Raw genomic sequence first — 288,358 nt, 5'->3', positions numbered from 1 at the left:
GATTGTATTGGTACCATGATAACAAGAAGGTTCAAGTACTAAAATGAGACCAAAAAAAAGACTATGTTAAATTCAACTCTCTCAGAAGCATAGGAAAAACTGATCAATGCTTACCAAAAATACTAAATCAGAGAAATGTCAGTGTTCTTTCAAAGTGTGAAGGAAAAACAAATAACTGAAAATAATTCTTTGTGAGATAACCACAGACTAACATATTTCACAAAATACCCCTGTTTCTTGTAATAGTCAGCAATAAGCTTAGCAACGCTCATCACTCCCTGACATTCTAACGGGAGCTATTCATAGCCGTCTCCCTGGAAAACATCTTTGTGACTTAGAGGACATCATGTACACTCTGGAGATATGAAACTCTTCCTCTAGCTGTACTCTCAAACATAAGTATAGCTGCAGTTGCAAATCTGGGGTTAGAGTCTGATTACACTTCAGCAAAGTGAGGCAGTGACACTGAAGTAACCTCCTGATATCTGGCTTAAGGCTGGGAAGAGCAAAATTGTGTTATTTCCTCCCAGGAAATTATTGTTCCTCATTTTAGACAGTGCTCTTTGAGTACTATTTGATACGTCTTAAACAAAATATGTTTCAAAATGTTTTATATACAACACTTTGCTGTTGCATATTTTTTTCCTCAAAATAGTGACATATCTGCAGCTATGAAATTGCAACTTTTCTCAAAATTAAGAGTTTGTTATTTCAGAGTGATCTATTAAGTTCCACAAATGTAACAAAGACCGTGTCATTCCACTTGCATCCATGGTGTTAACTGTATTGTTAGTAATGCAGTAGAAAACAGTAAGTGCATTTACAGCTCATGCAAAATTCATGCCATGATGAGGATAAGAGCCTCCAAGGGAATAATTGTCTCACTACAGGGATCTCAAATTGCTCAGCACCTGGTCTTCAAATTGTCCTCTTTCTTCTTGCTATTGGTTAACACCAGTACAGACTGATTGCTAAATTGATCCACTAAAAAAACAATGTTTTCATATTCATCCATTGTGTCATTAAGGATGTGAATACCACAGTAATTGAATGGCTTAAAGTATGGGCAATGGGATATGAAACCTTTACATTTATATAACCAGTGCAAACCCAGGGTAAGTTCTTGGGTGAGATATCTGAAGTACTCACAACAAAGTGTGAGCATTTTTATGAAAATGCTTGTACTGAGAAGGTCTATTTGTGTAGAAATGCAGAAAAATGCATTATTTTGCTTTCTATGCATTTTGGCAGCCAAAATGCTTACTGTACCCCAGTCATGAAATGTAGTGAAAATGTGCAATTTGGGGAATCAAAGCACCTTAAAAAAAAGTCACTGTTATTGACTGAAAATTGTTACGGTCTGTGATAGCAGTTTAGTGCCCATTGTGGCCAAAGTCTCACTGCCAGGCTTCAGAAACACAAATACGTACCCTAGTAGCTAGCGTTGTTCTATCCTATGTTAAAATATTATGCTTCAACATGCTTCAAACTCTTTTACGTCTTTTATGACACCTGTATCATTTGTTGCTGAAGTTGGGAAGATGTGTAATTTCATTATATATAGGTTTTCTTCAGTTATATATAGGTATATTCAGTATTCTTGCTGGCAAGTTAAAGAAGTATGGGCTGGATGAATGGACTATAAGGTGGATAGAAAGCTGGCTAGATCGTCAGGCTCAACGAGTACTGATCAATGGCTCCATGTCTAGTTGGCAGCCGGTATCAAGCAGAGTCCCCAAGGGTCAGTCCTGGGGTTGTTTTTGTTCAATATTTTCATTAATGATCTGGAGGATGGCGTGGACTGCACCCTCAGCAAGTTTGCAGATGACACTAAACTGGGAGGAGTGGTAGATACACTGGAGGATATGGATAGGATACAGATGGACCTAGACAAATTAGAGGATTGGGACAAAAGAAATCTGATGAGGTTCAACAAGGACAAGTGCAGAGTCCCGCACTTAGGACGGAAGAATCCCATGCACTGCTATGGACTAGGGACCGAATGGCTAGGCAGCAGTTCTGAAGAAAAGGACCTACGGGTTACAGTGGACAAGAAGCTGGATATGAGTCGACAGTGTGCCCTTGTTGCCAAGAAGTCTAATGGCATTTTGGGCTGTATAAGTAGGGGCATTGCCAGCAGATCGAGGGACATGATCATTCCCCTCTATTCGACATTGGTGAGGCCTCATCGGGAGTACTGTGTCCAGTTTTGGGCCTCACACTACAAGGATGTGGAAAAATTGGAAAGAGTCCAGCAGAGAGCAGCAAAAATGATTAGGAGGCTGAAGCACATGACTTCTGAAGAGAGGCTGAGGGAACTGGGATTGTTTAGTCTGCAGACGAGAAGAATGAGGGGGGATTTGATAGCTGCTTTCAGCTACCTGAAAGGGGGTTCCAAAGAGGATGGATCTAGATCAGTGTTTCCCAAACTTGTTCCGCCGCTTGTGCAGGGAAATCCCCTGGCGGGCTGCGCCAGTTTGTTTACCTGCCCGGTCTGCAGGTTCGGCCGCTCGCGGCTTCCACTGGCCACGGTTTGCTGTTCCAGGCCAATGGGAGCTGCTGGAAGCAGCGTGGGCTGAGGGACGTACTGGCTGCAGCTTCCAGCAGCTCCCATTGGCCTGGAGCAGCGAACTGCGGCCAGTGGGAGCTGCAAGCAGCCAAACCTGCGGGCAGGGCAAGTAAACAAACTGGCCCGGCATACCAGGGGCTTTCCCTGCACAAGCAGCGGAACAAGTTTGGGAAACACTGATCTAGACTGTTCTTGGTGGTACCAGATGACAGAACAAGGAGTAATGGTCTCAAGTTGCAGTGGGGGAGGTTTAGGTTGGATATTAGGAAAAACTTTTTCACTAGGAGGGTGGTGATGCACTGGAATGGGTTACCAAGGAGGTGGTGGAATCTCCTTCCTTAGAGGTTTTTAAGGTCAGGCTTGACAAAGCCCTGTCTGGGATGATTTAGTTGGAGATTGGTCCTGCTTTGAGCAGGGGGTTGGACTAGATGGTCCCTCCCAACCCTGATATTCTATGATTCTATGATATAGAACGACTGAAATAAAGCATACTCTCTTCCAATAGTCAAAAACAAATCACACCAAAATGGTTCTTTCTGCTCTCCTGTATGCAATAATATTAAAACATATAAAAATACGAAATATATGTGGGAAAATCTTAGTGTATAGATAATTTATTCAACTGTAATACATGCTTGGACAAATGTATCCTGGATGTAATCTTATGGACTTCAATAGAGTTACTCTAGGAATGAATTTAACAGCCAGAGTGAGTGTACTGCATAAAATATTCTCCCAGTTTGAAAGATTCTACTGAATGGATAGAGGTTTCCTTTTTTAAAATAGGGGAGATCACCACAACTGATAGAATCTTTTAAAATAGTGGAACCATGATCTATGCAGGTGAAGTGCAGTTGGTTTAGTAAGTTAAAATCCAATCCTATGAACTGAAGGGCCTAGCATTGAAATGCAGCACAGATTACTTCTGTTGACCTAGCTACCACCTCTCAGGAAAGTGGATTACCTCTGGAAGTGGGAGAATCCCTTATGTTGGCATAAGTAGTGTCTACGCTGAAGAGCTACAGTTGTGCCACCGTAGCATTTTAAGTGTAGGCATACCTTTAGACACATACAATCCAACCTGAATCATTTCCTGTTGGATGTGTAAACTAATTTCAAGGTTATAAAGGCATGGATCCCAGTAGTAAGGTTTATACCCAAAAGAAATGGCCACAACATCCTGGCCTGACATATGTAGAAAAAGCCATCTTGGTCAATGTTACTGTATGATTGTCCAACAGCAACTGGTGAATCAACAGTACTCCTCGATGGTCAACTCAAGTAACAAGTTGTAGGCACACACCTTCTGTTAAGTAAGGGAGGAGCAGTGTGATACAATCCTTTCTAAATTTTTACTAATCTTCATATGAGGATCTTAATTTACATTTACAGATATTAATTAAGCCTCAAATTCCCATGGGAGATCAATAAATATTATAATACCCATTTCATAAAATGTTAAACTAAAGCACATTGGAGTTGCATAACTTGCTAAAGATCAGAAAATAGGTCATTCTCAAGACAGGGAACAAAAGACCTGAATCCTAATCCCTCTCTCTAACGTCCCAACCACATAATTACCATATCAGACATTACAGATCCAGGCTGTACTACAGAATAGTTTGGAGAATATGGGGAATATTTATATTCCTTTTGGTATAATAGACTGTGGAAGCAATATAGTTATGGTTGTCCAATAATTCCCATTATAGACCCTGCTTTCAGTTGCTCATAACTTTGCCAAACTTAAACCATTTAGGCTCAAATTCTCTTTGCTGGGGGCTGCTCATGGAAAAAATGGTATGTGATCATGTAATTAAAGGATGTATCATAATACATTGTCACAAGGGGGCCAAATTTAGGTTTCATGGGCAACCTTATTCCAGGCATTTCCGAAATTCTGATTGCTTGATTCTGCAACCATGACATTGTTTTAATGTCATGTTTTGTAATGTGATTTTATGTAAAGGGGTTACTTTCAAGTAAACCTTGTACAAGTAAAAACTTGTATAAAGTCATCTCTGTCAAATAAAAATCTAAAGCAAAGACGCCTACCAGGATTTATTTATTGTGAGTGGTTAAAATGTATAAAAGTGAAAGAATAATCCCAAATCAACGATGTATTCAATATTATAACTGATTTCTTTTTTCTTTCTTTTTCTTTTTTTTTTAGAAAGTCATGTTTCATAAAACATAAGAACGGCCGTACCGGGTCAGACCAAAGGTCCATCTAGCCCAGTATCTGTCTATTGACAGTGGCCAATGCCAGGTGCCCCAGAGAGAGTGAACCTAACAGGCAATGATCAAGTGATCTCTTTCCTGCCATCCATCTCCATCCTCTGACGAACAGAGGCTAGGGACACCATTCTTACCCATCCTAGCTAATAGCCATTTATGGACTTAGCCACCATGAATTTATCCAGTCCCCTTTTAAACATTGTTATAGTCCTAGCCTTCACAACCTCCTCAGGTAAGGAGTTCCACAAGTTGACTGTGCACTGCGTGAAGAAGAACTTCCTTTTATTTGTTTTAAACCTGCTGTCTATTAATTTCATTTGGTGACCCCTAGTTCTTGTATTATGGGAATAAGTAAATAACTTTTCCTTATCCACTTTCTGCACATCACTCATGATTTTATATACCTCTATCATATCCCCCCTTAGTCTTCTCTTTTCCAAGCTGAAGAGTCCTAGCCTCTTTAATCTTTCCTCGTATGGGACCCTCTCTAAACCCCTAATCATTTTAGTTGCCCTTTTCTGAACCTTTTCTAGTGCTAGAATATCTTTTTTGAGGTGAGGAGACCACATCTGTACACAGTATTCGAGATGTGGGCGTACCATGGATTTATATAAGGGCAATAATATATTCTCAGTCTTATTCTCTATCCCCTTCTTAATGATTCCTAACTTCCTGTTTGCTTTTTTGACCGCCTCTGCACACTGCGTGGACATCTTCAGAGAACTATCCACGATGACTCCAAGATCTTTTTCCTGACTCGTTGTAGCTAAATTAGCCCCCATCATGTTGTATGTATAGTTGAGATTATTTTTCCAATGTGCATTACTTTACATTTATCCACATTAAATTTCATTTGCCATTTTGTTGCCCGATCACTTAGTTTTGTGAGATCTTTTTGAAGTTCTTCACAATCTGCTCTGGTCTTAACTATCTTGAGTAGTTTAGTATCATCTGCAAACTTTGCCACCTCACTGTTTACCCCTTTCTCCAGGTCATTTATGAATAAATTGAATAGGATTGGTCCTAGGACTGACCCTTGGGGTACACCACTAGTTACCCCTCTCCATTCTGATGACCCTTGGGGAACACCACTAGTTACCCCTCTCCATCACGCTTATTTTAAAGTGATACTGATTAATGAGTTGTAAAGAGCGAACCTATTGGCACACTTTTTTGGTATTTAGTAATGTACAGGATTTACAGCACATTTCCATCATAGGACTGATATAACATATCAGTTACTTCAAAAGTATTTATTTTGAGGATTCTGTAATTTATTATAGATAGCCTTACAACAATTTTTAGTAAGCCATCTAAAATTAAATGGGTGGCCCTGCTAATGAAGACTGTACATTTGCAGTAGTTCTTGATGTACTATAGTTCTCTGCTGGAAATACTTTGTGAGCTCTAAATGACTTGTAAACAGTCTTTAAATTTAAAAAGTACAGTCCAAGGGTATAGTACATCAATTTATAATTGCTTTAAGGTTGTTGTTGCTAATTAATTTATTTCACTCATAAGTTCTGAAATATGTTTATTTAACTTAAATGAGAGTTTTCTCAGTATTTTAGAAGTTTTTTTTTAATAAATCTTACTAATAGTTTGTGTGCACTGGGTACATAATTTTTTTTTTAAAATGTTGCTGTAGTATTCAACAGGTGTAGCAAAACAATCTTGAGAGGAAAAAAAGAAAAAATACTGGAAAATATGAAGATCTAGGGTAAAATCTTGGCCCTATTGAAGTCAACGAGAGTTTGGTTCACCTTTAAAAAACTGATTATGTAATAACTGCATCTACTTCCTCCAAAGAGCTTTTCATTTTCTTCATTCAGAGTTATAGCCACTGATCTTTTTGCTAACACTGCAGCTTCCCTGAGCTACATAGTGGCCGGCTTGGTGCGTAGGCCTGGAAATATAGCCCCAATGATACTCAGATAGAGATTCGCGAGCCACAAATCGCTCTTTAATGCATCTCCTGCAGCTCTTTCCAGCACATATTAAAAAACACTGTGTGATTTAATTATTAACCAGTCTAAGTTACTAACCAATCAGCGTGCTTTTACTATGTTATTTACCAATTAAATTATCAACTTGCACCAAGTTATTAACTGATTTGCTTGACAATTTATTATATATGACCACATATAATATATAAACTAAATATAATAATGAATTCATACTACTGTGGCTCCTTTGCATAATGCTGATTGCTAATTTGGCTCCTGAACCACTGATGTGTGAATATCACTACTCTAGTGTATATGGTTCCTTAAAACTAGGAGTTCAAAGTATAACAGTAGAAGGGTTCTTGGACTCAACATTAACATTAAAATCCAAGTCCATTGTGACTCTTTTAAACACCCAAAGTCCTTTTGGCTCCAAAGATTCCAATCCTAGCTATAATAAAGCTGACTAGTAATTTTAACTAGCCTTGAAAAATGGAGGCTCCTACACATTAATCAAGCCACAATCTTCACTTAGACCTTGAGGTTTCTGAACAGTTACAAAACATGCAAGACATAAAAGGAGCTACTTTTTAATGACATAAAACACAACAGAATATTTGAGCTTACATTTCTATCTCACAGCCTCAACTTTATTATAGCCTCACAAATTAACCTAAGTGCTCCTCTAAAGCCTAAGTCATGCACTGATTCTTCATCCAAAGAAATATTTCTCAATTGAACTGCTCTTGTATCAATAATGCACAGGTTCAGTAAACTGTCAAGGCTTGTAATACTATAAGCTCAATGTCATTTAACTTTATTGGCTGATGCAGCTTCGTACATAAAGCATTTTGTCTTTTAAATATGAACTGATTAAATTCATCATGTTCTGCGGTGCTAGGCATTAATATAATAAGAAGGATAAGAGCTTTTTAATCATTTTCAAGAATTTAGAAACAAAAGTGTTAGCCTGATATTACCACGGAGGAAAAAAAGGATGAAACTTTTGGTAGGAAGGAGCAGGTTTTATGACACTAATGTAACCATTTGAACACAATCCTGCCTCTGAACTGCTGTAAAATGTCTGACACCACCATTTTGATGTTATTCCAACACTATTATTTCTATATGTTTTCTTCCATTCTCAGATGAAGAGGTTCAGCTTTAACTATAATTTGGTCATAACAATATATATTATTAAACTTTTCTTAGCTACCAGCTTTTGAAGGTACCTTTGTAGGACACATCTGTTTTGATCATGTGTGCATTACTGGCTAAATGAAACATATACTGTATTCCACAGAAGTTAGCTATACCAAGAATGCCCACAAACTACCATCTATCTATTCTATTCTATCTATCAAGGTGTTGCTATGTTCATCACTGGCATGTCTAGGTGTCACCACTGGGACACCAATCAGAAGAGCAAGTTCGGAGCCATATAATCCTAATTATTAAAAAGGTATGTATCTGAAAAAGGGAATTGTTTTATAATGAAAATACCAATGGGCAAGAAGTTGTGTTGGGAGTCTCATGGGATAATCAAACATTCTTGTGTTTCCAATGGTACTTTAATATTTTGTTTGAAAGCAGTTAATCTTTAAATTTTCCTGATCACTATTAGGTGTCAATATCTCAGGAACAATTGCAGATATGACTTAAATTTTACTCTATGTAGCTGGAGTGTTCTGCAAAACAGAACAAAGATCTGAAATCATATCTATGTCCTTTCTGGGATCAAATAAATGAAGGTCAAATTTTAAAATTGTAAAAATGACATACAATCAGAAAAAGTTCAGTAGTGAGATACCAGGTTATATAGTTAATGGAAGCATATATAAATTGTTAGCTTCTAAAGACATTAATAAATAAAAAATGGATTAAAATAAACGTTACATACTTCTTCAAATGTCCTTTAAAGAGTAAAACTTGATGTTACTCATTATACTTTTTTGCATTTTTCTCAGGTTGCACAATAGAAATAGACTGCTTGGTGTTACTTTTGCTTTTATAGTCCTTTATTCTTTCCAGTGCTTATGCTTAACAGCGTGGCAATGTTTGGGTTGAAAATGTTGTAGGGGAAAAAAAGGAAGTTTTTCTATTGATTTTTAGGTTTATTCTTATTGTTCTCGCTATTATAAATTTTTATTGTCAGTAACTGTAAAAACAATGTCAAAGTTCTTTCCTCCACCCCAACATCAGAAATGTGAGCTAGTTCTTACTTGACAGTATCTCATTATAATGCACTTGTCCAGTGGGCTACCATACACAAAAATACAGTATAACATCTATAACTTTGATACTGGAAATTGTAGGGGAATAATCAAGTTACTCCAAGACTTATTTGGAACACTGATACACACTTCATACTCTCTCACCTCACAATCACAAATTTTCAGGTGCCAGTAGTTGTAGAAAGAAATTGATTTGAATTGTTCTATGCATAAGCACTTTCCATTTAGCACCAGCAGCAGTGCGAAATTGACTAGGACCCCAATCTTCGTGGCAGTCAGTTTCACACTACTTACAACAACATGGGAAATAGTTGTTTTTATTCACATTGGGGGTGGGGTGGGGGAATATAATCTGACACCTAATCAAGGTGCTACATAAGTGCAATGACTAAGACTTTTTCATTCCTGGAAGACATTTTCTGAAGTCACAAGACACACAGAATTGCTGCAAACCCAGTAAAACTTAAAATACTGGTTTAGGCATGAGAATGAAGCCTAACTTTGGAAAGAGGTTCTACTCAACATGAGTAAGAGTTGTTGTATAGGACCCTCATTCAAAAAATAATCCTCTAAAACTAATTGTTGTTAAATATATATTATGCATTTAATTTACCCCTTCAATTATTTGTATACAGGAGGTAAGACTAGATGAACATAATGTTCCCTTCTGGCCTTGGCATCTATGAATGCAGTTACTATAGGCAATAGATAAAAGTACAGACACTGTAAGATGAATATATTTTAAAATAATATAAATACAACGTGGTCAAGTACTTCATCTTGTAGCATATTGATGCTGCAATCAAAAATCAAGATAAAAACTAAATTCAATCATAGGCTAATATAAAATAGGAATCTTTAAATCTGAATGAGAAAATTTACTATGATTAGGAGCTTTTTTTGAGAAACTGTAAGATAGAAGGGCCAATAGAAGGGGCTTAGAGCAAAAGAAAATGATATATACACATTTTAATTAATGGTTCAGAAACCTCAAAATCACTGAAACTCTGACAAACTTAAAGGATCTCTCTCTTACACTTGGATTCTGCCTTAGGTCTCCTGTACAATGATCTGCTTAAGTCCAGTTTTGCCACTGTTGTAGCATAATTCCACTAGTGGTTGCAACACTGGTAGTGCTACTGTAAATAAGAGAATGTGAGCCAGATTCTCAGGCCCTATATGTCCAAGTTTGGGATACTTCAAATTTTTCATATCATGTTATGCAGTTAAAAAAACTTCTTTCAGCAACCCTGCAATATCCTAGTTTTACATTCCATTATTCAAAATTATATATCACACAAAAACGACATTAAAAAGACATTATTAAGGTTGCAAAAGTCAAAACATTCAAAAGTTAGGAAATGCCAAGGAGTAGAATTGAGGCTGTATTGCAACCTTAATTCTGGCATGTCTACATTATGTTACAGTGTTTAATGTCAAGACTATATACTATTTTTCTACAGGACAACAAGTTGGTACAGTTGCAACACATTTGGTGAATATAACGTATTGTAGATGCCCTCTTTAATAATTTATTCTGGCTAAAATTAAATGAAAACAAACTAAGAATGACTAGAAGGCAATCATCGACTGGAGTATAATTGCTAAAATAAACTGAAAATTATATGAAAATAAAATTAAAATGAAATCAAATAAATAAAAACTGAATTCAATAAGAATGTATAAGGAGAGAATACATTTTATAACACATTTACTATAAGCAGCCAAGTATGTAATAGAGGGGTTTTTTTGGAAAAAGGACAGATCCCCCAACATTAGTGGCATAGGTTATGGAAAATTCTTTCAAGGAAAATAATGACAGACAGCCTTCTATAAGGTCAAGTAGGTGTTATCATGTATGGTTACCATTTTTTGAATGTGAACAAAATAAAGGTGCTGATAATGATAAAATATTAAGAAAACAGAAATGAGTCTTTTAAATGTAACGAATACAGGTTATGAATACAGTTTGTTAATACTTGTATGGAAAGTTTAAATATATATTAATAATTTTAAAATAAACATTTTTTAAAATGTATACAACATTATTATTTGAATGTTGTTAGTGTTTATCCATTCGTAGCCAGATCGTCCATGCTCAGTATAGTGTTGTAGTTTGCTCTATTGTTTATCTGCTATAATATTAGATATATGCTCAAAAGTTGTTTAACTTGTAACAACTATGAAAACTCAGCTAGATTATCACCCCGAGGTTACTGACATTCTAGTGATCCCCATTCATGTCGAGATTATCTTGACGGAATCTCCATTGTTCTTTTTTGTGGGGGGTAGGAGTGAGGTGTGGCTGTTTTTCCATAATTTTGTGGTCCATAATACATCATTAGGGGCATCAAGATTCTTCTCTGTGTGTTCCAGATATAAAATATATAAACCCTAAGTAGAGAATGGGAAAGTTTTTTGTCCTGTCCTTCATGGCAAGAATCACATTTTCTATGGTCAATGTGCCAAAATTTGCAACGCTGATCAAGAACACAACCTTTCCAAAAATAAAAGTATATTCCCATTTGTCTGTCATGGGATTAAGTGAATTCACTGAGTCATTTCATACAGAGGGTAAAGTATCTTTGAAAATTATCTGTGCAATCAGGAGAATATTTCTTATCAAGATGGACTTTAGTAAACCTGTAATTTCTGGTTCTTTCTTTACTAATTCTGTATAAACACCATGAAAAGTTTTCCTGACATCCACACATTTATTACCAATAGGTTATTTATAATAGTTTGTACCAGTCAGCATTTTATAAGTCAATGTTTGTGGTTTTCATTATTTTAAAATGTTGGATCATATGTCAGATTAGCAGCCCTGGATAATGAAAACCACAGTGTTTTCAATAGAGCAGATGACAACGGGCAGGAACAGGAAAAGTTTCTCCACATTTTGCTCAACTCTGTTCTGAAGATGCCAGCTCTTAAGGTCAGAAGATAGTTTACGTCCTTATGCTTAGTCAGTACTCAGCATCGACACTGACACATCCATAAAGAATGATTGAAAATCACTTAGTTGAGAATTTCAGATCTGCATAAAATTTTGATACTTTTGATATTTGCTTTCATACTGAATTGGGACAAGAAAGTCAACACATTGGGTTTTTTGTTTTGTTTAGTTTTGTTTTTGTTTTTGTTTTTGTTTTTGCTTTGGCTTGTTTGTTTGTTTTTCAGAATGGAAAGTTCTCAAAAAATAAGTTCAGAAATGTTACATTTTGACATTTGCAATGGACATTAAACATGTTGATATTCTTGAACGGAAATATTTTGCTGTGATTTGTTGAACTGAATCAAAACATTATTTTTTAGCTCATTTGGACATTAATGTGTATTTTCCTGAGCTGCCACGGTGCCTTATAGAAATTATAGTTCAGATGATTCATGCTCCCTGCTCCCATGCAACTCTATAGGAGAGGCTTCATGACTAGACTAGATCCCCTATCATTCATCATGGTCACATGAACTTCCATTGGTTCAGCCAGCATGGAGATCTCAGTTCATCATGGGAGATGTAGTTCAACTAGGAAGCTTGGCCTTAAGTTCTAAGGGAGAACTGAAAAGTTTAGGCAAAACTGAAAGATAAGAGCTTAATCGTTCATTAGGCTCTATGGGCCTAATTTGGAAAGGGACCTTAACCCAACTTTTATGATGGTACCTTTTGGACTGCTCATATATTTTTACTCATCTGCAAAATCTTGGATTTGCTTGTACAAACTGCCTTTATATATGAATATTGGATAATGTCCACCTGAGCTGTGCATGCAAATTTGAAATAATATGTAATTATTGAATGAAAGTCAAATTTTCTTAATAGTAGTTAAATTCATTAGTATGGTGCATAGACAAGAGTTTGAGCTGTCCCTTGCTTTAGATATAGAGGATCGGTGGAGGCTGAAAAAAGGGGCTTGAAGAGGGGTCAGAGGGTTAAAATTACTAATTAATTGCTACTCATCTTCATTATTAGTTAATCCCCTCCAGAATAATTATAATCTCAGTCCATCATAGGGCCTTATGCACTGTGTGGGAGTTCCTCTGTACTTACTATTATCATGAAAACAACCAGAGGATCCTCTCTATGGGTATTTGTTTGTTGTAAGTGGTTTCTAACTCTTTGACCAGCTCCAGTGTTGTAAAGACATAACTAAATATATGCTATTTCTTCTTCACTACTGCTAGATAGAAATTGCTGCAAAATAGAATTCACAGGAATCTATGATCTATAATATTTCTTTCCTTGAGGCATATTATCATGTAGCAGCAGCCCTCCCATATCTGTGTTCTCTGTTGTCACCTAGTATATTGACGTTCAAGTAATTCTGCAAATCCTCTCTGGTATCTCTATTTATACCCTCAGGCTACAAAGTGATTGGCTAAGTGCCTGGACAATGATGGCCAACTTGAAATATCCCCTCGGATTGTTAGCAGCAGCACATGTGAAGTTGTATTCCTACTGCTAAAGGACCCCTTAACTGCTGTCAAGAGGCAACATTCAATACCTTGAAAAATCTAGTTCTTAGATTTCTTGTTTTCTAAACAAAACCTAAAATAATGACGTACCTTAGCACAGTACTCTGCATTGCTTATATATTTTGATGAATAGGTTTAAGACACAAATTTGGCATTTTCCCACCAATTTAGTCACTTGGAAAAGGATACCTATTTAATATGCACTGCATGAGATTGTTTAATTACTTAGCTTGTACTGCACTTTGAAAATCTAAAGCACTACTGTACTAAATATTATTATTAGTTATTTTAAAATGTATAGGAGACCTCTTCTGCATAAGGAATGAAGGAATAGCCCCTGTATATCTCTGTGAGATATGTCGTAATTTTATTCATGTGAAAACATCATGTAACCTTAGCCCTGGGCAGTGGGGCTTGGGCTTCAGACTTCCAGGGCCAACACCAGCCTTGGTGACCCCATTAAAATGGAGTCACGACCCACTTTGGGGTCCCAACCTACAGTTTGAGAAACCCTGCTGTAGGGGAATGTTCTTTAGCAGTTAGACACTTGTTCCTATTCCCCCAAGCCTGCCTCTGTTCCCCACCACTTCTATCAATATAACCCCCCCAAAAAACTTCTACTCCCTGCTTCTATCCATCTCCCCCTTTGTGCCTATATATCCCCCAGGCTTCATTTATCCATTCCCTCTACTGGCTCCTGTCCCCTTCTCCTTTCTGTATCTGCTCCCCACAATACACACACCAGTTTCTCTCTGCCACTGCTTTCCCCCTCCCCCTCCCAGCTACTTCCACTCTCTTCATCTACTTTCTCCCATCCCTCTGTCTCCTGCAACCCCTTGCCCCAACACAACCGTCCTTTCCAAGTCAAGACCTTTCCTCCTGCTCCTCACCTGGTGCTTGGGTGCCAGTAGGCAGAGCACTTGAAAGTGAACAAGACATATGTTCACTGCTGTTAGTTCTAGGACCCAGCACCACAGTGGCCTGAACATCAGCTGCAGCAGAGAAAAGTTCAGCTCAACTCCTGCAGTCCCCCATGCTACAGCATGCTCATTTGCTCTGTGTAGATGGCGTACATGCAAACATGGCAACTGGAAGGGGCTACAGCATGTTCAGTGCACTCAGAATTTTCAGATAATTTAGCGGTGAAACTCTAACAAGTCTCTACTGAGTATGTGCAAAGTGAGATTTTCCAAAGGCTCACAAATTGACCACATTTGAGCTTCCTTTTAGAAACAGGGACAGCAAAAAAAGCAAACCTCTGGCACAAAAGGAGAAATTGTCAAATTTCCAGTCTCTGATCCAAAGCATGGACTTGCTAGAACTTCTTTAAATAAATAAATCAAGTCAATCACATGGGCAAAACAACATATTTTCCCCTAATATCAGTCTCAGGAACAGATGAACCACTTTTGCTGAAACTGTCCAAAATGTTTCACCCTGAGGCAGACACCCAGCATGTAAAATATCGGCCCAGTAGGATAAAGTTAGGCAAAGTAATAAACAACTGGAAACAGTCTTATAATGGGATACATCAGAATCTTTCCTGTAGGCACCACTAATTATAGTACAAAGTGTGCAGCATATTCATATCAGTCATTCAAATATAAGTGCCTAGATAGATTTTTTTATGTTCAATATATCTATAGTCTGTCCCTCATGTGAATATGTTGTTTCTCTCTATTTTGGACATTCTAATATTTACTAGGGCCAAAAACATTTTAAGGAAAATCATTCAAAATATCAAATGTCTGTCTACAACATTCTGCTAAAGGATTTGGATAGAAAAGAATTATTTGGATGTAACTGATGGCTTGGATTTTATTTTTTTAATTGTTAGCTAAATTTCTAGGCCCCAGAAGTATTGTGACACATGCCAGAGGTAATGATCTAGTAAAATTGAAAAGTGTGATACTGATTAGGCAAATAAAGAAAGAAAGATATTTCTTCTCTGCATGAGTCATTACCAAAATGTTTGATAATGTACTCAAGCTTTATGCAGTGACAGACTTTTAGCAATGGACAATTATGGGAATACAAATAGTGGAACAAACAGAGCTCATAATTGGATAAAAACAGTGATAGTTTCATTTCTGAATCACAGTAATAGAAATAAATCTGTCACTTTGTAATTTCACTACAGTGGATAAGACTTTAATTTGGAAGGATGATACGTATAGAAATTAAATTTATTCTAAAAGGTACTCCGTGTTCCAAAGATTGAAATGAAAAATTGACTCAATCTCTCCTCACAATTCTCACTGACTTATTTGCTTAGTTTTGTTTTTCACAGCTCCTTCCCAAAAGCTGTCTTGTATTTTCTCACCTAGCTACCAAATGAGCTAAGAGGGGAATTCAAATTGTCCCCTGAGACTCGGGTAATCAGCTGCCAATATGAAGAGCAAAGAACTGTCCATATGAGGTAATCAGTTTCTCCAGTTGTAGAGTGAGTGAGTCCTAATGACATTGATTAATTATTGAGGGGAAAACAAGAAGTATATGGAAGATAACTTTGTTAAACTGGAGTTAAGGATGGAAAATATCTACCAGTTTGGGGTCGGGGGAGTGTTTTCTATTTACTGAAAAAAACATAAATGCTAGAAACACTGGAATTTCATGTTTAAGATTCCTCTAAACAATCAATCAATAATTGTAAAATATGGAATAATTGAGTGAACACAAGAACCAAGGTCACCCAATGCAATTAACAGGCTGCAGGTTTAAAACAAACAAAAGGAAGTACTTCTTCACACAATGCACAACTAACCTGTGAAATTTGTTGCCAGGGAATGTGGAGAATAACTGGATTCAAAAAATAATTAGCCATTGATGGACTTATCCATGAATATATCTATTTGCTAAACTGGTCAGGAACCCTGTGCTCTGGGTGTCCCTAAGCCTCTGACTGCCAGATGCTGGGACTAGATGACCTTGCCACACTCAAGTGCATTTAGGCCTGCAGTGACTCTTTAAGGTACATGGTTTCCTCCACATTATTGAGCCCACTAGTGTGGAATAATCTGGATTTGTGAATCCTGGGGAATCCACCCTGGGCTAGTATTACTTGTGACTTGTATGGTGTTACTAATGTACTCCCTCCAAATCAATCTTCCCCTTTCCTTTATATGCTTTCTCTATATTTTACCTTGTAAATAAAGTGTACTTTGATTGTTGGTTCATCCATTATGTGGGGGTCAGAGAAGTGTGTATATCTATATCTATCTATCTATCGAGACAGATAAATAGATAGATATGATGTTGCACTCTATATGGTTTTATGAATACTGATGAGGTGAACATAATGTAACTGGAATATGCTTCATGCAAAAGGTCTCTTGTAAGGTATCATTACAAAGTTTATAATCTACTGAGTGTGGTCATCCTATATGTATAAATGTATCACTCTTGTATCTGAAACTAGAAATATGAAATATAACTCTGAGGGCATATTGTAATTGTGCAAAGTGTAGGCCATTAATGGTAGTTTGGAATCTTGATGGCTTCCATTAACCAGGACAATTGACTGTAGATGGCTCTGTTTTACTTGTAAGTCTTCCTGTATATGTGTGTGCTGGCAAGTGGGTAATGAAGTCTTACAGTGACATGTGATCATGTCACCTGAACTGGAATCCATCTTTAGCCTGGTGCTTTTCCATTGAGAAGGAGGGTGGGAACCCAGAGAGGACAAAGGATTCCCACCTTATGCAAAAGATATATAAGTGAGTGGAACAGAACGAAAGAGGCTGCACTCATGAGAAATCCCCTAGCTACCACCTGAGCTGGAACAAGGACTATACCAGGGGAAAGGATTCTGCCCAGACTAGGAAGGCATCCAGTCTGTGGTAGAAGCTTATTGAAACATCTCTGAGGGTGAGATTTTATCTGTATTCAGTTTTCTTACTGTATTAGGTTTAGAGTTGTGTGTTTTATTTTATCATGCTTAGTAATTCACTTTGTTCGTCTGCTATTACTTGGAACCACTTACATCCTACTTTCTGTATTTAATAAAATCACTTTTTACTTATTAATTAACCCAGAGTATGTATTAATACTTGTGCTTATCTCTCTATCAGTGTTATAGAGGGCGAACAATTTATGAGTTTACCCTGTATAAGCTTCATACACGGTAAAACGGATGTATTTGCGGTTTGGACCCCATTGGGAGTTGGGCATCTGAGTGTTAAAGACAGGAACACTTCTTAAGTTGCTTTCAGTTAAGTCTGTGGCTTTGAGGCATGTGGTTCAGACCTTGGGTCTGTGTTGGAGCAGACTAGTGTGTCTGGCTCAACAAGACAGGGTGCTGGAGTCCCAAGCTGGCAGGGAAAGCAGGGGCAGAAGTAGTCTTAGAACATCATTTGGAAGCCACAAGGGGGTTTCTGTGATCCAACCCATCACTACATATATATACCAACTGAAAATAGTCAAAACCACATGGGAAGGTAGGGGAGGGTTCCTGACTATTGTAAACAGTCAGGTGGAGGCACCACCAGTTAGTGGCTAAGAACCCTGGCCCTTGAAACCCATTGCATCCAAAGCAGAGAGACACCAGGCAAAGGCTCCTGTTGATGATTAAAATAAAACCCTAATGTCTAATTTAGGAATGTCTACCTGGGCCACAGAATAAATCAAAAGTCTTTCATTGACTTAAATGAAAAGTGCAGTCAAAATCAGCCTCTGACCTGGACTGGCTTCTTGGGCTAAGGAAGAGGGAGAATCCATCCTCTTCTCTCCTGACATCCCCAGAACTGAAATTTGATAGAAGCAGACAGTCCTGTTATCTGGCCTATTGGGCCCTGATTGGCCTCTGCCTAGTCCCAGGCCTTCTAGCAGCTGAAGGGCTACGTCTCTCCCATTACACCAATAGCTGGCCCGGGAAGGCCTTATAGGCAACCCCACAGGCCCAAACTCATTGCCCTTCTTTTCTTAATGGTCCACTTCCTAGGGTATGATGCATTAATGCAGCATGGTCTCCATTGGAGGGAGGTGGGGTTAAAGAGTTATTCAGTCATGGTGGGCAGAAATTCTCTCTCTCCAGTTTAATAAACTGGTTCACTGTTAACTAAGCAATAAGATATGGCAGAACATAAACTGCATTGCATTAATTCATGCCTAATGTATTGCTGCAAGCCAGGAGGCTGAAGGATAAGTCACCATCAATGTGACTATGTGTGAATTAGGACCACAGGGTGCTCATATTGGAGTGTCTCGTTGCCATTGTACAACGTAATTTTGAAAATATTTATATTGTTAATTAAAGGTGTGCAGCACTGCAAATCACTTATAAACTATACTCAGTGTATTTGTAATGTTTAAGTCTATATGTGGATTCAGCATGGGTGGAGTTCAACCCTTCCTGCACAAAGCCCATTTGCAAGGAATTATGTGGAAGGGGGGGGAATGGAATTTATCCTCACAGCCCCTGGGCAGTCCCTCATATCCCTTCTCACCCCTGCTTTTCCTTTTGCCACTGCCCTTCCTGTGGGGATAGGGGTGAGCAACTGGAGTCACATACGTGTAGAATCTAAGGTACTACATTTTTTAAAAAGTCATTGCTAGTAGTCTTTAAAAAAGAAGGTTCAGAGTTTTGAACAGTGGCCAGATTCTTCTCCCTGTTGTGCAGCTGTAAATGTGGAGTGGAACAAAAAAACTAATTTCCCATGGAAAGGAGATTCCTCCCCCCTCCCCCCAAAAAATCATTTTGGAAAATCCAATAGAAACATTTTTAAATGAAACAGAGCGGTGGCTGTCCCAACTCCAAGGGTTCCCCAGGCTGCATCCAGATCTTGGGGGAACAGCTTAAGGAGTCCTTCAGAGTCAGGAGACTCTCCAGCAGCGGAGCTAGGAGCCTGGACTATGTGAGATTCCCAGATCCCAGGAAGTCAGCATGATAAGGGTCCCCAGAGCTACAGATCTTGGGAGCTCAGGGTCTCCAGCAGCCCACCAGGTGATCTGGTAGGAAATCAGATGGAAATCTGCCTCTGTGATGGTGGAAGTTCATCAATAGTGGAATATTTCCACAAAAAAATGCAGTTTCACAAAGAGGCATTTTCCAAGAAAAACCTGTATTGTTGGAAAATTCCCAGCCAGCTCTAGTAAAGAGTGACTGGTTTGTGGCCCCTTACAAAGTCAGTGTGTCTGTTTGCTTCAGTATCCCATGTCCCTGAAGAGGTAACTGTGAATGCAGATACTCACAAGATTGGAGCTCTGGAAAAGACTGTGCTTAAATAACTGACAAGTTGTGGGGGTGAGGAGGGGTTATCAGCACTGGTCCTAGAGCCTCAGCATTGAGGCTGCATGGTCCCATTTTCATGAAAGGGTAAGAAACAGAGCGTCTGTGCCTAGGAAGTGTGCTAGAGAGGCTGAGGAAAGAGACAGTGCTGCCACCTATTCAGATTAAGGAAACTTTAAGGGACCTGAAGGAGTACAAGGGACCTTAACACAGCACTCTAGTAGCGCCCAGTTAGAGGAGCTCTACTATGGCTCCCATAAAAGAATAGGCTAGTAATTTGTGACAGTCTTCATTCTGGAATGTTCACTCTAAGCAACAGGTTATGGTAAAAAATTTGCTGGCAACAGGTTCTATGTTTAATATATTCAATAGTGAATTTCTGCAATTAAATCAGGCAAAATGTATGGAAATATACTGCACTCAGAGAACATTGTATGATTAGATTCCTTTTTACTAGTGAAAACTAATTAACAACACAATAGGATATGATACAATGCAACCTCCTCACCCCATATCAAATTAATTACTGTATCTCTTCTGTACATTAATTCAGGTTCTTTTCCCCCCCATACGGTATATGCAAGAGAGTTTTTGGCAGGGTTTAGTTGCTAAGTCTGCCAAAAGTACTCTTTGGAAAGCTGTAATTCAAGTGGCAAATAAGTTTTTATGGATAATTAGCTGATTGAATGACCGCTTGAAGTAGGTACTTTTTAATATTCATGGATAATTCATGTCTATGAATATCTGATTACTTGTAGGTTTGTTTAAAGTAATCATTTTCAGATGGTTAAAAAGATTAATAACACCAAAGAGTACAAACTGGGATTTAAAGTGTAGCAAATGATATCGGCAGTGTGGCATGAAAATTGCACACGATGTTGTGCAGTCACAGGGGTTAAGTAATCCATTATTTCCAGGAGAGATAACAGGAACTAGAAGTATGAACTTCATTAATGTAAGAGCACTTACACTCTCTCTCTCATGATCTCATGGGACTGAAAGAGTGTCACTCGCCACTAGAGTTCTCCTTCGTAGTGTGAGTTTGATCTGTTGACCTAGATTTAAATAGACACTGGTTTTTCAACTAAGCTACAAGTATGCTGTACTTTTAAATGATTAAATCTCCTTGCAGGGAGCCAAGGAAGGAGGACTTTGAAGACTTTCTCTTCTAAGAAAACTTCAAAAGAATCAACAAAAGATTCCAATGTAGTTCAGAAAAGTTCTAAAGCTAAACTGAGGTTATGTGATTCTTAAATTCCCTAGTCATCATTTGTTTTTACATAGTCATAACTGCTTTTTAAAAAATCAGTAGGAACTTTTTTTTCTTCTGGCCATTTTTATTTTTGATTAAACAAGTTTTAGTAATCCGTAACTCCCAGGAATAGCCCATTAATTTATGGCCCCCATTTTCCAAATTATTAATGTAGAGTGGAATTTTACTCTTCGAGGTGTCCCATTTGAAAGGTACTACTCTATATGAGTAAATATGGCAAAGTTACGCCCTTAGCTGTTACTAAGTTGCCTGATCTATTCAATATTTGTAACTGAAATCTTAGTCAACAACTCAAGACATCATGTCATTGCTACATTAGACAAGATGATTGCACTAGGAACTTATTTTTTTTTATTACTAATGTGCATATTCGTAACCCAATAGAAGGCTGACATCATAAGAGGTGGCTAGAAATCTTCCATCTGAATGATTTTACAGTGGAAAGTGCAGTTTCCACAAAAAAGTAATTTTATTTGGGAAAATTTCAATTTTTCAATTTTTTAAATTTTGCATTGGGAAAAATCAAAGTGACATATTTTGTTTTAGGCCAGTTTGACCCAAATCAGAATATTTTGTTTTATTGAGTTGACCATTCAAATAAATTAAATTGCATTTCCCTAGAGCATTGCCTTTTAGGATTTTTAGTTTGGGCCACTATTGTCTCTGATAGGCCAGCATCCAAAACAGATTACCTTTTCCATAATGCCATGCAGACCCATCTGACCAAACTGTGTGGTATATTAGTAGGCTCCTATAACTCTGGATGCATCATGGAAGATATCCTCCAGTATGGACCGGCCTCCTTAGAAAGAGTACACCTCCTATGATGTGCCTAGAGCCATATGATTTCCCGATGTGCCACACAGCTCAGTCAGTTGGGTGTGCATTGCACTGTGGGAGATGAAGTCTTCCAAGGAGCCCATAGAAGACAATAGGGTCCAATCTACAGCTTGAATAAGGCAAAAGAAATGCAGTTTATTGTTGATCAAATTTGAAAGGAAGTGTTTCAAGTCAGTTCAACAAAATCAAAAGAAATAGGGTTTCTTCCTCTAGATGTGATTCTATACATCTTTCAGCTAACCCAGACAGTACAAAACAAATTGCCACCCGAGGGCATCATGTGGATCTGCCAACTTCTTTGCAATATTTTGTATCCATGCACCTTAAGGAGTGTGTGCGTGCGTGTGTGTGTGCGCGCATGCATAGAGCTTACTGAAGGAAAGCCAAGTTAAGGATTGTGTGAACTTGCAGAAAGGTGGAATGAAGAACATGGAGAAGCTATTCATTTGTTTTCCCATTCAAACAGAAGTTTTCATATAAGCCAAGCCAAAGAGGGAAACAAACCACTCGTTAAATAAACCTATTAAACAATACTTTGCTAATAAAATTGAAATAGTTTTTAAATGAGGCTGGAGAGAGAAATAGTGGACTTTATAAAAGAAAACACACTACAAAGCCCATTTTTGAGGGCTTAGGTCAGTAGAACTCTTTTACTTCAATTCTGATGTCAGTTACACTCATGTAAATCAAGAATAGCTCCAGTGCCATCAATGGTTTTACTCCATATTTACATCAGTAAATATAGTACAGATATATATTCTCATAGCTCTATGCACCTTTAATGATTCCAGTTAGCACACATAGAATTACATTTGTATAATTATAACTGGGGGCTGACTTAATTTCTTTGTTTGAGATATAATGCTATATAGAAAACAAATGACCATTATCATCAAAAAATTAGCAATCAATGATCAAATTCTAGCCTGAGCCTCTATTATCTATATCCATTTTACATTCAACACTCAATGAAGATGTGTATAAACGAAAATTAGATTAATAACTCATAAATAACAGGAAGAAAAAAGTAAAGGGAAGAAGATCACATATGAAGGAAAAATTAGCCCTTCAAAATTCAGAAGCAATCATCTCAGTTTCAATAAAGGTGAGAACTGTCTAACGTAGCAAAGATTCTTCACAGACTTTTTAGCTTTCAAATTAGAGGATGCAAGCAGCATGGTGCACGTTTACAAGGCTGTAAAATAGTCACATTAATAGCCAATATCTTTAAAATCAAAAGTCTGCAAAATTATTCACTTGCCATGCCACTGAATATTAATGACATCTAATACTGTAGTTTATTAACCTTTTACGTTAGTGGTCAGAAATGAAACATGCTGGGAACAAATGCATGGCAGAAGGGAAAAATGTTTCTGACGGCTATTGGGCTTCATTTGACAGTTAATAAAAACCATCAAGTACATATTATGTTAGATTAACCAAGATCTGGATTCCACATGACAAGTCATTATTATTAAAGGCAAGTGGAGGGTATTTTCAAATACACCCTGGAGTGATGCATGCTAAAATATGTATGGCAAACTCTTGAATGTCAAGGACATTTTGTGCAATGTGTAATGGAAAACTGCATGTAATGTGCAATTTGGGAACTATTTTATGTACCTCTGAAGACCTCAAAGCATCACAATGAATGTTTTATTGTAAGCTGTCACACTTGGCTGTAGGTCCAAGTGCATAGCAAATATTTATGGACAATCACAGTTTGGTGACACAGAGATTGTGTTAAAGCAAAATCTGACATAAAGGAAAGGATAGGACTAAATGCAAAATTTCCTCCCATTTTTTTCTTTTTATTTATTTCATTTTCTTGTGTAATGATAACACAGGAACTTACACTCCAAGATTCATCTTATTGTTGTTTTTTGCTTCTAAATACAGCAGTGTCTCACTAGTCTTGACTTCATTATTCCACAAATCCAATATTTTTCACAAGGCCTACTGGCCTTACCCAACTTTTCTGCCAAGATTGAATAGAGGGTTGTAGTGAGGTTTTGTATTGTTTTCATTATTTTTTTTTGTTCCGTCACAATCCCTTACATGACCACCTAACCCAGACCAGGATGTACAAAGACCCTGTGCAGTGAGTCTGGCATTAGGCAGCTCTGGCTGTGTCCACATATTTTGGGAGCTTGAGTGCCAGGTAGGCTCCTCTTTCTGTCCAGTGTCTTTAAAGAGAATAATCTTCTTTAGGCTCATTACAACCAAATCTTATCTCTTCTCTCCTATGACAGCCACTACAACCTTGACAAAACTCTGTATTTTAACTACACTGAATGTGAGTTCCAAGGGCAGGGAACACATTGTGATGGGTTCGACCCCCTTCCGGGGTGCCACCTGATGTGCTGGGGTCCCACTGAGCCTGCCTGTCCCACCAGCATGGGTAACCCCAACTCAGTGCTACTGTGTCAAGCTCTCAAGCCCCTTTCCAGCACACACACATAGGGACACACCCAGATTTAGAATCACACAGAATCTGCAATCAGCTCTGCGTGGGAGGGCTCAGCTCGGGGAATTGCCCAGCACTCTGGTGCACACACCCTTTGGAGTGTAAATGCAAAATTATATTGTCTTGTCATATATTGTATAGAGATTTATACAGTGTAAACTCATGAAATTAGCCCCCTCCCTCAATGTGGAGGAAGATATGCACAGCTTTCTCCTCCTTCTCCCCCCCCCCCCCGCATTATGAATGGCACAAACTAGGTTTTGGAATAAACAAAAAACAACTTTATTAACTACGAAAGGTAAATTTTAAGTGATTATAAGGGATAGCAAACAGAACAAAGCAGATTACTGAGCAAATAAAACAGAACACACAAACTAAGTTTAATACACTAAGGAATACTGGCTACAAATAATCATTTCTCACAGTAAATGTTGTTTCAAGCAGGTTGCAGAGTTTCTTGAAGGTAAACTGCACTGCTTGCAGCTTAAATCTCTAGGGATTCCTTTTACAGGCTTATATGTCTCACTTGGGCTCACCCCTTTCCTTCCCCAGCTTAGTTCTTTTGTTTCTTCAGGTATTTTCAGCAGTTTTCCTTCTTGGGTGGGGAGGCAATAGAGAAGAGCCCGAATTAACTCACTCCCCAGCCTTAAATAGGATTTGCATATGGCAGTAATATTTTGTTTACCAGTTTTGACCTCCACCTCCTTCCCATGGAAAAGTACCAGCATTTCAAGATGTATTCTGTACCAGGTGCCATGTTAAATCAGCTTCCCAGGAAACTTCTCAGGAAGGAGGGTGATTAGTATCTTCAAAGTCCTATTGTCCTTACTCAGGGCCAGCTCTAGGCACCAGCACAGCAAGCAAGTGCTTGGGGGGACCACCAGAAAGGGGCAGCACGTCCGGCTCTTCAGTGGCAATTCGATGGCGGGTCCCTCAGTTCCCCTCAGAGGGAAGAGCCTGCTGCCGAATTGCCACCAAAGAATGAAGCGGAGGCGGTACAGCTGCTGCTGAAGTGCCACCGATCACGGCTTTTTTTTTTCAATGCTTGGGGCAGCAAAAACGCTGGAGCCAGCCCTGTCCTTACTAATGGCCCATCCAGGCTGATTGTATACTGTCTGGTGGGTGTTCCCCAAGTATACACACAGTTGTAATTATTACAACTAGTCAATATTTCTAACTTCAGATACAGAAATGATACATGCATACAAATTGGATAATCACATTTGGTAAATCAAAACCTTTCCAATGATACCTCACATGACCCATCTTGCATAAAACATCTTAATTATGCCATATTCATATCATAAGCACATTTCTATGAAGATTATGGGGCATAGGATCACACACATCTTTTATGTTCTGTCCAGCACACAATTCATCCACAAATAATAATTTTGTATCATTTCATGAAGTTAATAGTTAAAACAAAACTTGTGAAAATACATACACAAAGAGTGTTTTACACCACAGCATCCTTGATTGTTGTTAATGTATTTTTGCCACATTTGATTGCTTTAGTATGTCCCCATTGGTGTCCTAGTCAGTATGAATTACGAAGGTTCTTCAGTAGGAGTACGTTCTTTTTCTTCTTCTTCTTTTCCTGTATAGTCCCCTGAAACGATAATCGTGTGCACTTCGGGGACAGAGTGTCATCCATATAACCCTTAACCAAGGTCTAGGGAGACTTTATAAATGATGAACAGGACAAAGAATATAGGTGACACTGGCCATGCATCCTTGTATCCAACTGTTATGTTCACATAAAAATACTCTTGCTTTAAGGTTGCAGTGTAACACTATTTATTTATTGGCATTCATAACAATAATGCACATGAAACTAAAACAGGGAGAGAAAAAGCATGCTCCTCCCAACATCAGGGAGGAACAACTCAATCCACTTTATTGTAGGCTGGCTCTCTGGAGAAATGAATGTGGTAGGCCCAGATCATATGCTTCCTTACAGAGCCTCCTAGCCTGCAAGCAGGACCAGGAAAAAATCCATATCATTTAAATTGTACTTTACAAGTTTAAAACAGTTTTCCATGTAGCATACCAACCTAATAACCAAATTTACTAATGATGTTCTATTAGTCTTTAAGGTGCCCTGAGCTATCACTTAGACCTCAAGGACTCCCTTGAAACATCAGCACTATTGCTATCCGGAGATGTCAAGTCCACTTAATGTGGTTGTTACATGTCCTGGGGCTCTATTGTCTTGACCTGCTGTGGTTGTTGCCTGGTTGTTTCCCCTTATCTCATTCCCTGCTTGGTGTTAGAGAAGTTATCACTTATTCCTCCTCAGTATGACTCTATCTGGTGTGACAACTTCATATGACTCTAAGGCAACATCTTGTGACACTACTGCTGTTTATGACCATTTTTTTCACCCATCATCAGAATGCACAACCTCATTTTTTCAAAAGGTGGTGGCTTCCAGAACCCTAAAACATGTTGGTTTTTTATTTCTCTTTTTGCCTCTTTTATGGTTCCACAAATCCCCAGTGACTCTAACGTTTGTTTCCAACAGTGAAGACATTCTTTTTTTCATTTTTTTTGTTCAAATAAATGCCAGCAGATTCAACCATGCTTCATTGGTGCCATTCTGTAATTTAACAGGGTTGAATACGGATCAGAGCCAGACTCTGCAGCCTTTTTCTGAAGGTGCTTTATTCTTTTGACAGTTTTCCACCAAGCTATTGGACTGGAGATAATGCGGACTAGTGATCACATGACTGAATCCGAACTTCACTGCAAACTGCTTAAACTCACGCCCATTAAACTGTATCCCTTTGTCAGAGGTTACTATGGCAGGAATGCCATGTCTAGCAAAAAATAGATTTGACATGCACAATCACATGTTTAGCTGTAATATGTTCAAGTAAGACTCTCAGGGAGTGAGAATAATGATCTAAGACAAGTATGTATTTTTTTCCAGCCAATGTAAATAAAACTATCCCTGTTTTGCTCCAGTAGGCCATTTTTTCCTGTGCCTCCAACATGGGCTCTTTCACTTGACTAGGATTGCAGTTTTGGCATATATGACAAGCCTCAACAGCTTCTTCAATGCCATTGTTCATTTGAGGCCAGTATAAAAGGCCTCTGGTCCTTCTCAGAGAGTTTTCAATCCCTAGATGGCCTTTATGTATAATTTTCTGTAATGCCTTAGGGATCACCATCCTGATGCCTTTAAATAAAATCCCATCCAGTCCTGAAAGCACCCCTTAAATTGACAATAGAGGCTGGGAACATGCTGCCCCAGCCACCCTTCCCATGAGCCTTAATTATTTTCTGCACCATATCATCCTCAGCAATACCTCTGGCAATCACAGTCCACATATTATCTGAGACTGGATAGAATTTTTAAATCAGTTTGACCTGTACAAAAATCAAACACTTGACTTTGTTCCAATGCATTTTGTCAAATGCTCTATAATGTATGTCTGCAACCATTAAATCTCTCCCAGGTTTGTATTCCATTTGCAAATCACACATTTGTAGATCAAAAATGAATTCTGTATTCTCACAGGGTTGCTACAAAGCCCCTTTTCAGCAATGGCAATATATGGGTTAGGGTCAGTTTCAGTTAACATCAGCCGCCCATAAATAAAGACATGAAACATTTTATACCAACAGACTAAAGCCACAGTCTTCCTCTCTATTTGAGCATACTGACAGTTTTTGTTAGCACCCATGACTCATACAACATGGGTCTACAATTTTGTACCACCACAACTCTTGATAAATTGTTCCAATGATTAATGATTAACATGCTACAGGGAGTCATTCATTTACTATGATTCTGAGTGTTGTAAACATCACCATGTCTCAGTGGGTCACAGCTGAGGATGCCAAGTTCAGGACAAACTGCTGTGAAATGGGGCAGACCCACTCCAAACTGGTGGTTATTTTTCCATTAGATATACCAAACCAGTAACAAAAGTAAACTTCTGTCTCACTAAACTGGTTAACAACAAGTCAGAAATGCAGTCTCCTTAGGCATTCCAGCTCTTATTTCACTATCCAGACACTAGACTTTGTGAAGAGTGGTTATTTAAAACCAATTTAATCAAACAAAGCATCCTTCTACTCCCAAGAGATCAGCCAAACAGCTAGGTCAAAATATAACTCAGATCTTACACAATGATTGCACTATTGCCAATCCTTATATATCTAATATATAAAGGTTTATTTAAAAGAGAAAAGAAAGAAGAGAGAGTTAAAATGGTCAAGAAAAACAAATACATACACTTCTTGCAAAGTTCTTGTGTCAAGTTTGAAGCAATGATGTTACAGACTGCTGGCTTGTAAAGTCTCTGGTAAATTTCAAAAGATTGGAATGTCCTCTGTCTATTGTTGGAATGCTCCTTTTAGTATAAATCCATAGTCTGGAGATCAGAGCAGGAAAGAGGCAAAATGGAGACACTTCCAGGGTTTTTTTTTTTATACCTTCTCCTATGGGGAGGGAATGCTCTGAGTCTTAGTTTATGGGAAATTACAGGCAGAAGATGGAGTCAGGGTCACATGATCAAGTCACATGTCCTTACATGCTTTGATGATCCATAGGAGGAGCCCTTACCCATGTTTTAGCTAATGTATCCACAGGAAGGCTCACCAGGTGGGGACAAGCTTCTTCTATAGGCACTGTGAGAGTTAAATGTTCTTTGATGAGCTATAAGTTTGAACAGTTCATTCACAATGTGCTGGCCAGACTGAATGTAAATTACCTGGTGGGTGTTACCACAGGACAGAAATATTTGAAATATTAGTACTTACTCAATATTCATAACTTTAGACACAAATATGGTACATGCATACAAACAGCATAATCATATTCAGCAAATCACAACTTTTCCATTGATACTTTACATGACATACTTTGTACAAGATTTGTTGCAATTGTCTAGCAATGGCAATATTAATGATATAAATGATCATGTTTCAATCATAAATCATCACAGTATATGAACCTGAATAAAACAGAAAGTTCGGATTTCAGAATAACTACTTAAAAAAATCATGATACTGTAGGAACTTTATGGGAAAATAATGTATCCTCAAAATTTCAGCAAACATCACACAACATTGTAACATATTTTAAAGGCTGATCTGACATTAGTATCTCAAAGTCTGCCTAGGAAGCAATGTGATAGTTACTATAATTAGAAAGTCAGACAGACAAAATGACAAGCCGGCTGATAAATTTAGTTCCAGGTAATTCCAGCCCATCACTGTAAAATGGTCTAATAGAATATTTAACTAAACCAAATACAGCAAACCACTTTATGATAATTATTAGAAGCAGTATATGTTTGTATGCATTGCATTGGACTTAAAACATATTTTGTGGTGCTATGCATGAAATACACTATAGGAAAAGCTGTGTTATCCAGCACTTTACAAACTGGAAAGCTCTATAAACTGGCATTTTGGGAGGAGGTGTAGGTTGTGGGATCTGGGTGGGAGTTTGGGTGTGGGAGGGAGGTTGGGGCAGAGGGTTGGGGTGTGGGAGAGGAAGCCAATGGGATCTGCAGGGGCAGTGCCTGCAGTTCCTGGCCAATGAGAGCTGTGGAGCCAGCACTTGGGGTGGGGCGGGGGCAGCACAAGGAGCCCCTGTGGCCATTATTCTGCCTAGGGGCATTGACCTCGGCCAATAGGAGCTGAGGAGTGGGACGCCTGCAGGCGGAGGCAGTGCACAGAGCCATCTGGCCACAGCTCTCCGGACATGTGCCTGCTTGAAGGGAGCTGCCCGAGGGGAGTGTCACCCGGATCCGGCACCCTGAAACTCCCGCACCCTAAACCCCTACCCCAAACCCCATCCTGCACCCAAACTCCTTCCTAGAGCCCATGTCCTGGGCCCTCCCATGCTCCAACCACCAGCCCTAAGCCCCGTCCTGCACCCAAACTCCCTCCCTCTTTGTTATCCAGCATGTTGAGGGATTGGGGGGTGCCGGTAAGTCAAAAATTCCAGTTAACTAAGGTTTTACTGTATAAGGTATAAAACATGGGTTATTGCTTTAAAATAGGGAAAGATTCACTGATATATTCTTGGTGCTTTGTGCCATCCCAATAATGTAAAGCAGCAATAGCATATGAGTGAACCTCTTTAGCTCATAGTGTAGTCATAGCCTGATCTGGGCTTACTCCAGGGACTGAGATGGAGGTTACCCTACTGGTCAGCAAAGTTAATATGGGTTCTTCTTCTTCTTCTTCTTCTTCTTCTTTTTTGGTAAAATTATCTTAGCACTTCTACTGCTCTCTCCACCAATACTCTCCTTTGTATCTTTTGGCAACTGGCAGTACTTGAAATAATGCACTATTTGAAATGTCTGGAATTCAGAGATGATAAATTGTGATCTGTCATCAGTAACTATTTCTTCAAAATGAAAATATGTGCTTTTTGACTCTTATATGACCTGCTGACTTGTGGGCCTAATGAGAATTTCTACAAATCTAGAGGAATCACTGGCTACCAAAAAAACTATTTCCCTTTTCTTCACACAGATCTAGGATTATTCTTCTTGAAGGCCTATCGAGTAATTCTGTGGGTAAGAGATTCTTTGTATTGCGACTTTGTGGCCATTCTGCAAAGCTGTCATAATTCCACTTTTGTATGCAGTGTTGTTGTAGCCATGTCAGTCCCAGGATATTAGAGACACAAAGTGGGTGAGGTAAGCTTGTCTCTCTCACCAACCAGAAGCTGGTTCAATAAAAGATATTACTTCACCCACCTTATGTCTGTAATTCCACTTTGTGTGTTAAGTCCTATCTTACACTACGATATCACATCCAATTTTTGGCTCCCTTCCTCTCTCCATTTTGTGAAGTTTCCCTCATGCATCCTTTCCAATATATTATCCTTTAAGAATTGTGGGACTGCAATATACCTGTCGTAGCTACTCAGACATTCAACTTCTGAGAGTTCCACTCTTATTGCACAGACATTAGGGGCTGGATATGAGACCCCTGGTAAATAACTAAGCCAAATGTGTCATAAATTTGGATATAGTGTACAGCTGTGTATCAACACTAGTGGTTATTTTCATCCATTCCAAGTGTGGCAGAAGAGGCTGGCATCCTACTAAAAAAAAATGCACTCCTATAGTGCTTTGATATTATCCCAAGCTGCTGGAAAATATGAGCAATCAAAATAACTCCACAATAAAGTGTCAGCTACTACTAAAGAATTCTTTGGTACATATTCTGCAATAGGCTTAAATCTCATCAAGTACTTGAGCAATTTAAAGGCATCTACTGGGCAAATGGTCTATGTCTTCATGTTTATTAATGATATGAGTTGTTTGTGGTCTATCACTAGATTGAAAGTATGAAGATCTGCATGTATCTTGTAAATCACAAACATACTCACCAAATCTCCTCTCTGTTTGCTCCCAAACTTTATCATACCAAGATAACACATGCACTTATATGTGTGAGATAAGTGTGATGTTACATATATGTAAGTCACATTATGGAATGACCATTTAGACATATGGACACGTATCCCTTACTGTGATGGGAAATGGATAGCATTTTAGTTTATGGGAATTAAGAAGAATCTTTCATATCATTACAGCAGTTGTTAAAGTCACTGAGGCTGATGGAATAAAAATTAAATAGGAAATAAAACCCTGTACCATGGTAAAGGAAAACACTATAGTTCTTAGGACATGTGATTGTCAGACAAGTTGAGAGCAGATACAGGGAAAAAAATCAAATCTACAATTGTACCACCACCTAAAAGTGTCCTGGAACTCATGCTTATAGCTCTCTCTCTCTCTTCTATTAAGTTGTGATTATTACTACAGGTATATAGATTCCTAGGCAGAAGGGAACATTCTGATCATCTAGTCTTATCTCCTATATAACACAGGGAACAGAACCTCTCCAAAATAATTCCTAGAGCATATATTTTAGAAAAAAAAAGTTCAATCTTGATATACAAATGGCAGTGATGGAGAATCCAGCACAATCTTTGGTAAGTTGTTCCAATGGTTATTTACCCTTACTGTTACATTTTACACTTTGTTTCCAGTCTGAATTTGTCTAGCTTCAAGTTCCAGCCATTGGATCTTGTTATATCTTTGTCTGCTAGACTGAAGAGCCCATTATAAAGAATTTGCTCCCCATGTAGACATTTACAGGCTGTAATCAAGTCACCCCATAACCTTCTCTTTGTTAAGGTAAATAGATCTATCACTATAAAGCATGTGATCTATGAAGCAATGCCATCTTGTGGCTCTTTATGAATGCTCTCCAATTTATCCATATCCTCCTTGAATTGTGGACATCAGAACTAGACACAGTATTCTAAGCCCTCTTTTTTGTAACCAAAGTATCTCATCTCTACTATCTGCATTTTCCATTCAAGTTCTACTGTAAAGGTCCATATCTCGCACGCATACAGAAAAATGGAAATGACCAATGCATGCAGCAGTTTCAGTTTGGATTCCAGGAAGATGTTCTTATTCCTCCAAATTGGCTTTAGCTTTGCCACTGCTGCTATTGTTTGCACAGTTCTTGCCAGAATTTCTGCCTTTGATCGTTCAATGATGATTGCTCCCAAATACTTGAACTGTTTCACTGTCTCCAACTCTTGTCCACTGACAGTGATATGTGAGCTGATCCTGTCATGTTTGTTTGTCATCAGCTTGGTTTTCTCTGCACTGATTTCCATGCCATATTTTGCAGAGGTTTCATCCAATCGTTTCACAAGGTTGGCAAGTTCATCTTCGCTGCCTGCCAGGCCATCAATGTCATCAGCGAACCAAATATTTGAGATTGTTCATTCTCCAATGCTGACTGTGCATATGTGATCTTCTTGGGCATCAGTCATTATGCTCTCCAAGTAGATGTTGAACAGTATGGGCGAAAGAAGACAGACTTGCCGGACTGAAGCAGTGATGCAAAACCACTCTCCTATTGTGCCATTGATGAGAACTGCACTGAGAGCCTTGGCATATAGTTGTTTAATGGTAAGAGTAAGCATAGGACCAACATTGAACTTTTTTCATGGTTGCCCAGAGAACTTCACGCCATACTCTGTCAAATGATTTCTTGAAGTCAACAAAGACGTGATAGATGTCCTGTTGGTGTTTTAAGTACTTCTCACATAGAACACGAAGGTTGAAGATCTGTTCTGTGATACTTCTTCCAGCATGAAAGCCAGCTTGTTCTTCAGCAATTAAATTCTCTGCTTGTGGCTTCAATCTCTTCAACATGACTTTCAACATTACTTTGCTTGGATGGCTAATTAAGCTTATGGTCCAGTAATTTTAACACAATTGCAGGTTGCCTTTCTTTGGCAGAGTGATGATTAGTGACTGTGTCCACATGGAGGGCTACTCACCGAACTGCCAGATCTTGTTGCAGATCTTGATGAGTACATCTATTACTATTTCTCCTACAAATTTCATCAGTTTGGCTGAGATGTTGTCAATACCTTTAGCCTTTCTGTTCTTGAGTGATTTCAATGCTGTATTGGAAAGTCATCCTCCTCTGTTGAATCTGGGAGGTCTAGGACACTAGGATCTCCATTTGTCTGGTGGCTGTATAGATTAGAGCAGTAGTTTGTCCACCTATTGATGATGCCCCTTTCTTCTGTAAGACTGTTCCCTTCTTTGTCGTGAATTGAATTAGCTTTGGTCCATCTTTCCTTTGTCAGATTTTTTACAGCATGGAAGGCTCATTTGCTATTTTTATCATTGATATACTCTTCAATTTTAGAGCATTGTTTTTCAATCCATATCTCCTTGGCCACCTTCATTCCTTTCTTGATCTTTATGCCAATCGCTCTGTATTTATCAGCTCCCTCAGTGCTGTTCTTGTCTCTCGAGTTCTTTTCTGATGTCACATATTTGTAGTATTTCCTTTGTGACCCATAGTTTTGTCTTCTTACAGTGTTTCCCAAGGATGTCCATTGCGGCCTCATTCATTACAGCATTTAAATTGTTGGTCAGTTAGCCATATTGAAACACATTGTTTGCTTGAGCCCAGTTTACTAAGTGATCCAGATAGCTATGAATCAGTGACCTGTGCTCTTCATTATTTACTACTCCCCAACATTTGTGCCATCTATAAACTGTATCAGAAATTATTTCAACAGAAACTATGCTTTCAATCCTTTACATATTATTTTTCTTACAAGTTTCAAAACTTTTCATTCGTCAGCCATGATTTTGTTGTTTTAATAAGCACTTAGTACTTTCTGGTGGCACTTCAGTGTCTATTCATCATATCATATTTTAATCAGAAACACACACAATAAATAGTTCATCATGCCCTCCATTGCCACTTCATAATCACAAGCATTGTTATATCTGTTCTGTTTGTCTTTGTGTTAGCCAGAAGACATTGCTTCATAGATCACTTGCTGATTCATTACTTACTGGAAGGCAGAAATGTAGGCATTCTAAATCCATGGTCCAGAATGAGGGCTCTGATTTATCTGTGCAAATATCCACCTCTTTGCAGCATCAAATCACTTATCTACCCATCTCCTGTGCTTACCAAATAGTTGTACCCATTTTCTTCAGTTGTATCCTTTATATGTGGCTTTATAAGGATAAAAAGATCTGTGCTCATACTAGTAAATATACATCTGCACTAGTGACTGTACATATGACCATGCACTTAGTTGTGCCATAGTCCTTCTGCTCCCATATCTAAACCCCAGATCAATCACAGCCAGTCATTGCAACTAATGGAAAGCCAGATAACCAAGTTATTATTCATTTGGGTCATGTAATTAGAAAACTAGTACAATTCAGAGACACTTAACAGATGTATCTGTACTGAACTTCAAAGATAGCATGATGGTGTGTGTATATTATGTAAATGGTAGGAATGTAACACTTAGTGGGCAATATAATTGAATGCTAAGCTGTATTATACTGTTCAGCAACTGAGTGGAGATATGTGTAAAATACCTCATTTAAAGCTAACCTTAGCCATACCCAGCAGAGCATTAAAGGATCTTATAAGGAATATGTCTGGTGTGTAGAAGTTCTTTAGTTAGTACATATCTGGTACAGAAGTACATTACACAGAGTGAGTAAGTTAGCACACCTGAAGTGTCTGGGTAAATACATTCCTCAGCCTGTGGCATGGCCCTGTACCCATGTCAGTGTGCAGTGGGGATGGGAGCAAGGGGAACATACCAGGTCTTGAGTTTCAGTAGTCTTCCACCTCCATTCCTACAATACAGTGAACCTTTTTCTACCTGACCCTTACCCAATCTGTAAAAGATCCCTGTCCCTCCCCCCATTTTCTCTCATAGTAGCGGGCTGGGTTGACCATATCAGAACAGTTTTTTGTTGCACTCTTGATCAGTACAAGTGAACATGGACCCTGCTCTGAGAGGAGCCACCTGACCACACTTTCCTCCTTCCAGAGCAACAAGTACATTTACCTGTACAGAGAAATTTCACAGAGGCTGGAGCAGGCAGGCATTGAGCAGACTCTGGCCTAGTGCCAGGAATGCATCAAGCTTCTGAGGCTCCTGTGCTGGAGGGCAAAAGACTCCAACGGTCACTCTGGGAGGCCTCATTGTATGTGCCCCTTCTACAACAAGCTTGACTTGGTACTGCCAGTGGTCTTCCAGTACAGAGCTTGAAGAGGCTAACTATCCCCTCCTCAGCTCTGTCAATCTTGTCACCTGATAGGACCAGGACAAGGGGGGCAACAGGGACTATGAAAGATACTCTAGAACCCCTGGAAAATGAGGAGAATGGCATTTTGCACCTTTACCCAGAGAAGCCGGTTGAGAAGCCTCCCCAACAAGTCTGAGGTGGAACCCGAGCCACAGCAGGAACCATAAACTGAGTCTGGTTCCCCCCTCCCCCACCCCGCCGCCCAAAGCTCCTCTTGCTCTGGTGCTTCATTCCTGATTTTAAGCCCAACCTCCACTCCACCCATAAATGGTCCCAGAGCAACACACAGTTATAAATCCATTATTTTATTGACTTCCCATGAACCACTATTATGCATTTGGCAGAAGCTCTAAAAAACAGGTTATTAAGGAACAATAATTGTTAGCCTGTATCTGTGCAATTCTCAGCCAGCAATCAGGCTGCCATAATCCTGGGGATCCACAGACTAGGATAACTAAGGGGCTGGTTTAGATGGGACAGATGTAGCAAACTTATAATTGATTGTCTAATGTGAGTACCAGCTGCCTTTAGTTCCGTGAAAGTTTCAGTGTTTCTACCCCAGCCCCCATACCCCCCTAGCTCTTACTGTCTCCTTATCACGAGCAGCTCAGCATGGTTTTGAGTGGTGGGGGTGGAGGGAGTTAAGCCTGGGGATGGGAATTGCACAGAACACAGCTGTAGAACAATTTCGCTGTCTGAGGAAATGTTAGTAAGACCAGTCCTTTCTGCCTTGGAAAACTATATTTTTTTACTGTCCGTGTCCCTGTCCCTGGTGTCTGGCCTCTCCCTGTTCTGAGCCATACTGCACAAGCTGTGCCATGACCAGGGTGTGGGCTGTCAGGCCTACTGGAGCAGAAATCATGCATAGGGGTTGGAGCAAGAGTCAGGAGCCAGGAACTGGCATCAAGGGGCAGAGCCAGAGCCAGGAGTCAAACAGAGAGTCAGAAGCAGGAGCAAGCAGGGAAGGAGAAGACAGGAATAAGGCTGGGGCAGGTCTGGGAACAAGGCAGGTACAGAAGTAATCACAGCTATAGGCATAAGCCCTGAGCAGCCAGAAAGCTTCTGCTGCTACTGAGGTTAAAAGCAGGCCTGCTGGCATCCTTGGGTCCTACTGGAGCCAAGTTGAACTCATTACTCTGCCTACAGGCTGTGTTGGCTAATCCTCAGGTTCAACTAAAGGAGCTCACTCCTGACAAGCTGGGGGAATCAGGAGTGGGAGAAGATCTGGTCTGGTAGCAGGATAAACTCAGTGTGGTGGTGTCCCTTTGCAGTGGAGAGGCAAGGGCCTTGTAGTCTGAAGTGAAACTTCAGGGAACCAAATAAAGTTGGGGAGCCTCCCTTTCTTCTCCTGTCCATTCCACTGTTGTTAGGCAGGCACAGGGTTGACCCCACAATTCACAGCACACAAATTGTAATAGTGTCAGTCTGGTGCCTTCATACTGCAAATACTTTCCTGCCCATCCCACACCCACAATCCACCCTCCAGGTAAGAAATATCCAAAGTCCCAAGGATGCAGGGGAGAGATGGGAAAGTATATTGTTATGTGATTAATAAAAGTACTAGTAGTTTTAAAAGCAGCAGAACGCACAACACAAAATATGAGAGACACAAGGTGGATGAGGCAATATCTTTTATTGGACAAGCTTCTGTTGGTGAGAGACAAACTTTCACAGAGCTCTTCTGTGTAAACTGAAAAACTTGTCTCACTCACCAACAGAAGCTGGTCCAATAAAATATATTACCTCCCCCATCCTGTCTCTCTCATATCCTGGGACCAGCACGGCCATGACAAAGCTGTATAACATAAAATATGGGTACATAAACATTTTTATGTCTTGGTTCAAATACAGAACAACACAACACAATAATAATGTAGGCATCTGCTACTACCGCTGATTACACAATCCCTCCTCCCCTGCCCTCTCCCCAAACCTGCCTTATTTCAGTCTTGGAGTTAGTGCTCCATAGCAGCCAGTAAGTGCTGTTAGCACCACCACCGAGTGGTTAAAAAAAAAAGAAAAGAAAAGAGAACAGATAAATCCCCTTTCCCTTCCAAACCAAATGTTGATCAGGTTGTTAAGAGAGACAGTGCTCCCAATAACAGAGGTTTGTAAACAAGTGTGAACAGTTAAGACAAAAGCATTGCACAATGACCACATTACGCTGGCTGCCACCCTTCACAGCACAAACCCAGCCTCTAAAGTGTTCAGCCCATAGAGGCGCCCTGTTATAATAGTCTGTAATGGGTAAATAGTCACAGGAACAAATGAGGGTCACATATGTATATACTTGTGGGACTATGTACTATGAGGGAACACTGGCCTTTCCAGCAGGTGCACAGGATATGAAGGTGTTCATTGGCATAGTCAGATGACAATTGTGTGCACATATGGCATCCCTGATTTCCCTTGCCTTCTGGGAACCAGGACCACTGTGCCCATGGGCAGGATCCAGCTGCCTGTACAGTTTGTAAACCAGACCTGTCCTGTGTCCATTCTATTCTCTTCTTTACGCTTATAAATGTTATGCAGCATGCAGCATGCAAAAGTCTGCAAATGGTGATGGCCACATTGACATCCAGAAAGGTGCATAGGCAGCATCAGCCAACCTAATGCACACCCCACAACCATTCTGCAGCTACAGGCTTTGTAACTGAATTCCCTTTTTCCGGGATCATTGATATTGGGGTATGGCTTCATGAGCCAAATTAGGAGTGGGAATGAGGGGGTCTCTCAAAGTAGGTGTTGGAATAGCCACACTGTAGAGAACCAAATAGTTTCTGGGGAATAAAGTCCTGCCTCCCCCCGTCAAGTACAACCCTGATATCCTCAGCATCCTGGCAGTATGAACCTTTCCCATATCTGTATTCATGAATCTGCCTCGGTAGTCCATTAGGCTCTGCAGAATGAGTGGACAGTGCCTTTTTTGGTTTAAATATTCACTCACTTCTGTTGGGCAAAGTATTGGGATATGGGTGCTATCAGTGGTCCCTGCATAGTTTCGAAACCCCATCCTCTGAAATCCATCTGTTCTTTCCATAATGTTGCTTATGGCAACCAGCTGCAGGTAGATCACAGTGCTATTTGCCTGAACATGATACTGACAGTGGACTTTGCAACCTCAAAGTGGTTTGCATCTTACCAATAGATGTCTGCACTGGTATGGCTTCCCTGAATCGAGTGTTCTGGCACTAGAGGTTTGGTGCAAGCTTGTCACACAGCTCCATGAAGACCTGTTACTTGATTCAGAAGTTTTGGAGCCCATTCTGCTCATCCCAGGTTTCCAGAATAATGCAATCCCTCCAAAGAATGTTGATTCTTTTGCACCAGAAGCAACAGTCCACCTTTGGGTGTATCCTGGCAATACTGGCATTCATCATATCTGTTCCAAGTGACCAGAATGGATTGTCATTCATGCTCAGCCATCTTCAGCATGTCAGAAAGTTCTGTCCAGATTCCCTCCTGCATTTCGTCAATTGCCTGCTCCACCTCATAAACATTTTGTACCACAATAAGGAGCAGGAGCAGAACTGTATCATCATCTAGTTACTCCATATCTTACACCCAGCTTGGCAGAAATGAGAGGTGAGCAGGAACTGCCATCAGCAAATGTGTGAAAGCAAGGGACTGTACCAACACCACAAAGCTGTTCCTAGAGTTTCTTTTGTGATGTACAGAACCCGGGGTTCAACCACCAAAGTGGTAGCACTAATGTCATGTAACAGAAGTGGCAGTGTGGACATGAGTATACATGTGCACACAGAGTGATACCTGTGTCCAGCACAGCATATGTGGTCACTCAATGTAAGTAGGATAGATGAGGCCTTAGTCTCTGAAGTTAGGCTGATTTTTCTCCTCTTTATCTAACAAATACTACAAGGAATGTCACATAAAAGCAACATCTCTCATGTCTGTCCTTCAAATGATCCTAGTTGCCTCCTTGTTCTTAGATTTTACAGAGCTGTTGCAGTTCTGTGCACTTCTATTAAATATCTTTCTTTCACATATTATTCATTCAGTAGTGACCTTTGTAATAAACCTCTTAAGATGAGGCTTTTATCTCATATTGAAATTACAGAGCTGTTATTCGTAACACTTCATTTCTTGTATTTAGGGATCTTTTAAGGGGCATAACATTGCTCAGATAGTCCAGCATTATTAGTTATTGAACAATACAAGGAGTGAAAGAGTATCAAAAAGAGTTAAGGGTGGACTCTCCCTAGGGGAAAATAAAACAATATTTTATCTCCATTCTCCATAAGTGCAAATTTGGAAATTTCTGTAATCCTGGGACTTCACAGACATTATAAATAAAATAATCATCAAAAGTCACCCTGCAAATACAAAGAAATAATGAGCTAGAGTGCTGAAGTTCATACAACCTTTATTGTCATTACATAAGAAAAGAAAAAGTTGTGAGCTGACTCAGTGGTGTAAATAAACTAAGATTAGTTTAGCATACTTAGTGTCCTCTTCTAGATGTTGAATAATGACTTAATCTAAACACCATGAAATTGTTTGAATGAAGCGAAGGTGCTCTCTTCTTTCCACTTTAAAGAACTTCATTTAGAGTACTTTAAAAACATACCACAAATATTTTTCTTTGTCCTTACAAAGAATTACTTTTGTTAGCCGCCTGTGTGTCAATATCCAAGACTTTTAGAACTGAAAGATTAAACTGGCTCACTGTAGGAATGTAGGCCCATGTTAGACCTGGGTGAATTATGCTTTTCATTAAGTCTGGATATTAGCGTGAGCAACAAGCCCAAAACACGTGACCAAAAAGATTAAGGTCATGAGAAAGAAAAGAGTTTCTGTTAAACTTGCAGTGACCCTTGAAATGTCAGCATTCTTATTTAAGGTTCAGATTGAGGTAATGAAAATAAAGGAAACATGGTTAATTTGGAACCAAATGCAGTAAATAATTGGTTTGAAAGGCTTAGTGCTATAGTTGGGAAGAAACATGGGAAAATAAGATGAAGAAGACCTAGAGAAAGAGGCCCAGCCATTAGTCTTGTCTTGACCAGGTGAAAGAATAGGGTTCATCCCTAATTGCCCTTCTGGCCTTAGCTAAGGTCCGATAACCAGCAATGACATCACTTGTTTGTTATAGCACTACGAAGACAAGGTTTTAGAACAGTGATGAGCAACCTGACTATTCGCAGGCACTGCCCTCGCAGCTCCCAGTGGCCACAGTTCGCTGTTCCCGGCCAATGGAAGCTGTGGGAAGCGGCATCCAGCACGTCCCTTGGAGGACAATTCCATTTTGTGGCATCTTTTGAGGTATCAAAGTCTGTTTTTGTTATTCATTGGAACTGACCTTGAAAGAGAAGGATACTGGAAGGTAAAAATGATCATTTAAAAAAATGTCAGACTACATATACCTTTATAACTATACATATTGATATTTTATACATTTATACACAGATTGAGCTTCATTCTCTCCTCTATTGCCATACACTGAAGTAAATCAGGATTATCCTCTCTAAAGTCAATGGAAATATATTTGTGTAAAACCAATGTAAGTGACACACAACCAGGGACTTTTAAAACACAAGATGGGGTTGGTGAAGGGCTTTTAATTTTTATTCCTCAGTTGAAACTAGCTAAGCATTTGTAAAATTACAGCCAATGTAAGCAATTTATGCTGATCTCTGAACCATTGAAATTGTGGTTGTTTGGCTTTATTTTCCAACCACTTGTCCATATGGGATTATTCTAGTTGAAATGTTTGCAGTGGAAGTGCATTTATGCATAATAGGCAAAAAAGAAGAAAAAGAAAAAAATAGTAGTGATTGATGACCATTGTTGATGGTCTAATTGCATAAATTCTAGTTAAGACCATTAGTCAAGAAAAATAGCTCTTTCTACAGTTATGGCAAATATCAGTCCATATAAATTAGGGAAAAATCTTTAGTTTTTTTTCTTATATGATACCGCAAGTACTTGTAAAATAGTTGGTATTGTGTGGGCTCGTAATGAAAAACCTATGGGTCACATGAAAGCATGAAAGGTCTAATACACATACAAAGACACTGAATACTTAGAATTCACTATCTTTTATACAAAACGTGAAATTAATATTTTATTTGAGAGTCGATGTTACCCTGGATTTGAGGGGTCTGTGTACCCCAGATGCGGTCAAGCCAAATGCAACCATATTATGTGCATTCAGCCACAATGAATTCATGAAACTGAACACCAGATAGTATAAGGTTAATTGGAAGGCAGGCTTTTAGATCCATGGTCAAAACTTCCTGGCAGTTTCTGCTAATCAGAATGGGAGCAGGAGAAAGAGAAGTCAACAACTGAGGCCAAAAGAAGATATGTGGATGGAGGGCCTTGAGTCTAGATGCCTCTGATATTAAAAGTTTATTAAAGTAAGAAAAAGTGATGATTTAGTAGTGGTCATTATGACCTGTGTGTTTTCTAGAAATTAGTTATAAAAGATTAGCGAATACAGTGTACTTTGGAGCAGATCTCTGAAGCCATCTTGAGAGATGTTTTTCCTGACACCTTTTCTCCCCAGTGGGTGAGCAACTGGCCACTGTGAATCTGCTGTTAAATACTCAATATCATTCCAGATGTTAGGTAAATATCTGGGATGTTCTAAACCTATTGATTATGTTTGCATGTACTTAAATCTAATAAACTGCAGTGTTAGACAAGAGCACACTTACTTGCATTTAATCTTTAATCAGACAGAATTGCTGTGTTCCTATTGATTTATTCCTGACACTGCTCGGCGTGAAATAGTTAAGTTGCTCCTTCTGTGGGCTCTGAAAACCTGGGTAACAATGTCTCATCAGTACAACCCTCCTCTCCCCCCTTTTTACAAGAAGAAGCACTATTGTTTACAGGATCAGTGAAATAAGTCATGGCCATGAGTCAGAGTATTTCCTTTTCACTATTCTAATTTTAAGAATATTCAGGGACAATTTTAACCACAAGCAACTTCTTGAGGCTCAGGGTAGAAAGGGCTCATATCTGGATTTTTAGCTGGATATTAAAGGCTTTCAGTTCCCTGTTCACATTCTCAGTCTTTATGTCCTGCCACCAGAATTCTTTTTAGTTTTTATCCCCCTCCTGCTCACACAAGCCACACTCATAGATATGGCTGGACAGGAAGGAGGTCACAGTGTGGCTAAGACTGTTACCTCTTTAAGTCAATCTCTGTCTTCCAGGTTAATCTTCCTGGCTTGTCTCTGCTCACAGTGTCTCATTACAATGTTTTTAAATAATTAATATGGCCATATTTAACAAAAGGTCCTCATACATAATAATATTACTTACAAATGTTGAATATTAATGGTATTATGTAAATACTTTTAGAAGCTTTTTTTTTAAACAGAATTTAAAACTGTCCTTTCTTCAGAAAAAAAATTAAAGAACCGTTTCTTGTACCTCATATACTTCAGAAGGATTCTTTCGTCATCTCCGCCTGAAATAATTCTTTCACAATAATGATGACACCACCACCAACTGCTACTTTAGACACAACAAATCCTGCATACTGGCAGGGGATTAGACTAGATGTCCCTTGTTTTCCCTTAAAACCCTATGGTTCTATGATTCTAAGCAGGGCCAGCTCCAGGCACTAGCGCAGCAAGCAGGTGCTTGGGGCGGCCAACGGAAAGGGGCGGCACGTCTGGCTCTTCGGTGGCAATTTGGCGGCGGGTCCTTCAGTTCCTCCTGGAGGGAAGGACCTGCTGCAGAATTGCTGCCAAAGAATGAAGCGGCGGCAGTAGAGCTGCCACCGATCGCGGCTCCTCCCCCCGTCCCTGGGAAGACAAAAACGCCGGAGTCAGCCCTGATTCTAAGGGACTGCTTCACACAAGAATTGATCACATGCTCCCACAATTAGAAGAAAAAAGTAAAGCTACATGCCACAGCTCAGAACTTGATACCATACTTACACATGGAGAATTAAAAGAATTATTTCACTGACTCTGCCTCAAATAATTCTTTCACAACGATGATGAAACCACCCACAACTACCATGTCCCCACTGACAGTCATAAGTAAAAAGAATCATCTGACTGGACACCTCACAGTAGATGAAACCACAATGAATGAAACCAGATTGCTTTTGAAAAAAAAAAATTGACTATGAAATGCTTAACAAACATCACATCCACTACAATTTCACAACACGTCGGGGGGGGGAGGGAAGCTCGCAGGGTCAAGTGCCCCCCCCCCCCAGCAGCTGCTCAGATATGGAACAAAAGGGGGCAGGGCCAGAGCTGGAGTGGAAGGGGCAGGGCCAGAGCCTCTTGCAGCCTCATGGCCCAGGACACTGCCCAGTGCAGTGCGGGGGGGGGAGGGGTAGAGGAAGGGGAAATAAGTTAATCAGGTCTCAGGCCTACACAGCAGCTGCCTGGGAGAGTGCCTGGCTCTGGAGCTGGCAACAGGCTGTTCCTACCCAGATGTGGCTTCCAGGGACAGTGACCGAGTGAGCTGGAGTTGGCTCCTGTTCCCAGAAGCTGAGCCTGGACAGGGAATGGGCTGCCGCCCCCCTCCAGACAGGCTTTCTCCAAGGCAGCTGGCTATGCTGCATGGAGAACCATCTGGAAGCAGCTCTGTCCCACTCCTCACCCAGGCCTGGCTGCTAGGGAGGGTGGCTGAACATGCTAGGGTGGGAGCCCACGCAGCTGGAGGACAGAGCCCCTCCCGCATGCAAGGTAACGTGGGGGAAGGGGAGAGCACAGGCATCCCAGGCTGAGTGCAGGACAGGGAGGGTAGACATTGGGAGCCACTTGTCTTCCCCATTTTGCTGGGACCCCCCATTATGGAGAGCCATCTGTCATTTATGCCCATAATTGTACCATCCTGCACTGGGTAGAAGCCTGACCAGTGTAAGTTTATTAAGTTTGCCACTTCTACAAAGGAAAGTGGACATGCACCAGCCTTTGTAACCTGAGCTGAGATTTCCCAAGCACTTCAACCAAAACACACTGTTTTAGGTGTAACCCTTCTGCCGGGCCGAAACGATAGCAGCAAGGGCCGGGTTCAATACATAGGGGTCCCTTCCCCACAACATAATGCAAAACCAGCTCGAGCCCCACCCAGTGACCTGGGAAAATCTTACACTCACCCCTGGGCGCCTCGAAGAGGCAATACTTCCCCTCTCACAAGCACAGAGTCTTGGTGTAGCAGAAAAGGTTTAATTACATGACAAACAACAAGCATTAAACTGGGAAATACCTCAGCTAGAGTTCATAGGTCAAACTGTGAGCAAAGACCCACTCCAGCAAATTGGGCCATATCCTTCTCTCGGGGCCCTTGAGTCCAGCAACCCCCAAATCACCCACAGTCCCAAAAGTCCCACAATCCAAAAGTCTCTGTCCCGGGTCAGTGCAGCCCCAGAGCTCAAGAGTCTCTCTGCAGAGGTTCCCCTCCCCAGCCTGGGTAGAAAGGGGCACCTTACGTGGTTTCGGGGCCAACTGCCCTGCCTCTTCGTGGGGTTCTGCTTCCACTAGTCATCTCCACAAACAGCTCAGCTCCGCTTGCTCTGTGGGCTGCTCCGCTCTGCCAGCTGCTCTGGTCCACCAGCTGTCCTGTGAGCCACTCCAGCCGTCCTCATGAGCTGCTTGGCTCCACTCACCCAGTGGCTGCACAAACTGCTCCACTCTGCTCTGCCAGCTGCTCTGCTCCACAGTATAGCTTCAGGCTCCCCAACTCATTAGCACAGTACTCAGTGCTCTCAGCTCAGCAAGTCCAGCTCTTCAGTGATTTCAGCTCTTCAGTGATTCCAGCTCTTAGTAGGGGAGCCCCAGTACCAGTGAATTCAGCTCAGTAACCTGCATTTAGATTCTTAAGGGAATCAAAAATTAACTCTGACATTCCACAGTGGAGAGAGGCACAGGTGGAACTGGTGCTTCTGGCTCACACAAAGAGCCTGCACCACCAAGTACAGATCTCTGTCCCCAGCCTCTCTCTTTTCAATGTGTTTTGGAACCCATGTGCCCCATCTAGCAAGCGCTATCCAGCTGACAATGAAACCCCCCATCACAAGACAATTTTGTAGTTCCCCATTTACCCAATCAGGGTGACAACATTTCATTCCTCCTGCCCCAATAACAACGAAATTGGGGCTCCCACAGCTGTGAAAATAACCATCCCATGCTGCTTTGCTGTATGCTAAGTGGGGTGGGAGTGCCCATGCAAATAACCGAAATACCAGTGCAACACTTTCCGCACTCCCCATAATTTACCACCAGATGTCAGGGTGGGGCTCATCCTGACTCTGCTTACATCGGTAAAATATAAAATAGGTTTATTAACTACAGAAAGATGGATTTTAAGTGGTTATAAGTAGTGAGCATAGAGATCCAAGTTGGTTACCTAAAAAAAAATAATTGTGCTCTAAGTTCTATAAACTAAACAGGATTTGACTCAAGCAGTGTCTCACCCTGATAGATATTGCAAGCAGGTTACAGATCTTCAATATACAGGCTGGAACCCTCCGTCAACCTGGGACCATCCTCCCTAGTTCAAAGTCTTTGTCTTGACTTGTTTCCAGGTGTTGAGTTGTGGGGAGTGGGAGGCCAAGTGATGATGTCACTTTCCCTTTTTTATTGTTTATTCCAGTTTTCTGGAAAGGTCTTTTACTATGATGTCGGTCAAGCAGTCTAAGCTGTCTACATGTTATCTCTGAGTCTCCATTGTTCCTTGGAAGTCTTTGAGAGTGTGGATTCTCTTTAATGGGCCATCCGTCTCCTCCATGGTTGCATCTGAAAGGCTGGTTGTGGGTGTTCCCAACCTCACAACATATTTCCATAACACACATATAGCAAACATTCATATATTCCCATACAATGATAGCATATACAATCCAACAGGATATTAATGTTTAAACAGATCAAGACTTTTAAAATGATACCTTACAAGGCACACTTTGTACAAAACACATCATAATTATATGTTTTGAGGCACAGAGTGCCACAATACCCTACTGTATACAAAGAAACCCACAGATAATCACTCTTGTCTTCACAGATTCAGTAACCACCGCAAACACACCAAATAATTGGTTATCTACACACAGACACTCAATACTACAGAATGAGCTCTAAGGACAAAGTCCGGGATACATACTATCCCAGATAAATACCAAGAGAACCTGTTTAATACAGGAACAATAACAAAACACCTTTGACTGCACACCCCTCATTGGCTCCTATCACCCCACAGTGGAACGCATACAGGGTATCATTAAGCAGTTACAACCCATAGTTGATGGTGACCACATCCTGAAATAAATCTTTCCCTAACCCCCTCTCCTGCCCTTCAAACAATGCCCTAGCCTCGTCAAGTTCATCAGAAGAAGAAAGCTCCCAACAGACCAGGAAACATCAACTCAAAGTGGCACCAGAGCCTGCCAGAACAACAGATGCCACATGTGCAGATATATCTCCACTACTATGATGGTCAATACTCCCCAAAACACACCTTTCAAGATTCATGGGTTCTACAAATGCCTATCACAACATGTGGTGTATCACATGCAGTGCACTAAATGGCCAAACAACTATGTGGGTAAAACCAGACAATCACTATGCTCTTGAATGAACTCACATAGAAAAAATGATGACAGACAAAGACACCACATTAAGTAAGGGTGAACACTTTTCACAAAACAATCATTCCATATCTGATCTTCAGATCTCATCCTCAAAAGAAACCTCCATAGCATCTTCAAATGGTGATCTTAAAATCATAAAAAAAATCTAAACACTAAAAATCATGGTCTTAATAAAGATGCTGGATTTATGGCTTATTACAACAGTCTGTAACCCACTAACCTCTCCCCACCTCTTTTGTCCTATGATTGCAGAGGTGTTTATGGGTCATTTCATCTCGAATGGTCTTTTAGAATGTGTGGTAACTACTTATGATAAACAGTCTCTTCCATCTTGTATTTAGCTGTGACACTCTGAGCACCATTACCAAAGAAAAACTCTCAAATACTTGTCCCTTTTATCAACAGACATTGGTCCAATTAAAGATATTGCCTTACACATTCTTGTCTCTTTGATCTTTTCAGAAAGAAGAAATAAACTGCAGCATGAGAAGATGCCAAACACTGAGTAATGATTTTGGAAAGGAAGAGGTGAGTTTCAACATTTCTCTCCTTTCCACTTGACGTTCTAGATGTAGCTTTAACAAGAGTTTCTGCAACCAGCTTTTCTTTGGCTCTTTGTCATAGAACAAAAAGTGCTCATCACAAAGGCTACTTGAAACTCAACTGGATATAATATTACTACGGTTTTGACTCAATGCTTGGTTAATCCTTAATAATGCTTATCCTTCCTGCTGTGTGATGGCAGTAACACTGGGGGAAAGAAATCCAGAACTCTGCATGCTGCTTGCATGTGTTAGAATCCTACCTTCATCATGAACCTCTAGTTAATATACAATATAAAAATCATATTGCTCCTACTGCTAGTGTGCCTTTGGGTATCTGCATATGGATACTGAACCTTGGTAACGTACAAAGAATCATTCATCAGCTTTAAGCACAGAACAGCTTCCAAAAGTTATTATAAAATAAATAGGGTCATTGCCATAAACTCTTGGACCTTACTTGATTTTTCAATAGCTCCATATATAATTTTACTACTAAAAATTTCTTGCTCACACTTTCCAATTATTATAAAGGATAAACGCCTGGCCCTCTTGAGATAGTATATTTTATTATCAATTGTCACAATTCTCCTTTTCCAGCATGGACATCTGAGTGCTTAAAGCAGTGAACAGAATACCACATTTTCAAGCCTGCTTTCCATGGATCTAAGGCTCTTTTCTACTGCAATGAACGAGGACTTCAAATTATCTATTGGCACTAAAAACCTCCAAAAGCCTCAGAATAGTTTTATTCTCAGTAACACTTACCTCATATTCTCATCACAAGGAAGCCCACTAGGGGATCCCCCAACGGGCAAGCTCAGTGAGAAAATGTCATTTTTCTATCATTTTTAAAGTGAGTTCTTCTCGTTTTATTTATGAACATTTCCTTCAGAAGTCAATCGCAAAAATTTATTGTCTGTAGGACATATTGGATTGTTGGTTTAGAGTTACTCTGTAAAACTGGCATGGTGGGGTTCCATTTTGCTATCTCTCAGCAATTTCCAAATATGCTCAGTTTGCCTGCAAAAATATATTTAATTTGACTACCAAGCCTACAAACTCAACCTGGGCTTTGAAAGTCATGTTGGGGAGGGGAGGGTTTCTCTTTCTTGTCTGTCATCACTAGTGATAGCAATTCTGTATGACCAATTAGGTACCTGTTCAATTCTATTATCCTAATCTTCTTATTTATTGTTGTTACAGTAGTGCCCAGAGTCCCATTGTGCTGGGAGCTGTACAGACACATAGTAAGATCTGTTTTCTGACATGGACAACTTACATTCTAATTCTGAGACAAGTCATGGTAGGTGGGTTTAACAAATAGTAGGAGGAAAAAGGGAGGGAGAATGAGAAGAGGACTAGGGTCACATAGTCCCCCATCCAGCAAACTCTTAGGCATGTTCTTAACTTTAGGCATGTGTGCAGTGCCATCAACTTCAACGCTAAGTATGCAGAGGCGCTGTCTTTCTGAGTTTCCCCGGGCCGGGGGGGTCCTTGAACCCTGCTCTGTCCCAAGCCCCACCCCCATGCCACACCTTCCCCCAAGCCCCAACCTCCACCACTTCCCATGCTGTTGCACCCATTTCCCCACCCCAAGCATGCCCCGCTCTCGCTCCTCCCCTTCCCTTCCAGTGCCTCCTACATGCTGCAGAACAGCTGATCACCGGCGGGAAGGAAGCACTTGCAGAGAGGGGAGAGGAGCTGATCGAGAGGCTGGTGGTGGGTGCTGAGCACCCACTATTTTTTCTCCCAGTCCTGGAGCACCTGTAGAGTCGGCGCCTATGTAACTATGTACCTAAATGTTTGCAGATTTACGGCCCTAGTTATATAATCTTAACTAGTGCACAACTCAATTATTCCAGTTAAATTAAAAGTATTTTTAAAAAAATGTGTGTATCTACCTATTCCAGTTTCTTTGAACCTGTCTAATTCCACTTAAAAATCCTAAAAAGAAAAAAAGACTGGGCAAAGAAAGAACTAAATTAAATCAAAATGTTTTGGTTTTTGGTTTTAAATCACTGTCTTTTCTAGTTTCCATGTTTACATATAGAACTTATTCTAAATATACATATATGTGGAACTTGGTAAACAATTCTGTTGACAATGCATGGGACAGATTATAATGTAGCTGTGAAGCTGAAGATAAAAAATCAACTTTCAAGGGGTCTCAGTTCTAAAAAGGGAAAAACACAACCAAACAAAACAGTTTGGGGCATCAGGGTCTGTTTGTTTTTGTTTATTTGGTTGACCTGGCTCTGTTTACACCTGGGGTTAGGTCGGTTTAAATGTGTTGCTCGGAGATGTAGTGATACTGATGTAGGTTCCCAGTGCAGACGAGTCCTAAGGCTTGGTCTACATTAGGAAACGAGGTCCGTATAACTATGTCACTTGGGGTGTGAAAATCAGCACCCTTGAGTGACACAGTTAAACCAACCTAACCCTTGGTGTAAACCATGGGTCAGCAACCTACGGCACGCCCCAGCTCTGGGGTTTCCACCGCTGGCTCCTGCCTGCCGGGGTCCCACCGCCGGTCTCACTCAGCACCTGCTGCCGGCCTGGGGGAAGGAACCCAGGCTGGCAGTGGGCTGAGACTCCGGCTGGCAGAAGCTGGTGGCTGAAACCCCGGAGCGGGTGGGCTGAGCCATTCAGCCCACTGCCGAAACCTCAGAGCTGGGCAGGCTGAGCCGCTCAGCCCACCGCTGACCTGGGGTTCTGGCTGCTGGTCCCTTGTCAGCCAGGGTCCCCGCAGCCCCACTCAACTTGCTTCCAGTTGGAGTTCCAGCGCAGGCCCCATGCCAGACAGGGTCCAGGCCTCCGGCCCTGCTCAGCCCTACCAGCCCCCAGCTCCACTCACTTCAGCTGCCGATCTGGGGCTCCAGCCGGTTAACAACTGATCACTCAGAAGCCTGTGTGCAGCTTAAAGTATCCAAATACATGCCAGACATTGGAAAACTCAGCAAGGAAAAGCAAGGGCAAGGATCACACTAAACCAGGGGTCTCAAACACACGGCCCAGGGGCCACAGGGACATGGTTCCAGCTACTTCCCAGAGCAGAGTGGGGCTGGGGCTGGGGTCAGCAGCTTGCCCTGGCCCCGGTGTGTGCCGCTGCTACCCCAGATCCCGAAGCTCTCCTGCACCCCGGCCCCCAACTCCCTGCCCTGAGTCCCCTGCCTGAACCTCAACCCCCTGCCCTGAGTCTCCTTCTTCACCCCACACCCCAACCCTGTGCCCTGAGCCCTCTGCTGAATCCCACACCCCTTCTGCACCCCAACCCCCTGCCCTGAGCCCCCTGCTGAATCCCACACCCCTTCTGCACCCTGAGCCCCCTGCCTGTACCCCAACCCCCTGCTGCACCTCAACTCCCTGCCCTGAGCCCCCGCCACACCCCTCATGCACCCTCTGGGGGCAGGGAGGGGGCGGATTTGGGGTGGGGACTTCAGGAAAGGAGTTGGAATGGGGGCAGCGGGCAGGGAAGGGGTGGGAAGAGGCGGGGTCTCATGGAAGGGGTGGAGTGGGGGCAGAGCCAGGGGCAGCGAGCAGGTGTGTGTCAGTGATGTGGCCCTTGGGCCAATGAACTAGCCCTCCTGTGGCCCTCGTGGTCATTTGAGTTTGAGACCTCTGCACTAAACTGATAAGATCTGCATTTTAATTTAATTTTAAATAAAGCTTCTGAAACATTTTGAAAACCTTGTTTACTTTACATATAACAGTTTGGTTATATATTATAGACTTATAGAGAGACCTTCTAAAAAACGTTAAAATGTATTACCGGCATGCAAAGCCTTAAATTAGAGTGTGTACATGAAGACTCGGTACACCACTGCCGAAAGATTGCCGACCGCTGGTGTAAACAGTGCTGGGGTCGACCTAGCTACACCTATTGGGCAGGTGGTTTAGCAATGCCAACAGGAGAAGCCTTTCTATTGGAATAGGTGGGATCTTCACCGACATGCTACAGCCACGCTGCTGTGCTGCTGCAGTTTTCTAAATGTAGATAGGCCCTAAGTGCTCTGCAGCTAAATCTGTAAAGCACAACACCTGAAACCATCTCTAAACAAAGCAATCTCATCAGGGCAGCTCTTCTGTCCCTAGACCAGAGCACCTTGCCTAGCTTCTAGGTAGCAACAATTTTCTCTCCATTGAATTTGGAGGTTCTGAGCCTCAGGGTGGTCAACACTGGCATAGCTGCATCTCTCAGGTATGTGAAAAATGAAGCCTGGAGTATTCTGTTATGTAGTTAGAAAGAGAATACCAAACATCTAGCAGGACTTATAAAATTAAGGATGTCCATATGGACACTTAATAATAATGCCATACATATTATTTGCATATATCTTTACAATGTTTTGCATATATAAACTTATTCAAAGAATGGTGTTTAATATTATTTTATTACTAGCAATTAAACAAAACAATCCCTTCTAGATAGAATTCAATATAAAATATTGTAGACTTAATTAAGCAGTTAGAGAACCACTGTGCTGTTTTATGAGACCATAATTTTGTTCCTGAGTGGATAAGCTATGAAGCTGAAGGACAAGTAGACCATCCCGATGAGAGATAAAAATGATTTCCTCATAAAACAGTGCAGAGGAAGCATTCTCACTTATATGCTGCAGAGGATGTGCCTTTTAATACTGCAGACTATAAAGATTGAGTCCATTGTTTAGGCTCAGTCATGACCTTAGCTACATACACACACAGGGGAGTAAGGGCCATAAGCAGGGCCATAGTCCCCTGTTGGGGCTGTCCACATTATGGGTCACAACACAGCACTGGGAGAGCAGCCATCACTAGGTGGCTACTCTTCATCCTGGTCAGATAGGAAAAGGGTGGGGGAGTCAAGGCTCTGGTCCCACTAAATGTATGGGCCAATGCAGCTGTGATAGTACAGGGGGCAGGAAAGGGGAGTAAGCACCTCCAGGAAAATGGTTAGCTTAGCTTACTTCCTCAAGGATGGTCATGTGGCTGAGGTGCTGAAGTGAGACTTGTTCTGTTTCTGCCACTGCTACAGACTTCCCGTGTGATCCCGTTCAAGTCACTTAATCTCTCTGTCCATCAGTTCCCCATTTTACAGATAATTTAACTTCCATGTCTTGAGAAGTGTACAGATGTTGTGAGGAAAAACACATTATAGTATAGTATAATATAGTATAGTATAAGAGCAATAGCACTGAGCTGCCAATCAGAGGAAGGAAACTGGGTGTAGATGATAAGTATCAGTTGCACAAATTGGGGGAAAGGATGGGACCAGACTGTAAGGCTTAGTCTACACTACAGCGCTAGGTCGACATACGGCAGCTTATGTTGAGCTAATTATGTCAGTGTACACTCTACAGCCTTGCTCCCACTGATGTAAGTGCTCTACTACACCGATATAAAAACTCCACCTCCACAAGTGTCTGTGTAGACAATGGCTGTTACTTACAATGGGTGTTGGCTAGAGCTGTGAAATTGACAATAAAGCCACTCACAGCTCAGGCTGTCACCCTGGGGATGGGAGGGGGCTCCAGCTAGAACTCAGCTGCTCTTTCCCCCCCTGCCCACGGCTCCTGGCTCCCACTCCCAGCTGGGCTGAAGCCTATTAGGGTTGCCACCTTTCTAATTACTGTTAACTGGATCCCAGAGGCCCCTCCCCTTCTTTTCTTCACCTGTGACCCCACCCCTCTGTTCATTCCACTCCCTCATCTCCTCTGCTCCCCATCACTGGCTGGATCATCTCCACCTCCCTCCCCCCACCCCATCCCCCAGCTGAGCTCCCTCTGCTCCAGGAATGGGATGGGAAATGCTGCAGCTTGACAAGGAGCCTGCTTGCAGGTAGGAGGTGGCCCCAGCTCATCAGAGGCTGGCATGGGTTAATGACCCAGCCAGCACCTACCCTTGCCCCACAGTAACTGGACTTTTGGTGTCTGGTCAGGTGTACTGACCAGACACTGATAATTACCCTTTTCAACCGGACTTTCCAGTCAAAAACCAGGCACCTGGACACAGTAGCCAAAAACTGGACTGTCCAGGTAAAACCTAGATTAGTGGCAAACCTACTGCCTGGGCTCTGCACTCACAGTTCCCTGCTCCCAGCCAGGGTGCTGACCAGGCTCCCCACTCACAGCCAAGCTTCCCCAAGGTCCCAGCTCCCAGTAGAGCTGTTGCCTGGATTCCCTGTGCCTGGCTCCCCATCTTGGAACCAGGCTGCCCCTGAGGTCCCGGCTCCCAGTTGCACCCTCCCAGCTTCCAATTCTCCACCAGTACCCCAGGTGTTGCCCAGGCTCCCAGCTCCTTACTCCCCACTAGGAGCCCAGCTGCAATGAGGCTCCCCGCTATGCTCTCAGTCTCCCCACGCTGCCCGTCTTAAATCGGTGGAAGAGCTCCTATTGAGGACACTCACCCCCAGTAGAAGAAGGGCAGTGTGGACAGCAGTCACTGTAAGTCACCCTAACATAGGTTGCTTTAAGTTTGTAGTGTACACTGTGACTACTATCACATTGATCTCATTGTGCAGGACTGAACCAGCAGCCTAATCTTTATCGCCTGATTTTTTAATCTACCAATTTAATCTGTGGCAGTAGTTTCACGCAGGTACAACTTTTTATTTTCAAACATTTTTAATCCCCATACTCTCTCTATTTTTTAAATCAGTGATACATCAGTTCACTCATACATTCTGGCAGCTATTCACCTTGCTGGTGCACTTTTGCATTCTTGAAAATGTAGCCTAATAGACATATGGTTTACTATATTCTTACTTATAACTGAGTTTTACGGACTTTCACAGAGAAGGATAGGGGGCGGGGGTGAGGTAATATCTTTTATTGGACCAGCTTCTGTTGTTGTCAGAGATCAGCTTTCAAGCTACACAGAGCTCCTCTTCAGCTCTGGGGAAGGAAACAGAGAGTGTCTGACTCTGAGCGAAATACAGATTGTTGGGACAGATTGTTAAGCAGAATGGGTAACATCTCAGAGGCAGTCACTTGAAATGAAATGGGCAATTGTGGGTTATATTGTTATGCATAAGGGGTTTGAAGTGGGCAATTAAGGGTAGCAGGCAGCATGGTGAGTTTCAACTTTGTAATGAGCCATAAAAGCACTGTCCCTGTTAAGTCCATGGTTTTTGGTGTCTATCATAGTTATGAATTTAAGTTTCCAGGCTCGCCTTTTGAAGGTGCTGTGCATGGTTCCGTTGAGGACATGCACTGAAAGATCAGATCGCTGTGTGAAAAATGTTCACCACAGGGGATACAGTGTTTTTGTCATATTTTTCAGTGTGAGTTCATTTGAAAATAGGGTTGCCAACTTTCTAATTGCACAAAACCGAACACCCTTGTCCCACCCCTTCCCTGCCCCTTTCCTGAGGCCCCCCCTTCCCTGCCCTGTCTCTGTGCCCCCCCACTCACTCCACCTGTCCTCCCTCAGACACTTGCTCTCCCCCACCCTCATTCACTTTCACTGGGCTGGGGCAGGGGTTTGGGGTGTGGGAGGAGGTGAAGACTCCAGCTGGTGCAGGCTCCAGGGTGGGGCCAGGGGCTCCAGGCTGGAGCAGAGTTTGGGGTGCAGGCTCTGGAGTGGGGCTAGGGTTGAGGGGATTGAGGTGTAGGAGGGGGATCTGGGCTGGGGCAGGGGGTTGGGGTCCAGGAGAGGTATGGGCTCTGGGAAGGAGTTTGGGTGTGAGAGGGGGCTCAGGGTTGGGGCAGGGGGTTGAGGTGTGGGAGAGAGTGCAGGGTGCAGGCTCCAGGAGGAGGCTCAGGGCTGGGCAGATGGTTGGGGTGCAGGAGGAGGTGCAGGGTGTGGGGCTCTGGGAAGGAGTTTGGGTGCGCGAGGGGGCGCAGGGCTGGGGCAGATGGTTGGTGTGTGGGATGGGTTGCAGCTTGCAGGCTCTGGGAGGGAGTTAAGGTGCAGGAGAGGGTTCTGATCTGGGGCTGGGGATTCAGGGCTTGGCTCCAGCCAGGTGGTGCTTACCTCAGGTGGCTCCCAGTCAGTGGTGCAGAGTAGCTAAGGCTGCAATTCCAGGCCAATGGGAACTGCGTAGCCTGCGCTTGAGGCAGGGGCATCATGTGGAGCTTCCCTGGCCACACCTGTGCCTAGGAGCCGGATATGCCAGCTGCTTCCAGGGGCCACGTGGTAACAGGGCAGGCAGGGAGCCTGCCTTAGCCCTGCTGTGCTGCCAACCAGACTTTTAATGGCCTGGCCAGGGTTCCTTTTTGACTGGGTGTTCTAGTCGAAAACTGGATTCCTGGCAACCCTATTTGAAAACATAGAGATTATCTGGTTTCACCTACATAATTTTAATCAGAGCATTAGAGCATTCTGAGGTACATCACATGGTTTAGTTTTTTATTTTTCCTCTCTGATCTGTTATGATCAGGGGGCTGGACTAGATGACCTCCCAAGGTCCCTTCCAGTCCTATGAATCTATTATCTGGGAGTAATTGAAAGAGTCTGTTAATTAAATATATGCTCTTAAAGGCATGGTGAGGGTACCCAGATCCTGGGATGGGCACATTTTGTTTGTTATTATTGATGTATTTTGCATCTAAAATAAACAAACTGCCTCAAACTTCTCCCAGTGTAAATTTGATGGCCCTCTGAACAAAGAAAGAGTAGTAGGGAGATAGTTGGTTAAAGAGTTTTAACAAATGATGTTTTTAAAAACAGTTTCCCACAATTTTTATTTTTCAAAATGTTTGTATTTCAGTGAAAACCCCAATACCGTAAAAATCTGGTTTTACATTTTTCATTAAACTGTACAAAATTACAATCAGAACAGCTTCTCAAACATTGATCATTTCATTTATGGGACATCTGGAATAAGAATGGAGTACTGTCTTTTACGAAGAGGAGAAGAGAGCACAATAAAGAGTACAGCCAACAGTCAGTGATTCTTGTTAGCACCAGGTTTTAAGATTCCTGATATTTCCTACTTTCACTGTGTCTGAAAGTTCAAGATGAAGAGTCATTTGCATTTATTTTGGTGCTTCGGATCCTGACCAAAACTTAGAAATGCAGAAGTACATGGATGTACATACACAGACAAAATCAACTGGGCAAGGGGTGGGGGAGAGTAAAAAAAAACACCTGTAAATTAACTTACTAAACAACTATCTAAACTCTTATCAAACCTCTAAAGTTTGTTTTGAGTCTAAGCCAGAAGTTCAATGACTTATAAGCAAAACAATATTTTTATGGTTTAAACAAAAAACAAAACAAAGCACACGGGAATGAGAATTAGGATGGATCTAATCCTTGATTCACCACAGACTTCAGTATGACCTTTGGTAAATCGCTTAACCTCTTTTTGTATCTTGATCAGTGGAACTAGAGTCAGAGGCCTGTATTCCCTGGAGGATTGTGATTGAAGAGAACAACAGGAAATGTGTGGAGTTAGACTGGAGGCAATGCAGACAGGTGGCCAGACTGATCCACTTGTTCAACTTAATTTGCAAATGAAACTGTACTTTAGCCTCTCCATTTGCAAAGTGGAGATGATCACACTTAGCTACCTCCCAGGGTTGTTGTGGGTCAGTTTATTAACGTTTGTAAAGCACCTTGTCCTTACTGGAAAGATTATTTTAGGAACATATTGTGGTGTTTAGATGTTGCTTCTGATTATTAGAAGTGGCAGCATTGGCTGTTGGGAGTCTGAAAGGACAGGAAACGGGAAGGAGGTGGGAGGAGTTGAGGAAGCAGAGTGAGAGTTACAGAGGGTGCAGCAGCAGCTTGGTGAAGAGGTTTCCACTTTAAAAATAAAGTCCTGTTGAAGTTTGTTAGTACCTTGCCTGGTTGATACAACTCATATGAAATTCTGAGCTTGTACTACAGTCTTTTACTGCATATTTTTTGTGACATTATTTCCAAGAGAAAAAGCAAAGTGCTTGACTTCTTTACACACATCTTTTAATAAGACCAACAGCTAGATATTGGTAAATCCCACCTAAAGTATGCTCTGATTTTATGATATGAGATTTGACATGTTAAATTGTACATAGGTCAAGAAAAAGGGTATCTTGATATTTATGAATAATGGCATTTTCAGTGAACACAATTGAAATAACTGTTACTCTATTTTCTGTTATCTTAGAAGCACTAATAATAAAAATATTAACCCAGGAGAGCTAGAAAGCCAAAACTGAGGTTTTAAAATGCTTAAACTTTCTGAAAACATTCTCCATCCCAGATTGTATACAAAGGGAGAAAAAATGGAGTTCTAAATAGAAGCAACATCTATCCAAATGGAAGTGCTCAATTAGTTTAATTTGTGCTAATTTTCAGCATATGTTTGCTAGTATTGTCTGATTCTAAATGTCATTCAGATAGAAGTCTGTGGGCCTGATCTGTAATGGTTTGCATTATTGCTCTTAACATCGTTATTTTGGGCACTTGTGCAGAAATCAGGCAAATTAAAAATTCAAATATGGGCGAAGCATGTTTAAACTTCATTGATCACCTGAAATGAACCAGATGTAGACTGGTTGAGGTAAGAATCCTTCACTTCTCCTGTCCCTAGTCAACAAGAGTAAGGTTTTCCCACCTGCAATAGGTCTACAATTTCAGTCTTTGTCTTGCTTGTTTATGTTTGTTTTCCCTCCCTACCAATATTTGCTCTGCCAGAAGGTCTGTACATCTGGCTCTTCATTAATTCATCACTCAACCTTCCCTTTCACTTTTGGAAATGCTTTGGTGAAGTCAAGCATCTCTAGTGGAATTTCTGCTGGGCCTGGCTTCAATTAATGATTTTATTCAAATCTGATGTGCTTTGCTCCATGGTGAGCACCTGCCCTGCCAACATACCTCAGAACACATGGGATGTCCATGTCCTAAAAACTGAGACTCAGAAGAGAAGCTTTCCAAGAGGTCCTGGGCTCTTCAGCGGGATGTTCAAAGGTTTCCAGTTTTTTTTTTTTTTTTGGAAAGCCCATTGGAAGGAGTGTGTGTTTGTTTAGGGGTCTACCTCAAGAAGAGAATAGGCTAGGATCCTTTTGGGGTGTTGAGACAAGAATAAGCATGCAAATCCTAAAGGTTACTAGATGAGGAAGAGAAAGGAAAGAAAGGAAATTTAGTTAATATTATTGAAAGATACTGCTATTTTGTTTCTTATTAATTGGGGTGTGTATATAGGACTAAATATAAAGAAATCTGGACACACACACACAGAGTGCCTAAAATCCCTGTAATAAATAAAGCCCCAAATCCTACAAATATGCATATGCTTAAATTGTTTTACACACATGAAGAGTCCCATTGATTTTAATGGGCCTCCTCTCATGCTTAAATTAAGCATGTAAGCAAGTGTTTCCTGTACTGGGGGCTATATATAACTATGTATTATAAATATATTTGTATATTTTAAAATTAAGATACAGGAAATACATATATATCTGTATCTTAATTTTAAAATTCCCTGATACAAATATATCTTTAATACATAGCTATATTATATATATATATAGTTATAGTTATAGTTGTTAGTTATAGTTATAGTTACATTTATACATAGTTATATATATATATATATATATATAAGAAAAGGACATTTGATGTATTAGTGAAATATTTTTTGCTGCAGATGTTATTTCTAAAATACATCTTTACATTTGAGAAAAAGTATTGTGTGTTTATATGTGCTTTCATAATGAAAATAGGAAAGGAATCAGGATTTGATCTTCATGTTTGAGCAAAATCCTTCATGAAGGATATGAAGGTCAGTAGGCAGCACAAATAGATTGTATGAATTTAGTACTGGATGATTATTTAAGAAAGGGAAAGGTTCAATGAACTTCAAGGGACACTGACAGCCCGACAAACTGAAATTTAGACTTTTTCTTTTAAGTGTTAAAAATAAATCAGGTATTGCACTTGCTAAAGAGCTCCTCTGACAGTTTTTTTTTCTTGGTTTTACAATCACATTTTCCAGTTAAAAAAAAAATGTTTTTCTCTTCCCTGTTCTTGTATGAAAGAATCAAATGAACAACAGGGCAATCTGACTGTCTACAGATGGAAAACTGAAGTTAACTGTAGACAGTTTTTTCACATGCACAAAGTATTGAAACAAAGGGATTATTCTTCCCTGCCCCTCTAATCTTCCCTTCATAATAATTGTAGGTGCTAGTTCTCGATTGTAAGAATAGCTAGCACAAAATGTTCCAGACAGAAGTGAGTTGGAAGAGATGGTGTTCTTTTAAGACAGTGATCTATTTGATTCTAGGTCTTTATATTACACAACACAGATAAGCAGGCTTCAGAATTGCAAATGAGTAATATCAGCACTAAGAAGGACCTGGTTCAGGAGAAAAAAAATCCAGCTGCTTTCCATATCATGAACATCTTTTTGCAACAGAAGACATATGGATTTGTATTTCCTTTCAGAATCATCCCCAAAGTGAACAGTGCAAGCAGCCTGCTATTTTTTACTAAAGGAATTAGCTGGGACATATTGGTGCAAACATAGGGGTGGAGGAGAGATTGAGGCTAGGCCAATGGTTCATAAAAAACAAAATACAATGCTTTCTTTCAAGCACTAGAGTTTCTGGAGCCAGAACATAATTGTGTCAATGTTCCCAATTAGTTGTGCAGAAAAAGAGTCAGAAGTATCAGTTCTTTTAATGGCAGTGATGTCAGCTTTAGTTGCTGTCATGAACCAGGATGACCAGAAAAAAAAATGTCAACAGCTGAAAACAAGTTCGCTTTTAATACTGCGCTGAATCTTTAGGTACTGGATCAATGTCTGAGCATAATCAGAAAAATGAGTCAATTCTCATTTGAAGAACAAAGACTTAATCATTTGGAAGCTTAGGGAGCAGGAGGAACTTTGGCAGAACAATTCTATGCAAAAGGTTAATAATTCATGGAACGGCTTGCCGCAAAAGGCCACCAAAGCAACAATTATGAATGAGTTTGTGACTCCTATAGTAGAGACCCCCCTCAAACAGTCTACTCAGTACTCGGAGAGCATATACAACCAGGAGTAGGCCAACCCTATAAATTTACTGAGGGATTTTTTCCTCAGTAGACTTCTTGTGTAGACTGCTTTTTTGAGGAGGCGGTACTTGAGGCGTGCTAGTGGTAAGGAAGCAGCAGGAAAATGGAATTCAGATAAAATAAAAGGGCATTGTGTTCATGAAGTGTTTTATGTTCTTTTTAAAAGAACAGCTTAAAACAGTGAGGGCAAAAGCCAGTGTTTTTCAAAGTTCGGGTTGCAACCCAGTACTGGGTCATGGCATATCAGGCACTGGGACGCTCTGGTCAGCACTGCCGAATGAGATGTTTAATGTCCTGTCAGCAGTGCTGCCCAGCTAAGGCAGGCTAGTGTCTACCTGCTCCTACACCGTGCTGCGCCCTGGAAGTGGCCAGCAGTGGGTCCAGCTTCTAGGCAGGGGGGCCAAGGGGATTCTGTGCAGTGCCTTTGCCCTGAGCACTGGCTCTGCACTCCGCCAATGGGAACTGGGGTGGGGGGTAGTGCCTGCGGGAGAGAGATGTGCACCTCTGCCTAGGAGCTGGACCTGCTGCTGGCTGCTTCTGGGGTGCAGCGTGATCTGCAGTGCCAGAACAGGAGGTAAGCCTGCCACTGCATCCCAGCTTCAATACCGACTGGGAACTGCCCAAGGTAAGTCCATGCACCAACCCTCTGCCCCAGCCCCACCAAACCTGGAACCTCTTCCTGCACCCTGAACCCCTCATCCCTGGCCCCACACCAGAGCCTGCACCCCCACCCCAGAGCTGTGACCCCCCTTGCACCCCAACCCCCTGCCCCAGCTCTGAGCCCCCTCTCATATCTGGAACTCCTCATTCCTGGACCCACCCCACAGCTCTCACCCCCATACCCCAACTCTCTGCCCCAGCCCTGAGCCCCTCCGACACACCAAACCCCTCATCCCTAGCTCTGTTGGGTTGTGGGCAGCAACAATTTTCTTCAGCTGGGTCCCCAGAAAAAAAGTTTGAAAACCACTGTTCTAAGCCACACTCCAGATCTCTTATCTACTCTATTGCACATCTAGTTGTGTCCCATGCATGCAACCTCATTGATAATAATGATAGCTCTTTATGAAGAATGAATGAAGAGGGTATTGATATCCTCACTGAAAAGGAGAAGAATTTTACCTTAAGAATTGTTAAACTGTTATTACCAAGTATTAGAGACAAGTTGCGTAGGCAGCCAAGTTATCGACACTGGGATTCAAGAAACTAGATTCTATTCCTGGCTTTCTCTCAGTGCTTTGTCAACTCAGGCAAATCATTTCACCTTGCTATGATTCATCTTCCTTATCTGTAAAGTGGGGGAAATGGTATTTACCAAACTCATGGGCATTCTCCAGCTGGTAGATGATTTCCTGGGAGGTTTATAAGCAATCTGAAGTAGTTCAGAGAAGCTTTACAGCTTTTCTACCCTACACCATGTTTTTGTTCTGTGACCATCTTTTTGTTGTGTGTTTGTACAGTGTAGAGCACAGTGGAGTCCTTGTCCATGACTGGAGATCCTAGGCACCGCTGCAATACAAAAATATTAATCATAATTAATACTAGAGTAAGATCTGTTTGCAACAAATGATGGCCGAGAATTGATCCCAACCCCAAAGAAACATAAAAGAAAGGAGAAAATCAGTCACCAGAGAAAGACTGCAAAGATTTACACAGAAATCAATGCACTGACAATGGTGATGAGAAATCAAACCCATTAGTGATTGAAAATTAACAATCTCATGGCTTCGATAAGGATCTCTCAAAAGAGACAGGGAGCCTCATGATGAGTGCACAAGAGCAGTCCTTAAGGCTTAATTGTGTTCAAAACAAAATTTTGACCAACAGAACTGCTCCCCAAACTGCAGAATGTGTTCCATAAAAGGAGAGACATGGCGCATGTGTTGAGTGCCTGCAGGAGCCTGGCTGGGAGAGTATATATGAACAGACACAATGAGGTCACCAAGCATCTGCATTGGAGCCTCTGTGGCAAGTACGGATTTAAACAAACCATGCAATATTACAACCACACAAACAAATGAAAATTTTATGAGACCTGGCAATTGTCAGAGACCAAACCCTGCAGGCAAACAGGCTGGATGTAGTTGTGGAAAGGAAGACAAAGACCATGTTAACTGATATCACTAGCAGACAGCAACATAAAAGAGAAACAAGAAGAAAAGATGGCAAAGTATGAAGAATTCTTCCACGAAATGAAATGATTATGGAAGACTAGAACAAAGCTGATTCCAGTGATCATTCGTCCCTAAGAGTGTGAATGAGTAACTCAGGAACCTGTTAGGAGTGCAAGACATCACAACTGGTGACCTCAGCAAGACAGCTCTCTTACATACTGAGAATGGAAAGGAAATTCAAAGGAGAATGAGTGCATTTGAGCACCTAAGCTTCTGACTGCCCAAACCTAGGAAATCAGTTTGTGGGGAAGTTTTAGTGGTGGCTCATGGGGAAAACAATTTAGACAGTAGCTTTTTCCTTTTCATACTTAAAGATCTTATAAAGAAATAGCCTTTGCAATATACAGTAACAACCAAACAACACAAACATGATATAATACTGAATGATAACAACCAACATCTGGCCCCAGGATTGTGGAAGTCACAAACAGCTCCTTTGCACATCCACACCTTCAACTGCTTTTAGTGGATATTAAGCAGACAAAAATTGAGCGCAGTGGAATTTCACCAGTATAAAGCCATTGTGCGTGAAAGATTGTCAGAATAAGGGACAAGGAAGAGAGCTGTGGAAGGCAAGTACATTTCAATTAAATTAAAGGTGTTCATACTGTAGGTTTATGAAACCACAGCATAAAGTTATGTACCATGGTTATTTTCTCTAAAATCTTTCTGGTTATTGATTTTTCCATGCAAGACAATTACAAACTCAGAGCCACACTTTGTACACACACATATAGTCTGCAAAGCTTTAAAATATATCGAGTCTTTTTAATTTCTTCAGTTCCTAGCAACAATGTCCTTCAGGGTTCTTTATCACAACAGCTCAGTATGTTTTCCTCAAGAGACCACATCCCCTGTCAAATTCATGCTGCAAAAAAGAAGCCCAAACACAAAAGTAATATTTTGTTAAAGCAGTAAATTTCTTAAATAAGAACAATACCAACAAAATATTGTCCAGAGTTGTCACTATTGGTTAGTGTGTCTGCTCAAAGTTCTCAGAGAGTATGACAGAATCTGTATAACAAATAGTTTTCCATTATACTAAATCCTTAATATGTGGATAAAAAAAGAATGGCTTCTGTGACAACTTTGGGTGAGAATGCTTGCTTTATTACGGTCATATCTTTCCCTCTGGCTACAAATGTGGAGCCTGAGTCGAGGTAACAATATATTGTTACCTTGGGAAGAGGATTTTTAAATATGTGTTCTGGTGGAATGGGCAGAAGTGTTTGAGAACTTTTATTATTGGTTTCAAGGACTAGTAGAGACAGAGTGATATGGAGTCTGACAATAGTACTGAATTAATTCCTGATGAAACAGAGGGGATACAGTATCTTCCCTTTGATTGGTGAATATGTCCCATGCGATTTATCCTAATCACATTTTACATGCTTTTAATTTGTTCCTGTCATCTGAATATGTCAAAACATTTTACAAACATTGCTGAATGAAACCTCATCACTCTCTTGAGGAGAGCACAAATCCTCATTTTACAAATGACTCAGCCAAGGAACACAGTTAATAGAGAAACATTTTCTGATTTGGGTGACTGAAGTGTTGTAACCTTGTTGATTCCAGGAGATGAGGGATAAGAACTTTTAGTAAGAACCAGCATTTGTTGGTGGAAAGGGCACACTTTTATGCTTCACAGAGCTCTTACTCATGTCTGGAGAAGGTAACAGCAGTCTCTGAGCTAAATAAAAGATGAGAACCTAGTAGGCTTAACAAGCTGTCCCACCTTGTATTTAGTTCAGATGCTCCAGTTACCTTCTCCAGATCTGAGAAAGACTCTATGAAGTGAAAAAGCTTATCCCTCCCACCCACAGAAGTCAGTCCAATAAAAGAATGTTAGCCATCCAAGAGAGACAAGGTAGGTAATACTAGGCAGTTAGCCACTGAAATAAGTGGCCTTATTTTCAGGGTGATTACTGAGAACCCACAGTTTAAGTGTCTACCTATAGATAGGGAATCACATATGGGGTTTTTTTTTGTTGTTGTTGGTTTTTTTTTTTAACCAAAGTAATTTTCAAGATTGCTCAAGAAAATGGTGACATAGCTGGGAATAAAATCCCATAGTATTGACTTTTAGTCCCTGGATTTACCATTGCCTCAAAACACAACATGCCAAATTCTGCTCTTGGTGCTTCAGTTCAATATTCTTGTCTCTCATAATGTGAACAGGAAAGAAAACAAAACCTTCATGATAAGAGCTTTGTTATTTTCTATAAGAAAAAACCCCAAACCCTAGGGCTTGATCCTGCATGCAAAACTCTCAGTGATGTTAATGGGAGTGCAAGATTTGCAAATTTGGGTACTTAAGTAATTAGGTTAAAATTACAAGTTAATTTCATTCAATTAAAAAAAGAGATGCCTAAAAAAGGCCAAAACCAAATAAAGAATATTTTAAACTCCGTGTATTTTTTTGAGTGTGTGATCTGGTAGGGCACTGGACTGGGAATCAGGAGGCCTAGTTTCTTCTGCCAGCTTGATGAGTTGAACTCTGTCCCTGTTTCTTTTCCCACTGGCACTGTCAAACTCTTTGGAACTGGGGCTGACTCTTCTGATATGTATATATGGCATCTAGCCTGATGGGTTCCTAATCATGGTTAGTGCCTCAAAGCACAACCATAATATAAATATTTCAGATACCACTGTGCAGTAATGGTTGGCGAATGACTTGATAAATGGTGGTCACTATTTGTTTACAATCTATAAAACAAGTGCAAACTAAAAAAACCCTGAATCTCAAATATATAAGGCTGCACAATATGTCACCTATTCTATACAACGTCCTAAAGGAATAAAATAGTCTTGAGATGAAAGGAAGATACATAAGAACTGATACATAGCAGGTTGACAAACAATTTCCCTTGTTTCACAGCTCACCTTTTGTTATTTCTGATAACGGTCTTAGCCAAGAGCAGTAACTTTTAAAAAGCAAGCTGCACTTTGAGTCTGTTGGTTAAACTAATATTACCTCTCAATGTTTTTTTTCCTCCCAGCTGTTAGCATGGGCAGTGATACTAATGTAGTAAGAGCAATGTAATGTGGTGTGTGTGTGTGTGTGTGTATGTGTATATATAAATCACATGTGGACCATATCAGACTCCATCTCAAATTACTAGGATATGTTTTTATATTTTTAGAAAGAAGATAGTTTCAAATCTTTTTTTAGCAGATGTTCACAATATCTGCACCCATTTTAGTCACTATAAAAAGCCTATAAACCCATGCGAGAACTGCTGGAGAGAAACTATCTTCCTTCATTCAAATTAAAACCAGAAGTTCCAACTTAACATTTTTTCCCACTTGGAGAAAGGGCTGGTGGAACAACAAATACACCAATAAACTAATACTCCAGATACAATGGGTGTACAAGATACAGGAAAAGAAATATGTTGTTCTAATCTCTGGTCAGTGGAAAAGGTCAGATATTGAAATATTTGGATGGAGACATTTAAAATCATATTGATATCTATCACAAAGAACCATCTTAGAAAACATACTAGACCTAGAGATAAGGGGCCTGATTTTCCTCTCACATCAATACAAGTCAGTAAATGAAGCTAGAGGAGTTATACCATGTAAAATAAGTGATTTAAGAGCAGTATTAGGCCAAATATTCCAAATATTGGAATGAAGTTGATGAATACAGATGCAATCTGAAAAAAAAATGTGTATATACAGAGAAAAAGTGTTGCCTTTTCAGTGCTAGATTACAGTTCTTAATCCTACTCAGTCATCAAAATTCATTTCCCTCAGATGGATTCTGAATGCCTATTCGATGTGAGTTGATTTGCAATATATAGGAATCCAATGGGATTCCTGGGTCCTCCAGTTAGGGACCATTTCTTTAACTTGTCTGTGAATCCTCATCAACACTTATGTTGCTGTATAAGTAATCACCACAGAGTGTCACCACCTGGTAGCATTAAATAGTAGACTTACTGACAGTGTCAGACAAGTCAAAAGTTGAATGGAGACGTCTCAAAACGTCTGGAGACGTCTGGATGGTTTAAGAAAGAAGGCCACCAGTGAGGTAGCATGGGAAGCTTTCTGTCCTATGGACAAATGAAGGGATTGGGTCTGTACAGCTGTTAGTCTGGCACTTTTCAGGAGTACTAACTTCACTTAAGGGCAGAGGGGAATAAATGATCACAAAAAGCAGCTAATAAGAGGTAAGCTCCAGCAAACATGACATGCATTGACACAGAGTGTTTGCTATCATAGGAGCCAGTCATCTGCTTTCTGTATCTTCTACCTTATACCATATCAACTACTGTAAATTGGGCTACAAACAAATATGGGAACAATTGTTTGATGCCATAGATTTACACCAGCTGAGGATCTGGCCCATGGAATTTAAATTGTGCAAGATATCTAGCAGAAATAGTTCACTGCCATTCATTGCCAGATTAATCTCTGATGGAAGCCTATTTTCATGACTATACAATAGTAGCAGTCTAGCAAGAGGAAGACTACCACAATACACTCACATATTGGTTTCAGATTCAAAAAGTATGGTCCTCATGGACTATAAATACCACTGAGTTTTTAGCCGCCTGGCCAGTTTTTATTCGAAACTCATTCCAGGCACAGCTGGGAATGTTGTCTCTAACTACTAAAGGCCAACTCTGAATACTGAGATTGTGGAACAATTGACATTGTTAGCAGGAAACAGGGAGATCTTTCATCCAAAGCACATTGCAGCTGCTACAGATGCTAGCATAGCTTCCATCTGTGATAGTGATGAATGGTGTACAAGTGAGTTAATGCTGAGATACTGAAACACACAGAGAAGGAATCCTCCAAACAGGGGAGAATTGACTTTACAGGGAGACCAGGTATGGAATTCATTTTTTTACTTTCTTGTCTGTTTTTGTTCCCTCTAAAACAGAGGGCAATCTAAAGTAGTAGATTCTCCCCCCAGCCATTCATTTTAGGCTGTATATTTTCAATGGAGGGAGTTATGATTTTGGAAGAGGCACAGGAAGCAGTAAAATTTTACCTGCGCTATGAGTTTAGTAGGGCTAGTTACATCACTATCACACTGCTGTATACATTATTTAGGGGAGGTGATGATTCAAATAATCTATAGATTTTTCAGAAATTGAGTTTTGAAAGCAATTGGGAGAGAACATTAGAATATATGATCACCTATTTGGGGCATTTCTGCCATGGATATTGATCAACAAAGGCATAATTCTACAAGAAACTGAGTGCTTTCTATGAGATGCTATGCATATTTAACTGGTTACAGTGGGAATTGAGGCACACAGTAGCTCATTGAATCATTCCCCAAGTCTCCATCATTTTCAAACTCTTCAAAAGATGGCTTAGAAGTCAGCAGCATATATAGTCCCCCAATCCGGATAGTGGTGTAATATAGCAACAGTATCATATGTCTATGCTGTACATATAGATTTGGCAGAATTCAGTTTTTATTTGTTTATAATTTACACACATGCCAATGTTGGAGCTCTTATTTTTATCTGTTTAAATTCAGTTGTGCAAACATATGGGTTTTAAGCATTTTAAATTTTTTATCAATTTAATTTGTTTAGTTGCAGGAAATTATGGCAGTGTCATGACAGTACAGGTTGAGATTCAAGAAGTTAAAGCTTTATAACCATTAAAACAAAATTGTCTACATCACATGAGTACATGATACAAAGTAAAAATCATTAGGTCAAATTAATAAGTTCTCAAGCAGCATTTTTCTTCTTTTATCTCTATGCATTTTGATTATTAATGGAAACATTTGTCAGTGTGCATTTACGCAGATGTCTACATGTACTGATATTTACCAATAAAAACCCCTAATCTTTCCAAGCCCGCATGTATAGCAGGTAGAGTGTGGGTATTACCAACATCAGAAGCAGCAAAGGGTTGAGTCGTGGGCCATAGGTCTTCTCTGACTTGTGCCAGGAGCTGAACTGGCTTTTGGGAAAAAGGGGAAGGGTCATAACATTGGCTGCTGTTCCCTTGGGTCTTGTATAAAGTGGAATTGATCTCAACTTGAGAACTGAGCCTACTGAGCCTGATCCAATACTCACTGAAGAAGCCTTTCCATTGATTTAAGTGGACATCAGATCAGACCTGTTGATTTCATTAGGATTGGAAGGTGCTCAGAACCAGTCAAGATACATTAAGATAAAGAATTTTAAAGGATTCAGTTTTATGTTTTTGTGTCCATTAGTAGTGAAATATAAGTTTGACAGGAGGTATTTTCTAGTTCAGGAGCAAGGAACTGAGTGAAAATGTTTTTAAAATTCATTTTCATACTGATCTTATATTTTCCAAGTTTTTCATTCTTGCAATTTCATGGACACAGGAAAAAATCCTGGGCCAAATGTTGTTCACTTTAGTCACCAGGATTAATTCCATTGACATAGGTACGGATCCATTTCCTGTTTTCATTATTATCGATCTGCTTAATTCCCACCCAAAATTATAACCCTTAGTGACAGACTAGTTTCCACTTGACCAATTATGATGTCACAAAGAGTAGGACATAAAAATAGGGATTAAGCAGCAAGTATAGATGAAATCCTACACAGAGTTCCTGTTTTAATGCCCATCTTCTTAATCACAAAGAATATAGAGAAAAGAAAGCTAGAAATAGTTGACCTACTGTGGCATAGGAAAAACATTCTTTCTATGGACCATATTGTTCAATGTTTTCCTATGGTCAGTGGCTTCTTTATGGACTAGAATATGGAATTATCACAAGCACTGAGTAAGGGGCAGCACATAGTTGTAAAAGTCACAGTTTGGTCCCTAGTTAATCCCTCAATCTTCGTCCTTGCTCCAGGGAGATGTAATATGTCAACCCTTTCCCTGATGCAAGTTGCTTCTCCCGCCATGTCTTAGCTATGCTGACCAAAACACCAAGCTGTGGAGTCACTCTTCCTGCCACTCTTTGCCTGTTGCCCCTACCATGCAGATGAGCAAGGAGTTGCCACCTTGAACCGTAACCAACACTGATGCAGCTCTGTCATAGTTCTCAGGCTGCTGACAGGCACCTCCTACCAGACAGGTGCTTAGAAGTCCTTAGGGTGCCTCCATCTGCCTAAGTAGGAGCCCCATTGACACAATGATAATCTTTTTGGATTGATGGGGGATGGGCCTTTTGGCTCCCATTGTCCTAGTCCCACTCAATTCTCAGATTGTTTAATCCCAACAGGAGCAAGGAATGGCTCTAACCACCTAATCAGCTTGTCTTGGGGCTTACCCAATTTGTCTTTAGCGCCAATATACCAGAGTCAGTTTCCCTGTATCCGGGGGGCGGGGAGGAGCAGCAGTGGCACAGCGAGAGAGGAATGACACCAAGGGCCTTCCCGAGGGCAGTTCCGCAAAGGCTTCCAGAAATCCCCTTTGGGAGCTATAGCACTGCCATCTGGTCTCTCCCACCACTGCTCAGCAACTGCTGGGAACTTTATGTTTCTAAATCCTTATTCTGCCCTTGACGTGATTGATAGGGCTGGAAGGGCAGGTCCAGCCTTGCCCACACTCTTCATCACCGGTGCAGAGTTTATATACCGCATCATAGGCTGTTTATATGCCTCTTTACTCCCTTTTGTTAGCGTACAGGAAAAGCCATGTACTCTTCTTTAGATACCTATTGAAATAGAGGATGTCTCCACTGCACTACTCTGTAGTGTATTCTGACAAGAGGTCAGAGTATCTACATTATAGCTACAGATCAGGTGCTAAAAGATGATACATACAGTAATAATGATTTTTATCTAAGGCTCTCAAAGCACTTTAGAAACAGCTGGCCAAATCCTCTGGTGATGCAAATTAGTCAGTGGAGCTGTGACAGTTTACACCAGCACAGAATGTAGCCCAATTAATTAAGCCTTGAAACACCTCTTTGAAATAGGTGGAAATGGGGCACAGTGGTAAAGGACATTTTCTAAACTTGTTTCTCAGATTTTAGGTTATTTTTGCATCTTCCAGGTACCCTTTCCACATAAAACATGTCATAGGCACTAAAGAATTCCACTTACTCATCAGCTGTCTTGCGAAAGGTTTTGACTCAATGCTGAAGTGATATACTTATACAAATTACTTGTCTGGGTTGATGTGGTGGAGAGGCAGTTATTGATGAGTCAAACATTCAGTTTGGATAGTGGATAGTGTTGGACTCTAATGTAAGATTTTAAATAATTTTGTTAGATACTATTTGTGTCTAAATACAGAGAGTAACCATCCAGCTAGATAAACATGGCACAGTCATTTGTATGGTTGTCAGATTTTATTATGCAGTATATCTTCCTGTTCTATTATGCAAGATAGCAAACCTTCATAATAAGTGTGAATTTAAGGAATGAACAGGCCACATGAGGAAATCCCAAATGAAGAAAAAATGGAAATTAATGCTCATGGTGGTCACTGTAAGAACTTCAAAGGGCAAAAATCCTATCAAACCAATAGTGTGTTAGAAATCAGTGAGCTTATTGCAGAGTCAGTCCTCAATGCTATGCTGCAACGTAGATAATCTCCATTATAAGTGGTTTTCTGTTATATTAGACCACAGAAATTTCAATTTCTTTAAAAATGTTATTGACCCATTGAAACTTCTTTATGATCTCAGCACAGGAGAAAAAAATAAGGCAAATTTTGAAGTGTTATATCAATTTGATCATTGTTAAATGTAGTTTTGTTTTGATTTTGCTTAAAACCCCCCACAAAAGAACATTTTTTTTCTGCTGGTGTAAGTTGGGGACACTCTAAAGAAGTCAAAGGAGCTGTGCCAGTTTAGACCAGAAGTCAATTTGCTCCTAACGTTTACCAGGTTTAGTTGTTTTTTTGTGCTGCCAGATTCAATATTTAAAAAAAAAAGCCAAACACAAACATGTACTTGTATTCAGCTATTATTGGTATATAATACTTTCTGGATCTGCTCCCTGCTGTTTTAAGTATTGGACATGCAGACAGGAAGACAATAGCTGCCCCAAGGCGTTTGTTGACTCTTGAAAAAATATTGCAGCCTAAACCCCAATATTTTTTCCCCTTAAGCAGAATCAAGCTAACCCTGTATGTGTAAAAAAAAGGTGATCACTTACTTCACATAATGAAGTTCGCCCAAGTAAAAGTAAAAATCAGTGTGATCCGTTGGCTAAGGAACTGAACTGGGAATCAAGGGACCTTAGTTTCATTCCTGGTTCTGCTACTGATCTGCTGTGTAATCTAGGAGAAGTCATTTCCTGTTTCCACTCACACGTTTTGTGTGTCTTGCCTATTTATACTGCAAGTTCTTCAGAGCATTGGCCATGTCCTACTGTGTATTTGTATAGTACCTAGCACAATGAGGCCAGTTGATCCCACCTGAACTTTTAGTAATCCTATACACTGTTGATGTCAGGCTTAATCCTGCACTCTTATTCAGGCAAAAACATTGACTTAAATTGAGCATTTTTTCCTGATTTATGGGTAAACAAAATAGCATTTGGTTCATGTGCATCACAACCAGGTTGATGTGACAGACCATAAGTAGCAAGAGCCCATTGTCCTTTCAGTTGACCAGGTCAATGATCCACAAATGAAGAAAGGTTTCATGCAAAGTATTGGAATATCTTAGAACTTTCTACTTTAAGAGTGCATGTGGCTAGTCCATTGGGTAAACCTGTGTTTTCAAAATTTGGACACAAACACTGTTACTTAGTATACCGCAACAGCTGCAAAGCGAATATTGAGGCCTGTCAAATATATAACAGATTTGAAAGTGTTAAATATATATTTAGCTAATGCTATATACATATTTATACAAAAAGACAAACTATTTTTTTTTCAAATCAGCTCTACACAGTTGCACAACACATTTTATTTTATTTTATTTAAATGAGGGATAGTCAACTGTGATAAAAGAACATACTTCAACTGAACTCACTGTTCACATTATCATTGTTTAAATTATGTTAAAGATGGTTTCAACAAATTAAATTATGTTCATATCAAGTTTAAATATTGTTGCTTCTCAACTGATCAGTGGCAGATATCCAATTTCTTCTCCGGTAAGAAATTGACCTGCAAGGCTCCAGTGATGTTGGGTCTGTGCATATTTTTAGTACAACTTAATTTACAAATATACACCACTTTTGGAATAGAGGAGGTGTCAGACAGCACATGGGCAATTCTCTTTTTCCAGGCATCTTAGCCCAGCCACTAATACTCAGTTTGCTGGGTGCAACTCTACCTGGAGAATTGACTCTAGTTCGAAAGATTAAGACAGAGAGCAGAATCCTTTGCACCTTGCCACAGCTTCCCAAGAAAAGCTACAATACCACCACTAACAACAATACATTATTTCTTCCAAGTTTAAATCCTGGCTCACATACTAAGAAGAACTTGTAATACTATGTGTAACAGCACCATTTGGTGAACCCTGGGTATAACAATATATTTATTTTGTTGTAACATTACTTGAAGGTTGCTGCCATCCCTATTGTGACTATTGATTTGCAGTATTATGTCTGTGAAAACTTTTAACATCTAGTCAGATGTCTATATACTACAAGCCTATCCGAAAAATCCATTGTATTTAATAATGTGCTATGTTGCCTCCACGTTGAAGAAAAGGCATTGTTATGCTACAGCTGCTAGAACTCAATTACCATAAGCTTACCGTGAAATATAATTTTATGAAGTCTGTATTTCTACATTAGAAGAGACATCTTTAGTTGCCAGGGGAAGGTTTTAATTGCTTTCCTTCTGCTGACCAGGATCAGCTGATTAGTATTCAGACTAAACCTTAGCCATCTCATTGTTAGGCACTGGAAAAGTAAAGAAAATGCATCATCCAGATGTCACACTAAGTGGAGGAAGAGCTAAGAGTCACTGGGCCTGATTCACATCATCTGAGAATCAAGCCTACTCACATTCCAAATTACACAAATTGTCCCCTATACTGTTACATACACATGAAAAGGAAGAGAGGTGGTAGAACAGCATCCAGGAGCTTGTCAGGGTACATGGCCAGTCACATCAGCCAAATAAAGAAAACCCTAAATGTATTATTGTTAAAAATCTCCTAAATGTGGTTAGCAATGTTATATTCTCCTCAGTACAATTGCAAAAAGAAAGGAACAGAGCCACTGAGGAGCAACTCCTAACCTATCCCATCCCTGTCAGATCTCTCAGATGAGTTGGCAATATCTTGTCATCAGCAGTATCAATAGGCCACTGGCAGAGCTATTAAAGTCAATAAGAACATCTGACCAAATTAGTGAAGCTTTTAAAACCAAAACTAAACTTGAAACCATAAAACTGATAGATACACAGAAATTTAGAATAATTCACATGAAGATGAAGCTACCCAATGATGGACTGTCCCGTAACATTCCTCAGAAAGGGAAGGTTGAGACAGGGTGGTAATTAATAAAGTCATTAACATTAAGTATTAGCGTATTTAGCAAGGCCATAACCCCTATTTGTTTGAGAACAGCCTGTGTTCTGCCTTCCCGAGGGAGATGTAGCAGGATGCCGACCACTTGCCTCTGTTTCCCTTCACCAAGGCACCTTTCACTCAGTTTCTAGTTGCCTTCTCAGCCCAAAGTTCATATTTAAATAGTATGGCAGGGGAAATATTTAGTTTATATAAATATAATATAATAGTTTATGTATATATTATTCTCACAGCAAATCAGTTAATAACTTAGTGAAGTTGATAACATAAATTATTAACAACATAGTAAAAGCATCCTGATTGGTTAATAACTTAGACTGGTTGATATTAAAACGTTATGTGATTTTATTATATGCTGCAAAGAGCCACAGGAGATGCATTGAAGAGCCATTTGCCATTTGTGAGCAACAGTCTGAGTATCACTGGTCTAGAGTCACTAGGCCATTCACTAGAATAATTAATTCTAGTGGTCTGGACTTTAGAGAAGGGTAGGGGACACTTACTTTTTGTCTCTACCACATCAGTGATCTAGAAAACAGAAAGTCTCTCTCTGTTTTGCAATCATTCAGATTTGGAATGAGGGTTTTTTTGTTTGTTTGTTTGTTTTTTGTTTTGTTTTGTGTTTTTCGTCACCAGTGAAGTAGTCTCCTTCCTTTTCTCTTCATTTGTCAGAGGTGGCAAAAAACACAAAAAGGCTTTCTGAAGACAAAAATACATATAATCTATTTCAAAAGTGAGAATTTGGCCCTCATGTCTCTCCAATGTCTCTTCAATATTATCCCTGAATATCAGATGAGGAAAACTAGTGATGGATGTTCTCAAAGCAGTCATTTCTGTAAAAGGTGATCTTAGCCAGGTGCTGAAAAACCCAGTCACCATTTCCTTTCAATCATCACAATCAAAAGGGTTTAGCCTTCCTTTGATGAAGGTTCTATTTGAAAATTTGGCTCATTTGTTAAAAGCTTAAGCATTCAAGCAGTTGATGTACCATAGAATAAGTTAGTCTAGGTACCCAAAGATACTACAGAAAGCGAACAACAGGTAGGGAAAGGATTGATTGTCAATATAGTTTTATATGCGTGAAATGTGGTGATCTTTATTAGCATGGCACAAGGAACATCAGGTTGCAGTAAAATAATCTTGATGACATGGCTTGGAAATTGTAGGCCATTTATTTTCTGATTCCCAAGGTTGTTGTGGTAGACTCATGGGGAACTTAAAATTAATTACTCTCATTTCAGATTTAACAAGGGTTGAAAAAAAAAAGGACTAGAAATAACAAAAATACACTAAAGGAATATAAATGCAGCAGATAGTTATTATATAGGAGATGTTTCCTTAACACTGTAGAATACAATGCAAATGTTCTGAATCCTATGCATTTGATAACAGAATGAGTGATTCAAACTTTTTCTGTATTGTTTTTTGCATACAAAAGAAAAATAATCAAAAACAATATGCTTAGTTTATTTCATGTTATGGTATTAAATACCAAATGTGTGAACAGTAAAGATACCCAAGCTAAACTATATAGCATAGATTGAAGACTTTACTTAGGTTAATACATATTTTTTTAACAATGAAGTAATAAAAAAGTTATAGAAATATTTTAAATATAACCTTTTTTAAGGGAAACTTTATGGGCAAGTCTCTCTCTTGCCCATGAACCCTGCTTGAACATTTGCTTTGTGCATGCCATATCCCATATGCAAAGTCACCCAAGAAGAGAATGAACAAGTACCATTTTTGTCTCCGCTGTTGTATGAACAAAGCCTAAGGTGGTATGCTTTTTAACACATGTTTTTACTAGTAGCCTGTGCTCTCTAAAAAGGGTTGACTTTTTGCTTTATTTTGGGCTTTTTTGGTTTGGTTTGGTTTGATTTTTCTAGTCCTCTCAGGTTACTTTTTTGTTATTCCCATTTGCTCTCACTCTTGAAGAAAAGTACTGTAGTTGCAAATATTTTATAGTATATTACAATTAGATGTTCACAATATTTATCTTCTGAATGAAACCCACCAAAGTATGGACCTTCATTTAAGATAGAAACTCCTTCCTCAGTTCATCTTCATGTGCTTGTATGTAGCAGAAGTGAGGTAGGTAAAAGAATCTCAATCTCAATCTGCTGTTTGAGTGATCCTAACAAAGAATCACTCCAGATCTTCCTTACACTTTTGTTCACAGTAATGCAAGACACATTAAGAAGACACAATAATACTAACATAGACATACTGCTTACAGATTCCCTAGATAATGAAGACCTCCCAGAGCATTTGATAACATTTCTGACTCATTGATGGTGTCCACAGGACAAGTGTCCCAGTTAATTTTAATATCCATGTGAGCAACACCTCAAACATAGTGGACCAAATCTTCTTGTCCCCTCAATCCAGTGATAGATTTCCAACATGTGACTTCATGTGCAACTCACATAGCTGATCAGACTCAAGATTGGCTCCTTAGCCTAGAAGCAGATATCAGAAAAGGTAGGAGCAAACCCTTCTCCTGATAGAGCACTACCTCCTCAAAGCTGAGATCACAATAAAACAAGGAAATATAAGATTCTGCCTTTTATGGCTCACCCCCATGGAGCCAGATAAAAAACATGCCCATCTGAAGAGCTGAGAAGTGGACAATCTAGTCAGATTCTACGAGGTGGCATTGGCAGCTGCTACTGACACTCTCATGCCTACCTGTATGATTCACTTCCATCATTTCCACAGAATTCCATAATTACCAATGCCTGACAGATCTGAATAAAACAATATTGGCTGAAGATGAATCCCAGTAAGACAGGGCATAGGGGGCGAGGAAAACACGTTGAAGACCAGAATGCCAACATCACATCACTCTTTATCAAGAGTCTGTCACCATGTTGTAAAATCACTCTTCACCCTTGGAGTCCTTTTGGACTTCTCACAGTTGCTGGAGTCTTAACTACCTCCAGCTGCGAAAAACATCTTATTCTACTTGAGACTGGCTAAAAGACTGAGCCCCATTCTCTCAGATAATCACTTTGTCACTGTGATCCACACTTTTTGACCACCAAGCTGATTACTGCACCATATTATCCAATGGAATATGCACTTCAACTTTACAAAAGCCTCAGTCAGTCCAGAATGCAGCAGCCTCCCTCCCAAAAAAATTCTAGCAGTTCATAGAATCTCATTCTGGTGATCTGCTCACTACCGTGTGTCCACAGAAAATAATGTCAGTTTCAAAATCGTGATCCTAATTTTCAGGGCTCCACAGAACTGGCCATGGGCATTTCAGACAACACATCTCTCTAGGTGACTATAAGCTCTCTCTCAACAGCCCTGTTCCTCAGGAATTAAGACTTTAACAACCTCAAGGGTGAAGCTTGGGAGCGTGGGAGACAGGGCTTTCTCATCCACTGGAGATTATGATGACATTAATTAGAATTAAGAGGAAGAGGAGCATAAAGCAATGGAGATAAGAGGGGAGAGAGAAGAAGGAAATAAAACTAAAAAAATAAATAAGCAATAAAAATTAGAGCCAAAAATTAGTCTGACTGCCTCAGGTCAAGTGAGAAGGAAAATCAGACCATGGGCTAATTGCAAATGTTTGGCTTCCAACTCCTTAGGAAGTGCTCAAATTTTACAGTGATTGGTGCCATTTCAAAAATGCATGTGGAAGACAGAGAGAGAGAAAGAGAGAGATTTGAGTTTAGAACCAAATCCATATTTTACATTAAACTAATAGAATCAGGTTCAGTGTTTCAAAAGTACTTACAGTTATAATCTGCAAACAATTATTTTTATGAACTCAGGACTGACCTGATAAGAGAGATATGTTCTTAGTCATAGAACAATGAAATGTTACTTACAAGACTTTAAACAAAAGTAAATTAAATGTGATCAATTTAACAAATAGAGAGAGACATTTTCCTCACTCAAAACTTTCCCTGACAATTGAAATAGATTTCAGTTCACATTATGGTAAAAACAAAATACATTAACAATCTGCTGTGTTTTATACTTAGTGTCATTTTGTTCATTCATTGTCAGTTTTCCTTTACACTGTGTTGTAGAGAAAATCTTGAAATGTCCCTATATAACAAGTATGTGTCTAGAGACATATAGCTATGTCATGTAAGTGAAAGAAATACAAAACAACCAACTGACATAGATAATATTCCTATGTTTTTTGGATCATAATTTCAGTTAAGCAAAAAGGCACATTTTGTTTATAAGTTTGTTTTGACATTTGAGTTCAGTCATCACCATGGTAGAATACTAACCTATTAGGTCATTTACATCATCTAAATGGGTGTCTGAGTAATACAACATTCAAAGGGTAATTGAGAACAGAATAGGGATTGTATCCCATCAAACCAGGCTTTATAATCAAGTAAATAATACTTGGAATTTATCAATAGGCCATGCAGATAGAATGTCTGATTGGCTGATATTTAGACAAGGAATTTGGATAGAAATTTGACAAGAACACTGGAGAAAAGAAAATGAAAAAAATATATATAAAGATTTCTTTCAAAAAGAATTGTATTTATAGCTAAATTTATCCAAATCAGGCTAGTTTGAGTCTGAAAAGTATTCTCTGTGAAATTGATGGTTGAAGACTGAAGTCTAGAGATCTGACAATTCAAGTGTGGTAGAGCATCGGCATCTATCACAGCAATTATCTGCATATCTTCCACTTACAAATACTGTATTTATTTATTCAGATTCAGTCTTATATCAAATCCACTGCTCTGGGCTCCCCTGCCATGCAGATAAAAAATATCAAAATAGAAAATAAAACTTGACCGAAGCAGAAGCACTTCTTTCTCCCATACTACTGAACGTGATTTGTTCCAGTCATATGACTAATATAGTTTAAAACAACACAAACTTTCCAACAAGATTCAAATTCCACTTCAGTTGCCTCAGCCGGTCTTAGCAATGTGCCTGAAAAGTCAACAAATTGGGTCTATTTCTGACTTTGTGAGAGGTAAGAGGCCATTACAGAGAATGTTCTGTCAGCAGTGCCCTCACATGTGTAGTGAAGAAGAAGCTCAAGAGTCTCTGCTCCTTGAATACCCAACTCAAGTTCACAAGTTTCATATTGTCACAATATACCACAGCAGGCCATGTAATACCGTCACATACTTAACAATCCAAACTTTGGATTTCCTTACTAGAATCATTTATATACTTCAAGAGCTTTCTATGGTTTATTAGCTACCTATTCATATGAAAATGGCTCAGCCAGTCCAATCTGTAAAATATGCATTCTTTTAATGTGGATCCAGGCATTGGAGGTATGTGGAATCTGTTACATACTAAGCTAGGCTTTGTTATTGGAATATTGCAGAGAGCAGAATGTGTGTTAGTAAATTATTTTTATTCACAACACCAACTTTAATCTCCATCTCATGAGTTATAAAATACCAGATGATCAAATAAGAAAGAAGAGTCACAGACAGAGTTGGATAAGATGCTTCTGGAGTTTTAATGTCCTGACTTTCAATATAGCTGGGAAGTTTCTTAAAAATGATAAATCCATGTTTTTGTAAATTAAATAGGCCATGAAGTAAACCTAAGAGTAGAACTGTACTTAATTTTTGTAGCTATACAAAACAGAAGCCTTTGGAAGAAGAAACAAAAGTAGTCTGCTGTTCAGGTGATTCAAGATGGTTTAAATAAGTGTTAACACAAGACTTTACTCAGAACTCATACCAGAGCTGCACCATTTTGTGGGGTTGGACTTGTTAAGGAGAGGGTGAAAAACCTTTTAATTAAATTATGCCCATATCTCTGTACTTTCTGCATTAGGCCAATATCATAAAGAGAAAGAGGACTCGAGTACTCTGGCCCCGATCCAGCAAAGCACTCTGGCATGAGTTTAACTTTAAGCACATAAATAGTGCCATTGACTTCAATGGTATTATGTATGAGATTAAAGGTAAATTCATGCTAAAATACCTTGTTGGATCAGGGCCAGACCACTGAACACCTAGTAAGTTCATGCATGTGTTGAGAGGGAAGTTTTTCTCCCACTGTTCTAGACAGACAGAATAAAGAGCATTCTGTTTCCTTTCAGGAAGCTCTGATATCCTGATCAAATAGGTTGAGATACTCAGATAAACGTCCATTAAAATGTTGGGATGCCTACTCAAAATAAGCCTGTGAGATTTTGCCGTCCTTTTAGACAGTGGCCATGCTGAGCTGGTACAACTGGCACTGAAATATTTAGTAAATCTGTGACAGACTAGAGAGACAGGCTGAAAGGGTTTCCTACCTTTTCCAAGTGTCCCTCTTCATTGTAGTTTTGGCCTCTGTGAACAACTCCTTTAACTTAAAGGGCCAAGAAGCCCAGAGGGTTAAGTGAGCATGAAAACTCTCTAATGAACTACAACCAAATGGCAACCAGACAATTCAGCCTATGTAACTGGATCTGGCTAATATATGTTTGTTCTTCTGGGTCTGCTCTGACACTCACTGAAATCAACACTAAAACTCACAGTAGTTAAATGACACTAGGCTCAGTAAGGGAATCATATTTTCAAAAGCAAACTCACAGAGTTTTATTGGCAACGTGTTTAAAGGTTATAAGATACTCAAACACTCAACATTCTGGTCGGCTCCAATTGGGATGGAAAAGCTGCATCTGGATCAGTGGAAAAGAAATGAAGAAAGGCTGAGCTGTGTTTCTTTCCCCCATGGCCCTCAAAGAGGGAAGACAAGGAGAGACAGAGAGAGCACAAGTGCCCACTCCCTCTATTCACACCCCTCAAGCACCTCAGGAGGACAGAGTGGAAGTCTCGCACAAATTTTTGCATTAGCTAGACTGGTTTGCCAACAAATAAACCTCTCATAAAACCTGACAAGCTTCATCCTCTAACTATGGTTAGAAAAAAACGCACACTCAGTACATAGTGACAGTGAAGTGAGGTTGTACAAAGCACTTTGTATCAGGATACTTGCACAGACATTTTATCATTATAGAACTCTTTATATCTTGACTGATGAATTATTAGCCAGGACAATTTAGGTATCCTGCAAATAAATATTTTTGGAACATCAGATGAAGACCCATGAATCTCCCAGTAAAACTGGGACATATGTTTTCTTTAAGGCTCAAACTCTTGTTTAAACACAATATACAATCCATAGGATAAGGTATCATATTTTATAGGAAATAAAGACACCAATGCACTTTTCAGCTAATAGGTATCACTGAAGCAATGGGCAATAGTGGCAAAAATCTGCTACAGAGCACCCTGCAGAAAGATCAAACTAAACTGATAAATTCCAGCGGAGGTTAGTGAACATAAGACATTTCTGAAGTATAAAATGCCCATTCAGCTCATCATGCATACTTTTTTATGGTTTACCTTATTCCCATGGTTCAACTTCTCATCTTTTCATCATATCCATCAGTCACTTCCTTGTTTAGAAATAATTCTATGCTAGGAGTCTCTTGAACTCATTTATACTCTTTCCTTTATTGACATGTACTTGTATCTTACTCTATGGATTTATTACCCTTTGTATGAACCAGTTCTGCTCCAGTTCTCTATTTGTTCCTAGTGTATAAAATTAGAAAATGTTCCCTACTTGCTGAATCTTTCACCAATGCATATCAGTTTTATCAGTGCCATTCATAAATAAGAAAACTAGATTTGAATCCATCTCTTGGGACCTGAAGACATATCTTTAGCCATGCTGACAGAGCTCATATGTTCTCTTCCAAAAATTCATAACATAGGAATATTTCAAAGCAGGAAAATGTTGGGTTTTTTCCATCTGTATCCACATAGGCCCATATTTCACACTATTAAATACATTTCTAAACCCATACGCATAAACCCAAATATGTTCTACTTGAGCTTGATATGAAGAGGTATGGATATAATCTCAAAACCACATAGGTCTAGATTTTCTGCTCTTACTGTCTGCAGACTTTCCATTTCAACTGGGTGCAGCAGAGAGAGATGATAACCAGAACAACAGTTACAGTTCCCAGATTCCATGGCTGGTTCTATGCCAACAGTGGTCTCTTTGGACTTTAAGCAGCCTGGACACTGCCCTAAGCTTTGCCAGTTGGTAGTAGTCATCAGCAGCACACTTTAGTTACACCTCCTTTATGCTACCCGCACTGGGGGTGCAATTAAGGGTGGTGGTGGTGCTGGTTGCATGCATTCTGACTGAGCACTGCAGTGTACAATGGGAATCCCCATTTAGGGAGATGAAGCCAGTTTCTGTTCTCTGTGCACCACCCTGGTGGTAAAAGAGAGAGGAGAGTGCAAGAGACTATCCCCATATATTGTATATTAAAATATGATTATAGCTGTATTTCAAAGTAAATTTTTTTTTTATTATTATTTCAAATAACACACTGCTCCTGTAAACACTTACACGGGTTTAACTTTTTGACCATGAGCAGTCTTATTTTAATCAGACATATGCACAAGTGTTTGCAGGATTGGGACCTAACTAGCTTGTTTCTTAAACTGACAAAAAAATGCAGGGTTGGGTTTATTTTGAAAATGGATTTTATTTTAGTCAGTTGATTGATAACAATGGGCTGAGTAGGCTTTACTTGTTGGAAAGATTTTTATGTGTAAGACTTTGGTTTGTATTTGACTCAGGTAGGCATCGTCTGAAATTTGCTTAAATCTGGTGGCTGTTTGGTAGGATATAAAAAAAATAAATGGTGGTGACAGTACATTTCCTGGGAGACAAGGTTCTCATCAACAAAGCCACCTTCAAAACAAGCACACTTTGGCCTCTTCATCAAAGAGACCAAGGATTAAATGGGCTTAGAATAAGAACTATTCTCTCTCTCTTTTTCCTAGAGATGGATAGAGGTCAGGTTTGAGGCATATTGGTGAAGTGCTCCAGTGATAGCTTGGCTGTTGTAACAGTCCTTTGAGGCCCACTGCATCTGGTAGAATTTAACACAGCCTTGAGGTTTGTCCCTGGGCCAGCCCTAAGATCAGAGAGACATCTTTGCTCCGTCTCTTCAGTTGCACAAAGAAGACCTGAGGTGCAACCACTGGTTTGTCTTCACTGTAATGTGAGCTTGTGTTATCTACACTCAGGTTAACTCTTTGTGAGTTAGCCTAGCTCAAGAGTGATTGTCAAACAACTAGGCTTGCCAAGCCTCCAGGATTGTCCTGGAGTCTCCAGGATTTAAAGACTACTATTTAATTGAAGATAATGTCATGTGATGTTATCTCCAGGAATTCATTCAACAAAAGTTGGCACCCCTACAAACAACACTCAAGATGCACCGAGTGATTGGATTAGCAGCACAGAGTAGCTGAGTCCTCACAGTATTACTAGCTGCAGCATCAGCAGCACTCATGCTTTAATGCACACCTTCTAATAGGCTGGCTAGCTCGAGTAACTCAAGCTACAGATATGCATGTATGGATAGCTGTTGTGCTGGGGGCAACACTTGAGTTATACCTAGAGCTAATAATATGAAGACAAGTGAAGACAAGCACTAAGAATGGATCCCTGAGTGTTTTTGAGAGAGATGTGGACAAAATAAAACTGTGACAGGTGTGAAAACTGTGTCCAGTAAAAGAAACTGAAAGGTTTTATCTCTCATTAGTTGTTTCATTACAGAAAAGGAGCTTTTTTTTTTTTTTTTTTGCCACAGGCTCCTAACTCAGTCTCTGTCTTTCTGGGTTTGGTATTGGTGTTAGCAATGCTCTAAGCTCAATGCAACAACTAAGATAACAAGTTTTATAGAAAATTAAAGTGTGTCAATAGTTCATCTTTATTTTGGGGGTACAGTGCAGTCTGCATACATAGTGTTGGATTCAGAGATTAAATGTAAGAAAAACTTGGGCCTTCCCTTTCTGGTATGTATGGACTTAAAAAATGTAGGAACCAATATTTCAGAACCCATCACTTCTCTAACTAGTCTGTTATGCAGGAGTAACCTATACAGGGAGCAGGAAAGAAAGGGAAAAAAGAGCCAGTGATGTATGTTGACAGGTTTCAGAGTGGTAGCCGTGTTAGTCTGTATCAGCAAAAAGAACGAGGAGTACTCGTGGCACCTTAGAGACTAACAAATTTATTTAAGCATAAGCTTTCGTGGGCTACAGCCCACTTCATCGGATGCATGCAGTGGAAAATACAGTAGGAAGACATATATATACCCAGAGAATGTGAAAAAAATGGGTGTTACCATACCAACTATAATGAGCATAATTAGTTAAGGTGGACTATTGTCACCTTCAGCCTCAACTAAAACCTCTCCAGCGCATCATCAAGGATCTACAACCTATCCTGAAGGATGATCCCTCACTCTCACTGATCTTGGGAGACAGGCCAGTCCTCACTTACAGACAGCCTCCCAACCTGAAGCAAATACTCACCAGCAACCACACACCACACAACAAAAACACTAACTCAGGAACCTATCCTTGCAACAAACCTGTTGCCAACTCTGTCCGCATATCTATTCAGGGGACACCATCATAGGACCTAACCACATCAGCCACGCCATCAGGGGCTCGTTCACCTCTACATCTACCAATGTAATATATGCCATCATTTGCCAGCAAAGCCCCTCTGCCATGTACATTGGCCAAACCGGACAGTCACTACGCAAAAGAATAAATGGACACAAATCAGATGTCAAGAATTATAACATTCAAAAACCAGTCAGAGAACACTTCAGTCTCCCTGGTCACTCAATTACAGACCTAAAAGTGGCAATACTACAACAAAAAAACTTCAAAAACAGACTCCAACAAGAAACTGCTGAATTGGAATTAATTTGCAAACTAGACACCATTAAATTAGGCTTGAATAAAGACTGGGAGTGGATGGATCATTACACAAAATAGAACTATTCCCCCTACTGTTACTCACACCTTCTTGTCAATTGTTGGAAATGGGCCATCCTGATTATCATTACAAAAGGTTTTTTTCTCTTGCTGACAATAGCTCACCTTAACGGATTACACTCGTTATAGTTGGTATGGCAACACATTTTTTTAATGTTCTCTGTGTACATACATATATATCTTCCTACTGTATTTTCCACTGCATGCATCCAATGAAGTGGATTTTAGCCCACAAAGGCTTATGCTTAAATAAATGTGTTAGTCTCTAAGGTGCCACAAGTACTCCTTGTTCTTTTGTGACATCCGAAAAGAGTTAAGCAGCTCCCAAGAATGGGGTGTAGTCTCTGACTCTACCCCTCAGAAAGGTAAACATCAAGCTTGATGGCTGTACCACCTATGCATTTTATCACCATGTGAGGAAGCTTCCCTTCCTAAACTTTCATGCTGTGGCTGTGGATGCTGCTGTGGCTGCAGGACCTAGCTGGGCAACAGGGATCCTAAAGCTCCTCACCATATACAAGCTTTGTAGTGTGCCTGGAAGGTCAAGAGGCAGAGAATCTCCAATGGGAGAGGTTGCTGTAGAGAATGCCAGCAGCCAAGTCAACATGCTTCTGTTGAGAAATGAACTCTGCAAACAAAATACCGTGCACCTGGTTGTCTGGACACTATACGAGTGTAGGGTTTTAGTGGAATTACACTGGCACAATGCAATGCAATTATGAATCAGGCCCAGTACTCACAAAATGAGAAGTGACTTATCTAATAAACTTACATTTTCTCATATTATTCTCTATCCCCTCCCAATGCAGTAGAAATGTTATGTGCTTTTTTGACCACTTCTGTGCAGTAAGCAGATGTACACACTGATGCATGGCTCTTTTTTTCTACCAGGTTAGAAACTAAAGGTATGACTCCACAGCAGCTGGGGATCGTGCTTTACAGACTGGGTAGACAGATATGTGCTAGCTCTGTTTGAGGTAGCATGCAAAAAATGGCAGGGTGGCCACAGCACCCTGGGCAGCAGCTCAGGGTATTCATCTGAGTACATAGCTATGGGGTCAGGCAGATTAGCACTTGGTGGCCAGCCCAAGCTGCTGCCTGTGCTATCACAGCCACACTGCTATTCTTAGTGCACTAGCTTGAGCAGACCTAGTGCATGTCTGTTTACCAGTGCTGGGAAGCACACTACCAGCTGCTGTGGAGACATCATAATTCTTAGACTATCCATTTGTAGGAGTAGCTTATTTTTTTCCCTTTCCTAGGCATAATACTTTGCAGCTGATGACAATGAATATCATCTGCTATAATGTTTCTTAGGTACCTGTTTTAGACAGGTACTTTAGCAGTACTTTACCCTTGTGTGGACATTCTGAATATTTTTCTGTTATCAGAAGATGTTGCATTTTACTCTTCACCCTGTGCTGTGTTCCCTCTCTCTCCTCTTACCTCTATATGTGACAACCTTCTGACATCCTAATGACCTCCCTCTGTTTGAACCTCTCCAGCTAGAATCCCAGAACATCATGACCTTCATCCTTCCCATTGTTTTTGTCCTTGACTGGCTCATAGAACTCTTCCAACTTTCATCTTCACCCTGTAGTACCAACGGACTCTTCTCCATTCTCTTTGTTCTTATTAATATACTTGCTAGGCAGAGCAACTGTAGCTGCCTCTTGGCTACATTCTTTGAATTTATGTTTCTCACATACTTGAGTTTTCCACGTTAGAAGTTTCCCAGTGTGCATTGTGTGTCAGAGCACTACCTTTACATTGTGTAGCACTTTGGGCCCAGTAGCAAGTCTTCATAGATACTGAATCTTTCAATTTTACCAACAAAGATAGGTGGCTCTGGGAGATGCTAGCGTTATATAATCTGACCCTAAAAAGGTTTAGTTCTGATTGGGAACTTGACTGGGTTTCAGACTGATTCTTAGTAAAAGCCAATTGTTTTGCTCATTCCTCAGTAAAGCCATAGATTTTATGCTGAGAAGGAATAGTAATGCACAGGGCTTCCCTAGGGCTTGATGGAAGTCAATGGAAAGATTTCAAGTGACATCCATGAGTTTTGGATCAAGCCTTCAGTGCAGTATCCTTCCACCAGTAATACCTCTTGTGTTTCCAGCAAAAAAGAGGAAAAACGCTCCCTTTCTTAATTGCCACTGTAGCATGTGTCAGTGGCATCTGTTATAATTCATGGAGAAGTATAGCTGAAAGAAGTTACAAAATTACACTTCAGCAGAGGATGCAAAGGTATTTAAAAGAAGTGAGAGTGAAACCAGGGACCCTTACAATTAATTTATCAAAGTGTTTGCCATTTCCATTTCAAGGCAAATGAAATAATATTGAGCAAAAGAAAGTTAATCTGTATCTAGAACTTTTAATAAATAGTTTTAAAAAAGAAGCACAGATTAGTTGGCTCTAGCCAACCCTTATTTATCTTCCATCTCTGTCTGTCTTTGATGGATGTTGTTCATGCTCTTTTGTTTATGGTAATAAACAGGTTTTTAATTTTCCTATCTTCTATCTCTCTAGTGCCAATCTATGATGGATGATGTGACAAAAGATTCCTCAGTAAATTCTGAATGCTAAATAAGTTAGTAATGTAAGAAGTAGTGCTGCATTCACCTTTGACAGCATTACAATTGCTGCTGCTCTCTAGCTTGTTCCCATCACTTGCTCAACCTGTGTCAATAATATTAAATCAGCACAGGGCTGATTTACAAAAGATACATAGTTCTCTAGAGTAATGATACAAAATATTACATAATATTATCTAACCTGCAGCGTTTGGGTTTATTATTGTAGAGAAATGACTAGTGAGCAACCAATAGTCAGTACCACCAGCTTTTTCTAAATGCCTGCCCATCTCAGTGTATGCATCTTCCATGACCCCCTCGATATGCTTTCACTTCCCCACAGGGTGGCATGTCCTACACTTTGGCAAATGTTGCCCTAAGGTTTATGGGTGCTTGGATCCAGGGATTGATTGTTTTGGTTTAATGTTTAGTTTTGATTCTTTGTCTGTTTTAATACAGAGGAGCCAAGATTCAGTTGTTAGATGTTCCTTGAATGTTGCAAAAGTGCTCGTACCAGAAATGGAGGTGATAAGACTCACACTTTTCAGTGTGAAAAGTGTTTTCTTTTAGAAGTAATGCTTATTTGAGAAAGGACAATGAAACCTTTTATACTATAAACTGAAGAGTTGATTTACCTCTCATCATCACTAGCTTAATGTCTAGTTTCACCTGAACCAGAGCTGTGTTTGGCACAAAAGAACAGGAAGAAAGAACCACTTCTGCCTCCCCAGTTCTTAGGGATAGCCTCAGCACAGATGCTACTTAGTGCAAAAGTCACAGTCTGTTCTTAAAGAGCTGAAAAGGTTATATGCACTGAATATATCTTTCACTGCAAGTAGTTCAAGCAGGTCAAGTAATGAACATCCACGTCTTTTTCCTCTTTCCCTTGGATCCCCAGTTTATCACTCTTGCAACACATCATGGGCCTGAACCTAAATCTCAGAGTGCTGCTTACCAAACCACAAGGCCAATCATCACAGCTGGATCATTCTGCTCTGTTTAGTCATTGCTGGTCCCACATGATGGTTTTCAGTACTAGTCAGGAGATTAGGAACACTGTGTCCCTGAGCACTTTTAAATGTTCCAGATTCAATAGAAAATAATAATAATCATAATAGATAATAAATAAAAACCTTTGTTCCACTATAATTCTAGGGAGATGGTGTAGTTTATTTCTCAGAGATTCAAAATGCAGCACCATATTGCTGGCATAGCAGGTGGCATCCTTAACACAGCTAAACTAGAACAACTATGCGGCACGTGAAGGAAGATAAGTGTAAAAGTACTATGTCAGGACAATATAAATTGTGAGGTACATGGTAGGCAGTAAACCAAGTTATCATCAGTACCTCAGACCCATATTTTAGCTGGGATGTCTGCATCTTAAAATTAAAGTCTAACTTGAAACTCACTGTAAATACCAAAAAAAACTCAGAGTGAAGAAAAATGAAAACCAGGCAATAAAGTAACAGGGGAAAACTTACAAGGTAAAAATATGGTAGTTTACCATTCCTTTTCTGTACCAGAAAGAATAATGAAGGGTATTTGGGGAATGAGGGGGAAGTATTCAAAATGCATCTACACCATTTTAGGCTTTGTAATATAGTTCTGAAAATGAAAGGAGATAAAACCTATCCACTTATTAAGGTGATTCTCAGCTCTAACTGTGTTAGGAATACATTTCTGATATCTAATCGTGCTTCTAGTCTTCTTTATCTCAGCACCAAGACTGGGAGGAAATAAGTTAGATGTGACAAACCACAGTATAGTTCACTCCTAACTGTTCCTTGTTTTTATAGATTTAGTCAATGAAAACAAGTTGTGAAAATCTGTAAAACATTATTATAAAAATGATGCTCTTATCTGCTAAAAACAGAATTCCTAGAGGAGGCTCAAGGCTGTGAAAAATGGTCCCTTAAAGGGACAATGTCATTGATGTGAAACAACCTTTCTCAACTAAGACATGTCAGATTGCTAGCACTGGACATCAGTGGGACTATGACTGCATGAAAAGTTTAAACTAACTGCAGGAAAACAGTCCGACTTCAGATGTCCCCAGCTTTATTTGAATGGGTAGATTTGAGAAGAGAGACAAAAAGCTTTGAAGAAAGATTTGTTAGATTCCTCTGAACCTGAAAGGGTTTTGCTTGTTATTGTTTTAAAGTGCTTGAATTGTTCACACCACAGTTGCCTGTGCAGCATGCTTCCTCTCCAGTATGCTTCCAGCTAGCTAAAATTATGATATGCAAAACTGATATCAGTAATTGTGTTTACAGGTGAACATAGTGCAAAAGAGTTCTTCTTAGTCTAAGAAGCGTGGGCATACTGCTGCACCAGTGCACAGCCCCATTGAAGTCAGTGAGATTCTTCAATGGCTCATTAGTCCATCTGTGCACTGCACCATTGTAGGACTGATGCCTAACTTTGGATGGTATCAGTCTAATTGAAGCACAGGTTCATAGTAAGGAAAAATAGCTACTACCTGTGAGGTATTTGGCAATTTCTAATAAATGTGTTAGTCTCAGCTCAGTTCATTTCACAAAACAAATCTTAATTTGCATGATTTTTAGTTGTGGCTGTTAAATGTAATGTAGCTTTTGCAATATTCCCTGATATTCCCCATTATTATTAATATCATCTCAGTAGCACTTAGAAGCCCTAAACAAGATCTAATTTCATTGCACTAGGCACTGTACAAAAATAGTAAGTGACAGTCCCTACCCTTAAGAGTTTGCAATCTAAATAGACAAGAAAGACAAAGGGTAGGAGCTAGAAAGCATTATTATCCGCATTTTACTGATGGGGAACTGAAGGACAGAGAGACTAAGTGACATGCCACAGAGAAAGTCTGTAACAGAAATGCTAACTGAATCTAAATCTCCTGAGTCTAAATCCACTGCATCTTCTTTGTCCCAGTCCAGTGCCTTAACTATCCGACTTTGCTCTCATACTGGTTTTCTCAGTATAGGTTATGCTCCAAATAAGGCATCACAATCAAATACCATGCTGTGGTACAAGCTGGTTTTATTTTATTTTTAATAGCAATCGCTTTAGTCATGGCAGAAGCTCAAATGCCACAGAAAATGAACCACCCTTGCAGTGCTAGAAGTTAGCCCTACAGGTTAGGATTAAGGCATGTTGGCAGTGCAGTATGTGATTCATCTCTGCTTCTCACTTTGTCCTTGCTTTGTGGATAAATAGAGAACTGAAGTTTACATGGTTTTCAATATGGCACCTGTCACGAGCACCAAAATCACTTACAAACACAGAATCAAGCCATATTCACAAGTAACACATAAAAGATTATAGAAGCACATTCATCTGCTTTGAAAAATCTACCTCATCTTTGACCCATTAGACGAACTGTACACAATGGAACTTAGGGTACTTTGACACCTTACTGAGAATGTTGAAAGGGGTCTCAAATGTCCAATCCTAAGCACTCAATGGCACTCTAGCTGTTACTTAAAAATATGTGGGAACTGTCAATTAACGGCGGGAGAGAACTTCAAACAAATACAGAATTCAGTCAAGAGGGTTAGTGTTCTGAATTTAGATGAAAGGGGACAAGTGGGAAAGGACTAAGTGGGACAGGGAGATAGAGTCATTCACCCTAGGCCTCTGGATGTACTCAGGGTGGGACCCCATGTCTATGAAATCATTTGCTATTGTTAGCCTGAATAAAACGTTTGTCTGTAAGCCTGCAATAGATCTAGGCTATTTTTGTGCCAGACTCCTGAGAGAAGGACAGTGTGTGACTGTCACTTTGCAGATGCAGAACAAAGAACTACAGATTTTATTTTCTTTGTTAAAATAGTTTGGTACAAATAGACAGGTGCATCTCTTACACCAAAGAGAAGAACATCCTGCAAGATGAGTTTAAAACCATTAGAGAAAAGGATCACTCCATACTTGGAATGTTGTATATTTTCACCCAATGAACAGCTCCTCTAATATTTGCAGTTCTGATGATCATCTCTTTCCACAACCTTGTCCCTGAGAGCTGCAAAATGGCCTTGACTGGGAAATAGAAATATTTGTTGTTTTTCTTCTGTAAGCATGTAGATTTGCTCTTCTCTGAGAGAACTGATGTGCTTCAAAATGTATAATGGGCCATGGCATGCAGCCACTGAAGGTATTTGCCGTAGAAATACAAAAAACAACAACAACAACAGTAATAATATACCTAAATGTCTCTGACATTCCTGTGCCTCACTAAGCCCCCCATTACAGTCCTTCAATGAAAATTAGTAGAACACTAATGGAAAAGTTCATTCTGACTGTTGTTACTTTGGCGTTAGTATCTCAGTGTCTCCCAGCTGCACCATTGCACATCTGTTTCACTGGTTGCAATATTTACCCAGGATAGAGTGGCTTCATTAGTTCTGAAGACACAGATGACCATATTTTGCTCCCCTTTTTATTCTGCATGCCACCTGGCAAGCAAAATCACCTTTCATAGATCACTCCCTCTTCCAATACTCCAGTCACCACATAAACTGTTCTCAAGCTATTTAATTCTACAAGGACTATGAAAACCACTGGTGCTCTGTTGACCATGATGTGAACATTTCTGATCTAACATGAATCAATGCTACATAAATGTCTACTGTTCAAGAAGGCTTCTCTAACACTAATTTGTTAGAGAAAAAAAATTCCATTACTCTCAGTTTCCCTTTCAGTCTGTTCTAATTTACTCCAGTGACCAGACTGGGCTCTGGCTGGCCCTCAGATTGCAGGAACATAAAGATGCCTTAAAGTTGCCTCTGTCCTTTTTTACCTCACCCTCCCATGACCAAACATTATCACCAAACACTAGTTGGCTTGACCAGAGAATCCGGCCCATCATAGCTTCCATATTATGACAACCTGATCCTTGGGAGGCCACTAATGTGTTTTTCTTGCTGGAAGCAAGAAGAGTTATGGAGGTAGAGAAAAATAAAGAGGTACAGTATTTACTTCATTTTAAAGTGAAAATGGTTATAAAGGTGGTGTTCTCTACATTGTGAAAGAAGAAGAAGAAGAATATTCAAAGAATCCAGCAAAGAATGGAGAACATGTGTTTTGCTTCTATTCAAAGGCAACTAGACTAAAGGAAAGACAGATCCTGAGCAGTTCCTCAATCACTATGTATCATTCGGAGAATACAAACAGCTGGAAACCCAGTGGATCCAACCTCCTAAGGATTCCTCCTCAGGTTGTAAATAGCTACTGAAGCAGCTCCTTTGGTACAGCCCTCACCCACAAAATCTGGATAATCTTGCACCATGGTGCTCCCCAACTACATTCAGGATTCCTCACCTGTAAAATACAGATAATATGTACTTACATGAAGGGATGTTGTGGGAATAAAATAATTGAAAGTTTTAAATTGTACTGAGCTCTTCAGATGAAAAGCATTACATACAGCAAGTGTAAAGTACCAGCACTTTTTCACATCAGTGTACTCAACACTGGAAAATGCACTATTATGAAATAGGTCCTCTCAGAATCTCATGTTCTGCCCTAGTCACATCAGTTTAACATTAATAGCAGAGGCTTTAAAGGGGACTGTTTGAAAGAGAGACCATGGGGAGTGAAGGCTATTTTAAAATGTTTAATATAGCACAAATCTAATCAACATATTTTTTCAATATATATTATCAAACTTGGATATAATTCACATATCTGTTAATAGGGTCAAGTGATCAAAAGAGTGTTACTAGCAAAAGTATACACACACACACACACCGCCTCACCTTGTTCTTTTTCAAATGAAGTCAATAATATCCAAAAACAAATATACTGTAATACCCAACACACACACACACAATTATCTAAGCAAGTTATAATCTGTCAAATTCATAAAACAATTTCTCATAAAAAGACCTTGGATATATTTCTAGTCTACCCTCATCACCCAAAGAGTTTAAATTATTCCCAGTAACCTGTTGATACTGATGAAGGATGAGGATGATAAGGATGAGGACAACAAATGTTTCCATTAAACCGTTGACTGTAGGTAAAAAATATGCTCTATGAAATACAACTTCCTTAAAGCCCTATACTATACTATGCTCAATAGATTACAAAACATCTGCTAGTGGTAATCCTAAGGAGAAGTCAAGTAAATGCTTCCATTCAGGTGAAAGGTATGTGCTAACCAAGGGCTGTGGTTTTATTAGAATATGGACTCCACTCTGTGAGGTTCTTTTTAGAACTAGCTGAAAGAGCAGCAATTAATCTGTAAATAAAGTCACATAAGTTAGCAAAGAATCTAGCCAGGACATTTTCTAGTCCTTTTTACAGGCAAGACATTTACTCAAGAGCCCACCATAACTATACAGTATTGATACTTTCAGTTAAACAATCTGTAAACTAAAAGAAGCCTTTCAATGGACTTTAAAAGTCCAGTTACCCAAGTACTATATTCATACTTTCAACGGGCCAAATAAAATCACACCCCTGAAGAACACCAGCATAATACCAATGTATCAATAACCTCTCTCAAAATAGGGCCCCTGCAAAGGGGTGAAAATGATAATAGAAATGTAGCAGTAGGGTAGGATTTTAACAGAGGGCTTTATAAGGCACACCATAGTAAGAAAACATTTTTCTTTGTTAAAATATTAAGGATTTTGCAAATCAGAATTATTATTGAATATAATTATTCATTTTCTGTATCATGTCTATGATTTTCTCCTCTTCATCAAGACCTGATTTTGCTGGTCAAGTGAAGGGTCGCCAACAGAACGTGCTTTCCAAAGCAAGTAGACTGGACTGTAAAGTAAATCTCATCCATGGAGAAAAGAGTTTAACTGCAAAAAGCTTCAGTGAATATGTTTATCCCCCATAGTGAGGATCCAGACCAATTTGACACAATAAATTGCCTTGCTGCTCAATGAGTCCCTGTATCAAGTACAGATTACATGTTTAAGACCTGTTGTTGCCTCCAGCCAATGTACCCAGAAAGAGTGTTAACTGTCCGTGTCTCTGCTTCCCAGCTAGTAACAGGAATTTGGCTCTGTAGACTGACTTCTAAGAGGAAGCGAAGTGGAATGCTGAAAAACACAATTAAAAGAGGGATAAACATGTGAAAATGTTTACCACCACCAATTGGCATAACATTCCAGACATATTAAGTAAAGCTACGCTTTCAACTAAGAGTATAATACTTTGTTATTTACTGGAATGTGGAAGAAAATGCAATTTCACAAGCCACACATATTAATGTGTTAGATGGGGGAAGGGAAACCATGTTATAGATTCTACTAATGTGACTCCTTGAAACAGTTAGAGCTTCATGCTGTAACAGGCTGAAAATTAAGTGCAAATTCATCAGTTTAATTATTTCTTCTTTTCCTTTTGTGGGGGACATATTGAAGACTGGACATCTTTTACTTAATCACTGATTACATTTGTTGCAGTATATGTCTGTAAAACAAGTGTAGCAAATCTATTGCTACGCCTTATTGTCAGGAGCCCCAGTTCCCCTTCCTGAGTTTGTAGCTATGCTGTATGAAAAACAAAAAACTCTCTTTCCCCTGCTGGTGGTTTGAATTGCTCTAATTTGTTCTGGTAATAGGCCCCAGATGTCAGAGTATAAAAGGAAGCCGGACCCGGCAAAAAGATTGCCATTCTGACCTTCTATTGAATTCTAGAGCTCTTGCCCTTTTTTGTCTTCTGAGCAAATCAAGCATTCACAAACATGCTGAATGGAGTGGAAAAAGCAGCTTGACTCTTGTGAAAAAAATCACAAACAGAACTGAGATGGCCGCTTGCCACTTTCCCTGTCAGGGTGACATCTGCCACTGTTTGTTGAGCTGCCTTTTGTGGGGGGAAAAAAGAACCTTAACCTCAGCAGGGCTGTCTCTTCCTCCTTCTTCCCCTCCGCCCCCTCCACCATTGTAGCTGTTTCTTTTTCTTCAGAAAGGCTTTCATTTTTAATTCAGTCTTTGGAGTCTATCTTTTAGGAAAGATGAAGGCTGTATCTTACGGGCTTTTTTCTTCTGCAACTAGAGCCCTGACAATTCCTTTTTCTCCTACTATGAGCATTTAGTTTATTATATTTACCACTCCATTTGTCTTGGCAAAACAGGTTTACATCTGTGAAAATGCTCTGTAGAGTAAATGCTCAGTAGAGTAAATCAAAGTGAATACAGCCAGATGCCTGCTAGCATTGATAAGAGTCCACATTCATGATAAAGTCAATCAACTTCTACACAATTTATGTGTCTTAGCCTCTAAACTACATTTTTGGTTACTGATCTTTGGCATGTTCTAGGAAATCTATGCAGGGCTATATTTTTCTGTTTGTGGGAAAAGATAAGGTTCAGAAGTAATTTTTTAAAAACATATATACTTCAACTATTAATTTAGTTTGCATGATTCTGCTCACATAGGACTAGACTGAAGCTTTGCCACAAGAACTGAATAAGGGGCAGCATGCAGCTGTGCTGCACCAGGAGCAAACTAAGGATTATAAGGTGACTCAGGAAAAGCTCTGAATCACAATATGGCCCTTGGTTTCCCTCTTGTTCCAGTGAGAAAGTATTCTGGGTCATCCCAGTATTGGCATAGATTATTTCTCCCTCCAAGTTGGTTCAAAGGCACTGGCCAACACGCTGTGGGGCAGAGAGAAGAGGGCCCACTGAAGGCACTATCTGCACAGTCCCATACGGACTTACGTGTATTCTGAGTAGCCTGTGCAGAAGAGTTAGGTGCTGGCTACCTAGAAGAATATAGAGTGAGTGATCATTTTTCCCATAGCACAGAAATCAATATTGAGGGTTTTCACCTTTTTGGGGTCAGATTTTGCAGCCTTTACTGACATTGTGTAGTATTAAGTAATCCCATCCAGTGTGTGTCATGGTTCCAGCATGGTGCTCTTTGGTAGTTAGGAAAGCAAAATTGTAGAAAAGACTGTTTTGTTTAATGTGCAGAGCTCAAATGAGAAGAAAGTCTATCCCTCTTTTTGATTTTGTGCCTCAGGTTCAAGAGAGTGAAAAACAAGAAATGAATTTAGGAAAAAAGTAAGGAGTCTCCCATCTTGTTCATTCTTTATTATTCAAATAGTACATCTTGGGCAGCTAGGAAAAGGCCCCAAAAGGTTTGTGAAACTGTTAAATTATAATTATTTGCTCATTGCATTAGAGGAAGCATTTCACTATTCAAGAGGAAGCCTGGGGCTCATTCTAAGCTAATGGCTGTAGAGCACTGTCTGCAGTCATAGCATTCTCCATTATTACTAGAGAAACCTTTGAGTTGTTGCTTTAGATTGATTCAGCATGACAGAAAAGCCAGTTAGCTACTCAGATGCCTTGAGGTTTTTTAAAGCTGTGGCTACACAGGTTCTACCTTTTGTAACAGGTATGCCATCATCTAGCCAGGCTTTGTTTAGAACTGACAACCACAATATTCATGGATTGGGCATCCATGGAGTTTGGGATGAGGCCAGCCAGCAACCCAACCCTATCTCTGAAAATGTCCAGCAAAAGAACGGTAGCCTGTCAGACTCAACACCTAGAAAATAGAAGAGTACATCAAATAGATAGTCATATGGGTCCGGAGCCTGTTGGAATTTGGTGTCCTAGAAGTGAATTAAATCTGTGTCCAGGATCACTGAAACTTTAACAAATATCACTGACTCTTTTTCTAAACAAAGGTTGGCTTGGGTGTTTTGTGACAAATGCTTTGCACGTTCCTTACTGCATTTAATATTACCTCAGAACACTAGCAATTAGCTGAAGCAAGTCTGTCTGTTGTTATATAGTGTTGCTGCACACTGTTCAGTTGTTGTTTTGTTTCACTCCAGAGCTAGTGGAGCGTCAGTGTTGGATTCAGTGATTCTTATATTATTAACATCATCATTACAGTTTACAAAGCATGGAAGGTTGTATGTAAATGTAAGATATTATTTTCAGCAGCAAAGTCAGATAACATGTAACCAAGTAAAAATCAAATATAATGCCTGCTAGACTAACACTCTTCTTTTGAGATTTCTATTTAACTCTTCCCCTGCCCATTAATCTCCAGTCCCTCTTCTTTTTTTACATTCTACATTACTAGCTGGCACCCACTAGTAACAGCAAGACTAGCTCACTAAGGCAGCTGCTTGTACCCTGCTAACATTGGCCACTGATATAGCAGCAGGGTGCCACCTAACAGACAAAGATCACTCAACTTCTGTCCCTTGGTTTTTCATTTCTACACAGGTGACTAGCACTTCAAGATTCCTCCTCCTAGCCTGTCATGTTGCTTCACAGCAGTATGAAAAATAAGGACAACTCTAACCTCTCTAAGGTCTTCTTTATTAAATGTTGCTCTACTAAGAGTTCAAAAATATATGCTCCCTTGCAACTGTTAGCCAAATTCAAATGAGGTGCAGGAGAAAAAAGATTGTATCCAGTAACAATTGCCACAGCAGAAAAATTCCAGGAAAGAAAAAAAAGCTTACTCGTTAAAGATAACCTATTAAATTGAAATGGAAATATGTAGTGGAGGAATCATATATCTTCAGGGCGTCTATAAAAATAACCTAATGTGATGCACAAATTCACTCAGATACCTATAATAGTGATTTTTGTTGATGCCGAGCACTTTAGGATATATTGCATAACTGGCACCAGACTATTTATCTTCAAGCAAAAGAGCTTTCAGCAGTTATGCAAGGTCTTTTATTTAACCAGGATAAACTTGTATAGCACAAATAAGTTTAGGATTTAGGTATTCCTTTTTGTCTCAAAAGCTTTTAATACAATATATATATGAGCATGTGAAACATACTTCACATTCTCAGCATTCTCTTTCCTCTCATAAATCTGGCATAGTTAACTTTGTGTAGGAGTGAACAGTACATTCACTGATAGGTTGCTACAGCCATAATTTCTGTCTGACAACAGTATAAGCCTCAAGAACACTTCTAAAATATTCAAGTTCTATAGTGAAATAACTTGTTCTGAAGAAAGGAATACTGTTGATTGTTCTGATTCCCTGGTCCCTAGGGAATAAAGGTGTGAGGCTGTGAAATCCTCAGAAGTCATGAGCCCTTGACATGATCTAGAAAAAACAGTACATATACTTGATGTTTTAAAACTGAGAATTAGAATATAATGAGTCAGATTTTCAAATGAGATCCAGCCCCTATAGTGGCTAACATGGATTATAATAGGAGGAAGACATCACCAATTTTAGTGGTTGTCCTCTCTTTAGACAGCTAAATAAACTAAACTTTCTGATTCTGACACAGCAAATCACTTAAGCACATGCTTAATTTCATTGCCACAAAATACAATTGAGGCCAAGAGCATAGCAAGATTTAAAAAAAAGATTAGGCATTTATATGGCCAATAAGAACAATCAAAGTTTCATTAGATAGTTTAAAAAGATTAGAAGAGTTATAAGCTTTCATCCCTTGGGTCTAAGTCAACATATAACTGATGGCAAGTTAGGCAGAAACCTCTATGGACAGGTTGCTCCATAGTAGACTAATATGGAGTATTTTGTACCTTCTGTCATACACAGAATGTTAGAGTAGATGCGCCACTGGACTGATCCCGTATGACCATTTCCATTTTCTTAACTAGGTATGAGTTTTCAAAAAGTCCTTTGAAGTCATAGAATCATAGAAATATCAGGCTGGAAGGGAATTCAAGAGGTCATTTAGTCCTAGGGTGACCAGATGTCCTGATTTTATAGGCACAGTCCCGATTTTGGGGTCTTTTTCTTATATAGGCTCCTATTAACCCCCACCCCCATCCCGATTTTTCAGATTTGCTGTCTGGTCACCCTATTTAGTCCATCCCCTTGTGCTAAAACAGGATTAAGTCTACTTAATCTATCCCCAACAGATGATCATCTATCCAGTTCTTAAAAGTCTCCAGTGACAGGGACTCTACAACAGGGACTCTGCAACAGGTAACCTGTTTCAATGTTTAACTATCCTTATTGTTCAGGGGTTGGCAACCTCTGGCACGCAGCTCGCCAGGGTAAGCACCTTGGCAGGACGGGCCACTTTGTCTATCTGCCACATCCACAGGTTCGGCCAATCGCAGCTCCCACTGGCTGTGGTTCGCCGCTCCAAGCCAATGGGGGCTGCCAGAAGCGGTGCAGGCCGAGGGATGTGCTGGCTGCGGCTTCCCGCCACCCCATTGGCCTGGAGCAGTGAACCATGGCCAGTGGGAGCCGCAATCGGCTGAATCTATGGACAGGTAAGCAAACTGGCCAGGTCCGCCAGGGTGCTTACCCTGGTGAGCCACGTGCCCGAGGTTTCCAACCCCTGTTATAGTTAGATAGTTATTCCTAATACCCAGCCTATATTTCCTTAGCTGCAAAGTCAAGTATTTCAGTCTATTGCCCTGCCACTGTTGGGTTGTTCCTTATTAAATGTTGCTTTTGTTTGGGCCAGTCTATTTTTAAATGTCCCAAGCAGTAAATCTTCCACCAGTTCTTTGGGAAGACTGTCCTAGAGTCTAACATAATCTTATTGTATGGATGTTTTTCTGGCATTCAGCTTTAATATTCTATATTTTATTTTCAACCTATTACTCCTATTTATATATCTTGTATTAGCCAAAATAATTCTTCCATTTCCTTTGTATTAAAACCTTTCATATAGTTTTAGATTGTTATCTTGTCCCTTCCCTTTATCAGCCACTTAAGCAGGTTGTAGAGACTTAACCCTTTTAGTCCCAGGTTCTACTTTATAAGGTTGCTTTACATCAGTCTGTCAATGTAAAGAAGTTCAGAGTGGTATAAAGGGTCCTTAATTGGAATGACAATCTGTCCCATAATCTTTTCTTGTAAATTATTTCTCAAAGCTCCCTAATAATTTATTTTGCGTTTCTCTGAACTGCTTCCACTTTGTGAATATCCCCCTATTAATGCAGTTCCCACCATACTCCACTCCAGGTATGATTGCACTTTCTCCCAGTTCAGAACAATATGTAGGTACCCCCAAATTGCATTAGCATTGTTTGCTGTCACGTCATATTGTAAATTTATGTCTAATTTGTTGCCCAGAATATAACAGTACCAGAAACCAGCATAGAGTAAAGGTTGTCACTGAAATACCGAGTATATAACAGTACTCGTGCATAAGCACTAATATTTCCTGTGTCTCTCCCCAAACTGTAAGCCAGCTCCAATATTACTACAGGGGTGTACTTCTAAGAGAATGACACCATCATTTTAAAGCAGTGGCAAAGTTCACTGTAGCTGGGTAACTGTAGTTAGAAAATGAATAGAGGTGATTGGAATGTTTTAGACCAAATGGAATTTCACTGAAATGTGCTGTTTTGAGAAGAGATACCAGTTATGATGAATATTTAATCAGGAAGGTTTTTGAGATCCAGGGCATTCTGATCACTTCTGAACACAGAGAGATAGAGATAAAGAGAGACCTGAATCAAAAACCTGAGCTTTATGACCAGAAAACAGCTCTGCTGAGATAATTCCATTTCATGAAAACATCAAAAATATTTTGGTTTTGCACCATGCAGAACAAAAACAAATTTCTACACCTCAAAAGTTGTCATGACATGGAATTATCATCTTCTAGACAGGTATAAAAATAACCATACTGGATTCCTTTGAGCCTCAAAAAACATCCCCCAAAATGGGATAGGGTGCCTCCCATTTTTTAAAGGTCATAGCAGTAGATCTTTTTTGACTGATATCAGTGCTGCAATTGCTCCTTCATTTGCCTCCCTCCAAGCAGTCACAAATGAGCAGATCACCATATTATACGCTCATGTCTCAGGGTAGAATCCAGGACTGTGAGGCTGCAATACTTTGTAGCAACTAAAGTTTTCCTCTGCCCCAGTAGGATTCTGCCACTGCCTGTGTCAGGATGATAGAGCGCCAGACCAATATGGTTTCTCTGGAGTCCCAGGTAGGGTAGACTGAGACTTACTTAGCCTCCCCTGATCCTCTAGAATTGCAGTTTCTGGCCCTTGGGATTTCAGTGGATGAGCCGTGCAGAGAAGAGCAATGGAAGACGAATTCAAGGAAGAAGTGTGCTTTAAGGAGAGGACTGGGTGAAGAGAAGGCCCTGGATGGGCAAGAAATGAGACACTTCTTCAGCCACAGGAAGCAGCATTACAGAGACCGGCACATAGAGCAATAAGGAAAGAGGGTTGTGAGGTCCATAGGGAGCAGGAGGAAATGAGAGCAGAGATATAGGTGGGGTGAAATTAGCTGAGGCTTTAAAGATTAGGGTATTGACTTTGATGCAATAAAATCTAAGAAGCCATGTCAGGATTCAAGGTTGAAGGTGAGGAAGTGCTGGGTGCAGAGTTTTGGATAAATTGGAGGGGAAAAACTGAGACAGACCCAGAGGATATTACAAATATCGTGATGAGAGATTAATAAAGTGCACAAAAATATTCCAGGCAAGTGGATAGAAAGGAAAGGACAGTTAAATGAAATATATTACAATTTTATATTGTATAAGTTTGTGTCAGTCCAATAAAATTAGTAGTGTATGTTGGCTCTGTGAGTCACTAAAATGGTATTTGATTATTTTAAAAAAGGGAGTTAGCTGCTATCACATCCGGAGGACTGAGCATCTCCCACCAGCCAGTAATATTGTTGGTTTGGGGTGATAATGCTAAATCATGATTCACAACAGTGAGATTAACAATCCACCACCATTTTTTTCCCTTCCTAAATGTCAAGTAAAATCACTGAAGCATGAAGTGGATTATTTAACTCAAAGTGATAATGTGCAGCACTGTTAACACTTACAGGCAGGAAATGAAACCTGAAGTTGTAGTAATCTTACTGTGGTTAAACAGATAATTATGTAATGTCCTACCTTGTGATTAAGAGCCCCCACGCTATGGGAAAAAGGCAACAAATTGTCAAATTGCCATTGTTTGATTTCTGACAGAGGCCAGGCCCTTCCCCGCCTCATTGTGGCCTTCATCACCCCACTGCTCAACTGTCTGCTTTGCATTGCCTGCGAACTGCAAAACAGACTGCTCTTGCAGGAGCTGGAAATTGAGAGGCAGTCAGTCTTTATAACAGGAGAGGGCAAAAGCCAACTCTACACATTGAAGATTTCAGGGCAGCCTGATGAATGGCTACTTCCACTTCAGAGAGAGGGAGGAAGGGAGGAAAGGAGGCCTGCGATGGTGGGATTGAAAGCATTAGTGTTCTCCACACACTGTTCTGATGTATGTCTGAGTTGGGAATTTAAAAGCTTTTTTTAATTTGTCCCCAGCACACTGAACCATCATTGTTTTCACCCTGGTGGCTTCAGCAAGTGCAAAAAACCAACCAACCAAACAAACAAACAAAAAACCCAAACCTACAACTTGAGGTATAATCATGTTTTGTTTTGTTTTGTTTTCTGATCAATGTTGTGGTTTGGAGGACATGATAGTGAGCTACAGGAGTCACTATGTATTAATTTTAGTGGTTTATTTTAGTAAGGAATTTATATCTTTTTCCAGAATCTTTTATATTTTCTGCTCATTAATTGAGTCCCCATTTATGCTGCTCCTTTTGCATTAAAAGATGTATTGCACTATTTAGAGCCTTAATTTAGCCCATATGTCAAAACTATATCTAAATGAGCCATTTACAGTACTTTAGTGTGAAATACGTTATATAAGTCTCTTCTTCCCTCCACAGCCATATTTTTCCCTTTACAGATTTGGCTTCTTCAGCAAAAGTAAAGTATTGTCCTTTCATCAAACGTGAAATAAAAAAAAAACCTGTATTACCAAGACTAATTAAAAATTATGGGAAGAAATACAAATATTGGCCTATCACACCAAATCATGAGCATATAATATGCTGAATGTTTTCAAGGATATTTAATCCTTGGAAAAATAGGTCAGATCCTCAGATGGTGTAAATTGGCTACGCTGCACTGAAGTAAATGGGGCTGATTTACATCGGATACATTGTGCTCCAAACAATGGACTGTAGTCCTACAATAAATTTGAATGTCATGCATTTCTTTTTTTTTTAAAGCCTTATTTATAAAGTAATGACAGTAAGTTGTTTTTCTTGTCATCTGATCATTTTTACCAAAATATATTATTACCCTGCATGTTCCCTAAAACAATCTCTTCCTGTAAAATATTCCCTTTTGTTGCCAATGTTGTTATACTAGCAGAACAGGTCACTGCAGCGTATGTAAGAATAATAAATATCTGGCTGAAGAATCAAGACAAAACATTTTTGTATGTTCTTTCTCAAGGTTTGTGTGGAGTCCCACCTGTTTTGTCAATTTTTCTACTGTAGAATTGCCAGATTGAGAGGTTGGATGAAATCCTAGCCCCATTGAAGTCACTGGAAAAAATATAATTGACTTCAATAGGATATCACTCCTTCTGTTCTGAGTTTCTACTGAGAAAATTTCATTTTTTTTTTTTTGCTATTAGTCCTGCACTGGGTCAGATCCTCAGCTAATGTAAAGTGGCATAGCTCCTATGAAGTCTCTATTAAATTGGCCACTGAATCCAAAACAATATATTTACAGTTGAATATGGGAAATGTAGCTCTTTACCCCTGCTTGGCAAACAGAAGAGTGTTAGAATGTGTATATAACTTTCATGATGATACTGATGTTCCCAATAATGATGTTTGTCATCTACTCCATTGCAAATGGGATCTGCTCTCTCCCATTTAGCACTATGCAATAACTCTTCATTCTCACAGCTCTTAATTCTTAATTCTACATTCTGAGGGTTCAGTAGACTTTTGCATTGATTTATGTACATAAGGTTCCTTCTCTGTTCTAATGGTACCAATCTCTACCTTTTCTTTTAACAAGGAAAGCCTGGGTGCATCTTTTAATGATTTATGGGCACATATCATTTTTAAAAAAATCGGAATTAGTATTAATCTAGAACTTTTTTTTCTCTATCCTTAAGAATCACATCATTTTCTGCACCAACTCTCTCTTACTCTGGCACTGCTCTTTATTGATATATTGCTTATTACAAGATACAACATTACCATGGTTATAATAATGATATTTAACATCTGTTCATTTTATATACCAACTGTTTCCTAATTCATTACAAAATTAAAAAAGAAGTCTATTGTCAACACTCCAATTGAGTATCAGGCTATATTTAACATCAGAGCATTTCAACAGGTTAGGGCCAACCAGTTCACTTTGTTTTTTAGTATTGTATAGTTGGTTCTTTAACCCCTTATACAGACCTTTTCAAGCCTTGCAAAATAAGAAAAATTCGATGTGGAGTTTGATTCTAATGGAATTTGGGGTATCAGTACTGCATTTAGTCATATTATAGCCACACTGATGTCTCTGCAGCAAAGAGTCCTGTGGCACCTTATAAACTAACAGAAGTTTTGGAGCATGAGCTTTCGTGGGTGAATACCCACTTCGTCTGATGCATGGGTATTCACTCATGAAAGCTCATGCTCCAAAACTTCTATTAGTATATAAGGTGCCACAGGACTCTTTGCTGCTTTTACAGATCCAGCCTAACACGGCTACCCCTCTGATACTTGACTGATGTCTCTGTTTGTTTCTTGTAAATAATCCTCTGGTACCCAGTGCTGAGCAAAAGTAATTAATTTCCTAGTTATGGGGTCTTGTTATGGATTTGACACAGACATGTGGCCAACTTGACTGCTCTCATTTTTTGTAATTGTGTAAGTAAGTTAAATTTCAGCAGCACCTCTGCTGTTGCAGAGAGCATATAGCTCAAGGTAATGGACCTTTTCAGTACTTTACGTACATTGGACTTGACAACTTTTCAGTCCCCTGGGACTAATGTGGCACCTGATCCATCAACATGGACTAGAGTAATTTTGAACCCAAATCTTGAAGGTTATTGTTGAAGTCAGTAGCTGCCAAGAGTACTGCATAGCACGTCCTTGTGCCCATACAGAATCCCATTGACATTAGTAAGGTTCTTCATGGTTCTCCTTGCAGAAATCACTAATGTATTTTTATTGATTCTCCATTTATCTAGCTATCCAGGGGTCTGATCCAGACCCTACTGAAACAAATAAAAAGGCTCCCATTAATCTTGAGCATGAGATATTTGGGGTTGGGAAGGTTGTTATTTTGCTGCCAGAAATCCAGTTCTTAGCCAGAGTTCCACAGCTAGGGTATCCCTTGAGAACTGGAAGCACAACAAAAGGCAGGGGAAAATCACTATGTAGAGGGCAGATGGGCTGGAGACTCAGATGCAGTAACAGGAAAAGCAATCAGAAGCCACAAGGAAAAGAGATGGTACTGGAGCAGAGCTTCCTTTCCCACTTCTGATTCTAAGTATCTTGACATGCACTCTTCAGTCTGCTGAAGAGCCTTTACCACAATCACCTACTCAGTGTACCATGTTGTCAAAGTTTGAGAAACCTACTTCTGGTGGCTGGCAATGGATGCCCCAGTATGGCTCAAAGAAAAAAAAGGAAGTGAACATTCAACAAATGTAAAGTTTTTGCAGTATGTCCATGTCAATCCTGTCTTAGAGGCAGTTCCCAAGTGATGAGATTCTTAATGCCCACTTCAGTCTTGGGCTTTCTCCTGAGGCCACAAACGAAGATACCAATTGTAGTGTTAATCTTTATAAACTGACCATCTATTCACTAAGACATGGTTCAGAACACCAATTCATTTCACTTCAGAGGCCATCAGATTGTAACAATGACTTTAGGACACTACTGATTTACTGTAGGTGGGATTTGAACTGATATCTTAACTGTTATTGGAAGGGATCCATTATTAATCAGTTGATCTATCCCACTCCCTATGAAGAGTTTCTGTCTTTGCATTCTGTTCAGGCCCAGTCCTATGAAATCTGGAAGGGCTTTGTGCTTCAGCCAAACTCTAACTATTGAGGATTAGGAAGAAACAGAGGCCAGGTTATCCCACAACTACCTACTAAAGGGTTTCTTGTACCTTCCTCTGCAACACCTGATACTGGCCACTGTTAGAGACCAAGGACTGTATTAAATGGACCACTCACCTCATCCAATATGGCCGTTTCTGTGTTCTTGTAAATGACCGTAATGCTGACAAACAGTCTATCACAATATCCTATCAAGCAGAAATTCCATGAGCTATGACCCCACTACGTAGGACCCAGACCTGCTGGCTGATTCCGGGATGCACACAGCACGGTGCCAAGACAGGCAGGAAGCCTGCCTTAGCCCCCCTGCTGCGTCACTAACTGGGAGCTGCCTGAGGTAAGCCCATGCACGCCCCAACCACCAACCCCCTGCCCCAGCCCTGAGCCCCCCCAAAACCCAGAGCACCCTCCTGCACCCCAAACCCCTCATCCCCAGCCCCAGCCCAGAGCCTGCACTCCCAGCTCAGAGCCCTCACCCCCTGCAGTCTAACTCCCTGCCCCAGTCCAGAGCCCCCTCCCACACCCTGAACCCCTCATCCCTGGCCCCACCCCAGATCCCTCACCCCAATCCCTTGCCTCAACCCACAGACCCTTCCCACACTCCAAATCCCTCAGCCCCACCCCCTAGCATGGAACCCCCTCCTGAACCCCAAACCCCTCATTCCCGACCCCACCCCAGAGCCAGTACCCCCAGGCCAGAGCCCTCACCCCCTTCTGCACCCCAACCCAGTGAAAGTGAGTAAGTGTGGCGGAGAGTGAGCCACCAAAGGAAGGGGAATGTAGTGAGCAGGGGGCAGGGCCTCTGGGAAGGGGTGGGGTTAGGGTGTTTGGTTTTGTGCAACTAGAAAGTTGGCAACCCTAGATAAGGGGCTGGACATTACAGGAAATACTCTGAGTGTTTGGGGGTTAGAAGCCTGTTACTACCTGTACAGAAAGAGTGCAAGGTCAACAAAGTCTTGTAAGGGAGTGCTGTGCTGCAAGAAGCTCTTAGTTTCGGGGAGCTGATCTGCAGACACAGACACAGACAAGACTACTTCACTCCAAGGGCCAGTAGTTGTGAGGTGACTCTGTGTACTCCTGGGGAACAGCACACAAACCTGTGTATTACAGGTTTTTTAGAAATGGTTTTACTGAAGTAAAATTCTTTACATAGGCACATTAGATTTTTAAATGAGCCAAGTTATTTGTGCATTCATTTGCTGCATTGCTGCAGAGATTCTTTAACATGAATATGCAGGGACAAAAATAGTCTAATTTTCATTGGAGATGTCAGTTTAACAGTGAAAGCTGCCTTTATTTATTGATTGATTGATTAGGTTAAAGCAGAAAGTCTTAAAAGCTGTTAATGTTCCTTTAGGGATGTGAAGAAAAGCTTCATGAATCAGGGAGAGAAACAAACACTTTCTACTTCAATCAGTTGACATGAGCAAAAATGTTTATGTTCTATATTTCAGAGAATTTAGTTTATAATCCAGGTATTAAAAATTACCAAAGAAATTACACTTTTTCTCACTGAAGATGTGGCCTGTATGATTTAATGTAACAAGTGCTTACAGCACTGTGCCTATAAATATCTCTAACTTTTCCTGTTGAATCTCTTAACTGAACAGAAATTAGAGACTAATCATCTCTTTTGAAATTGGAGCAGTGGGCAGGAAGGGGAGTGCATGCATGTGTATATAATTTTAGCAACCTTGCTAGAGTACCAAACAAACAAAACTTAAGCACTTGTATAACACTTCTCATCCATATATCTCACAATGTTTCACAAAAGAGGGACATACTGTCTTCATTTTGTAGACTGGGATACTGAAGCACAGAGGCAAAGCACTTAAACTAAAACATGCTCAAATACTTTCCTAAATAGGGATGGCCTTAAGCATATGCTTAAAGTTAAGCAATTGCTTAGCCAAATCAAGACAAGACAGATTCATTTGTCCAACGCCATTCAGCAAGTCAGTGGGAGAGGAACAGAATCCAGGTTGCTGGTCTTCCACTCCAGACCCTATCCAGTAAACTACGGTACTTTTGAACAAGCAAGTAGACTGACATTAGAGCAGTGTTTTCTCCAGGTCAGGCTTAAGGTATATTTGTAAGGCAGAGTTTAGACTGGCATCTGCCATTCTATTTTGTTCTCTTTGATAGGCAATGTAATTGAGGCTTTAAATCTGTAAACCACTACCTCCCTCATAAGAAACCCACTGCAAATCAGTGATAGTAACAATTTAAAGCAAAAAGCTTGGATTAAAGATGTGTACAAATGTGCATCAATGTGAGACACTGAGTGCAAATTCTGCCTTTGGATATGAGCAGAAATTTCTGTCAAAGTTAAGTGGATCCCAACGTGTGTGTGTGTGTGTGTGTGTAAGGAAAAGTTTTTATCTTTAAGTGTGAATATTTTATAAGCTATTAAATAGAAAGAGAGAACACTGTTCCTCTGCGAAGAAAATGTGAAGTTTTCTATTTTTAGAGCTATTTTTTCAGCCTTATTCTGCACTGTTGCACTGATGTAAAACAACAACAGTAACTCCACTGCATTAGAGAGCAGAATCAGACCCTTTTGTCTTTAAGGAGACACTGATATAAATTCTTATGCTAATCTATTCTTTCTTGTGAAGTCCAGACTCTCTTTATTAGAATAGCAAAAAATATCTCAACATCAATAATACTTTGCAGTTATATAGGGCTAACTTCCACTGACTTTAGGCTTTCGATTGAGTCCACAAAGAATTTTATCTGAGAATCTCAAAGTACTTTACAGAATGAGTAAATATATTTGCCCTTCTTTTACAGTTTAGGAGTCATAAGGCAGAGAAGTAACCTGAAAGAGGCCAAACAATAAATTGTTGGAAGAATAAGCAATAGAGCCCAGGACTCCTGATATTCAATATCCTGCTCTAACCAACACACCATCATACCTCTCTAGCATCATACTGTATTTAGCTAACTGGATCCCTATGCCTTTTCAGACATCTTGGAGTAGACCCGCTTAATTACAATAATCACCATCTTTTCATTTCAGGCTTCTCCACTATTTGAAATCCCTTGACCTTGCAGTTTGCAAAGTAGACTGACTGACTGTGGAACTGAGTAGGCTGAGCTGCTGCATTAGCTGGTTCTCCATCTGGCTGGTGGTTAGTTGGCTGTCTCCCAAGACAGGAGTGACCTTGCTGCTGGGCTAGCTAGCTCTTAATCTGATTGGGAACTTGCTGTCTTGCTTCTAGCATGGTTTCCTTCACTCCTGGCTGCCACGCTAGCTGGTTCTCCATCTGGCTGGTGGCCAAGATGACCCAGTTGCAACTTCTCCATCTGGTTTATTCTTGGAATGATTCGCCATCTGTTGCTAATTTAATATTGTCACCCCACACACTCTTCCTACAGCCTTGCTACTGTATATCCTCACTCATTTTTGGCTTGATTTCTGCCTAATGCAGAGACTGAATCTATTTTTCTGTGCCTCTTCTTCTGTTTCTTTACTGTTCTGCACTAACTGGCAGAAAGCCCCCTAACAATATCCCATCTTCACTGTCAGTTTCCTCACTTATGCAGTGTTCCATTAACAGTCTGCTGTAGTCCTTTGCAAACCAGCTACAGAATCTGTCTTATATTGTAATTGCATCTTCATGGTCTTTTCCAAAACATCCATATCAGCCTTATACACCTGTTTTATTTGTTCATGTGTTTGTTTTCCCACTCTGTGGGTAAAATACTGCCTATTATAACAACACATTCACTTTGTAAGCATTACATGAGAACAGACTCCAGCCATTCAAACTCCAGAAAAGAGAATGATATCTTTAAAACCAAGGTCTTGTCTCCTTTGGATTGACAATAAATAGTTCATGATATGTAATGTTTTGTAATATAGGTGATGCTGTCATAAACAGATAGTTAAGGGTTAAGGTCTCTTTTACCTGTAAAGGGTTAACAAGCAGTACCTGAGAAACACCTGACCAGAGGACCAATCAAGGGACAGGATAATTTCAAATCTCTGTGGAGGGAAGGCTTTGTCTGTGTTCCTTGTTTGCTCTGTGTTCTCTCTTTGGATCTAAGAGAGGCCAGACATGTCTCCAAGTTCTCCTGGAGTAGTTTCTACTATCCAATAGTGAGTATTAATTAGAAAGGCGGATTAGTCTTATAATTTGATTTCTACATTTGCAATTGTGTGTTTGCTGAAGGAAATTCTTTATTTCTGTTGCTGTTACTGATTATGCTGAGAAGGAGGGAGGGGGACGTCTCTCCAGTTTTTATAAGTTAGACCCTGTATTTTTGCATCCTGGTAATACAGAGAGAGTGTACTTTTTTTTCTTTCTTTAATAAAATCTTTTCTTTTTAGAACTTGATTGATTCTTCTCTTGTTTGCATTTTCAAGGGAAGGGGAGGGGGAGGGGAGTCCCTCTTTGTTTTGAGTCAAGGATTTGACTCGGTGTGTATCTCTCCAGAGCAGGCTGGAGAGAGGGAAGGGGGGAGGGGAACTGGCTGTTTCTCTCTCTCTGGTGAGATTCAAGGGGTTTGAATCTGTGTTCCCAGGGGAAGTTTTTGGGGGGACAGGCAGTGTGTCAGACACTTTAAACTGACTGGTGGCAGCGAAAACCAGATCTAAACTAGGATTTTAGTTTAGAGGAGTCCATGCAGGTCCCCATCTTGGAACCCAACAGCTCCAAGTGGGGGAGAAAACCTATGACAGATGCAGATGATTATTTTATTACTACAGATCCATCTCTCCTGGGTTTGCCACAGAATGTTCCCTCCCTACTCCTATTGTACAGTGTTGTATAGTTGGACATCTCTTTCTGGAACTTTTAAGGTTGCTACATCTCAACCATACTATATACACATTTATTTCAAAGAGCTGGTGGGGATATTTGCCTGAGTGTGGCTACCAAAGGAGATATTAACAGACAAAGGAACCCCATTTATGTTGAAGCTAATGAAAGACCTCTGTACGCTGCTCCATATAGATACCCTGAGAACTTCAGTCTATCATCCACAGACCGATGGGCTGGTAGAAAGGTTTAACTGAAACCTCAAGGCTATGATAAGGAAGGTGGTAAGTCAGGATGGGAAGGATTAGGACACCCTATTACCTTACCTTATGTTCACCATCCGAGAGGTACCTCAGGTCTTAACTGGGTTTTCCCGCTTTGAATTAGTATATGGGCCCCACCCCCATGGCATATTAGATATTGCCAAAGAGATCTGGGAAGAGGAACCCAATGAGGGGAGAAGTATAATTAAACATGTATTGCAGATGCGAGACCGGATTGCCTGGGTCACCCCTTGTAGTGGGGTGGTCACCTGCTCCTGCCCTGAAAGGGCTTGAAGCCAGCCCTGGGAGAGGGCTGGGGTTGCGAGCTAAAGGCTTGCTGACTGGGGAAGCAGCCGGAGCTGTGCCACGCCCCAGTCAGACTGCAGCTGGCCCTATAGGCAAAGGGGCATCAGGGTCTGGGAGGGACACAGGAGCCAGTGGCAAGCAGGGCATCGGCCTGCAGAGGGTGCTCCGGAGGCTGGAAAAGCTAATTCCCTGAAAGACTAGCAGACGGCACGTCACTACAATCCTATTGTATGGGAACATTTGGAAAAGGCGCAGGAGGCCTAGCTAACTCATTACAATTGCCAGGCAAAAGTCTGACAATTCCAACCAGGGGATTGGGTGATGGTGTTGGTACCAATGGCAGAGGCCCTATAAGGTGGTTGAACCCATGGGGAAAGTAACCTACAAGGTGCGGCAACCAGGACACCGGAAACAAGAACGGATTTATCACATTAACCTCTTAAAGCCTTGGCACCAGCGAGAGGCATGTGTAGTGGCCTAAGTGGACAGATGTCTCAGAGAAAGCATTCACTGACCTACGGACAGCCCTGTGCAGTAACCCCGTGCTTACAGCCCTGGACTTCAACAAAAGTTCATTTTACAAACAGATGCATCTGAAGTAGGATTGGGAACTGTCCTATCACAGATGGTCGGAGACAAAGAACACCCGATCCTCTACCTCAGCAGGAAACCCCTCCCAAGAGAGCAGAAGTATGCAGTGGTTGAGAGAGCAAGCCTTGCTGTGATATGGGCCATGGAAACACTATGTTATTACCTGCTGGGACGATGGTTTATCCTTGTGATGCACCATGTACCCCTCCAGTGGATGCTGCGAAATAAAGAGAAGAACGCAAGGGTGACCAGATGGTTCCTGTCTCTACAACCTTTTCAATTCACCATACAACACCGGGCTGGCAGCCACCATGGCAATGCAGATGGCTTGTCACAGGTACACTGCCTGACGTCCCAAGTTGCCCAACCCTGTGGTGTTGAGCAGAGGGCGGGGGATATGTGACAGGGTCAGGCCAGATGGCTACAGGAGAGTGATAGAAGGCAGATATATTAGCCTCGGATTAAGCAGGTCCTTTTCCCAGGGTAAGGTAACAGGGGCGGTTCCAGAACAATCAGGAACTTTGCTGGAACCAATTAAGACAGGCAGGCTAATCAGGGCACCTGATTGAAAAAGGACCTCACTGCATTCAGGGGGGGCAAGAGGCATGCAAGAAGCTGAGAGTAGTAGGCATACTGCTGGAGGGCTGAGAAGTACAAGCGTTATCAGACATCAGGAGGAAAGTCCGGTGGTGAGGACAAAGAAGGTGTAGGGAGGAGGCCATGGGGAAGTAGCCCAGGGAGTTGTAGCTGTCACACAGCTGTTACAGGAGACACTAAAGACAGCGGCAATCCACAGGGCCCTGGGCTGGAACCTGGAGTAGAGGGTGGGCCTGGGTTCCCCCCATTCCCGCAATTGATATAGGAGGAGTTGATCTGGCCTGTGGGTCCCACCGAAGGGGAAGGTCTCTGGCCTGTCCCTCGACCCATTAGGTGGGCCAGCAGAGACTGCGGGGATTGTTCTCCTCTTCCCCATGCTGGCCAGTGATGAGGTTAGCCTAGTGAACGGCAGATTTGTGCCACTAACAAAAGGAGCCAAACTGAGGACTGCTATGAACCTCTGAGTCGAGCAAATCTGCCAGAAAGCACAGAACCCACCAAGGCAGAGGAGAAACTTTGTCACATACTATTAATTGTCATTACAAGGGTGAAACCAGGATTCTGAAGCTCAAATCCATTTGGTCATGGGAGGCTAGATCCACAAAGGGAACTTAAACTCAGAGTTGCAACCCTTAGCATCTACGTGCTGTGATCCCAATGGAATCCACAGGCATGGATTAGCGGTCCAGTTTCCCTCTACAGTGCATACAGAGAATAAGGCACCTCAGAATGTGATTCACAAAAGTCACTTCACTGAATAGGGAGTTGCATAAACTAGCCAGTAGTTGATATTGAGGAGAGGGGTGTGGCCAAAGCCCCACATCTTAAAGGGAGTTAGGTGCCTAATTCTGATGTGGAGAGAGGTGCCTTAAGCTACTCAGGATTCACAGCTGTGGCCACTCATCTGGAGGTAGGTGCCCAAGCCAGCTCTGCCCTTTCTTGCAAAATACCAACGAAGAAGAGGTGGTAGGGGTGCTAGCACATTAAATTGCGAAAAATAGAAAATGAAATCTAAGATAATGATCTTTCTGTAAACTCTATTTTCAGTGCTTACAACTTCTGTTGGGCAATTCTTACTCCTGCCTCTGCTAATTATCTTGGCTGTAAGTGTATGTCTACACTTAGAGCTGGGAGTGTGATTCCCAGCTGGTGTAGACATACTCATGATAGCTCTCACTGAGCTAGGGTGATAAAATAGTACTGTAGCAAGTGTAGTACAGGCAGCCATGAACAGCAGCATGGGCTAGTCATGCTGAGTACAAGCCCACCTGAACCTCATGGGTGTGTACTTCTCACAGGTAGCCTGTGCCACCACTTGCTGCTGCCCATGCTACCCCAGCTATGCTACTATGTTTAGCACACTAGTTCAATGAAAGTTAATGTGAAGATGTCTACACACGGTGGGAATCAACCTCCTAGCTCCAAGTGTAGGAGGTAGCTTAAGGCAGAAACAGTGTGAGAGAGTTAACTCTTTCCTTTGAAATAATCCCATTTAGCCTGTTTCCCCTATTGCAAACAGGCTTACTTCAACCTTTATTTTCTTTGCTTTCAACTAGGAATCTTTTCAGTTTGAAATAGGTATGAAGAATGCAGCAACTTAAAGATGTACCTTCTGGGTAAAAACAAAATGAAATCCCAGCTTTCAAGTGTGACTGGGATTAATCACACACAAACTACCATAATTACTATACTAATTCTTGTAAAATCAAATAAATCCAGTTTCAGTTAACTCATTGCAGTAACCTTTGTGAAGAAAATAAAACTACAATTGGTCCAACTTAGTAAACAACTCAGCAGTAGGGATCCCTGTTTAAGAAGGGACCTGGTTGCAGGTGCAGCTGCAGCCAGAGGGAGTTCATGGAAGCATGGCTCAATTCTACCAGGAAGCAGTGCAACAATCAGGGGCCAGAACTTTTGTGGTGGAGCAGAATTACTCTAATCTCTTGTGCCTCTCTTGGGATATACAAGGGTCCTGAATGGGATCTGAGACATATTCCATGGAAGGGTGGGGTCAATCCCTGGCAGAAAAATGTGGAAGGGGATCCCCTCTGAAAGGGGATTCTTCAGGAGATTCCCTCGTCCTGAACCCATTCCCCTGGGTTTTAGCCTGTGCAATTAATTGAAAGAGTGATGGAGTTTGAGTATGTTCTTTTTCTGACACAATGCTCTCCATAATAAGAATATTGAGAACACTATTTAGAAAAAAGAAAGATTCATCTTTGGAAAGGCATGACTACACTATAATGTTCAGATTCTTTTCATTAAGAAGGTTATTCACCATTTCCACAAAATTCACACATTTACTAAGTCTACACTTTTCCCAAAGCAATTATGTTCTGTTGCGATTAATTAAACTCCTATCCCCATTCAAAAAGGATTCCACAATATGGCAATGCAGAGTCAAAGATGGAGGAGGAAAAACATGAATAGTACATGAATGCACAAAATCCATCATTAAAGAACAATATTAAAAAAAACAGATAATGAAATTGATTGTCAAGATTACCAAGGGAAGGGGTCTTATTTGTCACAAGGGAAGTTACAGCATGTGGTGGCTACTTAAAACAATTATCCTATATATAAGGAAATGGGATTGTCGTGTTATTCATCCATTGATATTGCATATTGTATGCGCACCTTTTGGCTAAAGATAATTGACCAATTTATGGTTTCTGGATTAATTTTAATACTTGTTGCTTATAATAGTTTTAATGGGGGAGGTAGGATTTGGCTGTGTGGATGTCATTATCAACAGAAAGGCAAAAAGGGAAATATTTATATTCAACACAAGGGCTGAGAGATTGCACTGGGATGGTATATCTCAGATAAGCACAATGGCCATAATCCAAAACACAATCGCTAAACAAACTAAAAGAGGTGGTTAGAGGCAAAAAAGGCATCCTTCAAAATTGGAAGTCAAATCCTACCGAAGAAACTAGAAAGGAACATAAACCCTGGCAAGTCAAGTTTACAAGTATAATTAGGTAGGCCAAAAAAAGAATTTCAAGAACAACTAGCAAAAGATACAAAAACTTAGAGCAAACATTTTAAGTATATCAGAAGTAGGAAGACTGCCAAACAATCAGTGGGGCCACTGAATGATCAAGGTGCAAAAGGAATACTCAGGAAAGACAAAGCTGTTGAGGAGAAACTCAATGAATTCTTTGCCTCGATCTGCACTGCAAAGTATATGAGGGAGATTCTCACATCTGAGCCATTCGTTTTAGGTGACAAATCTGAAGAATTGTCCCAGAGTGAGGTGTCAGTAAAGGAGGTTTTGGAACAAATTGATAAATTAAACAGTAATAAGTGACCAGGACCAGATGGTATTTATCCAAGAGTTCTGAAGGAACTAAGATTTGAAATTGAAGAACAACTAACTATGTTATATAACTTATCGCTTAAATTAGCCTCTGTATAAAATGACTGGATGATAGTTAATGTAACAGCAATTTTTGAAAAAAGCTCTAGAGGAAATCCTGGCAGTTACAGACCAATAAGCCAAACTTCAGTACTAGACAAATTCGTTGAAACTATAGTAAAGAATGAAATTATCAGACACACTGATGAAGATAAAATGTTGGTGAAGAGAACACAGCTTTTGTGAAAGAAAATCATGCTTCGTCAATCTATTAGAATTCTTTTAGGTGGTCAACAAACATACAGGCAAGGGTGATCCAGTGGATATAGTGTGCTTGAAATTTCAAAAACCTTTGACGAGGTCCCTCATCAAAGGCTCTTAAGCAAAATAAGCAGTCATGGGATAAGGGGGAAGATCCTTTCATGGATCAGCGACTGGCTAAAAGACAGAAAACAAAAGGTAGGAATAAATGGTCCATTTTCAGAATGGAGAGAGGTAAATAGTGGGGTCCCCCAAGGATCTGTATTGGGACCAGTGATACTCAGACAAATCTAGAAAAAGGGGTAAACAGTGAGATTACCAAATTTACAGACAACACAAAATTACTCAAGATAGTTATTTCCAAAGCTGACTGAGAAGAATTACGAAGGGATCTCACAAAACTGGGTGACTGGACTACAAAATGGCAGATGAAATTCAATGTTGATAAATGCAAAATAATGCACATTGGAAAACAAATCCCAAGTATACATACAAAATGATAGGATCTATATTAACTGTTACCACTCAAGAGATCTTGGAGTCATCATGGGTAAATCTCTAAAAACATCTGGTCAGTGTTCATTGGCAGTCAAAAAAGCTAACAAATGTTAGGAATGAATAAGAAAGGTACAAATAATAAGACAGAAAATATCATAATGCCACTATATAAGTCCACAGTATGTCCACACCTTGAACACTGTGTGCAGTTTTGGTCGAACCATCTCAAAAAACGTATTAGAATTGGAAAAAGTACAAGAAAGGAAAACAAAAATGATTAGGAGATGGAACCCTGGGTGTCCCTAAGTCTCTGACTGCCAGAAGTTGCGACTGGATGATTGGATGGATCACTCAGTAATTGTCCTGTTCTGTTCATTCCCTCTGAAGCTTCTGGCACCAGCCACTGTCAAAGGACAGGATACTGGGCAGATAGATCACTGGTCTCACCCAATATGGCCATTGTTATGTACACCAGGAAATAAGAGAGATTCTCGTTGACTTAGGGTCAGGCCCAACATCTACCAGAATACAGGGGGAAGTAGCCACTACACAACCCTTAGAGAGGTTGTAATGTACCCTCCCACTACTTCTGCTAGGACCCATTGGCTGGTATGAATGTATGGACCTCTCCCTACCTACCCTTTGGAAGCATGGGCTGCTTCTCTAGCCTGAAGTGGGGCTTATAGACTGCCACTTTGTCCACTGCCTGCAATACATAAAACAGGAATGTGTGTGTGTGTATTACCTTTCATTCTGCATCCATCTGGGACTGAAGAAAGTTGAACCTGCTCTGAATATTAGATCAGTATTTAAATATCCTTCAATTTCTTATACTATTTCTATAAACTGTAGGTTAAATAAAAATGTAGGTTTATATATAGATATATTGTAGGTTAGTATAGTAATAGGATGAAATTTAATAGTGAAAAGTGCAAGGTCATGCATTTAGGGATTAATAACAAGAATTTTAGTTATAAATTGGGGACACATCAGCTGGAAGTAACGGAGGAGGAGAAGGACCTCAGAGTATTGGTTGATCACAGGATGACTATGAGCCGCCAATGTGATATGGCCATTAAAAAAACTAATGGAGTTTTAGGATGCATCAGGCGAGGTATTTCCAGCAAAGATAAGGAGGTGTTAGTATCATTATACAAGGCACTGGTGAGACCTTATCTGGAATATTGTGTGCAGTTCTGGTCTCCCATGTTCAAGAAGGATGAATTCAAACTGGAACAGGTTCAGAGATGGGCTACTAGGATGATCTGAGGAATGGAAAACCTGTCTTATGAAAGGAGATTCAAAGAGCTTGGTTTGTTTAGCCTAACCAAAAAAGGTTGAGGGGGGATATGATTGCTTTTTATAAATATATCAGAGGGATAAACATTAGGGAGGGAGAGGAATTATTTAAGCTTAGTACCAGTGTCCACACAAGAACAAATGGATATAAACTGGCTATCAGGAAGTTTAGACTTGAAATTAGATGAAGGTTTCTAACCATTAGAGGAGTGAAATTCTAGAATAGCCTTCTAAGCGGAGTAGTGGGGGCAAAAGACCTATCTGGCTTTAAGACTAAGCTTGATAAGTTTATGGAGAGGATGGTATGATGGGCTAGCCTAATTTTGGCAATTAATTTGGCAATTGACCTTTGATTATCAGCAGGTAAGTATACCCAGTGGTCTGTGATGGGATGTTAGATGGGATGGGATCTGAGTTACTACAGAGAATTCTTTCCTGGGTGCTGGCTGGTGAGTCTTGCCCACATGCTCAGGGTTTAACTGATCACCATATTTGGGGTCGGGAAGGAATTTTCCTCCAGGGCAGATTGGCAGAGGCCCTGGAGGTTTTTTGCCTTCCTCTGCAGCATGGGGCACGGGTCACTTGCTGGAGGATTCTCTGCAGCTTGAGGTCTTCAAACCACAATTTGAGGACTTCAATAACTCAGACATAGGTTAGGAGTTTGTTATTGAAGTGGATGGGAGAGATTCTGTGGCCTACATTGTGCAGGAGGTCAGACTAGATGATCATAATGGTCCCTTCTGACCTTGAAGTCTATGAGTCTATGAGCTGAGAATTCATCAGATTAAAGCCCTTTCATAAGAATGAAACTCCTGAGGATAGCCTTCTCTAATACTGCGTATCAGCACTGTACAATTTTGAAAAGTTATAAACTGCACATTGATAAAAGCACCATGTAAAGAGATACACACAAGAAGCCAGTTCCAGTGCACACCACCTTCCCATTCTGTTGGCCCTGTTCAAAATCCAGAAAAGATGCTAATATATTCAGGAGCACCATCTTTTGGCAATTTATCTATTAGCTAACCATTTGCATTTCTAGAGACAGATCTCATTTATACAGCACTCCCATAAAACACATCAATTTGCCAGCAATGTGGCAACTTGAAAGCCATTTCACCGGTTTCCATTAACCTCTTGCCAAAATGTTCAGTTGTTTTACAAAGTGATTATTTTCTTTCCCCCTCTTTCTCTCTCTCTAGTCTAATGACCATGCTGCACTTGTGATTTATTTTTTCACCTTCTCTAAGATCCATAAATCTTTCTACAATAAAAAGGGGGAGCTTTGTTTCTGGTGCAATACTCATTCTTTTTCATACTCTGCTCTAGTTTCAGGGTTCTTATACTCAGTGTGTAAAATTCAACTCTGTGCAGAGGCCCAGCACAAAGCTTATCCATCACTGAAATCCCATTTAAGCCTCTCTCTGTATTGTCAGCCCATTCTGTATTTTAGAGGGATAATTTTAAACAAACAAGGCAAGAAGAAAAATTATAAGGCTTGAATCAAATTTTTTGCCCTGAAGGGAAAAAAGGTTTGTCAGACTCCCACCGTGGGATCCAAAGAACTCCCACATTTTCCCTTGGTTTAATCACTCTAAGACATCCTTCACTATGGTGAAACCTCCACATAATGGGCAGGGAATGGATACAGATTTTTCTGAAGGGGAACACTCACTATCAGTGTTGCCTAGTGGTCGGGAGAGGTTGCAGCAAGTTGTCTCCCTCCTTGACAAACTCCTCTTAACAGTTATATCCTGTCTTCTGGGGTCTCTCTCTTCTTTTTGTGGCTCAACCCCCATCCCCTAACTGGCTGGGTCACACATCCCTGTCCACTCCTTTCAGGGTATATATACCAAAAGAAAACCGACCACAGAGAAGCATTTCAGCAGCTACAAGGCCTTCAGGGCTTGCACACTTAGTCTGTGGACTTCGGGTCTAGGCCCTTGCACATTCACGGTTTGTATAAACAATAATGTAAGCCTAAGGTTAGTGGGATTCGAGTCAGCTGACCTACGTCAGGGAACCCGGTGCTTGAGCATCTACAATGCATTTTAAGCCTAGGTTAAGGATTGATTGTCTGACCTATGCTCTAAACTAGGGCTCTGGCATCTACACTGCAGTGCAGTCATAGATCTAAGTCAAAGTAACCCCATCTCAGAGCACCACCCCACCCAGTGTCAAGCCCTACAAAGGTGTTGCACTGTGGGAAAACTCTACTGCCCACCCTGTGTCCTAACTGTGACAGTGCCCATAAGGAGCACATGAGCACATAAACTGCATAACTAGCTCCTTTGGTGGATGTCTCAGTAGAATGAATGCAGTTTGAGAAGGCTTTATACTGAACTACTATCTAATCTGGGAATTGGGCTCGCCACCTCTAGGCCAAGTCCCATGGCAGGAAGATGCCCATGTGCACCTGCTCTGAGGATAATAGGGACGTCAGTCTCCAGGTCTGTCAGACTATTACAATGAAACTTTGCAGTTCTTCATTCTGAAAATAGAGTGTTGGATGAAGGTGGTTTCGTTTGCTTGGTTTTTTTTAATTTGTTTTTTCTGTTTGTTTTGAAGTTTGGCAAAAATGTAGATTTCAGAGGATAAACACACACACCCCAGCCTGGCTGCTGCTGGCTGAGGAGAGGTGAAGTGTATCCCCAGTGCTTGGGGTACAGTGCACCCCAGAGCCCCCTGGGGATCCCAGCTCTCGGCCTCTGCCATACCCCAGAAGGCAAGGATAAAAATCCCTGCGAGGCTGCAGGGAAGTTTTAGGGCCAGCTCCTGCAGAGCATGGACTAAGTGGCTGCCCTGCAGGAAGGAGAAGTGGCAGGGCTCCCAGCTCAGCACAGCCAGGGGAGGGATGACCCCCAACACCCTCTCCGCTTCCCCTCCCTACAGAGCAGCTGCTTGGTCCACATGATGCTCTCTGGCTCCCTCCACCCTCCCTGGGGGTGTATGTTCAGGGTTACCCAGGCTGCGTGTACTGTCAGGGTGGCAAGTGGGAACAAGCCCCAAAACTGGGGCTGATTCCCATTTACTGCCCTGACAGCCCAAGTGCTTCTGCACATGCAGCCCCAAGAGGGGCAGGGGAAAGCCGGGAGCAAGGGCCAGAGAGCAGAGCGGGCGCCAAGCAGCTGCCTTGCAGGAAAGGGGAGTGGCAGGGCTCCTGGCTCGGCACAGCTGGGGGCTGCCTCCCACCTGTCAGCATTGCTCCCTGCTCTGGGCAAGCTCTGCACAGCAGTGGGGAGGAGATGAAGCTGGAACTGCTGCTACCACAAGAGGAGGAGGAATGGGAGCATGCTCAGCTAGGCAGTAATGGCGCTTCCGGACAACTGAGCTGGCTGCCTGCAGTGCTGCTCCTCTGCCACCGAGAACATTCAGAGGACTTCCAGAACCCTAGTCAAGCTGGGGCCCTGGGCACACAGGAAAGCAAATGGGCTCAGAGCCCTAGGTCCCAGCTTAACACGGGCTCAGACCCTGTCCAGACCTGCAGAATAACTTCCCCCACAGCAAATTAAAGAACCACAAAGAAAGTTTCTGACCTTCACAATCAGTCTCACTAGTCTCTCCTCTGCAAACTGTATCAGGTTTGTGTTGCCAGGTCTCAGGCAATGAGAGTTCCAGGCCTCAGGCAATGAGAACTCCAGGCTGCACTTCCCCAGAGCTCAGAGGAGAGATCTGCTTCCTTTCACCGCCTGCCTACTCCGAGTGGCTCTGCTTCTCTTTTTGAACCCCACCTCCAGTTTGTGCAGTCTCTGCAGGTGTGGCAGGGCAGCACTGCCTGAACCAGAGCTCCTCCTCCTTAGCCCCTTGTTCTCCAGTGTGGGGAATACAAACATCACAACCACTAATACATCTGGATGAATCCACCAGAGTGGTAGCCTTAGAAAGCAACTTTCAGTGATGCCTGCCCTCTGTTGTGCTAAATTGAGAGCTTGCCCTGCTCTAATTTGTTTTATTTTAAAATCTTTTTTTTTAAGGTTGCCATTGTCATTTTCATTAAAACAAAGTGTTATAGCCAACGTTTGTTTAACCAGAGGAAAAAATGTATGAGTTCTTCATACAGAGTAATTAATTATTATTTTTTGGATATTTAAACAAACTTCTGCGGCAATTCTCTTCCACTAAGCCATCACAATAAAAACATTTTAAAAGTCTCATTTCATTATATTTAAACAGTAATGCAAGACTAAATTCCTGGGGAAAGGGTGAAATGAGGTTGAACTGTGGTTTGTTTAGAAGGATTGGTTAATGGGCAAATCCTCAAAATTATTTAGTGATTTTATTCAGTACTCATTTTTGGCACCTTATTTTAACTATCCAGATAAGCGCCTATTGGAAGTATCCAGCGCTCTTGGCTATATACAATTTCTTCTTCTGGCCGGGTAAAAATAATATGAAAAAAAATCAGCTGGAATTCTAGCCTTCCCCCCCACAAAAAAAAAAAAATAATAATAATAATTAATAATTCCCCAGGTAATAATCACTAGTATGAAAATTAAAATTTCATTTTTTTTAAACTCAGCTTCTTCCAACCTTCAAAAAAGTTTCTTTCAAAAGTGATGGACAAATGTTCAGGTTGTTGCTTAACTAGCTGAACTGGTTTGCCTATTCCTTTTGATTATGATACAGATTTTACTGTCAGCAAGGAGAGGTTCTCCCCTGCAGAGATAGCTGATGTTAGGTCTTTCATGTGTCTTGGAGGGAAGCTGTGACAACAGTCAAGGTGACAGTGGCTGCTGAAAGGTACCATCTTTCTGTCAAATACCTCTCTGTTGGAAGTAACATGGACTGTGACCTGTGAGATTCAGGGAAGAAATATCAGGGTCATTTTATTTGTCAATATATGTCAGTCCTAATTATTTACTTTGAATGTTAATAACAAAGTTCTGGTGATAATTAGTACATGTATTAACTATCTACACATCAGTAAAACACATTGGGATGTGCACCACTAGCCAAATAACACACAACAACACACACGCAGGTTCTGTGGATGAGGGGAAAGCAGTGGATGTACTATTTCTGGACTTTAGCAAAGCTTTTGATACAGTCTCCCACATTATTCTTGCCAGCAAGTTAAAGAAGTATGGGCTGGATGAATGGACAGTAAGGTGGATAGAAAATTGGCTAGATGGTCGGGCTCAACGGGTAGTGATCAATGGTTCCATGTCTAGTTGGCAGCCGGTATCAAGTGGAGTGCCCCAGTGGGAGAACTTTTCAGCCTCTCTGACCACTCAGTGACAGACTTGAAGGTGGCAATTTTGCAAGAAAAAAACTTCAAAAACAGACTCCAAAGAGAGACTGCTGAACTCGAATTAATATGCAAATTAGATACAATTAACTTAGGTTTAAACAGAGACTAGGAATGGTTGGGTCATTACACTAATTGAATCTATTTCCCTATGTTAAGTTCTCCTCACACCTTCTATGGGTCATCTCAATTATCACTTCAAAGGTTTTTTTTCTCCTGCTGACAATAGCTCATCTCAATTGATTGGACTCTTCCAGTTGGTATGCATACTTCCACCTTTTCATGTTCTCTATATGTATAAATATCTCCTGTCTGTGTGTCCCATTCTATGCATCCGAAGAAGTGAGCTGTAGCCCACGAAAGCTTATGATGAAATAAATTTGTTAGTCTCTAAGGTGCCACAGGTACTCCTGTTCTTTTTAAAGATACCTAGTTCACATTAACATAGTCCTAGCAGTTCAACACAGCAGCACTACAGCAGCAGGGTTTACACAGGGCAGATACAACTTTGATGCACATGTAATAGATATTACAATATTCTGCAGTGTCCTGGACAAACATTAGGAAATTAAGATAAACATTATTTAATTAAGTTTAATACTTTGGGGTCCATTGTATTAAAAACACAATTGTGTGTATTTTATTGTGAAAGTGCATGTAACTTCCCCTGGAGATTGAGTATTGCAATCTCTGGGAAGGATTAGGAACCTCAAAATATTTTGTAATGATATTTGTTAAGTGGATTTCCTAAGAAATATTTGGGTTGAAGTCAATGCAAATGACCCACCTCCAAATTTTGAAGCTGCGCATTGAGAAAAACTCATTGCCTGCTGTTTACATGCTCCTGAACACTCCAGATAAAGGATCCTTGAACTGTGTAAATGATAGGCTAAATTTTTCATGAGTGTTGTAGTTCTGATCTGAGGGTGTTATGGACATGTGACCATAGAAAAGATCTCTTGGAGGGGCGTGGGGTTGAAGAACCCATGTTGGAGACAGTTGCAGGGAACTCTGGTAAGCTTATTAGCAGGTGTGTACATTCTTTTATTGTTTTTAATATATTTTCCTCTGTAATGCTTTTATTCTAAGAGTAAATATGCATGCATAGGAAGTACCTTGTGATAACTGTTGGCAATTACTCTATAATTAGTCTCTGTTTAGGCTCCCAATCTTTAGCTCAGAGTAACACAGTGAAGGCAAGGAACCATTCATCCTGAAAATACTATGGTCAGAAGTTTCAGAGTGCTAGCCATGTTAGTCTGTATCAGCAAAAACAATGAGGAGTCCTTGTGGCACCTTAGAGACTTAACAAATCTATTTGGGCATAAGCTGTCGTGGGCTAGAGCCCACTTCATCAGATGCATGAAGAGAAAAATACAGGAGGAGGTATCAATACATGAAAGGACGGGGTTGCTTTACCAAGTGTGAGGTCAGTCTAATGAGATAAATAAATTAACAGTAGGATACCAAGGGAGGAAAAATAACTTTTGAAGTGGTAAGATAGTGGCCCATTACAGACAGTTGACAAAAAGGTGTGAGTAATAGTAGGGAGAAATTTGTAATGGGGAAATTAAGTTTAGGTTTTGTCATGACCCAACCACTCCCATTCTTTATTCAGGCCTAATCTGATGGTATCGAGTTTGCAAATTAATTCCAGTTCTTCAGTTTCATGTTGGAGTTTGTTTTTGAAGTTTTTTTGTTGATGAATTACCACTTTTAGGTCTGTTATTGAGTGACCAGAGAGACTGAAGTGTTCTCCTAGTGGTTTTTGAATGTTATGATTCCTGATGTCAGATTTATGTCCATTTATTCTTTTGCATAGAGACTGTCTGGTTTGGCCAATGAACATGGCAGAGAGGCATTACTGGCACATGATGGCATATATCACATTGGTAGATGTGCAGGTGAACGAGCCCCAGATAGTGTGGCTGATGTGGTTAGGTCCTATGCTGGTGTCCCTTGAATAGATATATGGACAGAGTTGGCGCCAGGGTTTGTAGCAGGGTTTGGTTCCTGGGCTGGTGTTTTTCTTGTGTGGTGTGTAGTTGCTGGTGAGTATTTGTTTCAGGTTGGGGGGCTGTCTGTAGGTGAGGACTGGCCTGTCTCCCAAGGTCTGTGAGAGTAAGGGATCATCCTTCAGGATAGGTTGTAGATCCTTGATGATACACTGGAGAGGTTTTAGTTGGGGGCTGTAGGTGATGTGGCATTCTGTTACTTTCTTTGTTGGGCCTGTCTTGTAGCAGGTGACTTCTCAGTACCCTTCTGGCTCTGTCAATCTGTTTCTTCATTTTACCAGGTGGGTATTGCAGTTTTAAGAATGCTTGATAGAGATTCGGTAGGTGTTTGTCTCTGTCTGAGGGATCTGAGCAAATGTGGTTGTATCTTTGAGCTTGGCTGTAGACAATGGATCGTGTGATGTGATCTGGATGAAAGCTGGAGGCATGTAGGTAAGTATAGTGGTCAGTAGGTTTTCAGTATAGGTTGGTGGTTACGTGACCATCGCTTGTTACCACTGTAGTGTCTAGGAAGACACACATGGGTGTCTACCCAAGAAAGGCAATGACTGGGGAGCCGGAAGCTTGAGGCTGGGTGCCCTTGCTGAACCATAAAGGGGAAATACAGATAAGTTGCCCTGAACTGCAACAGTGCACAGCAACTTAGGTTCCTAGCTGCAGGTCTGTGTAGATAGCTTAGGTAATTTCCCATCACCAGATTCTGTCCACAGCCTTTTTCCATCTCCTCAGTGAGTGAGCATATTGCTGTGTTCTGCCTACTTCCATGTTGTTATTGCTGGTTCTGTTCTGTTGAGTTAACCTTCATCTCCATTGGAAAAATAATGAAGGATGACACAAATAATAAGAGCAAACATACTTCTAATGTGGCAAATCTAATCATCTCACTGTAATGCCATCCGTATATCTCCACTCTTCGCAGATACAGAAAGAGGGCTTTTATAGCATAGTCTTACATGTGTTGCCCTTCAGGTCCTCTGCTAGAGGCTAGACCTCTCACTTTATTATTTAAGGAAGTGCTGTGATGTGACAGATAGTTCTGGAGACAGACATCTTAATTTCCCAAAGTCTGTATTGTCAGATGGTATTTAGCACCTATTCACATGCTCTGAATCTGATGCAGATTCACATTTCTTAGGAAGTTACAACTCCTTCCGAGAACTACCACATCAGAGGTAAGAAGGAAAATCTGACTTTAAAGCTTAGGCTAGACCAGGATTTAAAGGTGTGATGTTAGATCATGCTAGTTACCTTACTCTAACATGCTCTGTTTCAGAGTAGCAGATGTGTTAGTCTGTATCCGCAAAAAGAACAGGAGTACTTGTGGCACCTTAGAGACTAACACATTTATTTGAGCATAAGCTTTCGTGAGCTAGCCCACAAAAGCTTATGCTCAAATAATTTTTTTAGTCTCTAAGGTGCCACAAGTACTCCTGTTCTTCTAACATGCTCTGAATTCTAGTCAGGACAAAGCAAGCTGTATTTTAGCATGTGCTCAATGGGTCAAATTAAAGGTTAGAGGGGAACCTAAGCATATCAACAGAAAACCTTTCACCTCCTGATCATCTTCAAGTGAGACATCTGTCAAAAGTAACTTTTCTGAGTTACATGGTGAAGAAGTCCAGCATAGGCATCCTGTAATCTCATTTTCTAATGAGGAACCTGCAAAATATGGAATTGCCAAATTCAAGAAGAAATCTATTAAATCCAGAGCAACTTCTTGGTCCTCAGATGAAGAGTTAGCGATTAACTAGTTCATGTAAAAAACCCATAGACATGTCTCTACCTTTTTTCAAGGAGGACATATAAAAGTCAGGTCATTTGATCAGGAAATAAAAACAGTCCCATGTGATTTAAGTGAGTAATCTCACAGTGCAGATATCAGATTATCAGTCCCTTCATGCTTCAACCACCATTCCAGAAGACATGCTGATGATGGGTTCAGCTCGATAATGATCCAAAGCAGAGCGGACCAACGCATGTTCATTTTCATCATCTGAGTCAGATGCCACCAGCGGAAGGTTGATTTTCTTTTTTGGTGGTTTGGGGTCTATCGTTTCCATATCTGAGTGTTGCTCTTTTAAGTCTTCTGAAATCATGCTCCACACCTCATCCCTCTGAGATTTTGGACCACACTTCAGATTCTTAAACCTTGGGTCATGTGCTATTGCTATTTTTAGAAATCTCACATTGGTACCTTCTTTATGTTTTGTCAAATCTGCTGTGAAAGTGTTCTTAAAATGAACATGTGCTGGTCATCATCTGAGACTATGACATGAAATATATGGCAGAATGCAGGTAAAACAGAACAGGAGACATATAATTCTCCCCCAAGGAGTTCAGTCACAAATGTAATTAGCACATTATTTTTTTAACGAGTATCATCAGCACGGAAGCATGTCCTCTGGAATGGTGGCCAAAGAACGAAAGGGTATACGAATGTTAGCATATCTGACATGTAAATACCTTCCAATGCTGGCTATAAAAGCGCCATTAAATGTCTGTTCTCTCATTCAGGTGACATTGTAAACAAGAAGTGGGCAGCATTATCTCCTTCAAATTTTAACCAAACTTGTTTTACTGAGCGATTCGTTGAAGTAGGATTGAGTAGACTTGTAGGCTCTAAAGTTTACCACTGTTTTACTTTTGAATGCAGGGGGATTTTTTGGAGGGGGGGGGGCGGTTTTGTACATAATTCTACATTTGTAAGTTCAACTTTCATGGTAAAGAGATTGTGCTACAGTAACAGTACTTGTATTAGGTGAATTGAAAAAATATTATTTCTTTTGTTTTTTACAGTGCAAATATTTGTAATCGAAAATAAATATAAAGTGAGCACTGTATACTTTGTATTCTGTATTGTAATTGAAATCAATATATTTGAAAATGTAGAAAACATCCAAAAATATTTAATACATTTCAGTTGGTATTCTGTTGTTTAACAGTGTAATTAATTGGGATTAATTTTTTTAATCACAATTTTTTTTGAATTAATGATGTGAGTTAACTGCAATTAATTGACAGCCCTAATCTCCACTGATATGATGATCAGTACCCCCTACCACACACCTTTCAAGATGTATGCATCTGACACATGCCTGTCACAACATTTGGTGTACCTCATCCAGTGCATCAAATGCCCAAATAACTAAATGGGTCAAATTAGACAATCATAGAAACTATAGAAATGTAGGACAGCAAGGGACCTTGATAGGTCATATAGTCCAGTCTCCTGCACTGAGACAGGACTAAGTATTATCTAGACCAGTGTTTTCCAAACTTGGGACACCGCTTGTGTAGGGAAAGCCCCTGGCGGGCCAGGCCAGTTTTGTTTACCTGCCCTGTCTGCAGGTTCGGCTGATCGCGGCTCCCACTGGCTGCGGTTTGCTGCTCCTGGCCAATGGGGGCTGCGGGAAGCGGCACGGGGCAAGGGATGTACTGTCTGCCACATCCAGCAGCTCCCATTGGCCTGGATCAGTGAACTGCGGCCAGTGGGAGCCACAATTGGCTGAACCTGCAGACGGAGCAGGTAAGCAAACCTGCTTGGCCCGCCAAAGGCTTTCCCTACACAGGCAGCATCCCAAGTTTGGGAAACACTGATCTAGACCATCCATGAAAGCTGTTTGTCTAACCTGTCCTTAAAAACGTAATATTAATGACATTCCACAATATCTTCCTGTATTTGGTTCCAATGATTAACAATAAGGAAGTTTTGCCTAATGTCTAACCTTTATCTCCTTTGCTGTGGTTTAGGAACATTTCTTCTTGTCCTGTCCTCAGTCGTTAAGAAGTACAATTTATCATGCTCCTCTTTAAAACATACTTGAAGACTGTTATATTCCCCTCTCGGTCTTCTCTTATTCAGATTAAACAAATCTAATATTTTCAATCCTTCCTTTGTTGGTCATGTTTTCTAGACCTCTAATCGTTTTTGTTGCTCTCCTCTGGACTTTCTTCAATTTGTCCACATCTTTCCTGAAGTGTGAGGCCCAGAACTGGACACAGGACTCCAGTTGAGGCCTTATCTGTGCTTACAGCATTCCTGTTATAACATCCCAGAATGATGTTTGCCTTTTTTTGGTGTGTGTGTGGCAAGTGTGACATTGTTGATTCATGTTTAGTTTAGTTTGTGGTCCACAATAACCCCAGATATGGTGACCAGATAGTACATGTGAAAAATTTGGACAGGGTGTGAGGGGTAATAAGCACCTATACAAGACAAAGTCCCAAATATCGGGACTCCCCTATAAAATTAGGACATCTGGTCACCCGACCCCCACATCCTTTTCTGCAGTACTCCTTCCTAGGCATCATTTCCTATTTTATATTGGTGCAATTGATTATTCCTTCCTAAGTATAGTATTTTGTACTTGTCCTTACTGAATATCATCTTATTTATTTCAGACCATTTCTCAAGTTTAAGATCATTTTGAATTCTAATCCTGTCCTCCAAAGCATTTGCAACCCTTCCAAACTTGGCATTATCCACATGATCTATGAGTGTACTCTGTCATTATCCAAATCATTGATGCAGGTATTGAATTAAACTAGACACAATCACCTTGACTGTGAATCATTGATAACTATTCTGAGTACAGTTTTCCAACCAGCTGTGCACCCACATTATTGTAGGTTCATCTAGGCTGTATTTCCCTAGTTTGTTTATGAGAAATTCAAGTGAGACTATAAAAAACCTTTCTAAAGTGGAGATATATCACATATATTGCTTCCCCCCCACCATCCACAAGGCTTGTTACCCTTGTCAAAGAAGGATATTAGGTTGGTTTGACATGATTTGTTCTTGACAAAACCATGTTGACTGTTACTTATCATCTTACCTTCTAGTTGATTACAAATTGATTTATTATTTCCTCCATTATGTTTATGATGGTCCATGCCCCTAGGGTCAGGGCAGCGTGGACTATTGGTCACATTCCATAAAGCAGCCCTTCAGTGCAGGGCAGCATGGTCTAGTGGCCGGAGTCTATGGTGCCACCCTTCGGTGCAGGACAGCGTGGCCTAGCAGCCAGAATCTACAGAGCTGCCCTCTGCTACAGGGCAGTGGGGCCTAATGGCTGGAGTCCATAAAGCAGCCCTTTGGCACAGGGGAGCGAGGCCTAGTGGCCAGAGTCTATAGCGTTGGGGCACCCCTTATGGGGTGGGCACCCCCAGTAGGGGGGCCCGGGCCCACCCAACTCCACCAGACCCCGACCCAGGGCCCTAACAGTGGTGTAGTGGCTTGCCACTGACTCAGCAGGGGAGTCCTACTGAAACCTCCCTGGGTCACTTCCTACCAGAGTCTGTGCTGTGGTTTCCCATGAGATGTCGGGTCCTCTGTGTTCAGCAGAGCCAGTCATCTCCAGGGTTTCCTCCAGTCGCCAGGGTGCAGGCGGGCCATGGATGGCTATTGTTCCCGGCACAGTCAGAGGCTGTGGCTGGCACTCTGCAAGAGCTTCTCAGGCAGGTCCTTCCCCTGCAACGTCTCATCCAGAATGAGCTGTTCTCCCTCCCTTTATACTACTAGAGCACTTGGAGCATGCCCAGTCTTGCCAGGGGGGCGGGACTTCTGCTGTCAATACCTGGGGCTTAACCCTGTCTGGGCTAGTGAGGGGTAAGCGGACCCTGTCACAGGTACCAATAATTCCCTGAGTTGTCCTTATTCCCCTTTCTATAGATAGGCTATGAAATTTGCCCTTTTTCAGTTCTCCTGTCCTCCACAATTTCTCAAAGATAATCAGTAATGGCTCAGAGATCTCTTCAGCCAGGTCATTAAGTATTCTAGGAAGTATTTAATCAGGCCCTGCCGAGTTGAACACATCTAACTTGTCTAAGTAATTCTTAAATTGTTCCTTCCCTATTTCAGCTTCAGATTCTGCCCCTTTTACACTGATGTTCACTGCACTATCATCTGATCACTGCTAAGGTTTTTGATGAAAAATGAAACAAAAAAAAGGCATTTAACACTTTGGCCATTGCTATGTTTTCTGTCATCGTCTTTCTCTCCTCATACTAATGGCCTACCCTGCCCTTGGTCTTCTTCTTGCTTCTAATGTATTGGTAAAATGTTTTCATGTTACCTTTTATGTTCCTAGCTAAATTAATCTCATTTTGTGCCTCGACCTTTCTAATTTTGTCCCTACATGCTACTGGTGGTGGGTTTCTTTATATTCATCCTTCATAATTTGACCTAGTTTCAATTTTTTTGTATAACTCTTTTTTGTATTTCAGGTGGTTGAAGATCTCCTGGTGCAGCCAGGGTGGTCTCTTACCATATAACCTATCTTTCTTACACATTGGGATAGTTTGCTCCTATTCCCTTAATAATATGTCTCTTTAAAAAATGCCAACTCTCCTGAACGTTTTTCTTTACACTTGATTCACACAGGAACTTACTAATTCTCTGAGTTTTCTAAAGTCTGCATCCATGAAGTCCATTGTCTGTATTCTGTGGTTTTCCCTCTTACCATACCTTAGCATCATTAATACTATCATTTCATGATCACTTTCACCCAAGCTGTCTTCCACCTTCAAATTCTCAACCAGTTCCTCTTATTTGTCAGAATCAAATCTAGAAGAACCTCACCCATAGTCACTTTCTCCATCATCTGTAATAAAAAAAGTTATCTTCAATGCATTCCAAGAGCTGGTTTGGATAATCTACCCTGCCGTATCAGCTCTCTGTGCAGGGCCTTCCAGAGGATTCAGGGGGCCTGGGGCAAAGCAATTTCAGGGGCCCCTTCCATAAAAAAATGTTGCAATACTATAGAATACTGTATTCTCGTGGGGGCCCCTGCGGGGCCCTGGGAAAAATAAACATTTAAAAACCTTCAGCTTTTCAGCACAAACCCAGTTTTGAGAAAACTTCTTTACAAGGTATCACCGGTTCTCAGCATCAGCTAGTGCTAAAAGGCACTAAAGCTCATTAAAAGGGTTGGACAAATATTTTCCATCAAAACTTTTTTTGGATCGAAAACTAGGGGGTTTTAAAAAGCAGAAAAAATCATGGACAATGTCTGCTTTCCTTCCAAAAATTTTTTTTAATTGAAAAGCTGAAATTAGTCTGCCAAAACCTGAACATGGTTTGGGGTTTCAGAAGTGTGTGGCCAAATATTTGCTGTTTGCTGTGTTTGATTCTTTAAAGAAACAATAAAAAATTCTGCTTTAAAAAAAATCCAAATTTTTTGAACCACCTCAGCTTGTGACCAAATGCCTGAGCTCATCCAGTCAGAGATTTTTCCAGGTTTCTCATACTCTGTTATCTTTCTTGACTCATATCTGTCTCCATTTAGGTTAGAACATAAGTACATAGGAATGGCCATACTGGGTTAGACCAAAGGTCCATCCAGCCCAGTACCCTGTCTACCGACAGTGGCCAATGCCAAGTGCCCCAGAGGGAATGATCAAGTGATCTCTCTCCTGTCATCCATCTCCATCCTTTGACAAACAGAGGCTAGGGACACCATTCCTTACCTGTCCTGGCTAATAACCATTAATGGACTTAACCTCCATGAATTTATCTGTTTCCTGGAGACTGGCTCCATGGGATCCCTCACAAACTGAAGATGGTTACTGTGGGTTTGTCTTTAGTATAAACTATGTACATACTCCACAAACTGAGCATTTGAGCTTGTTCCAGAATCTGGGATGAGCCTATGTTGTGAAAACTGAAATGCTCAAAATAGCACATGCATGTGAATGGACACAGGGTGCTAAAATTAAATTAACCTAGGGGTTCTCAAACTGGGGGTCGGGACGCCTCATGGGGTCACGAGATTATTACTGGGGGTTGCGAGCTGTCAGCCTCCACCTCAAACCCTGCTTTGCCGCCAGCATTTATAATAGTGTTAAATATATAAAAAAGTGGTTTTAATTTATAAGGGAGGAGTCTCACTCAAAGGTTTGGTATGTGAAAGGGGTCACCAGTAAAAAAGTTTGAGAACCACTGAATTAATCCCTCTGGAGCCTCAGGGAATGCAGGGGTGGGGGGCCTCCCTTGGTAGGGTTGGGAAGGAAGTAGGTGGTGTAGGATATTTTGCTCTTCTCATGTGATCCCTCCCCCATGGCTCTCTTGGCTCTATCACTGTTAATCTAAAGTGGCTAATGAATCTTCCTATGGCACCGAATTAAATGTAGACTATAATTTGGCATTTGAGAAGTGAAAGGGATGGTAGCCCTAAGGGAAAAGATAACAGCTTGGCTCTTTGTGTTAAATAGCTGTCTGCAAATCTCAAACTGCTGAATGAGCTTTACGGTAGGGAAGGCTGTGCCTCCCCAAACAGCCTAGCCCTGCCCCCATCCGACCCCCACCCACTTCCTACCCCCCGACTGCCTCCCTCAGAATCACTGACCCATCCTGCTCCTTGTCCCCTCACTGCCCCCTGGAGACGCCACCCAACCACCACCCTGGGACCCTACCCCCCCAAAAAAAACCCTGCTTCCTGTCCCCAGACTGCCCCGACCGCTATCCAACCCCCGCCGAGTCCTGACAGACCCCCGGAATGCCCACAATCCAACCCCCTGTTCCCTATCCCCTGACTGCCCCCCCCAACCTCTGCCCCCTCCCTGTCCCCTGATTGTCCCCGGGACTCCCTGCCCCTTATCCAACCCCCCTCCGGCCCCCTTACCATGGAACTTACCCCTGCCTCCCCCCTCTCCCGGAGCCTCAATGCTCTGTGTCCAGATGCGGCCCTGGACACCACTGCAGTGGCCTGGCTCCATGGGACCTGAGCTCCCACCGGTCGGCCCGGAGCTCCCAGCCCCGTCCCCTTACCACATGGCTCTGAGCTGGAAGGAGCTCAGTCTCTGCCCGAGCCACGCCGCTTTAGCTCTGTCCAGGGCTGCTCCTGGATGCGGCGTGCTGAGGCACCGGGGTATGGAGGAAGGCGGGAGTGAGGCCGGGGGGGAGCCTCAGACAATTCTCTTAGGGGCCCCTACAGAGCCCGGAGCCTGGGGCAAATTGCCCCACTTCCCCCACCCTTCTGGGCGGCCCTGTGTAGTTAAAATACCCCATCAACACCAAGTCCCGTGCTTTGGATGATTTTGTTAGTTGATTTAAGAAAAGCCTCATGCTCCTCATCTTCCTGGTTAGGTGCTTTACAGTATACCCCTACCATGACATCAATATATTTGCAAATGTAGAAAACATCCAAAAACATGCATAATAAATTGAAATTGGTATTCTATTATTGTTTAATAGTACAATTAAAACTGATTAATCACTACTATATTTTTAATCTCACAATTAAGTGCAATTTTTTTTAAATCATTTGACATCGCAAATTATATTCTCTCATATTCTCTTTTATGGTAGACTAGAGTATGTGGGTGGTTTTTTTTTGGGGGTGGTTGTGAAAACTAAGAGTCAAAATTAGTTTTATTTGTCAGTTACAAGGAGGATAAAATGACACAGTTCATAAAGTATCAGAAAACATGAGACAAGACATAAAGCTATACTATGGATATGGTTTTCTCACAGTACCATTTCTGTTCAGAAATAAGGAAAAGATTCAGTAAAGTCATTGCTGGAGAGCAAAACAAAGACTGCTGAAATCCTCTCCTATTTTATATAATTTTTGTGACTGCTATAAATTTATCATTTGCTTCCTGATTACTCTCTAAAGACAGACACCATGTCCCTTTCACTTGTGAAATACACTCACGCAAGATGAATTACCTTCTTACCACTTCAGTTACATGCCAAGAAGTACTTTATTTTTCCACTAGAAAATAGAAAATAATAAGCTTGTATTTTACTTGCTGGATCCTTCTGCATTTTAATTCTGGACTCTCGGTGAACTTCAGAGGGGCCTTATGATGTTTAGCACAAAAGTGCCTGTGTTCATAGTTTTACTCCCAGCACTGAAAATAGCACGCAGTAAGCAGTGACATACTGTGAGTTTTCAAAACCAAAAGCACAAGTGTCTTTTACTGGCAGGAAGCTGTAACTTCTCAAATTTTCTGAGGAGAAGGCTGAGAAGTTAAAAAAGAACTCCTTCCTTTTCTCCATCAGATGATTAAACTGATTTTATACTACCCATTTCTTTAAGGCTAGGAGGGCCCGGAGGTCTCACAGGTAAGTTTGTTATTTTTTTTCTTCATTATCTGTACCAATCAAATGCAAAATTTTCAACTGGGTGCCTCTAGTATACATTTGAAAGACCTATAAAGGCAAAACCAGAAGCCACTCAAAAACCCTTCAGTAGCAGGGCTCTGCTTCTGTCCTGTTTTCTCAAAACATACTCAAAATCTTGTAATTGTTGGAAGCTTGACTTTATTTACTCTGATTCACCTGATGGAGTCATTTACTACACTTGTTTTGTATACCTCGCATGTTAGAATTCTCCTGCTGATTATCAATCTGTGTTCCTGCAAGGCATCCTCTCCTGACAATTTATGAAAACATCATCTACTCCATAGTCATCCAGGAGATTTTCATTTAATGTGTTCACAATTTTTGTGACCCTATAGAGATGAGAGAAACGCTTCCTGTTGTCTTGCAGAAAGACTTAGACGTGTTATCGGTTCCACAATTCAGCATCCTACTGCAGCAATAAGAAACTTTTTAGTCTTCTATGCTGTACATACACATATCTGATCCTATTTCACTTTATAATCCTCTATCTGACCATCAGAATGCCTTTCAGGCTGTAGAAAGTTATTCCTGTGCTTTTATTAGATCTCACATGTAAAATGGTGCTTGCCAGAAAAATAAGATTTTTCAAACATTAGTGCACTATACCATAAATATATTCTAATTGAGCTTTCCTTTGCAAATCTGCTATTAGCCAGGAGAAGTAAAATTTCCAAGAATATTGGTGGGGTATTTTGTTTTTCTTTCATGTACATTTCCGAGATTAGACTGAACTAAAGAAAACAATCAGAAAAAAAAGAGGCATTTAATAGTTGAAAATACATCATTTCAATGCAAAATGCATATCAGTGTGTTGAACTTTAATCATTGTTCTATGAAACAGTTATGGGTGATTATTTCACTACTGTAATATATGGTAACTTGAAGACAAATTCTGCTCTCATATGCAAAAATTCACTTAGTTTTAGTGAAATCGTTTAAGATGCACACTAGTATAACTAAATACAGAATTCGGTCTGTGGACTCAACCAACTATGATTGCAGAGATGTATTTTAAAAAGTTTGGCATATCTCTGTTGTACATGATTGAACCAGACAGATAATGTGGTGTATGTGTGCCTATAGAGCTCTGTTTTTATTGCCTTTTCTGACATTAATTAATTCATCAGAATTATGACCAACCAATGGACAATATAATCCATGCGTGGAGACATTTTTAATTAAGGGAGGAGTGGATAGAGTTTAATATCACTTGGGGTATCAAAATACTCCGAGGAGAGCCATACATAATAGAATAGGATATAACAAATCAGTACATTTGAATTACTATTAGAACTGCAATTTAAACTATTTTTAGCTATGTCAGATATTCTATGAAATGCTAGTATTGATTTCATATCTACACAGACCAGTGTTTAGAGTTTTCAGAAAGTATCTCACAATAATGACTTCCTATTTCAGTGACTACCACTCAGATCAATAACTTCTCAGTAAATATTAAACAAGATCAATAAATCTCGATATTCACTTATATTCAATAAAAAGTCAATATATGGTATGTTTAATAGTTGGAGCTGGACTGATGCCTATAGTTAAGGTTGCTGATCACTTTTCATTTCAATGCTGTGCTCTCAGTTGCTTGTAACTTTAATAAATTTTAACTATTTGGGCTGACATTTTCCATGTGTAGTCTCTGTCTCAAGTTCAGTTTAACTTTATTTTATTAGGTTTAATCAAAAAATGTTTGGTCATTACTAAGAATGTGATTAGTGCAATATAAGGGGTTTTGCAAACCTCTTTACAGCCTATGTGGTTTGAAGCAGGAATCTGAAATTTACAAGGGGGCAACGCTGAGACTGGAGAGATTCATTCTGTCCCCAAGAAAGACCATGGAGATCTGGCAGGGTTATATGCCACAGAAAATCTCATTTCCACATGTGCAGTAGAGCTTGTTCCAAACCTGTCCCTTCATTTAATAAATGTTGCAACTGCACTGCACCTTGTCCCCAGACTCCACGGAGCCTCCCTTAGTGAATACCTACACTACACAAAGCTAGAGCTCTAGCCAGGAGGGCGATTCAACCAAATATTACCTCCTTCTCCACTTACTGCTATTCCCCCAACACTTTTATCCCAAGAAAATACTCTTTGGCCTAGAAGAAGATGCACTGGACTTGGAGCCAAGACCCCTGGTTACTAGCATTAATCACAACCCTTATTACTGGATAGGGCCTCATGCTTCTACATTAGGAATAAGGCAAACATCATATTCCACATTTTACAGAGAAACTAACTGAGGATTAGAGAGCTTGCAGAAGATCTTGCACTGGGCAGAATTGGAAATGCAACCCAAGTTTCTAATATGGCAGACTTATATGTCATTTCTTTAAACATATTGCCTATAGGAATGAATATGACAAATATATGCAACCAGCTATGGTGTCTTTAAAATGGGGTTACTCCTATATACTTCCTTTGAAAGACACAAATGAATAAGGCCTCAGTAAATGAATGCTTTTTTTTTAATGAAGCTTATAAGACCCATAACTCTCACTCTAAGCTCTAACCACTGCATTACTCTTTAGGCACCAGGACTAGAATCCAGGAATCCAGATTCTCAGCACTGTGCTGGTGTCTAGCGAACAACTGTGTGACCAACTGGCAAAATATGTATCATTGCCCCTTCAAATGACTGATGTACACAGAGCATAACATCCTATTTCTATCAGTTGATTGAGTTATTACCCATTTAGGTCAAGGGGTAAATCAAACCCTGCTAATGAGTCATGTGGGAAGTTGTTACCCAACTGATTTTTTTCTTTTTTTTTTAAATCATGTAAGAAATTTTAAAAATCTGCATTTTTTTGGTTTGTCTTTAAGGATGCAAAATCAAGTTAAGAAATGCCAGAATTAAGGTTGCCCAAACAACCTCAATTCTGTCCCCTTGTGCATTATGATACAATCTCTAATTATTTGCTCACAAACTCTTTTTGCAGAGACAACTTTAATTTTTGCATTTTCTCACTTTTGAATGTTTGACGTTGTAACTTAAAAATGTTTTTGTGTTTGGAGTTTTTTGTTTAGTATGGAATTATTGCATGCTATGAATCAAATCCAATTCCCATTAAAGTCAATAGAAACACAATATTTGACTTTGATGTGAAGAAGCATTGGCCCTATGCATTTATTATTAGGATAATTCAGTTCTAGCAAGGCTAAAATTCCTCTGCTAAATCAACTTTGTTCTATTGTTTCCTCATTCCCTTAAGGAGCAACTCACTCCCTGCTGCTCTGGGTAAATAATATAAGAACATAAGAACAGCCCATCCTGGCTAATAGCTATAGATGGACTTATCCTCCATGAATTTATCTAGTTCTTTTTTAACCCTGTTATAGTCTTGGCCTTTACATCATCATCTAGCAAGGAGTTCCACAGGTTGACTGTGTGCTGTGTGAAAAATTACTTCCTTTTGTTTGTTTTAAACCTGCTGACTATTAATTTCATTTGGTGACCCCTAGTTCTTATGTTATGAGAAGGAGTAATTAACAACACTTCCTTATTTATTTTCTCCATACCAGTCGTGATTTTATAGACCTCTATCATATCCCCCCTTAGTCATCTTTTTTCCAAGCTGAAAAGTCCCAGTCTTATTAATCTCTGCTCGTATGGAAGATGCTCCAAACCCCAGATAATTTTTGTTGCCCTTTTCTGAACCTTTTCCAAGTCCAATATATTTTTTGAGATGGGGTCACCATATCTGCACACAGTATTCAAGATGTGGGCATAAAAGGTATTTATATAGAGGGAATATTATATTTTCTGTCTTATCTATCCCTTTCTTAATAATTCCCAACATTCTGTTCATTTTTTTGACTGCCGCTGCATATTGAGTGGACGTTTTCAGAGAACTATCCATAATGACTCCAAGATCTCTTTCTTGAGTGGTAACAGCTAATTTAGACCCCTCATTTTATATGTATAGTTGGGATTATGTTTTCCAATGTGCATTACTTTGCATTTATCAACACTGAATTTCATCTGCCATTTTGTTGCCCAATCACCCAGTTTTGAGAGATCCTTTTGTAGCTCTTCGCAGTCTGCCTGGGACTTAACTATCTTGAGTAGTTTTGTATCATCTGCAAATTTTGCCACCTCACTGTTTACCTTTTTTTTCCAGAGCATTTATGAATATGTTGAATAGGACTGGTCCCAGTACAGAGCCGTGGGGGCCAACTCTCTCCATTCTGAAAACTGACCATTTATTCCTACCCTTTGTTTACCATCTTTTAACCAGTTACCAATCCATGAGAGGACCTTCCCTCTTATCCCATGACAGTTTACTTTGCTTAAGAGCCTTTGGTGAGGGACCTTGTCAAAGGCTTTCTGAAAATCTAAGTACACTATATTCACTGGATACCCCTTGTCCACATGCTTGTTGACCCCCTCTAGAATTCTAGTAGATTGGTGAGGCATGATTTCTCTTTACAAAAACCATGTTGACTATTCCCTAACAAATTATGTTCATCTATGTGTGTAACAATTTTGTTCTTTACTATAGTGTCAACCAGTTTGCCTAGTACTGAAGTCAGGTTTACCGGCCTGTAATTGTCTGGGTCACCTCTGGAGCCCTTTTTAAAAACTGGCATCACAATTAGCTATCCTCCAGTCATTTGGTTCAGAAGCTGATTTAAATGATCGGTTACAGGCTACAGTTTGTAGTCCTGCAATTTTATATTTGAGTTCCTTCAGAACGCTTGAATGAATACCATCTGGTCTTGTCAGTAGCATAGCTAGTGGGGTGCAGGGGAAGCAGCTGCTTCCCCTCAGCACATTTTCAAAAAAGCTGCGCCTTAGGCGGGGTTACCATGGCACCAGGGGCGGGGCCCACGCGCCACTCTGAAGCTTGGCCTGCCCGGCTTTCCCCAGCTTGCTGCATACCCTGCCCCCGCTGATCAGCTGTGTCTCCCAGCAGGAGGGAGACAGCTGATTCCGCAGCAGGGAGGAGAGGGGAAGAACTGAGCTCCAGCAAGCTGGGCTCCTGCAGGCAGGCTTTGCTGGCTTCCCCTAGTGTGTTGCATAAACCCTGCCATCTCCCTGCCTCACCGATTAGCTGTCTCTCAGGAGGAGGGAGACAGACAGCTAATTGGTGAGGCAGTGAGGGGAGGGGGAAAGAACTGAGCTCCAGCAAGCTGAGCTCCTGGGGAGGAGGAGAGGCTGGGGCCTTGGGGAAGAAGGGGGTTGGTTGGAGTATGTCCCTATAGGGGGCAGGAGCACCCACCCACCAGCCAACTGTTTATGGGGCTCGTGGGGGCCCAAGAGCCATCAGCTGTTCGGCGGGGGCAGTAGGGTAGCTAGCTAGGGAAGTGCGAGTGCTCACTGTTTAGCTGGATTTTGGCCACCAGCCAATCAGCGAGGTGAACTGCTCCTGGACCAAGGGGCTGAGCAGCTGAGAGGCCCCCACGTCCTTCTTCTACCTGCTTCTTGTGTCACTGTGGCAGGTGTGCTTTCTCTGGCTCTGCAGCAGCAACTCCTAACCTCTCACCCAACTAAAGGCAGCCTGTAGCAGCAGCTGGTAAGTGTATTTCAAAGGGGGTCTTTCTTGTGGTGAGGGCGGCTTGGGGGGGGGATTGGAAACCCTCCGGGTGGCTGTGAGAGCCAGCACCTGGCTGCTGGTGGGATGGCTGTCTGCATGATGGGGGGGCGGGGGGCTCAGCCAGAGGCATCTCCAAAAACATCCTCTGCACCCGGGCTGCTGGACCAGGACAGGCATTGGGGGTGGGGGGAGAGGCACGTCTCCTGAGGGGTGTGGTGTCCCTGCTTGCCCTCCCAGCCCAGGCAGAGACGCCTGCCTCTCAGAGACAGTGGCCATGTAGTGTGCTTGGTTCCCCCTCCCTGGCATCTGGGAGACTGCCTCTTAGAGGGGGAGGGGTGGAAGGGAAGAGGCAGTGGGGAAGGGATAGGGGTGGGGAGGTAGGAGAGGAAAACTGAGACTATCAGGGGAAATCTTCATAGCAGTACAATCTCTGCCTTGGGGGTGTGGATGGAATTGTCTCCCAAGGGAAGGCTGGAACAAACTATCTGCTGTTGTAGTATGTTTAGTTTAGTCCATGAGCTCTGGCAAACACAAGTCCAAGCACCATGTTGTGGGGCAGGGAGCGGTAGCCTGATTTTTCCCTCTCCTATCAGGGGAAACCTGACCACCTAAGGGAAGGGCTTGTGATCATGTTGGGAGGAGGGGGAGGCATTGTTGAGTCCCAGGGTTGAGTAATTCTCTGGTGATGGTGGTCATTAAGTTACTAATTGTCATTCACTTGCTGCACACAATGGCTGGTGATGGTTGATTTCTTGAGAGTTGCTTTCTATAACTTCTCTAATTTCATCCCACTCTCCTGTGAGTACAAATTCTGGTTCTAAGGACCTGGTGCCTGGATCCCATATTGCCTTGCACTGGGATTGGGAATTAGTGCCCTGATATGCAACTCCTCCTATTGTGCCAGTGTAGATCCTGCTGTTAGTATAACTATTTGCAGGTGCCCTTGTGTTTAGCTGAAACTTTGGACTTAGTTTAGTGGGGATGGACTCAGTGACTGAGAGCTAAACTGACACTACTATCCTGCTGTGTGGATCCCAGTGTGCTTTTGTTATGAATTTTTGGCATGCACATGTGGCTATATTTATCTCATTGTGTTGATAGTGCTACTTCCTTGTTGTGATGATGACATTATGCTAAGATGAATTGTGAAAATAGTGTCCTGGTGTGATGGTCACTCTGTGCTGTTCATGTGAATCTTGAATTTTTGTATGCTGGGTTGGTGTAGCCCTGTTGTTCCCAGGAAATTAGAGCCACAAGGTGGGTGAGGTAATCTCTTTTATTGGAGCAACTTTTGTTGGTGAGAGAGAGAGAGAGAGAGAGAGAGAGAGACAAGCTTTGGAGCTTTCATGGAGTTCTTTCTTCTTCCTGAAGAAGAGTTCTGTGAAAGCTCAAATGTAATTGGAAATGTCACTTAAAATCCCTCGGTGCAGTGACGTTCTTTAAAATTCCATTATATTCTTGTGTCTCCCCCACCTTTATATATATTACCCCTCCTCCCCCCATATTACCTGACCCAGCTTTCCAGGAGTGAGTTTGGTGACATGGGAAGTGCTCTGACTAGTCCTCACTTCTCTGTATCAGCCCCTCTAGCTTGCACTGCAGCCCAGTACCTGGGGGTTGGGTGCCTGCAGCGCTGAGACTCTGTGAGATCAGGGACTCACAGACCCAGCTGGGAGGGAAAGGGCACTCCTCCTCGGCCTCTCTCTCTTGCTGCCTCCTTTTCCCAAGTGCCTCATGATGCACAGAGCCAGCGTGGCTAGGTGCTGCATTGGAGAGTCTCCCAGTGCAGCCCCCACCCCCTCTCCCCCATGTGAACCCTGAACAGACCCTGCCCACCTCTGTCTGATTGTCTCTCTTATGCAGGGGGCTGTGCCCCTCCCCCCCCCCACCGCTCCTGTGTGCTGCCTGCTTCCAGAGGCCACAGATTGCAGAGCAGCCCCCTCAGGAAAGATGAGAGGGGCTGTCCCACCGGGTGCATACACAGCCCCCCTGAGCACTGCTTTGTCCCGTTATATCCAAATTCATGTTATATCGGGTCGCGTTATATCGACCTAGAGGTGTAATTTGATATGTCAGGTAGCTCCTTTTTTTATGTGTTCGCTCCCCCTGATGTTAGAACCTGGCTACGCCACTGGTCCTTTGACTTACTGTTTAGTTTATCAATTTGTTCCAAAACCTCCTCTAATGATACCTCAATCTGGGACAGTTCCTCAGATTTGTCACCTAAAAAGAATGGCTCAGGCTTGGGAATCTCCCTCACATCCTCAACTGTAAAGACTGATGCAAGGAATTCATTTAGTTTCGCCGCCTTATCATCCTTATCATCTTTGAGTGCTCCTTTAGCATCTCGATTGTCCAGTGATCCCACTGATTTGTTTAGCAGGCTTCCTGCTTCTGATATACTTAAAAAAAAACCCGGCTATTACTTTCTGAGTCTTTGGATAGCTGTTCTTCAGATTCTTTTTTGGCCTTCCTAATGATATTTTTACACTTCATTTGGCAGAGTTCATGCTCCTTTCTATTTTCCTCACTAGGATTTAACTTCCACTTTTTAAAGGATGCGTTTTTGCCTCTCACTGCTTCGTTTACTTTGTTGTTTAGCCATGGTGGCTCTTTTGTGGTTCTCTTACTATGTTTTTTAGTTGGGGTATACATTTAAGTTAAGCCTCTATTATGGTGTCTTTAAGAAGTTTCCATGCAGCTTGCAGGGATTTTACATTTGGTGCAGATAACAATTGTAGGTCCTTTTACCTTGAAGTTAGATTCCTCATGGTCATTTCAACTGAACATTTTATTCCTACAAATGTATTAAAAATGAGTAACAACCCTAAATGTAAAATGGCACTGTAACCATTTTCCCCTCAGTCATATAGATTGTATAGACCATATTTAATTTATTTATTCATTGCAGGTATTTACATAGCACCTACAACCATACAATCTGCAGTCTTTAAATCTTCTAGACTGCAGGGAACAAAACTGCACAAGTATAGCATAGGGTGCCAGCACACCTTTCCAACACAACCACTTTACAGAATGGAGACTGGAAAATGTGAAGGTAATTAATCATTGGAACAGCTTAGCTAAGGATGTGGTGGATTCTCCATCACTTGCCATGTTTAAGTCAAGCTGAATGTCTTTCTAAAAGAGATGCTATATTTGAAACAAAAGTTATGGATTTGATGGGGAAATTATTGGGTGGTATTCTTTGATCTTTGTTCTGCAGATTAGATCATCATAATGGTCCCTTCTGGCCTTAAAAAAATAAAATAAAACTATGAGTCTATGGAAATCCTGACAATACATTGAATTCCAGGGATACTAGTAGAAGTTTGCATTGAAGTCAGTAGCAAAACTGAGTTCAGTAGTAACAGGATTGATCCCTAAAAAATACCACTAGAAACTTTAACATGGTTATTCACAAAACAGCAAAAAAGAGTTCCCTTTTGAATGTTGAAAGATGAAGAGTTTTCATTTTACCTCTTCTGACACTATGAAATTGATTCAGCTACAATATGTCTTCTAGGCCTGTGGAAAATTGAACTCTTTTCCCAGAGTGTTAGAACACTAGAAATGGCCACAATCTCTTTATACAAAATGACTCTTTACTTGGGGGAGATAGAAAACATTATCAATTAAAGTACCAACATTTTTTCAATGACTGGATTTCTGCTGCTGCTTCTGCTGCTTTTAAGTTCTTATACTTTCTTGCTGTTGAATTCTGAATAATGCTTTAAAATAAGGCTCCCAAAATTTCTTATTAAGCCCCACTTGTAGCATACATAATTTCATGTTTTCAAAAATTCCATATTAGTGATTGAGGGCTAACCTGTGGCTTTGTCCCCAAGCTCCACAAGAAGCAGTCTAGGAACCAACGTGTGACACAGTCTAGTTCCAATCCCCACCGCCCACACACACACGCATGAGGTGTGGAGAAGTAATCTGTACTAGTCCAGGTTATATTTCCATAATACCATCATGTTGGAGGCAGTGCTGAAGGTTCCACCCACTTTCTATCCAGCATCAGAGGTTACACTTAGAATCATAGAATATCAGGGTTGGAAGGGACCTTAGAAGGTCATCTAGTCCAATCTCCTGCTCAAAACAGGACCAATCCCCAGACAGATTTTTGTCCCTGATCCCTAAATGCCCCCCTCAAGGATTGAGCTCACAACCTTTGGTTTAGCAGGCTAATGCCCAAATCACTGAGCTATCCCTCCCTTCCTTCTAGCGTCCTTAAACTCTTGACACTCACCAGTGAAACCATGTTAGCTAGGCCATATTTTGGCCCTAACAGTAACCCCCTAAGGTGATCAAGCTAGCATTGTTTATTTCATTCATGGTTTTCCATGGTATAGCTCTGGAAAATAAAAAGAGTTCCAAACAAATTAAGAAGACGATAACCAGTCTACATAAAGAAAATATGGCAAGTATCTGTTTTTCCCCCAACAACAAATGTAACATATAAATTGAATTGGTTTCAAAAGGCCAGATCATTAGAAAGCTGATGTGCAGAGTTATTTTGATGAAGAAACTGACCCATGAAATATATAAAAAGCATTTGGAAATGTCACAGAGAGAGAGACTGTGATGATGGTTCAACTTTTCATGTGTGCATTTGAGAACTATGCTAATGTTATAAAATAAGGCCTTTTTGAAGAGCATATGATAAGTAGTGCTTTGTGTATAAAATATTGTGCTTTTCAGTTCCTTAGCTCAGTCTTTAATCGTTCAGTTTTCCTTTTGTGAAAAGCTTTTCTCCTTTGAAAGCTTAAGGAAAAACGAGACATGAACTGAAGTACAGCTATATAAAAATAGGGACTATTGTAAGAAAGGTATATAAAATATGATAATAGATAGTGGTGTTCTAAGCTGCATGTAACCATATCTTTAACGGAAACTCAGTGAACCCTGAGGTGCTTATCCCGGGGGTCAGTTTGCGAGCCGTTTTTCACATTCGTGAGCAGTTACTTACCTAAGTTGTTCCGTTACTGTCAATGGGACTATCTTTGCAAGTAACTGCTCACTCTTAGGAATAATGCGGTGGCAGTTTGATCCCAGTTAGCAAACTTTTTACACTTGGACAATTCTAGAGGTCTCATAATTTATAGAAAACCACTCCACATATTTTCCCCAAGTCTTTCCAGGTACATTGCATATATTTTTTACCTGAATTATATTACTTATACCAAAATATATGACTGGAACAACTAAGCAATAATGTGAATAACACAGCTGTAACATCAGCTATGTAAACTGAGGCAAGAGGTATTTTTACAGCAACTCTTATATCGCCATGAAAAATGTCCAGTGCTTTCTAGCAATAGTAGGAGTTCCCTGAACCAGCAATTTCCCATTCAGACACAAGAATATAATGGAATTTTAAAGAACGTCACTGCACCGAGGGATTTTAAGTGACATTTCCAATTACATTTGTGTCCTTGGTTTAATCCCACAGTCTGAAATTAAGCTGAAGGTAATATGTTTTTCCCCCAGCAAATAAAACAGTTCATTCTGTAGATAAGAGAGAATGAAAAGTGAGGTCTCACACCATGTGAGATGCAGCATTTGCAAGTATTGGGCTTGCAGGATATATGAAGTGTCCAAGGAATCTTTAAAATAATGTCTCGATACACATGATACAAACAGGACACGAAAATAATGTGGAAGTGTGAATAACTGTCAAGTTGCCATAAACTATGGGTTCTTGCTTTTCTTTTCAGCTATAGTTTGGATCAGATAGTCTCTCAAAATGACAGCAGGTTTTCAACCAAAGAAACAGTGTCTCTTACCTGTTTAAGTCCATTTTGTTCCAAACCAAAACAAGGCAGCACAAAGTGTTGCATCAAAAAAAAAAAGAAAAAAAAAAAGAAAAAAGAGAATCTATATCGCTTTGGGGTCCAATTTAGTTAATCATAAATGTTCAAATACAAATGTCAAAGTAGCAAGTATACACTTTACATAGATATAGCTGTGACTAAATTATCTGCTGGCCCAACTCCAGTAACTTCATGAAGAGAATTTGATAACTGAATTTTGGAAAGCAAGAATTTTTATGGTGAGGAACTTTGTGTTGAGGACACATTGTTGATTTTTTTGGATATTTCCATATATACCTCTGCAAAGGGAGGGATATACTTCCTTTCACATACTCCTGATCTTGGGGACTGCTGGGGCAGGGGGTTGAATTAACCATCAGCACAAGTCTGAGCGGCAAGTTCCCAAAGCATTACAATCTGCTGTGATTCACTGGAAATATTGCACTAAACAGGCAAGAGACTCTAATATAATAAACTCTTTCACACACTCAAAAATAAGAACATGAAAAGACAGAGACTTAAGGGATTTTTAGTCTTGTCCAAAAAGACATTTTTCAATTCTTGTGATACTTGAGAAAAGCGAAGCTTTGATTTTTTTTAGAGTTTCAATTCAGGAAAAACATCCAAGAGATCAGCTGTTTATCCAAATCTTATCTGAACATCTTCAGTTTTAAAACTGAGCTAGAAATCTTCTGAGAACAGGCTTCACAGAGGAATTTCCATTGGTTTCAGCCAACTGGAGATGCCTCGATTCTTTCATTGTGACACTATCCCAGCTAATACTAGACCAAGCTAGGAAATACTGTAGTCAACATAATTGTTTTTTTAATCACCAAACATTCTCCCAAGCTGGAAAAAAAAGTTGGATTTGGGTATCATTTTTGTCCCGTTCTTATTAGTCTGAAGAGATTCATCCATCTTTACCTGAGATAGTTTATACTCTCTATATATATATATGGTATAAACTATCATGAAAGAACTACACAGGCTTAAACTTTAATTTAACAGTAACATTCTTAAAAAAGATGGTCTTCTTTAATATTATTATAAACACTGAGGTAAGTGGGACTGCTTAAAAGAGTAAAAAGATATGCAGTTTGAGGAAGGAGATCGGAATCACATGCTAAAAAAATAAGTTGAGTCATTTAAAATAGGACTGGATAAAGCACTAGATAATATAATGGAGGAAATCTTTCACTAGCATGGGGATAGACTAGATGATTATTTAAGTATTTATCCAGAGATGAACAATCATGGGGGGAGGGAGAGACAGAGAGAAAATAGGACTCTGCAGTCCAATGGTTAGAGTACCCTCCCCTGGGCCCAGTTTCCCTGTTCCAGTCACTCTTTCATTATTTATACACAGTGGAACACCTTCTGCAGGGGAACCCCAGCTCAAAATATCCCATAACTCAATGCTTAGAGTACCCCTTGGAGAAGTGGTTCAATTCTTTTTTCCCCTTCTGGCAGAGAAAGGGGAATTGAACCTAGATCTCATTTCCACTATCCATAAAATTATTTGAATATTGTGTTCTGGAAAATCCTATTTGATATCTGATCTTTAGGTATCAGTTATTTGATTGCCAGTATTTTGGCATAATTAGCATAAATATTGGCAACAAGGGAAAGTGGAGGTGCAAAGTTGGCATAAAGCTCATATTTTTGCTTGACTGATCTTGGGCTGAGTGGGTGCGGACACAGTGCCTGTAGTCTGCTCCACTTTATACCATCTATCCAAGTGCTCAAGCGAGATATATGGCAGCTAGACAGAAAGCCCCTAAAATAGCTACTGGGGGCATAAAGGCTGGCTTAGGAGCATTCCTGTACCACCTAAGAAGCTCCTTACATTGGGGTGATCAGTCTGAGACTATTTGTACCAGCTTTAGGGATATTTTTTGCAGGCTAGATTTTTTTTGCAGTATAGAAGTTGGGCCCTTATGTAGAGGTTGGCAGATGACAAGCATAAGATTTTTTCCTGAAGAATGAACACTGACTAAGTAAATATAATGTATAGTTTTCCTCTCCCAGATGTATTTCCAAGATTGTGCATTTCAGTCATCACATCTGGGTATCTCTATTCACATTTCCTCTCCCCCGCATATGTTAGTTTATATCAGACTTTGTTTTGTTTTATGTCAGATAAACAATTAAATTCCTTACCCCAAAAATCCTTAACAAACTGGACAAGGTTAACAAAACAGTATTAACAAACTCTTATATTCATGTACCTACTCCATATTGCATACCTATTACAGCCAGTAGCATAGTGGCCAATTACTAAGCACCTCCTCATGGCCAAGCGTACCTCTGCAGTGCTCTACCTTCCTGGGGCTCCTTAAACAAATTCTACACACTCCAAAGGAAAACTAAAACTTTCTCTATCTGGGTTCAATTTATTCTGTCCTCAGGTACACACTGGCCCTTCAGGCGCCAGTCCCATGTCTTTCTGCATTAGGCAGGGCTGTGAATAAGGCTGTTCCAAGCTCTTTCCCAAAGGTGGGTCACGGCTCAATGTCTTGCCCCCTGAAGCTGCTTCTTCAAACCAGCTACAGCCTCTCAGGCTTGTTTCCTGAGCTTTCCCAGCTTCCTGCCTCCTACAGTCTCAGCTACTCTCTCACTCACACCCTTCTCTGCAACTGCCTTTTATATAATCAGGTCATACCTTTCAGGTTGGGCTCACCTTGTAATGAGGGCTGGTTTAGCCTGAGGCTCTCCAGTCCAGTGGCAAGCCACATTGTTACAGAACCCACTTAGCAGATTGTCCATTCCCAGTGTCTTTCTGTTCCCCTGATAAATATGTACTGTAAATAGTATCTCACTGTTCCTTTCCACTGAAACAATTTTAAGAGCCTCTTAGCAATCATTATGCCTCTGTCTTCCATATTCAGAAAGTCCATTTTAATCTGTTTTAAAAGCATGGCAAAAAAAAAAAAGCATGACATGAGAGAGGAACAAAGATCTCTTGGGTAGTGCACTAGCCTGGATTTGAGAGACCTGGGTTCAAGTCCCTGATCTATCACAGATTCCCTGTGTGCATGGGCACCAGGTTTGTATAATTTTTGGTGGTGCCCATGCAGAGCCATTCTGCCCATGGGACAAACCGGGGCAACTGCCCCAGGTGTTGTGCTTTGGGGGGCCCCGCACTTATAATTTATAATAATTGGAGATATACCTATCTCCTAGAACTGGAAGGGACCTCGAAAGGTCATTGAGCCCAGCCCTCTGCCTTCAGTAGCAGGACCAAGGGGACCACTTCAGGGGGATGCGGGGTCCAGGGCAGTCTCAGGCGTTAGCAGAAGGCCTGGCACCAGCAGCAGTGAGCAACCCAATCCCAAGCCACTCCATCCTGCCCCCACTCCACCCCTCCCCCCACCTCCCACCCGTGAGCAATGCCAGCAGCCGGTGGGGTGGAGCAGCTGGGAATGGGTAACTCGTTGTTGCTGGCACCAGGCCCCTCTGCTAGCCCCCCAGGCCACCCTGGAGCCTGCATCCCCTTGAAGCGCAGGGCAGGCATAGGCACCACCATGTTGCGTGACGGACACTTGACAAAATTACCAGGCCTAGTGACAGACATTGTGTGTGTGTGTGTGTGGGGGTATTATGTCATTCAGTTATTCAACCTGTAAAATAGCAGTCAATTTTCCACACTAGAAAAAACAGTAACCTATCTAATGATAATAATAATAAGTAATAAATTCAACTCATATAATTAATGAAAAATGTGTGTATACTGTATATAGATTATTACATGAGAAATGAAAATGAGCTTGCGTTGGGATTTTACAAGGCACTTATATCATTTAAACACATTTGGTACCCTGAGTAATCATAACACTTCTTGCAAATCACATAAATAGGGAACCCATGGTCCCCTTCCCTCACCCCATTGCAAAGGCACAGGGGTTATTGCTGGCTGCTCTAGGGCTGCAGAAAACCCTATGGGCAAAACATATGGAAGGAAGGGGATCAGTTAATACAGAGGGCTGAAGGGGATTCCCATAGTGCATTAATTAACACTTAATCAATACATCACAGTTAAATACATTACAGAGATAAGAACCTGTAATGACAGACTTTACTTCATGAGAAACTCCAGAGAAAGAAGACCCAAGGAATAATGGTAGGGGGAATCCTAAGGAGGCCAAAGGGGCTAGTAGAGGGAGCAGACAGAGAACAAAGGTAGAAGCAGAGTCACTGCAGGATTAACCCAGTCTTCTGCCTCTCCCCTGTGTGTGGAAACACACTGATCACTATCACTATAGGAAGGAGCAATAGAATAGAATGCCCAAAAGAATGAATGACTTGAGGACAATTTCCTGAAAGGACCCTTATCCTTGCAGAGCTTTTCTAGCTCTATTTACATTTCTACATAGGGTAGTTTGGCCCACAGAAATAAAAATCTGCACATCTTCCATGTGTTTTTGGACCAATGGAAAAAAACAGGTGCAGTTCAAGTGACTTTTAAAAGTGCCTATGAAGCAGAGTTAACAAAATAAATGAGCTTATGGACAACCAGAAAATGTACTTCTCAAGTGAAAAACTGTAAATGGACTTCTTTGCAAAAAAAATTGTACATTTTCTTACAGGAAAAGCCACAAACTGTCTGGAAAGGAAGAGTAGATTGAATTACTTGCCTCAGTGAAATTAAATATCCAGAGAATTGTGGTGCCTGTGATGATAATGACCAGGGCTTGTTCACCTGTGGCTCCTCCTTCCCATGCTGCGAAGGCAGGGCCAGGCAGGTCTGCATCTGCAAGCAGGTGCCCGGCCTCAGGTGCAGCTCCCACTGGCCGTGGTGGGCAGGAGTGGCAGGTTTATAGAAATTTTGGTGGTGCCAGGAACCTGCCCCCCACCTGCCTAAGGCTCTGGGAGGGAGTTTGGGTGGGGGGAGGATGTCTGGGTGCAGGCCTTGGGCTGGGGCAGGGGATTGGAGTGCAGGGGGAAGGCTCTGGGAAGGAGTTTGGGTGCAGAAGGGGTGAGAGGTTGGGCTCTGGAAGGGAGTTTGGGTGGGGGAGAGGGATCTGGGGTGCAGGCTCTGGGAATGAAGGAGGGGGTGAGGGGTGCTGAAGGACATAAATCCACACCATGTAGAGGTCAAGCATAGGAGTTTATTACACACAGCGCTGGCAGAGTGTCACCTTGCTTATTAGGCTCAGAGAGACTGTCAATCAATTGATTACAGTAGAATATATGGATTTTCCATGGGCGGGGGAAAGTGACGGGGTAGGCAGTTCCACACCCCGGGATAGGTTTTGCAGCAAGACAAGATAGCACAGTAGCCAATGGTTAACAGGTTACATAATGTCTCTGCCCATGGTCTCAAGTTAGCAAGTTAACATTTAATTAATACTTTGATAAAATGTTATTAGTATAAAATATATATGTTGAATTCTGATTTGGGGTCCATAGGAATGGAGTAGTTCCTCTGATTGTCCAGCAAATACATTCCTAGGGGTTAAAGCAAAGAAAGAGTGAAAGTATATGGCAATAAAGATTGTCTCCTTTGTGTGTTAAGGCAGGCATTGGTCCCTTGGAAGGGGAGGTGGGAAGATGCCATATCTTATACTGACATGTGACAACTTTTCATAAACTCAAGGTTGGATCTGCTGGAAGAACGTCTCCCTACAGAAGAAACTAACACAATAGGAACAGGGATTCTTTGTTCAATCTGCAACTCTGAATAAGACACAATTATTTAGTTATTAGCTCCAACACCTGACTATTTGCTGACTAGTCTTATTTTAGCAATACAAGATTATCTGTTTACACCAGCTTTCTCTTAGCTGATCACTATTTGCTAGGCCTCTGGTCTCTTGACCATACTCTGGACTTTGGGTCTGGAAAAGAGTTGGCACAATCCATATACCAGGTTGTTACATAAAATGCACATGGATCTGAACCCTTCAGATGCAGGATCTAGGACGGAGTTTGGGGGTGGGCTCTGAGAGGGAGTTTGGGTGGTAGATGCAGGCTCCAGGCTGGGGCAGGGGGTGGGGGTGTAGGACGGGGCGAGGTGTGCAGGTTCTGGGAGGGAATTGGGGGGAGGGGGGCGAAAGGGTGAGAGGGGGCAGCTCTGGGAGGGAGTTTGGGGGTGGGAGGGGGCGTGTGGGAAGGGTGGGGGTGCAGGCTCTGGGAGGGAGTTTGGGGATGGAGGGGGTACAGAGGGACGGTGTGCAGACTCTGGGAAGGAGTTTGGGGGTAGGAGAGGGTGCAGAGGGAGGGGGTGCAGGGGTGGGGGCTGTGGATGAGGGATTTGGGGTGTGGGAGGGGGCTCAAGGCTAGGGTAGAGGGTTGGGGTGTGAGGTGAGGGCTGTGGGGTGTGGCTGGGGATGAGGGGTTCATGATGCAGGAGGGGGCTCAGGGCTGAGGCAGTGGGTTAGGGTGCAGGGGGATGAGGGCTCTGGCTGGGGATGAGAGGTTTGGGGTGTAGGAAGGGCTCAGGGCTAGGGTAGGGATGCAGGGGGGTGAGGGCTCTGGCTGGGGGTGCAGGCTCTGGAGTAGGGCAGGGCTGGGGATGAGTTTGGGGTGAAGGAAGGCTGCCTCGGGGCTGGGGCCAGAGAGGAGGACTCCCACCAACCCTTTTTCCACTAACAGCAGTGAGCTCTGCGGGAGGGGCCCCACTCTCCCCCCTGGCAGCACACTCACCCCGCACCACTGTCACTGCACATGCCCCTAGGGCTACTCTCAGGGCCAGGAAGCCTCCTTGCCTCCCCTGTGGTGGGTGCCAGGCTGGGAGCTGCCATCACATATGTGCCTCCTCTCCTGCTGCTGCCCCTCACTGTAGTCTCACTGGGGGAAAGGGATAGCCCTTGCCCACTGTGGGGCAGGAGCAGTGACTGCAGGCTGGGGGAGGTGCTGGGGGAGGGTCCTGCTGGAAAAGGGAAGGCTCCGAGGCAGAAGGGCTGGGTAAAGGCAGCCTGCCCTGCCAGTAGTGGATGGGGGGCGCTAGGACCCTGCAGCAGCAGTTGATACTGGGAGCCAGCAGAGCGGAGTCCACATGGAGCTGCAGGGGAGAGTCAGGGACACTCCGGGGCCCTGGGAGGTGTGCAGGGGCAGCAAGTGGGGGCCGGGAGACACTCGGGGGAGGTGCACGGCAGGCAGGGCTGTGGGAGAGACCCAGCCCCGAACATTGCTGGAGCCCGGGCACCTGGGCCCTGAATATTTGGAGCCCGGGCACCATGGGCCCATACAACTCACCGCCCCTGGCCGTGGGCAATAGGCTGGGAGCCTCCCAGCCAATGGGCTGGGGTTGGGAGGGGGAAGGCAAAGATTGTAGAGAGCTCGGGAGCAGGGGAGGCAGAGGGAGGGGAGGTGTCTCAGGAGACACAAAGGGGGGGGGCTCTCTGGAGAGGGGTGATGAACAAAGGGTAGGAATAAATGGTACATTTTCGGAATGGAGAGGGGTAACTAGTGGTGTTTCCCAAGGGTCAGTCCTAGGACCAATCCCATTCAACTTATTCACAAATGATCTGGAGAAAGGGGTAAAAAGTGAAGTGGCAAAGTTTGCAGATGATACTAAACTGCTCAAGATAGTTAAGACCAAAGCAGACTATGAAGAACTTCAAAAAGATCTCACAAAACTAAGTGATTGGGCAACAAAATGGCAAATGAAATTTAATGTGGATACATGTAAAGTAATGCACATTGGAAAAAATAACCCCAACTATACATACAATATGATGGGGGCTAATTTAGCTACAACTAATCAGGAAAAAGATCTTGGAGAGATCATGGATAGTTCTTTGAAGACGTCCATGCAGTGTCCAGCCGCGGTCAAATAAGCAAACAGGATGTTAGGAATTATTGAAAAGGGGATGGAGACTAAGACAGAGAATATTTTATAAATCCATGGTACGCCCACATCTTGAATACTGTGTACAGATGTGGTCTCCTCATCTCAAAAAAGATATACTGGCATTAGAAAAAGTTCAGAGAAGGGCAACTAAAATAGTTAGGTGTTTGGAATGGGTCCCATATGAGGCGAGATTAAAGAGGCTAGGACTTTTCAGCTTGGACAAGAGGAGACTAAGGGGTGATATGATAGAGGTATATAAAATCATGAGTGATGTGGAGAAAGTGAATAAGGAAAAGTTATTTACTTGTTCCCATAATGTAAGAACTAGGGGCCACCAAATGAAATTAATGGGCAGCAGGTTTAAACCAAATAAAAGGAAGTTCTTCTTCACACAGCACACAGTCAACTTGTGGAACTCCTTGCCTGAGAAGGTTGTGAAGGCTAGGACTATAACAGGGTTTAAAAGAGAACTGGACAAATTCATGGAGGTTAAGTCCATTAATGTCTATTAGCCAAGATGGGTAAGGAATGGTGTCCCTAGCCTCTGTTCGTCAGAGGATGGAGATGGATGGTAGGAGAGAGATCACTTGATCATTACCTGTTAGGTTCACTCACTCTAGGGCACCTGGCATTGGCCACTGTCGGTAGACAGGATACTGGGCTAGATGGACCTTTGATCTAACCTGGTACGTCCATTCTTTTGTTCTTATAATGGAGGCACAGGGGCCTGTGGGGGTCTTTCAGGGTAGGTTGTGTGGGTCTCTGTGGGCCGGGGAGGGAGTGATGGACAGAGCCAGCTGCAGCCTGGGTCTGCTCTGTGGGGGAGGGGTGTTGCTATAGCCTCCCCAGGAAGCCCCTTCTGTACTCTGTATTTTATGCCAGCCCCAGGGTGCCCATCAATGCTCCTTTCCCCTGCCCCCCAGCTCCATCTGTCTGTCCCCACAACCCCCCGGCTGTGTCTGTGTGTCTCTGTCTGACAGTGACAGACTCCTGCTGCTCTCTCTGCCTGGGGCTGAAAGCTGCTGCCTATGGCTCCCTTCCCCTCCCTGCTATGGAGGCATGACCAGGCATCTCTGGCACTGCCCCCCACAGCTCCCATTGGTTGGGAGCCAGGTCAGCGCTGGGGGAGGAGAGAGGACAGACAGATGGAGCCAGAGCCTCCCCGCCACCGAGAATCTACACAGCACGCAGGGACGCTGGGGATGGGGGGAGCTTAGGATGACGAGACAGCAAGTGTGAAAAATCGGGCTGGGGGTGGGGGTTAATAGGAGCCTATATAAGAAAAAGACCCCAAAAAATCAGAAATGTCCCTATAAAATCGGGACATCTGGTCACCCTATCGGGAGCTGCTTGTTGGGAGGTGGGGGAGCTGTTCCCAAGGTGAGAGCACCCCATGCTGTCAACCTATGGCACAGGCCCCCCAAAGTGTGGGGCCTGGCACCCAAACATTGGTGGAGCCAGGCCCACCTTCATGAATATTGATGGATCACGGGCACCACAAGCCCATATAACTCACCGCCTATGCCTGTGTGACTTGGGCAAGACAACTTGGTCTCTGTTTCTCAGTTCCCCATCTTTAAAGTGGTGATAATAGCACTTCCCCATCTCACAGGGGTGCTGGGAGCATAACTATATTAGTGACTGTGAGACACTCAGTACAATAATGGAGCCATCTAGGTGCCTAAGATAGAACAATAGAGTATTGGTAACATCCAGAATGGAGGCTAAACCCAAAATGTATTTAATTCTCTCTCAGGAACCTGTGTTTTTTGATGGCAAAACACACTAGGACCAACAATTGATGTAAATCTCAAACTGGCCCGCCACATAAAATTTATTCCAGAATAGCAACAAAGAATCCTGTGGCACCTTATAGACTAACAGACGTTTTGCAGCATGAGCTTTCGTGGGTGAATACCCACTTCTTCAGATGCAAGTCAACATGGCTACCCCTCTGATACTTGATTCCAGAATAGTCATTTAAAATTCCCTCTCCTCAATCTGCTTCAGCAAAGCATCAGTATAATGTTTGATGTACTGTGGAAGTGTGGTTAACTGCTCCTTTTGGCCTTGATGAGCATGAGGTCGACATTGTTTACTGAGAGCACTTGCACATCTCCTAACACTTTGGGTGGGATTTTCAAAAACTTTGCAACCATTCATGTCAGTGGGAATTACCATGATGTCAGTAGGAGTGGCCAGGCCAATGCTGCATGGTTGGGAAAATCCCTGTCAAAATTTTCAAAAGTGCCCTCTATTTTTGAGCATCCAACTGTAGACCCCTTGGGCCAGACTCTTCCTTTGAGATCAACTCTGATGGTGAAACAGGATGAGAAATATAGAAGGATCTATAGCACATCTCTAAGGGCTAGTCTACACTTACCTGCCGGGTCGACGCGATGAGTTCGACTTCTCGGAGTTCGAACTATCGCGTCTAATCTGGATGCGATAGTTCGAACTCCCCGCGTGCTCCGGTCGACTCTGGTACTCCACCACTGCAAAGGGCGGTGGCGGAGTCAACCTTGGAGCCGCGGACTTCGATTCCGCGGCGTCTGGACGGGTGAGTAGTTCGAACTAGGGTACTTCGAATTCAGCTACGCTATTCACGTAGCTGAATTTGCGTACCCTAGTTCGACCCCCCCTTCTTAGTGTGGACCAGCCCTAAGAGATCTCCCCAGATAGGAATTCCTACACAACGGTGTAGCCCTGAGTGGGCACGGAGCTAGTATAAGGAGCACACCCTCTTCTGCAGTTTCCAGTATAGAAGGCATGCAGTGGATGGGAGGGAATGAGGAAGGGGTGTAGAACAGAATCTAATCCTTAGGACCTTCACTAGGAGATGCTGACTTGAGCTGGATTTGTGGGTGCTCACAAAATCAGCGGTACATATCTAAGTTAGGCACTCAAAATCAGAGGCACCCAAAACCGGAAGCCAACAACTGGTCCATATAAGCTGTGCTAGGGGTAAGATGGCTGTACACCACCTTCGTTGCCCCTTGGTTCTGAGGGTGGCTGGGTACACTGGTGTACATTAAAGCATCGTAAGGTCCATTCCAACAGTTGAGGATTGCCATAATGTAATCCTCCCTTTTCTCTATCCATGCTTCCTAAATCATGGTGGCAGAGAGCTGGTTTGGTATCTTTATGCCAACCAGAAACTCTTCTTATGAAAAGAGAATTCCCAGGTAGTTACTTAAACTGGCTTGCCTCCTGCTTTGCATCAAAAAGCCGGACTTTGTCTTAATTCTTGAGTCTACTGACACTTTGAGGCTGTTTTAAATATTCTGATGATAAAAATCAAAGATGGGCACGCTTCTGAGAGTAACACATTTATTCAGAGGAAAGCTGAGTGTTATCACTATTTTTTATCATTAGCATTACAGCAGTGACTAAGCTCCAATCAAAGATCAGGGCTGTATTGTGCTAGGGACAGTAAAAATGTAGTGAAAGAAACAACCCCTGCTCTAGTCATCTTACAATCTAGCATTATGATACACGCAGCAGGAGGATGCAATAGACAGCCTACAGCAGCAAAGAATCCTGTGGCACCTTATAGACTAACAGACGTTTTGCAGCATGAGCTTTCGTGGGTGAATACCCACTTCTTCGGATGTCTTGAAGTGGGTATTCACCCACGAAAGCTCATGCTGCAAAACGTCTGTTAGTCTATAAGGTGCCACAGGATTCTTTGCTGCTTTTACAGATCCAGACTAACACGGCTACCCCTCTGACAGCCTACAGCAGTAAGGGGAAGGAACGGTGTGAAGAATGTGAGAGCTATTTAATTTCATTTTTATGTATATTCTATTTCTCTGTGTTCGGAGGTTATTGCATTGCTGGCAAAAATGTAGTTAAGGGTTAAATCCTGCAGGAACCCAACATAATGGCTGTAGCCAGAGCCCTATTGCTGATGCTCAAAGGGACAATACTGGGAATCCACTGTTGGAAGACTACCTCCAGTCCCTCTGGAGAAATGCATAAACCAGGTCTAATCAAGAGCTCAAAACCTCAGGAGATTTTTGCATGGGAACTTTCATACAAAGGACCTTGAAATGGATAAAACACATCCGATGTCCTGAAGAAGACACACTAACTGGGGGTTGGTGTGGGGTCAGACTGTTAGAGATGCAGACTAAGTGGAACCTTCTTAAACTTGCAAGGAAAGGTTAAGTTTAGGTAAGACAATTTGTGTTTTGGCTTTTGGTATTTTTAATCCTTTTCTCTCTGCTTATCAGATTCACAGGAGTAAATGAATTATACTTTGTTTTGAACAAGCTGTTTTCTATTATTGCATTTACTGGTTGGTCACAGCTCCCAAAGAGGATTCTGTAGCAGGGGCTAAACCCAGTCGTACCTGCTGGAGGGAATATGTTTGGAAAACAGAGGGTGCTGTTTCCTTGTGATCCAGCCTTAAACTGGGGTGAATCATGGGATTCCACTCTAAGAGTATAGTATAGGTGTTGGTCTGTCAACTGTAAGAAGTTCCCATGGGGAGGGGATGGGGAGAGAGGTCACAAGTACAGCTCATCCCTGGACTGTAAACACAAGGTGACAGCAAGGTTAGAATATTTAAAATAACGAAAGCATTAGTCTCAGGTTCCCACCTGTGCTACCCATATCAAGCACGCCATATTAATGTAAGTGTAGTCCTCAGGAACCCCAAGAGAAAGTGATGTAGCACCATGGGAGAATCTAGTGGTCCCATGAAATGATATATCTAGGCTATTAGATTTTATTGTATGGGTTATATAAAATGATGAAAGCTAGAGATAGGAAAAGACTTTATAGATTATTTAGTCCATCTCCCTGCCAGTGTAGGGTTGGTTCCAATCGTACATTTATTAATCTTATGTACAAGGATTATGGATAGTTAGAACGAGTTAGGGCAATTAAAACACAGGGGCCTATATTCTCCACTGCTTTTGCACCTAGTGTAATCATTTACACTCATGGTTTTCAACCTGTGGTCCGCAGACCCCTGGGGGTCCACAGACTATGTCTAAGATTTCCAAAGGGGTTCACACCTCCCTTTGAAAGTTTTTAGGGGTTGGCAAATGAAAAAAAGTTTGAAAACCACCAATTTACACTATAGGAAATAGGTTTTACATGCTAGCCAATCAGAATGGTAGCATTTTAAGCATATCACCGTTATAAATAACAGCAGGGAAGTTAGCCCAGTTCTCACATATGAAATTGTGCACTGATTGAAGAACACACTCGTAAGTGATCAGAGCTAGTGTGTCATCTCCATACAATTAATAGTCAAAGATCTGGTGTTAGAGACTGTAACAGGCTGCTTGGAAGGCCAGGCTGCCTAGCAATTGGCATGCCTGACCTCTGGCCCCTTGTTTTCCTCCTTGAGTTGCCTAACTTTTTTAAGTGGTGGGATAGAGGACCTGGGCCCACCCTCTCCTCTGGGTCCCTGCCCAGGGCCCTGTATGAGTGAACCCTTGAACAGGGAGCCCTCTCAGCAAGGAGTCTAAATCCACTGCCCTGGGCTACTTCCTTCCAATGTCTCTTCAGTCTGGGGCATGGCCCCTGTAGTCCAGTTTTCTGGGGTGGCTTGCCTCCTGTAGCGCTCTCTCATGGATCTTGGGTGGCACCCTGCAATGGTGTTATGGATTGGGAGGGAGGTTGTCTGGTCTAATAATCAAAGCAGGAGTCCTATGTAGTGGGCAGAGCCGGCATCCAGGTTGAGGAATGAAGCCAAGAGTCAACTGCCAGTTACCAGAGCCAGGGGTCAAGCCAGAGTCAGAACCAGGAATCGATAATGAGGGTCAGAGCTGAGGTCAGATACCAAATGTCAGAGCCAAGGGTCAAGACAGAGTCAAGGTCAGAACTCAGAGTCGGAGCCAAGACTGGTCACTGAGGATTGGATGTGAGTCATAAAGACAGGAGGAGAGGCAAGGATCAACTATGGAGCAGGAGCACAATGGAAACAGGAGCACAGGCGGGAGTAAGGCAGGAGCAGAGCAGGTTAAGTGCAAGAGGCAGGTACAAGCAAAGTCCAATGCAGCCACAACAGGAAATCACTTTGTTGCTCAAATTTCCTCTTCCTCCTTCTGGTATAAGTAGCATAGTTGGACTGATCGACGGAGCAGGGCGATCCTCCAATCAGAGCTCCCGTGAGTGGTGTCTTAGCTGGGACTATAGCCTTAGTTGCTTCCCAGCCCACATGGTTTCAGCAGCCATTGGGTAGAGGCTAGGATGTGGCAACTGTCTGAGGACCCCAGGCCTGTGTTCCAGATGTGGGATAGACTCCTTTGGACAGGGCAGCTGCAAGTTTAGTTAGCCAAACCCCACAATGTCTCTGAGCTTCAGTTACAGAGGCTCCTAGGTATCCTCCTCAGTCACCCTTGGTTAGGGGGACAGTATGTGCTCAGACAGCTAGCTCCTACCTCTTTACCAGTCAGCTGTGAACTAAGCCAGGCTGTCTCCTTTTCTCCCCCTCCAGACCTGGCATTGGCTGCATAACAGGGCGGGCTAGCAGGGACTTTCTTTAACTCCTGCCATGCTGGTGGGCAGTTTCTCTGCTTCATGACAGAGACAAATACATAGAGAAGCAGGCCACCTCTCTGAACTAATGGTAATGTGTCATTTTTTTATTACTTAATTTTGACACATTCCATCTTGACATCACAGAACATAACAGATGACTGCATCGCATCACACATATTCCAACATAACAGAATTCAATAAATCAAAATAAATGTCACATCTCATGACATACTGATGTAATGGATCAAATATTTTCCAAAAGCCTTTTCCCCTGCCCGGTTGCACAGCTTGTTCATTATTTGGGCAAACAGTGCTCTTCACAAATTATATTTGTGAAATGGAGCAGGCAGAACAGAGGACTGGCCCACCAATTTTCATTAGCTTACGAAACCAGAAGCACTTTGCCCCCTGCTACTGCATTGTCCATGCTATTTTTACAGAGCTTAGCTGTTGCATTTTGAGATAGTTTTTACTATGCTTATCAAAATAAATGTCTAATAAATTAATGATACATATCACATTTTGTACCTTAACATGAAAAGAATTAGTGTTACTGAATTGTGTTCTCCTGTTCCTATTCATCCACCTTGACTTCCTGACTGCCTGAATATCAAACACAAAGTGCTTTTGTGCAATATGGAGCAATCAAAGCACATCTCTTACTATTAAGGAACTGGCACCTATTTATTAAATATATATACACATTTAATTGGCAGTGTACTTTATAAACAATACATAAATAATTAAAAACCTTTACTGTCTACTGAATCTGGTTCTGGCTCAGCCAGACCACTGAATTAACGCTTTGTCTAATCAGTTACTATGGCAACATTATGGCCTACCCAATTTTTTCCGGCTCAGGATGAATTGTATTCAATGGTCAGTATCTCTGATTTCTGAAAGAAGGAGAATTATGTGGGGAAAACCAACTTTAAAGGAGAAAGATTATATGGAGAAATTGATTTCATTTGTTGTTGTTGTTGTTGTAAGGATTTACTTTTTGTAGGCAACTGTAAGCAATTCTAAAAGGCAATGGAAATTAAAACCGTGCTTGTGTGTTTTATACATATATATTTACATACACCTTTGTGTGTGTCAAAGATTTTTGGATGACATTCAGCCATCAGTATAGAGGCCAGAGAATCATAAAATCTCAGGGTTGGAAGGGACCTCAGGAGGTCATCTAGTCCAACCCCCTGCTCAAAGCAGGACCAATTCCCAACTAAATCATCCCAGCCAGGGCTTTGTCAAGCCTGACCTTAAAAACCTCTAAGGAAGGAGATTCCACCACCTCCCTAGGTAACCCATTCCAGTTCTTCACCACCCAACTAGTGAAAAAGTTTTTCCTAATGTCCAACCTAAACCTCCCCCTCTGCAACTTGAGACCATTACTCCTTGTTCTGTCATCTTCTACCACTGAGAACAGTCTAGATCCATCCTCTTTGGAACCCCCTTTCAGGTAGTTGAAAGCAGCTATCAAATCCCCCCTCATTCTTCTCTTCTGCAGGCTAAACAATCTCAGTTCCCTCAGCCTCTCCTCATAAGTCATGTGCTCCAGCCCCCTAATCATTTTTGTTGCCCTCCGCTGGACTCTCTCCAATTTATCCACATCCTTCTTGTAGTGTGGGGCCCAAAACTGGGCACAGTACTCCAAATGAGGCCTCACCAGTGCTGAATAGAGGGTAATGATCACATCCCTCGATCTGCTGGCAATGCCCCTACTTATACAACCCAAAATGCCATTAGCCTTCTTGGCAACAAGGGCACACTGTTGACTCATATTCAGCTTTTCGTCCACCGTAACACCTAAGTCCTTTTCTGCAGAATGTCCCAGTGCAGCAGGGTAGCTGAAAGGGGACAGAAATAGCTACAAGGCAGGAGCACAGGGAGATGTTACACTTTGAGCCTGACCCATGGCCTTTGATGTTGATCAAAAATGCCCATTTGCTTCAATGGACTTTGGAGCTGTAAGGCCCAGAAGGTCTCAAACCCAGGCCTGTAGAGTTGCCGGGCAAACACTACCACCCAGTGGCAGCTATAACCAGCTCACAGTTCCCTACCCATGCCCCACTGCAGTCATTGACCACAGAAAGTCCTGCCTCAAGGGGTTGAATAGACAGCAGCCTCATGGTGCCTAATTGGCTTTCCAAATAACACACAATTGACCTGATACCTGGTACAGACCCTTGGCCTGATCCTCAACCTGTCTCCAGTCCTGCTCTTCTGTCTGAACCTAGGCTTGATCATGGGCCTGACTATTGGCCCTGAGACTGACTTCAAACCCCAATGGTTGTTCTTGCCACTAGTCATGCCTACCTTTACCCCAGATCCTGACAGGAGCAGGGTCTCCTTCAATGCAGCTTTGCATAGGTCAGTGTGCCAGGTACAGTGGTGGAGCTTGGAGAGGTGTGACCACTGAGTCCACAATTACACAAATCCAGTTGTCAGAAAAATATAGAGGGCTGCCAAAGTTCATGACCACCATTCTAGTCAGCTCAGGGTGCAGTTGTAGACACAGCAGGGCTGAAGAACTACCTCCTACAATCCTGCCTAACACTGGGAAACAATTTCTATTCATCTAGTTCTCCATAGCTCCTTACACAAAGTCCACTTTGAGCTTTGTGCAGAGTGTGGAAGAAGTGAATGTACACGAGAGAGTGAATTTAAGGACTCCTTATGTAACAGATCCCATTTTTATATAAAAAAATATCAGCATGCAAATAGCATTTTTCATAATCACCAGTAATATCAAACCATTTAGTGGACACAAAATATTTTTCATACTTATGAAAACATTTTCTTCCAACTATTGCTTATAACAATGCCTTTGAAAATTAAATCAGTTTCCTCATGCAGGATTTACCTACCTCCTCAAAAGACCAGTGTGTTTCCATAGGGTTGCTCATAAACACTGTAAAAGCAGCAAAGAGTCCTGTGGCATCTTATAGACTAACAGACGTATCGGAGCATGAGCTTTCGTGGGTGAATACCCACTTTGTCGGATGCATGGGCGAAAGTAGGCTTCCAGATCACCGCAGAACTGTATCATGTTTGTGGGGGTGGTAGGGCAGAAAGAGAGTCCCCGAGATAAGACAGACTTTTCTGCTGGGCTGAGTGTGTAGTTGGATAGATTGACGATATTGCTGGGTGGTTTAGGGGTACCACTGTTGTGGCCCCATGTGGCAGGTAGGATTTTAGACAGCTTACAGACCTTTTTCCTTTGTAGAGAGGTGAAGTGAGTAATGTAGATCTCCTGTCTTATTTTAGTGAAGTCCGTTTGTATGGAAGTTTGGTTATTTATGAGAGTCTAACAGACGTATTGGAGCATGAGCTTTCGTGGGTAAATACCCACTTCGTCAGATGCATGTCATGCATCCGACGAAGTGGGCATTCACCCACGAAAACTCATGCTCCAATACGTCTGTTAGTCTATAAGGTGCCGCAGGACTCTTTGCTGCTTTTACAGATCCAGACTAACATGGCTACCCCTCTGATCATAAACACTGTCTCTCTGATAGGATATTTTTTAAGAGTTCGAAATATTTTCCAGAACAAAGCCCTGCACATGCATGATTTATGGGAGGCAGAGTCCTTTTCTAAATATTATTATTGTTCACTGTTGATTGAACTCTCTGGTATTATATAAATATGTTATTAATAAATATAGTAATTAAATGGACTTTACAAATTGTTATGGGAGAAAGCAAGCCAGGTCATAGCTAGTCTGAGTCTCCTTAATTATTTTCTGACAAAGTTACCAAAACCATGTATTGATTTAGGTTCTCTCAAACATGATACAATAGCTCAGGGGTGGGCAAACTATAGCCCTGTGGGCTGGATTTGGCCCATGAGCCATTTTAATCTGGCCCTCGAGCCCCCACTGGGGAGTGGGGCCTGGGGCTTTCCCTGATCTGGCACTCCAGCTAAGGAGCAGTGTCAGGGGCTGCTCTACACAGCTTCCAAAAGCAGCAGCATCACCCCTCTCCAGCTTCTACGCATAGGGAATGCCAGGGGGCTTCGCTCTGCATACTGCCCCTGCCCCAAGCACCGCCTCTGCAGCTCCCATTGGAACCACAGCCAATGGGAGTTGCTGGGGCAGTGCCTATGGATGGGGCAGGGTGGAGGGCTACCTGGCCACACCTCCGCTTAGGAGCTGGAGAAAGGACATGCCACTGCTTCCAGGAGCTGCTTGAGGTAAGCGCTGCCTGGAGCCTGCACCCCTGAGTCTCTCCCTGCGCCGCAACACCCTGCCCCAGTCCTGATCCCCCTCCTGCCCTCCGAACCCCTCAGTCCCAGCCTGGAGCACCCTCCTGCACACCAAATCCTTCATCTCCAGAGCCTGCACACCCAGCTGGAGCCTTCACCTCCCCCCTCACCACATCCCCCTGTCCCAGCCCGGAGCCCCCTTCCACACCCTGAACTCCTCATTTCTGGCATCACCACAGAGCCCTCACCCCCAACCAGAGCCCTCACCCCCTCCCACACCCGAACCCCAATTTTGTGAGCATTCATGGCCTGTCATACAATTTCTATTCCCAGATCTGGCCCTCAGGACAAAAAGTTTGCCCACCCCTGCAATAGCTTCTATTCAGTAACCTAGATAATGTGAAAAATGCAGATACACAAACTCTGCTTTAGCAATAATATATTTACAAGATTCACATAATTATTTTAAATTTTGCCTTGTTACTTTGATTCTTTATGTATCCGCACATCTTCATTGCACATTTTGAGCAACTATTTAAAGAAACAACCCTCCCCAGTCCCAGGACATAGTCTTAAGAATAGTTATAAATTGTCTAATTGTTTATTAGCTGCCTAAACTTCCTACATCCCAGGACAATCCTACCATCTTCCAGAGCCTCATGTTATTTCCCCAACTTGATAACCTAGTGTCCACATCTCTCCTGTCCCAGTGAGATTCCTGGTCTTTGAAGGAAGGCTGTGACTCCCTTTGCATCCCATGAACTCTGCTTGTTGTTCAGCTACATGATTTATTTCAGAACTACAGAATAGTCTCCCTTTTTTACAAGTTCTGATCACACAGCATCTATAACACTCTTATTTCCTGCTCCAATCTTTTACTCACCTGGGTCTGGAAGGTAGATCTCAACTCAGACACTGCAATGTTATACACTAACCACACAGCACCAAGGCCAGCCCTAATATATAATGTTTTGCTTATTAATTTGAGACAGGCCTTAAAATTTAGAATACAGTTCTGCCATCTACAAAATACGGGACTCTTCTAGTGGAGCTTGCACAGTTTCTGCAAAGTTCAACCCAGCAACGGAAGATTACTTTAACAATAGTATTTTTGAATTACGCTACCAGAGCCAAAAACTAAATGGAAACCCCTTGCAGATTTTGTCTAAAATCTCCAATGAGTCTTATAAATGGGGAAGAAATCTGCAGCTTTTGACAACATTCCATCCTGATTGCTGGTAACCTAGTATATGACTGTGGGCACAGGACACTGCTCTATATGGAATAAACTGTTGGAGACCCGCTATTGCTATTGTTTCCCTCTAACTCTGTCTAGGTTCTAACTCAGTGCCTGGCTACTTTCCCAACCACTGCAGGAGAATTAAGCAAACTTTATTTTGTTTTGCATTCTGAACGACAGCCTCTACCAGTCACTCACTTTCCTTTGTCATTTGCCTCTAATTCAGATTCCTGCTCCATTAATCCTCTCATGCTCTTTCAGACTGGCCAGGATTTATTTTTTAATGTGGACTCATTCTGTTTCTATCTTTTTCCTCTGCTGGCTTCTCAGCTTGAGTTGTATCTCTTGGGGAAAGAGAAAAGTATGTAATAAAGTTTAAAAATCTACAGTTTGATTATGCATTTTAACACTACAGTAACATAGAAAGCACTGAAGATATCAAACACTATTCAGTTTGAGATATGAAAAATGAGACTACAAAGTTATAGTAGCTCTTGAGGTCGACCAAATTACCTTCTGAATGAGTCACAGAGACTTTGGTTTAACAATATAATACAGCACAGTTTATTTTTTTACAATAGTGTTCTATGAAGTAAAATATCAAAAACACTGTACAGAGAGCTATGATTGAGAGATAACATTTAACAGAGTTAGCTACAGAGACTCATATAGGTAAAGAGGGAATAATGACATACAAAGATTGAAGAGAGTTAGGAAACTTGGATCAAGATGCAATAAAGTATTCTGGCAGATAAGTTACAGTACTGGTGATAGAACTGACAGGCGCTTTAGTGAGCAGGTAGATGATCAATCTTAGGCTCAAACAAACAGGCAGGTTTTAAATTAAGATTGGAAGAAATAAATTGATTTAATATCTTTATGAGAGGGGAGGGAGAATTCTGTGTAGGCTGGGGAGAGCAAGCAAAAAAGCGATTCAGCATTGCAGTGAGTCAAGGAAGATAAATGGGACAGACAGAGAAAGTGGGCAGGGAATTTACTGGATGTGAGGTCAAAGAAGAAAGATAGAGAGCACATCATAGAGATGAGGATGGGGTTCATATAGTCCTGTTTCTTTTAGATACACAATACTTTGCCAGCATCCAAAAAAGCATGACGTTTAGAGAGTAGGGATTTAGAAGGATTAAACCTGCCTCCAGAAAAACACAGTAGGAAGGAAATTGATTATTTTACTAATAACAATCATAATAACAATAACCTTTAATTTCTGAGGCATTTGTGCCATGAGGCCTCTGGCTGTACTGATTTTTTGGATCTGATTCTCCCATTTAATACAAATGCAGAGTAAGTGCAAATGGGAAATATAAAATGCTACCATACAAGTGACTTTGCAGAGCAGTGGCAAAGAGATGACTAAGAGGGATAATCCCTGCAGCCCACGCCATTTCCCACAGTTCCCATTGGCCAGGAACGGTGAACTGCAGCCACTGGGAGCTGCGGGTGGCTGTGCAAATGTAAACAAACTGGTGCCCTGCCAGTGGATTACCCTGATGGGCCACATGCAGCCTGCAGCCAGCAGGTTGCCCACCACTGACCTAGCCAGTAATTCCCCAGTTTGCAGTTGTGCATTTGAATTTTCCATCCTTTGAGAAGTATTTTGCACTTCTCTTTATTGAATTTCATCTTGTTGATTTCAGACGAATTCTCCAATTTGTCAAGATCCTTCTGAATTCTAATCCTGTCTTCCAAAGTGCTTGCAGCGCCTCCGATCTTAATGCCATCTGCAGCTTTTGTACACACACTCTCCACTTCATTATCCAAGTCATTAGCAAAAGTATTGAATAGTACCTGAGCCAAGATTGAAGGACTTCATTAGCTATTCCTTCCCAGTTTGACAGTGAAAAAATGATAACTGCTCTTTGGGTGTACTCTTTCAACTAGATACGCACCCAATTTAATTTCATCTAGTTTTCCTAATTTGCTTATGAGACTGTTATGTGGGACTGTGTCAAAAGCCTTACTAAAATCAAGATGGATCACATACACAGCTTTCCCCCTAGCAACTAGGCCCAGTAACCCAGTCAAAAAAGGAAATTAGGTTGCTTTGGCATGATTTGCTCTTGACAAATCAAGTCTGGATATTATTTAACCACATTATCCTCTAAGTGTTTACAAATTGTTTGTTTAATAACTTGCTGAAGTATTTTTCCATGTATTAAAGTAAGCCTGACTGGTCTATAATTCCCCAAGTCCTCTTTGTTCCTCTTTTTAAAGATAGGAACTATGATTGCTCTTCTCTATTATTCCAGGACCTCACCTATCCACAAATTCATGAAGATTACTAATGCTTCTGAGATTGCTTCAGCTAGTTCCTTAAGTACCCTGGCTTGAATTTTGTAAGGCCTTGTCAATTTATCTAAACAATTAACCAGTTCTTTCCTGATTTTTGCTTGTGTTCCTTCCCCCTTATTGTTAATATTAATTGTGCTGAGTATCTGGTCACCATTATCTTTTTTAGTGAAGATTGAAGCAAAACATATGTGAAACACCACAGCCTTCTTGATGTCATCAGTTATCAGCTCTCTTAAATAGAGGACCTACACTTTCTTTCCTCTTTCTCTTGCTCCTAAACTATTTTAAAAATTACTTATTATTGCTTTTTATGTCCCTTTCTAGGTGAAACTCATTTTGTACCTTAACCTTTCTGACTGTCCCTATATGCTTGTGTTATTCTTTTGTGCACCTCCTTAGTAATTTGTCCATATTTCCATTTTTCATAGGATCCCTTTTTGACCCTTTCAGATCTTTAAAGACCTCATCATGGCCTCTTACTGTTCTTTCTCTCTTTCCTTTTCAGGATAGTTTGCAGTTGTATCATTAATATTGTCTCCTTTGAAGTTACTATCTCCTTTGAACTCCTTTTTCTCCTTAGATTTTCTTCCCATGAGTCTTTACCTACCAGATATCTGAGTTTGTTAATCTGCTTTTTTGAATTCCATTGCCCTTATTCTCTTGTTCTTACTCATCTTTTCCTTATAGTCATGAAGTCTATCATGTCATGATCATTTCCATATAAATTGTCTTTCGATTCACTACCAATTCTTCCCTGTTGGTCAGAATCAGGTCTAAAATGGCTGTTCCCCTAGTTACTTCCTCCACTTTCTGAAACAAAAAGGTGTCCCCAATCTCTTCCAAGAACTTATTGGAAATTTTGTGTTTTGCCCTATTACTTTTCCAACATATGTCGGGCTAGTTAAAGTCATCCATGATTACCAGGACTTGATTTTTTGATATTTTTTATTTGTTCTAGAAATGACTCATCCACCTCCTCTTCCTGATTCCGTGACATAAACCCTATATTTTTTACCCCTTTTATCTTTACACAGAGACTCAACAGTTCTGCCTCTCATCTCCTCTGGACCTGAGAAAAAGTTTGTATATTCTTGATGTATAATGCACCACCACCACCTCTCTTCCTGAACAAGCTATACTCATCTACACTAATGTTCCAATCATGAGAGTTATCCCAAGTTTCTGTGATGCCAATTAAGTCATAGTTTATTTTAAGTACTAACACTTTCAGTTCTTCCTGTCTATTCCCCATACTCCTTGCATTTATACAATAGGCATCTAAGGTGTTCAACAGATTCTGCCACTGATTTCCCTCTTGTTACACCTATTATCCTAACAGCATTTTCCAAAATCTCACCCTCTGTTATGGTTGCTTTTTATGTTTACCTGAGGGATTTTGTTACATGACTATGGAATGTAATATTACTCACATATAAGTGCCTTGATCTGATCCCATACTTGTTTCCCATTGGTAACTCCATCAGAGTTATTCCTGATTTACACCAATGTAAGTGAGAGAAAAATCATCCCATCATGATTCATCAGATAAGGCAGAAAAGACAGACCTCGCTGAGGATACTAAAGCCTTACACATCTATGAGCCTATCTCATTGATTTCAATGTGATCAAGATTCAGGCATTTATGTTAGTTTTTATATGAGAAGACAAATTTGAATGAAGACAAAAGGAACCAAACCCTAAAAAAACATAGTGGAATGTCTCAGGAAGTACTTTCCTGAAAATCATCTGACAAACGGATTCAAGTGTGTTAAGTCACAGAATGTGGCCCTTTACAAAGTTATGCTGACAAGTGGTGTTACAGTACTAAGTCATATCCTGAAGAGTTGACAGTGTTCCTGGAGAATTTGCTCAGTGAGTCAAATATTTTGTATTTAGATTTGCCATTTCTCAACAATAGAAATTAGGTACCGAAGGGAGTGATTTTTGATGTTGCCACTGTGTTTTTTTTATTTTTTTTTACTTTTTTAAATAATCAAAACATTTATGTTAAGGACATGGTGTCAGGTTTTTTTTTTAAATACACAGTGCACAAACTATCTTCAGAAATATCTAGTTAACAGAATACTTAGAAGAAGCTACAATTCATATATAACATTTTCTTACTTTAGTTTGTAGATTTTACTTCGAGCATTGACATAATTGAATCTTTAGAGTCCAAGCATCTGTTTGGTAAATTGATTTCTTGATTTGAGATCTCTAAAAAAATTGCTGTAGTTACTGAATGACTGTAAAAGTGAATGTAATTTGTCATAATATTCAATTTGCAGGTAAAGATTTCAATTTTTCTTCAGCTTGGTAGCATCCAGCTGCAATTTGATTTAAATAGGATTTGGTTTTGTACTCGTGTAATCTGTGAAAGAGAGCAGGAGATAATTATTTATTAGTCAGTGTTAGAGATAAACACTATTTTTAATCAGAAGTTTAATCAGATGCATTAAACTTCTTACCCATTTTTTAATATCTGATGGCAAATGCTCAGTAATCCAAGGGGATTTGGGATTGAGCTCTTCTACAGGTATATCATAAACTCTGTGCATAATCTCCTTTGTGTAACTGCTATGATGTATTGTTCTGATCATGGTGATGGCTTGGAACAACCTTTTAGTTTTCAAGCTTAAACTCCTTAAAACAAGTATTTGAAATCATTGGAGCAACAGTTCTTTAATTACAGTATAAAAATACTGCTGATAATGAGCCAAAATAGTAGTATTCCTTTTTTATTAAAATCAGACAGCATATATTAAACAATTATATATATATATATATATATAAGCAACCTCATTCAAATTAGATTATTCAAATTGCTTATTTCAGTCTGAGGACCCAGGCGCTCCTCTGGCATTGTTCGGGCTAGGGAAATGCAGGAGTGGTGCAGCCTCCACAGCACCGCCCTAGAATCTGTGTAAGCTCCTCCCTAGTTGTTCCATGCATAGCCCTACTGGGAATTCCAATAGATTCAATCACACTCATTCAACTGTCCTCTATTAATTTCTTCTGATCTCTATTCATTTTTTTAAAATAGTCTCTATTCGTTTCAGTTGAAAGACCAATAGTTCTAGGAACTAACATGGAAGGATTATGGCAATGTTGGGCCCTATTTGGCCTGACCCAAATATAAGCCTGCTTTCAGCCTCACCCCCCTGCAACTCTCTCTATATCTACTCTATATGCAACCAGGATGCATAGGAACTACTGCTAAGGTAGAGGAGCCATTATTGCCTCAGAGCCCACTGTCTGTGGGGGAAGGACAGCACCCTCACAGAGCCCTTGGATTTGGGGATAGTCCTTTCAATGTCCTTCGCCCACATATAGAGCCCTCTACTCATGTGACGGGTGTGGTATGGATGACATGTCTGCCCCATTACTGTCTGTCTGTCTGGGGAAGGCAGTCTTCATAGAGCTGTCTGAAAAGCTGGAGGCTGAGAAGAATGGCAGTGGTGGGCAGGGAAGACTGTGGCTCAAACTGTGAGTGACAGGCCAATCTGTAGAGAAGTCCTACCCTTCCACAACACCCAGGATCTTCATCCTCATTTGCCCTCCCCAGAGCCACAGCAATGGCAGTAGAGGCAGTGGCCTTAGCTCGGTGGAAGACAAGCATCAGAGATAGGCTAATGCTCCCATACTTCAGGTGTGAAGCTGATACTGCTTCTGTGCCTAACAACTCTGAGCCTAGGACTTAATCCAGTCTCAGGAACATATAGCCCCAGGAACCAGAAGACCAACAGACCAGTTGCTCTATTCCAAAAAAATATGTTGGCCAAAAAGAATTGGTAAGAACATGTTGGAAAATATCATTTGGAATGTGGGTTGGAGGGGAAGGACACAAGGGGCCAGCTACTTTATGCAGCATATTACCATATAGACCAACACCATCGCAAATGACTGAAGCCTGAGGGTACGTCCATGCTACCCGCCCGGATCGGCGGGTAGCAATCGACTTCTCGGAGTTCGATATATCGCATCTCATCTAGACGCAATATATCGAACTCTGAACGCGCTCCCGTCGACTCCGGAACTCCACCACCGCGAACGGCGGTGGCGGAGTCGACGGGGGAGCTGCAGACGTCAATCCCGCGCCGTGAGGACGGGTAATTAGTTCGAACTAAGGTAGTTCGACTTCAGCTACGCTATTCGCGAAGCTGAAGTTGCGTACCTTAGTTCGACACCCCCCCCCAGTGTAGACCAGGCCTGAGAGTAAATGTTTCCAAAGTACTTAAATGAATTAGGGGTTTAACTCATTGAAAGTCAATGGGACTTAAGAACCTAACTGCTTACGTCAATGTTGAAAACAGGGCATAAGTACTTCTGAAAATGTCTCTCCAACCCCCACCCCTTTCTGAGCACTGTGGAATCTCCCTCTTGCAGGAGATACCAGGGAATGAGGGAGAGGTACTGGGCAGTAATTTGGAGTCCAGTTGTGTAGTCTCTGGAGACTCTGGATGTGTAGTCCTTGCCTGAGGAGGATCTTAGGGACTTTAGCATTTATTGAGTTAAATTGAAGTGTTAACACACCTGACTATGTGATAGAAATGACAACAAGAGGAATAAAATATAAATGGTTGCACTAAAAGGCAATTGCATTTGATAGTGATTTGCTCCTGACAATATTAGTCTCCCTGAGTCCTGATTCTTGTCCCAAGAAGTGTCCTATGCCTTTCTTTATGTTACAACACCACACCATATTGTCTTTTAGTAGTTGTCCAAATTTGCTTTTCATTATCAGCACTTCCACGTGTAGGATTCAGTAGGAAATGCAGCTTGACAACAAAGATGCTGATTCTTCTATCATGTCTAACATTTAAATCAGGTCCTTTAACTTTTGCTATTGTGACCAATTCCTTGTGTATTTTTAATGATCTGTTCAGGGAGGAGTAGGTAAGAAGTAATTATCAATATGCTGCCCTGCAAAAATACATTTTGGGACATGGTTAGAAGGGACTAGTAACCCCTTTGCAGGGTTATGTTGTGCCTAGCCTCTTTCTCCCACTCTTCCCCCTCGTCATGCACTGTGATCCTGTCCCCATGGCTGCTATACATGTTCTTGCAGCGGAGTGAAAGAGATGGAAGTCCTGGGCTCCAGCACACTGTAGTTGTTTGCACTGTTCTAAGCTGTAGGGGAGTGATTGAATACTAGGCCTCAGGAATGGTCTAGGTTTTGTTATCACATACGCAGATGCAAATCCAGACAGCTGGAATCAAAGGAGCTACTTCAGATTTGTGCCTATTTAAAAAAGGGTTGATTTGGACCCAGATAACCCATTGGTTACAGACCTACATAAATATTATACGTATGCCAGACCAATGTATATTGTGACATTTGAAATAAAACACATGTTGCAGCTAACTAAGATCTCAGAAATGAGATTTATTGGTAGGAAACAAAACATGACAGCAGTTAATGATCGCTGTAGGTATACAGAGATTGTGACACAGTTGTCAGACAATCATTCAGATATGGAGGCGTGCATAGGAAACAAATTACATGAATACAAACATCAACATTAGCCATTCTCAGATTGGCGAAAGGCTTATCCATACTGGTATACCTCTCCGTAGAGGTGGCAGGATTCATTCTCTTAAGGAAGAGATGCATACAACTTATCCATACAATAATTTATTTTTTTTAAAAGAGAATGTCAAAGTGGAAAACAGGAGAAATGGTGTAAATCTAGAAATATTGTGCAAACATTTCATAAGCTAAATGAGATAGGCCTCCTCAGCTTTGCTACAGAAAAAAAAAGGGGGAAGATACCTTACATCTTTCAAAAACAATGCTCCTCTCTGACAACTCACAAGTCATCCTGGTAGCACCCTTTGAATGATGCCCGAATCCACCCATGACAGACATGGTATCATCCTTTATTATCCCAGATGATATCAAGCACTGCAAGGACACAGCACCTGAGTAGAGTAAAAGAAACTGTGTCCTCACTGAAGCAAAAGTTGTATTTAGGGAGGGTTAAGTAAACTCCATCTGTCTACACCTAGCTTTTACTCAGCCATTTCAGCTGGTCATAACACAGCAAAGGGCGGACTAAGTGCATGCAGATTGCCATACAACAATATGCCATACAAAATGGCACATTTACCTACTCATTCCTTATGTCTGCTTATCATAGGGAAGCCCTGGTTGAAACGTATCTCCACTAGCTCTTGCCAGCTCCAGAGGGCAGAATTAAGGTTGTGGGGCAGGCTGGCATGTAACTTGATTCTGTATTTCCTGGTTTTCAGAGGTTTAAATATATTGATATTCTGGCAGGTACAAGGCAAGGCTGGTCAACCTTAACTATGTGTTAACAAAGTTTTTGGCAATGAATATTACAATTCACTTGCTCAAACCACCTTATAAATATTAACTAATTAATCCACACAACACTCTTGGAAGGTAGATATTAGAGCTGTTTGGGAAGTTTAGTCAAAAATTAAATTTCAGTAAAAAAAAGTTGTAAACTTCTGCAAAATTTCTAATGCATTCCCCCCCGCTCCTGTTTTTTTTTGGGGGGGGGGGGAGGGTAGCTCTAATAAGCATATTAATCACTGAAGTGACTTACCTAAGGCCAAAAAGAAAGTTCAGTGGAGCCAAGATTAGAATTAACAAATTCCTTATTCCCAATGTCATACTCATTCCACTATTCCTTTTTCTAGTGTAGTATGCACAGTATTATTAAAAGAACTAAAGAGTAAAAATGTTACATCAGACTATCCTTCACACAGGTTCCAAAAATATAAAGCTATAATTAAAAGGCAGTGAATAATAATAAAGAGGTTCTATCACACCAAGTCTGCAGTAATTGGTCTTTATTTACCATCTCGGTGGAATTCAACAACAGAAGTAGAAAGAATGGGATTATTCATAGACTCCAAGTAACACGCCTGCTCTCTGATGATTCTGCATTTCCAATTGCATTTAGACCTGTCCGTTAGACATTTTTTAATCCATTTAATATGTGCTGTGTTCATTTTATCTCTTTCTAGTTTTTCATCAAAATATTATGTGATACCAAGTCAAACACCATAAAGAAGTCTAAAAATATTACATAAACATTACTACCTTTATCAACCAAACTTGTAATCTCATAAAAAAGGTATCAAGTTAGTTTGAAAGATCTATTTTCCAAAAACCCTTGTTGATTTGTGTTAGTTAGGTTACCCTCTTAATTCTTGATTAATCAAGTCCCATATCAGCTGCTCAATTATCTTGCAGGAATCAATGTCAGAGTGACATGCCTTTAATTACCTGGGACATCACATTTACCCTTTTTTAAAATTGTCATAACATTAGCTTTCTTCCAGTCTTCTGGAACTTCCCCCATGTTACAAGACATATTGAAAATCAACATTCATGGTCCAGCAAGTTCCTAAACTAGCTCTTTTAAAACTCGTAGATGCAAGTCATCTGGATCTGCTGATTTAAAAGTGTCTAACTTGAGTAACTTCTGTTTAATATTCTTCAGCAATACCAGTGGAATGGAAAGAGTATCCATCAAAAATACAGTACACAACTATTGAACACTTGCTTTTTCTGAATTATTATTGACAACTCTACCAACTCCATTTAGTAATGAAGTTATATCTATCTATCTAGGCCATAGATTGCCCCTTGTGTCACTTTGCTTCACTTATCAATTTTCTATTATTCCTAACTTGTGATTTACATTCATTTTCATCAACTTCTCCTTTCTCCCATCTGTGTTGAGAGAAAGAGAGAGAGAGAGGGTACGTCTACACTACGGGACTATTCCGAATTTGCATAAACCGGTTTTGTAAAACAGATTTTATAAAATCGAGTGCGCGCGGCCACACTAAACACATTAAATCGGTGGTGTGCGTCCATGGTCCGAGGCTAGCGTCGATTTCTGGAGCGTTGCACTGTGGGTAGCTATTCCCTAGCTATCCCATAGTTCCCGCAGCCTCCCCCGCCCCTTGGAACTTCCGGGTTGAGATCCCAGTGCCTGATGGGGCAAAAATCATTGTCGCGGGTGGTTCTGGGGTAAATGTCGTCAGTCACTCCTTCCGCTGGGAAAGCAACGGCAGACAAGCATTTCGCGCCTTTTTCCCCTGGATTGCCCTGGCAGATGCCATAGCATGGCAATCATGGAGCTTTTTTTGCCGTTTGTGACTCTCACCGTATGTGTACTAGATGCCGCTCACAGAGGCGATTCAGCAGCGCTACACAGAAGCATGCTTTTGCTTTTGCATGACAGCAGAGATGGTTACTAGCCATATTGCACCATCCAAACCCTTCCATAAATTGGAACTGAGGATGATCATGGCTACCAGTCCTTTTGTACCATTTGCTGCTAGTGCCCTGGTCAATCAGCCAGGGCACAAAAGCCAAAAGTGGTTACTAGCCTGTACCATTGGCTGCTGTCATAAGTGCCCCTGGCCAATCAGCCAGGGGCGCAAAAGCAAAAAATTGGGGAATGACTCCCTGAGTCAATCCCTCCTTTTTTGGTATCTAAAAATAGAATCAGTGCTGCCTAATATAGGCAAGTGTGTTAGAGAACCACCTGCTCTGTGTCAGAGCCGGCAGAAATTATTATCTGTATGCTATTCACAGGGGGTGCTCCTGTAACAACCCCACCTGTTGATTCCGTTCTTCCCCCAGCCTTTCTTGGCTACCGTAGCATTGTCCCCCCACTTGTGTGATGAATTAATAAAGAATGCAGGAATAAGACACACTGACTTGTTAGTGAGAAATGAGTGGAAGGCAGCCTCCAGCTGCTATGATAGTCCAGACAGGACATTAAGCAGTGTGTAGGGAGAGAAGCCCAGCATCCCACTGCTAGTCCAGGGGCAACTGAATCTTTCTTTACACATGAAGGGTGGGGGGCTGATGGAGCTCAGCCCCCTGTTGCTATGATGAGGATGGTTACCAGCCATATTGGCACCATCCATCCACCAGAAAAAATTAGGGCCAATAGGCTGATGACGAGGACGGTTACCAGTCCTTTTGTACCATCAGCTGAGGCTGATGATGAGAATGGATTTCCATCTTTTTGCACGATCAGCTTATGCTGATGATGAAGATGGATTTCCAATCCTTTTGTACCATCAGCCGCCCATGGCGGGGGGGGGAGCAAGGATGGTGGGGTTTAGGGCTGCACTATCGCGTCTATCTGCAGCATTCGGTAAAGTTAGGGTGACCTGTAAGGGAGGCAGAGGTTTGTTTTACCTTTCGCTTGGGGGGGTGGGTGGGGGGTGGGGTGAGTAGATTGCCAAGCTATGCCCTGACCCGCGGGCACTGTGTTTGACCCTAGAAGCATTTGGAGCTCAGCCAAGAATGCAAATAATTTTAGGAGGCTGCAGGAACTGTGGGATAGCTTTCAGTCCTCCAGTCCATGCGCATCCATTTGATTCTTTGGCTTTCCATTACGCTTGTCACGCTGCAGTGCGCTGAGTCCCTGCTATGGCGTCTGTCTGGAGATTTTTAAAAAAGGATTCTGAATTTCATCTTCTGTAACGGAGCACTGATAGAAATGATAGAACTGATTTGCCTGCCCTTACAGCTATCACATCCGCATGGTCCATGCGGGAGCTCTTTTTTTATTTTTGATTTCGGACTGCATCGCCAACCGTGCTGATCGTAAGCTCCACGCTGGGCAAACAGGAAATATTCAAAAGTTCGCGGGGCTTTTCCTGTTTACCTGACCACTGCATCCGAGTTCAGATTGCGGTCCAGAGCGGTCACTGGTGCACTGTGGGATAGCTCCCGGAGGCCAATACCGTCGATCAGCGTCCACACTAACCCTACTCCGATATGTTAATACCGATACTAGCGTTACTCCTCTCGTTAGGGAGGAGTACAGAAACCGGTTTAAAGAGCCATTAAAATCGATATAAGGTGCCTCCTAGTGTGGACGGTTTTGGCGTTAAATCGGTTTTATGCTCCTAAAACCGATTTAAACGCCTAGTGTAGACCAGGCCAGAGAATGCACTGTCTTCATTTTTCCACTAAACCAGGTCAGTTTTTAACCAGTATGACCTTTTATGGGATTGTGGCTTTTTGGCCATCTAGTAGGGTGCCCACCACTTTGCACACAGGAAGAGAATTAATAATTTCACACCTATAATTGCATATATGTGTTTTTTTCTTCAAAAAAAAGTTACAAAGAAAAACAACAAACCAAACACATTAATTATATAGTTTGATCTAAATATGAATCCTCCCTTGGGAATTACAGAAATAATGAAGATAACATTTCAAATAAATTCCATCCTTACTGGTTGAATCCTAAGTGGCTGGAGGTATACAGCAGCACATTTGCAGAGGTAATCTTTTTTCAAAGAAACATATAACAGCTTACATTTTAATATAGTAAAATTATCATTAGCTTATTATATAAAACAGTGTTTCCCAAACTTGGGACACCGCTTGTTTAGGGAAAGCCCCTGCTGGGCCAGGCCAGTTTGTTTACTTGCCGCGTCCGCAGGTCCAGCCAATTGCGGCTCCGACTGGCTGCGGTTCACTGCTCCAGGCCAATGGGAACTGCTGGAAACGGCGGCCAGCACATGCCTCAGCCCATGCCGCTTCCAGCAGCTCCCATTTGCTTGGAGCAGCGAACTGCGGCCAGTGGGAGCCGTGATCGGCTGGACCTGCGGATGCGGTAGGTAAACAAACCGGCCCGGCCTGCCAGGGGCTTTCCCAGAACAAGCGGCGTCCCAAGTTTGGGAAACACTGCCTTAGTGAATAGATCCAGAGGTCCTTTCCCTTCTCTGTGTTTTACTGAAACAGTCTTTTGTTTCTATTTATAGACAGAGCAATACCTGTCTTGTAAAAATTCCTTTTTTTTAACTTTAAGTGGTTTTGATTGTTTGCAGTTGTCTCTGATGGTTTTCCATTGAAAGTTTTAGTATTGTGCAAGGTGAAACAAATGAGCCTTGCAATGCATCACCAGCTACCATAGTGGGTAACAACTCTCTTCTGCCTGAATGGGTCATCACTGAGACACTTTATGCTCTGATGACTATTTTTTACTCCAAGTCCTTTCAATATAAATACATATATGGGTATTATTTAAGTATTTCACAATTGTTAGGAATCTTGACAAGTTATGAGCTTTCTGTATATACATTACATTGGGGTTCCCAAACTGTGGTATGTGTACCCTTAGGAATAAGCAAGACATCTCTGGGGGCACGTGGGATAAATTGTGTAATGGTGGATTCTATGTATTAATTTCTTTATTTATTGAATTTTTATAATTTTCATAAGCTTTATAACACTTTGGGCATTTGTTATATAAAATACAGTAGTTTATTTACTTCAAGATATACCAGTGAGACCAGTTACATAGTGACGCTGGCATACAGAGGCCTCACCTCCAATCACTGTACAGCATGGGTTCAGTTGCCCAGCAACTGTTCAGTGTAACTGAGCTCAGAACTTAGGGTTTTCTTTTTGGTTGTATATGTTGCACAATAACTATATCTGTACGTAACAGTGAAATATGGACAGTTGGCTAAAGATAGTGTTAAGAAGAACACACAAAGTATCAGTCATGAGAAGGGTAAGGGTATGCAGGCAGCTGCTAGCTCTGGAAGGGTGTATGCAATAAGAATAGTTAGGGAACCTCTGCATTACTCTATATAATAAATATCCTGTTTGGTGTAGTGAGTTTGTCAGATCTGACATGAGAGTTGTTTCCAAAGAAGGGGGACCCTTTGCTAAGGAGCCTCTGTGTCACAAACCCCAGGAATATGACTACTGTGCAATATGATGTCCGTGGGGCAAATTTCTTCCTAATCCACAGCAAGTTAATCATCATAGGCCCCTAAAATTTGTTAGCCTGTCTAGTATTATTGCAGTTGATATTCCTATTATTTTTGTCAATGTAACAGTGCAATCCAACCCAAGTATGGGGCAACATGTAGCCACATTGTCTGAAGAGTAGGGCGGACACCAGACTATTAAGTTGAGATGCACAATCTGGTCCCTGTTTCTCTCTTGCTCCATGTGGCTCCATGTGCCAGCCCTTTTGCTTATCCATCCAACCCCTTCCCAACTACAACCCCCACTTGACAAAAAATTGGCTTTTGTTTCTTTTTTTCCTCATAAGAGGATCGCTTATGAGTTTACAAACTACAACCACTCACCCTCAAAAATCTCACAATATTTTTTTTTCATTTCCTAATTTTTTTTTTTAAACTGGACTAATATTTTTTACATATTTAGTGAACAGTATGCAACACCTGAAGCCAAGAACAATTTGCATCCCCCTTAAATTGGAGGTTTTCAACGAAAGTAACTGCAGCATACAGCAGATATGATACTATGCCATGAGTATCATAGCCATCATCACAAATAAGAAATACAGGAGAAATTTATTAATTATGTTCTTTCAATTGTCTGTCATTGATGGCTAGCTGTTGAGTGCATTCTTAATGGGTAAGCAATAGCAGATCAACATTGTCTTATTCTGTATAGTTATTAAGTTGATGTGTATACATACAGTGTTTGTCAGCTGAGTTTACTAACAAGCTTCTGTTTCCTTCTGCTTGAAATACTAGTTTATAATATGCTTGAAGGAGTCTATTAAACTGGATGGGTAAGGTGGGTAGCATCAGAATGGATGGTTGAAACACAAGCTAATGTGTAGCCAGAAGCAGGCTAAGCCAGAAGTAGCCTAAGCCCAAGCTGAACACCTGTCAGTTGATTTAAGTCATGATTGAAATAATTTTCTTTATGAATTATCTGAAAAGGCCACTTGGTTTTTATTTTGTTCAGCATGTTTTCCCTTTGCTATGAAATACAATACAATGAACGGTATGTGTCAGATTCCAATGGCTTCTTTGCCCAGATTGAGAGATATTGTAAGTCACACATCACTGAGGGTGAAATTCACCCTCTGTGAAGAAGAACAGCCCAAGGCCTACACAATGCTTAATTCCTCTGTAGATTTATTTTCAGAGCTACAGTGTACTTTTTTCTGGCCTTCTCACATGCCAGGAAATTAATCCTTAGTGAGTGTTAAGGAATATAAGGGGGAGATTTTCAAAGGTACAAAGTGGGTAGGTATCCAACTCCCACTGAAAGTTGAGGCAATAGAGCACCTAACTCCAATTCCTTCCTTTCAAAATCTCCCCTATGATACTACAGCTTTAATATGGAAGAAACAGAAGAAAGTGTACAAATTTAAAAGCTGAAACATATAACTCTTTATACCTTCCTATTAGCATTTTTTCTTTTCTTCTTGTCCCTCAGCATGTAAATTTCTTCAACTTAAATTCCTTTACACTCACCTAAAAATGAGTAAATGACACTTTGCATTATAAGTGAGAGACATTATAGTTTCTCTCCAAGTAATGCAGCCTTGTGAGATTCCATTCCTCCAGGGCAAGTATGTGTCCCCAACCCTAGGCCAGGCCAAGTGTCTTTAGTTTGTGTTGGTATTCATTCTTGGTAGTCCATCGATCCGATGATGATGAATCTGAGCAAATCATCTATTGTTGGTCTCATGGTGTGCCCTCTGATGGCTATACAAGCCAATTCTAGAGGTGCACATTTTGCTGCAGATGGTGCATGGGAAGTTTGCAGTCAGTGGGCTGTGCGCTGCTGATGCTCTGTGATGTCGTTCGCGTGCCTCTTGTAGATGCCGGCAGCGGTCTTCCTCGAAGGTGATGCAGGTATTTCTGACTGTTGAACGCCACTGTGTTCTGTCGCTGGCGGTGTCCTCAAGGTCCCTGGGTTTGATACTGCTGTACTGCAGATTGGCTTTGATGGTGTCCTTGTAACATTTTTGTGGACGACCTATATGCCGGATGCCCTGGGAGAGCTCACCATACAGAAGCTGGCGGGGGATTCTGTTGGCATCCATGCGGCTGACATGACTGGTCCAACGTAGCTGTGACTTCATGATCATCATTTTGATGCTTGTCATCTGGGCTCTCTCAAGGACCTTGAGATTGGGCACTTTGTCTTGCCAGCGGATCTTCATGATGTTGCAGAGGAAGTGCATGTGGAATGCTTCGAGCTGCTTGATGTGATGCCTATATAGTGTCCATGTTTCACACCCATAGAAAAGAGATGAAAGAACAGCAGCTCTGTACACAAGCAGTTTTGTTGACATCCGGACGTTGTGATGGTTTAAAACTTTGACATGCAGATAGCCAAGTGCCTGGCTTGCTTTGGATATTTGGGCGTTGATCTCATTATCCAGTGATCCATCACTGAATATGACACTACCCAGGTATTTAAAGTTCTCCACTACTTTAAGCTGAGTGCCATCAGTGGAGATACTCGGAACAGAAGTATGTGATCCAGGTACAGGTTGATGGAGAACTTCTGTCTTTCCGAGGCTGATAGTTAGTCCGAAGAGTTGCGAGGCCTTGGCAAACTTGTTGACAATGTGCTGAAGATCGTTTTCAGTGTGAGCCATGAGGGCACAGTCATCAGCAAAGAGTGCCTCAAGAAAGAGTTTCTGCACTGTCTTAGTCTTTGCATTCAGGCGACGGAGGTCAAAAAGTGAACCATCGTGCCGGTATTTCAAATATATGCCTCAATCCAGATCTTTCATTGCATGGTTAAGGACGCATGCAAAGAACAGGTTAAATAAGACAGGAGCGAGAACACATCTTTGTTTCACGCCGTTGGTGATGTTGAAGGGGGCAGATGTGGCTCCATCAGACAATACTTCGCCTGTCATGCTGTCATGAAAAAGGCGTATAATCTGGACAAATTTTCTTGGGCAACCAAGTCGTGTTAGAATAGTCCAAAGGGCTTCCCTGTTGACAGTATCAAATGCCTTTGTCAGATCTATGAAGACAGCATACAGGTGCATGTTCTGTTCAATGCACTTCTCTTGTATTTGTCTGACAGCAAACACCATGTCAACTGTGCTTCGGCCAGGTCGAAAACCACATTGACTTTCAGGTAGATTTGCCTCTGAAATACTGGCTATTAGGCAGTTCAAGATGATGTGGGCAACGATTTTCCCTCCAACAGAGAGGAGGGATATGCCTCTATAATTTCCACATTCTGCTTTGCTGCCTTTGTTCTTGAAAAGAGAGACAATAGTAGCGTCACGTAGGTCCTGTAGTATGTTTTCATCCTCCCAGATGCTGATGATCACACTGTGGAACGCTGCTAGTGCTGCTGGACCTGCTGCTTTGTATATCTCTGCTGGTATCCCATCTTTTCCAGGAGCTTTTCCTGAACTCATCTGGCTAACAGCTTTCTTAATCTCATCTATAGTGGGCGGAGAGTCGAAATCTGTCAGAGCAGGTTGTTGTGTAATTTCATTGAGGATGTTATTATTCACGGTTGATGGTCTATTGAGAAGGTTGCTAAAGTGTTCTCGCCATCTTTCGTTGATGCCTTCTTTATCTTTAATCAGCGTTGTGTTGTCTGATGAGAGCAGTGGGGTGGTCCTTAGTTTAGAAGGTCCATAGACAGTCTTAATAGCTCTGAAGAACATCTTTGAGTTGTGGGTCTCAGCACAGTGCTCAATTTCTTTGGCTTTGCTCTCCCACCAACTGTCTTGTATCTGACAGAGGTCTTTCTGTGTTTTGCTCTGAAGGTACTTGAAATGGTCCCGTTTGGAGACTGAGGAGGGATCATTCTGCCATTCGATAAAGGCTTTTCTCTTTACTTCCAGAGCTGAGCATATTTCTTCTTAGTTCTCATCAAACCAATCCTGATGTGTTCTTTTCTTTGGTCCAAGAGCTGTTATTGCTGTGTCAGTCACCATCTGCTTGAACTGGTCCAACTTTTCGGTTGCAGTACTGATCAGTTGTCCGTGGGATGTCAGTTTGTCATCAAGACTCTTCTGGAAATTGTTGAAACATTGAGCATCCTTCAGTTTGGCCATGTTGAAATCAGATCGCACATGCTTAGGGCGTTTGTGCCAAGAGGGAGCGATGTAAAGTTGGAGAGACGTCCTGACTAATCTGTGGTCTGTCCAGCACTCTGCGCCTCGCATTACTCTGGTGATCAGTACGTCTCGGATGTCTCGCCTTCTGACAATTGCATAATCTATTAGATGCCACTGTTTGAACCTAGAGTGCATCCACGTCGTTTTGTATTTATCCGCTTGTTAGTAATTGTCAGGTCATTTTTAGAACAAAGGCTCAAAAGGAGTAGTCCATTGCTGTTCATTTTGCCTACACCATGTGGCCCGGTTACTCCTTTCCAGTTCTTGTTGTCAGCCCCGACTCGGGCGTTGAAATCTCCAAGTAGGAGTAGTTTGTCTGTTACAGGTGTGGTCTTGATCAGTCTGTCGAGATCTTCATAGAATTGTTCCTTTGAGTTATCAGAGCATGTTAGAGTGGGTGCGTATGCACTAATGATGGTGGCATGACGTTTGGCATTTAGTGGGAAGCGTAGTTTCAGCAATCTTTCATTGATACCCACTGGAAGGTCTGGGAGTTGATGCATCAATGAGGTTTTTATTGCCAGACCAACTCCATGTATTCTGTAAAGTATCAGAGGGGTAGCCGTGTTAGTCTGGATCTGTAAAAGCAGCAAAGAGTCCCGTGGCACCTTATAGACTAACAGACGTTTTGGAGCATGAGCTTTCGTGGGTGAATACTCACTTCATCCATGTATTCTGTCCTCTGTTTCAGTCTTACCCTTCCAGAAGAAGGTGTAACCACTTCCTGGTTCACTCAAGAAACCTTCCCCAGGCAATCTTGTTTCACTTAATGCTGCTATATCAATGTTGTAGCGGGCTAGTTCTCGAGCAATGAGAGCTGTCCTTCTCTCAGGTCTTGCAACAGCTTCTCGATCCATGAGGGTACGAACATTCCATACACAAATGGTAAGTTTTCTCAAATTTTTCTTTTGGTTTCAGCCGCAGACTGGGTTAAACTGCCAGCCACGGCTTGCTGGCCAGCTGTTGTAGGGCAGGCAATTTTTAGGCCACCTTTTCTAGGCCCCTACCTTACTAGGGTGAGGAGTGATGTCCTAAAGAGGGCTGCTCAGATGCCTGGGATGCTGCCGGGCAACTCTGCTGCCCCAAGTACAGAGCTGGACGACCACCTATCCACAGGCTGCCTGCATGCAGGATTGGGACTACAACTCCCAGTAGTAACCTCCACCTGTCGCTTTGCCCCTCCCCCATCGCCGCAGGACTTGGGTGGTATGATGATGATGTCTGATGATTTGCACAGGACCTGTGCGTGAAAGCTTTTTAAGTGGTAGAGCTGTTGCACGGGAGCAATCCCACTCTCTCAACCTTAGAAGCCAAACACCAATGGTACGAAAAATCGTCACAACTGGTAACTTCTCTGGTTGCAGTGGATGGCCTTGACGTCTTTTGTGCCTCGTCAAGCCCTTCGCTTTCCACAAAGCGTTGCAGAACCACCTTCTTGGCCGTTGGATCATAGTGATCTCTTTCGCCCAGTCCGCCGGAGCTGATGTCGCATGCGGGTAGACATATCCCTAATTCACTGAGGGTTTGGGTCCCATCAGTTACACTCACCTGGTTTGGCCGGCCTGCTGAAGCCATTGCCCAGGGTGTGGCCACTGCGCATGCTGCAACTACTTGGAGCCACAGGTGAGAGCTGAGTGACAGGTGGGGACCAAAGTGGACGGACTACTCCCGAAGGGGTACGACAAGTCACCCCATCAGAGGTATTACCCCTCTCTGGGCACCCCCATACACCCCTATTACTTACTATTGTTATTAATATCAGGATGGTTAAGGGTAGATGAATAAATGTTGTGCCTGGGTAGGTAAGGATACATGACAATTATTCATGGTTAAATGGATGTATAGCCAGATGTCTTCAGTGCTGGCAACCTTCCTTATATTCTAAGAGCAGACTGACATGAAGTCAACTCAAAAACAATTTTTTCTCATACCTAGATAACCCCATCACCCCCAGAGACTGGATTTCCGAGTAAGGCTTTAACAAGTGTGTGTGGGCAAGTATTACAGAATCCTTTATTTCACCTCATAGAGGATGGCCATTTTCAGTCAGGCACTGCACTTTATTTCAAACTGACAGTTCTGTTAATTCTGTCAATGCAGGAACCACTCACAACAAATGGTAATAGCATACATCTTGTGCAAAGATTTGGCTTACCTAAAGAATATTTTGTGTGATCAGTTAAACTGACTGGTAGAACCCAAGGGCTTCCAGGCTGTATTTTCCTTTTGTCTGTTTAATTGAAAACATGAAATGTCAGAGGAGGTAGAATTGGATGAGACAGTTAATTTCTATTGATCAGGAAAGAAGAGCTGTGCACATTTTAGCTGCTTCTTCTTACCATGCTAGCTCCTTTGGCATTTTCAGCAGGGTGATTTTGTTGTGATAGGAGGTAGGGAATGAGGAGGTTAAAAACAATTGTATGCACTCCTCCATTTTAGCTGTCAGTCATTAGGATCACGGAGGCTACTTCTTCACCCTTCAGGCAGTTCTGTGACTGCAGCTCAAAATGAGCCCTGTCTAAGCAGAAATGTACAATTATTCCAATCAAATGATTGCTGGCCTACACAATACAATTATCCAGCTTAATTTGGAGGAGGAATTAATTGAAGGATGATTTTCTATTTTGCATAGAAGGTCCCTCTGAAGGGATTTCATAAAAAGAAAATTGAATGCTTGACTTTTATACCTTTGAATCCCTAATAAAATACCTCTCTTTTTTAATCAGAAGTTGATTGTTCTAGTTCTTCTCTTTTAGGAATAGGAGGAATTTGTAATAGTAAAAATGATCTGTTAGATTAACATAGAATCAATATTTGTAAGGGGTTGGGGAAGTGCTACTTTGTAAAAGCTTTTCTTTTTTTTTCCCTTCCACAGATGAATATTGATTGAAAGGAGGTTTCAGTATGAATTGTTATGCTTGGCTATCTCTTCTGCTAACACTTGGTCATCTATGGCCTTGCCTTCCAAGTATGCAGAACCATAACACCCACAAAATGAACCAACCTTTTGCAACACTTCAGAGAGTGAAACGTGGCTGGGTATGGAGCCAGTTTTTTGTGTTGGAAGAACAGATTTTAACAGAGCCTTTGTGTGTTGGCCAGGTACGTTCTGTAGGAGATACAGTAACATAGAGTGCAATGCTTTGACTTAACAAGTTGATTAACAACTCTTTGCATCACATAAATCTGGCCATGGACAGAGCAATCACCTCCAGAGATTTGGAAGTCTGTGCTCAGAAGCAGGAGGGAAAGTACATTGGCAGAAAGGTTTGTCAGATGTCTGCACATTTGCCCTTATTATGGTCCTAATCTTACATACAGGAAAATAATTGGAGGGTTAGAGCCCTACATATGCCACGCTTTTACCAGTGCTACAATATAAGTCCTTCACCTTCCTCAACACCAAATTCATTACGCAATTAAAAGTAAAATCACACACAGTAGATGTTGACATCAGACTTTAAATTTCCCTTTTATCTTCTGAATGAAAGCTAAGGACTCATTTATCAACATCTGGCAATTTGCTTATGCTATTTTTGGCACTGTATGGAAGCAGCCATACTGAGTGCAATGCAGTTTACAAACAGTATTTAGCATGATTTTCTATTACACTAAGTAGCAGGTGATTTACCCCTCATTAATTTTTAATGAAGCAGATTAATACTAAATCCTTTTACCACTGAGAAGCTATAGGAACCTGCATGGTTCATTAGATTAATGTAGCTTTAGCACAATGAGCAATTATTTTTCAACCTCTTTTAAAATTGTGCATTAAGATAATTTTCTCAATGAGATCTCCCTCTCTGCTTATTTATTTTTATTAATTATTATTATTATTATTAATTTATTTGCCTTTTTTTAAAAACCAGAAATAATTGTAATCTCTAGATCTGGTGTCCTTTTCTGTAAGGCACTTTCTAGATGAATGAACTGAAATAAGTTTAACACTAATTAACTAGCACTAAAATTTAATTGGGCCCAAAGGGTGTAATGCTCAAAATTCATTAATTACTTTTTTACAGCTCTTTCAAAGTAACTACTGTGGAAGTATGATGTCTCACTTTTAAAGGAGCAAGTGTAGATACAGCATATGCTTTTGTGGCTAGGAATTTAATTTCATGCCAAAGAAATGCTATGATTTCCCTGACCCTTAATATAATTCTTATATTCTTTCTTATTTGTTCTTCACAGTGCTACAGGTAAATTGATATGGAATTGTAATTGAGGATTATGATTAATTTATTGCTGTTTAAATCAGCCACGTTTACTTGTGATTTTCCACTAAGAAGCATATGGTGTGTTGTCAGTAAGGAAGTGATCAATCTAAGATCAGCCAGTGACTTTTTAGGGGAACTGCATCAACAAGAGTCCAAAGACAGACTGTCTCTGTTATTAACTGTCACTTGTTCCAGCTCACAACTCCCCTACACACTCTGATTGTACAATCAGAGCTTATGTTTCTGTAACTTCAATTTTGAATCAGTCCCTCCTAGATTTCCAAATGTAAACGAATCTTATGAATCTCCTTGCAGTGATCACATTTGTGAAAAGATGTGTGTCCATCAACATCACATTTGGAATTATTTTGGGGATGTTCTATGGCTGTTTTATGCAGAGGTCAGAGTAGATGATCGCAATGGTCCCTTCCGGCCTTGGAGTCTATGTATTTATAACCCCAGGTACATTCTTAAACCAAGTACATAAAACCTTTTGGGCTTAATTCTCATTTGTAATACAGGACCATTTACTTTGCTGTTATGTCCCTCTGACTTAATATAATTTACACGTACTCTACTCTAAAGTCCTTTTATGTCACCACGGTAGTGCAAAGAGATCTTAGTATAAATAATAATTAGGTCCTTTTATGTATCTGCAATAAATGTTCAATATAAGAAGTCTCCTATTTTTATGTAATACGGTCATGTCACCTAACACAATCTTTTGGTTACAAGGATGGTAGTACAACATTGGTTAAGGTTGAGACCAGTTGACTGTTTTACAGATGATTTTTCTAAATGGTATAAAATCCACCGGCTTATGTGGTTTGCCTTGAAAATCAGTGCATCCCAAGGGCAACTGGGGGTAAGGTTAGTGGTAGAGCTGGTTGGAACATTTTCATTGAAATTTAATTTCACGAAAGCTGAAGAATATCATAGCGATATTCTGGTTTTGATTAAGTATTTGTTGGAAATGAGAGAGGAGAAGAGAGAGAAAGAGTCTCTCACACTCTCTATAGCTTGGTGGTTACAGTACTAGCCTGGGATGTAAGAAATCTAGGTCCAAGTCTCTATAAGGCTCATTCTGATCTGGGATGAAGGATTCTGCTCAGAAACAGACAGAACAGGCACTTAAAACTGAGTCTCCCATATCTCGAAGCATTATCAACAAGATCTGGTTGTGATCCAAACCCAGACATTTTGAACCAATTACATTTCATAAAAATATTTTAAAAGTTTGGGTTTTGTTCCAAGGGGGAATGAAAACAAATTATGAAACCTTAAAAGTTGCTACAAAACAATTTTTTCATCCTCTATGTCTAGTTAATGGTCTAAATGTGAGGTTATTTAAGCAAGATACTTAAATAATAATGCTAAAATAATAATGTGACATCAAAATGTTTTGGTTCTTATAACACATTTTTTTGTACACACCTGGAGCTCAAACTATTATGCTGACCTTCTTCACAGTTATATCAACTACCTAGGACTGATCTCAGTTAATGTCTGGCACCTACTGTCCTTGCGGGGAAGCAATATTTTAAAAAGTCATTCCAGGTAAAAGTTGGGTCTACATTGTAGCTAGAGCCAAGGTGATGCTCCAGAGTTATTTGTACATGTGCAGCAGTGTGTTATTCTGTTGCAAGTTAGTTTTTGTAGGTAACCTGATCTCAGAGTAAGTGTGTGGATCAAGGTGACCTGCTGAAGTCATTGAACCTGAGCAACTACCTTGAAACCTATTCCATATGCAAGGCCAGTTAGACCAGCAGAACAGCAGGGTCTTAATGTGTGGATGACATGGTGGTGTGCAGAGAAGGGATTTGTGTTTATTAGGAACTGGGGAACCTTTGGGGAAAAGAGGATCCTATACAGGAAGGATGGGCTCCACCTAAACCAAAATGGAACCAGAGTCCTTAATGTAAATTATAAAAAGGTCATAATGGAGTTTTTAAAGTAATGGCTGGAGGAAAGCCAACAGGTACACACAAGCACACATTTTGGACAGAGACATCTGTTAGGGGTTGGCTTATTAAGGGGATACTCAATAGCCAACTAAAGAGAGAGGATAGAAGCTGATAAAGTACAGGAAGGAACCTGAAGACAAACAGTCAAATGAAAAAGAGTCCCACTCAGTTATATCACATGAAGGCAGACCACTAGATATTGACTTTTTTTTTAAGTGCTTGTATGCAAATAGTGGAAGTCTAAATACTAAACTTGAGCGCCTGGTATTAAATGAATATATTGATATAAAAGGCATAAAGGAACAATTGTAATCAATGGGTCACAGTAATTCTAGGATACAAAATATATAGGAATGACAGAGTAGGGTCATGGTGGTGGGGGAGTGGCACTATATGTGAAAGAAAGCATTGAGTTAAAAGTTGTAAAACCTTAAATGAATCAATTGCTATGGATGGAAATCACATGCTGATGTAATGAGAGTATAGCACTAGGAATATATCTACCATCTAACCAGGATGGTTATGGTGATTGTGAAATTCTCAGGTTGATTAGAGAAGCTATAAAAGCAGAAACCCAGTAATAATGGGGGATTTCAACTATTCCCATATTGATTGTGTGTATGTCATCACAGCACAGTAGAAGTAATTTTGGATCAATTTGATACATTAACAATAATACGTCACCAGAAACAGATGGTATTCACAAAAGAGTTGTGAGAGAACTCAAATATAAAATTGCAGAACTACTAACTGTGGTATGTAACATATCACTCAAATTAACCTCATTAGGTCATGGGATAAGAGGGAAGGTCCTCTCATGGATCAGTAACTGGTTAACAGATAGGGAGAAAAGAGTATAAATGAAGAGTCAAGTTTCAGAGTAGCAGCCGTGTTAGTCTGTATCCACAAAAAGAACAGGAGTACTTGTGGCACCTTAGAGACTAACAAATTTATTTGAGCATAAGCTTTCATGGTCTACAGCCCACTTCATCAGATGCATAGAAAGGAACATATAGTAAGGAGATATATATACACATACAGAGAACATGAAAAGGTGGGCGTTCCCCTACCAATTCTAAGAGGCTAATTAATTAAAATAGCAATTATCAGCAGGAGAAAAAAAAACTTTTGTAGTGATAATGACAAGAAGGTGTGAGGATACTTAACATAGGGAAATAGATCCAATGTGTGTAATGGCTCAGCCATTCCCAGTCTCTATTCAAGCCTAAATCGATGGTATCTAGTTTGCTTATTAATTCAAGTTCAGCAGTTTCTCATTGGAGTCTGTTTTTGAAGCTTTTCTGTTGCAAGATTGCCACTTTTAAGTCTGTTACTGAGTAACCACAGAGGCTGAACTATTCTCCTACTGGTTTTTGAATGTTATGATTCAGTTAAGAGTCAGTTTTCACAGTGGAGAGAGGTAAATAGCAGGGTCCCCTAAGGATCTGCACTGGGATCAGTGTACTTCAACATATTCATAAATGCCCTGGAAAAAGGGGTAAGCAGTGAGGTAGAAAAGTTAGCAGACAATACAAAATTACTCAAGATGGTAAAGTCCAATGCTGATCGAGAAGAGTTACAAAGAGAACTCATAAAACTGGGTGACTGGATAACAAAATGGCAGATGAAATTCAGTGTTGATAAATGCAAAGTAGTGCACACTGGAAAACATAATCCTAACTATACATATGAAATGATGTGGTCTAAATGATCTGTTACCACACAAGAAAGAAATCTTGGAATCATTGTGAATAGTTCTCTTAAAACATCTGCTCAATGTGTAGCAGCAGCCAAAAAAGCTAGCAAAATGTTAGGAACCATTAGGAAAAGGATAGATACTAGGACACAAAATACCATAACACCATTATATAATTCCATGGTACCCCCACACCTTGAATACTGCGTGCAGTTTTGGTCACCACATCTCAAAAAAGATAATTAGAATTGGAAAAAGTACAGAGAAAGACAACAAAAATTATTAAGGGTTTGGAACAGCATATGAGGAGAGATTAAAAAGATGGAGACAGTTCATTTTAGAAAAGAGATGATTAAGGGGGAATATGACAGAGATTTATAAAGTCATGAATGGTGTGGGAGAAGTGTTATTTACCCCTTCACATAACACAAGAACCAGGAGTCAATTAAATTAATAGGCAGCAGCTTTAAAACAAACATAAGGAAGTACTTCTTCACACAATGCACAGCCACCCTGTGGAATTTGTTCTTAGGGGATGTAGTGAAGGCTAAAAGTATGACTGAGTTAAAAAAAGAATGAGAAGTTCATGGAAGTTAGGTCCATCAATGATGCAAGCCCTTGATCTTGATCTCCCTGAACCTCTGACTGCCAGAATCTGGGAGTGGATGATGGGATGGATCAATTGATAATTATCCTGTTCTGTTCAGTCCTGCTGAAGCATCTGGCACTGGTAACTGTCAGAAGACAGGATACTGAGTTAGATGGACCACTGATATGATTCATTATGGTCATTCTTATATACTGTGAGGTTGAATGCTACACTTGGCAGCTTTCTGAGAATGTGTATTGTGTGCATACCTGCAATCTGCAGGGCTCCTTCTGGACCTGAGAGCAAAGCCTCCAGTTTAACAACTGATATTCTAAATACTCTGAAATCCACATGCACACTCAGATTTTACTTTAGAAGTATTTTCAAGGAAAGTACCATTTTGTAAATAGAAAGAAAATGAAAGACACTAGTAAGCAGCAGCATAGGGGTAGCTCAGTGGTTTGAGCATTGGCCTGCTAAACCCAGGGTTGTGAGTTCAATCCTTGAGGAGGCCACTTAGGGATCTGTGGCAAAAATTGGTCCTCCTAGTGAAGGCAGGGGGCTGGACTCAATGACCTTTCAAGGTCCCTTCCAGTTCTAGGAAATTGGTATATCTCCAATTATATATATAGGTAATGTAATCATGGTGTATGCTCCTCAGTCATTTTGTGAACAAGGGGACTGAGTGTGATCAAAGGAAAGCAATTGCTGTGACTTTCAATGTCAGTATGATCAAAGAGGTTATTGAGAATCAGGAAATGTATTTATAATCATGAAAACGTGGAAAAATTTGGAATTTGCATTTTTAGAGAGAATGTTTAATTTTTATATTTTGCCAAAATATTAAAATATACAATAGAATCCCATTTATCTGAGACTCCATTATCCATTTTTCCATATTAACTGAACTGGGGCTGACAGCGGGAGCCCTGTTGCCCAGGTCTGAAGCTCTCTAGATTATCTGAATTTTTGATGATCTGATCTGGCCCCAGTCCCACTTAGATTATATAAACAGGGTTCCCCCATATCAGTAAAACATTGTGTTAAACTGATACCAGTATATATTGTGGGTAGGAAAACTAAAATTCAGTGTTTAATTTTAATCACGGAAAAATTATGGTTTTATGTTTTTGTTTTTTTTATTGGAAAACTTTGCGTTTTTTTTTTAATAATGGAAAACTAGGATCCTTGTTCATAACAGAGATCCATAGTCTAAGGACTGGAGTAAGCTTGACAGTGACAGGTCACTGCCATCAGTTAAAACAGTAATTTGTGTTTATAATAAAAATAAACATAAAAAATAAATTTCAACCTTCTACAAGAATTCATCCAATGTACACAAACCTAAGTTTCATGCCTATCAATTTCGCCCTTCAAAGTGATGTGTTTTTTTTAAAGAAGGGGTCCAAAGGAAATATCAAACAGAAAAAAAAATCACATAACCTTTTTAAAAAACAGTTGTAGCAAATCTCAAATTATATTCTCCCTCCATATAGAAAATGTGAAAATGACAATCAACATTCAAAAATGCTATTCTAACCAAAAATACAGACTTTTAGTAGATCTTCTTTTTCCCTATTAAAATGGAAATCCTTGTGCAACTCTACCCGTCCATAATATTTGTTGTGCCACATTAGAGCCAACGTTAAAGTTGTTAGTGTAAATTGTGGTCATTTGATCAAGGGCTTTCTCAGATATAGCCCCCACAATAAGTTGTTGATTTTAGTCTCAAATTGAAGTAAAACCCACATGCATACCGAGATTATCTTGAAAACTGGTATTCCACAACAGGTGGACTTTGGGAGAGGAGGAAGGAAAACACCCATTTTGATGAATGGATCAGTTCACATCTCTCAGAGCTGTTGTGTCGGGCTGTATTCCTCTCCGGGGGTGTTCTGATTCATCTAAGAACCACAGAGGATTTTGCACTGCCCCTGAAGAGAAGTATAGAGTCTAAGCCTTTCCTCCTTGCTGACTACAGGTGGTAGATGTCCTCCTCACAGCTAGAGCTAGGTTAAAAAAATTGACTTTTTTTTTTTGCTAAAAAATGCAGATTTGGTTTGATGAAACATTTCATGAATTCATGTTGAATTTGCATAATTGCTGTGGCTGAAAAAAAAGAAAATTCTGAAAAAGTTAAAATGATTTTTCAATTCAAAAGGGCTTTTCATTTTGAATTGTACTTGGATTTTATTTATATTTTAAAGATAAAAAGTCCAAATGTTTAATTTTGGATTAAACAAAATGTTTAGTTTGACCTTAAACATTTTTTTAAATCTGTTTTGCTGAAATATTTTTTTTTTAAAAAGTAGGTTGGCCCAAAACTTTTTTTTTTCAGGTCAACCACTGAACTGACAAATTGGTTATTTGCACACATCTACTCACAGCCCTTTAGTTACCGTCTTCCTTCCTCCCCATGGTCCTTTCAGCCCTATTGGGGCCATACTGAGGCAAAGAGAAAGGCCAGTCTGATAGCTGAGTTGCAGTGAACTGTTCTCAGAAAGTGTCCATGTGCACCCCACAGGTGCACCTCAGTCAAATTTAAAGCTCAGAAAATACACAATTAAGGTTCACATCAACCCCACCTCCACAAGCTTAACTCTGTCCTGTTTGAGTGATGCCCCAATCTGCCCCAACAGACATTGTAGCATTCTATCCTTCCATATGATATGGAACATTGCAGAGCACACAGAATGTGGGTACAGTACGATAAACTGTCAGACCACAACCACACTAAGGCAAAAGTGACATTTAAAGCAAGCTTAGTGAAAACCAACTGGATCTGCCTGGCCTCCACTCTACCACTTCCCCTACACTGAGCAAACCACCCATTAATCACCAGATGTTACCACCCTTTGGCCATTGTACTAAGGAACATCACCTGAACTTACGTCTGCCTTGTAGTGCACATACACAACCAGACTGTTACAAATTCCCATGGCTAGAACTCGCTATTGTGCTCCTCTGCTTGCACAGACAACATAACTCAACACTGAAACCAGGGGATTGTGATCCTTTTGGGAACATTTGCTCTTTTCCTCATACCACAACATGAACTATGTCATCCTCCTGCAAGTAATCCCTGAACCAGTCAAAAGAGCTGTCCCCAACTCAGTAAAAGGCAGATCAAGTGCATGCAGATAAATGAAGAAATACAATTGTGTGGAACACAACACATCACATAAAGTAGCACATTTACGTAGTCATTTCTCATGTCTTCTCTATCATAGATAGGGCCTACTAAATTCACTGCTGTGAAAAACATGTCACGGACCACGAAATCATACCTACCCCTCCCATGAAATCTAGCTATTGGAAGGAGGGAGAGGAGGGCCCCCAGCTCCAACTGCTAGTCCCCTCTGGACTAGGGATGGACAGGACTTACTCTTCCCCTGAACAGATCAGACCCACTTCTGGGTACCTACTCCAGCTTCAGGAACTTGCCGGAGGTGGGTCTGATCATCCCGATGCTGCGAGAGCGCCCCAGCCAGGGGCTCCTAGCTGCTCATCCCGGCTGGGCTGGAGAGGCACAGGATTTGCTCTTCCTCTGCATGGCAGACACACCTCCAACTCTGGCAACCTCCTGTAGCTGCAGGAAGCTCTGAGGCTGCTGCCCAATCCCAAAACTTCCTGCAGCTGTGGGAGGTACCTGGAGGTGGGTCTGATTTCCCCCCAAGGATGGCCATTCAGGGGAAGAGCAAGTCCTGTGCATCCTCAGCCTGGTCAGGATTAGCAGCTAGGAACCTCCAGCTGAGGTGCTCCCAGCAGCATGGGGGAGATCAGCCCCACCTCCTCCTCTAGGAACCTCCAGGAAAACTCCAGGGGTGCTGCATTCAGAGCCCAGGTTTAAAGTCAGTGCAGAAGTGAGGGCGGCAATTCTGTGATCTCCCCATTACAACAGTTTTGCATCCCCTCCCATGACATCTTTTTGTGTTGGGATCCCCATGTTACAACACAGTGAAATTTCAAATGTAAACATCTGAAAACATTAAACTGACTAATTTTCATATCCTATGGCTGTGAAATTAAACAGAATGGAACGTGAATTTGGTAGGGTCCTAATCATAGGGCACCCCTGGTTGAAACGTACTTACAGTATTACCCCAGTGGCTCTTGCCAGCTCCAGGGGGGGCAGAGTTTAGCTTGTGAGAAAGGACAAGGCTGGTGTGTACCTTAACTCTGTATCCTGGTTTTTAGAGGTTTAAATATGGGTGCACTTGACATTCTGGAATGCTATGAGACATTGCCAGTTAACGGTAAATCTGCGTTAATGAAGTTTTTTTGGCAGTGAATACCCACAATTACAGCCCACATGAGGGACTATCTCTCTGCTCATGGTACACTGCCACAGTAGTAGTCAACAGAGGCCCTGATTCAATATCCCCCTTGATAAAAAAGAGAGGGGGATGGCTGTCAGTTCATTCTTCACAAGGCCATGATGGAACTCTGCATGACTTCTTTTCCCTGGTCCCAAATAGTGTTGATTTGCCAACTTTCAGGGTGTGATATAGAGCCCATTTGTTTCACTGGCTTTTTCAGAGAAGAAGGGAACAGTGAAGCACTAGCTAATGGATTGTGATTTGTATTTGGAGGGAGCGTCTGCTTGATAGAACGAATGAAATGACTGAGACTGGATTTTTAATTTTATATAATTGGCAGTGTGTTCAGAGATTGTGTATGGACACTGTTTATGATTCAAAATCAAAAGGAAATAAATGGAACATTATAAAATAAAAGACATGTTGGAAATTGTTGTTCTCATAATACCATAATTATAGATCTTTGGCATGTCAGAACTGCATAAATGGTGACAAAAGTGCTGTTAACTGGTGTTAATACTAAGAAAATAATCATGACAGCATGAACAAATGCGGCTGGACCAAAATGATCTCTGTGGCTCAGCGTGATTAGAATATACCTCATCATAAACCTAGTCTTAGCTACAGGAACATAAACCACCACCTTGTAAAGAAATGGGAAACAGCAATCAATTATTTCAAAATAAAAAGCACAGAATTACTCCTCCCCCCCTCCTCCAAATGGCTTTGTATACATTTACTATTACTGTACAGGTACAGTGCCACTCTTGCTCAGATTTAGATTTACTATTGTTAATAGTATAGTATAAGAGTATAGTATAATAGTATATAGTACAATAATATAAGAGTATATAGAGAAATATATATAATAAAAATATAAATATATATATACTCATATTATTATACTATATACTATTATACTATACTATTAAGAGTAACATGGGGTACTGAAGGGATGAAAAACTGTTCAACTTTTTTTTTCTCACATATATAGATAGATAAATTATATAATATAATTTCTATCTATCTATCTATATGTGAGAAAAAAAAAGTTGAACAGTTTTTCATCCCTTCAGTACCCCATGTTACTCTTAATAGTATAGTATAAGAATATAGTATAATAGTATATAGTACACTAATATAAGAGTGTGTGTATGTGTGTGTATATATATATATATAATTATTAAATATTATATATATTTCTCTATATCCTCATATTATTGTACTATATACTATTATACTATACTCTTATACTATACTATTAACAATAGTAAATCTAAATCTGAGCAAGAGTGGCACTATATATAATATATATATTATCTATCTATATATATGTGAGAAAAAAAAAGTTGAACAGTTTTTCATCCCTTCAGTATCCCATTACATAGGTTTATAGGGCCTGATTCGGCAAAGCACTCAGACATCAAACAGTGATGTCAATTGAACTTAATCGTGTTTAAAGTTAAGCAGGTGCTTAAATGTTTGGCTCAATTGTGGCCATAAATCAACAACAACTACTGCATGGTTGGATGGATATATCACAATACCCTGTAGCCTCAGCTTAGTATAAGGCCCTAAGAATTCTCACCGGTGAACAGACTCATATAGGTCTGAACAAAAAAAACTATAATTCTTTCGATTTGTTATCCAGAAAATAAATAGTTATCTTTTTCCCTTGTAGCTGAAGTCTGATTCCGACAAACATGATGGCACTTTCAAATACATTTTGACGGGGGATGGAGCGGGAAGCATTTTTACTATCGATGAGTATACAGGTACAATTCATGTGACACAGAAGCTTGATCGAGAAGAGAAACCTTTCTACACTCTAAGAGCACAGGCAATTAACAGGAATACCCAGCTGCCCGTTGAACCTGAGTCAGAATTTATCATCAAAGTTCAGGATATCAATGATCAGGAACCAAAGTTCTTGGATGGACCTTATGAAGCTACTATTCCAGAGATGTCTCCCGAAGGTAAAAGAAAGTCAAGAACCAAACTCTTTTTTTCCCACTTTGCTGGACAGTTATATTATTTAAAAATATTTATATCCTATTTTATAGAGTGCCTTTCATTCAGAAGGGCTCCAGAGCATTATCCCAAAGGGGAGATCTAACCCTTCAAAGACTTACAATGAAGGCTTAACTTTAATATGTGAGTAGTCCTATGTTTACCTTTAAGCATGTGGGTAGTTCCATGTGCATAAGTCTTTGTAAAATCAGGGTCAAAATGAGCAGATATATAATTATGGATACATCCCTTCATACACCAATGAAACACAGCCAACTTCTAGGCTTGAAAATAGTAGCTGCTGAATATCAGGACACAACAACATTACATTTCAAGACAGGCAGAATATTGTATCAAGTTGAGGTTGCAAAGGAGAAGTGAGGGAAACAGAATGTAACATTCAAATTTAAAGTTGGCTAAAACACAACTCCTCTAATCTCTCAAAAAGTGTCACGTATCATGTTTACTGGTCACAACCTGTCTGTCCTTCAGGCTTATATCCATGGAAAACTAACACTATACATTTAAACAGCAAGGGTCTATAACCTCTATTGACTCTTCTAAGTACATAAATGTGAGATCAAACTAAATGAAAATTACTTATTAACCTCTTTCAGGCTACTCTGAGTCTGTATAATGATTAAATCATAAGCTTTTATTATACTCCATGTAACACACCATGTACTGTAAAGGGAACAGAAGAGTGCCATTCACATCATGGGTAGTCAGTATTTTCCCCCTAATTTAGTTCCAGATTTTGAGTTAAATAATCTGGTTTATGCTGGGGATTGTGTGGGGATGCAATAGGGTGGCGTGGAGCTACACTGTCCAAAGGTGCAATTCCTTCCCAATCTTTCTGGCATGTAGTGAGAGTGTTCACACTTCACCATCCTTTAGACTGGTGACATTTGTTCCCTAATCCTCGCCCAGTCAGTTTCTCTCCATTCGGGATGAACAGTGCTCTGGAGGTGCAATAAGGGAAACACCCCTGTATTCATTAAGCATGGAGACGGAAATTTTCCCTGCCCCTTGGATACATTGCACTAGAGGGGAAGGGTCTTGAAGGTAATTTGTTTTCCCTCTATGTCCCTACATCCTTATGTTAGGACCAGACAGAATTTGGACCAGGATTTGGAATATGTCTGGAAGGTTGGTACTGAAGGTAATAAGTAAAGATTCCCTCCTGTCAAAAAAGGAAAATTAGGAAAAGAAAGCAACTAGCACAAATGAGCAGGTTATAGATAACTATCATGTCCAAATTGTCCTGAAAGACAGGAAAAAAATAGATCCTTTAAAATTTACTCAACAGATCCCACTAGTCTCTTTAATTACTACCTTCATCTACTTCAGTTATTTCCATTGCAAATAATACTGAAAAGAAAGTCAAACATTGTGCCAGTTAAAACTGTGTGAATTAATAAGCTCATTACCTCAATAACATCAGTGATCATAAAAGCTAATAAAAACTATGTATCATTCAGCATTACCCATTTACTGTTAGGGCAGCTTCACTGAATCTGTTACAGCCTCACTGAGAGATGTAAACTACAACTTCCTGTGACAGTCTGGATCTCGGCTACCAAGCAGGAGAGATTTAGTCCAGAGGCCAGGAGGCAGTGCTTCCCTCATGTAAATATAGTAAAAAGATTCAACCCAGTATTGGGATATATGATTTAGAGTGTGTTCAGGGCAGGGGCGGCTCCAGGCCCCAGCACGCCAAGCGCGTGCTTGGAGCAGCATGCCGCAGGGGGCGCTCTGCCGGTCGCTGGGAGGGCGGCAGGCAGGCCGCCTTCGGCGGTGTGCCTGCAGAGGGTCCGCTGGTCCTGCGGCTTCAGTGGCCGCCTGCGGGAGGTCCCCCGGAGCCGCGGGACTGGGGACCAGCAGAGCGCCCCCCGCGGCATGCCGCCATGCTTGGGGCGGCGAAATGTCTAGAGCTGCCCCTGGTTCAGGGTGAGTGTACTGTCATTGTTCCCATCCCCTCTCTCTAATAAAGTGGGAGGAGAGGAAGTGACAGTTGGAGGAGAAGAGGGGGATGGTGGAGGGACAGAGGCAGGCTGGGGGGAACCTGAGAGAGACAGAAACAAAGTCTGTGAGTATACTGAGAGAAACAGACTGAGAGGAAGAGCAGCCAGATGGACAGAGGAAAACCAGAATTGAGAGAAACTGTGAGTGAGTAGAGAAGCTGGGTTGAGCAGGACAGACAGAAGTGCAGGAGAGGGTCCCCTGAGTCAGTGTGTGTCTGATGGCATGTTCCTGAGTAACCGTTCCTGTAGGCACCTGAGCATCAGATCTGGTCATCTCCTGTCAATGATTCATAATTCTCCAGAGATCTGGAACAGGAGAACCAAAAGTCCTTCAGATCCCAAGGGTCTGGTTTAATGTGCACTCCCTCAAGTAAGCACTACCGGAGTCAAGTCCATCTTTTCAGGAAGTCAGGAAAGGCACTTAGGGCTCAAAGATTAACTTGGGTATTAGACAGCTCCCAGTGAGATATCTGGGGAGAGGGGAACCTAGAACTAATAATAATAATAACAATAACAATAACCTATAAGATAATAGCCTGTACATACTGAGATAGATATAGGTTTTTTTTCATTATTTAGAGAGTTATATTTAGTTAAGTGCACTTAGTAGTAAGTTAAAGTGTGTGTGTTTATTCAAATAGTTATTTTTATTATATATATTCTTCATATATTTAATGTTATTGTAAGTAGATGGAAACCAGTTCCATTTGTTTTGATTTAAATAAAATCCCTGGGTTTTTTTGGTTTTTTTTTTACAACCATCTTATCTATCATTAAATAACCATTTATCATGGTGTAACACCCACACCCTACCCCCAGCTGTCATCTGCTGAGTAAATTATACCACCATTATGATGGATCATTACTAAATCATGGTCAGTGATTTGGGGATAGGGTGACCCTTGGATGTATTTCAAAGTATAACATGATAACCTACTCTGAGAGGCCAGTTTACACTCATTCGGGCTTCCCATAGAACTGGGGTTGGCAACCTCTGGCACGCGGTTCGCCAGAGTAAGCACCCTGGCGGGCCGGGCCAGTTTGTTTACCTGCCGTGTCTGCAGGTTCGGCCGATCGTGGCTCCCACTGGCCGCGTTTCGCCACTCCAGGCCAATGGGGGCTGCGGGAAGTGGCGCAGGCCGAGGGATGTTCTTTGGGGCCTGTTCTGGGCCTTCCACTGCCACAGAATTCTGTCCTGGCAGACATTTTGGCCTTAAAACCCTCCATTTATGCATGGAGACAGGCATAAACCTAGAATTGGCCCTTAGTCTATGTAATTGATGTTTAGAATTGACTATACACTTGATACGAACATTGAATTAACATAAAAATAGGAGCATAAACAGGCATCAGTAACCCATGAAAAATGGTTTTTAAATGTTAACCTTCTAGAAAATACCACAATGGAAGATGAATTAATAAGGAAATAATGGCTAATCAAAAATGTTTCACTTCCCTCTGTTTTCTGAATTTACATTTGTACATTAATATTTTGTATGTTACTTATATATTTGTTTCCATTAATTATGTGACAGTTAAATTCTTGTCCATGAAAAGTGAAGACTTGATAGCTCAAGAGATTGTAGGGCAGATCCTCAGCTCAGTGAAGCAGGGCCACTTTACATCATCTCGGTTTTGGATCAATATTTTTCTATGATCCTTCAAAGAGCTACAACATGGGGTGCAGTTGTGAAAGCTTTCTTGCTCTGTCCTACCTATAAGGAGGATTGTAAGGTAGTTACATTTCCACAGGAATTAACTCGGGCCTTGACCTCTTGGCTGAGCCTTCCAACAAGGGTGCCAGTTAGGGCCAATTGTAGCGGTGGTGGTGGTTGTGTGTGTGTGTGTGTGTGTGTGTGTGTGTAGACCTGTTCCCTAGGAACTTTTTTAAAACCATCACATTATTTCAAATAGTCCAGCAAACTGCTTTTAGATGCTGCTAAAATAATTAGTGACCGAGGATAGAAATTGACCATGTAAAATGAAAGGCTCATAGCCCTATAACCAATCCCCCGAGTCATTTATTATATCTTTCCATTCTAATATATCACAGGAGTCCAGAATAATATGAATTAAATATTCCATCTCGTTAAAGGTTTTTCTTAATCTAAGATATTCTTCTAAAATCATGTAAGAGATACTTGTACTTTGACAATTACAGATCTAGTGCCTATATCCTCCCCTTAGCACAGAAAGTACAGAAGTAAACTCCCCCAACCTTACCTGAATGGGTGATCTCTGAGAAGACTCTCTGCATGCTTCCTTCTTGGAGGGACACTTGGTTTACAGAAGTGATAGATTCATGGTCTTCTGATCATCCCGAGTCATGAATATAAATCTAGGTAAAAGTCTGCAGATCTTGGGACACCCACATGAAGCAGTTTCCTCTGGGTGCACCAGGGTGCGGGAATCCCTGCAGCACTGATAACATGGTCATTTCAGGAGTTATACTGCGACAGACAACTCTCATACCCACACTGGCTGAACATGCCCCTTTATCCTCACTCATACTGTCATTAGAACAGAGGCCTGGTCTACACTAGAGGGGAGGAGGGGGAAATCGATCTAAGTTACACAGCTTCAGCTACATGAATAACATAGCTGAAGTTGACGCGATAAATCGATCCCCGCTGGATCAATCGCTGCCCGCCGATCCAGCAGGTAGCATAGACATACTCTTTGGGTACGTCTACATGACCCACCGGATCGGCAGGTAGCGATCTATCTATCGGGGATCGATTTATCACGTGTAGTGTAGATGCGATAAATTGATCCCTTATCGCTCTCCTGTCGACTGCTAAACTCCAGCTTGGTGAGAGGCAGAAGCAAAGTTGACGGGGAGCGGCGGCCGTCAATTCCGCGCCGTGAGGATGCAAAGTAAGTGATTCTAAGCTGATCTAAGATACATCAACTTCAGTTACGCTATTCTCGTAGCTGAAGTTGCGTATCTTAGATCGATCCCTCTCCCCCACAGTGTAGACCAGGCCGTAGAGTGGTGTTAAATACTGGCTACCAGTTGTTGCATTGTGTGTAGAGACTGCACCCTGAATCTGGACAAAGCAAGTAGAGACAGGCCAAAGACCTTAGTTTCTCGGCATCCTAAAACATCAATTCCAGTAGAGGGTCCTCTAACCTATCAGCCGATGGAGACTGGAAACAGCAAAGCTTTGTGACATCAACCCCATGCCAGTTCAGCACACCAGTTCTTTCTTCTCTGCCAACAGACAGAATTCCCCTTGGTTGAGTTAAGCATGTCAGTTTTCTTGTACCTTCTAGCTTAGGTTCCCTTCAGTTCTGGGCATCACCTAGTGAGCAATCAGCACTACAAGGCTCTGTGCTCATCTTCTGCCTTTGGGAAAGAGTTCTCTGCTGGCAGACAAGCACAGATCATGGAAAATAAGGTGACAGGAAGCACTACATAGCCAAAGACAATAATGCATTGCTTTCCCAGGTGTGCACACAGAATGCCTCTGACCCCCCCACCACACATTGGAAAATTTAGCTCAAAGTTAGGTTCACGTACCAATATTTATATTAACATAAATGCAAATTAGTATAAGAGTTAGTATGCTTTCTAAGCTCTCCCTTATCTGCTGCATTTAAATTTTATTAGGATTTTATATGCAAGTGTCATAGTAAATGAAACATGTATCTGTAAATGGACTCTTCTGGGAGTACAAGACTATGGTTTTCCCTCAGGCATTTGTATGATTTTATATAAAGTGCTTCCCATAGTGCTATTAAACTTCTACAAATGCAGTACATCTTATGGAATGGGTAGGAGTCAGATGCAATGATATATCAGTATGTAACATTTTTTATCTATTCGGGGCACTAGTTAGAAAAACAAAAGGATATTTCCCATATGACTGTCCTACCTAATATGTTATAACAGGAAAATGCCACTGATGTTTGCACCATAGGAGGCTCCAATAATAAAGAGAACAATTTTATCTTTAAAGAGAATGTACCAGAAAGCAGTGTACTCAAGTTAGATGTTAGAGTAGTATCATAAAGAAAGTGTAACTAGATTTATTATCTAGATCTATGTTTGAACACATAAAACACATATTTCGGTCTGAACTGTTTTATAAGTGTTGTGTAATCCAAATGTACTGTATTCAAAGACACAAGTGTGTGAAAGCTGATGGGTACGTTTGAGTAACTTGCATCTTTGGCATAACAAGGTCAATTTCATTGTCCTTTCCAAACTTCCATACTTCCATAAATGGTATCATAATTCTGAACAATACCAATTAGGCCATCAATTATGTCATTTTTTCTTCTGGAACTTCAGAAAATGGCTTTAAAATGTGTGAGTCCATTAGCATAAAGTATAACATTGATATTTGCTGATTTATATTTTTAATTCCAAGCAGGAAGCTGCAAAAATCATTTATACTATCGTTTCAGGGATGCTAAGAGCATTATAGCAGTTGCAACTTTTTATTATTCAGGCATAACTACCCACGTTGACATGTTTAATGAAGCACTATTCCACTGAGGTAACTTCTTGCTTTTGCTAACACAGGTAATACTCATACAGAAATATCTTCCATCTGAGGTGAGAAATTCAAAATTGGAAAGGAATCTCTCCTTGGAGAATGTGTAGTGTTGAGCTGCCTAGTACCACATTCACATTTAACCCATGATGTGGAATCTCATTCCTTGAGAGATGTGAGAAGCCAATCCCCTCAAAATAAAGCTCACCCCTTTCAAAAATATATTCCAAATTTTAAAATGGAAGTTCTCTTCCATCTGAGGTTCAAGTAGGAGAGGAGCATTTACCCCTACCTTGAGATTGGACTCTCTTTACCAGATTACCACTACTTGCTTACTTCTCCTTTTATACCCTGCCCCAGGGCCTGGCAGAGCCCACCTGTAGGAGCTCCAGGCTCATTAACCTTTCCTTGTCTGCTTCTATACCTCAGCAGAGCCAACACAGAACCAGAGGGTTTGGACTGGAACTGCCCAAATGGGTAGCACTACCAATCACAGCTTCAAGTATTCATTTTTTAATAAAATGGGTAAGAAATAAAACATGGCTTTAACTGAATGAGACCCAATAGGCTGTAATCATCATATTGCAGTCACATAAGCAATCTCTTTTTCTGTGTATCTATATCCCTGATCTATTAAATATAATCCCATAAAACAGCACATTTCTGAGCTTTACTGTTTGTATTTGGGTTCCTGTTTCAGAGATGGCATCAATCATACACTGTATCCACTGGATTATCCACAGTGGTAGCTTTTGTCAATATTAATACTCAGTTCCTTCAAAAGGGCTGCGTTATTTTCATGCTTAACAGTGATTTTCGTATGCCAGGAGTGGTTCAGTGAGACTGATCTCTGGTGACCTTCTGTTTCTAGATCACAGTTTGTTTTGAGTTAACGTTTATGTACTTGAGTGTACTTACTTGTCAGTCATATTTGAGAACAGTGTTGCTTCTGAAGTTGTAAGCCTCAGATGTTTGTGGTGGTTGAAGATTAACCTGTCAATTTATCTTTGAAATTTCTCACCAGCAATAGAGAGATGTCTATATCACCAGTTTGATCAGTGGCAGAGCCAGATTTTGCAACTAGGGGGATAATGGGTTGAAAAAGTGTGGTTGATGCATCCCTTGATTTTGACTGCACCTCCCCTCTGCCTTGCACCATTATAGTGCTCCCTATCTGTTCCCTGCAATGGTTCCCGGTTTCCTCCATCCCCTGGGGCCAGGGACACACTCCACATCGAGCCATTTCTCCCCTTGGAGCTGCTCAGTTCAACCACAATGGGGCCCCCTGCCTGTCCTCCCATACTCCACACCCCTAGCCCCCCTCCCCTGGCTGGCCCACTTGCAGCAGTAGCATGAGTCCAGAGTGGTGGTAGCAGCAGCTGGGGCAGCAAGATCCACAGAGACTGGGTGCAGAGCAGTAGGTGCAGGCTGGCACCAACATAGAGCCGGGTGAGTCACTGCCCTTGTAGCCAAAGCCCCAGCCTCAGACAAAGGTGCTGAATAGCTCGGGGCTGCTCCTGGTAGTACCCATGATCTTATTTGCTGGGGGTGGGGCAAGAGTGCTTCCCCATCAGGCACAGCCTATTTGGGGGATGCTTCCTGCTCATTGGAGCCCCTGGGAAAGAGGCAGGAGCATTTCCCCACTAGTGCAGTAGAGGGCCATTTCTGGCTGCTTAGAGCCCCAGCCACCCCCTGCACTGGGCAGCCCCACCACCTTCATATCCTGCCATCACCACTGCCACTTACACCATTTCTGCCCATCAGAGGCCCCCAAAATTTGCAGTCCTAGGCAGCTGCTTAGTCTGCCTATAGGTAGAGTGGATTCTACATAATATGCTCAAAAAATGCCACATATACACCTAAAGGCCACGAATGGATGTGTGTGTCGGGGGGGGGCTCTCTCTTCTCTCCACCCCCCACCCCATTAGTTTCACTCTGAGACTGATATTATAGGCATGTTCTGAGGGTGAAATTTTATACTTGCTCTAGACATAGAACTGCTCCTGAAGTCAACAGCAAAGGAACAGCATTTCGCTCCAGACTAGCCAGACTACTGAGTCTTTAGTCTGAGAAGTTTCTAAAAGAGTATTTTAATATCCAGAGAGTGGCCTCAACTCGGATCAAGATATTTTGAGAAGATACTGTATTTTACACTAGTGACCCCAAACCTTCAGGGTGTTGCTGACTTAATTATCAGAGAAAACATGCAACAGAAGAGACTGGCTTATGATAAGATGTTATAATGTGATCATATGTCAGAAAGTCATGGAAAGTGGCTCTGGGTCTTGTTTTTCCTCAAGAGAGTGTATTCTTATATAGAAGTCAGGTAAGAAATAAGATAAAAATAATCATTTTATTATAAAATGGTGATGCTGAGGAATATTTCTTTGCAAGGATATCCTCATGGATGGCCCATGGGGATGTTGTCAATTTTGGATCTAGGACATGACTGACTCCCAACTAGAGATGAAATCGTGTTCTGCAGATTGATTTTGCTATCTCTTTTGCAGTAGGAAAGGCTCATTAAAGGCCTCAAGGATATAAAATGCTATCAGAGTCTTGTTCTATTTCCTGGCTGCTTTGCTTGTTAACAGTTTATTTCTATCAGCTCCTCTGTAGGTTTTAAATTAGACGTTCATACAATATTTGTCTTTTGTTTTGGTTTGTTTTTTATATGGAGCACTTTAATAAAACATCTTAAAACATATTCAGTGGAAAATAAATCTGAAAGTAGCGCATTCACATATCAGAAATTAGAAAAACTGAGGACAATATACAGTATTTGCCAATATAGAGATAAAAATTCCACTGGAAAGTCACAAGTTAATCTTTTGTTTTAATATAAATTGAAAAGGAGAATGGAACTAGTAGAGAGGCAGAAGAAAAGAAGAAATATTAAGCCTTCTATTGAGCCTATTTTTTGGAACATACACTCTACCATTTTCTCTCTGTACAGTAGGATGACATAGCTGGGTACATGAAATGGTTAAAAGTCAGGTACAGTGTACTATTCTATTCTAAGTTACTGTATATACTCGTTCATAAGCCAAATTTTTTTAGTATAAAAGGGAAGCACCAGAGAAGGGGGTCGGCTTATGAATGGGTATAGAGAGGGAGAGGTGGGACACCACCCCTCCCCCAAACAGAGGGAGCAAGGTGAAGCAGCACAGTCAGCAGAGACAGAAGGGAAGAGGCAGCACCAGAGTTTCTCCACTGCTGGCCACACTGCTCTCCCCCCAGCCTCCAAAGCAGCTACAGCTCCGGGGCTGGCAAGCTGCAACCGTGCCGCTCGGCCCCGCCCCCCCAGAGCAGGCTGTGACCGTGCCGCCCGACCGCTGAAGCACTCTGTGGCCACTCTGCCCAGCCCAGCCCGCTGGAACATGCTGCAGCCATGCTGCCCGGTCTGGCCTGCCGGAGCAGGCTGCAGCCGTGCTGCCCAGCCTGCCAGAGCAGCTCCAGCCAGGTCAGAGACATCCTTCCCTGGCCCATACCAGATAAGATGGGAAGGGATGGGATGGGGAGGGTGTGGGGGTCCCGGGCTAGGGGTGGGGTCATGTGGGGGGTGGTTACAGGGGTTATTCCCCTGCCTCCCAGCTTCTCCCCACAAAAAAATTTCCCCACCAGTTGCTGTCCCGGCCAGTCAGGGTAAGCAGCTGGTGTGCTGGGACACTTTGCTTACTTAGGTTTACTTCCGTGCCTGTGGACGCTCGAGGTAAACAAACCATCTTGGACCACCAGCGGCTTATCCTGATGGCCCAGGAGCCAAAGTTTGCTGACCTCTGAATTATAGAGTCAGCTCATGAATGGGTTATAAATTTTTTTCCATTTTTACTTATCCATCTTGGAGGGGTTAGCTTATAAACAAACCGGCTTCTGAGGTTTTTACACCACACTCATCACCATAGTACCTGAGCACCTTACAGTAGTGCTTTAATCAGCATGACTACATATCTATCACAGGTTTGTTTTCTCATTTTCTCTCCAGTGAGAGAAATATGTGCAGTGGAGTGTCTTTTTTTGGCAGTGTGTGGCTTATATACACATACTGCTGCTATTGTTCTCTCAGGAGAAGGCAAGATCAAAGAAATGAGCCTTGTACTTGGAGCAAAAAAAGTGATGAGGTTTGTAATGGTCCCTACTTCCTTGGGGAGTTAATTCCACCGCCTTAGACAGTCTCTGGAGAAGATGTTGTCTCCTGCACAGACAAGATTTACTCTTAATGTTGAGAGTTCAACTGAGCCACAGGAACATAGTTGTCAACCACAGTCTTTGTCCCGGAGCTACAGATTTATTTTTTTTTAAAGACACCCTGGGCCCAGGCTATGAAGTGTTTTGAAGATAAGGACTGAGACCTTTAACTTGTTTTTTAATTATGTGGGAAGCCTATAGAAAGTGGAAGGTGGGTTTGATGTATTTGTAGCAGCCTGTGTTGCCGAGGAGATGTGCTACAACATTCTGAACTATTTAGAGTTTCCTAAGCGCTGAAGGATTCATGACCAGTTATAGTGAATTGCTGTAATCCAGCGGAGAGGTGACAAAGGCCAGGTCTTCATGCACCAAGATGGAATGTAGTTTCCAAGCCAGATGGAGATGGTAGAAAATCTTATTTGTAGATGCTGATATGTAAGAGCTCAACCTCAGATAGGAATATATAAGTTCTCCTTTTCAGTCCGTAGTCAATTCAGTCTGTATTGACCAATTGTGGGTGCACTGTGGTTGCAAACTCTTCGAAATCCTGTCGTCTGCCCACCAGCATCACCTCTGTCTTGATCCGCCTCAGCTTCAGCCAGCTTTTCTTCATCAAAGAACTGATATCTTCCAAGCACTGGGCCTTTTTGGTGGTGGTTGTGATGTGGTCATATTTGCTGAAGGATAGGTACAGCTGTGTATCATCAGCACATTGCTGTCATTTAAGTTTTGATCTGACCAGTTCACTTAGTGCAAGGGTCTCAAAGTCCCGGCCCGTGGGCCATCTGTAGCCCGAGAACCTCCCCACTGTGGCCCGTGGAAGAGAGACGTATGCAGCCACGCTGCCGACAATGTCTGCTGTAGGCACCCCTCGTCCCCCCCGCAGCTCCCATTGGTTGGAGGAGAGGGAAAGAGATATCATCACTAGTTTCCGGGCAGAGTCAGCCATGGAGGCAGCATCATTAGTTGCCGGGCAGAGTCAGCTATGGAGGCAGCATCACTTTTTTCCACAATTAATATAAACAAGTCAAAATACCGAACACAACTATCTGATGCACACCTTGCTGCAATCTGAAAGGTTTTAACTGCAGCCAAAAGTCAACAAATTGACAGAACTGAAGTTTTGCCAGGTGTCTGGTAAACACTAAAAACTCCCTGGCAGGCAAAGAATTGTATAAAGTTATATGGCAGTTTTATTATTTCTAAGAAATTCGAAATAAAAAAAATATAATATAAACATTTTATTTTCTGAACACCATCTTCAGTGACATTATTGGCCTACTCGGAGGACTGGCACTGGCTCTAAGGTAAATTGAGTTTGAGACCCCTGACCTAGTGGTTGTGTGTAAATCCTGAAAATAACCAGAGAAAGAATTGATCCTTCTGGGACTGCACAAGTAACAGGTCTAGTGGTGGAGGTGCAGTTTCCCATCATTACTCATTAGGTGCATCCCTCCAGGAAGGACTCAAACCATCTTAGTGCATTACCTTGAACCCTTGCCACCTCTCTCAGGTAAGACAGCAGAATCTTGTGGTCAACAATGCTGAATGCTGCAGAGAGGTCCAGGAGGATGAGAATGGATGTCTGTCCTCTATCCATTGACAGCAGAAGATCAACCCTCAGTGCCATTAAGGCAATTTCAGTTCCAAGTCCTTGCCTGAATCCGGATTATGCAGGGTTTAGAATGTTAGCTTTAGTTAGATGAGCATTTAGGTGGCAAAGGTAATAATTGGAGATATACCAATCTCCTAGAACTGGAAGGGACCTCGAAAGGTCATCGAGTCCAGCCCCCTGCCTTCACTAGCAGGACCAATTTTTGCCCCAGATCCCTAAGTGGCCTCCTCAAGGATTGAACTCACAACCCTGGGTTTACCTTTTGCTAGCTTCAATATGACCTTGCTCAAGAATGAGACATTTGACACTGGGTGGTAGTTGGCCAGTACTGAATATATTCATACAGTATGAATTGATTTATATTAAATGAAATGGGTAAAAAAAAAAGACGTAGACAAAGATGAGACAAGAAGAGAGAATCTGACACTGGTTAAAAGCTATAGATATGCCAAGAGAGAGTTATATGTTATTTATATGGCAAACAGTCATTTCATTTTAAACAAATATATATAAGAAATTTCTTATTTCACTTCTTTTCTTTTCAGGTACTTCGGTGATACAGGTTACAGCTACAGATGGAGATGATCCTGCTTATGGCAATAGTGCCCGACTGCTCTATAGTATTTTGCAAGGACAGCCCTACTTCTCTGTGGAGCCAAAGACAGGTATTGTTAGATCTTCCTATAACCCGAGCTTCATTCATGAACTCGCCTAAAATATCTGTGTGTCAGATAAACTTTACAACAGATTGTAATCTTATTTTCTCAAGACAGCACAAGTATAGTGTCCTCAGATCAAACAATCTATCTACTTATCTAGCACACACAACTGTAGTATCTGAATGTCTCTTGATTTAGGGCTTGATCCTGATCCTGCTCAAGTCAATGGAAAAACTCCCATTGACTCGATTAGTGAAGGATCAAGCCCTTAGGGCCCAAGTTGGAGACCATTTAAGTCAATAGAATGAGTCATATTTACTTCAGTTGTTTTTGGATGGTGCCCATAGTCACTTCATTAAATAAAATGGAATAAATTTCACATAAATCTAAGAAAATTTCAGCCTGTGAGGCATTTCAGATACCTCCCTATTTTTAAGATATATATAAAACTGGCTCAAATAATAGTCATGATGCAAACATTAAATTCCAGGACATATAATAATAATACTCCCAAGTCTATAAGATTTTATGCTTAACACCTCAAACAAAATTTAATCAACATAATTTATTTATGCTTCAATACTTCTCTGAAGTAAAGAATATTATTATTCTCATTTCAGAGATGAGTAAGCTGAAGCACAGAAAGTTAAAGGACTTGCTAAAGGTGAAAGTGAGACAGTGGGATACCCAGGAACATATAAAACAAGAAGTCCTAACTTCCAGCACAATGTCACATGTGCTATATACTAAACATTGTGTATATTATTGGTTGTGTCCATACACTTAAAACTTGATGACATTTGTCTGTCTGTCTGTCAATTTGTATGTAACAAAACAACTTTTCAAAACAGCATCTGATCAATTCCAAAACTTCAGGGAATATTCTAGGAACCAATGAGCAGAACCCTATTGATTTGGGGGATCATGGGGGACATGTGTAGCCCCCTTTACTCCGTTTAACCCAGCTTCAAGTACCTATGCAACTGTATAATGATTAAATGACTGGTTGATAGCACCAATTAATGCCTTTGAGCATAACAATATCCAATGTTTGTCCATCCTCCCAATAAAATTTAACATGACATGAGCAGAGGATGGGGAGACGTGTGGGGGAACGGCAAATAGGAGGGGCACATGGAATCCCTAGCATGGGGGTATGGGAATGCATATAGAGCCCTCGCATGAGGTAATAGGAGACTCTGGCATGGTGGGAAGGAGTCACATGAGCCCATGGCATGAGGGAAAGAATGGAGGGTGCAGGGAATCCCTGCAATAAATGACAATGGGAGCGTGTCACATGGGTGGGAATGTGGGAATGGAAGAATAAGCTCACCCTACGGATGTTATGAATTGTGAAACCTCTTAGTGGTACTGAATCTGATGCTTATTTTTGTACTCTTAATGTCTGGTCAGATATCGTAAATAATGTGCTTAGCTAACTGTATCTTCCAGGGGTCATTAGAATTTCTTCCCAAATGGACAGAGAAACTAAGGAGCAATACTTTGTCATTATCCAAGCCAAAGATATGGTTGGGCAAATGGGTGGATTTTCAGGAACAACAACTGTAACCATCAACCTCTCTGACATCAATGACAACAAACCCATATTTCAACAAAGTGAGTAAATGGCAAGAAGTTTTATTATTACACATGAAACTGTGGGGAAAATTTAGTACTAGTGCAATGTCAGTAAGTTCAGTGGTATACCCATTGAGATCAGATCTACATTTTGCCTTTTGTATCAAATAAAAGATAGATAAACCAATAACTTGGACTAAACCAAAAGCTTGGACTAAATAGCTAGAGAGCTTAAGCCAGTGCTATGTTTTGTTATAGTTTTGAGATAACAAGATACCTACTTTAGGAAAGTTAAATCGAAAAAAAAGTATTTTTTTTCTCTTGGGATTTAGAGCATAATTTTTCTTTATTACTGTTAATATATTGACAACTGTAAAATTATGTTTCTCTAAGGATAAAAATTCTCTCTTCAGGACTGACTAATTAAACAATAAATACAAATTGAACTAGTAGGGAAGCCATGCAACGCCACTGCTATCTAGCATGCAGCTTCATTCAGGAGAAATAATCACACTATGCTGGCTTAATACAGAAATCTATATTTTAATGGCAGTCTTCCCAGAGTGTGCATATGTAGAGAGGAGGTTTCACACCACTGGTTTTCTGCACCCTGTGGTCACTAATCTGAAATAAAGATTAATTATAAAAGTGTGGAAAACAAAGGCGGTTTCAGAATGAAGTGGTGGGAAATAATTCAGATTTAGATATTTTTTATTCAGAAACCTACCGTAAATAATAATAATGTTGCAAGTGCACACCATACAAATGCTGTAAACCAGTTGGGTCCAACTAGTCAGCAGTAGAATTAAATTTAACAGATGAATTCCTAGTCCCACTGAAGTTAATGTGAGCTTTGCCATTGATTTCAACTAAGCAAAGATTTCATCCAATAGTTTAAAAAAGCCGCAGAGCCACAATCAGTCTTGTATTTCCCTATGCTCAGGCATAGGCAACTGAGCTGCTATGCTGTCCTCCCTATGGATCCCACAATCTAGCAAGGAAACAGGTAGTGTAGAACTTTAATCGTCTCTCTCCTCCCTTCCCTTTGCCAGTAGACTGAGCTGTAGGCAGTTAGGCCTAGTGGTCGGAGTCTGAATGCCAGGACCAGGAAGCAGATCCAAAGGTCAGAACTGGCTTATTAGGAGTAAGGGAATGCAGGAGCAGGATTGGTTCTGAAACAAGAAGGGGATAGGAGGGGAACAAGGCTTGCTGCAGGGCAGGATCTGGACTGGAGCTGTGGAGGAGCGGAGGAGGAGCAAGGCTTGGCGAGAGACAAGCACTGGGAGGGAGAGAGGGTGTGGGTGTTGAGCAGCCAGTGAATTACTGCTGCTGCTGAGCTTAAGAACTGGCCTGTTGGCTTCCTCAACAAATCAGGCAAGGCAGTCCATCAGGCAGCCCAACTGGCTTGTTAGGGTGTCAGGAGTGCTGAGTAGGTGCAGCTGCAGCTACAGAGACTTACTCTAACAGTACCTCTCTCATTAAGGGCATCTTCTAGGTACCCCCAGGCCTGGTTTCTGTGAAATGTCCAGAACAGATCCAGGGTATGGATGTGATTCAGTAATGGGTAACCAGGCCTGATGAAAGAAGCAAGCCATCAATAGACTCCGCCAACTCCACGGTGTCCTTGCGTTGGGTGGGAATCTGGTGTATTCATGCAAAGTCCTGATCCATGAAGTTACCTGAGACACTCAAATCCACAAGTGATTGCAGGTGGACCTCAGAGATGGAGAGGTGTCAGACTTGTAGAGGAAGCTGGAGATATGTTGGGACCTGTCTGCTCATTGCCAAGATACCATCAGACATATACTAATGTTGGGTACCAGTGAGAGGCAGAGAGCAACACCCCAACCCAGACCCTGCTATCGGTGGCTGGGGTTTGGCATTCCCTGACCAGGGTGACAATTGGACCTTAGCAGGGCAGCCCGACACAAAGTGTCCTGGTCTTCGACAGTATAGGCATAGCCCCAATGCCCAACGCTGCTTTTTCTCTGCATTGAGTTGTGTGGGATGGGCTGTGAGGAAGGTGCTGAAGGTTGGCGAGCCAGAGATGGCAGGGCTGGCAGGAGTCAGGAAGCTGAACTTCTTTCTTGGCAGCGTTCCATCAGATGGTTGACAGTCTTTATCCTTAGGTCAATCAAGGCAGCCAGAGTCTGTGGCGTGTCCACTTGTGCCAACTCTTCTTGATGTCATCATTCAGATTGACGTGGAAATGATAGTGCTGTGAAGTCTCATTCCATTCAGTGTCTGCTACCAAACAGGAGAACTCCGCAGCACAGGCCAAGGTCCTGGTGCAACGCTCCAAGGGTGGTCTCGGCTGTACACTTATGATCAGGGTCACTGAGGATCCACATCCATGGTTTGAATGAAGTTTTCAAGCTGGCCCAGGACTGGGCTTGCTTTCTCTAGGAGTGGGGACGTCCATGTCAGAACCTCCCTAGACAGCAAACTGAGAATCAGCTGCATCCTGAATTGATCAGTGGGGAATGACTGCAGGCACAGTAGAAAGAGGAGCCAGCATAGACTGAGAATCCCCTGAACAACGCCCCGATCACCGTTAAACTTATCAGGCAGGAGAATCTTTGGCTCACACCAAGTGGGAGGCAGAGTCAGGGGTGGCATTGCCTGCCTGTGCAGTGCTACATTCTGTGCCTGCAGGACAGTGACGTTGGCCTTCAGGTTAGCAACTTGGATCTCCAGGGTCTGTAAGGCAACCCCTATCTCTGGCAGGGAAAGATTGGCTGGGGAGGGATCCATACTACCCAGTGGTCTGGACCCCTTGTCAGCCCAGTTTCCCTCTGTTTTAGTTTCAGGCTGCTCACACTGTCAGGAGAATGGGTTGTAGGCAGTCTGGCTTTGTGGTCAGTGTCTAAATGCCAGAGACAGGGATCGAGACAGAGACAGAACCAAGAAGCAGGGCTGAAGTTCAGAACTGGAATCAGAGTCTGAATGCCAGAGCTCAGGGTTGAGACACAGTTGCAGTCAGGAATCACAGCCGAGGGTTGGAACCAGATTATCAGGAGACAGGCAGGGAAGGCTCTATGTTTTTTGCTGCCCCAAGCACGGCAGTCAGGTGGCCTTCAGCGGCGTTTCTGCGGGCAGTCCAGTGGAGGCACAGAGGGTGTGGGCATTGAGCAGTGACAACTCCAGGCACCTGCACAGCAAGCGTGTGCCTGGGACTGCAAGTGGTGGGTGGCATGCTGGTCGCTGTGAGGGTGGCAGTCAGGCAGCCTTCGGTGGCATTTCTGTGGGAGGTCTGCCGGTCCTTGCCCCAAAGGCATGGGACTGGCAGATCACCCAGAGAAATGCCACCGAATCCGCGTGACCACCTGACCGCCCACAGGTGTGCCGTCAAAGGCTGCCTGACTGCCGTGCTTGGGGCGGCAAAAAACATAGAGCCACCCCTGCTGTTGAGCAGCCAGGGAGCTACTGCAGCTGCTGAGCTTAAGAACTGGCCTGCTGGCTTCCTCAGACAACCAGGGCAGGGCAGTCCATTAGGCAGCCTAGCTGGCTCATTAGGGTGTCAGGAATATTGAGCAGGTGCGGCACCAGGGCCTTATCCTGATACCCTACCTCTACCCCTGCAAAGTAGCAGGCTACCAATAGGGTCACTGCTGAGCAGCTGTAGCAGGAATATGACAGTATCTGTTCAGAGGGCTCCTAGCTCACCTGAGAGCTGTTTCTCAGGCAGCAGGGGAGCAGTTGTGATGCAGTTATGGAGGTGCTGCCCCCTAGTGCCTCCTCACAGGAATGAGGCTGGTTCAAACACTTCCCTTTGATACTCACATTACCCAGCTCAGGAAACATATTTTCAATTTATATTCAGGCAAACATTTTTTTCTTAAATAGTCACCCCCCATGGCCTCAGGTGAGTGTTTCAAAGGCAACTACTATTCCCCAGGCCACAGGTTCCACACCACTGCTTTCAACTGTTATAGATCATTGACAAAGTTGACAACGTTTAATGTGATGGTACTTGGCTGTTTCTTTAAGAGTTCTACTACATGAATATCTCTGAGGCAGCACCAGTGGGCTCTACCATAGGCAAAATCATGGCAGAGGACAGTGACATAGGGGAGAATGCAGCCATGAATTATGTCACCGAAGGAGAGGAATCACTTGTTTTTGACATCATTACTAACAATGAGACCCAAGAAGGAATTGTTAAATTAAAAGAGGTGAGACATTAAAAAAACCACTAAAATGAAACATATCATTAATGTTTTAAAATAATAAAATAATAACAACAACTGCTACTAAAACAACAACACTTCATGTTGTTGTTTCCATGTTTTTTTTTCTATCTGGCTTCTTTAAGCACTAATAATCTGAGTGAAAAAAGGATCTGGAATGGTGTTGGGGAAAAAAACAACCTCACTAGCTTAGAAAGTAAATTGATATTTTTGGTTTGTGGCTCAAGCAATCGGGGTCAGGATATCTGGGTTTTATTCCCAGCTTTGCACTTGTCTCCTTATGTGATTGTGGGAAAATGTCTTAGCCAATCTGTGCCTTGTTTCCCCACCTGTAAAATGGGAAGAATAATAGGAGCGGAGTGTTCTGAGGCATAACACACTGTTAGTAAAGAATGTTAAGATCTTGAGATGGAAGGTACTTCTGTGTATTAGTGAAAAGTGTTTTGATTTCTTTAGTGAAACACACTCAGGAAGCTTCAGTTGTATATGGGACTTTTTTTAGCATCACATAGGGAGAAAAAGAGTTAGCTACTAGAACTGAACTGATGACAAGGCTTCATTTTAAACCTTGCAGGGGAGGGAAAAGACAGAAAGTTCATTCAGTTGGTTACCTATGTTCTTATGGTATGGAAAGCCAAAAAATATTCTGTGATGGAGCTAGAGAGCACAGGGTATTTACTCAGACAATGTCAGCACTTCAGTGAAGTATGGGAGACTAAAGAATTTGATGTTGCTGTCTTTTGCCCGTTTGGAACAGTTACAAGGAAAGGAAGCTCTTTCGCTAATATTTCCTGTTGTAGTTTGTATTACTAATCCTGACTAAACAAATGATATGACAGACAGTGTGGTCAGTGAGTTATTTTCATTTGTTTTTTTTTAAAGGGGAGGCAGAGTTATTTTTTCTGAAGACTAAATTGTAATAAACTCAGTTTGAACATCTGAAAGTTAATTAATTCCCTTTATTCTACATGAAAATTTATATGCTGTATTGTATAGTGTTAACTCTACATGTGAAATAAAGGCATTAAGAGTATAACCTACATTAAACATAAGTGACAAAGTAAAGTAAGGTATCCATTATAATACTATTAAATCATAACATCAGAGCAAACCAACGAAATCAATCCTTAATAGTGAAAGCAAACTAAAGTAAGGCACAGATTAATAATTAAACTGTTATTGCAATGTGTACATATGTGTGTGTAACTGCTTTTAAAACATTCCCAAAAGAAGTGTACCACTATTTCTTGTCTTTAATCTTACATTAGTCATTAATGTATTATTAATTTTCAAATTCTAAAAAAAAAAAAAAAGAAATTTTCCACTTCCAACTTTGTTTGTCTACAGAGAGTGGATTTTGAGAGCAAAAGGAGATACAGTGTTAGAGTAAAAGCTATCAACAGGCAAATGGATGACCATTTTATGAAAGAAGGGCCCTTTGAAGACACAACCATTATCAAGATCAGTGTGGAAGATGCTGATGAGCCTCCAGTTTTCACCTCACAAAACTATGTGATGGAAATTGCTGAAGGGGCCACAAATGGCTCCTTTGTTGGTGCTATAACTGCCAGAGATCCAGACAATGCCAACAGTCCCATCAGGTACACTTGATGTAAAATGTAAATAGGTATGCTAGGAGGAAGTGATTTAAAAACCAGGGCTGAGATTTTTAAAGGGGCCCCCAGACTATTTAAGTGAGAAAAATTCCAGGGGACTCTTTTCCATTCCACAGGTCTGTGCTTCACGAATGAACTAAAGTTCACCCCCATTGTGATAGCCTGGATATCCTTAAAGCAAATAGTCTGGAATAGTAAAATGTCACTTCCTTCCCTCTGGGCTTAATCCTGACCCCTGAACAAAGCCTGAATAAATGGAGTTTGTAAATCAATTTTTCATACTACTCAGTGGATGGAAAAATAGATCAAATAGTGGCCCTGTAGAGGATATGGAACAACAGCAGAACTGTGGTGCCATGTCCACAACTAAAACCTCAGGTCTGCAGTAGCACAGATGTCACTGTGTTCTGCATAATTGCTGATCCACTGGCTATGCCCGTATCCCTAATCCAGTCTGCTCCCCAAAATTTCCTTTACAGAGGGAAATATTGTAGTGCAGTGCTGTTTTAGACTTTGGTAGGAAAAGTGTCCACTCCCACAGCCGAGATCGAGCCAGCTCTGCGTAACATAATTGTACCCGTTCCCTTCTTTTTCAGCTTTCAAGGACTGGTATTTTCCCCATAGTGAAATGTTGTAGTCAATGATTCTACAAACTATGTATTTCACAAAATAGTTTCACTGTATCTTACGGCAGGACACAATTGATTCATCTTTAGCATATGATTTATTTATGACATCATTGAACACCACTTAATTTAGACAAACTAAGGTACAGGATAAACTAGTTTGGTGCAAAATAATCCACTACTATGGATTAAATTTTCAAATTCTTAGTAGCTGACATACTCTATTATCATCTATGCTTCAATAGACTATAGATTTCCAAAATGTTTGTCTTTTTAAATACTAGTTTCTTATTATATTGACTTATCCTGGGGTAAAATTAAGTTAACAAAGTACAACATGTACAGAATTTTTCAAAACGCTTGTTTTTTTTGCTTAGAGAATTATAGCATCTGTACCAAAACATGTAAATACTGTGAATATTTATAACATTTGTATAGTATATTTTTTCAAAATAAAATATTTCTCGAGGGGTTGCTGTGATGTACATGTGTATCTATTGCCCCAATCCAGCAATGTTTAAGCAGGTTTATTGCACCATAGACTTCCTTTAAGATGGAACATTTCATTTCCCAGCATGCATTAACTATGATTTTAAAACATATATATGTATGTTCTGGGGAAAGTATATGCATATGCAGCCAGTTATTCAACAATAACTCAGCTGTCAGTGTTTTCTTATCATACAAAAACAAAACAAAACAAAACCAGGCCTGATTGCCATTATGGACACCAGTTTGCAAACAGCAGTATATGTTATAATTAATAAAGTATATTTAAAACAAACAAAAGTCTGAAATCAGAAAAAAAACAAAACAGAAACAACAACAAGAAAAGATTGTGTGGGGAGGGGGGATGAGAGGATACTCTCAAATGAAATATGTTGGAAGCTGAGTTATAAATCCCTGAAATAAGAGTTTATAAAGGAGACATTGACAAGCCTCTTGCTAAACTGAAGTGAACAGATGACAATCTATTATGGTAGTTATTGGATTTAATATTTTGCTGATTTTCACACAGGCTGCATGGTAACTATAAATTAAAAGTTAGAGAGTCATCCAGCAAGTGGCATTTAGTAAGGGCTATCAGAGAGGAGTCCTAAGTGTCAATTTGCAATATAAAGGCTTTATCAAGCAAAATGAAAGCTGGAGAACAAGAGGGAATTGTTAAGTACGGGTATTCTGAACAGGACCAATGCAGACTTTCTGAGTTTGCGCAAATTTCACATCCAAGAAATAGCCACCTACTGTGCCTTATGAATAAAGCCACACATTTAGTTTTATCTTTTTAAAAAAAAAATCCAATAATTTAAAAATCTCTGCCATTCTAATTTATATATTTGACTTCACGCTCTGCTTTTTTCATAGTCACACATATGTAGCCGATGATAAGAATTGAACTATCATTCCACCTGCATTTTGTATGTGTGTATATGAACATGGCATGCAGACCTTTTCAAATGATGGCTGTTGCGGTAGAGCTCCAAGTTAGGCTCGTTACAATCATTTCTCACTTTTGGATTTTGTACCTGGGGTTAGCAGACATCTTGTTATAGATAGTCAGATGCCTGTCTTTTTCCCTAATGCTCATTCCTTCGACATCATAACATGTCAGCAACAATAAAATAGATTTACTATTATACCTCTACTTAGTTGCCAGTGTTATTCATTTCACAACTGGAATTTTTGCTGTTTCTTTTCAACCAAGTCATTCACCTGCTGTGAGACCGACTTAGAAATAAGAATGAATAATGCATTTTAGATTCAGTTCACATTAATATAGATCTGAGGCATATTTAGTTTTATGAAAAGAAGAGCTTTGATCTTGGCAGCAGTGAATTTTAAATGTTTATAAGTGTACGTTTTTCATAATTTCTAAGTTGCTGCTGCACACATTTACATGTACATATCCACAGCTGTTTTCTCGACTGACAATAGCTTTATATGTCCTTGTTTCAGATGGAACATTTCAGTATTAGGCAATCTTTTTACTTTTTTTTTGGTGCAGGTATTCTATTGTCCATAGCACGTATTTAAAGAGATTGTTCAGCATCAATGCACACAATGGAACAATCATTATAACTAAGCTTCTGGACCGAGAGACAGCTGCTTGGCACAACATAACTGTTACAGCCACAGAAATGAGTGAGTAAGAATTTAAGGAACACTATGTTTTATATCCTGCATGCACTTAGTGTAATTATTATCTGAACATCCCTTCTTTTAAATGGAGAATACATGGTACTTTCTCACTATATTGCTGTTTCTTGTTACATTAAGGAGCATTATTAAAATGATGAGTTCAGTGGAAGCAGGATGTTTTTGAGCTCCAAGGTCTTGTGCTCTTTCATAAAAGATGACCTTATAAAAAAAGAAGAAAAAGAAGAAATTGTAATGAGATGGAGACTCTAACACTTTCAGGTTATACTGAAGCATATGAATTGCTCCCCTGGTGCAAGATCTTATGTTAAATTAGACCCTGGTTAATTTCACACCAGATTTTTGACTAGTATAAAATTAGCTAGGGTCTAATTTAACACCAGTCAGAAACCTGTATTTCAAATTAATGGTTAATGTCGGGACTAAATCAGCTAGACTTCTCTACAGTGACAATTAAATCTGGGAAGCATCCTTTATATAGATTTCACCTGTCAGTTTTGTCTGAAAGTCAAATGCAAATTGCTTCTGTTTGTGCTTTCAGTTATCCAGCTGCCCTATCTTTGGGACAACATTATGGAAAATGCTTGCTTGCTAATTTGGAACTGGATGTGACAAAATGTGTTTCTTCCTAGTTAAAATTAATCACATCATCCACAGGAAGAGAAAAGGTCAATAAAATAGGAGGATATCAATGGATCAGCTACTTATTGGCATGCATTTTTAACAACTAGCATGTGGTTTAGACATTGTGTCATATAAATTTGTTTTTTTATGATGACTATTTAGAAATATGAGTAAGACAAGGTGGGTGAGGTAATATCTTTTATTGGACCAGCTTCTTCTCTCCAGTGACAGAGACAACCTTTAGAAATATGTTAATACAATATAGTCCCCATAAGAAAGCATTCCCCATATATATATATATATATATATATCAGAATAGTAGATGCAATAGTGAGCTTAATATAGTGAAGTTGGTAGCAATATTTATTGCAATCCTCATTTTATATTTTTGAATTGATAGTCTTGTTTGACTTCTTGGTTTATCTGTGAGTTTTTAAATACATGTATCTTCTTTTTCACTTTGTTGGACAGCTGGCGGGTGATATAGTGGAATGGAAAGCACCTCTGGGATATTTTTGTCATACCTTGAATAGGTCTATGGAAACATTGCAGGATGACTTCAGTCTAGGATTGTGACTTTTCTGTTTAGCTAAACACTAAAAAGGGAGAGAACCAGATGTTACAATTGAATAAATGTCTCCTGAACCAGAAGAAATGCCAAGGGTTTCAATGTCAAGAAATATTAAGATATGTGTTGTAAGAGAAGGGAGCCTTTCTCATTTTGCTATATTTATTCTCCAGCTCTTCAATGATAATATGGTCACCATTTAATAAGATGATATCCAGAGGTATTAAAGGTGTTTCACATTGGTTTGGATATGCTTGAAGATGATTTACTTTATCAATGAATAACACTGAACACCTGAAATATAATCATCATGTCTATCCTGTGTACTTAGCAATCTTTTCTTGAAAAACAAAGAAATTACGGGGGAAATTTTGGCTCCATTGATGCCAATGGCAAAACTACCATTGATGACAGTGGAACCCGGATTTAATCCCATATGGGCCATGTATGGTTACAGCCTCTTTGCACCAACCAGGTGGCATAAATCCAGCTTCAAATCCCATAAGTGTCCTGGCATCTGCACCATAGTCAGGCCTCCATTGCCCACCATTTCTCAGTATAGGGGGCTGAGGAGCACAGGGACGAATTCCACGGCAATCCTCCACTGATATTAGTTGCATTAAGGAGCGTGCATCAGTGGCACAACATATGGTTTGTCTACTTGTGCTAGGTCTGACCTTGAGATTCTCAGAGCCAGAACCAGCTGCTTAATGACCCTTCCTCCATCGTGCGCTGAGTGGAGCTCCAACTCAAGAGCGAATCAAGCCCAGTATTTTCTGTCTCTTAGTAGATGTTAATCTGCCTACAAAGAGTACACAATCCAAACCAGAAATACTAGCACTCTAATAATGCAAACAGAACAAGAAAACTTGAGCCATCAGACTGACTTGAAGGTGATTTGTTCATTCACAAAAGGAAGATCCTTAGGGGCCAAAATGTTTTCTGCCTCCTATTTCTGTCAATTGAAGTATAAATCTCCATCAAGTACTTCTGATGGTAACAGCTGACTGAAACATGAGACAACTTTGACTCTAATTTGTTATTTCTTTGGATGTCCAGAGGTGTGGTTCACTACCAGCTCTAAGTAGTTACCAGTAAGAGATAGCAGAAAGGACCATTTGCCCTGAATAGTTCAGCACACCACACCTTTTATACTGAGCTTCAGAACTCACAACTCTCTTCAGCTCTAAAGCGTGGAAGGTAAAGGATTTAACTCACCACTCCAGTTTTGTCTGATAAGTGTGATTTTATCAATTAGCTTTTCAATTTATATACAGTTCTTTTATATTTTTACCTTTTAGCACTACCATTCAATACTTCCTTCCTGCTCATCTCCACTAGGAAATGAGGTGGGAGAACACACAGTCACAACCTGGCTCAGCCTAATCTAGTAAGTGATCTGATTTTTTTCCATTTAAATTTTATTTACAAGTGAGCTTATTGTGGGGGGAAATACTCACTGCATTGTTTCTCTCTTTTTGTCTTTTAGGTTTCCAAGGAATTATTTTCCCTGATGGTGCACTTTCATGTATCTCTCCCAGCAATGTTCACATTTCACTACCTGATTCAATACACAGTATAATTATTTAGGTCAATATTTTAAAAAATGGATGCTTACAGATATGTTTCTAAGTTCATAGTTAGGCCCCTAAATGCGTAGCCTGATTTTCAAAAAGGCTGAGTAACCAGCAGCTCCCACTGAAGTCAATAGGAGCTGCTGGGTGCTCAGTACTCCTAAAAGCCAAGCTACTCGGACTAAGTTTGGGCATCTTCCTATAATTCCAAATACATTTTTCCCATTTAAATCACTCTTCTATCTTTGAAACACTCTCCACTCCCTCCAGCCCAATACTCAGCGTGAAAACCTGGCCCTATAATAGTCAGTGGGAATTTTGCCATTGACTTCAGTCAGGCCAGGATTCCATCTGTAACATTTTCTTTGTTTCTCATTTTAATTAATGCTTTTAGTCCAACACTGTTCTGTTTGCTTCCTATTACAAACACACACACACTACCTCACTCCTTCCAGTCTGATAAAAAATGCCACTGCCAACACATTGGATGACTCCAGTCAGTCACAACAACAGAGAAGATTCTGGGAAGTTTTACCCATATTGCTCTTCTCTTTCACACGATTTCTGGCTCTGGAATGACTCTGGACAATAGTGGACATCCTCTTTCAGCCCTGGTGTGGTGCATCTCTGTGCTACTCTGAAGCAAGCCCACTCCCTCTGCTTTCACTAAATTGTTACAATCCATCACATACTCTTCCCAATGAATCAGCAGTGTCACAACTTTGTTTCACTCTCTTTCTTACAGATTCTGTTAATAACAATGAATTACTTTGAAATCCTTTTTGGTTTACATAGTGATGACTGAGGTACCTTTACTTACTTATGTTGAGTATAAATGACTTATTGTTCTTCTTCGAGTGATTGCTCATATGCATTCCAGTTAGGTGTGCGCGCGCCGCGTGCATGTTCGTCGGAAGATTTTTACCCTAGCAACACTCGGTGGGTCGGCTAGGCGCCCCCTGGAGTGACGCCGCTATAGCGCCGAATATATACCCCTGCCGACCCATCCGCTCCTCAGTTCCTTCTTACCGCCCGTGTCGGTCGTTGGAACAGTGGAGCACGGCTTAGCTGACCTCCACTTCCCTAGCTACTCGTAGTTTAATTCTTGTATATATAGTTCAGATTTATATAGTTGTAGTTAACTTTATTCGTTTGTACGATACCGAGGTTCCGATCCATTCCATCTTGTACTACCTCTGGTCTCTCAAACAGTGGCGCCTGGTGTGGTCATCATTAAGGGTACACTTGGCAGCCATCTCTACCTTCCACCCAGGGGAGAGTGGCCGCACCATATTCTCACACCCTGTGGTTTCTAGGTTCCTCAAGGGCTTGGAGCGTTATACCCCCAAGTTCGCCACCCCGCCAAAACCTGAGTCTTCAACCTGGTTCTAACCAGTCTTATGACTGCCCCATTCAAGCCACTGACAACATGCTCACTAATATACCTGTCCTGAAAGACAGTTTTTCCTTGTAGCCTTTGCATCGGCCAGACGAGTCTCTGAGCTTCAGGCTCTCACAGTGGACCCACGGTATACTGTGTTTCTCAAGGGCACGGTGCAGTTGTGACCACGTCCGGCCTTCCTCCCCAAGGTGCTGTCGACCTTTCATATCAACCAGGATATCTTCCTTCCAGTCTTCTTTCCGAAGCTACACTCATCACGAGGGGAGCACATTTGCCCTCCCTAGACGCATTCTATCTCGAGCGGACAAAGCCCTTTCGTAACGCCCCAACTCTTCGGTGTACTGGCAGACCGGATGAAGGGCCTACCTGTCTCTTCCCAGAGGATGTCATCTTGGGTGACATCATGCATCCGCACCTCCTGTGACTTGGCCCATGTTCCATCGAGCCACCTTACTGCACATTCCACCAGGGCTCAGGGTTCTTCTGCTGCCTTCCTGGCTCACTTACCCTTCCAGGGGATATGTTGTGCAACTACCTGGTCCTCAGCCCACAACTTTGCCTCATTGGTTCAACAGTCCAGAGATGATGCAGCCTTTGGCTCAGCAGTTTTGCATTCTGCAACATCTCACTCCGACCCCACCGCCTACGTAAGGCTTGGGAATCACCTAACTGGAATGCATATGAGCAATCACTCGAAGAAGAAAAGACGGTTACTCACCATTGTAACTGTTGTTCTTTGAGATGTGTTGCTCATATCCATTCCAGACCTGCCCTCCTTCCCCACTGTCGGAGTAGCCGGCAAGAAGGAACTGAGGAGCGGATGGGTCGGCAGGGGTATATATCCTGCGCCATAGCGGCGCCACTCCAGGGGGCGCCCAGACAACCCACCGAGTGTTGCTAGGGTAAAAATCTTCCGATGAACGTGCACACGGCGTGCGCACACCTAACTGGAATGGATATGAGCAACACATCTTGAAGAACAACAGTTACAACAGTGAGTAACCGTCTTTTTTCCTTAGAGCCCTCTGTTTCTTCCCAAGTGCATATTCGTCTTGGCATCATGATTAGTCCTAGGCTTTTTTTCTCCTACCTCACTTTGGGTTGGCCTTCAAGAGTCCAGAACATCTTTAGTTCTCTGCACCTACTGGATAAGATTTTATCACTAGGGGCAATCACATGATGTTAGCAAACTTTATTTTGATTTCTGCATGATTTGACCAGTTTGGTCTCCAATAATTACTGTTACAACCTTATTTTTTTCCCTAAAGAACCTTCCTGGACACCAGCCACTCTGTTACTGTGGATCTCCTACTGTCTTGGAATCTAGCTGTCTCTCAGCTTTCTCTTTCTCTCCTGCAGACTGTGTTCTGCTTAGTAAATGTTCTGCTTACCGTATTGTAGGAGCTGAGTAATATAGTTATGCTCAGATGCAGGCATCCTCATTTTCTTGTGCAAGGGATAAGTGGTGAGACAAGAGGTGTGTCATTCTGCATAGGTATTGAAGCCTTTCCCTCAACATGCAATGGTCTAGCCAGATGCCACCTGGCCAGTGCCTGGGACTGAAGAAGCAACTCTGTTCCCCCTGCTACCTCACTTAACATGCCCTGGATAGCTATTACACAGCTGTGACAAATAACTCGATAGTACAGTATTTCCTCTCAAGCGAAAACTCTTTTGTTCTCTGAGGAAGGTGAGAACTAGCTAGCTAGCTAGTTCTGGCTAGCTGCCAAACCGCAATGTGGGATGGTGCTGGCCAAAAGCTCAGAGAAAAGTTGGTAATCTACCAGTAGAAACAGAGAAACACCTAAAAACACCCCATGGAAGGATAACTAACTGGGGAAAGAAAACAGGTGTGAATGGTAGTTCATGGCCAGGAGGAGCAATATAAACTTCCCACACTCACAGTTGCAGGCCAATGAGATGCCCACGCAGCCTATAAATGGGCCAATCAGGCTCTGAGGGTAGGAACTAAAATCCACCTACTCCACTCAAGCTCTGCCCATGAAGCTGTCAGGAGGGATGCATGGGAGGCGCTGCTATTCCCTCCCAAACTAGCCAGGAACCCAGAGATGTATTTCCTCTTCCATCCCAGCCAAATCTCCTCACCACATACCTGTAGCAAATAGGGTGAGGGCTGCAGTGTCAAAATTGTTTTAAGATACATGTTGATTTTTTTCTATGCTTGTATTATGTAAAAAAACTAGTCCAACCAATTTTATTAATGCATTCCTGATCAATTCTTATTAACATTAAGCATGAGAAATTTCATCTCAAAAAGAAATATTTCAAGAAAGATATGAAAGGGTTAATATAAAGAGTTATCATGAACTTTGATGCCTTCTATTAAGGCTTACCATAAATCACCCCAGCTCCATTGATTTCAATGGGGCTTGGCCTCTATTCACCAGTTACAGATCTGACCTGATTTATTTACAGTTGTTATTTCTGACACCATTCCCTTTTGCAGAAGACTCAGAAGTCATCAGCTCAGATTCCAATGTTTGTTGTAAGAAACTAGTGAGCTGCACATTTAAAAATTGTTGTTTGTTTGTTTATTTATTTATTTTGCTGTTGATCTTTATGGTCCTTTTGACTCATTTTCCTGAGTAGCGGAAGCAGCCTGTTGGGAAGGCTAGTCAGCAGGCAGCTTATGCTAGCACACAACAGTTTGCATTGTCAACTACTGTGAAGGGTCTTGCCAATATCAATCATGCTGTATAGACAGACCAGGTTGTGCCATTCATCAACAAGAATGTACTACAATGGTTCTATTCACTAGAAAATATTATGCTTAAGCTCCTGATCCAATAAAGCACCTGGCTTTAAGCATGTTAGTATTCCTGTTGACTTCAGGGGGACTATTTATGTGCTCAAGTGCTTTGCTGTATTGGGGCCAAAGTGGGTATGTTTATTAGAGTGCCTGTGGCATGTATGTTCTTGAGTACGTCTCTTTCTCTCAGTAGAGGTTTGATCCAGTAATGTGAAGAGTGCTTCCAAAACTTGTTGATCACCTTCAACTGCCCTGCTCTTATCGACTATAGGAGACATTCTGTGAATCTTTTAATAAATGAGCAAGAATATTTCTAGATCTGATTTGCATACAGATTGTGTACCGGTATAAGTATTTTGATTAGGGTGTGATTTTTTTTTAATGGAGTAGTTATACCAGTACCCTGTGACCCTGGAACTTCTTTGTGCCAACTGGGTGAGGGAATGGGAGGCAGGTCCATGGAGTTTTACAGGGATCCCCTGGGTCAAATATATGCACAATAATTCACAAAAGTATGGCATGTGAGATTTCTACTGAGCACTGGGCATCATAATTATCTCAAAACCAATGTATAGATAATAGCTAATGAGTTGGATATCTATACTGGAAATTATGTTCTCAATGGCTTGGAGTTTAGATAAACATGGTGACATGCCTCATACCAGTTCCTTCTAGGCAGAGGGTAATAGACACTATCTCACTGGCTGGGAATTGTGTATTGTCTGCTTCACAGTATAGCTCTATTTACATACTGAGCTAAAATTTGAAGCAAGAGATTGTGAACTATAAGAGAGAGGATATTTACAGGAAGAAATAAAGCAGCAGGAGGGAATATTATTTACGAGTAAAGAGAGTGGATTGTTGGAGTGTTTCGGGGGAGCAGAGGTACCCCCTGGCATCTTTTCACTGAGGAGGCAAACTGGCAGCGTGACTTATCTCATGAATGGAAGATCAACCCTGGTTGAAAATTACTGCAAGGTCTTTGGGGTGAGCATTGATCTGTAAAACATGAAAGTGGGAAATTAAATAAATCTAAGTTCCAGAATGTGAATTATGATTTTATTTTATATGTAATCATCATTTGTTTCCAATATTTCTACTTGCTATCATTTGAATCTTTACTTTTTGTTAAATAAACTTTTGCTTGGTTTCACTACAAACATATCTAAGTGCTGTGTGTTAAGGAGCGCTGTGATCTAAGAGGAAAATTGTAAGCTGCTACTGTGGAACCAGCAAATCTGTAAAGTCTGTTTCTAATGGGCCAAGGCTTGGACACTCCAGGGAGATGCTCAGAGGGGTTGTAGCAAGCCTATCACTAACCTACTTGGGGAAAGTAGAGCCTGCTTTGGCTAGGAGGGGAATGCTTGTGTTTCCTCTGGCCGATGGAGTCAGGGAGCTGACACAAGGCAGGCACAGATGAGGTTTCCTCATGCTAATGGCAAGTGGTAGCGAGGTGTCTCACAACCCTGGTTACTCCCAGGAAGCATCACAACCCACTAGTGTGGACATAGTTATACCAATAAAAGATGTCCTATACAAGTGTAGTTAAATCCCCTTTCCATACCAGAAAAAGGTATAAGTACAGTTACACCAGTATAACTGTATCCACACTGGGGGGGGTTGTATCAATATAGTTAAAATGGTACAACGTATTCATGTAGACAAGACCTAAGAGTTCATCCTTTTATATGTATGCATATTTTGAACAAAGCTGAATCAGAAGACAAAGGTGCTAGTTCGGGAAAGTTTGGAAATATTCAGGTTTCTGCACCCATCTGTGTGCTTGGAGGCTTGTGGAGATGTTGTTACCCAAGGCCTCATTTCTCTAGAATACAGTTTCTCAACCTGTGGACATGAACCAGAGGATGGTGCATCCATCCTGATTGCTTTATGGCTAGAGCTGGTGGGATATGTTTGAAATAGTGGGAATTTTGGTGAAATTTGTTTATGCCCAAACTTATGAAATGTCAAATAAGACCAGCTCTAATGGCATCCAAGGCTCCAGTACTCTACGGTGTTCTCCATGGGCAAAGCCCTGTTATATTCTATGGAGCTCTCTGCTGGTACAACTGTTAACCAGCTTGTCGTATCAGGTCTCATAGCTTCCTTTTAAAAAATAAATCAATTCATAATACAAATCCAACATTTAATATAGAAAGCATTGTGGATGATTAAAAAGAGCTTTGGAGTTAATTGCCTTTTTTAAAAACATGGTGGTTTGTGGGAAGGTGTTTTTTAGACAATGAATTAACAGAATAAAATAAAATAAAATAATAATAATAAAAAGAGATTCTGCTTTACAATTTTGGCTGCTTCTCCAAATGACTTACAATATCAGAAATTCTTCTTGGATACAATCTTATAATCAGAGGTGTTACCTTGCTAAAATAATTTTACAGCACAATGGATTGGAATACCCAACGTAAAATTTTGGACAATATCTGTGGGCATCAGTAAGGATTTCCTTCTCAGCTGAAGATTGTCATCACTTAAAAGAAAATTTGAATAGCCTTGTTTCTTGAAATTATGCAGTGGGTTAGACTGTAAATATTGATTCTTAATGTCCTTTCCTCCTTTTATTTAGGAAATCCAGAACAAGTTTCTGAAGTAACTGTGTATGTTCAAGTTCTTGATGTTAATGACCATGCTCCAGAATTCCCAAAACACTATGAGATTTATGTGTGTGAAAATGCAAGATCTGGACAGGTAGGAGGCTGAAAATTTGTTGTGTAACCATATTGTTTCCCTTTATAGTGATCTAAGACATTTGGCATAGGGTATTGCTATTTGCTTTAACCTATTTTATTTCAATATTACAAATGCAGGGTAATAGTATAGAGTATAATATTTCTTTACAATAAAAGCAATATCCCTGGAAACCAAACAAGGAAACATAATCTTAGATAGGTAGAGAATGAAACTGTTAAAAAACACCACAATTTTAATACAGTTTAATGTCACAGAGACAAAATCCTATTGGGACTGAGATTCGCTGCAATTGTGTATACCATTTGGAGAGGATTATTCATTGTCTTTTGAAATACAGTTAGGTCTAAATCTTTAATTATGCACCCTGATCAAAAGCCCATTGAAGTAAATTGAAGTCCTTCAGGTCCTGTTAGCATATTTTAATGCTTTAACTAAAAATGCAATTATACCACTGTAGTAAATAATATAATGTACAAACAAAGATTTATATGATCAATATTTTTTTTCATTTGTTCATAATTCAAAATGACATTTGTTTCCTTTTCTGAAGTTACTACTGTTGCATAATAATGTTGTGTGCTGATGAATTGCTGTTGTGTTCTGCCCCAAAGATTACTTCTTTTCAGGAGTAAGTGAAGAAATCTCTGAATTTGCATATAATTTTTACAGTGCTCTGGAATCCTCTAGGAAGAAAGGCACTGCTGAAAATAATGATATAAATTAATGAGTGAAATCTCACCATACCTATCTGAAGTAGGAAAATAATATTCACCATATTTTACAAATGGGAAAACTATAAAACAGATTTGTTAAGTTACTTGCTCAACACCAAACGCTCTTGGAAGGAATAATAAGAAATTGTTACTGAAATGCATAATTATCACAGTCAATGATTATGATGTTTTACTTAGCTTAATGGTATAAGAAAGAGATTGTTATGGCTGATGTGTAACATACATTTTACCTTCCTTTACTTTTAACAAACTGTTTTTGTAGGCTTTCCAGATAGACAGACAGACAGACCACTGAAATCAGTGGAAAGGTTTCCATTGATTTCAGTTGACTTTGATCAGTCAGTCAAATACAACCTCTCTTTTTGGCCATCTTTCCGTAGATCAGGGCTTATGGGGCCATCACGATAAGTTGGAGTGCTTGAGGTAGCGTCCCCCCTATTTATGTCTGAAAAAGGTGTTGAGGGGTATTTTCACTGAGGGGCTCCTACCTCTGGAAATTGCTTCCTTCCTTAGCCTGGCAGAGCTGGAGTTTGTTTACTTTCATGGTGCACTGTAAAGCTTACCTATATTCTCAGGTTTTTCAGGATGGGGAGGAATTATTGAAGAGGGAAAGTTCCTTATGCTGTAGGATTTGGGGGATTTTATTGTTGACGTCAGTCCAGTTTGTAAGTGAAAACAAAAAGCAAACATATACCAATACATTATTTGTGAATGATTCAAGATCATAAAATGGCCATATTTTAGAAAACGAAGGAACTATAACAATAAATAAAATAAAAATGACCTTTTGCTTAGCCAAACACAAAGACAGTGGGGTGATACTATAGCTTATATCTAAGAAAAATGCTAACCTTGAATTACGTTTTCTTTTCTTTTTGCCAACCCCCCCCTCGATTATTAAAAAGTTCTCAGTCTATTTTTAGCAAATTACTTTTGCTCTCATTTATCCTTTGTTATGTTATGTTTCCTTGTAAGAGTTACAGATATCTTTGGTTTAGCCCTTGGAAGTGGTTCAAATAAAAGAATTGAATTTGGGTCCTTGGGACTATCATCTGAAAAGATAGCTTGACAATAAAAATGAATGTAAAAGAAGATGGATATTTTTGGCTATGGTCCAAATCTATCCATCAAGTTTTGAGTGGATTTTTCATTATCCATTTTATGTTATAGTTCTGCACCTTCCTATAATCCACACATCAACTGCATCGTAGCCAGGAAGGCAGCTTCCTTTTGCACATCGAGAAACCACTTTCACTGCACTACCAGTATTAAATCCATTACTTTCAAAATAACTTGAGCATGAAAGATGCTATATAAAATAAAATACTATCCTATTATAGCTATTTCTAGTATCAGATCTAATAGAATAATATTAGTAAACCCTGTGGCTGCTGGATTCTCTTTGGATTCACATTGGATCTCTTTGACCTTACAACTATATATATAAATCATAGGCTCATCCATTTTAGGAACTTGTTGACCACAGTGTGACAGTTTTTCTTTATTGTTTTTAGTACAGTAGTTACAAACTCTGTTGAATTCTATACCAAAACCTATAGAAATGGCCAGTAAGCAAAATGGACCAAATACATCCCTGGTGTAGGACCACAGATGTCATACCAAGAATGAATTTGGCCCAGTCTTACTTACTGAGCATTAATGAATTGACTCCAGCTCAAAACTGCAGCTTGAGAGCTTTAAATGTACTACATCAAATGACTTTCTGGGATAGGGTAAGTGAGTTGAGCATCCAGAATGTGTCCAGTTAGTTGTGACTCCTAGTTTTTCTTCATATCAGGCAAGAAGCAGATTTCAGCTGAAGACAAGCTGCACTGAGTTCACCTACATTTTGAATTAGTGCTGTCTTCTCGAATGTATATTTGTTTTGCATGAATTCCTATAATTTTATGATCACATATGAACTGACTTTGATGTTGTAATTTACTTTGTAATTTTACTTATTGGATCCAAAAGCAGAGACTATGTAATCTGCACTTTGAATTAGAGATCAGAAAAAAGCCATGTATTTACCCAACTACTTAGCATATAATAAAATAGCCGGCAGTTACAGTGCAAGTGAAGAGAATGTATGTGATATTAGCTCCCTATAAAATGAATTATTGCACACACACACACACACACACCTTCAAAAGACTACCAAATTGTATATAGAACTGGATGTACATAATTCAGGTTGAAAGTGAGCAGTTTGCAAAAATAGACCATTCCTAACAAGCCATGTTTTAAAAGAATTTTTGAAATCAGGAGAGAGAAATTAATGGGTAAGACCACATTTATTATTTTACCTTGGTATGTCTATTGATCATGTACAAGTAGCACATAAAGAGCAGTGATAAGAAAACAGGGAGGAAGAGAAATGGGGATATCCCTAACTGCATCTGCTGATGCCTGGGAATCCAGCTTCTGGTATTTTGAGAGGGTGTGTACTATGGACCAAGTTGTTGTATTGTAATTATGGTTAGCTAAAGCGTGAGCTTTTCCTGACCACATAGTTGAGGCTGATCTGGTAGAGTGTGCTCATAGAAGAGTTGTCCAAAAGTGGAAATAATTTAAATGAATTTTAAGGATGCAACTTGTGAATAATTTCAAACAATGAATACAGTGGATAACTGGTTGTGGACATTTAGCAAAACTTCTGGCATGCCCATGGTTTACCCAGACTGACAGCTTCATCTACCTCCAACAAATTTGGCAAAAAGAGCTGAACTTTTGTGTAAAGAATCAGTGGGCTTGGCCACTCCAAGGAAAACCCCAAACCACATCTCTAGGGGAACAAATAATGGATACATTTCAGTTTAAAAAGAAATGCACATTTTCAAATTGGCTCCTAGATTATTAGAGCTTCCAGATTAATGAGCCTCGAAGTAACACAATTCATGACAATTAGATTTAAATCCAATCAGCTAATACAACCTTATAAAAGCAATACCTAACCTCCTTAACTTTTTTTCTCACATCAAACACATAGGCTTTGTAGACCTTGATTCACAAGCAGTTAGCGCAGAACTTCTCAAACTGTGACGCTGCCTTTACTGCACTGAGGTGCCAGCCTGTCCCAGGTTAGATACAAACAAGTCTAGGGAGACTGGAAAAAGATATATTTTTTTTCTTTCTGGATCATTTTTACTTCACGATTAGAAAAATCAGAGATGTCTGTTGCACTCATAATCCTTTATAGACTTATATGGTTGATGCTGATTCCTAGTAGAAATGATCCAATAAGAAATACAGATTAAAACATTTCCCTGCCTATATGTTGACAGTATTCCTTCAGTTCTAGGATGAAACTCACAAGGTACATGCATATGCTTAGAATAGTCATAAAGAGGCAGGTTTCCCATTTACACCCCCCCCCTTTTTTTCCCTCTCCCTTTTTTCTTTTTAAATAGCACAGACATAAACGAGGACAAAGTCAGCCTGTTATTATTCCAGACTGAAAATTAACTTGTCAAAGAAGTATTAATTTTGATTAGTTATAACTAATGCTGTGTGGAAAAAAATATATACAGATGCACACATTTATTTATACATTATTTATTTATCTAGCTATCTATACATGAATTAATAGTAAAATAGCAAACCAGCTCCATTGATTTGAAACTGCAGATATTTTGAGAATTCCAAACATGATGGATTTGTAATGTTTTGGTTCCTGATTAGATGACTATGTTACTAATCAGCACAATGCAATTGCAAATTGAGAGTATCACAATCAAATATATAATTAATAGTTTGTGTGATGTTGCCAATCTTCAATGAGCTCCACGTGACCAGACTACATTGTCTTTGTGGAGCTCACCGCTGCATCAGTATCTAGGTTAGCTATATAGTTAGCCAATCATGGAATGGAAAGAATGCCATATGACATGATAACTACCAATAAAGCACACTTTGATAATTATGAGGTACCAATTTTGCAATCAAATAGTCAAACATTGAGGCTCAACTTTCATTTTTCTTGAAACTCACATTAGTAAAGTTCAAAAATTGATGGAAAATGACCATGCAACTGCCATGAACACAAACAAATTGTAATTTGCTTTTGAATTTAAGCAAATATTTGCTGAATACACACAGCCATACAGTTGTGTCAGCTATAGGCATTACCATCAAAACTGCTGAAATAGCCACTTTAGTGTTGAGTACATGATAGAATAGCACGGGAAGTTGGACCATGGCTCCCTGTCCTGTCCTGGTTACGTGCATAAGCAAAGGGTTTCATTCTCTAGTTCTGTCAATATTGCACTGTCTGTGACAATTAGATTCACTTTTCAAAAGATAATCTTGTATCTATTCTCATAGTAGTGTTGAGGGAGCAGCTTTCCCTGCTATGATTGGGGCTAGCTCACTCCCCCCTTTCTGCATATTTGAATCACCCAGGATACTCTCTAGTTCTGAGAAAGGAGGAAACATATGTAGAGGACACCCTTTTGTCTGATGTGGGAGACATCCCATGCATTAGCAATCAGGGCTCTAGCACTGCCACAATAAGGCTACATAGGACTTCTCTTTCTCCATAGGATCTTTACACAGATGGCAGATGGCTTGCTCACATGAACAAGAGGGAGTGCCAAGAATATGGGGCACCCACAACAGCAGCATATCCTGTTGCTTTCACAATTGCCTCGCACATTCCTTAAGTATCGTAGCAGAAAAGGCAGATATCATGATACTCCCATGATTATTATCTTGCCTAAAAGGAAATGGTATTTATGTTTATTTAGAACTTTGAGTGGAAAATATTTGTTTGGGGGGAGATTTTCAAAGACAAATGGCAGTTAGGTGCCATTGGCTAAGTGCCATTTGTGACTTTGAAAATCTCCACTGTAGCACCCAAAACAATGAGGGTCTCTCAGCTTCACTGTGTTCAATGGGAGTTGAGTGTACTCAGAGTCCTGGAGGCTCAAATCCATATACGACATGAAGACATAGTGACTGATAAAATAGTATCACGTTATTCAAAATGGACATGACATTTTCCAAAGTATCAAAGATTCAGGTCTGGATTTTTGGTTTGGGTCCTTATCCAATTAAAACATACTTTTAAGAAACCAGTCTCTGCTAATGAAAGAAACAAATTGGCTATTGTAGAGCTCTGTGAAGATCTTCATTGAATGTTGTACTTGGTGATGCATGATTCACTGAACTGATAATAGTGATAAATATTTGCTCTTTGCAAGCAGAAATATTGCTAATTATATTAACTTCAACTTGGTTGTTTATTCATGAAGATGGAAGATATTATTTTCAGAGCTAAGATGTTAATTTTGACTTTGTTCTCTTGCAAATGACAATCTGCTTTGACACATTTGTAAATAAGGCCTATTTTGTTTTCTTGAAAACCAAAACAAAAACTTCCATAATCAGTCTATCATAATTTCCAGAATCAACAATTCAGCACATGGATTTGTCGCCATCTCTCACTTACTGCCACTACAATACATCAGTTGAATGATGCTGCTGTGTTTGTGGGCTGGAAGGAAATAGCTTTTGCACTGGAGGGTTGGTTCAAATGGAGAATGATTTATTTTTCACCTTGCGGGAAAGAGGAAAGGGCAAAATATTTTATATAGGATTCTTGTTTGCGTATGAAAACTTTATTTACCCTTTGCATTTTGATTCTGGAAGCTATTTACATTATCTTAGGTCTTTAATGCTTATCTCCCTCAAATCAATATAAAATCAAGTGGCATAATGGCAGGACACTAAAAATACATTAGAAAACCAATAACCTCAACAAGATTGCAATTATATACATTTATTTGCGGCAGAATTTGTAGCCTCAGCAATTCATTATAATGTCTGACATGTATTGTGTTAAAAGAAAGTAAATCGTGTTTATTCTTAAACAGTCATGTATATCAATGCTTGCTTGCAGCTAATCCAGACCATCAGTGCAGTGGATAAAGATGATTCAGTAGAAGGCCATCATTTTTACTTCACTCTGGCTCGGGAGGCCACAAACAACTCAAATTTTACTGTCAGAGATAATCAAGGTAGTGTCATTCATGTAGCTTTTTAAAAATCCCTTCATGAAAGATTCATGCTTTAATAGTGCTCACATCACCATTTTTGTATACTTGTCCACCCATATAGAGAAATGTTTGGTGTTAAGTTTGAAATAGGGCAAAAGAGTTATCATGAAGTTATTGTATTATTATTATTATTAAAATTTGCTCATGTAGAATAGTTCTTTTAGAATCCAAATAACTTTAACCAACAAAAGATAGTATTACAGAAGAGAGAAAAATACTTAGCACAAAATCAAGAAAAATAGATTTCTATTACTTAATAGATAGTTAAATATAGCATGTGTTATGGGACATAACTTTAACTCCTAAATTGTCATATGTTGGTGTTAAGGGAGAAAAAAAAAAGAATGTTTTGCAAATAAAATAGAGAAATGCTGTTAATAAAGGTCCACTCCTTTACTCAGTTCAGCAAAAATAGAATTATAAACAGAAGTACAATTCACCAGTATGTAACTTTGCATCCTGTTACATTTAAAACTGTATGCATTGATTACTGATGACATGATATGAATGACTTCTCTGCATATCCTAATGCTGGACCATTTTGGTATTGATCCAGATGCTTCAAAAGAATGGTCACCAATCGAAACTAATCTGAAGGGAAAACTTAAGTTTAACTTCTGGTGATATTACAGGAAAGATGACCAGTTAAAGTCAGTCTTCTGAGACTTAGAAGAGCTTTTTTAAACTCAACTAAAATACACATTACTTATATTGGCTTTGCTAATTATTTTAATGTTCTGGCTAGGTGAATAAAACAATGGGACTAACTTTTGGAAAGTTCACTCTATAGGAAACTAGTTTTCTTAATGTCTCCAAAAGGAAAGGCAATGTTTTAATATGTATTTAAATTCCTGGTTCTCATTTACCTCTGACCCACTGCCAGGAGGTGGAATGCTATGTAGCATTGCCAACTTTCTAATCGCACAGAACCAAACACCCCTGCCTCCTGCCACCTGCCCCACATATTTTTCCAACAAGCTACATAGTTAAAGTGTTTCTAAGCCAATGTTTCTCAAACTGGGGTCGCCACTTGTGTAGGGAAAGCCCCTGGGGGGACAGGCTGGTATGTTTACCTGCCCTGTCCGCAGGTCCGGCCGATCGCGGCTCCCACTGGCCGTGGTTCACTGCTGCAGGCCAATGGGAGCTGCTGGAAGCAGCACGGGCCGAGGGACTTACTGGCCGCCACTTCCAGCAGCTCCCATTGGCCTGCAGCAGTGAACCACGGTCAGTGGGAGCCGCGATCGGCCGGACCTGCGGGCAGGACAGGTAAACAAACTGGCCTGTCCCCCCAGGGGCTTTCCCTACACAAGCGGTGACCCCAGTTTGAGAAACACTGTTCTAAGCTGAAATGTTTCCTGGCCAAAGTATCAGGAACACACTTGGCTCCTGTTTTGAGGTTGTGGATGCTCACAACCAAGTTTGTCTGTCTCCCCATGCACACACCCACATCTATCAGAAAGCCGTCCTTTGAATGTTGAACCTTTTGATTAGCCAGTTATACAATATGCTCTATAAGCAGCTGGATAGGATGGCAGCTGGTTGCATGGGTCCATTTCAAAGAATCAGTTAATCAGTTTGAATATGGGCTAGGTGTTTTTTTCCCCTTTCGGGTTTGAACATTAAAACAAAGTCTGCCGTCACTTCTGGAGTACTTTCACTGAAGTAAATAGAGTTACTCTGGATCTACTGATGTTAAACAGGGCAGAATTTGCCCTTTCCCGGTTTGGTTACCAACAAACACAGACATGCAGACAAACAAAACTGAATGTTTGTGAGTGGGGGTGGGCAGGGTTGTTCAATTGTTTTGCATACTTCATTGAAAAGCTGGTTTTACAAAACAAAAACTGGGGGTTGTTTTGATGAACCATATCAATATTCCAAAGTACAGAAGGTTTGGATAAATGGCTTTGTATTAGGCCCATGTTTATATTAATTTACTAAAAAAAGATGCTGTATAAACAGTCAGGAGTTGTCCCTGGAAGCTGATTTGCATGGTGCATTGTAACTGATGCTTTTTTAATCGATCGAAAGTGAAATGCCTATCCCGCACAGAACACCCTGCATTTTACCTGGTTTTGCTGATTTCACACCCATTTAAATCAGTAAATTTCTCCCCACACTTCTTTTTCCTCTCCAGTGACATGCACCTTTTCAGAATGTCATTGATTACAAATAAGGATAAGTTATTAGCCAGGTTTATTTATTTATTTATTTTTGTTAAAGTGACAAATATCTGATACAGATACTTTATCTTCTAGATAACACGGCTGGAATTTTTACAGCAAAAAATGGCTTCAGTCGACAAGAGCAGTTTGCTTTCTTCCTGCCAGTCCTAATTGTGGACAATGGAACCCCCTCACTTACCAGCACAAACACCCTAACTGTCAGCGTCTGTGATTGTGATACTGAAGCTAGTGCCCAGTCTTGTCGATTTGGAGCTTTCATGTTTTCCCTGGGTCTCAGCATAGAAGCATTAGTTGCAGTTTTGGCCTGCATACTAGTAATATTAGGTAAGAAAAAAATATTTATGTGTCCTACTGCCCTCTTCTGCTATATGCTAGACTTGATCATTTGAATAGAGGTTCCTTGGATTGGCTGAGCTATTTAAGCTGTTGTATTTATTGTGTTTCACTGATTATAAATCAAATCAGTTTGGTTTACAAGTAAAAAAAATAAATGTCTTTGTAACTGCCATCCGTGAAAATCTGGCCAAAGTGTAGGTGTGTTCCTGTATGCACATCTATCATCAGCTGTCATGAAGATGTGGAAGGCTAAAATCTTGTCTTAGCACATGTAAAACTAAAGCAGAATTTAGCCTTACAGTTGAAATTTAGCTGACAGTTCTACTGATGATGCATGAGAAGGAATAGAATCCAATTCTCTCCACCATAACTGTGTGGTTCTCTAGAGCTAAGATAATTTGTTACTGTTTCTTTTTATTTATTTTTGTTGTAAAGGAGGCAGCTATGACTCTGAATACAAACAGGGTTGATCTGTTGAATAATAAAGTGACATATTTACACAGTCACTTCTTCAAATACAACCACTCGTATGCTACTCTTTCCCCTTTTCTTCCCGCCCCCACTCCAGGGTTGATACAAATTTGAGAAGCACAGTGCTAGGCTTGTTGTCACATATACAGTGTGTGCACCTAAAATGTTTCCTCCATTTAGATGGATTCTACTAGTTTGAGATATATTCCCTATAAATAAAGGGATAGAGTATGAGTCAACCCCTTATGCCTGCACAGAGATGAAGGTTCAAGCAAGAAGCTTCCGTTTTGGCATTGCTGCGAAAGGACTGCTCACAGTAGCAGGCCCTGCACTCCTTGCACTCTGAGTGCAGAAACTGTTTGCTTCTGCTCACTCCTCAGCCCATCCCTATTCAGAGTAGAGCTAAAGCACAAGGGGAAGCAATCTGGTCCATCCAAACTTTCAATGTGAGTTTGAGCAAGACTCAAATCCAGACATTCAGGATTGTAATCCAAGTGCCTTAACTCACAGGTTGCCAAACTGTGATGTCATCTGCCCCCAAACATGCCTGGCCCTGCTCCACAAACACTGCATCAGGAAGTTCCCATTTTGATCTACAAAATGGAGGCCTTCACACAGCATAACCTTTCAAGGTCCCTTCCAGTTCTATGAGATAGGTATATCTCCATATAATAATAATAATTAATAATACAGTGCATGCAAAGTCATGTTGTGCAGAGGTTGCCATTTTGTAGATCAGAATGGCAGCCTTGCAGCATGACCTAGCATATATGATGTGTGTGAGGTCACATTGTGTGGAGACCACCATTTTGTAGAGCAAAACAATGGCGTCTTAGTGCAGCATTTGTGGAGCAGGTTCAGACACGTTGGCTGTGTGGAGATTGCTGTGCGGACACCAATTTGGCCATTTGCACCATGCAGCTCTACAAGTATCTATCTGACGGACTTGAATGCAGAAAATCCTTATCTGTGGATAGCAGCCTCATCAAGAGAGACTCCTCTCTGCTTGAACTAGTAGGAACCTGTGCTAGCCTTTTTTTAGATGGGAATCTGCACTAAGGCGAAGTCCATATCTTCTTTCATGCCACCGTGAGTACCCTTGTAATTTGAGGATAAAGAATAATTTTGCTGTCCTAGTATCACCACGCAGGGCCTTCCTAAATCCTGGCTTCATTTGCTGAAAAGTGAATTCCTCTTTCAGATTTGTGGTAAGAGGCACAGAGGACTCCTTTTTAACCCAGAGTATCTGCTTCAGTCTCTAGCAGTGAATCTTATGTTATGAACAAAAAACAAGAGTCCAAGAAACATGCTTGAAAATATGATGAGGCTTTCTTTGATTATGACTTCATCAGTGATTTCATCAAGAAAGACGAAAGGCCAAAATGCTTGCTATAACACGGTGTCACCTAGTGAAAGCATGAAGCCTAATAAGCTTAAACAACACTTCACAAGGAATACATAGAAAAATGAAGGTTATTTTTTCAGTGTCAGAAAGAAGAACTTTCACATCAACAATTGCAATTCAAGAGATCCGTGTCCATCTCTGACCATGCTCAAAAGGCATCATTTGTGGTGAGTTACCACACTGCACAGGCCAAGCAGCTTCATACAATTGGAAACACTTTGATTTTGCCAGCCGGAACTGATGCGATGAACATAATGTTTGGGGAAACTGAAGCAAACAAGCTCAGAGCCATACCACTCTCCAACAACACAGTGAAGCAAAGGATCAAAGTGACAGCAGCAGATCAATCAAACGCAGATGGAGTGTCAGAAAAACACAGATTCTTTTGCTCTTCAAGTTGATGTGAGCATTGAGGGTTGTGATGCACACTTCTTGGCTTTTGTGAAATACACGTGATGGTACATTTTTTGAAGACATTCTGTTCTTCCTCTTCCTGGACAGAAGATGGCGCAAGATGGTTCAATGTGCTACAGCTACATGCAAAACAAAAATTTACAGTGTGATTGCTTGGTGGGCTTTTGCACAGATGGAGCTCTGTCTATGGCAAGCCACAAAGCAGGTGTGCATGCCTTGGTAGAGAAATTAGCTCCATTTGCTGTGTGAACTCACTGCATGATTCAAAGAGAAAAACTAGCATCTAAAGCTCTGAGTCCAGAGCTATGTGAAGTTTTGCAGCAGGTCTCATCTATTGTGAACTACATCAAGACTCAGCCTCTTCACGTGTGTCTCTTTGCAAACCTGTGTGAAGAAATGGAATCTGATCATGATGTGTTGTTCTTTGACAGTGAAGCTTGTTGGCTCTTGAGAGGAAAAGTACTGGGATGATTTTTTGAACTGAGAGACAAGCTGCGTGCCTATGTAATGGATTGCAAAAAATACTGAGTTCATTGATTTTTCTGGGTGACCAAAGGAAGATATGCTTTCTGGCCTATGTCACAGACATATTTTGGAAACTGAATGAATTGAATACATGTCTGCAAGGAAAGAACACCACATCCTTCAACTGAGTGATCACAACACAGGAGTCACAAAGAAAATTGTTTTCTGGAAGAATAATTTGCTGAAGACAAACTATGAATCCTTCCTGAAGCTTTGCAAGTTCCTGGGTTACACACAGGTGATGGCTGAGTATCTCAGATGACTGAAGGACCAGTTTGTATCTTTTTTCCCCGACTAGGACATGACAAAGTATGATTAGGTATGAAACCCCTTTCAGTGCAAGGCTGATGCCATTGGTTTGCCAGCAGCTGAAATCAAACAGCTCAGAAATTTCCTGTGATCGATTCCTGCAAGGAACATATACTTAATGTTCTTTCCCAGAGAGCTGTGTCAATGTCATGAGATAAAAGGGAAGGTCCTCTTGTTGAACTTTAACTGGTTAATAGATAGGAAACAAAGGGTAGGAATAAATGGTCAGGTTTCAGAATGGAGAGAGGAAAATAGTTATGTCCCCTACGGGTCTGTACTGGATCCAGTCCCATTCAACATATTCATAAATGATCTGGGAAAAGGGGTAAATAGCGAGGTGGCAAAATTTGCAGATGATACAAAACTACTCAAGATAGTTAAGTCCCAGGCAGACTGCGAAGAACTACAAAAGTATCTCTCAAAACTGGGTGACTGGGCAACAAAATGGCAGATGAAATTCAGTGTTGATAAATACAAAGTAATGCACATTGGAAAACATAAACCCAACTATACAGACAAAATGATGGGGCCTAAAGAGAAAGAGATCTTGGCGGCATTGTGAATAACTCTCTGAAAACATTCTCTCAATGTGCAGGGAGTCAAAAAAGCTACCAGAAGTTTGGGAATCATTGTGAAAGGGATAGATAAAACAGAAAATATCATATTGCCTCTATATAAATCCATGGTACACCCACATCTTGAATACTGCGTGCAAATGTGGTCTCCCTGTCTCAAAAAAAATTGGAATTGGAAAAGGTTCAGGAAAGGGCAACAAAAATTATTAACCGTATAGAACAACTTCCATATGAGGAGAGATTAATAAGACTGGGACTTTTCAGCTTGGAAAAGAGACAACTAAGGAGGGATATGATAGAGGTCTATAAAATCATGACTGGTGTGGAGAAAATAAGTAAGGAAGTATTATTTACTCTTTCTCATAACACAGGAACTAGGGGTCACCCAATGACACTAATAGGCAGCAGGTTTAAAACAAACAAAAGGATGTATTTCATCAGACAACACAGTCAAACTGTGGAACTCTTTGCCAAAGGATGTTGTGAAGACCAAGATTATAAAAGGGTTCAAAAGAACTAGATAAATTACGGAGGCTAGGTCGGTCAATGGCTACTAGCCAGGATGGGCAGAGATGCAAAACCATGTCCCTATCCTCTGTTTGGAAGAAGCTGGGAATGGGTGACAGGGGATGAATCACTTGATGATTACCTGTTCTGTTCATCCCCTCTGTAGCACCTGGCTTTGGCAACTGTCAGAAGACAGGATACTGGGCTGACCCAGTATGGCCATTCTTATGTTCTTATGTACGGTCAAGAATGAATATCCTGAACTCTCAACATGCACCTCAGAACTGATAGTGCCATTCACGAGTATTTCTGTGAAGCTGGATTCAGCACTCTTGTGTCCATCAAGCCTCACTATCGATCTACCATTGATGTCACATCAGAGATTAGATGTGTAATTTCTACCTCACCGCTGGACATGAAGAAGCTGTGTCACAATACAGAAGCCCATGCGTCACAGAGAACATTAAATAATGTACTTAATGTGAAAATTCCTTGGATTCCTTGGCTGCTGTGGTGCTTTGTTGCTATCTTGAGTCAAAGGACACAATAAGCCTCAAAATAGGCTCACACAGGCAAATAATTTATGAAACCCTGTGTTAACCATTCAGCCACCGCACCTCCATCTAAATGCAATACACAGTAATCCCTGCTAGCACTAGAGTGTTCATTTTGCATTCCCTTAGAGGGATGCATCAACCCCAGTGAGCTTGTTAAAGAGCTTGTTTTATGGTTACATTGGCATAGCACATAATTTGACATGCTACACTTTCTGATAGCATGACATGGGCAAAACATCATCCATCATCTAAAGATGTGGGTCATCAAAAGCAAGGACAACTTTTTCAGTGCCTCCTTATCAGCTACTATCAGAACTATATAAATTCACCAGCACTAGAGTTATTTCACAGATGGTGTGATTTAAAAGTCATAAGTTAGGCAAACATAATTGTTTCACTGGAAGTGAAATTTTAATTAAAAAAAATGAATAGAATCCCAATTTAAAATTGATTCCACTAGTTACAAAGGGCATGATAATGAAGAGGTGTTACTGTTCTAAATCATGCAGCCATGGTATGAATTGTACTTGTTTTTCAAGCCTTCAGAATTCTTCCTAAGAAAACTATCACCAAAGATGTAACATCAGAAATGAGAAAAATCATTATAAAAAAGGTCCAATACATTTATTAAATTAACAGCCCAAACCTGTATGGATAAATATTTTCTAATATTAGAATCAAATTTGTCAATCAAATTTGTTCGGTTTGTTTTTTAAGCTTAAAACTGTATTCAGTTTCCAGCTATAATTAGTTACAAACTGAAATCATGCATTTTGGATCCCATTGTGTATTTGAAATGGACACTTCGGTTTGGGATGAAGTGAGCCAGGGTTTGGTGTGGGGAGGCGGCAGGGGGGAATGAATGCTTATTTAAAAAAATAAACAAATTAAAAATCTTTTCTATCTGAGCCAGTCGTTCTACAATCCAAGCTTTTATGTCAGTTACAAACAAGGTATTCTTACAGATAGAGCTTGCTGGTGCACAGATATGAGGTACAACATCCTCAAAAATTCTCAGATGTGCAAAACCAATTACGAGAAACTATTGGACCAGATCTTCACCTGCTTAGCTTAGCTTCATTGAAGTCAAAGGATTTGAACCAATTGACTCCAACTGAGGAGGATCTAACCCAATAACATTCTTTTTTTATTTCCCAGCCCTTCCAGTGGTTTTGATCTGGGAGAGGGAAATGAAAGCTTGAATGCAGCATTGATATATTATGTAATAAAACAAACTAGTTTCAAACAGCACAAGTAACCTGGGATTCCCTCACTGCTCCAAACTCTCATTGACCAAACAAATTGCTCCATTTCCTTAACCCATTTTATAAGTCCCTTTGTAACCATTTCCCCACCAAAAATACTACATCTTACAACCATAAATCCACACACACACAAAAAAAACAGCTCTACAAATCCCCCTATATTGCTTGAGTTTGCACATGCTTCAACATTAGGAAGTTTTACCACTCTTAAGACTTTCCAAACACATAAAAAGTCTCTGGTTCTTTTCTTTTTTCTTGTCAGTGTTTTTTTTGGCAATGCTGGTTTTAAGGCAGCGGAGGAAGCAGTCTCTATTTCCTGACAAGCCTGAAGAGTTCAGAGAGAACATTGTCAGGTATGATGATGAAGGAGGGGGAGAGGAGGACACAGAGGCTTTTGATATTTCAACACTCAGGACTCGTACTGTCATGAGAGAGCACAAGTCTAGAAGAAACATCACAACTGAAATCCAAAGCCTTTACAGACAATCTCTGCAAGTTGGTCCTGACAGTGCTGTGTTCAGGGAATTCATTTTAGAAAAGCTTAAAGAAGCTAATGCAGATCCTACTGCTCCGCCATATGATTCCCTTCAGACATATGCATTTGAGGGGACTGGCTCATTGGCTGGATCCCTCAGCTCTTTAGGATCAAGCATGTCACATGTGGATGAGAATTATGATTACCTTACTGAGCGGGGGCTGGACTTTAAACAACTAGCATGCATGTATGACCCCAATAAGAGTATAAGGGATTAGCAACCAGTATGGGGCCACATTTTCAAAAGTACTCGGCAGCCAAAATCAAGTCTGTATTTGAAAATGAGACCAATTTAAGCATCAAAATAAGTGACCAGGTTTCAAGAACAGCAGTTCAAAAGGATGGTGGATGCTGAGAACCTTTCGAAAATCTGCCTGTGAGTGTCACTCTGAGAAGTGCTGAATGCTCAGCCCTTTTGAAAGTCAGCTCTTATTCAGGTGCCTCAATACAAGCTGCGCTCCTTTGAAAATCTAGTTCCAATGGTGGGTGCTTAAAACAGGTCCCACAAGCACAGGATAAAACAAAACAAAATAACTATGGTTCCTGGAAATATTTGACCTAGCTTAGGCTTTACAACTATTTCCAAAGTTAAGGCTGACTTGGTTGGGTTTTGTTTTTGTTTTGTTTTTTCATATTAATTAACCAAAGTTAAAGCTTGCATATTTGTATTATGTTTCATAATATAAATACTATTGTGTAAAAATGTAGACACCAGACATATTTTTAAAGGATTGTCAAAAACACTTACAAAGTCTTCTATTTATTTTTTTTTAGGATAAAACTAAAGCAAATGCAGTTTTTAGCCATGTAAAAATAAAGGCCTGTTACAGTCAACATTTATTCACTATTAAATTTGAATTTTTATTAAACTGTTGGAAAGTGTGTCAAATTCCTAATTAATTTCTCAGTTAATGCATTCAAAAATTATAAAGGGCAAAAAGTATTAGGTTCAAGTCTGAATCAATATTCAACTTAAATACAATAGAATCAACCATGTTACATTTTACTGTGCATAGCGTCAAATACAATTCACGTCTGGGCTTTTTCCCCTTTTATTAAGAGTTTAAAAGATGACTGATTTCCCAGCACAGATATTTTTTTATTGTGGAATATAAAATTAGCTGCAGTACTCAATTTTATTGTAACAGTATTAAAGATCTTTAAAATGCTAAGCTGGTGGATATAAAACTTGATGTATAACATTAGATAGTAAAACACTTTAATGTTAATCCAGTTCTTCAGAAAATGATCCCACATCATTCTGAAGGAATCGAGTCAGACTTCAAAATTAATTTCCTACTGTATTTTTTTTACACAGTCTGTAGTGAGTATAAAATTGTCTCAGAACTATTCCTTTTCAATTATCTGTATGGAGGATCAACAGAAATTAATGTTCTAAAAACCATCAAATATATTCAAATGTCTGGCTAAGAATAGAAGGCTCCGCCTTATATTTATTCACCATTTTCTATTAGCTGTTTATTTTACAGTATCTGCAACATGTAATCAATTGAAACATTTCAACAGCTGAAAGCTGGCATCAGGATAAGAAAAACAGAGCAATTAGCTTTTTTATTTAAGCTCTCAGGTAAGCTCCACTGAATTACAAAAAACTAGGCAAATCTTATACAAGAAATGAAAATGCATGAAGCATAGCAAACATCACAGAGCTTGTAAAATTATTTGTTTATTAAAGAAAAACAAGGGATGTCGGCTAAGCAGAAATATGCTAGTACAGAGACCCTGTAAATGCCTGCAAGTTAAAAATAAAGCACAGGAGAAAGTAAGGGAATTAGGACACAAAGGGGTGTGTGTCCAGAAAAGAAAAACTACAGATGCTATTTGTTCTTGAACAATATTGACAAGCATGTGACTAGCAGCTGATGAACCAGCACATGTATAATGGGGGAAAGTTGTTTTTTTTGTGAGAACAATGCTAAGGTTCCTCCGTAGAAGAGTTGCCACAGAGTAACTTTAAAAGATGCATGTCAATGAAGCATTGCAATGATAGATCTAATGCTTGTATTCAATGGCACTCAGACAGATGTGACAAAATGGTTTCTAGTTAGATAATATTGTGCATATCAATCATTAGCTCCATGGAAAAGAATAGGAATGAGACAACAAATGAGCTTGTATTTGTTTGTTTTGCGGAATGGGAGTGTGAAGGGCTATATACAACTCACACAGATGAGGAAAGGACCAGAGTCCCTGTGCGGGGGTGCTAGTTCCATCCCTTGGTCCTGTCAACCATGTATTGGAGGGAGGAGACCTTTAAAAAGGAAGAAACTGCAGTCAGCTGGGAGGAGAGACCACCTTCAGCAGGAAACTGCTGGAGCAGCGCCACAGAGGAGAACTTCCATCCAGAAGATCTCCACTGTGACCCTATCAAGAGTCCAGCAAACTCCCAGAGCAAGCATGTCAGCGTGAGCATGATTCAGGAGCCCAGCCTGAGGGACTCCTTGAAAACCATTGCACAGATGTTGTACTGTTGGACTTTTTCCATTTGAGGGGCCCCAGTGAAAAGTTATTTTGGGGTATGCTCGGGTGTTTAACTTTCCTTATGATCCTCCTTTAGAAGGCACTTAAGAAGGCCCACAAAGAGGAGGGTCCCCTTGCAAGAAGTAAGAATCTGGGCCCTGTGCATGAGCCATCCATTGTAAATACCTAGGCGTGGTGAGTGTCTTCCACCATCTGGGAGAAAAACCTAAGGGGACTCTTTTACAGGGAGTACATATCTACATCCAGATTCTGAAACCGTAAGAGGTACCATACTCCACAGTTGGTCCCATTGACTTTAATTGAACCTCCTGTGGAATGGAATAGCATTCATGGGAAGAAGGATGTCAGCCTTTGTATCTCAATGTGGATTGTGAGAAAATGATCACTGTTCAATTGTTCAGACAGAGGAGTAGGATACAATCCATGTTTATGCTGATATTGCCTTTGATCCTGCTTGAGGTTGTGCTCCATATATCATCCAGTTTGAGTGTATGTTCATATAATAATTACAAAATTATTTAACTGTGTCCTACTGGTTCATTGTGTTATATATCTCTTTCTAGTAGCTGCTCCACATAAAAGGTAAGAGACTACTACTGTTACCAGCTAAAGAAATTACTCCTTTAGCTCAAGTGATAGAGGACTACGCTTCTAGTAGTGAGGGTCCTGCAGTTAAATTCCACAGTAAGCAGGGGTCATTGTAAGTTGGCACTGGAGTGGATTTCAAAAAAGATTTCTGATAATCAGGCCCAATATTAACCTTGTGGACTCATGTTTATATATGATAAAAGAAAAACAGCAAATCACTGGTCTGATAAAATGTAACAATTCCTGTGTTCCTATATGGACATGATCAAACATTATATGAGCAAACCAGGTTTAATTTGGCCAAGCAATGACTAAAGAGGGATATTATTAGATGTCTACAAATATAAGAATGTAAACACCAAGAAGAGACAGGAATTACGTAAATAGATTAAAGGGATATATAATAAGGGATAATGGGATAAAACCAATAAAGAGAAAGTGTGAATGCCAGGCAATAATTCCTGATTGTGAGATCTCTTACTCTGTGGAATATTACGTTCACAGCATAAACAAAGAGAAGTTAGATAAAAACATAAATACACTTGATGGAAAAGTTGCACCTTAACACTATTTCTTATAATTCTGAACAATAACACAAGAAAACACAGAGACAGAGCAGGCTTCTGCCTACAGCAGAGATGGACAACGCACCCCACCATTTTCTAGGCTGTCTCTTTGCATAATGAGTCTGATTTCATGCTTTCTTACAGAGCCCCCTATCCTGCACGCATGAGCAGGAAATCGCCCCTATTTTTAAAGTGATACCTTGCAATTCCAACTTAGTCATCAAAACACCACATGGAATAGTCCTCCTAAGGAAAGTCTCCATTACTTAGGCCATCTAAACTCAGACTGGACAATTCAGTTGAATAGGTACTATAACAAAACAATCCTTCAATGGCAGGAGGTCATTGGTTCCTAGTCTGGGGTTCATGACCCATGGGAAGATTATAAACATGTTTCAGTGGAATCATGACCACTCTCTCGTTCTTCATGTCTATAAGGGACAAATATATATTTATTTTCTTTTATAACATAGAGTAACAATTTGGAAAAGGTTGAGAACTGCTGAACTAGAGGACCTAATTCACATGGTGGGATAAATCACATGACTGGAGCACTGTCATGGATGGATATAAACTATTCAGGAAGGACAGGCAGGGCAGAAAAGGTGGAGAAGTTGCATTGTACATAAGAGAGCAGTCTGACTGCTCAGAGCTCCAGTATGAAAATGCAGAAAAAACTGAGAGTCTCTGGATTAAGTTTAGAAGTGTGAGCAACAAGGGTGATGTCATGGTGGGAGTCTGATATAGACCACCGAACCAGGGGGATGAGGTGGATGAGGCTTTCTTCTGGCAACTAATAGAAGTTACTAGATCACAGGCCCTGGTTCTCCCGGAGGACTTCAATCACCCCGATATCTGCCAGGAGAGCAATACAGCAGTGCACAGACAATCCAGGAAGTTTTTGGAAACTGTAGGGGACAATTTTCTGGTGCAAGTGCAGGAGGAACCAACTAGGAGCAGAGCTCTTCTTGACCTGCTGTTCACAGACAGGGAAGAATTAGTAGGGGAAGCAAAAGTGGATGTGAACCTGGGAGGCAGTGACCATGCGATGGTCAAGTTCAGGATCCTGACATAAGGAAGAAAGGAGAGCAGCAAAATATGGACCTTGGACTTTAGAAAAGCAGCCTTTGACTCCCTCAGGGAACTGATAGGCAGGATTCCCTGGGAGAATAACATGAAGGGGAAGGGAGTCCAGGAGAGCTGGCTATATTTTAAAGAATCCTTAATGAGGTTGCAGGAACAAACCATCCTGATGTGTAGAAAGAATAGTAAATATGGCAGGCAACCAGCTTGGCTTAAGAGTGAAATCCTTGCTGATCTTAAACACAAAAATGAAGCTTACAAGAAGTGGAAGATTGGACAAATGGCCAGGGAGGAGTATAAAAATATTGCTCAGGCATGCAGGAGTAAAATCAGGAAGGCCAAATCACACTTGGAGTTGCAGCTAGAAAGAGATGTTAAGAGTAACAAGAAGTGTTTCTTCAGGTATGTTAGCAACAAGGTGGTCAAGGAAAGTGTGGGCCTCTTACTGAATGAGGGAGGCAACTTAGTGACAGAGGATGTGGAAAAAGCTAATGTAGTCAATGCTTTTTTTGCCTCTGTCTTCACGAACAAGGTCAGCTCCCAGACTACTGCACTGTGCACCATAGCATGGGGAGGAGGTGACCAGCCTTCTGTGGAGAAAGATGTGGTTCAGTACTATTTAGAAAAGCTGGATGAGCACAAGTCCATGGGGCCAGATGCACTGCATCCGAGGATGCTAAAGGAGTTAGTGGATGTGATTGCAGATCCATTCGCCATTATCTTTGAAAACGCATAGTGATCGGAGGAGATCCCAGATGACTGGAAAAAGGCTAATGTAGTGCCCATCTTTTAAAAAGGGAAGGAAGAGGATCCGGGGCACTACAGGACAGTCAGCCTCACTTCAGTCCCTGGAAAAATCATGGAGCATGTCCTCAAAGAATCAATTCTGAAGCACTTAGAGGAGAGGAAAGTGATCAGGAACAGTCAGCATGGATTCACCAAGGGCAAGTCATGCCTGACTAACCTAATTGCCTTCTATGATGAGATAACTGGCTCTGCGGATGAGGGAAAAGCAGTGGATGTGTTATTCCTTGATTTTAGCAAACCTTTTGATACAGTCTCCCACAATATTCTTGCCGGCAAGTTAAAGAAGTATGGGCTGGATGAATGGACTAAAAGGTGGATAGAAAGCTGGCTAGATCATCGGGCTCAACAAGTAGTGATCAATGGCTCCATTCTAGTTGGCAGCCAGTATCAAGTGAAGTGCCCCAAGGGTCGGCCCTGTAGCCAGTTTTCTTCAATATCTTCATTAATGAGCTGGAGGATGGTGTGGACTGCACCCTCAGCAAGTTTGCAGATGACACTAAACTGGGAGGAGTGGTAGATACACTGGAGGGTAGGGTTAGGATACAGAGGGACCTAGACAAATTAGAGGATTTGGCAAAAAGAAATCTGATGAGGTTCAACAAGGAGAAGTGCAGAGTCCTGCACTAAGGAAGGAAGAATCCCATGCACAGCTACAGACTAGGGACCGAATGGCTAGGCATAAGTTCTGCAGAAAAGGACCTAGGGGTTACAATAGACGAGAAGCTGGATATGAGTCAACAGTGTGCCCTTGTTGCCAAGAAGGCTAATGGTATTTTGGGCTGTATAAGTAGGGGCATTGCCAGCAGATCGAGGGACATGATCATTCCCCTCTATTCAACATTGGTGAGGCCTCATCTGGAGTACTGTGTCCAGTTTTGGGCCCCACACTGCAGGGGGGATGTGGAAAAATTGGACAGAGTCCAGCAGAGGGCAATGGGGGTGTTTGGGGGGCTGAAGCACATGACTTATGAGGAGAGGCTGAGGGAAGTAGGATTGTTTAGTCTGCAGAAGAGAAGAATGAGGGGGGGATTTGATAGCTGCTTTCATCTACCTGAAAGGGGGTTCCAAAGAGGATGGGTCTAAACTGTTCTCAGTGCTACCAGATGACAGAACAAGGAATAATGGTCACAAGTTGCAGTGGGGGAGGTTTAGGTTAGATATCAAGAAAAACTTTTTCACTAGGAGAGTGGTGAAGCACTGGAATGGGTTATCTAGAGAGGTGGTAGGATCTCCATCCTTAGAAGTTTTTAAGGTCAGGCTTGACAAAGCCCTGTCTGGGATGATTTAGTTGGGGATTGGTCCTGCTTTGAGCAGGAGGTTGGACTAGATGACCTCCTGAGGTCCCTTCCAACCCTGAAATTCTATGATTCTAATGATAGTTCTTTTCCACCTCTAACTTCTGGTATTCTAGTGATTTGACACTTTGGGATATAAGGAAATAAAAGATGTCTGTAAACTTATTATAAATTTGGTATAACAAAGCAAAAGTTGTGTTAACACATTGTGACTTATGAGTCATTGTTCTGATTCAAGGGGGGAAAAGTCTTGCTCACTCACTTCCCAGTAAAATATTTCATTTGTCTTCATTTGCATTTCAAATTGTAGTTTTATGATCAGAACACTGACAAAACTATCTCTTGGTTGCTGCTAAAAATAATCATAAGAACATTATTCTGAGTCAGACCAATGGTCCATCTAGACCAGTATCCTGTCTTCTGACAGTAGCTGGTACCATGTGCTTCAGAGGGAATGTGCAGAATCAGACAATTATCAAGTGGTTCCTCCCCTGTTGTCCAGTCCCAGCTTTTGGCAGTCAGAGTTTTAGGAACACCCAGAGCACAGGGTTTCATCCCTGACATTCTTGGCTAACAGATATTGATGTACCTATCCTCCATGAACTTCTCTAATTCTTTTTTGAACCAAGTTATATTTTTAGTCTTCACAACATCCCCTCACAAAGAGTTCTGCATTGTGTGAAGAAGTATTTCCTTATATTTGTTCTCAGCCTGCTGCCTATTAATTCCATTGGGTGACCCCTAATTCTTGTGTATATGAAGGGATAATTAATACTTCCCTATTTACTTTCTCTATGCCACTCATGATTTTATAGACCGTTATCATATTACCCTAAGTTGTCTCTTTTTTAAAGATGAACAGTCCCAGTCTTTTTAATCTCTCCTCTTATGGGAAACTGTTCCATACTCCTAATCATTTTTGTTGCCTGAAGGACATAAATCCACACCGTGTAGAGGCCAAGCATAGGAGTTTATTACACACAGCGCTGTCACCTGGCTTATCAGGCTCAGAGACACTGTCAATCAATTGATTACAATAGAATATATAGATTTTCCATGGGCGGGGGAAAGTGACGGGGTAGGCAGTTCCTATTTTAGCAAAAACAAGATTATCTGTTTACCCCAGCTTTCTCTTAGCTAATCACTATTTGCTAGGCCTCTGGTCTCTTGACCAAACTCTGGACTTTGGGTCTGAGAAAGAGCTGGCACAATCCATATACCAGGTTGCTATATAAAATGCACATGGATTTTAACCCTTCATTGCCCTTCTCTATATTTTTTTCAAATTCAAATACATCTTTTTTTGAGAGGGGGCAACCAGAACTGCATGCAGTATTCAATGTGAGGGCATACTTTGGATTTATTTACTGTCATTGTGATGTTTTCTGTCTTTTTATCTCTCTCTTTCTTAATACTTCCTAATATTCTCTTAGCTTTTTTGACTGCCATTGTACACTGAGCAGATGACTTTAGGTAACTATCCACAATGATTTCAGGATATAATTCTTGAGTGCTAACAGCTAATGTAGACCCCCATCATTTGTGTGTATAGTTGAGATTATATTTTCCAACATTTTAGAGAGAATCTTAAATTCACATAATGTATCCACATCTCCTGCCATAAATACTGTCATTCTTATACTAACTTTGCTTGCTAAATTTGCATTGGAAATACAGTTGTTTTAGCATGCATACTTAATCATACAGGGTAACCATGTCAAATAAGAGGAATATATGACTCAACAGACAGCATACATTATTATGCCTTAAAGTGGTTTTAATGCACACTTTTTCTCTGAAAGTTCCACTCTAGAAGTGGGAGTTAAGAGAGTTTATATATTACATACTGGCAAAGAATGTGTTTTACCCTTGGCTCACAAATCATGAGAATAGAACACAGAATTGTTTGACATGCCAGTAAAAGCGTGTATACATAAAAATATGGTCTGGTATTATTTATGTACGGTTAGACTCCTTTTCACAGCAGTAATTTACATCTCATATTCACATATCACAAAAAGATTAATCCTTCACAAAAAGGTCTACATTCTCCTCTCAGTTCCTACACATAGGGTGCAAGAGGGCAGCGGAAATTAAATGGTGCACTGATTGTGTGCTGGCCCTTGGCACAGAGGTGAATTCTACCCATAAAGACGTAGGGGAATATAACAAGGATCGAGACCATGTATGAGGTTCAAACGCAAATCTACAAGCATTGGCAGTAGTGAAAAGCACCTGGAAAAAAGGGGAAGTAGTAATAGTAAGAGGACATTGTACTTTAGAGAATGTTAACAGCGATCTACAATAACAGAGGCCATAATAGAATAATCTGTGCTATCTGAATGTTGAAACTTGTTCATTGTGTTTCAGAACTGTATTGTTTTCTTTAGTAATATACAGGTCAATACAGGCCAATATATAAAGTAATGTTGTTTACTCCTCTGTGAGTTCTAATGAAACTGGTATGTGAAAAAAAATATGGAATAATTTAGATATGCCTGATACCATAGTACAGTTTTTTTAGGAGTAAATTCACCCTATCCCTACACAAAGTACAAACAGACACGTTTTGCAAAGAGAATTTTGGCCCTCAGCAACAGTTGTTCTAACCTAACATCTTTTACAGCCCCTCTGCATTCATAAACAAAGATTCCAGGTAACTGGATAGTATTTAATTGCAGTAAGTGCATCTGCAATCTACTCCAAGGGGCCTTCTGCATGCTGGCTGATTCAGAGACCCACTTCAGAGACAAAGTATATGCAGAGGACCCCAATGCAACTAGTTCACACATAGTGCTACCATGGAGGATTCACAGTGAAGAGGGCCTTCTTCTTCATCATCACATTGTGGACCAAATTCTCTTTTCACCAACAGAGAATCTGATCTTGTAATGAAAATCACCCCAAAGCCAAGTCTGTTCTTCCTCTGTTGTGTGGACTGGGAGAAGGACGTAGGGATCTCATGCTATCCCCAACCCTTTTGTACTTTCCTTGAACAACAGCAAACGTGTTTTTTTGGGGTGGGGTGGACAATCAATGAACAACTACACAAATCCACCAGCTATTCCCCACTCTCTTCAGAAGGGGACATGTGTGACTATGGTATAGTTCCATTGACATTTCCTGGGCTGAAAAGGAAGATTCTTTCTTCCCTAGAACCACTCATGTGCAGAGTCCATATCTTCAAACTCTGAGCATAAAAGGAGGATTTTGTCTTCATTTAACTAGGTTTAATCATTCTTATTAGAGAGGAACTAACCAAGCATGCTTATTTTTACATTTGAGGCCTATTTCGAGGGCCAGTTTTCAAATATTATTTTTGGAGAAAAACCAGAAAAATTACAACACAAAATTTAGCAATTAAAATCCATTTCATAAACATCTTTCTTTACAGTGCTTATCTGACAATCTTGATCTGATGATTGTTTTGTTATATTACTGTTGTATTGTTGCATTTGGAAGCCCCACTGAACATCAGTTGTCCATTGTGCAATGCACTGGGAAAACATATCATATGGGGGCAGTCCCAGTCCTGAAGGCTGGACAATCCAAATATACTAGACAGACAAAGGATGGGAGGGGAAGCATTCATAAAGAGGTGAAATGACTTGCTCAGAGTCACACAGCAGGCCAGCAGCTGTGCTGGAAATACAACCCAAGTCTCCTGATTACTAGTCCAGTGCCTTTCTCACTAAAATACATATTTTGGTTTTGATGCATTATTAGAACATTTCAGTTAATTTTTGTAGCTCTAGGCATAATTCCCCAGTGCCTCAGGGAAATACAGCCATTAAACTAAATATGCTGGGTTCATCTGAGCTACTAGGTCTCCTTTCTGTTTCTGTAGGTCACACTGAACATTTTTTCTCATGTGATCACTGTGAAGTCAGGTCAAAGTAATGCAACTGCTTGTTTTTGTTTATGATGATTTTTCCCCACAGGAACTAGACCATGAGGGCATATGAATGGCTTTTTAGAATACAAACAAGTGCAAGTTAAGGGCACAGTATAGGAGCAAGGCTGTATGTTAGAAATAAAGAGCACCACAAACATTTTAGAGGATGCTCTTTTTATTCTCCATTAACTGTATGTACCTTTTCTTAGAGCTTTTTGGGTTCCCTGTTGCAGAAGGGAACAAAGCAGAAAGTCCACTCAAATGTGGATTAAGTCTCAAAGTAGGGATGGTGATAAATACTAATCATCCATGAAACTCCTCCATGTGGTTGAGTTGTGGGGGAGAGGTGTGATGAAATGCGATAAGAGGAAGACATCCCCCTCCCCCTTCATGGCATTCTCTCTCAGCAACTAGGAAAAATTTCAAGAGGCAATTCAGATGGGAATTAATGGTGTTCCACTCCACTTTAACTCCCTTCTGCAGCTTCCAGTACACCATGGTGAATGGTCACTTGCAAATGAAGGAGTAGGTGGCAGCATGAGGAAGGGGGCCCCACTAAATAACACAGAGAGATTAGCCCTCCCTACAGATGTCCCAGGATCCAAAAGAGTTAGGCCCTCAGTTCTTCCTGGAGCCAGACAACATGCAGGCTTTCAAGGTTAAATCACTTGAGCTCTCACTAAAACTTTAGTTTGAAACCCCTCTCACACCTGAGTTGAATATTCTCCAATTGCAAATATCTGCTATTTGTAAGTATCCACCAAACAGGTCAGATGAATAATTTTCCGACTGATTTTTCACAAACTGTTGATTTCAACTGTTTGTTTTTCAATATTTGAATAGCTGCTTCTCGATCAGAGGACAAACTTTATCAGGAGAATGACAAAACTTTCAGGGTACGCAAATATGTTCAGGGACATGAGTCGCTATCTAAGAATTCACAAATAACTTAGCCAAAGAACTCACAAATACAGAGACGAATTTGGAGTTTTTTTGTAGTGTTGTTTTTGTTATTCATAAAAAGAACATCAAAATGTCAGTCATTACTGAGACAGTATATAGACTGCAGTGTAACAGCTAATGCAAAATGAGAACAATCTGGTGTCATATTCCATCTCTTGTAGGTTAAATGGGTTCTTGCAAACATTATTGAAATAATGTATTAGGTCAGGTGCAAGAAGTGATCCAAATAAAAAGGAATAAAATTTCTTGATACTGATTAGCTCTCTGATTTTCTTTTGCAGTGTGGAGGGCATGAATCTACTGCTCCTGAGATTCACTCATTAATATTACAATTTTTAGGCTTTCCTTCCAGAGACTATCCAAACAGTTTCAGCTTTTCAAGTTATATCTACTTATTGATCTACTGGCCTGAACAATTTTACCAGGTGTGCACTTTTTGGTCAAAGCATTTCCACTGATGAGCCCCTCATGCTGTTCAGGAAGAAAACCATTTTTTTCAAACAGTAAATTCCCACAAAGCATGACCAGTAAGAAAATAAACCCAACAAGCTATGTGAGACTTCGGCTAGGTCTATATACCATTGCAGCACACGCTGTCAAACACACTCAGAGCTGGATCTGCCTGGCTGCTCAACTGCTTAAAGTCTGCTGAACAAATAACATGGAACTTCATTTTTCCTTTGCAAGGCACAAGATGCCATTCATATCTATATTGACAAATATAAGAAGAGCTATTGTTTTAAATGCAGGACTCAATATAATTCTGACACAGTAACATCAGATTCTTGAAAAACTATTAGGAAAGGCTAGTCAGGACAATTGGTTAAATAAGAAAAGCAAAAGTCTAATCGCAGAGTTCACTGTGTTAAAAAACAAAAAAATAAAAAACTACTGACAAATAATAATAAAGTAAAAAGCATCTACCCACCCTATGCAATAAAAGTGCAACTACATTTCCCATGAAAAGAAGGATATTTGCGACAATAAGATGATCTGGTACTGTGGTGGTGAGGGACATATAAGTAGTTACATATAAACCTACAAGGTCAGTAGACTATTAAGGAATATATGGAGGGAAAACATTAGACAGGCCAAATAGTGGAGTCCATAGATACAACATGGAAAAGCTTTGACCTGGTGCAAAAAACATGAAGTACATATAGTATGGTGCACTTAGTAAACACCTTTGTCGTTCACTGAACCCCATAGTGAAGTCACGTTTTTTCTCAGAGCAACTTCACTAAACACACACGTTCATTCTATTTGGAGTTGCAGTTTTCACCTTTGCAATGCACTAAAAGAATTAGGAGCTGTCACTCTACTTGAGTATCCATAGATCTTGCTATAACTGAGTTCACTTTGAATTCTCTTCTTAATCCAAACTCATTGAGTGAAAATGTGTTATCAACACCAGACTTCTAGCTGTATGCAATTTACTGCCTTGTATTTGTAAATGTGGACTACTACTGAGGTTGAGAGGTGGACAATTGGTACTCTAGCCCAATGAATGAAATTTCACCTATTCCTCAACTCAAAGTCTCACTCTCCATCCTTTAAAAAGTATAGAAGCTGTATGAGATAATGCTTAGCCCTTACTGTAAATAGCATTTTAAAAGTTCCGTAAACTTTAATTAATTAGTGTTTGCCACCTTACTCCCCAAAGTAGGCATTCTTAGAATTTTACAGAGGTGGACATTAAAGGATGGAGATCAAATGACTCGACTTTGGCAACAAAGCTAATCAGGACTAGAACTCAGGAGCACACAGCAGCTTTGCTTGTTCTTTAACCATACCCTTCTCTACAGGCAAAGATAGGAATGCCATACAAAACCAGAAAAAGAGCCTCTGGATTAACATTATTCCATTACATGCATGCAATCAGACCAGAGGATCATAATGGTTCCTTCTGGCTGTAAAAATCTATGAATACTGGAAGGAATTATATGGGAGAAAAAAACAGAAGAGGGTAGATATTACTACCCGAGTTAAAGGAATTGCAGCAATGAAACAGAAAGTAAAGTTTGACCCATTATGTATGGTATTTGTGTGTCAAGGCTCCTCAAACAGGAAAGCTCTTTTGGTAACTTAATGGGCAATAAATTTTTAAGGGCTGGAACTGAGTGATCTTATATATTAATTATATCTAAAATGATTCTAGCTAAGGGGAAAGAAATGCACATGCTGTTAACTAGCAGAAGCCATCTGGCTACCTAAAAGGCTGCTGGCAGAATCTGAGCCCAAGGCAAAGGATATTTTTTAGCCAGATTTGTGGGAGAGGCAACTAAGTTTGCTTCTTGCATTGTAGTTCATATATTCAGACAAGGAGAGCATATAAACCATGAGTTCTTAAGTGCCTACTATTTCTATAATATCCAACAATTCTTTGCTATGCAAAAATGATAATAATTAGATCAAGACTTGAAACCATCCAAAATTTACCTGAATTCATGAATTATTAGAAATTTAACACTTAGAGCAGGTTCATCAAAAGTTCACAAATATGGCCAAATTTTAGAGTGACGCTGAGCATATCTTGCATGGTTTTACTGTGAAACCATTCATTTGCAATCCACTGAAAAGCCTAGTGAAAGTGCATAGTTTGACTGAGTTTTGAGTACATTTCAAGTTGAAATTCAAAGGAAGGAATGGAAAGAGCAAGGAGACAGAAGGTGTGGGTCTATCTGGTTCAAAACCAAAGGAAAATATTTTTTGCAATGCCCCTGAGGAACAAATCCATTGGCCTTTGCATAGCTCTGCTAATAATTTAAAGGTAGGCATACTAGAAATGTTTCCATACATCCCCTTCTGAGAGGTGGCTGCAATGCACAAATGCCCTATTTCTCTCCTCTCTGAGTACCTTGCAGTAGTAGCCAGTGCTCTTCACTCACCTTCTACACTCTCAAAAATGTGTTTATTTTTTAATGCCAGGTTTTGGTTGCCCTATCTAGAAACAATTTTGCAATCTCCCCTCCCCCCCTTTTAGTTCATAAACTAATCATTGAGCAGGGACACATTTCAAGCAACAGTCCAGCACCAATTGACATTACAGCTTTCAGAAACTTCTTCTTTGTGCTCCCAGATGCCTCCTTTTTATCCTCCATGCTTCCTCATCAAAAAAGCTAATTATCCAATTTACAACACATTCTAAACACCTAATGCCTGAACCTGGTACACCAAATCCCCAGTGCACACTTAACCACATCATTTACAAAATAAGAGCAATGAAAACTATCCTTTAAACTCTATTTTCAGTTCCCTAAATTGCTACATGGCATAGCCTGCAAAACTGATACTAGAGAAAGATGAGATTTTTCAATCTGCTGTAGTTTCTAGAGCTTGTGAGCAGACAAGCGCCCACCAAAGCTCAAGAGAAAAAAAAGTATTCCTAGAAAATCATTGCAGTGAAGCCTCAATGACCAATACTGAATAACCACATAAAAGATCAAGAAAAAATAAAACATATATATTAGAAGTGGTGTTAAAAATCAAATAAAGTCATATTGGAGATATTTTAAAATACTGGGATATTGTAAAGTGGTGCTTTGGCCATGAGGTTACTTATTGCTAATGTAGGCTTGCTAAGCCTAATTTTGACCAAGAAAGAAACACAAAGCAATAACATAACTGTAGCATAGAAGACTGTGAGTTCCTTCTTCAGCAAATAGGCCCATTAAATTGTTTTATTTTAATTTGTTCACCGTCTGCATTTGTATGGGTATATTATTCTTAAGTTATCACAAAATATTAGGGACCTCAGGAGGTCATATAGTCCAACCCCCTACTTAAAGCAGGACTAATCTCCAGAAAGATTTTTTGCCCCAGATCCCTAAATGACCCCTGAAGAATTGACCTCATAACCCTGGGTTTTGCAAGCCAATGCTCAAACCACTGAGCTATCCCTGCCCCCCTGTGTTATGCTGGGACTACTTTGCATGGTGAGAGCATTCCAGGATCGCCCTGGAGTGGAGAGAAGATGGGCCATAGAGTTTTTGAATTTTAATACAGTATGTTGATATTGGAATCTCTATAGTAAAACAAGTGTTCAGAAAGAATCTGCATCATTATAATGTGCCTATGAAAAGCATAGATTTTTTATCTGCAGGTTTTTTTGCAAAATTATTAACGTTAATAATTCTGGCTATGTTTGCAACTTTTTATTTGCTGACAATGGAAAATAGTTTTGTCATCTATTTAAGTAGTGAATGTTCATGGCGTTATGAGAGAACTCTAGAGCCAGTGCTTACTGAGAATTACTTTACAAGCAGCTTCCACTAAGTAGGTGATTATATAGATCCTTTCATGCTCCTGTGTTAGGTTAAATGCTGATTATTGTGTTTCGTTTCTTTTCTTTCTTGCTTGCTTTTTTTTTTTAACTTAAGGTGATTTATATGGGTTCAAGTCTGAGCACGTAAAGCATAGATGTGCTACAATAGGGTCTATATTTTATAGCATAGAGCTTATTGGTGGGAAAATCCTGATATCCAGGATTAGCTTCACATTGTGATTAACTTTTCAGTTGCAGCTAGATGGGATACTTCATTCCGGGGCTTAATAAATGTATGTCTGTTATCAGCATAACTTTTCAGTTGGAAATATTCTACTTTAACATAAACCATCTCTTTAGTCTGTATTCTCTTCTTTATTCTTTCTTTTCTTTGGTTTCCTACTACACATTTCTGCAAATAATACTTAAACATTGATTTGCAAAATAGACATAGGCAAAGCTTGCAAACTTGAAGATTTCATGAGTCTCTTCAAATAGTTTTTTCTGGTTTCAAAGCTAGTAAAAGTTTGAAACATTTTCTTCCCTCTAATTTAAACTTTTGTTATTCAACTATGATTTTTTTTTAATTCCCCTTGGCAGCAGAATCATTTCTGGTGCAGAAGCACAAACATGAGATATTCTGAGTGTTAGTCTTGACTTCTGTTCCAGATGTGGGGTTTGAGAAACTTCACTTCATCACTCACAAACTAGACAATTCTCACTCTTGCTTAATAAAATCTAGCAGCCATAATGGGCCAGAATCTCCACTCACTTATATTGGTTTTACAATAAGCTTTCATGGAGTTACTCTCAATATTCACAGGTATAATGGGCAATTCAATCTGATAGAGTCCAGGATCAGTGGAGACCATCAATACCTCTCTCAGAGAGCGTAGGGTGCAACTGCTAGAAATTTGCTCAGGAATATCAATAATACCATTCTAGATTAATCCACTGGTCGTTTTAAACCAGTGCCTTCCTCTGATGGTGGCTAGACATTGATGGCTCACCGGAAGCTGTAAGAAACCTGGAACTCACCTATTATGGAGTTACACACTCAACACAGAGGAAAAATTTCTTGAAGCCCAGTTCATTTGAAGATTGGACGCATCTACAATTTGATTTTTATAATCCTATCTAATGAAACTAAAGTTCTCCTTATCTATCTACATGTTTAATCCTATTTTGAATCCTGGCATTTAGGTCATGCAGACACTCACTATCATGAGTGCAGTTTACCCTCGTGAGTAGGCCCATTTTCTTCAGTGAAAGGTGAAGTTGATCAGCATCTTTGAAAATCAGACTACAAATTTAGGTATTGAAATATATACAGAGAGAGGCCTGATTTTAGGCATCCAAATGTGAAGATATTAGCTTTATCTCTCTGTGTCTCCATTTTCCCATCTTTAAAGTGGTAACAATGAGGTTTCTCTACCTTTTCAAAGTGCTTTGGGATCTATGGCTGAAAAAGTCTTATGTCTTATATCAGCCAATGATGTGGACTTTGGATCTGCTGGCCCAGTCTTCTTTGATGTACCATGCTGTGTCACACAAATTCTTGGGCTATAGTTCTCAGAGCTCTTCCTGATGGGATGCAAAATGAAATATTCTGAGAATCAAGCATCAGAGAAACTGAGTGTAGGATTCATGAATGAATCTAGCAAATTGCAGAATGAAGAATATTAGAGAACTATTGGCAAATTGCCACATGGAATGTATGTTCTATGTATAAGATCATAACTATATGTAAACATGAAGCATCAGCTCATTAGCTAGTGTAAATTCATGTAACACTCAAAAGTTCAAGTCAGTTGAAGTCAATGGAGCTGTGCCAATTTACACTAGCTGAGGATCTAACCCATAATTTCCAAATGTTTATTTAAAGGTAGATTAAATTTCAATTCAATTGGGATTTTGAGATAGGAAATCCATGAATTATCAAATTTTATGGCTTTGACTAGACGTACAGAGCAGGAAGCCTCAAATATTTGGCTTAATAATATTGTGATCAAATTTACTCCAACATTTAACTGTACAGCATTTCATGAAATCATTTAGAGGATAACATGAAATATCTTGATTTCTATGAGATTATATGTAGTATAAAAATGAATGAAATGTATTTGATGAAGTAACACTTAGGGCCATAGGATGTCCACTGTGAATGCTATTCAAGGGGAAAATTTAACCTTTATTGTATCACAGCATATGGTGAAATTACAGCTAGTTTGGAATGGATAGCTCTGCTCCCATAACATTTCATGAGTTAATCTTCCAAGTTGCAATAACCTTTATATGACTGATTTAATTGTAAAACAGAGCACTGTATGTGACAGCAAGTGATTTACAATGGAAGATCCACTTTTGTAATCTGTAACGTTCACTAAATGCTTTTAGAATGTTTGGGCCATAAAATTCTATTGTTTGTCCCTTTGGGAAATTGCTCTGTTTACTACAGTAGATCTGGTGGGCTTGTGTGTGTGTTATTATTAAGTATTATTGTTATTATTTATAATAATAATTAATAATTAATAACAACATTTTTTTTCAAATCATTCTTAGAATAAAATAAATAAAAAGAATGATGCATAAGGAGTTCTGAACCAGTGGAAAATATTATTGCAGTAAATGCATAATAATACTTACTGCATGCCTTGAGAAATCATGCAAAGGGAAATACAGGGAAATGGATCATGGACTTGGTCTTTTTTCCAGCCTCTCTTTCTCCCACATCGGAGCTACTGGTATTCTGGAGCCCAGGGCACTGTGAGAGAACTGTGAATAAAGCAACCAGTTGACTTACATGGGTGATGGATCTTGGAGGTGGTTACTGTATCACGATCAGTGGAATTGCAATCAGAGGGCCCATGTTTCCTAGAGGGACTGTTCTCGATGGGTCACCAGTGAAACGGAGTTTGGGAAGTTAGGCTGGAAGCAACTCTGCTTTATTCACTTATTCAGCTTAAGCTGTATTCATCTTCACTCTTTGTGAATGAAACAGTTATGAGTGCCTTTCTCATCCCTCTCTCTCCATATTTTGCATTTTGCATACAGTCAGAACTTACCCGCACTGTCTTGCCCTCATCAGTGCTATCAGCCATTCCCTTTAGTGAGCAATAATTTCACACGGAAGCCTAGAAACAGACCTAGGCGCTGACTCTGTGGGTGCTCCAGGGCTCAAGCACCCAGCAAACAAAAATAGGGTATGCTCAGCACCCGTAGGCCAGATTAATCTTTTGTGGGTCCTGGCTCCCATGGCTCTGCCCCCTACTCCACCTATGCTCCACCCTGAGGCCCCGCCCCCATTCAGCCACTTATGCCCATGTCCCCACCTGCCGGGGGTGGAGGGAGAGAGAGAAGAACCCACCAGCAAAAACAAAAGTCAATGCCTCTGGAAACAGACACATTTTAATGATGCACTAAGGGGAGTAAGAGAGTTACTTGTTACTAGGTTGATTATGACAAGGGTGCAGTTTGCATAATTAATTAAGGGGAAATTGTGCAATAGTAGAAAAGCCGCATTCCCTAACTCATGAGAATCACAGCACCTAACCTCTACATGCCTAGAAAATCGCTGGGATTCCCCAAGCCTGAGTTAGGGCTCAGGATCCCTATACAATGAATAAAGGGAGACAGGCACCTAAGAACTGGATTCACAAACACCACCACGAAAAGTGTCTCTCTGACTAAACTGTCCAATGGGAAATGCTGAAGAGATGGGTGTGTCTTAAGCCCCATCCCTCTCGCAGAATTCAGTGCCTCTCTCTCCTTGGGATTCTCAGTGGATTTAGGGCATCTGAGGTATTTTTGTGAGAAAGAGGAGAAGCTCCCTCATAACTCTTAGCACAGTGGTTAGCCTATTCATCTGAGATGTGGAAAAGCTCCCTAAACTGAGGCAAGGGAAGGCTTTGATTTGGGATTGCCACCTCTCAGGTGACTGCTCTAACCACTAGGCTATGGGATAGTCTGAGGTCAGATTCCCTCAGTTTCTCTTATTGAAGCTGTTTCACTGTGTATAAATAATTTATTGGAGCAGGAGACTGGATCTCCCACATCCTAGATGAATGTGCTAACTACCATTGGGTTAGGCATCTGGACACCTAGAGTAAGGCTGCTGTGCATGTGTCCAGAGGCTGAAAACACTGATAGGTGCCTAAACTCATTCAGCACCTAAGGTTCAAGAGATGCTGAGTGGAGGGATTGTGAATCCCAGTGGGACCTGCTTCTGGGATTTAGGTGCCTGTGGTAATTAGGCACCTAAGTCCTTTTGTGAATCTAGCCATGAGCATCTTGATAAGGAGAATCAAAAAAAAGAAGATGCTTAAGTTATTTCCTCATATATTTTGGTGATATTTCACTCTGTCATGTGCTCCTACAAAAAAATGTGGAATAGGGTAAAGGTGAACAACCAGAGAATCATTTTGTAATGTTCCATATAAGATGGAATTAGGGAAGTTAAGAAACAACTACCATCTAAGCTCTGAAATAATAATATAGTCATACTTTTGCTTGACAAGTCTATTATAAAAGGTATCAGGGGTTCAACATGAAGGCCCAAGAAATGCCCAAGAGAAAATGAAAGCTACAGGTTTAGTTTCAACGCCCTTCCACCTTAAGCTCTAAGGCCTGATTCTCCTCTCACTTACAATAGTGAAAATCAAGAGTAACTCCTCTTAGCTCATTGGAGTTAAATGCATATAAAAGCTGTATATGTGAGAAGAGAATCAGTTCCAATAAACTCTGTGTCATTAATGGCGTGCTTGCAATAGCAGTTTCTACATTTACACAATCCTTGAGGGCTATGCCCCAACTCTAAATGAGATTCCTTATTAAGAGTAAGTGAAGGAGAAGAAACAGTCATAGAGATAAATAATATTTTGGAAGAATATTTCAGGCATGGAGATATAGAGCCTTTCTATATAATTAGTTTTGGCATAGTCACACTTAGGGTACAGATTGTTGCAGGCATATTGATTTTTAGATTCATAGATTAGAAAGGCTAGAGAGACTATTATGATCACCTTGGATGATCCCCTTGGCCCATAGTCACTGACTAGGCCATGCCTATCTCATTAATATCTGGATCGCACAACTGTCTCTGAAATGGTGTACTCCCTGCTCCCACAAAGTGCTCTATGAAAGTCAGTGGGGATCTACATAGACATTGGGGTCTGCCTGCATGAGTTCCATTGTAGTATTTGGGTCTAACTCAGATACACTAGTTTGTGTGAAAAATAAAGTCTTTAAAATCTAAAATGGCTATATGTGGTGATCATCTTCAAATATCTGTGTTTTACAAAATGTGTGTGAATATCTTTGGGCATATTTTTAAATTCTTTAATAAAAGAGAAGAGGAACAAAAAGGTCTATTTCAGAGTAGCAGCTATGTTAGTCTGTATCCACAAAAAGAACAGGAGTACTTGTGGCACCTTAGAGACTCACAAATTTATTTGAGCATAAGCTTCCGTGGGCTACAGCCCACTTCATCAGATGCATAGAATGGAACATATAGTAAGAAAATATTTATACATACAGAGAACATGAAAAAGCGGAAGTAGCCATACTAACTGTAAGAGGCTAATTAATTAAGATGAGCTATTATTAGCAGGAGAAAAGAAAAACTTTTGTAGTGATAATCAAGATGGCCCATTTTAGACAGTTGACCAGAAGGTGTGAGGATACTTAACATGGGGAAATAGATTCAATATGTGTAATGACCCAGCCACTCCCAGTCTCTATTCAAATCCAAGTTAATGGTATCTAGTTTGCATATTAATTCAAGCTCAGCAGTTTCTCATTGGAGTTGTTTTTGGAGCTTTTTTGGTTGCAAAATTGCCACTTTTAAGTCTGTTACTGAGTGACCAGAGAGGTTGAAGTGTTCTCCCACTGTTTTTTGAATGTTATGATTCCTGATGTCAGATTTGTGTCCATTTCTTCTTTTGTGTCGAGATCTATGTTTGCTTTGTTTTGTTTTGTTTTCAGGAAATGATTGCACTGGCCAGTGGCCACTACCTGACTAAGATATGAGTCTTATAAGAAGTGTTGTATGTGGTAATCACTCTACTGACTATATTCATTGCAAGAAATGGTAGCAGTGGGAAAAATTATGGATGAAATGTAGAGTAATATGCTGCAAACTAAAGTTATTTCAAAGTCGAACAAGCTGCTGCAGAATTAAAAACCAACCAAAAGTAGAGGGCAGAGTACTGAATAAATAGCATCAGAACTTGCAAAGTTTACATAAAGCAGCAAAGAGTCCTGTGGCACCTTATAGACTAACAGACGTATTGGATGTATGACATGCATCCGATGAAGTGGGTATTCACCCATGAAAGCTCATGCTCCAATACGTCTGTTAGTCTATAAGGTGCCACAGGACTCTTTGTTGCTTTTACAGATCCAGACTAACACGGCTACCCCTCTGATATCTGAAAGTTTACATATTACATTTGGATTAAAAATGGCTTTTTTCCCCTTAAACTAAAATTTTCACAGAGAATTTTTATTTCTTTTGAAATTTTCCTCTTTTTTTTCATTTAAAACCTGAAATCCACAAACTTTTTTTATTTTTGAAAAGTGAAAGAAACCAGAATGGATCTAAAAACATTTTGGAAAAAAAAAATCATCTCCTTCAAAAATGCCTATGAAAAATATTTACCATTTTCTAACCAGTACTATATACACATATGCTCCTTTAGTCAGCAGAGAGGAATGCATTAATGGCCCTGAAAGGAAATACTAACAAAAATGGTATGAAGGATGAAAATACGGGGACGTTAATATTATATTATTGAGCTCAGTGTCTTACTACTTGGGATGATTGAAAAAGAAATAAATATATCACTCTAGGTACTTCTAGCCAAGAACTAATAAGTTTGCACCTATACAGCCTTGTGTTGTGATCCCATCAGATGTGACAAGCTCTGGAGCAGTGGATGGGTCATAATTAAGACAATTTTACAAAAAAAATAGTAATAAAACTAATATAATACAAGTACTGTAGTGCAATCTCTTTATTGTGAAAGTGAAACATAACTATAGAATTATTATATTTTTTACGTAATTGCACTCAAAAACAAAAGAATGTAAAGTTTTAGAGCCTACAAGTCAAAGCATTAAGGGACATATGAATGTTTAGCATGTCTGGCACATAAATACCTTGTAATGCCAGCTGCAACAGTGCCATATGAACTCCTGTTCCGACTTTCGGGTAACATTGTAAGTAAGAAGCGGGCAGCATTATCTCTTGTAAATGTAAACAAACTTGTTTTTCTTAGTGATGGGCTGAACAAGAAGTAGGACTGAGTGGACTTGTATGAGGTGAATTGAAAAATACTATTTCTTTTCTCTTTTCTACAGTGCAAATATCTGTGATCAAAATTATAATACAAAGTGAACATGTACGCTTTGTATTCTGTACTGTAATTGAAATCAATATATTTGAAAATATAGAAAAACAAAATATTTATAATAAATTTTAATTAGTATTCTATTATTGTTTAACAGTGTGATTAAAACTGTGATTATTCACAACTATTTTTTAAATCTAGGTTTTTTTTTGCCATGATTGCATTCATTAACTGTGATTGACAGCCCTAACAATTACAATAAATCTTCTCACATCATAAACTTGTAAGAAGAACCCTCATCCTTCTCCAAATAAAAAAGTCTGGTTAAACAGAGGAGCCATTTGTGAAGCTGAATGACCAGATGCCATGGAATCTGATGCCAGGTATAGTAAACCCTGTCACAAGCTAAGGAACATAGAGTTAGTAATCCCAGCGGGCAAGATCTACCAGTTTTAGGGCACCTTTGTGCTGGTGGAACAGTAGAAAGGAGCCAGACCATGATAGTGTATTAGGCCCTATGTGTGTAATTTTGTAAGACACCATGGGGAAAAACAACAACAAAACCTTCTCATATATAGGTACTTAGAAATACATAGAACTGTTGCTTGATGCATGGCTGGTACAGGTAAAGCTCACCATGGCTAAACTTTGTTTAGTATAAAAGTAGTGTCCTTCCTTGCTAACAATTTAACACATTTTGAGCACTACATTATTTTCTATAGATCAATCATCAAGCCTAGCGTTCCTGTCAGCAAGGCAATCTACCATGAAGGCAGAGAGGTTTATTTCGCAAGCAATGAAGTCCTTGAAAAGCCTGAGGCCACTAAAATGGATAATCTTAGCTTTGTTCTCTATTTAACTTTCTTTCCGGCAAGCTAAGACACGTCCATGTAATATAACACATCCTACTTCTCTCTCTTTTTTGGGGTACTTTATGCTCTGTGTGTGTGTGTGTATGTGCGCACGCGTGTGCGCATGCAGTTGCATGTACATTCCCATTGTGAGAACTAGAGACAGTGTCCCACCAAATACAATTACTCAGGCCACAATTTCTTAATACTCTACTTAGAAATTTTACACAAAGAACAAATACAAATACTCATTCTCATTTTTTACCTTGTTCTCCAACTGCCCCCCACCCGAATTATCATTATTATGTATTTATTTATTAACTGTATTCATTATAGTTGTGCTCAAAACTGCCAAGAAAATTGGGGCCCCCAGGGGTGCTAGAACAATTTGTATAGCGAGGGAGCTGAGAGCCATTGAACCAAACCATAAACCCTGTATATTACAGAAACCACTTCAAGCTGCCCCGCACCCCTAGTTCCAGCATCTATTTGCCCCTTTGTGCTATGTGCTGTCTGAAAAATATCTGATTTGTATTTATTTTGCATTTCTTTGTTCTTTTACTATTTTTTAATCTTCTGCTATTTAGAGTCAGCCAGTTGGTACCCTCCCACACTGTAATGTAGAAGCTTAATTTCTGATAATCGCAAAGCAATTTTGCTTTCTACTTATTGAAAAAAAGAACTCAACTGAACTTGCAAAGCTGTTTCCTCCCTAAATTTAGTATTAATCTGAAGCATTTATGTGCTATCATTTCTGCAAAAGAAAACACAATTTTTAGAAATATGTTAAAAGGCAAATTTTACTTTTAATGTAAAAATGACTAGTAAAAAGGGCACTTTCATAGTCGACAAATATACAGGCCCACTAATCTCTGTTTTCACACACAAAAAGTAACATCTCACCAGGTATCAAAGGAAAATACTGAAGCTAAAATTGCATGAGTAAAACTGTTCTGGCTGAGCCACATTTTCAAGAATATGGCTGCAAGTACAATACATAGAAATATTATACAAAAAGTGTGCAATTATATAATATGAATACAAATTGTGGTAAACATGGGTGCAATCATAGAGAAACTTCTGCATGCTTTTGTATTTGCATACTTGCACATCCAAGACTCGATCCTTCAATACATAAACAGGGGAATCTCCGATAGGAGTAGAAAAGTTATTGTATCTCTGTATTTCTTCAGGTCAGCTCCCAGACTACTGCACTGTGCACCACAGCATGGGGGGAGGTAACCAGCTTCCTGTGGAGAAAGAAGTGGTTCAGGACTATTTAGAAATGCTGGATGAGCACAAATCCATGGGGCCAGATGCGCTGCATCTGAGGGTGCTAAAGGAGTTGGCGGCTGTGATTGCAGAGCCATTGGCTTTGAAATCTTTGAAAACTCATGGCGATCAGGGGAGGTCCTGGATGACTGGGAAAAGGCTAATGTAGTGCCCATGTTTAAAAAAGGGAAGGAGGAGGATCCGGGGAACTACAGGCCAGTCAGCCTCACCTCAGTCCCTGGAAAAATCATGGAGCAGGTCCTCAAGGAATCAATTCTGAAGCACTTAGAGGAGGGGAAAGTGATCAGGAACAGTCAGCATGGATTCACCAAGGACAAGTCATGCCTGACTAACCTAATTGCCTTCTGTGATGAGATACTGGCTCTGTGGATGAGGGAAAAGTAGTGAATATGTTATTCCTTGACTTTAGCAAAGTTTTTGTTACAGTCTCCCACAGTATTCTTTCCAGAAAGTTAAAGAATTATGGGCTGGATGAATGGACTATAAGGTAGATAGAAAGCTGGCTAGATCGTCGGTCTCAACGGGTAGTGATCAATGGCTCCATGCCTAGTTGGCAGCCAGTATCAAGCGAAGTGCCCCAAGGGTTGGTCCTGGGGCCGGTTTTATTCAATATCTTCATTAATGATCTGGAGGATGGCGTGGATTGCACCCTCAGCAAGTTTGCAGATGACACTAAACTGGGAGGAGTGGTAGATACACTGGAGGGTAGGGATAGGTTACAGAGGGACCTAAAGAAATTATAGGATTGTATAAAAAGAAACCTGATGAGGTTCAACAAGGACAGGTGCAGAGTCCTGCACTTACAACGGAAGAATCCCATGCACTGCTACAGACTAGGGACCAAATGGCTAGGCAGCAGTTCTGCAGAAAAGGACCTAGGGGTTACGGTGGACAAGAAGCTGGATATGAGTCAACAGTGTGCCCTTGTTGCCAAGAAGGCTAACGGCATTTTGGGTTGTATAAGTAGGGGCATTGCCAGCAGATTGAGGGACCGTGATCATTCCCCTCTATTCGACATTGGTGAGGCCTCATCTGGAGTACTGTGTCCAGTTTTGGGCCCCACACTGCAGGGGGGGGATGTGGAAAAATTGGACAGAGTCCAGCAGAGTGCAATGGGGATGATTGGGGGGCTGGAACACATGACTTCTGAGGAGAAGCTGAGGGAACTGGGATTGTTTAGTCTGCAGATGAGAAGAATGAGGAGGGATTTGATAGCTGCTTTCAACTACCTGAAAGGGGGTTCCAAAGATGATGGATCTAGACTGTTCTCAGTGGTACCAGATGACAGAACAAGGAGTAATGGCCTCAAGTTGCAGTGGGGGAGGTTTAGGTTGGATATTAGGAAAAACTTTTTCACTAGGAGTGTGGTGAAGCACTGGAATGGGTTACCTAGTGAGGTGGTGGCATCTCCTTCCTTAGAGGTTTTTAAGGTCAGGCTTTTCAAAGCCCTGGCTGGTATGATTTAGTTGGGGGTTAGTCCTGCTTTAAGCAGGGGGTTGGACTGGATGACCTCCTGAGGTCCCTTCCAACCCTGATATTCTATGATTCTATTTGGCACTGATGTTACTGCTGCTGGAATACTGTGTCCAGTTCTGATGTGTCCACTTCAAGAAGGATATTGATAAATTGAAAGAGTACAGCGAAAAGCCATGGAAATGATTAAGGTATTAGAAAATAGATATATATTTTAAAAGCTCAGTCAATTTAGTTTAACAAAGAAAAAGTTAAGGAATGATTTGATTACAGTCTATAAGTACCTGTATGGGGAACAAATGCTTGCTAATGTGCTCTTCAATCTAGCAAAGAAAGGTATAACATAATCCAATGGGTGGAAGGTGAAGTTAGACAAATTCACACTGGAAATGTTTAACTGTGAATAATTAATCATTGGAACAATTTACCAAGCACTGTGGTGGATTCTTCATCATTAGCAATTTTTAAGTACAGACTGGATTATTTTTTCTAAAAGATATGCTCTACAAACTATTTTAGGGAAGTTCTCTGTCCCGTGTTGTACCTGAGCTCAGACTAGATTATCACAATGGTCCCATCTGGTCTTGGAATCTATGAATACTTTAGCTTTTGAATATTTGTCACAATAAATATTTTCTATCTCAAATATTTATCTTTCAAAGACAAAGTATTAATTCGTAACATCTTTCTCCCCCTTTTTAACAGACCCCTCATCTATGTTATTTGTATAAATCTGTGGGATGTAACATAAATAAAATGACTTTGATATAGTATCTTTTTAAAAAACACCTCAGAATACTTCATGCTACATACACAAAGGGCTCTGAGTGTGTTAGAACCAAGGGAAGAAGAAAGGAAGCATTCTAAAGCTATTGTGCTTGCTTTGCATGCTGAATTGTATTCAGGAATACAACCAAATGAAAATGGATCCAATTAGTGAACAGCATAGCTTCCGTGTTTTTAGGCAAGTTTGTCTTTTGCATATATTTTTTCAGTGCTCAAATAACTAGAAACAACATTAATGAAGTAATCAGAGGGAATAAAGGGTGCACATATGATATGATGGCAATATAAAGCTTTTTCCGATATGAGTTTGGGAGAACCACAGTACTCAGGAGAGTCAAAAGCATGTGGCAGGTCATCTTAAAAGAAATAATAGTAATTAGTTAAATAGAAATGAGTGTGATGGGGGAGGGGGGAATTCCATATTTGGAGTCAGGTTCATTTTTTTTCCAAATACCAGCTGTTTGAAATTATTTCTTAAAGTAAAATAACCTGCCAGATAACTGTTATTTTCTATTCTTCTAATGTGAAATCTCCTGTCTCTTCCCTCATTACACTCCTTTGCAATGCACCGTTCTGAACAAGTGACAAGTATTAAAATATGCTAAACCCTTCAAGATTAGAAACCTGATCTTTATATCCTTGGAAAGAGAAGATTCCTAATTTAAGACAGGATAAATAGTATTTCCTTCTTGACTCAAAAGATACTGAAATATTGCACTTTAAACTGTGACAGTTTGGGGCAGATCCTCAACTGGTGTAAATTAGTAACATTCATTAATATTGATCTACTCTAATTTACACCACCTGAAAATCTGGCCCTGTATGTATACAAACTCTAGGTCATTTTCCATGTGTTGTAATGATGATAACTGCAATTTTCCTCCCTTTGAGCCCTGAATAGTTTGATTTATGCTAGTTAAGGCACCTGGATCATGGTGACAAAGGCCTCAATCTCACACGGATTGTCCAACTCCAAAATAGCTAAACTTTGTTTCTTAATCCAGTTTTCAAAAAAGATTCAACTTTAGACAGACAGAGACCTAGAAAATTTGAGCTGTAAAGATGAAGGTTTCAGATACTTATGGGGGAATGAAAACTTGGGGGGAGAATTATTAGAGCTGGTTAGAAAGCTGCAGGAAAAATCACAAACACTTTCATAAAGTATTGTTTCTGTTACAGATCAAATTTCATTTTCATTGATATTTTTTCTAACCAGCTGTAGCAAGAATAGAAACTTTAAAATAAACTTTACAAGAGTTGCTAGTATCACTTGTAACATGTATTCCAAGTTCCCAGTCCAGCAAAGTATCTAGGCAGATGCTTAACTTTAAATTAATGGGATTAGATTAGGTCACACCAAAGTATCACAATGGTTCCCTTCTGGATTTATAACCTATAAATCTATGAATCTATTCATTGTTTAAAGTTAAGCATGTGCTTAAATTCTTTGCTGGATGGGGGTCTAATAAGTAAAGGCTGTACGGAAATCAGATAGATGTGATTTATTGGTAGGAACACTTCACTATAAACTAAAATTGTTTTAGTTGAAAAGATAGAGGCATAATGTTATTAGAGGAATTCTAACTCTTCACTGGGCCCAAGAGACCAAGTCCCTAAAATATTTGAATTTGGAATTTTTAAGAAGGAAAGGAAAAAGAACAAAACAAAAAAAGAAACAAAGGAAATTGAAAGATTAGAAGGAACGTTAATCTAATGTTGTTCAATATTTTGCTACAGCCCAAGGAAGGCCCTGTGGCTGAGGCATTACCTATAATCTTATTTTCTCTTTCTAGAGTGTATTTTATTAATGCATTTTTGTACTACTGAGTGAAGGAACATCAGCCTTTTTTTCTTTCATTTAAAATGAATAAGGAATATATTACTGTGCTAGGAACGGATGGCAAAAGAAAAGTCCTTCCGTTGCAATAGGAAGTATAGAGGTTAAAGGAGAAGTCTGAGCCTTAGGAGACTTGAGTTCTATTCTGGTTCTTACTGACTTGTTCCGTGAACTCTGACAAGTCATGTAGCCTCTCTCTACTGCAATTTCCACAACTGAAGTATAATGTCATTGTCCACATCTCTAATGTCATGTCGTAGGGATGTAGTGAGGCTTTAGTAATTTCCCTGTTGCATTATTGTACACCCAAGCATATAGCTTGAGATTTTCAAAGCATTGACACAAGATTTGGCTATACATCTTCCATTACAGTTAAGATGTGTGGCTAAATGCCACGTAGTGCTCCGAATTTCTAAACCCTAGTTCTTAGTCCCAACCATATTAATTTTTGTATATTCAACTATTTTTTTTGGAGGGGGGATATTCAAAACCATCAGTAAAAACTGAAATGGTCCAGAAACAACCTTTTTTCAAATTTTAAAATGTTGAACAACTCATTTTCCCAATGTTATTTATTTTTCTCTGTTTCCTGTTTCCATTGCTGCACTTCTCTTCTGAATAATTACAGCTCAAAGGAGGGAGAAAGAAACTTCAGACACCTGAAGGGGTGGATAGAAGCTGATTCTGTCCACAGAACAAAATATTTGCATGATATACTGATTCTGTGTCTCAACATTGCATGCTTTAATTTACAAATTACTGAACAAAGAGAGAAACAAACTGATTAAGAGACAGACTCAGGCAATCAGTTCATGTGTTAAAAAAAAAAACATCTGTGTTTGCACTCCACATATAAAAAGAAATCTAATTCCTCATCTGGGGCTTGCTCCTGCCTGTGGCATATAGGGTAGACTTACCACACAGATTGCATGTACAACAGTGCTAAGGACAGCTCAGTGACGCTGCCAGTGAAAATCCCCAGTTGCACCTGGTGCAGGGAGTTACACACATATGGCCCCCACATAGTAGAGGTGGCTTACATGCACTCACTGCGGTGGGCAGAGGGCAGAAGGTATGTGATGATGGACAGAGTTGGGACATGGTGCTATACCCACTGAAGATGTACTATTCAGGAAGCTGGACCTCCTCCCATCACCAAATTCCCCTATGCCTACTAGCTACAAGTGTAAGGGCCATCTACACATACAGGGACCTGCAGAAACCCTGAAGCTATATCACAAGGACCATGCACTTGAACTCAGGCAACCCTGCTACAGAAGGGGCACATCTGAAAATTGGCTAGGTCATGGTGTCCCTACTTCAGAAAGCCAAAGGGCTGACTTCAGACAGAATTCCTGTCCCTGCTCTATGGTAGAGACATGTGCTCCTTTGAAGGACATGTATCATCTCTCCATGACAGCCTGTCCTCTGCCATATGAGCAGGCTTTGGATTGCATTCTGATCTGGAGGGTGCTTGGCATAGGCTGAAGGGCTCCAGGCATTCAGCAGTGTCCTGAGAATTGTGCTGTGGCAGTATCAAGCTTGCCCTGGTCATTGAATCTATACCAGTACGCATCAGGTAGGGATTTCGTCCAAAGTGTGTGAAATATGGAAGGGCTAAAGAAACCTATTCTCTTGGTCCAAGGTCAATTAATGAGGCAGCTAGGCAACCCTGTTTCTCCTCTATTGTGTACCTTCTTGCCATGATTACTATTCCAGATAAAGACCTATATATCTTCTGTGTTAGTTGTTTGGAGTGTTCAGGCCACTAGATCTGCCCAAAAGGAGTAGTGGAGATAATCACCCATATTTATTAAATGGAGTATTCCTAATTTTAGAGGTTTTCCTGTACTAAGCATTTACGTTAGGTTCTTCATTAAAACATTGGGGCCAGTCCTGCAACCCTTATTCCCCCACCTACACCTAGCTCATGTGAGTAGTCCAATAACTCCACTGGGCATATTCATGTGATGATGGGATGCAGGATCAGGCTCATATATTCTAAACTAAATATAATAAACATTTTCTGGGTAAAAGTTTCAACCAGCTCTACATTTCAATAAAATATTTTAAAATGTGCTTTCTCTGAGACTGTAATGCACCAGATTCCCATGGATTTAAAACATGTTGAGGTCTAATGTATCTTAATTATATGTAATATCTCAGTAATATAGAATGCAAAAAAAATCTGAACAAAAATGCTAACACTGCTTCATCCTTTCTGTAAGAAATTGATCTTAATGGTGCCAGTCTCCTGAGTGCAACTATGAAGGGAGCTTAAAGTGGCCAAATTGTCAAGTATTTGTCAAGTAACTAGTCTGGTGGGTAGGGGGAACGTGGTGGACATAATATACTTGGATTTAGTAGGCTTTTGACACAGACCTACATGACATTCCGATAAGTAAGCTGGAGAAAAGTTGGCTTGGCAGAACTACCATTACATGGATACAGAATTAGTTAAACAACTTCAAACAAAGAATAACTATTAATGGAATGATGTCCGATTGGAGGGAGGTCTCAGATGGGATTCCATAGGGATCTGTTCAGGGTCTGGTATTGTTTAACATTTTTGTTGATTACCTGGATGTAGGAATAGAGAGCATATGGATCAAATTTGCAGATGACACAAAACTGGGGGTGGTTGCCAACACTTTGGAGGATAGAGTTAAAATTCAGAGGAACCTTGATAAATTATAGAACTGGGTTATAAAACAACAAAATTAAATGTAAGAAAAACAAATGTAAGGTTCTACACTTAGGGAAGAAAAAACAAATGTGCCACAACAGAATAGGGGATAACTGGCTTGGCAGCAGCACTGATGAGAAGGACCTGGGAGTTGTGGTGGATAACAACCTCAACATGAGTCAGCAATGTGATGCTGTAGCAAAAAAAAAAAAAAAAAAGAAAATGTAATTTTAGGTTGCATTATAGATCCATAGCATGCAAGTCACAGGAGAAGATACTACCTCACTACTTGGTGCTGTTTAGGCCTCATCTGGAGTACTGTGTCCAATTTTGGTCACCAATGTATAGAAAAGATGTGGAGAAGCTGGAAAGGATCCAGAGGCGAGCAACAAAGATGATCAAAGGGATGTAATGCAAGTCATATGGTTAAAGGCAGAAGGAACTGGGTATGTTTAGTTTGGAAAAGAAGATTGAGGGGCGACATCATAGTTGTCTTCAAATACTAGAAAGTCTACCATAAAAAAGATGGAGGCAAGATGTTCTCTCTTGCCACAGGGGACAGGACAAGAGGCAATATGTTCAAACTAGATTGATTCTCTGGGAAAACTTCGAACCATAAGAACCGGAGGACAATGGAACAGATTGCCTAGGGAGGTTGTGGAAGCTCCTTTGCTGGAGGTTTTCAAAAGGAGGCTAGATAGACATCTGTCTTGGATGATTTAGACACAACAAATCCTGCATCTTGGCAGGGGATTAGACTAGATGACTGTTGCAGTCCCTTCTAACCCTAAGATTCTATGATTCTATTTTAGCCTCCAATTCTCCGGATATCTGTGCTAGTGCGGGCACCCTTCATTTGATTTTCAGTATCCAATTGACTTGTGGATAGATCCATTAGCTATCTCTATCTGCAAGATCAGAGCACTAGAAGCTGAAGAATAAAAGGAGAAAAAAAGATTAATTTAAGTCTTTGCAACACTACCATTTTAAAAATTGTATAATGGTGTTCACTGAATAATGTAGTTTATTAATTGAAACCTAGTTGTATGTATCTTGGGCTTAGAACTGAAACAAATCCATGCAAAGATTGAATGCTTCTTCAGGGTTTGGATGCTCCAATCCAAAGGTCTGCTGGGACCACAGATTTGACAAGATGCCCAGATCAGAGTAGTTGATGAGGCTATCATAATTTATGTTTTGCTATGCTGCTTACTCAACAAGTCCATGAACGTATATTAACTCCATTAATACTCCTTTTTATAGGGACATAAAAGAAAAAAATGACTGAAGTGAAACTGAGAAAGAGAAGGGAGGAAATAAAGGAAAGGGATGCTAAAAGAAGAATGTAGGCCCTTTCACTGTTCATAGGGCATAGATCCTATGAATACAAAATGCCTAGGTAGATGAAAAGAGAGCTTTTCTACAGGATTGTTGAAAGAGAGCTTTTCTACAGGATCTCTGAAAACTACTGGTAAAGTTCATTAAAATCAACCAAAAAATATTCCATTGATCGTTTTTGTGACAGATATGGTAATGTCCTGTCACACTTTGGAAGACCCTATTGAATTATTTTAAAATACATTTGAGGTCCATTGTATTAAATTAATGGTTTATATATTATATGGTCTGGAATTGTATGCAACCTCTCTAGGTGGGAGACACAACAGATGTGAGGCCTGGGAGTTCAAAGGATTATATTGAAAATGTTCCAGACAAGAATAAACTTTTGAGACAATAAGTGTGAAGTGGATTCCTGAGAAATACCTAGGGAGAGGTTAACACAAATTCCCTACCTTTGGTTATACAAAAATCCAGCCTTTTGAAACTATGCCCTTAGGAGAGGGTCTCTGTCTGCTGATTACCTGTTCCTGGAGACTGGAGAACAAAGATCCAAGCTGTATAAAGAAACAGCTGAACTGCCCAGCCTGGGTTATGGTTCTGAATCTGAGGCAATTATGAATTTGTAACCATACAGAAAACCTTTTTGTGGGTTTTGAAGGACTGACACTTACCAGAACCTGAGGTTGGAGTTGAGATGACCTCTGGTAAGCTTTTTTAGGATGCATGTAAGTTCTCTTACTGTTTTATATTTTCTCTGTAATGCTTTCACTTTAAGAATAAATGTGCTTATTCAGGAATATATGTGCCTCTGAAGAGAAAGCAAAGTGCAGGCTGGCTTTCTGGGAATATCACAATGTAGTGCAGACTGGAAATTCTCTGGTCAACACAGGAGGGAGATGTGAGTCTTCACTTTAGTGACGTGATGGCTGGGAGCTGTAAACCTTTATATGAGCGGCCTGGAAGGACCATGGAGAGGAAATGCAGGCACAATTTCCCTGAAACTGTGAGTTTTTATTACTATGATTTTAGTATGGGGATATTGTATTTTAAGGAAAGTGTTTTGTAATATCTTTCTTAAATAAACCCAAACTTTTAGGTCAGAATAAATTCAGAACGAGATTGTTACTTTAGGCACATACCTGAACATGGCATGATGGGTAAGCTGCACCACCCCACAATTAGTACCAGACAGACAGACAGACCAGATTCTTTAAGACAAATATAAGTCACTTCACTCTTATATGGAATAGCTTATTCTCTTCTGTGCATCCAGCCAGTGCTCTGCCAGTGATTAACAGAAGCAGAGACAGGGTTATTACGTACCCCACTTCCCTCCACCCCTATTTTGCACATTTTCCCTCAGAGGGGACTACTGGGCCAGTAATCCCCGTTCTCCCGACTGTGTCCAGATTCAAGTCTTATTTTGCAACAGGTCAAGTTGTCTAAGATGTCCTAAAAACTCCTAATTCTGCTGGTGTGGCTCCTTCTTATCTCTTAAATGGATCCCTCCCTGGTCCTGAGAGATTCAAAGGTACCGTGACTTGTTCCCACTCTTTATCCCAGTATATTATCCAGTTGGAGAACTGAAACAATTCTTTGTAAATATACATGCCAATCACATTTAGTAATGGTGGATAACAAATACACACAGCAGAGAGCTCACAAGCAACCCATAGGCTGAATTATGGCAGCATAAAGTGTTTCTTACACAATTTTAAGTAGCAAACACATTAGTTAATATTAAAGTCTGTCTGCAAATAATTCATGAACACACAAATAAAAATTAATTAGATGAATGGTTCTCCATCTATAGTTTGCCTACCTTCACTTAGAACACTAAGGCCCCGATTCATCGGTCTTCCCAATTCAGCAAAACACTTAAGCATATGCTTAATTTTAGCATATATTTAATCCATATTAACATCAATGTAGTGTTAAATATGTTTACACTAACACAGTTATAAAATATTTCCTCTAGAGTGAGAAGGCTGAAGAGGATCTGAAAACACAGTCTGATGTTCAGTGTCGGATTTTTCTGATATAACTGAATCAATCTTTGATTAAAAACTAAGCCAAGAATTGACATTTCACCATCTTAAAATATTTCATAAAATTAGTCACCTTTTCATGTATTGGTTTAAAAACCCTATAGATTTTAACTCTTTTCTTTGGAGTGTGTATAATAATAGCTGTTCTCACATACTTGTATGTTGAACATATTAATGGCTGTTTAATGACACTACACTACAGAATATAAACATTCAACTTTTCATCCTCAATCACTATTGCATCCAATGAAGTGGGTATTCACCCATGAAAGCTCATGCTCTAATGCATCTGTTAGTCTATAAGGTGCCACAGGACTCTGCTGCTTTTACAGATCCAGACTAACGCGGCTACCCCTCTGATACTCAATCACTATTGTTTTCTTCTGGGTTTTTTTTTCTTTGTAGAACCTAGTGCCAAATGCCTACAAAATTGTTGTTTACTAGTCTTTTGGGAAAAAAAAGATTTTATTCTAAGATATAAAAGGATGAAAGACATCTGTAAAACTATTATTTTCAAAATATTGTAATAATTATAGCTCATCTTGTTCTTATTAATCTAGATGTTCTTACTATTCTTTTTTGAGGTTGTACTTAACCACTGAATACAGTTTATTGCTCAAATCAATTGATCTCCTTTTTACTTCATGTTTATTTTATTTATTTTTAATCTTTATTAAATGCAGAGATGTGTTGATTCTTCACTCTAGTCTGTCACTTTAGGATAATTTTAGCTGGCCTTGCCCACCAAGAGTAAAAAACCAACACAATTGCTGCAGAATTTACATCATAAGTTGAACTCCAAAGAATGTGCTAATTTTTATCTCTTGATTGTATTATATGAATTATTGACTGGTTATTTAATGGCCATATTTTTAATGGATTTTTTTTTCATTTTGGAATGTAAAATATTGGATAGGATTATAGTCATTCTTTGAAAGTAGGAAAAAAAACATTCTGGTGCTTGTCTTTCCTACAAAAATGTTGCGAAGAGTTTAGTTAATTAACCTAGGTCCTGATTAGGGACTTGGTTTCATGAAAAATTTACCCCATTTTGTAAAATTAATGAGTGGTATCAGTGGCTATAGGGTAAAACATATAAATATATATTAGGAGAATCGTTAAAGGGCTTCTGATGCAGAAGTAGGCCAGAGATCTGAGCCTTACCGTGTCTTTGATAAAGAGCCACAGTAAATAACTGGGCTCTCACATTTATTAGTTCAACACTCACGGTATGTGCACAGTACACAAGGACCTTAGAAATATCTTCCCTTCTGTGCAACTACTTGCTTTCTTATTTGTCATCAGCCATACCACATAGCCATTTACTCACTCTCAGCCAAACACATGTACCTTTACAAAGAGAAATCCAGGATAGCTTCTGCTCAACAGTATCTACTGCAGCACTGAACTGGAGTTTTCCAGAAAGCTGATCTGTCCATGGTAAATTGACCTCAGTATCCCAGTTTTTACAGACATACAGGCAATACCCAGGAACTCATAACTATTGCAGTATCAGAGGAGATTACTAGTCCATCTTGTCCAGTGGCTTTCCTCCAGTAGTGGCCTATGCCTAATGTTTATGAGGAAGGCAAACCAATCACTCACATGGGGAACACATGCTCCTCTTTGCTACAAGCCGCATTGAAGTGAAGATAATTTTGGACACACAAAGGCTTTTCCAAGATTAAAAGAGAACATCTTGCTGACTTTAGAGGGAATTTTGCCTAAGTGAGGACATTATGATAAGGCAGAGAGTATTTCGAGGACTTTATTGTAGTATTTTAATATGAAAAATCAATTGGACTGTGACTAGGTCATGGGATTAACACTTCCAAATCAAGATAAAGTTTTATACCTTTGAAATATCAACTTTATATTGAAAGATTGTCACTTTATACTTCTAAAGTAATTTGCTTTTCTGCACTCCCCATAAACTTGATAAGTTCAACTATGGACATGGTTAATAGCAATATAAACCACTGAAGTGCACTTTTATCCATTTTGAAGCACTCATGCCATATAACGCCAAGTGAAGTGCTGGTTATTAGTAAAACAGTAGAGAGGCAAATACCATTCTGCATTTCTAAAAATATATTAAGACAGTCACTAATATACACTGCTTATGTACTCAGGCAATGGTGGCAATACACTCAATCTCAGTGGACAGAATGTCAGCCTCAATCCATAACTTATACAGCACTCCTTTTCCCTGGTATCCTCTTTACCCTGCCTGTCTTACTACTCTTCAAATCTGCTCCAAATAAATCACTGTACTTCCCACTTAGCACATGCAGAACCACACAGAGCTGCGCAAAAGGGGGAGAACTGGAATAAAAAGTCTTTTATTATTTTGCATTCATTATAAAACTGTTATTTGTTCTTCTGAAGTGCATTACAGAAGGAACTAAATCCTCTCCTATGAAAAGAGTACTAGAGAATATAATAGGGATGAAAACATTAGGTTTCTATAGACATTGTCACAATAAAATACTGTCCCCCCTCCCCCCTGGGGTCCCCTGGGTAAGAATTTACTAGGTAATTATATCCATTCTATTGGATATTTGAACCATGCTAACAAATTCCTTAGCAGGGACATCAGGGTCTAATAAAAACGTAGAAAGATCCTAATTTTTTATTATATTCTATGGGATGTTGCTTTCTTAGAATACAACGCTCCTAGAGTTCTTGAGTAATATTATCAAAAGCATCTAAGTGTCTTATGAGACTAAGTCCTCTTTTCAAAAGAGACTTCGGAACTTGGGGCCAGATTTACAAAGGCATTTATGCTTCAAAAGATGCAAATAAGCATCTTGTGGGATTTACAAAGGTGTCTAAGTGAATTAATTGCCTATCTCCCACTGTATTTTAATGGAAATTAAGTGCCTAACAGTATTTCAGTAGGAGTTAGGCACTGAACTTGCTTAAGTAACCAATCAAAGCAAGTTTCTAATTGCTCATGTATGCACATTTCTTTTCATTTTTATGAGGCTGTAACAATTTTGTAGCCTCACCAGAACCCTTGCAAATCCCTAGCTAACAGTTCTTTCAGTTCAATTTATATCATTCCTTTGACTATGTTCTTTGCTTTCTTTCAATAATAGTTTTGCACAAAGTGTTCATCGGTGAAAATGAGCATTAATTTTATTGCCTTCCACTTACCTTAGCTAGTTTTAGATTCTAATCCAGTGGTTCAATAAAACAATTACCCCACACGCACTTTGTAAATAGGAGCCAAGGTACCTGTGCAGTCAGCCCACACTCACGATTCCTGTCTATGGGGAGGAGCAAAAAAGAACAACTCACTGCTCCTGCATTGCAGATGTTTTCAAACCAGTGAACGTATGTTATGCAAAGAAACACTGTCTAAACTCTTTCTGCATTCCTGCTTTGCCCATGTTCCCCTTCCACAGTGAGCAGTACCTCTTACCTCATAGTCCTTTCCTCAGAACATAGGTGGATAGGAAGTAGGCTTCCACAGATTCTGCTGAATGGATCTCCGTAAACAAGCAACACTGAGCCTAGCTCTCATCTCACTGACCTAAGCTTTACACCAGTGCATTTCTATTGCATGCAGTGGTGTTCTGATTCACACTGGAGTAAGTGAGAAGAGAATCAGGCCTACTACTTGTGTTACTGCTGCATTGTGCTCCCGCATGCAGGAAGGGGCTGATATTCCCAGTCTTCTTTTGTGCAAGTTTATAAGGTAGTTTCTATTTTACAAACATTTTTCTATAGCTAATTTAATCTCTAATTATTTTCTTTGTGTAATGCACATAAATACTGCACATTACAG

At 40.7% G+C, this 288,358-nt stretch overlaps 1 protein-coding gene across 12 annotated transcripts; it reads left to right on the top strand.

Annotated features, from left to right (window-relative positions):
• Window positions 1–67,788: 67,788 nt before the first annotated feature.
• Window positions 67,789–251,845, top strand: CDH19 (cadherin 19). 12 transcript variants are annotated; one of them, XM_045006461.1, is made up of 14 exons: window positions 135,931–136,093; window positions 186,831–186,962; window positions 187,402–187,460; window positions 188,342–188,568; window positions 199,933–200,227; window positions 213,136–213,255; window positions 214,702–214,866; window positions 218,818–219,002; window positions 220,365–220,618; window positions 223,265–223,401; window positions 232,939–233,060; window positions 239,697–239,814; window positions 242,112–242,363; window positions 248,666–251,844. In XM_045006461.1, exons 4-14 carry the CDS (start codon window positions 188,371–188,373, stop codon window positions 249,154–249,156), a joined length of 2,337 nt encoding a protein of 778 aa, XP_044862396.1. In that variant the 5' UTR covers window positions 135,931–136,093; window positions 186,831–186,962; window positions 187,402–187,460; window positions 188,342–188,370; the 3' UTR covers window positions 249,157–251,844. The 12 variants fall into 12 exon arrangements, with proteins under 12 accessions (XP_044862399.1, XP_044862401.1, XP_044862396.1 ...); XM_045006464.1 differs by lacking the exons at window positions 135,931–136,093; window positions 186,831–186,962 and adding an exon at window positions 67,789–68,027; XM_045006462.1 differs by lacking the exon at window positions 186,831–186,962.
• The last annotated feature ends 36,513 nt before the right edge of the window (window positions 251,846–288,358 follow it).

The sequence above is a fragment of the Mauremys mutica genome, chromosome 2 (genome assembly GCF_020497125.1).
Source record: "Mauremys mutica isolate MM-2020 ecotype Southern chromosome 2, ASM2049712v1, whole genome shotgun sequence".
NCBI classification, from domain to species: Eukaryota; Metazoa; Chordata; order Testudines; family Geoemydidae; genus Mauremys; species Mauremys mutica.
Note: the sequence above shows the minus strand (reverse complement) of the source record. Positions and strands in the feature narration are given on the sequence as shown.

Excerpts from the sequence above, each read along its gene's own strand:
- CDH19 (XM_045006466.1), top strand. The coding sequence starts at position 188,371 with ATGAATTGTTATGCTTGGCTATCTCTTCTGCTAACACTTGGTCATCTA. Across the intron at positions 200,228-213,135 it reads TCCAGAGATGTCTCCCGAAG|GTACTTCGGTGATACAGGTT; the intron begins GTAAAAGAAAGT and ends TTTTCTTTTCAG. Across the intron at positions 214,867-218,817 it reads CAAACCCATATTTCAACAAA|AGTTCTACTACATGAATATC; the intron begins GTGAGTAAATGG and ends TGTTTCTTTAAG.